We start from the raw sequence: 288358 nt of genomic DNA on the forward strand, positions 1-288358 counted from the left end.
GTTTTTATCCGGATCCCTGTACTACCAGCTGTGAATCTGATTCATGTTCTCAAAGTGTCAGAGTCTCACTCTTCTGGCAGGAGTCCCCATTTAAAACAGTAGCAGCCAAAAAGCTCCCTGCAAGTCCAAAAAAGTGTGTGTGAAATTATGCAGAGGGATATACCCTTTTCTTCTAAAATGTTGGAAGAAAATATTGGCAAAACTTGAGTTGGGAAATTGATAATTAAAACACAGATATGAGAAAACTGGGGAGAATACAAACTATAGAATGGTTTATATTGGGTTTTTTTTCACATATTTTCCTTTTATAACAAGCTTGGGTGAAACTACACGGAGTTAAAAAAAAATCGTCTAAACATAATTAAATGTGCCTGATGGAGCTCCATATACTTGTATGTTTTACAAGTACATATATATGACTTGCTTTATAGCTATATTTTTATGTTATCAAGTCATGATCACCTTGACTAGGAGATAAATAACAATATGTATTATTATCAATGAAACACCATTATTAATCCCTTACAAGAGACTCAAGTAAGTTTATAGTAATTTTTTGCCAGGATGCTGGAAGGTTTGACAGGGAATGAAGTCTGATTGTGGATTGCTGAATGTTTTAATGGTTTCCTATAACGGTTTCTTATAAATTGCATTTATAAGAGTACACCGTGTAATAAGCTGACACCATCATATCAGCTCTGAATTCTCCTCAATGGAAAGAAGAATTTATTATCAACTCTTTTTATGTCTTTAGCTATAATAAATCTCTAGTATCATCTCTCTACTCATTTAATTATTTAGAGTAACATAATATGCTTGCATCCTTATAAGTACACAATTATTCACATATCCCATTATCTCAAACTAAATATACTTTCTCATCTACAGAGTAATACATTTTTTTTTTTTTGAATGAAGAAGTGGCTAGAAATCCGTCTTTTGATAATTGGCCCTAGCCTTTTTTTACTTCAAAAATTAAAGTTGCCAGAGTTTCCCTGTGACACAGTGGGTTAAGGATCTGGCATTGTTACTGCAACAGCTTCTGTCACTGCTCTGGTGAGGGTTCGATCCCTGGTCCAGGAACTTCTACACGTGGTGAGCACGGCCAAAAAAAATTAAATTTTATCCAAAAATTAGTCTCCATATTTACTACTGAGTTCCACTTTGCAAGTGTCAAGATTTTATTTAGATACTTTGTTTCTTTTCAACTTCCCAGCACCTATAGGCATAGGACTCTATTGCTTGAATTCTAGTGAACACGATGTTGAGCTCTCAGAGGCTTGCCTTGAGGAACAGACTCCTGGTATTTGCTTACCACAAAAACCTTTATGACCTTGTTGTGACCTTGGCTGATGTACTTGCATGGAAATGTTCGTTCTTGACAAATGAGCGCGGGATGAAGGCTTAACTGTCAGGAGTGTGAGAAAGTAGTAGGCATTTAACAAATATCTGTTGAATAAATGAACGGATCTCCCATTTTCATTTTACTTTTTCACTCAAGATTGCTTCATAGATACTTTTCCAGGATGGGTCTGGCTCATGTATTTCAATGTTTAAATTATTTTATCATAATAACAGATCGTTCTTAGCTTATTTATAGTTGGAAAAAGACGACTTGCCCATTACTGAAGACACACTAAAGACATCTTTGCACATACAACTTTTTTTTCCTTTCGATTACATCGTGAGGATGCTAATTCTGAAGTTGGAATTAGGGGGTCCCAGGCTGTGATCACCAGTCTGACTCTGATTGAAGATTGCGTGGTTGTTTTCCAAGTTCATTGCACTCATTTACAGCGATTCATAGGACTCCTAGCAACTCCTGCCAACATTAGATTTATTATTTTAATTTGTATCTCCTACCTCAGTAAGCGTCAGATGGTACTTTATTTAAATGCCTTTTGCCTTCCTTGTCTGCAAAGCTGAGTATCAGTTCAAAGTGTGTTATTTTAGTGCTTCTTGGCGTGAGCTGCATTTTCCTGTTTTCAAGTTGAGGTTCGGTATTATCTTAAGGAATTTAAGCAGGTATTTCTAAGAGGCTTACCTTCGTAATATGGGGACATTTATTGTGATCATTGCAGCTGTTTTTATTCTCATCTTCTTGTTTTCATGTCATCCAAAGTTATTGCATTTCATTAAAGCCATTAATAAATTATGAGAGTCAAATAAACGCTAGCTGCTTTCCTTCTCATTCTCTCCCCCTTTCCCTCTCTCTCAACCTTTTAAGCTCCCATTGGTTGCTCTTCCGTCCTGTGAACATTTCTGTGGATGTTGTGTGAGGAAACAGAATGGAAAGGGCGGAAGGGCTGTTAAGCCTGTGTGTGGTGTGTGGTCCATGGCCCCCGGCTCTGGGCACTTATCCTGGGATGGCCTTTTTCTAGCTATAAGGCCCACTGTCATTTGATTAATTTCTACCCTTCCTGCTTCTTCCTATTACTATTTCTCAAAGTTGCACAAAATTATTCTCCTTACTAATTGATTTTTGACAGGGAGAGTGACTGATTAGGGTTACATTTCATTTCCATGATGTACATTAAAACCTATCCAATTTTTTTTTTTTTTTTTTGTCTTTTTAAGGCTGCACCCAAGGCATGTAGATATTCCCAGGGGAGGGGTTGAATCAGAGCTGCAGCTGCTGACATATACCACAGTTCACAGCAAGGCCAGATCCTTAACCCACTGAGTGAGGCCAGGGATGGAACCTGTGTCCTCATGGATGCTATTCAGATTCATTTCTGCTGAGCCATGATGGGAACTCCCTATTGAATTTTTTTAAATGTCCTAAACCAATATCTGTAAGTTACTCCCATTTGCTCGCGACATTTGAACAAATTGAGGTCTTGCTCTGTTTCTTGAGCAGGTGAAGGGCTAAAGGGCGGTGAAGGTTCTGAAGAGATTTAAAAAATGATGACTGTAATTACCTGGGACACTAAGGGTTCAAATACCAACTGTTTTTCCAGCATCTGCCTGTAAATGGGTCACATTATCAGGCTTCACAGAGCACCCTGAATGACCAAACTGCCAAATCATTATCTTTGGAAATCACTTAAATGACCACACAGGAAATCCTATTTATCTTATACAACGCCATGCAGAGAAACACAACTTAATACAACTCATGGATATTTCTTAAATATTTGATCCATATGACCCTCGAATCTTTCAGCCTCTCTGTCTAATGTGAGGTGGGCAAATAAATGGCTTTTTTTTTTAAATGACATATGCCAAAGTGCAGAATTTTACTCTAATTGCATTATTGAAATAAGGAACTCGTTTTAGTTATCTATTAGTGTGATTTTGGATGTATCAGTCAAGACCGTCATGGGAGGCAGGACATACACTCCGCTGCAAATTTCAGAGAGTGTAAGGCAGGGAATTTTACAGAAGCCAACAAAGGGCGTTGAGAATCAGATGGGTAAACTGGGGGGCTTTTGCTGCCCTCAGGCTGAAATGCTGAGAGGAGGAAGCTGTTAACAGAGCTCTCAGTGAGCTGAAGTAGAGGAGAGAAATTCTCATCCAACAGGAATGGTCCTTGGAGGGAGTTCCTACTGTGGGTGCTGTGGGTTAAGAATCCGAATGCAGCGGCTCTGGTGCTTCCTACAGGAGGCTCTGGTTTGATCCCTAGCTGGCTAAGGATCTGGCATTAAAGGATCCAGCATTGACACAGCTGTGACATACATCGAAGCTACATCCCTGGCCCAGGAACTTCCACATGCTGCAAGTGTGGCCACTTAAAAAAATAAAAAATAAAAAGAATAGTGCCCCTGGGAGGCATGTGGCACCGCAGCAGAGAGGAAGCTGGGAAAGTACCAGCCTCTCTGTCCTCTGCTTCAGTCTCTTATCCTCCTAAGGTCAAAGCCAACCCAAGTGGGAGGTCAGGGTCAGGCTCCCTGAGCGAGGGAGGTCCAAGGAGTAGACCCTTCCCCCACCCCCCACTCCCAAGTCCCAAGCAGAGCAAAGTGGAAAATGGTCCTGGGTCCCTAACAAGGAATAATCAGCATGACGCAAATGAACCTACCCACAAAAAAGAAGACAACTCAAAGACACAGAGAACAGACTTGTGGTTGCCAAGGTGGGAGGGGAAAGGAGTGGGATGGAATAGGAATTCGGGGTTGGTAGTTAGCAGTAAACTATTGCTTTTAGAGCGGATAAGCAATGAGGTCCTGCTGAATAGCACAGAGAACTATATCCAATCTCTTCGGACAAACCATCATGGAAGATTGTATAAAAAAAAGAATGTATGTATATAAAGAGGTTCACTTTGCTTACAGCAGAAATTTGCACAACATTGTAAGTCAATTATACTTTAATAAAAAATAAATACATTCACATTTTTAAAAATTAGCATGAGTTTTGAGGTTCCCTTTGTGGAAATCCGTGGGTAAACACATTCAAAAGAGTAGTTGGCAATAGAATCATGTATCCTTTAGGAAGACCTGTACTCGCATTACTTGTTTCAGGGATACATATTTCAGCTCGTTCTATATTATTTGCATAGCAGGAACAAGTGAAGGGAAGACTATTGCCAATAAAGATGATCATTTATTGGCAATCGTCTCACCACATCCATCAGGCAGCAACCACTTCAGTGACTGCCAACTGCAGATGCCAAGCAGAAGAAATGCTAGGAACTCAAAAGAGAGCGAAACCAAAATGCAACCACTGCCACTAGCACATTTGCTTATTTTCCTCTTTCTTCTCCATTTTGATGTGTGCCTCTTCTTTCTTGCCAAGTTGCAGGCAATTCCTGAAAGCATAGAAGGATCATTCTATTAATTTGGAGGAAATCAGCTCCTTCTGTACACAAGGCAGCCATTGACGGACAGTCCTGAAGTCCAATTTTCTGAGTCATCATCTCATGCCAGACTTAGCGTTATATTCAGGTTTTTTTTCTCTTTTCCATTCAAGTCGGACTTCTCTTTGAAGTTGTGTGCCTTCGGTTTTAATTTGCAATAGATCTTCACTTTGAAGCAGATGAAATACTTTGATACTGAGGGATGTCTCACCATTGGTGGTTGGGAGTTATTTTCACATATTTATCAATTAGAATGGTGGAATTCTCCCTGTAAGATGGGAAGAAACATAAAATATTATTCAGGGACTTAGATTTATTGAACACCTATTACATGCCATAATCTTTTCATCTTTCTCTTGGTTCGGTTTACTTCATTTTATTTCAGAAAGAAGTTTGGAATAATTTTTGCTGCCAGGTCATGATTTTTACCATAGCTCCATGCTGTAGATGCTGTTCATTTCATTTTACAGCTGAGGAAAGATGATCCAGAGAGCTTAAATAACTTTGTAAAACTATGAAATGCCGCAAAGGCCTAAGGTCAACCTGGCTGTCTCCCCAGGAAAAATGAGATGATCTACTAATGTTAAACCGAGTACCAAGAAAATAACAAAATACACCTCACACCACCAAGTGAAGGCTTTCTGATCACACCCGCTTTAGTTCACATTCTCCCGAAGCAGATTCACTCAAGGAATTTTGGATCTGCTGCTGACAGGCCCTAGCTGGTCCTGTGTACTGAATCTGGGAAATAAAGGCCCCAGCTTTCACCAGTTTATGCCATATGCTCATTTCCAATGTTTTATGGATAAAGAACCTACACACAAGGCATGGCCCAGGTCAGAAGCACATTGAGTAAACATGTCAGAATTATTTTCTAGGACCATGTCACTTAAAATGGTTACTCTGACATTTTCTTATTTATTTTGCTTTTTAGGGTCACACCCGGGGCATGTGGAGATTCCCAGGCTAGGGGTCAAACCGGAGCTACAGCTAGCTTCCAGCCTACACCACAGCAACATCAGATCCAAGCTGCATCTACAATCTACACCACAGCTCACAGCAAGGCCAGATCCTTAACCCACTGAGCAAGGCCTGGGATCGAACCAGCAGCTTCATGGCTCCTAATTGGATTCACTTCCACTGTGCCACAGCAGGAAGTCCCTACTCTGAAATTTTCAAAGACATTTATCCTCTTTAAAAATACCATAGCTCTTCGATTCTCAGGTACTGGATGATGACCCCATCAATTTAATAACAAGCAGAAACGAATCCGACTAGGAACCACGAGGTTGCGGGTTCGATCACTGGCCTCGCTCAGTGGGTTAAGGATCCGGTGTTGCCGTGAGCTGTGGTGTAGGTCGCAGACGGGGCTTGGATCTGGCGTGGCTGTGGCTGTGGCATAGGCTGGCAGCTGTAGCTCCGATTCAACCCCTACCCTGGGAACCTCCACATGCTACAAGTGAGGCCCTAAACAGCAAAAAGAAAAAGAAAAAAGAAAAACTTTAGTAACATCTGGGGGTTGCAGAGAAAATACCATCATATTACATACAGGGGTCACTTTCACATCCTGATTTCAGAGATGTTGAAAATGTTCAGAGAAAAGCACATGTTAGAAATGAGGAAATGAGTTCCTTGTGACATAATTTTCTGGAAGTCAGCTTTTTTTTCCTGTAGTCAGCTGTGTCCATATGACAGTCTGAAAACAAAGAGGAAGAAAAATAAGGCCTGTTGATTTTGAATTGTGTTATTCTGGATGACCCACTTAGAGCGTGATTCTAGTGCGTTAATAACTTATGAGCTGGCCCTGGGCTGGGCCCCTGAGTCGGTAGACCAGGACTGAAATCAAGACTCAGCCACAATGTCTCTGATCGTCCCCAGGCTTCACTAATACAGGAGGCAGATGCAGGCCTATATTGCAAGGTTGGTGGATGTTTAGAAGTGCCCACCCTTGAGGGGGTGAGGGGTACCTCACCCAGGGTCTGGCGTGTGGTCCAGAAACTTGCTGTATGTTTTCTATGATGGTTTTAGGATTTGTTGGTCTTAGCCACCCTGCCCCACAGTCCAACAGTGATTCAAGAGTCAAAAAATATTCTCTGATTCATCTCTTTGCCTGAATCCCAGGAATTAACCTTTCTAGATCTTCCTTTTCTGGTTTTTTTTTTTTTTTTTTTTTAAATATACTTTTTTTAAGGCTGCATTTGCAGCCTATGGAAGTTCCCAGGCTGGGGGTTGAATTGGAGCTGCAGTTGCAGGGCTATGCCACAGCCACAGCAGCAGCAACAGCAACAGCAACACCAGATCCAAGACACATCTGGGACCTATGCCACAGTTTGAGGCACCACCAGATCCTTATTGCACTGAATGGGGCCAGGGGTCAAACCTGCCTCTTCAGCATGGAGACAACATTGGGTCCTTAACCCTCTGAGCCACCACGGGAACTCCCCAGATTCTCCTTTTCTATTCACCATTTTTTTTTCTGGAGTGTATCAGGTGCCTGTCCTCGGCATGGTGTTCTTAGTTGCCCTGTGGCATCTGTCACCAGCCTCTCTGCTGCTCTGGGTCCCTGCTGTGACGTCAGTAGTGGCTCCCAATTCCTGGGAGAGGCTGGCAACCTCTCTGGAGACCCTTTGCCAGCCCTTCGGAAACTCCAGCATCAGTGCTGCCAAATTTCACATCCCTCAGGGATCCTGGGGACTGCTTTTAGTTTGCACTTTTTCAGGACAGCTCCTGTCATTTCAAGGGACATTTATGTTTCTATGAGAGGTTAAAACACTCAGAGTGAAAGTCACTTAGGTCCACCTTCCAGCTCAGTCCCAAACTATTTGTGTAGAATCAACAAGCCAGTCACCTAACACTCTGGGTCTCAGTTCTTCCTAAGATGTGGGCTGGAAAAGTTTCTTTCTTCGTGCCTTTCCAGCACAATATTCGCGCAGTCAAACCATTTTGGCTGTCATTAAAACAAGCAAACAGACAAAACAACGAAGTCCCATTTGTCGTTATTTAGAAAACATTAGTTTTAGCATCTCCTTAAACATATACTGTTTAGCATTTTGAAAGTAAGCATCTGTTTGATGTTGGGAAAAATTAAATCGTAGGCTCCAGATGTGATCCTGTTCTCTGTGGAAACATCTCCTGAAAGCCTTGATCTCTAACCAGCCCAGAGGCAGTGGCCAAGATCTCTGCTCCCCTGATCCCATGTTCCTCTGTTTTCTAGTCTTTGTGGGGTGGCGCTTTTTGTGAAGTTGTTGCAGCTTCATTGGCTTCTTTGAAGTTTTTGTGTTTGTTTGTGGTTTTGTTTTTTTTTTTTTTTGTCCTTTTTTTTTTTTTTTTTTTAGGGCCACACCCATGATATATGGAGATTCCCAGGCTAGGGGTCTAATCAGAGCTGTTGCTGCCAGCCTACACCACAACCACAGCAATGCCAGATCTGAGCCACGTCTGCAACCCACACCACAGCTCACGGCAACGCCGGATCCTTAACCTACTGAGTGAGGCCAGGGATCGAACTCACAACCTCATGGTTCCTGGTCGGATTCGTTTCCGCTGCGCCATCATGGGAACTCCTTTCTTTTGAGCTTTGTTGACATATAGTTGATTTACAAGGCTGTGTCATTTCTGCTATCCAATGGTGATTCAGTCAGACATGTGCCCACATCCATTCTCTTTGAGATTCTTTTCCCACTTAGATGATCATAGAACACCAGGTAGCGTTCCCTGAGCTGTATGGCAGGTCCCCATCAGCCCATCATTCCATATACCTCAGGGTGCAGATGCGAATCCCAGACCCCCAGTCTGTTGGCTTCTTTTCTTCTGGGTTTAGTACTTTTTCTAGCCTGGGATGACATTACACCTCTCACGTGCTTCCTCTCTGATGTGGTAGTGACTGCGGAGCCCCAGGGCCTCCGGAATTCAATTTGAGAGCAAACCCTGATGGTCTTTGGATTTGAATCCGATGGGGGACTTTCCACTGAGACACCGTAAAGCAACATTCTCTAGGCGGATATAAAAGCCAGGCTTCCAGATCTTTATTCTCTTCTGCTTTTCCTTTTCTGCTTTTTATGTGAAAAGCATAGGTTGTTTAAAAAAAAATTCAGCAGAGGCATTTTGAAGATCTAATTGGCTTTATTCAATGATTCATGAATCTGGAGGCATCCTGTCTGACAAACAGAAAAAAGCTCTGAGGAGCTGAACAAAATGGGAGAATTTTCTAAGCAGAAAGGGGCAGGAACAAGGAAAGAGCTGGTTCCTTCCCTTCCTTTGGGGATGGAAGGTGGGACAGGTTGCAGTACCTGCTACTGCCAAGCAGGAAATCCCAGACTGGTTTAAGATTATACTCCTGGGAGAAGCTAAAACTGTAGTGAGGCTGGGAATTAAGTCCTGGTTTGCTGCAGTGAGGCTTAGCACATGAGGTCTGTCTTTTTTTTTTTTTTTTTTTTTTTTTTTTAGCAAGGTAAAACTACAATATCTGAGTCTTTTTAAAAAGTTGATCTTGAAGTTCCCATCGTGGCTCGATGGTTAATGAATCTGACTACGAACCATGAGGTTCAATCCCTGGCCTTGCTCAGTGGGTTAAGGATCTGGCGTTGCCGTGAGCTGTGGTGTAGGTCGCAGATGTGGCTCAGATCTGGTGTGGCTGTGGCTGTGGCTGTGGCGTAGGCCAGTGGCTACAGCTCCGATTAGACCCCTAGCCCAGGAACCTCCATATGCTGTGGGTGTGGCACTAAAAAAAGCAAAAAATATTTTTAAAAAGTAAAAAATTGATTTTTTATTAGAGTATAGTAGGTTTAGTGTTATGTTGATTTCTGCTGCACAGCAGCGTGACCGCCTTATACTATATATATATTTTTTTATTTTTCTCATATCTTCCATCATGGTCTGTCCCAGTAGGACGTCATTGCTTATCCGTTCTAAATGTAATGGTTTGCATCTACTAACCCCAAACTCCCAGTCCTTCCTACCCTCTCCCTCCTCCGCCTTGGCAACCACAAGTCTGTTCTCTATATCTGTGAGTCTGTTTCTGTTTTATAGATAGGTTCCTTTGTGTAAAGGCTTAAATGTTTGTGTTTGGAAGGTCTGAGTGACATTTGATGGGATGTCCCAGAGCTAGATCCTGGAATGTGTGTGGGCGTAAGTGGGGCGGAAGGGTGCACTTTCCCCCATGGGTAAATATATCTGGTGCTCACATATCTCAGATATTCGGAGTTTGTCGAGTTTTTGTTTTTTGTTTTTTTGTTTCCTACTTTCAACTCTCCTATGCATCTTGCTTATTTACATCAATGGAAGGTACTGGAAATTTACTGGAAAGGGTAAACCTATTTACTCTTTTATTATTCTCTGGAGCCCCTGGCTCTTATCATCCAATTTGAGATAATGTTCTTGCAATTGAACTGAAGTTCACTGGAGAACTTCATATTTAGACACCGTAAGGGTAAACACCCCCAAGCAAAACCTCCAAGAATAAGATCTCAAAAGCCAAATTTAGGAAGATTAGATTCTTTCTAAGTGATGATGATAGTGAGTCTCGTTTTTCATAATAATAATCGCTACCATTCATTAAGCACTGGTTCCCTTTCAGACTCCAAGTCCTATCTATCAATAACAATAAAACGAAATTTTGGTTAGCTTGTGTCACACCAAAAACACTTGGTGGATTGTCCCTGGTATAAAGCGATCTGATTATAAATATGGACTGAGTCACTTCTGCTCTGTGAGGCCACCAGCAGAGATGGTCCTGACCCTGCAAAGGAGCGGAAAGTGAGATACAACCGGAGGCTCCGGGCCTGCTGGTGTGAAGGGACAGCCACGCCAGGGAGCAGACGTGAAACACAAAAGAGGATTCTGACCCCGACTCCAGGGAGGGCGTGGTGTGGGCACTCCAGGTAAACCACATTGACATTAGGTCAAGTTGCTTCTCATAAGGACAACCCCATGCGACATGCACGGGAAGGGAAAGAGCAGGCAAGTTTTTTGGTTTGTTTGTTTCTTGTCCTTTTGTCTTTCTAGGGCCACACTCACGGCATATGGAGGTTCCCAGGCTGGGGGTCCAATCAGAGCTGTAGGCACCAGTCTACACCACAGCCACAGCAACACAGGATCTGAGCCATGTCTGCAACCAAGACCACAGCTCACAGCAACGCTGGTTCCTTAACCCACTGAACGAGGCCAGGGATCGAACCTGCATCCTCATGGATGCTAGTTGGGTTTGTTAACCACTGAGCCACGACGGAAACTCCAGGGAGTTTTTGGTAATAGTTCATCAGTCTCTAGCAATGCTGGGAAAGCAAGGCAACATTTTGTGTGTTTGTGTCTGTACATATGAGTGCATGAGTGTGTATCCGTGTGTGCGTCTATACATATGTGTTTACGAGCATGCACCTGCTGTTATGAGTGTGTATACAAGTGTGTATGAATATGTATGTCTGAAGACAGATTGTGCGTGGGTGTGTATTTATGCATATGTGTATGTGAATGTGTGAATACACATGTATAAGCGTGTATCTCTATATCTAGTGTGTAACTATACATGAGTATAAATGTGTGTGTGCATCTATGCATATGTATCTATTTATGTATGGATGTTTGTATCTGTGCCAGGTATATACCTGTCCATACGTGGACGTGTGTATATCTTCGCTGTGAAGAGCTTGGGCAATGGAATAGGACAGAATTGGGTTCAGGACTCCTCCATCATAACTGTACAGCCTTGGGGATATTTCCTGACCTCTTTCAATCCCTTCTTCTTTAAATTGGAAAGAATAAGTCATGCCTCATAAATTGTAGTAAGGAGCCTAGCAAAAAATGTTGGTACATGTACGACTAGGTCACTTTGCTGTATAGAAATTGACCCAACATTGTAAGTCAACTATAATAATTTTTTTTTAAATGTTGGTCATGCTCTGACTTATAAGCAAGGAAAAGCTTTAGCCACCGTTATTATCACCTTCATCATCACCTCCTGTCCTTGCATCCTGACGAAGCTGAGGCTGCAGAAGTGAGATGTCCCCCTCCACCCGCATGCCAGTGACGTAGGTAGTACAGTGTGTAGTAGGTCCAGGAGCCTAGGGTGGCCTGTGTATTTATTGCCCAGAAGTATCTGTTAGACTGGTGATAGCTTTCCTGCCTTTTACACTGTCTTGAAAAATTAGGTTGATTGGTTCTGAGAGAAGGTCACTCCATCATCATGGGTGAATGGGAGTCTCTAGCTGAGAACAGAGCCGTGGCCCCTGCCCCAGTGGCAATATGGCCTTTGCAGTTCCCCGGACCTGAATTTGAGTCCTTAATGCAGCACCGAATGACCCGGGTCTGATTTTTGTTTGTTGGGTTTTTTTCTTGCTTCTTTGGGTATTTTAAGGAACTCAGATATACAAACTAGACTGCTAGTAATCCTTGGTTAACCATATACTTTCCTCAGTGTTTCTCCTTTATTTGGAATGCAGTAAGACCAATGAGACCACCTCCCTAAGCCGAAGCCAGCATCTGACAGTAACCTTCATCTAACCATTGGGCTGTTCCCCCATTTCATCCCAGCTCTGCCTGCGTTGACCTCATCCTGAGTCTTGTGTTTTTTCCTCCTTTACTTTCCTTTACAGATGATCTTACTGTAGTTATAAGTATTTGGAAAAGGAAATTTTCATTGTAATTGTTTTTCACTTTTTCAAAAGGACATCATGGTGCACATAATCCTTTGAGATGATCTTTTTGCTGGAGAGATCCCTCTACCTGGTGATTTGCTGTGCTAAACTGGTTTTATTCTATTGTTTAGTGTTTGAATGTGTAAAAGACTCCGTCGTTTACTCGTTGATGGGGCTCTTGTGTGTTTTCAGGATTTTACTGTTGTAGAGAGAGCTGTTCTGACGTTGTTGAACGGGACGCTTCATGCACATGTTCAAGAATTTCTCTTGGGCAGCAGTGGAATTGCTGGACCATGGGGTGTATGAATGTTGAACTTTGGGAGTTGGGACCAAAATGTTTTTCAAAGCTGGCTGCCCGATTTTCACTCTCATTGGAATGACAGTGCTTCAACACTTGGAATTGTTAGCCTTTTTCATTTTTGCTAATTGAATGGATATAAAATTAGTTTTCTCATTTGGGTTTTAATTTACTTTCTCTGTTAATGATGCTGCGTACTCCTTATGCTTATTGGCATTAGGTGTTTGTTCTGCCATGAAATATCTCTTTTTAATTTATTTTTTATTAAAGTATAGTTGATCTACAATGTTGTGCCAGTTTCTGATGTACAGCCAAGTGACACAGTCACACACACACACACACACACACACACACACAAACATATGTGTACATACATATACATTCCCTTTCTTATATTATCTTCCATCATAGTCTAGCCCAAGAGATAGGATATAGATCCCTGTGCTGTACAGTAGGACCTCATTGCTTATTCATTCTACATATGGTAGTTTGCATCTACAGAAATGTTTCTTCATATCTTTTGATTGCTTTTCTCTTGGGTTGTGATTTTCTTATCAGTTTATAGGGATATTGGGCAAGTGACTCGATCATTTTGAGGTCATTTCTGTATTCGTAAAAATGCGGATGATCATACAGTGCTCACAGTGTTGACTTTAGGATCATGTTTACATGTGGTGATCATCCTAAAGCACAAGAGACAATCCAAAAATGTGTTCATTTTTGCTCCCTACTTGGTCCTCTCCCTCCCTGCTCCCCCAGCCCCGGGGCCTCCTTTTGGAATTTTCCCCATTGACTTAGTGGAAAATCTCTGCTTATAGCCAGTAAGCCCTATTAATACTTTTTTGCTTTAGGGTGTAAAGCAATTAAATGAACTCAGACGCCCTTGGAAGAAATATGGGGAAAGTGGAAGGGAAGAGCACCAGGGGGGTCCTTGGCAAAATGAAGGGGAAAAAAAATCAGGATAATTATCCCATTTCGATCTCAGTAGTCCCGTCTGTAGATGTTTGACATGTGTATTGTTATGGCAGTGGGGGAACCTGAGGATTTTTAAAATGCTCATCTACATAATTAAACCGACAATGTGATACCAAGCAAAAGGGTCTGTGATGATGCTTAGGATCTGGTGGTTGTAGGAAGCCCTGTGTGACTTGATGTTCGCTGCTTCTGGAAGCTCCTTCCACAGCACTTTCCAGAGCGTTGCATAGTCACGCGGAGAGGCTCCAGTGCGAACCAGGAAGGCAGGTCTGAAGGATGCTGTAAAATGCAGTGCAGTGCGGTGACTGCTTCCTGCTCCTGGCTGGTTTCTGGAGCGGTGAATTCAAGGAGGGTAGCTGGCTGTGATAGTAAAACAACTGCTTTTACCTCCCCGGATCTGTTTGCGCTTTGTTGAGACTATTCCCAGAGGAAGAGAAGCCGGGATGGCAGTGCGCCTATCGCTGTGAGAGCGCGGCACTGCAGCATGCCTTCTCTCATCTGCCTCTATCTGTGTTCAAAGTCCCTCTTAGGACTCGGAGGTAACGTTTTTTGTTTTCCTAACAGGAATGTCTGCTTGTGAGAAATAGCTGTTTTTAGGGATTGTAACTCCGACTTGGATAAATATTCAAGCAAGTCTGCATGTAAATTCAACCTGACAAATGCGAAAATTCTTCTTTAGGGCGTGAAGCCTTTTTAGATGTTGGTTCATTCATGACCTTGCTGTGTTGATTGTTCTCTAGTTTTTCTCTGGTTTGAAAGCTTTGCTTTTCAGCTTCTAGCAGGAAAATGAGAACAGATGGGCTTTAGCTACAATGTCATCTCACCTTTCCCTTTGTCCTTCTTGGTAACCACCAGCCCGACTTGTCAGAAATTCCTTGCTCTAAGGACACACGCTTAAAAGAGTCTGGAAACAGCTTTCTGGTGTGATGGCAACTCCAACTGAGGAAATGGTTAAGAGAAAACTTCGAATGCCTTCCAAAGACAAAAATGCAGTGTGCTTATGCTCAGGCTTTGCAATTCACAAGTTGTAATTCCCTGTCCTTTATGCCAAGAATTGCACAGATGAGTAGTGATATGTAACTGAAATTTACTTCCTAAGGAATTGTCAAAACAACTTGCTTAAAATGGGGCTGATGCCTCCACCTCCAAGGGGCGGAGTTGCCCATCAGTCAAGCCAGGAGCCTGTTTCTAGCTCCCTAGGTGGTTTTTGTTGGTCTTTTGTCAATCTTTGGAAAAATAAATTTCCACAATAATTGGTTTAAGAAGTGACTAATTAGCCAGGTAAGTATCCAGAAGCAGTAATAAACTCAGAGGGGTTTCTTAGTGGGCTCTTCTCTTGTTGAAACCTTTGATCTTAATATCTGTCTGTTTAATCAAGGGGATTCTTAATGGTTCCTAAGGGTCTGTTTCCAGTCTGTGTCACCCCCTCATCCTGAGTGACACAGGCTCTGGCGGAACGGGAACCCCAACCTCTTTCCTGACATCATCTGGGTTGCTAATTTCTCTTAATTCTTTGCTGATAGTAACTTTCAAAAACAATGTTATTACCTGGGAGATTTTGGTGTGATATTTTGAGAAGTATCCCTATTTTGTAGCATATTTTCCTTTGAATGCCTGCTTCTGAAATCATCCTCCCACTTTTTTGTTTTTTTCAGTGAACCCAGAAACTATTGCAGAACCATACAAAAATTAACTTCCTCTCATGGAAGTTTCAGGGGAAACAGGCCTCCCTTAACAGAGCTCTTGTGCTTTACAATGAACTTTGATAGAATGTATTTACTTGCAAATTGGTAAGAAATTACTTGTACAGAAAATGCACATCTTGCACCTGAATATTACTGGTACCTGTAGTTTTATTCATGTTTTATATAAGGATAATAAGACCCAGAGAGGTTTGAATTAGAAGGAAACAGGAAATAGCAGAAGAAAGAGAAGGACCTAGGAACAGAAACTGTTGATAAAACTCAGCCTCTGCCCACAGGTGCTGAATAGAAATGCAGAGACAGAGTTTTGGGTGAAGGAGAAAAATATAGATTTTATTGCTTTACCAGGCAAAGGAGGTTACGGCAGGCTAATGCCCTAAAGACTGTGCCCCCCCCAAGAATTTCAAGGAGTTTTATAGTAAAAAGGAGAAAAACGGGTTTTCAGATAGGAATCAGGATTGGGACAAACATGCATTCTTTTTTCTTTGGGTGAATGTTAGACATCAAAGCTGGAGTCAGGAGATCTCAGCCTGATCACGATGGTGGCCTTCTGGGTTATTGTGGAGAATAACAGGACTTGAGAAAAGGGCATATTGATCAGAGATTAGAACAAACTAGGAAAGTTCCTAAAAAACATCATGGTTTTAATCATCTTTAACCCACAGGCAATTATGTTCAGGGTGCCTAATCTTTAGTTTACGGGTGATTATGTTTAGGGTGCAATTAAGCCAGGGAGAAGGACAAGGAAGTTTTAAAGTATTCGTTTCTTTTCTAAAAGAAACATAAGGAATAAAACTTTTCTCTTAGGTGTAGGAGATGCCTCTATTCCTATGTCTATTCCTTGAGAGGGAACCAGGATCCTGCCCCCAAGTCTGTACTGTTGTTGCTTGACTGTTCCTCCCTGGTCTCTGCATCCCCTCCCTTGCCTGATCAGCAGCTGTCTGAACCTGCCCCTTGGAACTCAGGGCTGGCCGTGGAGGCTGAAGGAGGCTCATTTCCTCAAAACAAGAAATGGGGGTCACAGAAGAGCTTTTGTGCCCAGGAGCCCCACAGGGCCCTGCTCGGTTACAAAACCAGGCTCTTCCTTCCAGGATGAGAACTTTCTCTCTGCCGGTTGCCATCCCTGTGGCACTAGTGGTGGTCTAACTGAAGTAGTGGGCATGCTTGGGAATCTGGTGGGCATGCTTAGAGAAGTAATGATGAGGGCAGGTTAGGAAAGGCTTTCCAAGTTGGACAGGAGAGGCTAGAAATGATCAAAGTTATGTCCAGAGCTCCATTCAGTGACTTGCTAGCGGGACCCACAAGTGTCAGCATAGCTGCGCTTACAGGTAAGATTAATTACAGCAAAATGATACAGAGCAGAAGCAGCACAGGGCAAACGGGATGGGTGATGTCCTGGGGAGACCAGCCACGAGCTTGCAAGGGTCCCTGCCCATGTATTCAGGCAAGATGTGTCTAATCCCTCCAGCCACACACGGAAAGCACGTGGGAAATGCTGCCTGCCTGGGAGCTTGCTAGGGACTCCGTGCCCAGGAGTTTTGCTGGGGGCTGGTCCCATAGACATCCTTCGCCTCGTTAGTACCCGTCAAAATTCCAGGCTCCCAGAAGGAAAGCAGGTGTTGGGCACAAGCCATATCATTTGTACCAACAGTTTGAGCACAGTGAGCCCCCTTCTCAGCTGTGAGCAAAAGGAACTCTCCCCCAAGCCAAGTTTCCAGATGCCAGCCAAGGGCCAGCCTTGCAAGCAGGCCTTTCTAAGCCTGGCATCTCAGGCCTGCTGTGCTCTTTTCTGCACAGGAGCTGTGGGAGGTTATTGAACAGCTACAGTGACCTTGAAAACCATGGTAGAAAAGATTTCATCAGAATAGAGTGGGGAACAGAGTGGAGTAGTTGATTAGGGACTGGGCCAAGAGATTGGAAATAATCCAGCTGAAATCTCAGTAATCAGTGTGAGAATAAAAAGAGCAGTGATAGATACAAGAAGTAGTTGTCAGGAGGAATAAATGGGTTGGAGGTGAGGATTGATGGAATGGGAAGGTGGTTTCAAGTCTGGGGCGATGAAATACATGGTAGGCTTTTTTTTTCGGGCTGAAGAGGATTACTTAGGCAGAGTGGCTGGATGTCACGGAAAACATCCTAAATTCTGGATATAGAGACTCTGAGAGGACATGAAGAGTCAAATTTTATATAAATAAATATATATAGTATATATGTTACAAAATATGGGTATCTTACCACCAATGAAATATACTTAAGATATTGGTAAATTAGGAGTTCCTGTGGTGGCGCAGTGGAAACGAATCCAACTAGGAACCATGAGGTTGCGGGTTCGATCGCTGGCCTCGCTCAGTGGGTGAAGGATCCGGTGTTGCCGTGAGCTGTGGTGTAGGTCACAGATGCGGCTCGGATCTGGCATTGCAGGGGCCCTGGCATAGGCCGGTGGCTACAGCTCCGTTTCGACCCCTAGCCTGGGAACCTCCAGATGCCGTGGGTGCGGCCCTAAAAAAAGGACGAAAGACAAAAAAAAAAAAAAAAAGAAGAAAGAAAGGAAAAAGAAAAATTGGTAAATTACATTAAAAAAAAATAACAAGAAGTTCATAGCCATGGTACATTCTTGGGTCATGATTAGACAATCAGAGTAAATCACATAATAAAATAATTAGTGTTGAAAGGGATATCTGTATTAGCTGTGAAGGACACACTCTTAACTGACGTAATTTTAACATTTTAACATGAGATTTTGGGGCGGGGGGGGCTTTTGGGGGGCCACACCCCCAGCATATGGAAGTTCCCAGACTAGGGGTCGAATCAGAGCTGCATCTGTGACCTATACCACAGCTCATGGCAACGCCAGATCCTTAACCCACTGAACGAGGCCAGGGATCAAACCTGCAGGTTTGATCAAACTAGCCAGGTTCTTAACCCGCTGAGCCACAGCAGGAACTCCTAACATGAGATACTGTTAATGTCATTAAAAAGTCGTAGGTATGAGGCAACTTTTCCCCACTTTTTATTCTACTTCCCGCTCATTGACAGCTGGAAATTTTTACCTGAGTTGTCAAATCTAGTCTTGATTTTTTTTAAAAACAGAAATATTTAATGTTTTATTATTTGTTTTTAAGTAACAAAGAAGTGTTATGCGAACAATGTTCTAAAGGGTTGCTTTCTACATAAGTGTAGATTTCTTTTTTTTTTTTCCCTTCTGTTTCTTTAATGTTTTTGTTTTGATAGAGTGAAATACCCACCCAAAGCCTCAGGTGTTCCAGTAGAGAGGAGATAAACACACTCTCAAAACAAAGCTTCAGCCACATTGTTTTTGGTTTGTTTGTTTGTTTTTGCTTTTTAGGGCCACACGCAGAGCATATGGAAGTTCCCAGGCTAGAGGTTGAATGGGAGCTACATGGGATCCAAGCCACATCTGTGACTGACACCAGAGCTCATGGCAATGCCAGATCCCCGACCCACTGAGCAAGGCCAGGGATTGAACCGGCATCTTCATGGATACTAACCTGATTCATTTATTTCCACTGAGCCACAACAGGAACTCCCAGCCACATGTCCTAGTCCTCAGCAGGGCACCAATCTCCTTCCCTCCATGCTTTGTCCTACATGAAACATCTGCCTTCCTGGCCTTCCTGAAGTCTGGGTCTCAGGCAGTTCCTGGGGATTTTTATCAGCACCCGTCTCCCCACTCTTCAGCCCAGTATTTGTACCATCCCCTGGACCTGCTCCTCTTTATATTTTACCCTTTGTCTGATCATTACCAGGGAGCCATGGTCGATGAAATTGCGTGGACCCCCTCCCTCTAAACTCAAAGCCGCCTTACTCTCTGCAGGGACCCCTGATCTTAAAGGTAGCGGTACCATTTAGGAGGGGGCAAGCAGATGTGGCTCTCCCACTTTTGAGATGAATGGCTTCACACACACGCTCCTTATCTATAAACGGGTGATGAAATGGTACTACCTCCTAGCATTGCTCTGAAGGTTGTTGTTATTATTATTGCTTAACCCAGCACTTGGCATTGAGGAAATGCTCAAGAAATATGAGCTATTTTGTTGGTGATGGTTATTGCTTCTCCTTCTTTGTTATTTTAAGTGCCTCCTTAACACCTGCAGAAATAGACTGATGCAGTGCCAAGGTTTGGGAGAACTCAAGTTCATTCCTTGGCCTTAGAGGTCGCAGAGTGGTGGTTCCGAGCCGGGCACTGGACCAAGGCTACCTTCATTCAAGTCCTGGTTTTGCCATTTACTAATTGTGTGTTGTGGGCAAGTTAATCAACTCTGTGCCTTATTTTCTTTTTGTGTGATTTTTTTTTTTTTTAATTTTGATGATTTTTATTTTTTCCATTATAGTTGGTTTACAGTGTTCATAAGTGTAGATTTCTGACTGGCGTCGATTTAGAAAAGCAACGTGGGAAACGTCTGCTAGGGGAATGTGAAATATTGAGGTTCTGCTAGTCATTGAAACAAATTGATCAAACAATGTATGGGTACAGGCTTCTAACCATTCTGACAAAAATTCTTTTCCCCCACTGAATATATACACAATATGGGCAGATTCCATCTGCCTGGGCATATTTGTGCTGTATTTACAGCCCCAGTGGCTTTTGAGAATTCAGTTATATTACCTCCCCATAGTCACTACATTAAATATCCACCCCTATTTACTGGAGATCATATAACCACTTTTGATTGGAAAAATAACCATTCTACTTAGCCAAAGCAACATTTCTACCTTCCCTGTGGGGTTTTGGTGTGTGGTTTGGGGGGGGGGGGGTTGTTTTGTTTCCTTTAAATGCAGTTTCTCTCTCACTTGTGGAAGCAGAAAATATAGTAACAGGTTTGGGATAATTATTAGAATTGCATGTGTAGGGAACACCTGGGAATACAGGAGGTGGGCAGAACTCCTTCATAAATATGTATTGCGGAGTTGACATTCTTATGTTATACAAATTGGATGTGTCAGGATTTTAAATGTCAGCTTTGGATTGAATGTAAGAAATTCCTGACTGGCATTTTCTTGACGTTCTTTCAAAGTGACCCTGTAGCCAGAGACTTGCTGTGGGAAAAAGTTGCCTAATACCTACTAACTTTTTAATGACAGTAATCATATCTCATGTTAGGAGTTCCCACTGTGGCTCATCTTTCAATTCCTTGCTGCTTAAGAGTGAGATTTCTCTCTTGGCTTCTTGGGAGCCCTCCCAAGGCCCGCCTACCCCAGCTACTCAGAACTCTCTTGGCACCTTCTACTTCAGATGTTAGGACTCTGGGCAGCAGTAAGTGGGAGGATGGGTGGGGTATCCTTCATCCTCCTTGGATTCCAAAGTGGGGGTCTAAGAACAGGAAGAAGAGGACTTTCTTCTTTATCTCCCATGTGACTCTTGTTTGTGGTTAATTTTTTAAAATTTTTCATTGAAGAATTGTTGATTAACAATGTTGTAATAATTTTTTCTGTATAACAAAGCAATTCAGTTCTACATGTACACACATGCATTTTTTTCCTAAATAGATTTTCACAGAATATTGGGGAGAGTTCCCTGTGCTATACAGCAGTTCCAATCATTCCATATACTACAGTGTGCATATGTTAAATCCAAACCCCAGTCCATCCCTCCCCTGACCTGTCTCCTTTGTTTGTTAATTTTTTTTTTTTCTTTTTTGGGCCACACTAGCGGCATATGAAAGTTCCCAGGCTAGGGGTTGAATCAGAGCTGCAGCTGCCAGCCTATACCTCAGCCCCCGCAACACAGGATCCCAGCCACTTCTGCAACCTACACTGCAGCTCATGGCAACACCAGATCGCTGACCCATTGAGCGAGGCCAGGGAGGCTGGGGATTGAACCTGCATTCTTATGGATGCTAGTTGGATTTGCTTCCACTGCACCGCAATGGGAACTCCCTATTGTTAATTTTTAAAACTCATATCCCATGTTGCTCTAAAGCACTTGAGTCAGGTACCCAATTATTCAGACGGGATAATTGGTTGGGAAAGTCAGGGTTAAAATAAGATACTGGAAGGAAAAAACACAGCCAGGACCAGGTGAATCTGGGAGGTATAGACCTTCACACCCCGTGCAGTAGAGAGAGGTAGGTTGTAGAATTGGGTCTGAGGTTCCTAGCAGTGAAAGTGAAGAGGAAAACATGATCAATGAAAGATTAGAAATATCTGTGAGATAAAAAATCCATGTTTTTCTAACCCTAAAACCTACGAGGAGAGTCCATAGGTGCTCTTTAAGGGTAGCGGAAAGAACAATGAATCACCAGCACCCTGTAACAGAGAAAATGACGGTCATATGGCTGTTGGTAGGATCTCATCTGTAGCTGCTTATTTATATGCTGCATGCACCTGCTTGAGCAGAAGCAGTTCTAAAGGGACCTCTGATTCCAAGTATACAGTTCTGTCCTAAAGCAAAATCTGGGAAATGGAGAGGAATTGGCAGCCCCACATCTTTCAGGCGATTATATTCATGGGTGAATTTCTCCCTACAGGGCTTTTGGTAATAATTATTCCACATGGAATCTTGGTTTGTAATCTCTGACTAAAACTGGGAGTGCAGTGTTACCAAAGTATTTGGGAGTCGATGGAGGAAGTGCCACGGAACCAGACTTGGGTCCGCTCGCCTGAGCAGAAAGCCAGTTTACTGGGTTGTAGGGAAGGAAATCGCGGTGTTTGTTATAGATGCCAAGCAAGGTGTCCAGGCAGCTGGTGCTCAAAAGACCTGAACTTCCCAAAGGCTTTCAGGGCAATTTAAGGACAGGGCGAGGGACGGAGGTTGTGGGGTGTGTGATTAGCTCAGGGACATTCTTCTGATTGGTTGGTGGTGATATAATTGGAAGTCAGCGTCATCAACCTTCGTTCCACCTGGCCTGGTGTTTATGTGCTGGTGGGCAGCCTACAGTTAACTTCTTCTACTTGGTGGGAGTTTCTGTATCTGCAACACAGCTCCAAAGACGTGGCTCAGAATATTATCTATAGTATCTTCTTGAGGAAGAACCGAAGGTCCTTGACTTTGTTGAATGGCTAAACTATTTTATTTTGTCTTGCTTGACTGTTTCCCTTTCTTTCTGCATTTTCTCACTTCTCTGGTTAAATTCACTCTCTGGAACTTGGGGAAGACCTACGAGGCTGAAGTTTTTCTACAGACCAGAGGCAGGTGCAAGACATGGAGCCATGGGGGATGGGGTGGGGTGGTAGCGGTAGGGGGGCTGTTCCAAGGAAGGCCCTGAAGGTCCTGCTCAGTTACTGAAGGGCAGAGTTAACTTTCTGTAGTGAAGTTTAAGGACACATCCTTGAAGGGATGGTCACTGTGGCTTCCCTTGGGAATGACACAAGAGACGACCACATGAGATAAAAATCCTCTTCCAGAAATAGTTCTGGATCCACGTCAGACCAACGTGGGATGTTATTCTAACTTGAATTGCCTTACCTTTAGAGCAGTCCTGTGGAAAAGTTAAAAATTTGGCCGAGAAATCCTGGAACAATCACATTGCCCAGGCATGAAATGTCATTAAAGCCACATTATATTATGCCCACTGGAAAAGAAGTCTTAAAATGCATCATGCTGAAGTGCAACTGACTATCCATGAGCCACGGATCCTCAGGGACCTACCTAGTTTGGTACAGAATGGGCTGCTGAGAGGTTAGGGGGAACAACTCCAAGAGATGATGCTTAAATTTTGATCACATTGCTGCTCATTTCAAAATAGCGGCAAGCCAACCTACAGAACATGTGCATGCCTTTCTCTAAAGAATACTTTTTTCCTCTGGTACCTCTTGGAATGCTTTCAAAAGTGTTCACTTTTCTCATAGTACATGACTGCAGAAGGCCGGAAGGTTTCCACTTTCCCCTTCAAAGTGTAACAGAGACGTCCGTGTCAAAGCAATGCACGTAATTTACATTCTCCATGCGTACTGGACTTAGATTCAGGATGAGAGGAAAGCCTCTAAGAACTTGGCATTTGATAAGAAAAAAACACAGACCACTCAATACAATGAAACCTATTTTATTTCAAGGATTACCAAGTTAGATGGAAAATGCTGATAAGCTTGCTTTCCATAATGACTTCAGTCTGCTCTCTCACCTCTTGACCTCTCTTGGCATCTCTGTTGCCAGGCAACAGCTGAGAAATAAAACCTGTGTGAGTAAGGAAATTTCCCCACATAAGAATGCGTTGTATTCTTGAAGCTGGGGAACCACGTATTTAGAATTTTAAATACATTTTTTTTTTATGTTCAAAATATGACCAGTGGTGGTCATGTATGCAAACCAGCTGCCCATAGGCCTGTTTAACTCCTAATGCTCTTGAAGGATTGAAAAGCGGTACCTTTCAGGGAGTTGCTGTTGTGGCTCAGCGGTAACAAATCTGACTAGGATCCATGAGGATGCGGGTTCAATCCCTGCCCTTGCTCAGTGGGTTAAGGCTCCGGTGTTACCCTGAGCCCTGGTATAGGCCACAGATGCGGCTCGGAGCCAGTGTTGCTGTGGCTGTGATGTAGGCCCCCAACCTCTGGACATCCTCCTCATAAGGATGGAGGAGCTGTCCCATAACCAACAATAATACTCTTTTTAGAGACTCATTAGTAAGTCAGAGAAAGATAAATATCATATGACATCACATATGATGATGTGTGGAATCCAAAACAATGATACAAATGAACTTCTTTACGAAAGAGAAAAAGACTAACCTTCGTAGAAAACAAACTTATGGTTACCAAAGTGGAAAGGACAGGAAGGGACTGAGGTATACACACTACGGTATATAAAATAGATAAACAACAAGGAACTATACTCAATACCTTGTAATAATCTATAATGGAAACAAATCTGAAATGTAGATATAGCTGAATTATGTTGTTATGCACTTGAAACTGACTCAACATTGTAAATGAATATACTTCAGTGAAAGAGTGAATTATCCAAAAATCGATCATAGTTTGTTTGTTTGTTTTGCTTTTTAGGGTCGATCACACGGCACATGGAAGTTCCCAAGCTAGGAGTTGAATCAGAGCTGTATCTGCTGGCCACAGCCACAGCCACCTCACATCTGAGTCGTGTCTGCCACCTACACCACAGCTCACACCGATGCTGGATCCTTAACTCACTAAGCAAGGCCAGGAATCTAACCTGCATCCTCATGGATCCTAGTTGGTTTCTTTAATGGTTGAGCCATGAAGGGAACTCCTAGTTTTATTTATTCATTTATTTTGTCTTTTTAGGGCTGCACCCTTGGCATATGGAAGTTACCAGGCTGGGTTGGAATCGGAGCTGTAGCCGCCAGCCTACACTGCAGCCGCAGGAACTCAGGATCCAAGCTGTGTCTGAGACCTACACCACAGCTCACAGCAATGCTGGGTCCTTAACCCACTGAATGAGGCCAGGGATTGAACCCACATCCTCGTGGATCCTCCTTGGGTTCGTCACCGCTGAGCCACAACAGGAACTCCTGATCATAGTTTTAAAAGTCTAATGTTTTTGAGCATGACAAACGACTCAGTATTGTGCATTTTAGAGAGCCTGAGTCATAAATAGCGAACATGTCAAAGAAAACAGCACTGACTACAAGTTTTAAATGAGTGTGTCTTTGGCTCTATGTAAAGTTCATCTAGCTGGGTGCTCTGTGGAGCTGAACTTTGCTGTAAAAATACCACGATTTAATTATACCTATGATGTCTACAATGTTGCCCTGGGGAAATATATTGTGAATTCCAGCTAGGGACACCAGATAAACATCCCCCACTCAGGGGCACTGAGAGTTAGCTGTCAAAAACTGTCTGCTCTTGGGAAAAACACGGAGGAAAAGAAGCAAGGTTTTCACCCTCTGGGTAAGAGAAATACACACCTTGGGGTTAGTCACCTAACCTAGTGTCAGGCACTGTGTAGTAAAACACAGCCACCCCTAAGGGACCAAGCACATGCTGGCCTTTCATCCCTCTCCTTCCTCAGCTGGGGGTCTTCCCCTTGGCGGTCTGTCTCTCATTTGAGGACTGCTTTGTATTTTACACCTCAGCAACGTTGTAATCGAATTGTTCCCCAGCCCTGCTGACTTTTAATTGCTGTTGTGGTCATGCACACAGCAGTGACAATGATTCCAAAGAAAAAGGTGAGCGATTGGTTGTCAACATTTGCTTAACTTTATACAGTAAGCGCCAATTGGCTCAAACTGTTTGGAGACAGCTGACCATCCTCTGGAAGATGCAGCCGTCAAACTGAAAATGGTCCCTTATCAGAGCTGCAGTTACTGTTGTGTTTCATTATTTCTTCCTTTAGATTGCCGCTAGATCTAAAGGGCTAATTTTGAGTATTGCCTAGTCCCGATGACTGAAAATTGTCCTAAAACACTCTGCAGTCCCATTGAAAGGAAACATTGTCCCCACAATCTGCAGATAATAATCAAGATACAGTTTGTAAAAGTGTATTTATGAAAAAGTTCCTTAAGGGATGGTATGACAGACACGAAACTCAATCTTTTGAATGGTTTAGGTTTTTATAACCAGAAGTCTTGATTTTTCCTTTTTAAATTTTTCAGCTTGAGTTCAGAGCATGGTGAGGGGCCATGCCAGGGCTCTCTGGAGAAGTGGTTAACACACAACAATGTATTTAATAACAACGTTCTTAGAGTTCCCCTTGTGGCTAAGCAGGTTAAGAACCTGACATCGTCTCCATGAGGATGTGAGTTCGATCCCTGGCCTCACTCAGTGGGTTCAGGATCTGGCATTACCTCTAGCTGTAGTGTAGTTTGCAGATTTGGCTTAGATCCTGTGTTGCTGTGTCTGTGGTGTAGGCCAGCAGCTGCAGCTCAGATTCGATCCCTAGCCCAGGAACTTCCATAGGCCACAGGCGCAGCTCTAAAAAGAAAAACAACTCTTTAATCTGGAAATTCAGAGACCTGAGAGTATGGACTTCAAGAGCAAAATGTTTCGCGTTCTTCCTCCATCAGAGAGCCTGAGGAGTATTTGTGTATAGGGCGCTAGGAAGATGCCTTGGGGAAAGTTACTGGAGCTTCGTTAGTCTCTCTTCTTGTTGACAAATAATCAGTGTCACCCACAGATGTTTTGCACTCATCAGGGCCTGCATATACCCAGGGGAGCCCCTAGCAAATGTGGCTTCTACCTCTGGGAAATCTAGATCCATATTTCCACATCTAGTGTTGCAAAAACAGACCCTGATGTTTCAACAAAGCCTTTGCTTTCTCTCATACCTGACTTTTTTTTTTTTCTTTTTTTTAACCATTCAGAGGAATTGGTACAAACCATAGTCGGAGAAGGGAAGCTTCGGGGTGTCGGTGGGACTCTACTCCATTGAGGACCGGTTACAGGGTCACTATCCTGGGACATTGCATTGTCTAGCTTGGGCATGGGGGCTGGTTTGCCTTTGCATTGTCTCACAGGAAGAAGGGGGCTGCAAATTAGAAGGGGAGACTGGAAACCCTCAGAATGCAGGTGCTTTCTCAGGCAGACCAGTTTTAGGATCTGGAGGTTAAGAATCTGGAAATTGAGTCCCTTAAAACTAGATAAGTGCCAGCATATTCCTTTAAAAATAATGTGGCATGCTCTCAGAAGCATCCATCTTCCAGTTGGAAGAGCATGATGGTAGATAATATTTTGCTACATGGTGGCTTGTTTTCAGGCAAAGTTCTGATGGTGTTGAGTTGCTTTTTCTGTGTTACCATTATTTGAACAAAAAGCCCTTTTAGGTAGAATTCTCCTGTTTCCATCCCACCCCACATTGTCTGAGGTTTCCCCGCTTGATAGAGGGGGTAGAGACCCCAGGGAATTGGGTCTCAATGGCGGGAGGGAATTCAATAGAAGTCCAGGAGTTGGGAAAGGAAGTGAGAGTTTTTATTTCCTTGGGACCTTCGATGAAAAACTGAGGTGACAGGAGTTCCTACTATGGCACAGTAGAGGGCTGTGTTCAATCCACAGCTGTGGCATAGGTTGCAGCTGCAGCTTGGATTTGATCCTTTGCCTGGAAACTTCTGTATGCCATGAGCATGGCCAAAAAAAACGAGGTGATAAAGTTGCATTTCCTCGACTTCCTTACCCACTACTTGCAAACTTATATATAACTAAGCCCATCTTCCTCTCCTTTCTGAGGATGAGGATGAGGGGTCCTCCTCAGTTCAGGGATGCTGCCTCCACCTGTGTCATCCATCCCTCTCCTCCAGGACTTTGCCCAGGAGACCATCCATTGGCTCCCTTATTCTACCCTCTCTCTGCTGTGGTCCCTTCCCCTCGAGGTATGACTGTGCTTAAGTTTATTTCATCCTCATCACCCCCTTTCCTCAATCCATTTCTTGCTGGTATCTGTCTCTCACCTTATCTTATCGACTTCCTTATCTCGAAAATGGCAGTAATGGGGTAGCCACAGTCTAGAGTTACCAAGAGAAGGAAATGGATTGTATCTTCCCCTATAAGATATCAATACGTTAGCAATTCTTGTTCGCAAAGTTTACTGAAATTTAAATGTCTGCATTTATTCCTCTCTCTTCAATCCACAGAATTATTTATCCCCCAAAGTCAACTGAAGTTGCTCTGGCAAGGCCGCTTGTGACATTTGTCACTTAAAGCTGGTGGACTCGCCTCAGTCCCTGTTTTTCTGGATGATGTAACTAGCCCTGTGCAGTCTTTCTCTCTGATGCTTTCCTCCTGGTCCCCTTCATGGCCACCCTCTCTCTTACCGCCCCCCCCCCCCAACCTGTGCGTGGTCCCAAGGGTTCCATCTTTGGCCCAAGATGTACATCCTGTTGCCTCTGTATGATCTTATCCAAATTCAAGGTTTTTTGTTTTTGTTTTCTTGGTCTTTTTGCCTTTTCTAGAGCCGCTCCTGCAGCATATGGAGGTTCCCAGGCTAGGGGTCTAATTGGAGCTACAGCTGCCGGCCTACACCACAGCCACAGCAACATGGGATCCGAACCGGGTCAGCAACCTACACCACAGCTCACAGCAACGCCGGATCTTTAACCCACTGAGCAAGGCCAGGGATTGAACCCGAAACCTCGCGGTTCCTAGTCGGATTTGTTAACCACTGCACCACGATGGAACTCCCAAATTCAAGATCTTAACTCCTCCCTGATCCTAACCTCCTCTGATCCTCAAGCAGACATCTTCCTGATGGTTGGAAATATGAACTCAATGCTTCACATACAACTCAGGTTCAACACGTACACAATGGAATTTATCATTCCTCTAACACGATTTCTTGTCTCCTCCAACAACCATTTCTTCACCCCATATCACCTTTATCTATAAATGGCACCATCACTAAGTTAGGCACCTAGACTCATCCCAGACCCCTCCTTTCATAGTCAGGTGATTCAGCCAGAGCTTGTGCATTGAGTGAAAACTGTGTGTCTCCTGTATATTTTTCAATCACCTTGTTTTTTCCATCCTTACACTGACTGCCCAAGCAATAACTTAATAAAATAACAATTCAATTATTAATATTAATTAAGTTATTATTTCTTATTGAAAAGAAAGCAGGGCTCTTCTATTTGGTGCCCCTGACACTAACTGGTCTTACATCTCAACAATCCTTTCTCCAAATGCCTTCAGAATCATAGCCCTAAACTATGACTCTAATCGTGTTGCTCCCCTGGTGACACCCATCACCCAAAGGGTAAAATTCAAGGACTTACCTTGATGGACAGAATCATCCATCACCCCGGCCTTACCTGCCTGTGTTCAATTTTTTCCCATTCTCTCTTCTCACAGGCTTCCCCATACTGCTGGCTATTTCAAGGACCCTGAGCCTTTTCTTTTCTCTTTTTTTTGTTTTTTTCTTTTTATTACAGTTGATTGATGGTATTGTTCCACTACAGCAAAGTGACCCCATCGTACCTGTATACACAGTCCCTTATATTATCTTCCATCATGGTCTATCCCAAGAGACTGGATATAGTTCCCTGCGCTGTACAGCAGGACCTCTCCTGAGCCTTTTCTAATTCAATTGTTCCTTCTGCCTTTCCCCATCCTCATCCCATCTTTCTTGGCTGTCTAAACTCTTGTTCACATAGTAAGACTCAGGGGAGTTCCCGTTGTGGCTCAGCAGAAATGAATCCGACTAGTATCCATGAGGACGTGGGTTAGATCTCTGGCCTCGCTCAGTGGGCTAAGAATCTGGTGTTGCTGTGAGCTGTGGTGTAGGTTGCAGGAGCGGCTCAGATCCTGTGTTGCTGTGGCCGGCAGATACAGCTCCAATTTAACCCCTAGACTGGGAACTTCTATATGCCTCAGGTGCGGCCCTAAAAAGCAGAAACAAACAAACATCTGGTAAGACTTAGTTGAGGCTGGACTGGGAGCTCTCATAACACCTTGGCTTACCCCCATCTGAGTATCCCCAGGTTAAGTGAAATGATCTGTTCACATGTCTGTTCTCCCACCAGACAAGTAACACGTCTGTTTCTCTCCCCAAAGCAAAGACCAACTCTCTTTTGCCTTCGTCCTTGCTGCCCCAGTGTAATACTGAGTCCCATAGTAAGTGCTCAATAAAAAACATCTGGACAGGAAATTCTCTTGTGGTGCAGCAGGTTAAAGATCCAGCGTTGCCGCAGTTGTGGAGCAGGCTGCAGCTGCGGCTTGGATTTGATCCCTGGCCTGGGAACTTCCACATGCTGTGGGCATGGCCAAAACAAAGAAATACACAAAACACATCTGAACAAAACTGCATAGAGACAGGGCTGGAAAGGCATCAAGGGCAGGCCCTGGAGTAGTGGTGTACAGATGGGGGCTTTGGGGACTTCTGTGGCTGAGGTGCAGGATGGGCTAGGTCAGGGCCTTCATGGGGAGAGAAGAGCTGAACTGGTGGCCAGAGACAGTACTGTCGCTGTCACCACCATCACCATGGTAAACACTGATTGGGTTCCTGCAATGCACCAGGCATGTCTTGTCTCAGTCATCTTTCTGGCTCCATGAAGTAGGTACCCTGACTCATCTCCCCTCTGTCGATGAAGAAACTGAGGCTTAGAGAGATTGAGTGACTTGCCCAAGGTCGCACAGCTTGTAACTGGTTGAGCGAGGAATAGAAATGGGTTGTAGGACTAATTCTTTGATCTACGTTAGTTGTGATTCCCTATTTTCATTGTTTAACTCCTGGTCACCCTTCAAGATACAACCCAATTGGTAAGCAGAACAATAAAGCAAAATTTTTAAATCTTTTACATTTTAACTTTTATTGTGAAATAATTTTAGACTGAATAGAAGCATTGTAAAAATCGTACAGAGCACTCGTACATCTCACATCCAGCTACCCCCAAGAGTAACAACTGACATAAACCTAGTACACTGATCAACAATAAGATATGAGAACAACACTGTTAGCTAAACTACAGGCTGTTCCGATTTCACAGTTTTCCACTGATGTCCTTCTGCTCCAGGATCCCACCTGGCACATTAGTCGACGTATTGGGACCTCCTTAATCTCTCTCTTTTTCTTTTTTTCTTTTTTTTTTGTCTTTTTGCCTTTTCTAGGGCCGTGCCTATGGCATATGGAGGTTCCCAGGCTAGGGGTCTCATTGGAACTGGAGCCACCGGCATACACCAGAGCCACAGCACCATGGGATCTGAGCCGCTTCTGTGACCCACACCACAGCTCACGGCAACACCGGTTCCTTAACCCACCGAGCAAGGCCAGGGATGGAACCCGCAACCTCATGGTTCCCAGTCGGAGTCGTTAACCACTGAGCCACGACGGGAACTCCTAAGTTGTATAGTTTCATAGTATCTCCCTACAAATGTTTCTTAACTACTGTTACCCTCACAATCAGAAGCACTTCAACCAAGTGATGAAAGTTAACATCGTCAGGAATAATAAGTTAACATAGATGTCATAGGCTCCTTAATGTGATGCACTGAAACGTCATATCACCTATGTAGATTCTCTACCCCCCCCCCCCCCGCCAATGTATCACCTTGGTCTACTTGTGCGAAAATATGAGACAAACCCAAATCAAGGGACATCCTGCAAAATACCATGAGTTAATTTTTCAATGGGCCAAGGTCATGACAGACAAGACTAAAAGAGATTAAGGGCGTTCTCGTCGTGGCTCAGTGGTTAACGACTCCGACTGGGAACCATGAGGTTGCGGGTTCCATCCCTGGCCTTGCTCGGTGGGTTAAGGATCCGGTGTTGCCGTGACCTGTGGTGTGGGTCACAGAAGCGGCTCAGATCCCATGTCGCTGTGGCTCTGGTGTAGGCCGGTGGCTCCAGTTCCAATGAGACCCCTAGCCTGGGAACCTCCATATGCCGAGGGAGCAGCCCTAGAAAAGGCAAAAAAAAAAAAAAAAAAAAAAAAAAAGACAAAAGAAAAAAGAAAAAAAGAAAAAGAAACTATGCAACTTAAACTTTCACCCCTTAATTTCAGCATTCATCAATGGATCCTGCCTGGAGCAATTATTCCTATGGTTTACTTTCTTTTTCAAAAAATGTTATTGACATATAGTTGAATTACAATGTTGTGTTAATTTCTGCTGTACAGAAAAGTGATTCAGTTATACATATATATATATATACTCTTTTTTTTTTTCCTGCCTTTTTAGGGCTGCACCCTTGGCATATGGGAGTTCCCAAGTTAGAGGTCCAAGCAGAGCTGTAGTTGCAGGCATATACCACAGCCATGGCAACATGGGGTCTGAGCCACATCTGCAACCTACACCACAGCTTAGGGCAGCACTGGATCCTCAACCCACTGAGTGGGGCCAGGGATCGAACCTGCATCCTCATAGACACCTGTCAGATTCATCACCACTGAGCCACAATAGGAACTCCTATATATTCTTTTTCATATTATTTTTCATTATGGTTTGTCACAGGATCTTGAATACAGTTCCCTGTGCTATACAGTAGGACCTTGTTGTTTATCTATCCTATATATACTACTTTTCATCTGCTAATCCCCAACTCCCAATCCTTCCCTCCACACCCCCACTCCCCCTTGGCAACCACAAGTCTCTTCTTTATACCTGTAAATCTGTCTCTGTTTCATAGGTACGTTGATTTGAATTGTGTTTTAGATTCTACATGTAAGTGATATCATATGGTATTTGTCTTTCTCTTTCTGACTTAGCTTCACTTAGTATGATAATCTCTAGGTCCATGCAAATGGCATTACTTCATTCTTTTTTATAACTGAGTGATATTCCAGTGTGTGTGTGGGTGTGTGTATGTGTCTGCCACATCTTCCTTATCCATTCATCTGTTGATGAACACGTAGATTGCTTTCATGTCTTGGCTGTTGTGAATAGTGCTGCTATGAACACAAGGGTGCATGTATCCTTTCATATTATGGTTTGACTTGGGTATATGCCAAGGTCTGCGGTTTTCTAATTTTTCCGTTTCCTTCATTTATCCTACAATTATTATTGGAATTCTTCTGTAAGAATTGTTCTTTCTCCTGCTTTCATCTATTTATCCATCATTGATTTACAGCAGGATGAACTCATGGATAGTTAGTTGATTCTTTGGGTTATAATCCAATACTGTCCTTATTTAGTTTTCTGCTCAAGTTGTCCCAGTCTTGGCCATTAGGAGCTCCTTCAGATGGGCTCCTGTGTCCTTTCCATATGCCCCCAGGTTTTTTTCCAGCACTTCCTTACTTAATGGCACCACAGGATGCTCCAGTTTCAGCAAATGAAGCAAATTTTTTGAATTAATTACAATTATATATCATACTTGCAAACTGAATTTCTCACTGGACATCTCATTCAGTCCATCACTAGCCTTTTAGAAGGGTGACATATCTTATGAAGGATTTGCCTTCAAGGCCATAAGAAAACCATAGAAGATAATATGTTCTTTGTCCTTTTCCCCCAATGTAAAGTCTTAGACATGACTATGTAAAGTATGGAATGTAGCATTCCAGTCACATAACAATGGCTGCCATTCAATTCCCTTTCAATAAATGTGCAAATGTTCCCCTTCTTGAGCAACGTACCCGAACAAATGTAGATATTTGGAATGGTGCAGCAGGGCATCCTGCAGTGTTCTCTAGAACTTTCAGGATCCGTGTGTTTAATTCCCCTATTTAGATGAACTTGTACTTTACCTGAGGCTTTGACTTAGTTCAATAACTGGTTGTCACTTCCTATGGAGTGAATTAAGTTTGAAAAAGTTGGAATTAAAAAGTTACTCTTACCAGGCAGATTGTGCTGCCAAAATGCTTTAGTCTTTCTAAACGTTTCCCTGAGGTAGGTTTTTCTTAAAAGTTCATTTTAAGGTGGGCATGAGAGTTCTTCATTCTTAAAGGTACCGAATCTAGATCAGTGTGGACTGTGAAATTCCCCCACCCATCACTCATCAGACAGTTCCAATGCCATTAATCAAGGGAACCCATCTAATTGTAGGTTTCCCTTTAATTAGCTCTTGTGCTATCTCCCATTTTTATATCTCCCTTTTATACAAACACTTTAGATTATTTTCAGCATTTCTATAACTCAGAGTTACAGAAAAAACCTAATCCAGCACAGATATTCGGGGAGGATTTGTAAGGAAAGGACCATCATTGGAGGTGCATATATTTTCACGTCTAGATGGTATCATAGTATTTGAGCCAAAGAGCAAACTAAGATGAAAAAATAAAATAGCCTTTCTATAGAAGTAGACTAAACAACATGTTTGTGCTTTAGCATGCATAAAAGCAAAATTTTAAATGCAATAGACAATGGCATAGGTGCAGTATAATGGATTTTCTCTAGTCATACTAGAAAAACTTCTGACTATGGGGTAGGTGAGAAATTATTTATTTAGATCACATTCAAAGAATCTGAGATAGTAATTAAACCATCAGTAATTTTGTTTAGTCTGCATTGGTTTTTCTAGAAAAGCAACCCAGTAAATGTTGCATGATTGATATGAACTGCAAGAAGGTTTCAGATTAAACCAGATAACTGGGAATTTATAAACGCTTACATCCTTAAGTTCATTACCACATTGTTCAACCAGATCCACACCAGGGCACTAGCCTGGGCCGAATCCCCCTGTCTGGATCAGAGAGTTTCTTTTCTGATTAGATTTGCATAGCCAGTAAGGGGAACAATGCCGAGACTAGAACAGCACAAGTTTTATTCAACAGCCAAGGAATGGAGAAGCAGGAACCTGGTTTGCAAATCAACTTCTCCACCCAATTCAGGTGGAGACACTGAATATATAGAAGGATCTAGGTAAAAGGGATGAAATTGGACAGAGTGTGAGGAATATTCATGAATTATCCAAGAACGGGTGTGGTTTGGACCCAGAACTCAGACATCTCTTCTACTCAGTGCTCTTTTGGGCTTTTCTCGTTGTTGCCAAGGTCATTGTCAACTGTCATGGTGCTAGCAGATGTGTCATTTAGCTAATACATTACAATGAGCATATAATGAGGCTCTAGATCTGCTGGAAGTCAAATCCTCCACCTTCCTGGGCCTAGATGGTTCTAACCTAACTGGTTCTTGTTTTTTTCCCCCTCTGCAGCTTCTTCCTGAAACTTAGATAAGAGTCATTGGTTTCTATTTGAGGGAGGGTCAGAGGTATGATTCTAGGCGGCAGGCTTGGTGGTAATTTGTAGATTATTTGGAACCCAGAAGACATTTTCCCATAGGAGACTGGTTTACTGGTTAGCTTCCCAGGTAATTGGACAGAAGCCTGTTTCAGCCATGATGCCTTTGAAGAGTGGATAAACTGTAGTTGTTCACTTCCACCAAATTGCCATTTATTGCATGGATGCTATAAAGCTTTGCCTTCGGGGTCCTATCTCTGGTGGTGGTTGAGTTGGCTAGGAGTTCACAGATTGCCCCAGTATAACATTTTTCTGTTGTCTTAAGATGGGGAGAGAAGCAGGGCTCTGATGGCAGCAAGACTTCCTGTAGTCAAGGTAGACATTCAGCTGCCCATAACTGTCTCTCTATATGCATAACATCAGTATTCTAAATTAGAAAACCAGGGAAAATTTCCTTCTCCATTAATTTGAAACTAGAGCTGTTGAAAGTCTAGACTTGGAGTTCCCACTGTGGCACAGCGGGTTAAGAATCCAGCTGCAGTGGCTTGGGTTGCTGTGCAGAGGTTCGGGTTCAAACCCTGGCCTGGCACAGTGCTGCAGAAGCTGAGGCTAGGATTCAACCCCTGGCCCTGGAATTTCCAGATGCTGCAGGTGTGGCCATTAAAAAAAAAAAAAAAAAAAAAGTCCAGACACAATGATAAGAACATTCCATGGTAGAAAAAAATCATCATCTATTCTGCAGATATGCAGCTTTAGAGAAACAGTGGCTGCCTCAACTTCATAAAAATAAAACTGTAGCCAAGTAGTTTGAAGATCACAAAGTCCTCAACAGAAAAAAAAAAAAAAAGTGTGTATTCATCTTTATAAGGAGTGTATGCCAGTTTTTTGAGCTACTCTACAGAAAAGGTCCTGGAAACTTTTCACTTTAGCAGCTATCATTTAATTAATCTCAGACACTGTGTAATATTGGCAAAGAAAATACTCCTGAAGTTCAAAAAACTCAGACTTGATGGAGTCTGATTGAATTAAAGCAGCACTGTCAAAGTCTAAATACACTTGTAGAATATGAATGTCCTCTGGTGCCCTCTCCCAGCTAACAGCCCTTGGGGAAAATTACTGTATTCTTACATAAATAATCACAACTAACACTAGTGTGCTGACGACGTGCTAGGCACAATTGGAAGAGCCTAACAGATTTGATTCTTTTTTATTTTGGCCACACCCCACTGCATATGGAAGTTCCCAGGCTGGTGATCTGGCCTGTGCCTCCTGCAGTGACCTAAAGCCACTGCATTTGGATACTTAACCGACTGCAGCACAGCAGGAAGTTCTTTTTTTTTTTTTAACATTTTTTTTTTTTTTCTTTATATGCCCTGTGGCCTATGGAAGTTCCAGGATGGGGGTTGAATCAGAGCTGCAGCTGCAAGCCTAGGCCACAGCCACAGCAACACAGGATCTAAGCTGCATCTGTGACCCACGCCGCAACTTGTGTTAATGCCGGCTCTTTAACCCACTGAGCGAGGCCAGGAATCGAACCCACATCCTCATGGAAACTACATCAGGTTCTTAATCCACTGAGCCACAATGGGAACTCCATGTATTTAATTCTCAAGCAACTCCATGAAAAAATGTGATATGCAACTAAGACACTGAGGCCTTGAAGGATAATTACTACACAGCCTGGAGATTCCAGAGCCAGGTTTAAACTCAGCTCTAAACACCTAGACTGTGCAGCTTCTGTGTAATTAAATCTAATATGTAATTATGCTCCATGCTACCAGCTTAACTCTCCACATAAGCATAATAGTATATGTTTATGCATATGTATATACCTATATGTATATGCTTACGCGTATGGTTGTCTGGTATCCATTTCCAGGTTTTTCTTAGGCTCCTTTCTGCTTCCCATTTGGAGGGGGTCTCACAGTGCTTTTCCCAGACACTGGGGATTTCTGTACACTTGCAAAGCCCTGTTCCAAGTGGTTTAACCCCCACATGGCATTCATCCTGCATATTTGTTGCAGGGTTCTGTTTTTACATTGATTAAAAGAAGCCTGACCATTATATAATTTAAAAGAATTTTTTTTAAATTTTTATATAATGATTCTTATTTTTTCCATTATAGCTGATTTGCAGTGTTCTGTCAATTTTCTACTGTATAGCATGGTGACCCAGTTACACATACATGTATACAATCTTTTTTCTCACATTATCAGGCTCCTTCATAAGTGACTAGACATCGTTCCCAGTGCTACACAGCAGGATCTCATTGCTCATCCATTCCAAAGGCAATAGTCTGCATCTATTAACCCCAAGCTCCAACAACTACTTTGGAGTGCATTCATTCAAAGGAATGCTGTCTTCTTGAAGAGGAGCAAGATATTTGAGTAAAAGCCTCTATGCAGATAAGTGCAGCTCTAACATTTACCTGATTGTGACCTTGGGCAGCTACTGAACCTCCTTTCTGTAAGACAGTGTAATATAGATGCAGGGGTTTTCTGAACCCTAAGTGATAGAGGGTATATAAAGCACCAGATAGTAAGCTCTCAATAAATGAGAGTTATTTTTGTGAGTGGAGAAGGTTCAGTTACTCAAGAGTCTTTTTGGAACTGCATTTTGAACTTTCTTCCAAACTAGCACACTGAACTTCTAAGAACTCAGTTGAATGTGTTTAAAGAAAGTTTTGTGTCTTTCTTTCTTTTCCTTTTTTCTTTTTTTTTGCTGGCCAGTGGTTCTTACCCCGGTTGAGTCCCTTATTCATTAGTCTGATGCTAAATCATTTTGTCTCCTTCAAAAGCAAAAAAACCCAAACAAACAAAAATCCATCTTCAACAACGTATTTGCGGTTTTTGATGGGCCTCCCAAATACTGAGATCTGTGCTCTTGAGAATTTTTCAAATAAGTGCTTTGAAAATGCTTTCAGCAATGATGGCAAGACTGGAAAAAATCTTTTTAGGGCCAGCACACGTGTTAATATGTAAGCTCTTATCTCCAAGCAGATGTGATTTCCTGCACTTACCCGTTTCCATCAGGCAACATAACCAAGTCAGATTAGCTATTAAGGGCTCCTGGCTGCTTCTTCCCAGCTCCTCTGTGGAGTGGATTTTATGAGTTCAGCAAACCTCCCGAAGATCAAGGGCCATCTTCACCTTGTCAAGCAGGCAGGTCTCCTAGGGCACCTGTTCAGCTGCTGCATCCTGGAGCCCACCGAGGAGAGAAGAGAGGGAGGGGACCTCAGGGGCCTCTGGGCTGCCCTGGCTGAGGCAGGGTGAGTGCAGGTATTGTTGTGAGCCACCCACAGAACTACCTATAATGCTCACCTTTATATAAACTTAGAGCTCCCTAGCTAAGTTGCTTTTGACATCATTATTTCATTTAATCCTCTCAATGGGCCTTGAAGCAGATTAGTCATGCAGCTTGGAAGTGAGAAAGTAGATAAAAAGAGATGAAGCAAAGTGGCCCATGCCAAGGTTAGGCTCTGGGGCCTGGAGGAGCCAGTGGGCTGACTCCGGGCCAATGATCTGTCCAGCATGTAGGGTCAGGGCCGACAGAGACTCATTGTCTACCAGGCTTCCCTGCAGCCCATCCCCGATGTCTGTGCCAATGGCTCCTACTTGCCTGCCCTTTAATTCCTCTAACAGGATTGCTCTCTGACCTGCAGAGCACGAACATGAGTCAGTGGTGATGCCCAGACCCTGATGCCCTGGGCCCAGGAAGAATTGCATCATCCTCGCCACTGTATGGGCAGCACTTCAGGCACCAAATGTTCCTACTCCTGCCACATGGCCAGGGTAAATGGCAAGGTTTTAGTTCCCTCCCAGTCCCTGTTTGCAAATGATATGGACAACTATTTGAGTGTCCATGGGGAGCCTTGCCTAAGTGTCCAAGATCCAAAAGGCCTCGTTGAGTCTGGGTCTATGCATTTGCCTTTCCTTTGTATCCAGAAGTTGTAAGCCCCTCGCCACCACTTAAGCAGGCAGGCACCAACCCTCGTGGACTGTACTGTCTCAGTCCCCCAACACTCATTTATCATAAGTATCCACTGAGTGCCTCCCACATGCCAGGCAGTGTGCATGATGGGGATGCAGCAGTGAGCAGAAGCAGCCCTGGTCCTCACCTGGGACCTGCATCTAGTGAAGAGAGGTGGCAGTTCACCAAACAATCACACACACAGTGCTTCACTGCAGCGGTGACAATGCTGGAGCCCTTAATGAGAATATATCGCCCAGTTAGGGAATTTGGGGAAAAGGGATGGGAGAGAGCCAGTCTGACCAGAGCAGAGGAAGGGGGCATGGTTCAGGAGTCCAGCAACAGGAGGTGGGCTGCAATAGGAGGGGGGGCTGCAATAGGAAGTGCTGTCCCTGCCTTAAGAACAGTGGGACAAGGAAGTTCGAAGCATCCCCCTAGGTCTCTAAGAGCTCACTAGTGTCTGGGAAACTGAAGACCCAAGAAGAGATTATTAGAGGATGGAGGGTATGGAGGGGAGATGAACAGAGATCCAGATTAAGGTAAAATGCAAAAGTTTTGGTAATAGAGCTTGTAAAGGGGCTGAGAGGGAGGAAGGGGCCAGGAAGCCAGCACGGGTTTCTAACCCATGGAGATGCTGGAGTCATCCACTCAGCCCTGCAGTACCTGGTGCTACGAGTTATTTCAGGGTGTTTTTTTAGGGTTAACGTGCCACCCTACTCATACTGGGAAGTAAAAGAGGTACCACCTTCCCCCCACCAGAGGTTGCACTCTAATGATGTGGGGTGGAGGGAACATTTGAGAGACTCTATCTCCTACAGTTTGTTTAAAGTATGGCTGTTGCATAAACTTGGCAATGGTACTACACAGACACTTCTTCTGGAGGGGATGGGAGGCCTTAGAATTTGGGTGCCCTGGTAGAGGAAGAGACTGAGGATTAGGAAATGTTTTTTGGCAGAGGGAGGAATTATCCGGCGACCTTTAAAAAGGTGCCGTGAATCAATGAATAAAACCATAATGCAGACCAAATGGAAAAACACAGTACCAGCTTTAAGCTGGAAATGACAGAATCGAAAGACTCTTTCGTGGGCCTGCCAAGTGAAATCAAAAGAAGTGAGCCATTTATTGGGAGCAAGTGGGATGAGAGTGATTTGTGAAGACAGAAGGTGGATTGCACCTTCTTTTCCTCCAGCGACCTCTTAAAAGTATTCACTGCCTAATCATGGCTACATCTGTATAAATATCACCATAGTAACCATTGATATGAAAAAGTAATCCAAGCCTGGACACTATGCTCCAGCGAGTGGGACAATTCCCACTGCAATGGTCATTGACTTGGTTTGTGCAGATGAGTGAAGAGGCTTCTCCTTGGCTCCTGTTGTATTTTCTTTGGTCCTGAGGAGACAAAGGCTCCTGAAATCCTCCGATGTTAAGTGGCATTTGGGGAGGGTGGCTTCAGGATTCTTTACTTTCTTCACGGATATGGCGGGAGATTTGCCCTGCTGGTGTCATCCATCTTGGTTCAGGGGTGAGGATGGGAAGCCTTTTAGGGTAGTTGGAGATTCTGCCCAAATCAGTTCCACCAGTGGGTTGGGGGAGCAGGGGGGATGTGTGTTGCATATACCTCTGCACATGTTTTTACCGCATATCCATCCCTTCTTCTATTTAGTCTCTTCCTTTCGAATCTCTCCCTTCTGGTGTCTAATCCCAATCCTGGGCAGCCTCACTCTGTAATTCTGTACTTTCTATCCCTCTAATCACTCTTCTCCCCATAGTCTCATTTTATAATCCCTGCTGCTTTCTTCATTCTTTCATTCAACAATCACATTTTGAAAGCCCTCCCTTTGCCAGGCACTGTTCTTTGTGGCTGGGACACCCAGGGAAGAGGACCCCAGAACTCCAGGCTTTGCGGGACACACATTGAGAATGTCAGAGAAGAGACAGCAAGCATAGCAAGGAAATGATGGGTATGCTCGGTGGTTATTTTTTTAAAGTAGAGTAGTATGCTGCAGTAGAAATGCTGGCCTAGCCAGGTCAGTTTTCAATCAGGTCAGCAGGGGCTTTTTGAGGAGGTGGCATATGAGCAGTCTTGAAGGAGATGTGATGTCAGCATATCAGAGAGAGGACCCCAAGGTGGGCTGTGCCTGTCTTGTCTGAGGCTCTGTCAGGAGGCTAGGGTGAACAAGACAGGGATTGTGCTTGGGAGAAGTGGCCAGAACAGTGAGGGCAGAGGATGCAGGTCCAGAGGCCTTTGGGGGCGTTGAACATGAGTGATGTGATCTCACTTGTTTTACTAGGATCACAATATCTTCTGTTTAGAGAATGACAACAAATGTCCCAGGGAGGCAGAAGAGAGATGTGGTAACATTCTTGTAAGAAACTGGAGAGGGATAATGATGGTTTGCCCCAGAAGACTAGCAGTGGGTGTGGTGGGAAATGATGGGATTATGGATATATTTTGAAGGTAGAACCATTAGGATTTACCAATGGATAATATTATTCCTCTTGGCTGTTTTTCTCAAATTCGAATTGAGTGGAGTTCTCTTCTTAATGAAATAGGTCCATCTCTACATGGATTCCATGTGTGGTACAGCTTTTTGAATTTGATATTTCCTTTTCAAAGGAAAAAATTCCAGCTGAACATACGGAATTCTGTAGGAACAACTGAGTATTGTGGTTAAGAGCACAGGCTCCAAAATAAAATTGTGTGGTCCCTGACTTCCCAAAGTCCCAAAGTGTGACCAGGACAAGTTACTTAGCTGCTCAGTGGCCTCTGTTTTTATCATCTCTAGAATATGAATCATAAGAGTTCCTGCCTCATAGAACTATGAGGAATAGAGATAATAGGGATATAAAGCACTTAAAACAGTGTGGGAACACAATAGTTATTAAAGAAAAGTAAATAATATTTTATTAGCATTTGCCTTAAGTTCCTTTAGTATCTTCATAGACTAAAAACAACTGGAGTATTCTTTCTATATTCGTGTTCCTTAGAGACTTTTCAATGGACATTTCCTGTTTTCTAATATGTCTGTAGTAGCAGAAATAGTCATTACTTAACTCTACGCTTCTCTGCCTTCATAGCTAAAGCAGTGTTTTCTCTTTGCAGTATATCGAAAGCCAAAAAAAAAAAAAAACAATTGAATATTCGTGATTTCATGAGATTCAATCAAGTATGTCTCAGTGTGGGTGTATGTACATTTGGCCTTTTGGGTCTAGCTTGGGAGTCAAACTACCCAAGGTTGTATTCTGGCTCTACTTGTCATGGCTGACTTGTCATGGCTGTGTAACCTTTGACACATTGTTGAACCTGCTTATGCTTCATTTCCCCCTTCTGTCAAATAGAGGCGAGCATAGGACCTATCTCACAAGGTTCTGGTGATGGTGAAATGAGATATTGTCATGGATTAGCTTGTAAAACAGTTCCTTGCACAAGGTAAATACTCAGTAAATTTTGGATTTTTGTGAAAATAATGATCCATGGGCTGGGCACCATGATGCAGAATCCCAGGGCCTAAACAATCCTGGGGGAAAGTGCTTCCTCTAATTCATAAAATGTTAAGATTATATTTATTTAGACATGATTCCTTATGAGACCACTCTGATTACATGATGGAATCTTTCATCATCCACCACCTAAGGCACTCATGAGTGCTCAAGTATATTATCTGTACTTCACATGGGAACTTGGAATAAAACCATGAATGATATTTTTCCTTTGGGGTGTTTGAAGAGTTGTTGAAATTCCAGTCATGATATTTAGTGTTATGAGTTCTTTATGTGTTTTGTTAAATATGCCAGCATTTTATTGACACATTACTATGAAATGGGCAGCCAGTTGCAGAAATGAGTTTCCCCCAAAAGAGTGTGACTATCAACAAATCTGAAGGCAGGCACTGCCAAGGATACTGAACATGTGTTCAAAAAACAACTAGCTTCATAGTGGATAATGGGTACATGCATGTTTAATCTAGTAGCTTCTGTTTGAAGATATAAATAGGTGGCTGCTATCAATTTTTTTTTTTTTGGCGTCTTTCTTTTGGGGAATTCTTCATATTCAGTTTAATGTTGCATTTTGGTCTTCTCCTACTCCTGCTTCCCAACTCTGCCTACCTTTAAAAACCACTTGGGGAATGCCAGAAAATACTGATGCCTGGCCTTCACTCCCAGAGATTCTGGGCTGATTGGTTTGGGGGTAGATCTCAAGCATTAGTTATTTTTTAATTTGTTTAACTTTTTATTGTGAAATATTTCAAATATATACAAAGCAGGGAGAATTATAATGAGAAGTCCACATGTATCTATCACCCTGCCATGATAGTAAACTTCAGTTGTTATTTTTTTAAGTCTCCCCTAAGGGATTCTTCCAGTACACCACACGGTTGAGAACCATGGCTCTAGTCCAATAAGAAAGAAAACGGATGGAATATTTCAATGGATATTGATATCAAGAGAAAATGAAATTAGCTCACGGCTACCCAACAATTTTAAGACGTCATTTAGTACTCCATTCCTCAAGCCATAATGACATTCATGATCATGTATGTAATGTGGCACGTGTGTGCCTGCTTGATTTTGTTAAACAGTGGAATAATTTAAGAATTGGTGCTGGAACACCTGGAAATTTTTCAGAAAGAAGTGTTTAGAAGTATAATTGTTTCTCACGTAGCATTTTTATACCTTGACTCAAACAACAGCATGCTCATCCACTTCCCACAACCCCATAAAACCTAACTCAGAGAGAATGGTCTGAGAGCAAGGGTGGGACAAGTGCATTAGAGCTGATGGGTTGGAGAGGACCCACAGGAAGGGGAAAGATGGTAGAAATTGTCCTCGGGTTCAAGGAGAAAGGGGACTGAACCAATGGCATGTTAATTTCAACCTACAATGGAAAAGTTTTGTAGGCTATTCTGCAACATGTAAATATCCCTCTCCCTCTCTCTCTCTCAGTATCTTATTGAAGTCAACATTTGAGTTGCTTCCTTAACAGTGAAGAATTTGGCAAGCCCTGGCTCCTGAGTAGCAAACACTTGGAAAAGAGTTTGATATCAGAGGTGGACAGGTCTTTAAATATGACCTTGCCCAAGTGCCCACCTGATAGAGAAATCTCTTCTGGGGGCGTTACTGACAGATGTCATCTGGTGGGCCCATGACCGTTCTAGCTGGCAAGCTCAATGGGCATAAGAGAGCTCGTCCGTATTAGAATTTTTTATCTTTTATTGAGCTGAAATCTCATTCTTTAACATCCCTTTAATGAAAGGAAATATTTCTGAAGCCCCTCCATGTTTGCTATTTTTGTTACTTAAATATATATGTATACTAAACTAGATATAAATTCCTCATGCTGTTAAGTCTCATCAAGTATAAAACCAAACTAATCCTACAAATTTATATGAAAAATACAAGACCTATGCAATTAACAACATAGTCATGGGATTAATGATCTTTTTTTTTTTCTGAAATAAAATCTCTCATGTTGTGTTTAAGGGTAGAAAGATGTAGCCTCTGGTCAATTTGTTTACTTAATTTGATTCACTAGCTTTTACTGATCAGCACAGAGGATCCCTGTCTGCACATAGGCATGTCATAGCAGAGGGCATGAATAACAAAATTCTCTTTGCTAGGTTTGGGAGTCAAATCTCCGACCTGAGAACCGAAACTGCCAACAATTAGCTCTCCATTTCCCATTTTAATGAGACACCCCTTGGCAATTTTTGTAAAGATGTTTTGTGCACTTGGAAATTAAGGTCAGAGTTGTAATGTTACTGCGATCTTTGCTAAATGGGCATCAAATCCAATTATTGCTGGAAGTGGGGACGGAACAATCTCTCATTGTTATTTATTACTATACTTACTGCTAATGAACTGTCACAAGTTGACACATAGAAAAACAGGATCCAAGCAGTAACTCTTCGGGCAAAATGTGGGCTGACTGATGTGGTGTCACTTCCCTACAGTTCTGCTCACCTGTGTCGCTGAATGATGTTGTCCTCTCACTTTGCTCTGTCCAAACTTCTATGAAACACCTGTGTGAAGAGCACACCAACTTTGTCACTTGTGTCATTATCGTACAATGGCCACCCAGATTGGTGGTTCTTACAACCTGAGTGTGATTTCAGATCACCTGGGGAGCTTGTTCAAAGTGCCTGCTCGGAGTTCCCATCGTGGCTCAAATGGAAATGAACCTGACTGGTATCCATGAGGACTTGGGTTTGATCCCTAGCCTGGGTCAGTGGGTTAAGGATTGCTGTGGCTTTGGTGTAGGCCAGCGGCTATAACTCTGATTCGATCCCTAGCCTGGGAACCTCCACATGCTGTGGGTGCGGCCCTAAAAAGATGAAAAAGTGCCTGCTCTCTGGGCCCCACCCCGCAGGTCCTAGTTGGTGTTTTCTGGGGCTGGACCCAGGAATCTACATTCTTAACAAGCACTCCGAGGGAATCTCAGTGGTGCGAGTACTTCTATTGCTTTCCAAGACCATTGTCGACACGGAAATAGAAAACGTAAACTCTTCACAAACAACCCAGATTGAGAAACTCTGGCGTCCTTCTAAGATTTGTATCACCCACAGAGAAGCCCTCCTTGGATGTTCTGACAAGTGCCTGATAAACATCTTGAACAGGAGAGAGTCAATAGCAAGCAGAGGCTTTCTTTAAGATGGCTTTGACCTATTAAGCACTAGATTTATTTCAAGGCACACAGATATTCTAATGACGTTTTCATTGATTCCTAGAACATCCTGGAAGCTGTAGACTAGAGTGGAATCATATTTTCAGGTTGTACCCACACCGTTAAATGTGCAGGTACAGGGAGGCAACTGGAAATGGAAAATAAAAATCCTGGAAAACAAGAATCAAATCGAGCAGCAAAGCTGACATTTTTCTTGGGGTAGTTATAGCTGCATATTTCTTAAAGTTAACTATGGCACCTTTGTCTAAAAAGGAGTATATAAACCTGGAGACAAGAGTCAACAAGTTAAAAAACCAGACATCTGACTGTGTTTTATTACCATTTTTTTCTTCCTTGAGTAATTTTTGTTGAGTGCTATTAGAATGAAATATAATAGCTGGTTAGGATTATTTTTAACTTTACAGGTGACTGAAAGGCTTGCTGGCATTTATTTTAGGTCTTTTGGGGGAGGTGATTAAAACGTTAAGTGTCTTGGCATCACCCTTGTCCAGGAACTGAGATCCCACAGTGATCATCTGCTTGGGGTATCAATATGGTCTCAGATGGTGAACACCCTGGGAGTTTAATTTTCTAATATGACTGATTACCAACTTCCGTTATTTATATTTTGCTAATATATACAAAATGCCCAAATATAAAATATTCTTAATGGATTTTCATTTTTACTTAAGGATAAGAGAATTGCTGAGCATTTACATTTTATTAAGAACTGAGGATCAGGGAAGTTCCCATTGTGGCGCAGTGGAAACGAATCCGACTAGTATCCATGAGGATGCAGGTTCGATCCCTGGCCTTGCTCAGGGGGTTAAGGGTCCAGCATTTGCTGTGAGCTGTGGTGTAGGTCACAGACGAGGCTCGGATCCCCAGTGGCTGTGGCTGTGGCAAAGGCCAGCAGCTGTAGCTCTGATTCAACCCCTAGCCTGGGAACCTCCATATGCCACGGGTATGGCCCTAAAAAGACAACCAAACAACCCCCCCAAAACCAAAAAACAACCAACTGAGGATAAGGATAACCCTAGAAATTTTGTTAGAAGTTATTCTATTTAGGAAGTTCCGTAGTGGTCTATCTAGTGGTTAGGACTTGAGCACTTTTACAGCTGAGGCTCTGGTTCAAATCCTCATCTAGGAACTGAGATCCCACATGAAGCTGCTGCACAGCATGGTGGAAGGAATGAAGGATAGAAGGGAGGGAGAGAGGAAAGGAAGGGAGGGAGGGAAGAAGGAAGGGAGGGAGGAAGGAAGGTAGTTATTCTATTTAAAAGTGTTGAGATTTCTTTCTAAAATACTACAAATGGAGAAATCAGAAAATAACATGGGTATACTTAAATACAATGAAACTTACATAGTATTGGTCCTTTTTTTTTTTTTTTTTTGCTTTTTATGGCCACACCTGCGGCATATGGAAGTTCCCAGGCTAGGGGTTGAATCAGAGCTGCAGCTGCCAGCCTACACCACAGCCATGGCAACACCAGATCCGAGCCTCGTCTGCAACCTACACCACAGTTCACAGCAATGCCAGATCCTTAACCCACTGATCAAGGCCAGGGATCGAACCAGCATCCTCATGGATACTAGTCAGGTTTGTTACCACTGAGCCGCAAGAGGAACTCCCAGAGCTCTGCCTTTTTGACTAATATTTTTACAAGTGTACAAAGACAGGAGACAAATATGGACTTCCAATGAACAGGAATGTCTTTTAAAATGATGTGCTAGCAGGTCTAAATTTGTTTCCTCTCATATGTACGTATTTTTGTATATTTTGTGTTGCATTTGTACTTACTGGCGTTTTAAAATTTCACTTTGCATCTGTGCTCTGCATGTATACAGACCCCTGAAATGATGTATACAAACTCAGAATGAAGGAAGCATCTGGAAGCCTTGATGAGCTGTTCAGTTGACACTATTCTTAGAACCTAGAAACTCTCAAATGAATTTTTATTTCAGAAGAATAAGCTTGTTGCTTTTGAATTATGCATTCATCCCTGTATTTCCCTTATTTATGGTCCCTGGTAACGCCGTGGCTGAAGACTTTGTGTCCTCATTTCAAGGACTTGATATGCAATTCAGGTGCCTGACATTATCCTGAGCATAAAATAAGCCTTGACTAGTTACTGCAAGTGTTGTTAACATTTTACTAAGGCAACTTACATTGAGAAACAGTCTATTTAAAGAACTGAAGAATACAGAGATTTTTTTAAAAATATCCCAGCGCTTTAATGAAGGGTGGTCTGAGGTTGTAGACAGAGTGAATGAGTGTCACATGCTTATTAAAGAGGCCACATTTGTAGGATTTGCTCAAGTCTCAATACCCTCCCAATCCTTGTGCTGGAGGGCAATGTACCAGTGGGTTCACTCGACAAACTCTCCATCACCTCTTTCTGGAGTCTTGCGGATGAGCTACAGCACAACCTGCAAATTCTGCCCTTGCCATGGCTCTCGGGCCAGAACTGGCGAGGCTTGTCAGGTAGCAGAGCACCAGTGGGTACCAAGGAGTCGGTACGCTGTTGACATGTGTGGTTGGAAGGAGGTTCATGGGGAATCCTGCTGCTATAGCTTGGGATGAAAATTAGATACCTGTCTTATCTGCGGTTAGCTGTGTCCCTGTGCTCTATACCATGGCTAGAATTCTGGACGGCTAGTTGGCCTTCAGTGATGTACCTTGTTTACAAGAGAGCAATTTCAGGAAGCCCCTTGTAGGGTAAGCCTTAGTTGTGGTGGTAGAGACCCTGGCGGTCAACCCGAGACCTGGGCTGGGTCGTGGACTCTTTCCCCACATTTCATGGATTATTTCAGTATTTCCTGTGTCAACACAGAAAATCCGGAATCTGAGTTCGCAAATCAACTCTGCACTAACTCTGGGACTGTGTGAAAGGCACTCCTTTGGCCCAAAAACTACTTTTCTGAAACCCGCTGAGAAAGCACCATGAGGGGTCTTACCCTGAGAATTAAAAAAAAAAAAATTCTCCGGGGGTCCAGTGGCTTTATTTATTTATTGGCTGCACCTGCGGCCTAAGGAAGTTCCCAGGCCAGGCACTGAATCTGGGCCACAGCTGCAGTAACGCCGGATCTTTCAATCCACGGTTTGGGCCAGGGACCAAACCCCCACCTCTGCAGGGACCTGAGTCACTGTAATTGGATTCTTAACCCACTGTGCCATGGTGGGAACTCCAACAGTGGCTTTATTTTTGACAGAGGAATGCAGGGTGACATTAGTCTCTTATGGGAGAAAGCAAATCCAACTATAATGGTACCGTGGCTTTGCCGTCTACTTTGTTACTCGTTTTTTCCATGTGGAAGAACTCTATTTTACTTCCTGATAAGAGTTAAGTAGTAAGTTTTTCATTATTGCTATATGTATGTGTGTGTATATATATATATATGGCTATGTATGTGATAACGTCTATTTTATGGCACACAATCGTTTTTGAAACATAAGGAATTTCAGAAAGAGTCCTGTTTTACATGTGAGGAAATGGAACCCTCAGAGTCAAGTGACAACTTAGTTCATTATTTGACGTCCACTCATTCATTTAGCAAAAATGTTCAGTGCTTGCTTGCAATGTACCCAGTGAGGCACTGAGGGGAGACAGATGACTAGCAGTGGCTTTGGCATGATATTAACAAGGTAGAAGGAAGAGCATCCACTACAGAAATGCAGGCAAGTTACTGGTGAGCTAGCTGTGGGGTGCACATGAATTTTCCTTTGGCCTTTCTTTTTCCTATGTGTGCTAGGAAAAGCAAAACAGAAGAGCAGAGAGCCTTGGTGAAATCCAAAAGGTTTCATAATAATTGATTCCCAGATTTACTATTAGACTATGAAGCAGTATGGTTTTTAGTCCTTATTTTAAGTCCATGCAATATGAGGATAAATAGCAAGGGACTTTAAAAAATATTTAGTACTCAAACATTTTCTTCCAAGAAAATAGACATTCATACACTATTGCTGATTTTCCTTCTCACCAGAAAGATTAAGATTCATGAATCAGGGAGAAAACAGTTTGCTTCCAATTAAAAAAAATATGGCAATCAAATGAATGAAAATATGAAACCATCTGTGTCTCAAATGATAATGCCAATGTAGTGTATGTTGTAAACAATAGTTTGGTCAAGGCCACTTTTAAAGGCAAGTGCTTCAGTGTGTGCACAGAAAGGGAAAATAAATCCTTTCTTTATTCACAGATCTTCTGTGCAACACACAGCCACATCTGTACAGAGGTATGTGTCTCTAACACTCTTGTGGTCCTGATAGGAAATTAACGCAGGTAGTTGCCAGACACATCCAGTATTTGGACTGTCACCATGATCTGTCACTTGCAAGACAGTTCAGGTCTTTGTCATCTCGGGTATTTGGGACAATGCCATCATCAATTCCTATTAGCCCTGGTATTTGCCCATGATTTCTAGTCTTTACAGTGTCATCAGAATATTTTTTCCTATAACATGACTTAAGTCACATTTTCTTCCTCAAAATTTCCCAAAGCTATACATCTTCTATAGAATATGGGTCTGGGTTCATAAACACCACAGAAACAGAGCAACCACAATTTTCCTTCTCTCTTATACAACCTGAAAAATGCCCCCCCCCCCTCCTTTTTCTTCCTTTCCATGGTGGTTTCTTACAGGATATTGCATATGGTTCCCTTGTCCTTTTCTGCTGCCATCTATCTTCCCTGTCTTGGGACCTCAAGCCAAGTCCTCCCACTTCCAGGGGCCTCATTGACAGACTAGGTCCAGAAGATCCCCCCAAACCATTTACTCTGCACCATATCTTTGGCACCAGATAGTAAATGCAATGCTCTAAATCCGTTTCTCTCTCCCTGTGAGTCGATGAGCTCCTGGAGGGATGACTAGGAGTATTTGGAGAGGCCCCTAAACATGTTAATAAATGTGCCTTGATTACATGGTTAGAGCTTTGATATTGTGAACCGATCAGGAATAATTTCTTTTGCCTGTAAATCCTTGTTCTCCGCCCCCCCCCGCCCCTATTTCAGTGGGAAGCGTTATCAATAATGACTTCCCTTTTAAGCTGAGAAACTAGGAGACCACCAGTAACTGCAAGTTTGAGGTGAGGAGGAGGGGAAGAGGGGGGTGGGAGAGAAGAGGCTGTCCAAAGGCAGGAAATCTCCTCCTTCAGGCTTTAATTCAGGTTTTCTCCATTAACTTGGTATTTCTGGGGCACCCACCCTGTGCAAAACGCCGCCAATGCGATTTTTTTTCTTTTTCGAAAAGAGAGGGGGATGTGTTTTTAAAAAAACCACCCTGCGGTTCCTAAGCCAATAAATAACTCACCTGAAGGTAAGGAACACCCTCCCCCACTTCCCTGGGGTGTCTGGGAGGGGGTGGGGGACGGATTGAGAGCCGGGCAAAAATCGCAGTGGAAATCCAAAAGCTAACGCGATTGGCAGCGGTCAGGAGGCGTCGTGCCCAAGCTTGACCCCGCGCCAGGGTGGAGAAGGCAGTCACAGCTACTGTCCTAAAGTCCCGCGGCGCCCCCTCCCCCGCGGCGGGCCGGGCGCGCAGTCCCTGGGCGTGTGCCCCGCCGCAGCCCGCGGAGCCTCCGCGTCTCCTGCAAAGGGGGGCGGGGAGCACGGCAAGCGGCCCGCGTCTGCGGCTCCCTCCCCACGCCCGAGCCTCCGCGCACCGCCAAGAGGACGCGCGCCAGAGCCCAGTGCCCACGCCGCGGCGCGCCCGGCCCCCGGCCCAGCCAGGTAACTTTTCTGCCTGAGGAGCGGGGCGGAGGTCGGGGGAATTCCAGGGGTCTGGGGCTCGCGAGGTGCGCGGGGCGGCCCGGAGGCCGGGGGCGAGGCGCGGGGCTGCGCGGCGTACGCGTGGCTCTGGCGCCGCTCTGCCGCCCGCCCCCGCCCGGTGGGACCCCAGCGGGGACCCCTGCTGGACCGAGCCCGGGCGCCGCGCCTCGCTCCCGGGGACGTACCCGCTCTGCCTGCCACGCTGCAGCATCGGCGGGGCCGGGCGCGCGGAGCCCGATCGGGCCTCCGGCCTGGGGGCCTCTTGCCTTGGAGCCCTGGCCGAGAGGGGTGACTAGCTCCCCGGGACCCCGCTGGGTCCGTTTTCTCCAGCCGGGTCCCGGGCGCCATGTTTTAAGTGACCCCTCCGGGGGGGTGGGGGTGGGGCGCGGGGGCGACATTGCGGCGCCGCCCGGGGCGGGGGGGGGGTGCTTGGCGCGCGGCGGCGGCGGCGGCGGCGGGCTGGTCCCGGTGCTCTGAGCGGTCTGACGCGGCGCGGGGCGGGTAAGGTGCGCTCGCACAAAGCATCCCCGCTTGGGAGCTGCCGGCCGCTTTTATGTAACTTGTCCGCTTCCCTGAAGTGGGGCGGCGGCCCCCGGACGGCGGCGGGGGCTGCAGCCGGGAGGCGGGGGAGAAGGGGGAGGCGGCGGTCTAAAGCGGTGGCGCGGGGCCGGGGCACCTGCGGGGCCGAGGGGCGACGGGCAGCGCTGCTCACCTGGCGCCTGCGGGGCTGAGCTGCCTGGGGAGGCGTGTGTGCGGGCGGCTCTGCGGTGGCTGGGGGCGGGGAGACCGGGGCTGGGGACCGCGGGAGTCGGGGTCTCAGTCAGTTCCTGGCGGGTGTTTCCCTGCTCCTGCCGCGAAGGCCGGCTTTCTTGGATCTTTCAGATCTCCCCTCTTATCTCGCCCTCTTTCCCTTCCCCCTCCCCCCCCCACACCCCCGCCAAGTTCACGGCTTCTGCAATGCGGTGGGTGTGGTTACCTAGTAAATTGTCTCTGTGCTCCTTTGCCGCGAGAGCGTTCTCGCCTTTTCGGTTTTCAGATTTCCAGATCCAAAGTTGTCTAGGGGGTCTCTCTCCTCCAGTTCCAGGCTGGGGTTAAAGTTGGGAAGTGATTGTTGCAGAACAAATCGAGTGATAAAGAAAACATGTGGTTTTCATTACGCGTGGAGGCCCGCCTGAGAAATCCTGAGAGGGCCAGGCAGTCCTGCTAACGCGGCGCTTGCGTTACGTGTTGAAGCCGGTGTCTCAGCTTTTTTTACATTAGTCTTGCGGAATTGCTTTTGCAGAAATTCTGCCGGTCCCCTTTTTTGGCCCATTTTAGGCTTTACGGGGCGGCCAGGTGTGTGTTGGAGTATCTCCTGATAGCATTAATTTTCCTAGAAGAAGAATCATCAAACCGAGTGCTGAAGACATTCTTTTTGAATTTTACACTGATTTTTAAAGTCTCAAGGAAACAGAAACAATAAAACTCCATTTATGATCTGGGGTCTCTGAACGCAGCACCAATTAAGGTGAAAAGCCTTATTAAGAAAAGAGCACATTAGGCTTGAGTGAACTCTTGGGAAGGGGAGGTGATTGATATCTGGGTTCAGACAGGGTTTTTTTTTAATGCATGTTAATTTTGGCATCAAACTTTTAAAACTTTAGTTGGAGTAACAAAGTTATTGTGAGAGGAAATAAATCCTACATTGAGAAGCCTGATTTTAATTTGTTAATTTCAGGAGGCAGTTAATGAAAATAAAATAGCTGAATACTAAATAGTCTCATTTGCATTATGATTTTCTGGTGATTTAGAAAAGCAAAATGCCAGATGCACTGGTTACTGCAATACAGTTTATGTAGCTAATACACTTTAGGCAAATGATTTTGGCAAAACAGAACGTGTTTTGGGAGTGATTTATCAGTAAGGGGAAGAGTTGCTCTTCCTTTGGAGGTAAAGGATTGAGAAGACAGGTCAAAGGTTAGTGTCTCAGTGAAATACTTACATTTAATTTTTAAGGTGTTTCTTCTGCATGAATGTGATTGAGGTTAAAAGCAGTTTCTGTCAATTCCTGTACAGTGCTTGGACTTGGGCCAGCTTTGAATCATGTTGAAATAGGAGATCTGGGATTTTTTTTCTTAATCTGGTTTTATTTTATGTATACATTGATTTTGAAACATTGGTGGGTCCAAGGCATTAAGGGGCCACTCCAGTAGAAGAGAGGTAACCCTTTATGTACCATGAGATGTGAAATTGTCAGTATTTTGTGAATCCTTTATGGGTTTACTGTGTATTGAATTAAGTATGACAGGGACAGGCTGTCCACTGTATTTTCTTGTGTGTTGTAAAATGAAGAGTTATCTTTTAAGTTAGTGATTTTTTACAAAAGCCTTAAAATACACAAAATTAGAATTCACATACTCTTCAGTGAACTAGAGCTCTAAGAGTGGACTGAAAAATAAAGACGTTTCTTTTCCGTGAGAATTTGACTCTAATGGAGAGAGAGAATTTTTAAGCACTCGACTGCCTGGGCATCTTTCATCTCTAGCCTTTTCCAAGTATCCAACCCCACTTTTCCTCTGCAGCTTTATTAGGGGTTACAGACTTCCTATGGAAAACCATGAGTCAAATTTATCTTTGGCACCACTTGATTTAGTGGTGCCAGTGCAGTATCTGTTTCTTTCCAAAGGCTCCCTAGCTGCTAATTTGTTGGGAATTCATCAGACACTCCTGGGGGGCTCACTGTCATTCGATTAGCCTTGGCTGCAAAGAACTGTGCGCTCAGAAGCGGAGGCTGGAGCAGTGAAGTCACTGCCCTGCCTGGTGTTGTGACATCACTATGGCTCAGAGGAAACAAGGGTGGGGCAGGCAAAATCAGACGTCTGAAGCATCTTGCTGGCTGTAACTTGGCCTGATAAATGCATGAGACTCTCCTTTCTCAAGTTGGACTGCACCATAAGGTATTGTTTGGAGCATTGGATGTGGGTGCAAGACTGCATGGGAGAGTGTGTTTTATAGATCAAGAAAGAAAAGAGGGTTTTTGTGCAGTAGAAGTCATTGAATCATTGACTGTTGTTTCTATTGAAGAAAATACTGTGATGTTTTTAAAAGGGGCATCTAAAAATTATACTTAAATTATGAGTTTATGTTAATGCATGGAGTCGGTGTATGTCTTGCTCTCTTTTTTGTACCAAAATAGCATTCTTTTTAAATTCTTGACTTAGGTTATTAGTGTTGTCTTTTAAAGGTGTGTGGTGTCTATCAAGATATGGTCTCCTGGGGAGGCAGTATTCTTTCCAATTTATTTTTGAGGGATGCATTTGTGGTTGGTGATTGGAAAAAATGGAAAAAGCGAGGGGTTTCAGAAGTGTAGATGATATCTGCAGTGATTTGGGGGTAATTGATTTCTGTTTAAGTTTTTGCTTTATTTGCAAATGATTTTATAGTTTAGCGTTTTCATCCGAACTGAGAATTCTAGTGCAGAGATGATCACAGGCAGGGTTCACCCAAGTTAGTGTTGAATCGGTTACAACAGGAAGTCTGAAATCTGAAGCTGTAATGTACATTTCGTGTGGTGATTTCTGAATCCAGTGTGATGTGAGCATAAGGAAGAGAAAACCCACAGGACAGCCTTAGATGCCCCGGCTTTTTCTCCACCTCCTTGGTAAGATGACTGTCCTTTTTTCATGTGAGTGTGTTATGCATATGGGAGCTCTGGGCAGTTCTCATCAAATTGTGTTGCTGTTCCAGAACACATTTCCAAAGCAAAGGGAAGGCAAGGAGATGGCAAGAATGGCACAAATGGAGAAGTTGAAATTAGGTACCACAGTCTGCAGCTCACTTTGTTGAAATGTCTTCTGTACTGCATTCTTAGACTTTACAGTGATGGGTTAAATTGCACACTTTAGAACTGTAAGCTTCTATTAGCACCAAAGCACTAATTCTTTGGTAATTTGAGGTACGGAGAAAAAGCTGACAACTTAATTTTTAGATTGCTGACATTTTGGTACATTGTTCTTGTAGCCCTTCCTTACAAATGTTAAAAAAAGAAAAGGGAAAAGCAGAAAGGTTTGTATTTAGTCTAGAAAACAGATGTGATATTTGCCTGCCTCGTGTGCTGCTTTTTCTCTCCACTTACACTGAGTTGAAAGAGCTTGGTTTGAGGAGGAACTTATTTCTCTAGGAGTTTAATCCCCAAACCAGTGCAGGTCCAAACACTCAGTGTTGAGTAGTTAGTTATGGAATTGAATAAAAAATGAAGCCTTGGAGTTCCCGTCGTGGCTCAGTGGTTAACGAATCCGACTAGGAACCATGAGGTTGCGGGTTCGATCCCTGGCCTTGCTCAGTGGGTTAAGGATCCGGCGTTGCCGTGAGCTGTGGTGTAGGTTGCAGACGCGGCTCGGATCCCGAGTTGCTGTGGCTGTGGTGTAGGCTGGCAGCTACAGCTCCAATTTGACCCCTAGCCTGGGAACCTCCATATGCCGCAGGAGCGGCTCAAGAAATGGCAAAAAGACAAAAAAAAAAAAAAAAAGAAGAAGCCTTTTGTGACTTAGGCTTCACTACCAAAAAATATTTGAAAAGGCTTAAAAAACATGGCCACTTATTTAAAAAAGGGGATTTTTCAGACTCATGTATGCCGTCATTATTTTTAATGACTCGGTCCTCTTCATAACAAGTTTGTGGCTCTGTCTGTAGCTCAAATTAGACAGGTTCTCGAGGTTTTGCCTGCTCAGGGAAGAGAACACCGCAGGTACCATGAGAAAAAAGAAGGGCTTCTTTAAGATGTGCAGGCAGCCTGCTTCCCTTCCTGGAGACTCTTATTGGTGCCACAGAGGCCATCAGTGGAGAGGAAACACTCAGAAGAGGAGGAGAGGGGTCCGATTGCAGTGTGACAGAAGCTGAAATAGGGCTGGGCCACGACATTGATCCTGACGTTGAACTAAAAAGAGAAAAACTGGCTTCTCTTACAGATCTCTTCTTTGGTCATTATTTTAATGTACACAATGTTTTCATTCTCCCCAAGTGACTTTGTGTGTTTTATTCAAGCCCCAGATTTCATCCTTGCTAAAACAAACCTGTTTTTTTTTCACATTGTCACACCTCTGCGTTCGGGCTACGTCTTACAGTTGCTCTCAGCCATATGGCAGAGAGAAAGCTGGCAACTTAATTCATTGGCTGGATGCGTGCATCACAAATTGAGAGTGGCTTGTCACTTGATTGGAGGAAAATCTTGGAGACAATAACCCAGCGCTGTAACAAATGGTGCGTCCTCCACGAGGAAACATAGACAGTATCATGTAAAAGCCTAGACCCCCTAACAGAGTGGCACGCAATTCAAAAGAGTCGGAATCTGACCATGTAAAGCACTTTCGGAATACTTTGGCCAATGTATTTTGTTTCTCTTTCCCCATGCACAGAATACCTAAATAAATGTAAAAGTGTTCTCTAGATAACTAGAAAATAAAAATTCCAGCGTTGGAGTCCTTGCTTAATTGGTGGAGTGCCACACATCGTTTTATCTCTTACAATTAATGGTAAGAGTCTTTGGAAATATGGTTTGTCACTTGGCTATGCAAATTTTTAAAACTGCTTTATGATGTTTGGTGCTTTTTCACATGGCCCATTCTTTGTATTGGTCCTTGGGTTTCTTATGTGCATCCCTTTGTAGGAAAAATCTATTGAGTGGACTTGATTTTCCATTTTGGCTTTTCCGTCTTGGTCCTTGGAAGATGGTTGGACTTTGGTAGAGATTAGTCATTGAGAAGATATTCCAGATGGAACACTCCAAAAGTCAAGAGACCTACATGTAACTGGAATGTAGCCTTTACACCAGGGAGCAGTGGGAGATCAGCCTAAGGAGAGGGTGAGGTCTGATCATGGATATGAGTCTCAGGGATGTTCTGGGCTCTGCTAGGTATTGGGGAGCCATTGAAAGTAGTGGAGTAGGAAAGACAATGTTTGGTGATAAAAGTAGGATGTATCAGAAGAACAAGGGTCTGGAGGCAGATGGTCTTTTGTTAATGGACTAATCCAGAAAAATTTCGGAAGTTGAATGATTTTTCCTCTCAATGGTTAATATTTTGGCAACTTCTCATATATTTTTGTGTTCATATTTAGTTGAAGATTAAATATTACTTTTGGACTGTTTAGGGTGAAAATTGATATGATAGGCGGAAGAGAGAATGCTTTTCATTCCTATTTATCCTTCCAATGAAAATATCTTTGTTATTTCATATATTAAAGTTAACGTGTGCCGGCTTCAGAATGTTTTCTAATAATATTGGAAAACAAAAGAAATCTCTGAAGAGAGCTACTGCTAATATTTTGGCAACATCCTCCTCAAGCTACCTCTCTCCATGCATAGTAGATGCTGGTGGGTCTTGGAATCAGACCTAGGTTGTGCTCCCAGCCTTGCTATGTAATCGCTCTGTGACGAGGGTCAAGTCTCTTGACTTCTTGCGTTTATTTGATCATTTAAAAAATGGCCACAAGGCTTAGATTTCAAGGGCCTGAGGATTAAAGGATACAGCACATGCCTTAGCCCTGAACGTAGTACCTGCTCCTTTGCAGATGCCTCGTTAACAGCAGTGGTTTTGTTTTGCACAAGTGCCAGATTCATAATGTTTGACATGAATAGACTTCTGACTTAAATACTAATATGGAGCCCTTTTCTTTTTTATTGCCCGGTATGTACTAGGAAGCTTTTCAGCTATTCACGTCATTATCTGCATCATGATTTTTGTGGGAAAGAAATATTTTTCTTGGGTCCTGTGCAATACCTGCATCATGACCTTGGCGCCGGTGATTGGGAGCTTTGTCACCCAGGCCCTCCTCCTCCCGATGCTCACTGCCTACACTCTTCATCCCTGTCTTGCTGCACACACGTCAGAGAGCAGTGATGAAACAGGACATTAAGCAAAACTAAAGTCTCTAATGATGATTGCGTACATGGCAATATTGGGCGTGAGTATTTAGTTTTAACTAAAACAACCACCCGTTAGCCATGTAGTTGCTGATTTCCTTTTTTTTTCTTTTTTTTTTTTTTTTTTTTTTTTGTCTTTTTGCTATTTCTTTGGGCCGCTCCCGCGGCATATGGAGGTTCCCAGGCTAGGGGTCGAATCGGAGCTGTAGCCACTGGCCTACGCCAGAGCCACAGCAATGCGGGATCCGAGCCGTGTCTGCAACCTACGCCACAGCTCACGGCAACGCCGGATCCTTAACCCACTGAGCAAGGCCAGGGATCGAACCCGCAACCTCATGGTTCCTAGTCAGATTCGTTAACCACTGCGCCACGACGGGAACTCCTAGTTGCTGATTTCTTAATGGGGACTGAGATAGAGCGTCTTGTCTTGAGAGGACTGGTGCCCACTGTCATCCATCCCATGTGCCTCCTGCGCGTCCCCCAGGGGCAGCGGATGCCAGAGCCTTTACCCGAAGCAGCCTGAACTCAGGGTCCAGATGCTTTGGAGTCCGGGGTAGTCTGGGAGGTGGGAGAGAGAGAAACACGTTTCCCTTTGTCCTCGGCAGCAGGAGGTTAGCAAAGGTCAGACTCTGCTCACCAGCTCCTGGCAGATTCTCTGGCTGTGGGCCCCTCTTATGTGTTTGAAAAGCACATGGTTTACTTGCCATCCAGGCCTGTTTTCCCTGCATCCACATAGTTACGGAAAACAGCCTTCTGAGGCCAGGCCCTGCTGTGTCTGGAGTGGCACCTGTACTTCTGTTGGGTCCTGCCTTACACACTCTGGAAGCTTCAGGATGGGCCTGTAAGCTGCCTGCTTTTATGTAGTTTTCGTCTTAGTTATGTCACAGAGAGGGCGTTTTTGGTAGTTGCCTTACAGACGATTCTTGATCCCCACGCCACCTCCAATGGAACCCATTATTTTGTGCTCTTAGATGTTGACTTTTATTAACGTACGCATAAGAGGAATTACTCTTTAAGAGGAATACTCTAAATATACAGTTAGAAAAATAAACTTGACTAACTTGTCTGCCCCAGACATTTGGAAAGTTTTTTTCCCCAAAATCTTTTTTTTTTTTTTTTTTTTGACCACATCCTTGACACATGGAGGCTCCCAGGCTGGTGATCAAACACACTTCACAGCAGTGACCCCAGCCACTGCCAGATCCTTAATCCACTAGGCTGCCAGGGCACTCCCTCCCTTAATTCTTAAACGCTCGGTAGCAGTAATTCCTGGGGAGAACAGAATAAAGGAAATGCATTGAGTTCGAGAAAATATCGATTGAAAGGTTGGCTAACCTTCAGCTGTGTCACTCAGACAGGTCTGTCCGTTTCTCTGGCAGGGTCCCCCAGCTGTGAATTGGTGGTGCCGGCCTCTGGGTTGAAATGAGACTTGTATGTTGGAAGACATCTAGAGCCATGTGGAGTGCAAGCAGGCACAGAGTAATGATCTCTCATTTCAGCTGGTCATGTTTACCTGCTTTGCTGGTTCCCAGGGACCCATGTTAGGGATGGTGAGACTCCAGAGAGGAAACCCTCAAGGGGAGTGAGGCGTTTTGTAACCTTCCTCCACTGACTCCACAATGCAGAAGGTGACCCTCCATGAGAAGACGGAATTTTGTCAAATTGGAAACTCCAAATAGCAGTAGAAGTTTGCAGAGAATTAGCCTGCAGTGGTTTTCAAATTGTCATGTGTGGCAGAATCACCTGGGGAGTTTGTTAAAAAGCAATCTCTGGGGACCCACCTGCAGTTCTCACTGAACCGACCTGGTGTTGGGGCCAGGCATTGCTGTGTCCAACAGGTGCTTCAGTGGATTTTGATGCAGTGGTCCCTGGACCACCTTTGGAGATAGTTATCTGAAGGAATCTTTTCTCTGTGACTTTCCAGCTTAACTGGATACTGTCTGGTAAACATCTGGAAAGGTAATACTGTCAGTAGACAGGACTAATGGTTCAGAGAATGCTTGGCATAGAGGAAGGAGCCTTGTCTGGGTTTCTTTATGGCCAGTCCATCATTTACCACTTTTCTGGCCCTAGGAAATTATGTAAAATTTGAAAGGTTAAGAACGTAGGATTAAGGGTTAGTTTTCTTATCTGTTAAATAGGCGTGATAGTAATCACGTAGCGTAACGGTCAAGAGTATGAAATGAATGTCTCGTGAAAATATCTTTAATAGATCTTCAGTTGGAGTTAGTATTCTTTCCTTATGATTGAGAATAGAAAAATGCAGTGACATCAGTGAAGAAGAGATGCTTCTATAAGCAAATGTGACTCTACCAATCAAAATCATACTGAGTTTTTTGGGTCTTAAAGATACATTTTTAAGATACTATGAGGTTCTTAACTTTGATATAGGGGCAACAAAACAAAACATTTAAGTTGCGTCAGTTTCTTAGGCTCCAAAGCTAAATTGGAGAGGGTGCCCGTAGTCTTGGGAGCCACAGCTGCAGCACAGCCTGAGTCTTAAGAAGCTTTCCTGACAGCATGGCCCTGTCCTGGTAGAGAGCCAGCGAGCCCAAAGACTAATCTCACCCCCAGCAGACATTGCTTTTTCTCTCTCTCCGTGTACCTTCAGACGTGCATCCTGGAGTCACCTCTAAGAGCGTTAAGACAGTATATTGCAAAGGTCAAGGATGGGATATATGAATATTAGTACACTAAATTTCATAACTTCGTTTTCTCCTCAGTTTCTAGCAAAAATGGTCCTCTGAAGCAGTCACTGGTTTTATAGGTTTACCATCATACCTGTTATTTCTGTCTTTTTTGTTTGTTTGTTTTTTCGGCCTGCACCCGAGGCATATGGAGGTTCCCAGGCTAGGAGTCTAGTCAGAGCTGAAGCTGCCGACCTACACCACAGCCACAGCAACACCAGATCCCAGACACGTCTGCGACCTACACTGCTGCTCACGGCAACGCTGGCTCCTTAACCCAGTGAGCGGGGCTAGGGATCGAACCCGAGTCCTCATGGATCTTAGTTGGGTTTGTAACCTACTGAGCCCCTATGGAAACTCCCATACCTGTTAGTTCTACATATTCTTGTATAAGGGTTGGATTTCAACTTGGTGATCTCCCTGCCTGAGGCTTCTCCTGGCTAGAATCGTAACCTCTCTTACCCTGGTCCTGTTAGTGCTGAAGAGCTTGTGTTGCTGGTCAGATGATGGACGTCCCCCCCGCCTTCCCCCCGCAACTGATTTCCACCTCCCTGTCTCAGTGACTGTCTTACTGGCCCCCCAGGATGGATCCACGTCTTCTCCACTCCGACCAGCTTCCATTCAAGTTCTCTTTTCCAAACGAGTCCAGTTCACATGTCACCCAGCTTAAAAAAATGAGTGAAACAAAGCAAACCACCCCTGTCTTCTGACTCAGCTGCCTCCCCAAGCTCACTGCCAGTGTTTCTTCTTAACTGCTTGGCCACCAGCCAGACGTCTTTGAAATTATGTTTGTTTTCCGGACAGGATACTCATTTGGCAAGAATGATAGTGAATATTTAAAGACTCAGCAGCATGTACCAAACAACACATCTAAACTGAAAAGGCTGATGATGTGACACCTTGAGCCTTTGTAAAGTTTTCTTTCTTGGTCAATATCTATCAGTTTGTTTATTCCACAGATACTTAAAGGAGTGCTTCTTTCATACCTGGTACTTTGCTTGGCACTACGGTTATAGTGATGAATAGGACAAGCAAGGCCTCTGCTCTCCTGCACCCTGTATTTGAAGCTGGGGGACCAGCAGTAAACACATAAATAACAGTTTCAAGTAGATGAATGCTGGAGGCAGGCCCAGGTCACAGTGTCAGTGGGTATAAAGGGCTACTTCGGGTACTGTCATTTGGGGATGTTTAACGTTTTATTAAGTCCTTCCTTGTTTGCACCCCTCCTCTGTAAGTGTGGTATCAACGCTGGGTTATTAGTGGCACCAAGCCCATACGGCACCTTCAATTAACTGTGTGTCCTTGGGCCTCGTACAGAACCTTGCCAGGGTCCTATGTGAACTGGGGAACAAATAGCTTTGACACCCATCAGCCCTCTTTCCTGAACCTTAACCTTGCTTGTGATACAAATTTTTCTTAGAATGTACACTCTCGTCTTTCTCCTTGACGTTTGTACCATTCCACTCAGATGTGGACTTAGCTGTAACCAGTAAGTTAATGAAACTTGTACTTAATTTTAAATTCATAATTTTATCATCTTTTTCTTAAAGAAGTTTCCCCAAATTTGTAAAAGCATCATTTTACGAAATCTGCACCTGCCTCTGATCTCAACCTACATTAAATTTTCAGTTTTCTCAATTCGGACAGCAGCTCTCATTAACCAGAACCCAGAACTTGGCTACGCCCCAACTCATCTTCTCATGGGCGCACGAGAGTCACGTCCAAAGGCTTGGATTTGTTTATGATTTGACTAAAAAGTCACTAGACCACTCAGGGACATAAATTCATACGTTAAAGTGTAGAACAACGTTCTCTGTGAGTTACTGTGTTGATCCAGTGGTGTGGTTGCTGTGAAATACCTTTTCAAATTGTAAGATGCTTGTGATAATCATCACAGTGTTTTTAGAGAGTTAGGATGGCACATATTTAGGGGAAGGAACTTCTTTGATTTCTTGCATCTCTGCTCCCATCGTTCTGTACCTTCATCCCTTCTCCTGACAGTGCAGTACGCCCTGAGGACTAAGTGCCAGCACCGTGCGGCTATCAGCAATAGAGCGGGAAGCCAAATGAACAGTGGGCACTGGCCTGAGCTCCCTCTTGTCCAGGGTACAGAGATGTCACTGCCTGCTTGGCAGTCACAGTCCACACTGAGAGGTGCTGTGATGGGGCACGGGGGCTCCAAGAAGCACAGGAAGCTCACCTCACCAGGCTGGGGTGTGGTCCTGGGAGGAGAGGGAGTGAGATCTAACCTGGGACCTGAACCGTGGCTGAGAGTGGGCACATGGTGCAGAAGAAGGTCCAGTGTGGGTTAGGGAGGGGTGTGCCGGGACTGACCTGAAGATACATGGGCCAAGGGGCAGGGGCTTCATCGGTTCAAATAGTTGAAAGAAATGGCACGTGGCTGAGGAGTAAGATTGGATTGGGGGGAGGGGGGATCTTGGGGCAGGGATGGTGGCGCAGAGGTCTGCAGGGTCTGTGGGACATCCAGGAAGAGGTGCCCGGGAGCCTTCCCACAGGATGCCATGAGCCAGAGGGGTCCAGCTTCAAAAATCAAGGCTCATACTCATTGCAGTAGGAGGCTGTGAAGGCCGTGGGAGGCGAGGTCCGAGAGGGGGCACACGACGGGAGTCTGCAGGATGGGAGAGTGGAAAGAGGGAAGGGGGGCACACTGGGAACCGCATTCTGGAAGGAGCAGCACCCAGAGTTCCTGGGCACCTGGGCCCTTCTGTGCCGGAAACCGCTTGGATTCAGCTGCCTGATGTTGGTGACCTTGCGGCAAGGGGCTTAAGGCGGACCAGCCTCCCTCATGGGCATCTCATTCTTCTGCTGCCTCACTTTCCTTTGGTCCTGAGGATGGAGTGAACCTGGGTGGGTGGGGGGCATGAGAGGAGAGTTGGTCATGGGGAAGGCGACACCCTCGGCAGGGACTTATAGATACCCAGGGAAAAGCGGGGCGCGCCACTGCTCTCCCACATGTAAGTGAGGTATGAAATATGTACGTATTTATAATATATGAGATCCTTTTATCCACGTTTTTTTAAAGAAGTATGTAGAGAAGCAAAGGTGACTTTGCTAAAAATACCTCCCTCCTGTGTAAATGCAGGGCTGTATTTAAAACGGTGACAGGCAGCTTAGTTTAAAGCACTGAAGAGAGGTTTGCCTTATTTTCTTAGATGCAGCCCTTTTCTGTAGATCCTAAAAGGCGCTAATGTGTAGTTTCGGAATGCCAGGCAAGCGACGACAGCTTTTTCATTCCCTTAATTTGTCCCCTTTCTCCTCATAACGGAAACGATTCCGGCAGTGGTAAAACAGTCTCGTGTTCTCTGATACTCTCGTGTTCTCGTGTGAACGGAAGTCCTGGTGCTGCCTTGTCTGTTACACAGACGCATGTCAGGCTGAGCCTCAGGTGGTCATGAGACCAGAGGATGCTCAGATGATGGGGTTGAAGATTCTTTCTAAAAAGTGGTGTGAACGCCTTGGGAAAGACAAAAGAAAAAAAAAATAGTGTGAAGAATTTCTGATACATGGAAAGATTGGATCACAATAGAATGACCCCCAGAGCCAACATTCACTTTAATGAAACGTGACCCCACATTGTGTAATCTCCCCAAGTTTTCCTTCACACTTGTGCCTCCCTCCCTCTTAGAAGCAGCCGTGCTTTGGAATTTGTGGAATTTGTGTTTATCGAAACCATAGCATCTTTTTATTCTCTCCCCCAGTAATATTAAATTATGCGAGGTGTGGTTCTCACCGTGTAAGTAGCTGTAAACATCGTGCCGTGTGTCCTTCTGCAGCTTGCTTTGTTTACCCAGCCATGCTCAAGGCGCCTGTGTAGCCCACGGTGTAGTCCTTAAGCTTGAAAACCGGGTACAGAACTATGGTTCACAGCTTCCTCCCCCCGGCTTTAGACAGGCTCATGCATCCCACTTCAGGTCATGGTACAGCTGCCCCTGTATCCTCTGGTTCTGTATCCCTGGATTCAACCAAGAATGTATTGAAAAATATTAAAAAATTAAAAAACCCAGAAAGTTCCAAAAAGCAGAACTTGAATTTGCCCCCGGCAACTATTTACAGAGCGTTTCCATTGCATTTAGGTATTGTAAGTAAGCCAAGGATGATTTCAAGTTTATGGGAGAATTGCAGTGGGTTGTATGGAAACACTAGCCTTTTTATTGGCGGAACTTGAGCCTTTGCGTGGATTTTGGTATCTGAAGAGGGTCCTGGAACCATGGGAAGCATGACCCTGAGCCTGGGACCTTCTCCCCTAAGAGATTCACACAGCGTGCTCCTTGCACCTAACCCCCCTCTCTCCCTGCCACCCCTCAGCCCACCCAACACCGTTCCCCTGCCCAACTGACATTTCTTTGTATCACTACATATTTTACTTATTTATGTTCATTGCGTGCCTCCCCCCACCCCCAACCAGAATATCAGATTCATGGGGACAGGACTCTGTTTTGTTCACTGTGGACCCCCACCTCTTAGAACAGTGCTAGACACATAATAGCTGCTCACTAAACAGTTAAATTCAGGAAGCATTGAAAATAAAACGTAAACTTACAAAGGAGAGTTCTCCATCCATCTTTAGCACTTCATTTAGTGGATGTGGTTTTGTTCAAAATGATTTAACGTTGCATTATAGCTAGTTATAACCTTAAGACATGGGCTCCCTGATGAGAAATGCTTGTCTGTGTGGCCTGAGGGTCTTGCTGGGATGCGCAGGAGGTGGTGTGTGTGCCAGGTCAAAACCTGCCTTCGCTGAGCGCTGAGTTCAGCCGTGCTTCCCAGGGTGACAGGTTCCAATCATTTTCAATTAATTAGGACCTGGGATTCTTCATGCTCATTAGAGTGTAGTTGACCTTTCCCCCGCCCCCAGAATTAACACTTCACAGTGTCAGCACCTTCCCAGACATGGGATGTGGCCAGCCCTCTTCTTGCCTTTCCATTTTTAGCACCGTCTAAGGTAAACAGGTGTGTTTTTTTTTTTTTTTCTTTCCTTACCAATGAATATTCCATTTTCTTGTAATTTGGAAAATAATGTGTGCGCTTCTAATTTTCACTCTCTGTATTCAGTGCTGAGAAAATCAAAGTATGGTTGGTTTTCAATCCTGAGCTCTTTCAGTAAACATCAAGGAGATAAGTGAGGTTTTGATTAGGTGTGCATTCTAATCAAAGACAAATGAATGATAATTTTTCACTCGGGCTTCTCTAGAAAATTATCCTGATGTATAAGGGTAGACAGTGGGTTATCCTCCTGGCCAAATCATTTATAACTTGGTTTTGAAGAATTTCTTATCCATAAGAAAATTTTCATGGCTGCTCTTTTCTGTTTCTTGTTTGTTTTTTGTCTTGTTTTAAAGTACGGTTGATTTATAATTCTGTGCCAATTTCAGCTGTACAGCACAGTGACCCGGAGACACGTGCGTGCACACACACACACACTCTGTACTGTAGGACCACATTATCCATTCTTAATGTCTGTTTCTTTATAGAAAATTAAACTTTTCTCTGAATCTGAGTATCATGTCTCAACTTCAGGAGGGTGGAGATCTGGAATTTCTCCTTAGCTCCAGGTAGGCAGGAAGCACTGGTGAAAATGAATAGTCTCTCTTCATTGATGAAGTTGTTTTTAGTTATGCTTTCTTCTCGGTGTCAATGGTGACTTGTTCTTGGATGAGCCTTTGGGATCAGTGTTAAGAGTTGAATGTGTCTGGTTGGCAAAGGGTGTTGATTGAGCGGTAAAGAAGGTATCCACTTAGATTTTCTCTAATAACTGAAGATCCCGGAGGCCTGAGGTGCCATCGTCTTTCCTTGTAAATTGCTCCAGTGCGTGACCTGCACCAATAGTTCTGACCAAGATGTGCAGGCGCCCCACCTTTTGGGATCCATCTATCTGTAGCTTCTCTGGTTTTAGGAGGTCTGATAACAACCATTATTCAATTTGAAGCCATTATTGCTCAGCCTGGCCAGTCAGGATTCTATCTCAGGCCCAGATCAGCAGATTTGATGTTCTAAAGCTCCTTTTGAAGAGTCTGTAATGACGGAAATAATTGTTTTTATGGCTTTCTAGTGAAATGGAATTGCCCGATGCAGTCTTGTTTCTTGGTGTTCTTTTATCTGCTTCTGAAAAGAGGATGAGGTGGAAAAATATTTCAGTGAAATATCAGCATCATTACCATGCTCATAAACGTTAAATGTTCATTAGGGAGTTCCTGTTGTGGTTCAGTGGGTTATAAACCCACCCAGTAGCCATGAGGACATAGGTTTGATCCCTGGCCTTGCTCAGTGGATTAGGATGTGGCATTGCCATGAGCTGTAGTGTACGTTGCAGATGTGGCTCTGATCTGGTGTTGCTGTGGCTGTGGTGTAGGCCAGCAGCTGCAGCTCTGATCTGACCCCTAGCCTGGAAACTTACATATACCTCGGGTGTGACCCTATGTGCACTGACTGTTTCTCCTATAGAAGGTATCCTCTTCAAAGATGTATGAAGGACCACGTACTGACTTTAATGCATCGGCCTGATAAAGGAAAGATGACTGAGTGGAATTGAGGCTGTCTATCAGGTGAGGGATTCTGTGATAACAGAGGAGCTAGGAGGCCTGTGCCTTCTGAGATCATTCTCCTGGGAGTTCCCACTGTGGCTCAGTATGAACCTGACTACTTTCCATGAGGACGCAGGTTTGATCCCTGGCCTTGCTCAGTGGGTTAAGGATCCGGCGTTGCCACGAACTGTGGTGTAGGTCGAAGATATGGCTCAGATCTAGTGTTGCTGTGGCTGTGGTAGCTCTAGCAGCAGCTGTAGCTCGGATTAGATCCCTAGCCTGGGAGCCTCCATATGCTGTGGGTACTGACCTTAAAAAAAAAAAAAAAAAAAAAAAAAAAAAAAAGAAAAATTGTGATCTGCAGTAAATTATCTTCATATGTTTCGTGAAAACCCCAGTTTAGTCATAAGTCACAGACGTCATAGTGCCGTCATCAGTGAGTTCCATGATGTCTCTTAATTGCAATTTCTTCACCTGTAGAGTATGGATGGTTCTGCCAGCCTCACTGGGTTTATGTGAAGTTTCTGTGCTGCCAAGTGCATCTCCATGGAGGGAATTATAGTGCAGTTGACCTCAGGATTCTATTGTAAGGATTATTATTAATATTCCTAATACTGGATAGAGCAGGTTTCAAAATAAGATGGTGCTGGGGCACATGAAAGTTTCCTAGGCCGTGGTCCTGCTCTTGGATAAATTCCCCGTTGCACTGGTGGTCTGGGCCCTCCCCTGACCCCTCAGAGCAGCGGCCCCAGGGCTGCCAGGCCTTGGGCCCAGCAAGGAGCAAATGTAAGAAAGGGCCTGGAGGAGTTCCTGTGGTGGCGCAGTGGTTAACAAATCTGACTAGGAACCATGAGGTTGCGGGTTCGATCCATGGCCTTGCTCAGTGTGTTAAGGATCTGGCATTGCCATGAGCTATGGTGTAGATTGCAGATGTGGCTCGGATCCCGCGTTCCTGTGGCTCTGGCATAGGCCAGCGGCTACAGCTCTGATTCGACCCCTAGTCTGGGAACCTCCATATGCTGCGGGTGCGGCCCTAGAAAAGGCAAAAAAATTAAAAAAAAAAAAAAGAAAAGAAAGGGCCACGGAACGGGGGGAACTTGTGCAGCTTGGCTGCTCTCAGGTTTGTATTTAAGTGGAAATGAAATATGGCAGATCTGTGTTAGAACTGGGTTTCCTTCGGAAATGATTAAAAGTGAAGAACTGAGAGAAGCCGGGCAATTGATTTCACACCCTTGAGGTTCATTGAGGGCTTCTTTCAGTCTGACGGGCGCCTCCTCCCTGTGGCTTTGGAGAACTGCTCCATACTCCTTTCTTGTGATCCTTTGGGGCTGTCAGCAGGGCCGCCTGCTCCCTGGCTAAATGATAGGCAGGTGACCAGGCCTTGGCTTCATGCCCCTCCCAATTCCCAGGTATGTGACGTCCCCTGGGCTCTTGTGTTTGGACAGAGGAAGGGAGCTTTGACTTCTGAGTGGTTGAGATTAGAGAACGTGATCTTATTGCTTGGCCCAGAAAGCATGATGTCAAGAGGAGGGTTAGCACAGGGGAACCCCTGAGGTCTCTGCAGGGGCTGTGTTTGCTGCAAATGACTGATGGAAATAGCCAGAAAATTTTGTGAATTTTTGCTAATTAAGGGTCGTAGGAGAGCAGCTGTTAGCATCATAACATAGTCGTTAAGAGCCCAACCAATACTATCTATGTGGTCAGAGGAAAGTTAACCTCTCTCTGTGTGCTTTGCTTTCCTTAATTGGGAAAGCCTGGGGACCTCCAGATGCTGTGGGTGTGGCCCTAAAAAGACCAAAAAAAAAAAAAGACGTTTTGGTCCCAGTTAGGATGACTTATGAGAGCACTTTTAGTTATTCATGTTTTCAACTTGTTGAAATCAGACATGGGTCAGAAACTAAGGGGATAGCTGTGTGCTCAAAAGGCTTTGAACTTAACACCCTGTGATAAGAGAGTTATGACTGCACATGTGCATCTTTGAAGCTACAAAAGGATGAAATGTATAGTCTCTGAAAGAGGATCTGTTGTGTATACTTTGGGTGATGAATACCACTGGTAGGTACAGCTATGCATTGATTGTATTATATGTACTATAACTATCAACATCTATCTGGCATTGAAAGGAGTTAGTGTTTCTGTTCTACAAAGATAACTCTGACTTGTAAAAAACCTCCCGAGGTCCCCTGTTAGATGACATTTCATTGCATTCTTGCTCCAAATTAATTTTTTAATGGTTAATATTATAGACTATGATTAAATGTTTTTTATGGCTAATGTTGAGAATAGTTGCCAGTATTTCATAATATTTGGTGACCAAGATAGTCACAGTGATATTTTGTGTGCCAGTTGAGTCGCATGCATTCACTTACTCATTCAAGCATTTCTTGAGCACCTATTATTTGCCACTTTTCTACTTAGCAGTGAACTAAAAACCAGAAACTCTTTACCCTCATGGAGCTTATATTCTAGTCTAATCTTCTGTTCTCTCTAAGCCTGCAATTCCATTCTTGGGTACGTATTATCCCCTGTCTGTAAGTCCTGAGTGGAAGTTGCAGCTTCATACTTTTTATTTTGGGGATGGTGGAGGGGTGCATGGCTGATGTTACATGGAAGAAAATCAAACCAAAATTATTTCATGTAGCATTTTCTAATTTTGTTTCCCTCAATAATATATGTCAGAACATTATTCTGTGTAGCATAGTTGGGGAGAAACTAGTTTAAAGTATTATGACCTTTTTTGTGCATGTGTCTTTTTATGGCCATCTGGCAGCATATGGAAGTTCCTGGGCTAGGGGTCGAATTGGAGCTGCAGCTGCAAGCCTACACCACAGCCCCAGCCACACCAGTTCCGAGCCAAATCTGTACCTACACCATAGCATTGAAAGGAGTGGCAACACTGGATCCTTAAGCCACTGAGTGAGGCCAGGGATTGAACCCATATCCTCATGGATACTAGTCAGGTTCTCAACCCACTGTGCCACAGAGGGAACTCCGTGACCTATTTTATTATTAATCCGATTTCACATTACCAGTGTTTAGATATTTCTTTTTTATTTAATTAATTTAGTTAGTTATTGTCTTTTTAGGGCTGTACCTGCAGCATATGGAGGTTCCCAGGCTAGGTGTCGAATTGGAGCTACAGCTGCTGGCCTCCGCTACAGCCACAGCAATGCCGGATCCCAGCCACACCTGTGACCTACACCCCAGCTCTCGGCAACACCAGATCCTTAACCCACTGAGCAAGGCCAGGGATCGAACCTGCAGCCTCATGGATCCTAGTTGGGTTCGTTAACCACTGATCCGTGAAGGGAACTCCCAAGATAGTTCTTTTTAAATAGCATTTTGATCATGGAAACATTGTTTAAATTCTTGGAAACCATTATTTATCTTTTCTTACTGAATAACAAAATGATATTCAGATGGAAGATGCATAATTATACTTGGGCTTTTCTAACCAGAACAGTTTAACTCCCGGGGAGGTGCTTAAGTGCCCTGAGCAGCTCCTGTGCTCTGTTAGGAGGCAGGCGGCTTGATTGCCTCTTCTCAATTAATACTCTGTGACTCGGAAATATGTCCAATTTATTCAACTCAGAAATAAATCTGCTGGCCTAGTTTGTCTGCCCTTGATCCCTTTCTCCTTGATTTGAAGCATGTTCTTTTGGGGGCCTCTCTGGTTTGACACCTTTGGAACATTGTCAGCTTACTATGTATTGTTATTAATGTGTCCTGATGCCCAGCCGTGAAGCGGGACTACAGACAGTATCCTTGACTTGCCTCAAAAGATAGAGCAGTCCTATTACTGAACCACGTTTACAGCTCTGATCCCCGAGGACACTTTAGGTTGGGTTGTGCTCATTTGTAACGCTTGCGGAGCCCACAGATGCTGATACTCGCCCTTCCAGTGTTTCCCTGAAAACAGAAGAGGGGGCTGGGGGCTAAGTCACCACAGGAGGGAGGGAGGGATCAGAGACTGTCCATCGGAGTCCACTGCAGTGCAGAGAAAGGCGGGTAAATCCTTTCCAAAGAAGAGCAAGGACTATCCTGCGTCACTGGACCTTGCAGTTGAAAGTAAAACGGTCCCAGGGTCACGTCCAGCAGAGGTCCTGCAGTTGCTCTGCAAGAAGACTCAGCAAGGCGACCTCTGACGTGGGAAGTCCCCGTGCTGCTCTGCAGAGCCTCATTAGGGACCCCGAGGTGGTGGGACAGCTGGTGGCTTCAGCATCATCGCTTGGCAAAGGGGGGAACAGTTCAGAGGCACCAGTTCCTGCTCTTAAAAGTACTTGGCACCGGATTTGTTCAATCGAGGTTCTCGGCTGCAAGTGATAAGTGACTATTTTCAATGACAATTTTTGAAAAGGAAAAAAACGGGAAATGACAGGACCTGTCAGGAATTGGATGGAGCATGGGTGGGAGAACAGGGCCGAAGAGGAAAGAGTTTTGTTATTGTCAGTCTCCCCACTTTACTGGGAGTTCTGAGCCATGTCACAAGCGGCACAAGGTCATCCCTGTGCGCATGCGCGTCTGCCCCTGGGACCTGCCCGATGCCACTGCCACATGGACTGGCTTCGCTAGGAACGTGCTGTGCACTTTCACTAAAAACAACTGTTGAGAATTTGTTGTTATTTCAGTCCTGTTTTCCTTCCTCAAAGCCTAGCGTGAGTCGTCGTCCCTGCAATTTTTCTCTCTGATAAACCCTACAATTTTATTGTAATAATTCACTGCGGGTTGTCACTTGACACACATCAGAGCTGCAGTCTTTGCCAAGCAAACACATTGCCTGCTAATTTACCCAACAAATGGGTTCAGACACTGTAGTGAGCCTCTGCTTACTAGTGTTAATGTTTCAGATATTGGTACCAAATGAAAAAGCTCAACTCTTTTCGTTTTAATCCTCCTTTTAATCTGTAATTGTGCAGCTGTGTATCCACATAGGGTGTAGGTTTGTATTATTTATTTATTTATTTATTTAATTTATTTAAGGGCCACACCTGTGGCATGTGGCAGTTCCCAGGCTAGGGGCTGAATGGGAGCTGCATCTGCTGGCCTACACCATAGCTCATGGCAATGCTGTATATTTAACGCACGAAGCAAGGTCAGGAATCAAACCCAAATCCGCATGGATACTAGTCAGGTTCATTACCACTAAGCCACAATGGGAACTCCTGTTTGTATTATTTCTAGTTAGCAAAAGAATGGAGAGACCCTATATGTCCATGCAGAGGGGACTGATTGCATTGATTCTTACATCCTTAGTGTGGGGAACCAGTCAGTGTTAGATACAAGGAGATCATTTTCTCCACTTGATAAAGAAATTTCTAAGATACATTGTTCAGAACATGTTGCTCATTCATTAGTTCAACAAATACTTGCTGAGTTCTTGTCGAATGTCAGGCATTATTTTGGGAACTGAAGATAGCAATAGGAATAAGCAAATAAAAATCCTCACAGAAGGAGACGGAGTATATGATGATTTAGAAGGTGTACAGCCAAAAAAAGAAAAAACCTGGCTGTCCTGCACATTGTACTCTAGAGATGAGAAGCAGAAAATAATAAATTACTATAGGACAGTCACGGTCTGTTAAGTGTCAGGGACGAAATATAGCAGAGGAGAGGAGGCACAGGAGGGCGGATTGGAATTTGAGAGAGCGCGTTGGCGGAGGCTTTAGGGAAGAGATGTGCTTGAGCAAATCTGGGGGGTGGGGGCGCAGGGGGCCCATGGGCGTCTGGGGGAGAGATCCCAGGACACAGTGGGAGGTGAGGATGGCCTGGGAGCACAGAGCAGGGGAGGAATAGAGGAGAGGCCAGAGAGGAAGTGGGGCCACGTGTGTCAGGGCTTTGGCTTCCCTGAGTGATGAAGAGTGGCCAGCAGCTTCTGAGCAGAGGAATTCCTGACCTGACCTGATATTTGAAGAGATGGACTCTAGAAGATGCATAAGGAATGAAGTGGGGGGTTGGGGTGGGGGGAGACCAGGGAGGCGCTCATTATAAGGGACCGTGGTGACAATATCTAGCACCGTGAGCTTGGTTCAGTCCACTGAGTGCAGTTCGGGGAGAGCTGAGCTCTGAGGACTAAGCCCTGAGGCCTTCCAGTGTCTGCAGACCCCAGAGCAGTCAGAGAGGAAGGGAAAAACCAGGAGCTGGGGTCAGGAGAGGTGTTTGGGGAGTACAGAGTGATGACTGTGCCCCGTGCAGGTGATGGAAAGAGCACATTGTAGTCCTGTGTCCAAGGTGGTTCCGTTTTGTTTAAAGAGGAGGGACTTGAATACATATTGGTGCTTGATGATGCCTGGAACACTTCTGAATAAATACCCCCCAAAACTTGACCTTGTGTCCTCGGTGGAGTCATCCTGGGGCTCCAGTAAGGAGAAAAGGAAACTTTTTCAGGCAGATCTTAAAATGACTTTACATTCCCCAAATTCACACCATCCATACCCAGGACAGGGGTCTGGCCACAGGCCATGGAAGGGCGGTTGTGGAAGTTCAGTGTTGAGCATTTTGGGTTTAGGGAGTCACAGAAGTGTAAGGACCCCGAGAGTTATTTCTATCAAAGATGGTTTTAAAGCCCCTTTTTGGTACTGGAAGGGTAACAACTCAGTTTATTGAGACAGTCACGTGGGAAACAGTTGCTGACATCAGGAACCAGCATGGACCTTCTCCTTGACCACGTGACTTGTGGCCTGAGAAATCCCCTCCCTGGTCAATAGAGTTCTGGAGGCCTCCTTCCCTGGGCAGAGGCCGTCAGCGGGTCCCCGGTTGGGTGGGAGAGCTGGTCCTCACATCCAGTTCTTCGGATTTCCCTCAAGTATCCTCTGCATTTTGCCTTTGGCATTTTACAAGTCCGCAACCTGGATGAGCCCTCGATCTTCGATCTTCGTTGTTATCTTGTTCTTTCAAGTTGGAGAACCTGGTGGGCAGGTCAGTTCCCGGTCGTGGCCAGGAGTCCGTCACCCAGGAGGAGAGAGGCCATAGATCGTGTGACCAGGACCTGGGGCTCCGAGTGTGGTCCACAGACCAGAGGAGCGTTTGTTAGTGAAAAGCGTCTTACTGCCCTGAGAACCCTGCCTGTATCAGTTGTTAGCCCTGGGGGTATTTGACTTCTTATGGGTGTTGGGGTTTCGGTTCATTATAATCATCATTTTTCTAGTTGGGAGGCAGTGATTTCGGGAGTTGGAGGATGACCCTGTGCATAGCTCCCTCTGTAAGGGCAGCAGGTCCTTTTCTGTTGGGAAAATCTGCTTCTGTGCCTTTGTTTCTATGACTGTTGGACTGGATGGGAGGAATGGTAGATGATGCTCTCTGTGTTTTTGAAAATGTTTCCATTTCCTGAAAAAATAAAAGTCTTTTTGTTTGAAAGACTTACTCCAATTAAAGCTTGCTTCCTCTTTTACTGTTTGTATATTCTCATTTCTCACTCTGTTGGCCTGGAAGATTTTGAAACAGGGTGGGCGTTTTGCCTGCTTCTCTTGGTTCCTTCTTGCTTGCTGCGCTGTTTGGGTTCATCCTGGTGGTGGTGCCTGGAAAGGAGAATTACATAAAAGGCCGAGAGGGCTGTTGTTACGGGTTCAATACAGATGCTGTCTGCAGCTTTGAATCAAGAAGTTTCCCGGATGGTTCTCTACTTCCCCATTGTCCAGGCGGAGTCTCAATTCCCTACCCACGTGGCTGACTCAGTGGATTTTCAAGCCAACCCCACTTGCAGGACAGATCTGCTCATGGCAAGTGGTGGAAGTATTCCTGTTTGCTCCCCAGGCCAAATTCCAAGGCGTGTTCTTCCAGCAGCACCATCTTGAAGAGGGCTTTTTAGGGGATGCTCTAAAGCCAAACCCTCTGTCTCTACCCCGCAGCCTCAACTGTGGCAGCTGGAACGTCTAATTATAGGCTGGGAAGCCCCTGAGGAATTATAGAAAGCATTAGCAGAAGGCCTGCATGTAGATGACAGCTGTTTGCCTTGGGCACCAGGGAGCCACAGTGCAGAGAGAATCAAAATAAAGTGTCCTGTCCAGCATATGTTGGCCTTAGACACTTGTGAAAATTACGCTCCTTAGTGTTCGTGGTAATAGGTGGGCGGTCAGTCCCTGTAATGGTTTTGGCTCAGAACCTAACCCCGTGAGCAAGAGAACACACACCTCCCTTGGATTGTTCAGCATTGTGTGTTGGAGACACTTGACTCTCCTGGATCTGTTGACAGCATCGGAAATTATCGATCTTGACCTATAATTTGGAGTAGCAGAACATTCTGGGTGCAGCTGTGCCCTGCCTGCACGCGGGGATTCTAGGACCAAGGAAATGCCACTTTCTTGTCAGAAACATATGGTGTGAGAAATGTTCCCTCTGTTAAAAAAAACAACCCACCAGCACCAGAGTCAGACCAGAAAAGTACTAATGAATCCTTGAAATGAATACATTTCTCAGGTTCAGCATTTTTCATAAGAGGTTCATTTGAAAAGATATTGTTTCTTTGTACCTTTCATTAATATTTGAACATTCCTTGCTCAAAATCAAGTGGATCCATACATTAATAATATGTGGTGCAGATAAGGCCGGGTTCGTCTTTTTTTTTTTTTTTTTTTTGCTTTTTTTAGGGCTGTACCCACAGCATGGAGGTTCCCAGGCTGGGGGTCTAATCGGAGCTATAGCCACTGGCCTACGCCATAGCCACAGCCATGCCAGATCCGCACCACGTCTATGACCTACCCCACAGCTCACGGCAACACCGGATCCATCCTTAACCCACTAAGTGAGGCCAGGGATCAAACCCGCAACCTCATGGTTTCTAGTTGGATTCATTTCCACTACGCCACGATGGGGAACTCCAGGTTTGTCTTTTAAAGAGGAGAAAGCTACTTTGGGAATAAAAGAAATAATTATTTGCATGTGGACGGTAATGCTTGTGCATAAATAGAGGAAGAAAATCTATTTCAAGAGTGATCTTTTCCTCTCTGTACTTTGTTTTTGTTTTTTTTTTTTTGTTTTTTTTTTTTTTTTTTTTGTCTTTTTGCCTTTTATAGGGCTGCTCTCGCGGCATTATGAAGATTCCCAGGCTAGGGGTCCAATCGGAGCTGTAGCCACCAGCCTAGGCCACAGCCACAGCAACGCGGGATCCGAGCCACGTCTGCAACCTACACCACAGCTCACGGCAGTGCCGGATCCTTAACCCACTGAGCAAGGCGAGGGATCAAATCTGCCACCTCATGGTTCCTAGTCGGATTCGTTAACCACTGCGCCACGACGGGAACTCCCCTCTCTATACTTTTATCATTTATGTAAAACGATGTCTTATTTTGGCGATGTTGTCAAAGTCCTCTTAAAAAAGTGCAAAAACCATTTGTGCCATTTGTGATTGGCCTCAGATAGCAAAAAAGAAACATCAGCTTACGCTCTCTGGTTGCTTTATCCTGTAAAGGGAACATGAACCTCACAGTGTAGTCAGTGGAGACCACACTGTACCAGCTGCTGCTCTGTTTCAGTTTGACTGGGGCAGGAAGGAAGCAGTGCCTCATCCTGAAATAATCATTGCATACGGTTGATGTCAGCCGTGTCGCTGTGAAGAGTTGTAATTTAATACACAAGATGTACTAAGGGAAATGTTCATTTTCTTCCTCTTTTGTAACCTGATCATTATGCTTTTGCCTCTGAATTACCAAAGTCTTTATTACTTTTTTATTGAAGGAAGTTTCGCATTTAAAATTATAACTCTCGCTTCGATATTTCTTTTTTTATCATCAGATTCCTCTTGGATCATACATTAAAATAATCTTGATTTTCTGCTTGGGATCAGCCATTATAACTCCAAAGACTCTATGCCATACATCGTGGGTTTAGGAATCTGAAATATAAATGGTAAATAATGGGCTGATGTTTGAGTATCTGGAGTGTACTTACATGTGCCGGGCTGTATAAATTATATGAATTATCTCTTTTAATTCTTGTAAAGCTGGTGAGATAAGCAGATATGATTCATAGCCCAGTTTACCAAACTAAAACTCAGAGAGGTTCTGTCATTTCCCCCAAAGTTACCCAGCTGATGAATCATGGAGCCAGCTGAACCCAAGGGGTCTGAAAGGTAGGGTTTATACCCTCTCTGTTGGGGAGTGGCTTCATGACAGATGGAGACCAATGAATGGTGTGAGTAGTTCCTTGACTTCATCACAGAGGAAATGCTCCATAAATATTTGAATGAGGGAAAAGACTTCCATTTTCTGGGCCGCCACCTTCAGTTTCATCTGGTCATCCCACCCTTTGCTTTTTCCTTGAAAGCCGGCACCACTGTACCCTGCATTCTCCTCTCTCATCACCCTGGATGTGCGGCGGTCACGCTCACGCGTTGGGGTAGGCGCTGCCGTGCTGCTCAAACAACCCCAGATCTCTGCGCTGTCAAGGAGCAGAGATTCACCTGCTCAAGCTATGTGTGCACGGTGGTCTGGCAAGAGGTCTTTTCATAGTAACTGAGGGACCCAGACTGACAAGGGTGTGCAGTCCTACTGTGTGCCTAGAAGAAGGGGAACAGGAGGTAGCAGGGAGGGGGCTCGACTCCCTGCATGCATTGCTGGTGCAGATATCCAGAGCTGTGCCTGATGCTGTATAATTTCTCTCATCCCGCCGTGGCCCGTGGACCCCTCCTCTGTAGAGAATGCTCTGTCCCCTTGTTGGCGGCTCCAGCATGTCTGTGTAGGTGTGGTGTAACCAGCTGTGCTGTTTGGACGCGGGGAACTAGAAGGTTCTCTTATACCCGTGTTTGCTTAGCCGGTCCTTTTTTTTTTTTTTTTTTTTTTCGGTCTTTTTGCCTTTTCTAGGGCCACTCTTGTGGCATATGAAGGTTCCCAGGCTAGGGGTCTAATCGGAGCTACAGCTGCCATCTTTTGCCACAGCCGCAGCAATGCCAGATCCGAGCCACGTCTGCAACCTATACTACAGCTCATGGCAACGCCGGATCCTTAACCCACTGAGCTAGGTCAGGGATCGAACCTGCAACCTCATGGTTCCTAGTCAGATTCATTAACCACTGAGCCACGACGGGAACTCCAGGCCCTTTTAAACTTAGGTTCCAGGGGTGGGCCGTGGAGGGAAGAGGCTTGAGGTGGGAGTTGTAAGTGATGGAGGTGAGAAGGAGCGCCACCTCTCCCTGTCTGCCACTTTTTCCGTTTCCGCGGTGCTCCAGTACTCAGGCCCGCCTCTTTCGCCTGGGTCACCAGCTCGCGTTCCTGACTGGTCTTCTAACCCCAGGTCTCCTCCCGACTCCCCTCTCCACCTCTAGCCTGTGTGCTGTATCCAACACACCCATCTGGCCTTACTCCTCCAAGGCTTAAACCTTAGAATTGTCCTCCTCTGCTCCCACTGCAGGTGGAGTTGGTTTCCCAGCCACCTGACCCTGACCGCCCTTTTCCTCCTCTGTCTTATCCTCAGCCCCTACCTTCACCCAGACACTTTCCTGGCCTTGCAGTCTTCTTGGGTGTCTGGTTGCACTTTCTCTGGAAAGGAATTCCTGGTCTTCCCTTGGAGGCAGACGGCCCCTTCCCCATGTGGCCTCCAGGACATGCCACCCTGTGGCATTTCTCAGCTCTGTTTAGAGCTGTGGGCTTGTCTGTGTTCTCTCTGGCCTCTGAGGTCTTTGAGGGTGGGAAATGATAGTGATGTGTTTCTTGTGTATCGTTTTGTCCCCAGAAACAGCACAGTGTACAGAGTTAGCTGTAGCAACACCCACCAAGCAATAGGATCCAGTCTTAGCCTCAAGTTCTTCTAACAGGAGTTCCCATTGTGGTGCAGTGGAAAGGAATCGGACTAAGAACCATGAGGTTCCGTGTTTGATCCCTGGCCTCGCTCAGTGGGTTAAGGATCCGGTGTTGCTGTGAGCTGTGGTGTAGTTTGCAGATTTGGCTCGGATCCTGCATTGCTGTGGCTTTGGTGTAGGCTGGCAGTTATAGCTCCAATTCAGCCCCTAGCCTGGGAGCCTCCTCATGCCACGGGTGCCGCCCTCAAAAGACAAAAGAGACAAAAAAAAAAAAAAAAAGCCTTCTTCCAAAGTCATACCTCCTTTCTTGTCTTGCACAATTTGACCAAAGGAACGTTCTCACTGCACCTGTTCTCCTTGTCTTATTGAAAGCTATTCTCAGATATTACTTTATTCAGGAAACTCTTGGAAATGATTTGGGTAGCGGTGAATTTCCATACAGTCTTCACCTCTAGCCAGGTGGCCCTGTGTAATTTTTCAGCCCTATTCCTGCATACATTTCTACCCAGGAGGTGTTCTGTGTGTGTCTGGAAGGTAGGGATGTTGAGGGCCCTTGAAAAGTCAGCAATGGGAGTCACCACTTTGAAAAGTAGTCAATGTTTTTAATATGGTAAATAGAGAAAAGAAACCCAGGAAAAGCTTCTGTGGAGTATTGTGAAATATAGATTATATATTTGACTAAAAAGTATCTTGATTTTATCAGAATCATTGTGGGGTGGGGGGGACTTGTAAATCTGGGCCAAAGCCACGTCTCCCCTCTTCAAAGATGGGAGAAGCTAAAATTGGAGCCTCTGATTACCTTTGTAAATAAATGAATATTGGAAACACACACCAACCCCCCCCCCATATCTGTTAAAAGGCATGGCACAGTGGAAATGAATCCGACTAGTATCCATGAGGATGCAGGTTGGATCCCTGGCTTTGCTCAGTGGGTCAGTGATCCAGCATTGCCGTGAGCTATGGTGCAGGTCGCAGATGCAGCTCGGATCCCACATTCCTGTGGCTGTGGTGCAGACCAGCAGCTGTAGCTTCGATTCAATCCCTAACCTGGGAACTTCCATGTGCCACGGGTGTGGTCTTAAAAATAAATAAATAAATAAATGAATAAAGGTGGGACTCAGTTCCTTTACCAATCTCGTAGTCTATTTAGCTCAGCTTTTCTGAGAAGATATTAGAGAAAAGTTGAATTAATTCACCTGAATTTCACAGCTTTCTGTTCTTGCCTCCTTCCATTATGATGGAAGTCCTAATTCACACCAAACTCAGCCACAGGTCCACAGCAGGCAGGCACTGGGGGCCATGTGGATGTCAGTCCACTGTCTGCCCCTGGGTTTATTAGGAGTGAAGGTCTTTGGTCAAAATGGATTTCTCGGTTCTTCGTACTTTCACTGTGTAGCAGGTATCTCAGAACCTCTGAAATGCTGACTGGTTGTGGACCCAAATTGTTGCCCATGTGATTAAAGGGACAACACACAAGGATTGTAATCACTCTCCTTTTTAGGAGATTGAGGCGTACAGTGAGTTTTTTATTCCTATCCTAAGGGAATAGATGAATGGAGTTGGCATTTAAGTAAAAAATATTGATATAAATTGAATGTTTTATCAGAAAAAGTTTGAGGGTGATGAAGTCTGCTTTAAAATAAAACATCCAGTAGATTAATTTTCATTATACATTTACCAAACAAATGTGTGATTTGTGCCCTAAGCCCTGGAATAAAAAGCTAAAAACTGCTTACTTCCTGCTGAAGAAGAGCTCATGGTCAGGCTGGACACCAGCCGAGGGCAGAGCAGTTGCAGGAATCTGGGCAGTGCCTCTGAGCACAGGCGAGGCGCTGGGCTTGGTTTTGGTAAGGGCTGATGCTTCACCTGGGTCCCTCAGGCAGGAGGTAGGGATCTCTGGGTCCTCGCTTCACCATTCCTGAGCACAGGGTGTCAGACCATAGCCCTCCTTAGACTATGTGACGCGGGGCCTGTTGGTAGACCAGATAGCCCACGGATGCGAGTGTCCCCTGGGTCCTCGGTACTAGTTGTATAACAAAATCATAAGGTATATATGGAATCATATTACATGAATGGCTTTCCTGAGATGAAAAAGAGTTCTCTTTTAGAAATACAAACCCTCAAGTATTATTTTTAAACTGATATGGCAATACCAGCTCTTCCTGATTTCCGTATTAAAATACTGCATCTGTATTATGGGGTAAGTGTGTGTGTTCTGGGAGTGCGGGTACCCAGAACACACACTGTGTTGATGGTCAGCTGTAAGTACTCGCTTGATGTAATTAGCTGTTTTAATGATGACTCTCTATCTATCTATCTATCTATCTATCTATCTATCTATCTATCTTATCTATCATCTTTTTAGGGCAGCACCCACAGCAGGTAGAAGTTCCCAGGCTAGGAGTCTAATCAGAGCTGCAGCAACACAGGATCCTAGCCTCGTCTGTGACCTACACCATAGCTCATGGCAATGCCGGATCCTTAATCCACTGAGTGGGGTCAGGGATTGGACCCGTGTCCTCATGGATACTAGTTGGGTTCATTACCACTGAGCCACAACGGGAACTCTGACAGTGTACATGTGTTATTTAGTGTTAAAAATCAGAAGAAGAAGGGAGTTCCCGTCGTGGCTCAGTGGTTAACGAATCTGACTAGGAACCATGAGGTTGCGGGGTCGATCCCTGGCCTTACTCAGTGGGTTAAGGATCTGGCGTTGCCGTGAGCTGTGGTGTAGGTTGCAGATGCCGCTCGGATCCCGCGTTGCTGTGGCTCTGGTGTAGGTCGGCAGCTATAGCTCTGATTCAACCCCTAGTCTGGGAACCTCCATATGCTGCGGGAGCGGCCCAAGAAATGGCAAAAAGACAAAAAATAAAAAATAAAAATCAGAAGACAGACAAATCAACATGAAACAGTGTTAAACATCACTATTAGAGAAATGCAAATCAGAAGTACAATGAGGTACCATGTCACTCCAGTCAGAATAGCCATTGTCAAAAAGTTAGAAATAAATGCTGGAGAAGATGTGGAGAAAAGAGAATCCTTCTATACTGTTGATAGGGATGTAAATTGGTACAACCACTATGGAAAACAGTATAGAGGTTCCTCAGAAGACTAAATGTAAAACTACCATACGATCCAACAAACCCACCCCTGAGCATATATTTGGACAGACCTGTAATTCAAAAAGATACGTGCATGCCTATGTTAATAGCAGCACTATTTGCAATAGCCAAGACATGAAAACAACCTCATTGTCCATTGATGAATGAATAAAGAAGATGTGGTGTAGGAGTTCCCGTCCTGGCTCAGTGGTCAACGAATCTGACCAGGAGCCGTGAGGTTATGGGTTCGATCCCTGGCCTTGCTTAGTGAGTTAAGGATCTGGCGTTGCCGTGAGCTGTGGTGTAGGTTGCAGACCTGACTCGGATCCCACGTTGCTGTGGCTGGCAGACCCTTACCCTGGGAACCTCCATATGCCATGGGTGGTGCCCTAAAAAAAACAAAAAAAAAAAAAAAAAAGAAGATGTGGTGTGTATACGTATTGGACTGTTTCTCAGCCATAAGGAAGAATGGAAATAATGCCATTTAGAGCAGTATGGATGGGCCTAGAGATTATTACATAAGTCATATAGAAAAAAAGACAAAAATCATATGATATAGCTTATATATGAATTTTTAAAAAAAGGATAAAAATGAACTTAAAAAACAGAGTTGTTTCCATTGTGGCTCAGCAGACCTATCATAGTGTCTGTGAGGATGTGGGTTTGATCCCAGTGGGTTAAAGTTCTGGCGTTGCCACAAGCTGTGGCCTCAGCTACAGCTTTGATTCAACTCCTACCCAGGGAACTTCCACATTCTGCACGTACAGCTCTAAAAAGAAAAAGAATAGAAAGAGACTCACAGACGTAGAAAACAAATTTATGGTTACCGAAGGGGGAAAGTGGGGAGAACATAAATTAACAGGTTGGGATTAACATATGCACACTACTATATATGTAAAACAGATAAACAGCAAGGACTTACAGCACTGGGAACTATACTCAATATCTTATAATAAGGGGAAAGCGTCTGAAAATATATACATAATTGAATCACTGTGCTATATACCTGAAACTAACACAATATTGTAAATCAACTATACTATAGTAAAAAAAAAAAACAAAAGTAGACCAAATCAAAAATGAAATATGAAGTCTCTCGTATTTTCAGGACTCAGTATATAGTATGTACATGTTAATGATAGATTGAATGACTGAATAGTTCTGAATGAAGGATGACTTATAAAGAGAATGATTTGAATAATTGTCTTATAAAACTCTGAAACAAAGCGGAGCAACAGCAAAAGCACACAAATTCCATTAGTAGCATTTTGCCCGAAGTACCCTGGAGAAGAAGCGATTCCATGGTTAAATTTTACTAAAAATACTGTCTTCGTTTTTATATTTACTGCCATGCCTGTAATGTGTTTGCAGTTGTTTAAGTCCGTTTTGAGCCTTTTTGCCTTATTAAGTTATATTCCAATACTAATGTTAAGCGGACTGCCTCCAGTATGCCTGAGGCGGATTCCACGGTTGCTCTGTGGGAGCCCGTGCCTCCCGCATGAGCGGGTTGGGTTGGGGGCCTCCCCTCTGCACTTGCCGATGGCCTTCGATTCCTTTCAGTTCAGTGGGATTCCACAGCAGCAAACCATCAACTAGCAAGACCGAGGTCTCCACTCCCTCATGCGTCCCCTTCTTCCTGCCACACTTCACTCTCTTCTGCCGTCCTGCAGCAGCCCGGACTCTGCTGGACCCAGTGACCAAGTGTCCCCAGGGGTGGACACGCTGCTCTGGTCCTCCGGGACCCAGTCCTCCCTCCGAGGCAGTGAATGCTTAGGTGGAAGGTCAGGAGTGGGGGTTGGGCCAGGTGAGGACCCAAGCCCCCTCTGCCTCTGGAACAGCCTCCTCAGGGGTCCCCTGGGTGTTTTGCTCCCCTCGGGGTTCAGTCATCCTCTCAAGCAGGTGCAAAACAGCTTGCCTATTTGTGAAGAGTTTCCCAGCACCACTGGTCTCTGATTAGGAACACGGCCCCTTTTTTTTCCCGTTCAGTTGTGTGTGCCTGAGTGGACTCTGAAATCTGGCTGCTTCTAGGTTGGTCTTCGTGACCCTTCCATAGGCGACTGCTCAGCCCTCCAGGACCGATGGCATTGGTTAGGATAAATATCATCTTTGTTCTCATGATTGAGCGCAGTGTGGTTTTTATGTGTGATCTCCGCTTCACTGGTCTGTGTGTTGCCATCCCACTTAGGAAATGGACACATCAAACAGCAGTGATTGTTATTAACTGTGATTACCCAGAAGCAGTAGATACACAGTGATGGGGGATGAGGGAGTAGACGGAGCAAAGAGAAAGACAGAGACAGAAAACAGTGCGAAAATTTCAGAATAAACAGAAGGCATTCTAGCGGAGGTGTGTCTTCTTCCGTTGTGGACAATGTGAATAAAAAACATCCTGTAGTTAATGGTTCTCTTTCTCCCCATCACCAGGGGAGAACATAGCTTGGAAAGTGGAGTGTGGTTTTTGTTTTTGTTTGTTTGTTCATGCCTTTTGGAAGCTAAATGAAGAAGACAAAATATTTTTAGAACCAGAGAGGGATGAGGCTGTAGTAATTATGATTTCATAGTTATGGCTCCTTGATCCCCAGAACGTTTATTTTCCTCGTCTTCCTGGTGAACTAAGGGCATCGCTATCCCTTGCAACCTTTGCTTGAACTCTTTTTCCTTATCTTCCTCCTGAGAGTCCTGGGTAGATAATTATCTCCCCCGGCTCAGGCTTTCAGTGTGGTTCCTGTGAGCTCGTTACTGGAAGTGACAGGTGCACAGGGATGATAGATGCGCCTGTGATTTTTCTGACAGAGTCGCAAGCAGAGAGTTGAACCTGTCCCTTAATTTAGTTTATTAATTATGAATATATTAGACCTGGCCATCCTGTAAAGCTCTAAAGGAGGAGGTAATATTTCCTAAGTTTTAAGGAACTCTGCCCAGACCATCTGTGGGTTTTTAAAAAAATTATTCAGATCTTTCCCTCACTTGGTATTGAAATAAATTCTAGCCAGGAGATAGCAATAGCAGGAACTGTGCCACTGGCCCATTTATTGGATGCTTCCTATGTGTGTTGAACTATGTTAGTGCTGCTCTGTATGCATTAGTTTACTTAATACCCAGCAATCATAAGAGGTATTTTATCTACATTTCACAATGGAGAGAGATGGATGCTTAGAGAGTTTGAGTAACTTGTTCCAGTTCACAGAGCTGGACAAAGCTAAAGCTAAAATACAATATCTAAGCAACAAAGCTAAAATTTGACATAATCTGTTAGGTTTGAACACTTTGTTGGAGATCAGTGACTCATCCCAACAGGCAGAAGTGATTAATTGTACTTATTAATGTCTCTCAAAGTATCTTCAATAATAATGTCCTTTTTGCCTTTTATTGTCAATTCCCCTTGAAAGAGAGGAAGCTCATAGCAAACTGCTGATGCCAAGAATGCGCGCTGGCGGGTCGTAGAGCTGCGCCTCTTGCATCTCACGCGGATGTTCTGCATGTCCTTTGGTGGCTCCGTGGTCTCCTGAGTTTGGACCAGGAGTGACTCCATGTGGCAGGGAAGATCAGGATGTAGGGTGGATGGCCATTCTTCACAGCCCCTTTCCAGGTGTCACATACACTCTCACCTCTCTGATTTGATGCAGAACGGGGTGTGTCTTTAGGTGGCTGCAGGGCAGCTGCATTCTCTGTGAACCTGGGTCAGGATTCATCTAAAGTACTGCTCACCCTTGAACAACAGGGGTTGGAAATGCGAGGGTCCCCTTACATGCAGGTCTCGCTCAACAATACCGACTGCTCTTTCCATTGAGGTTGGCTGAATCCGTGGATGCAAGACCACGGATGCACACAAGGCACCGGGTGTGTGGAGGGCTGACTGTGCTTATACTCAGATTTTCAACGGTGTGGAGGTTGAAGGGTGGTGCCTCCCCATCCCTGAGTTGTTCAAAGCTAACTGTACTTTTAATCCCATCCACACTCAAGTTGTGCAGTGGCCTGGCCTCCTTCAGTCCTGGTGTCCAGACTGCCCTGCAGGCTCCATGATTCAAGGCCACCCTCAGAGGTGGCCTTGAGAGGAGGCTGAGTCTTGCAGTACCGTCTCTCAGCCCTGGTCCAGAGGGGCCTTGAAGGAATCCATACCAGCTGAGGAAACAGCCTTGATTATGCCACCTTTCTGAAGTGTCAGCACAGGAGGTGACAGTGACCATGCTTTTTCTGGTCCAGGCCCTGGATGTGTCTTTCTCCCGTAGTAAATCAGAGCTTCTTTTACATCTGGACTTTTGTCCCACCTCCTGTTCTACTAAAGAATTGTCCACACTGTGTAATTTCTTAAGAACATTCTGAGAGCTTAATAAGAAAAACAACAACAGTACAAATAACTCTACTGTATTGAGCCTCTGCTGCACACGGGGTGTGTCGTATACATCATCTCTCATCCTCATGGTAACCTTTTAGGGTAGACAGGAGCTCATTTAAAGATGAAGAACCCCAGCACACAGAATTAGCAGGTGAGAGCTAGAATCCCAGCCCCTGTCTGGTTTTCTTGACATTCAGGATTGGGTAAATAAGAGGTTTTTGGTCACAAGAGCCTTTTTAGAAAGATAAGATTTGAATGGATCTGTTCCCTTTTCTGTTAGGCGACCAAAACCCTGACTCAACGGTTCCCTGCTCAGTGATTTTTGTGGAATTGAATTGAAAGCACAGGCCAAGGGCTGGTAGGTGTCCAGATTTCATAAAGGCAAAAACTGCAGGCAGCCTTTAACTGTCATTTGCAGGGTTTTCCCTCCTCCCTCTCCTGTCTGCTCCACTTGTCCTCTGCTTATTGGGAGCCCCTTGCAGTTGAAGGGAGGTGCTTCTTTGGGAAAGAAGAGGAAGTAAGATTTACTCAGTGTTAAGGAAGTAAGACATTCTCCACCTCATTTCAGGAATAATCACCATTAGTACAGGGGATAAGACTCTCTGCACCTGTTCTTGCTTGATGTTCTGTTGGGAAGACGACTGAGCATGACTGAGACAGAGGAACGTGACTCTTGTGAAATGGAGTTGGAATGAGTGTTGTGTGTTATCAAAGTGAAAACCTTAACACTCAGAAACATGTGATCTGTATATACTTTTTGCATAAACCAGCAAAACCGCAATAGCATATCCATACATGAAACGCAAAACACAGTGTTTGCTCACTGATTCTGTGGCAGTCAGCAAAGCAAGCAGAAATGGATGACCTTGACCAGAGCCAGTGACCCGTTGCGATCTGCTTGTCATTTCTGTCTCCAGATGCAGTCACTCAGTAACTTGAGGGGCTGCAAATTTCCTGATGGGCCATTGATCAGCAAACTACAGTGTAAGAGTCACCTGGGTGCTTTTTAAAAGCTCAGAAATGCTATTTCACGATCCTCAATTCAGTCTGCATTTTAGAATCCCAAGGGTAGCTTTTAAAAATTAACCAGGTTTAAGACCTGCCACGGGGGATTCTGGTTGAGTTGGTTGGGGGGGGGGGGTAGAGCCCAGGAATCTTTGAGAGGCAGGTGCTCTGCACCTGCGCTTAATTCTGAGGACTCTGGAAATGTACCAGAGGCCCAGGTGATTCTGATCCAGGTGGTCTGTGTACCATCCTACACCAACCTGAAGAAACCTTCACTGGTTGCTCTATTCACTGAATGGCGGCACAGTCATATTGGAAGATAGATAGGCATATTTTCAGAAGTGTTAAACAAATTATGCCAGAACGAACACCCCCCCTTAACAAAAAACTAACTTGTATTAGGATAGTCATCTAGCTAAAATAATTTTTTTTCTTTTTAGGGCCACACCTATGGCGTATGGAAGTTCCCAGGCTAGGGGTTGAATTGGAGCTGCAGCTGCTGGCCACAGCCACAGCCATAGCTGAAGAAACTTGGGATCTGAGCCACATCTGTGACCTACACCACAGCTCACAACAAAACCAGACCCTTAACCCAGTGAGCACCGCCAGGGATCGAACCTGCATCCTCAGGGAGACAGTGTTGGGTCCTTAACGTGCTGAGCCATCACAGAAACTCCTAAAGGAACATTTTAAAGACATGATAAACAGATCTTTAAGAAGCAGGCAATTTTGGTGCTTTGTTATGTTCTGGTTATAAAAATAACACTTTTGCACAAAATCTGAAAAAGGCGGAGAGTCAACCATCTAGAAATGATCTCCTTTAACATTTGGGTTTGTCATTTCAGTGTCTTCTCTTGGTGTGTCTGGATGCTGAAAACCGCCTCTCCAGGGCTGGTAATTGGCTCCACCCCCCCCCCCCCAGATGTCTGGGTTCTTTTGAGAGCCTCCCCTTTACATCAGAAAGCCTTACCTCCCCGCCCTCAGAGAACAGTTTCATCTGTCTTCCTCCATCCCTTCATTTTTCCCACTCTAGGTCAGGAATCTCAGTGGGAGGCCGGAAAGCTCCCTTTCTATCACACCTGCCTGACTCTTTCCAGTGAAGTTTCCTGGTAACTGTTTTAGAACCAACGTCATTTTCTCTTTTTGGGGGGGCCACTTTGCTCTTGTATCCATTTTGAGACTTTTTTCACCTTCACAACCTTGACCCTGGCCAAGTCTACTCTGAGGGAGAAAACACCTCCTTCCTTGCCTATTTGAGTTTTAAAGTTAGGAATTAGTGTGGCTTCTTTAACTCCCCATAAAGCCACCGACTAGAGAGACCTATGTTGCTTTCATTTCAAACAGACAAGTCGAAGGATTCAAAAGCAATTTCATTGTGAAAAGGGCGGTAATTAAAAAAGTATCAGTGTCTGAAGTGAGGCAGGTTTTGCTGTGATTAAACCTTCTCTAAAAACCTAGACCATAAAGAACCAAGGAAAAAGTTTTAAAGATGAACCAAATTTCTGCCTTTCTGTCTTTCCTCACATTTATTTTTGTCTGTACGGGTTCTAAGGTAATCCCCACTGAACTGGAAATGTGTGGATTTACAAACTGAAAGAGCTTGGTTATGGGCTTAGTTCCCAGTTAGAAGAAGAGAATATAAATGGACCATCACACCTGTAGGCATTCAGGCATGTTTAGTACATTGTGTGAGAAATTCAGCTCCCCCCACCCCCGCAGCCCGGCTTCGTTTTTATCTGCTGAGTCACCTGGCGGCCTGGAGGGAAGAAGATGTGGCTGAGCCAGTGTCCCAAGCCTTAATTACAAAGGATTTGAGGTGTGAATGGGGAACCCTGTCTGTGCTGCCGGCACCCAGGGAACAGCCCTGGAGTAAAGAATCCTCTTATCAACCCCTTCAGAGAACTGGAGGAGGGCCTGGTCTCCAGCGGCTTGTCTGTGTGCCTGGAAAATCTTTGAAGAACAGTCTTTGTTGTCTCCACCCATAACTACCAGCATGGAGATAAAAGCTGACGTGTACGCTAAAAACAGAATCATTAAATAGTTGGCCTCACATTTGTATGGAAGGATGAAAAAACTCAACAGCATGTTAAAACCCCCGAAGTGCAGAAGGACCCCCCCCCAAAGTCATAGGAGCTCCCGTTTCCTCTCCTGTAACCGTTGTGAGCGCTTAATTAATTGCAGGGTGGCAGAGACTCATGATGGGGAACTGGGGGGGGAAACTGACTTCTAGGAGTCTGGCCTTGGAATGTGTAAATGTTCCAGAAAACGTCAGAATTAAAAAGGGAAACTGAGGCAGTTTAGCATTTTCTGTGTGGGGAAGAGGTGAGAGCTCTTAACTTGTATTCGTTTCTGTTCATTGCAGTGACTAACCACAGAGCATCAGAGGTTTAGGAGTGGCTTCAGTTGGAGCTCAGTTCCCAGGATGTTATTTGTAGACTGCGTTATGTTTAATGAGGCTGATTTGTTTCATTCATTCTTACCCAGGCTCGTCGGAGATATTGCTGGTTCGGTACTAGCCCTCCCCAGTAAAGAGCACCACGCGAGTTTTTTGGTTTCCCAGTGCCTGTAAAAGTTATGTTTCTACTATACTGTAGCCTATTAAGTGTGCCATAGCACTATGCCTTTAAAAAGCAATGTGCACAACTCGGGGTTCCCGTCGTAGCTCAGTGGTTAACGAATCCGACTAGGAACCATGAGGCTATGGGTTCCATCCCTGGCCTTGCTCAGTGGGTTATGGATCTGGCGTTGCTGTGAGCTGTGGTGTAGCTCATAGACGCCGCTCGGATCCCACGTTGCTGTGGCTCTGGCGTAGGCTGGCGGATACAGTTCCAATTAGACCCCTAGCCTGGGGACCTCCATATGCTGTGGGAGTGGCCCTAGAAAAGGCAAAAAAAGCAATGTGCACAACTTAATTAAAAAACATTTTGCTATTAAAAAATGCTAACCATCATCTGAGCCTTCAGCAAGTCATAAGAGTGACACTAAAGATCATTGATCACACATTGCCCTAACAAATAGAAGAACGATGGAAAAACCTGAAGTGTTGCTAGAATCACCAAAATGTGACATGGACTCCAAGTGAGCAAATGCTGTTGGAAAAAATGGGTCTGACAGATTTGCTCAATACAGGGTCACTGCAAGCCTTCAATGTGTAAAAAACACAATTTCCACAAAGTGAAACCTGTTACATGAGACTCAGTGACTATGAGGCCTCCAGTAATGGCTACTTCGCATGATTTTCTAAGTATTAAATGGAAACAGTAAAAGAATGTCCAGAATTTCCTCTTATATTTGATTTCCTTTTCTTATCAGTAGAAGTGCTTTTTTTATCCATATGTCTTAATTGACTTAATCAAACGGTATTCCTGCCTGCCATGTGACTCTCAAAGCACAACCGCCTGTACGCCTTTAAAAGGCAACATAGAGAGAGCCACCATTGTGGCTCAGTGGGTTAAGAACCCGACGGTAGTGTCTGTAAGGATGTCGGTTTGATCCCTGGCCTCACTCAGTGGGTTAAGGATCTGGCATTCTGTGGCTGTGCTTTAGGCCTGCAGCTGCAACTCTGATTTGACCCCTAGCCCAGGAACTTGCATATGCTGCAGATGCAGCCCTAAAAAGAATAATAATAATAATAATAAAAGGCAAGATGGAAATATAGGCAGCTCACCATCCCAGGTCCTGGTTAGGCCTACTTTCCCGTTTTCCTTCTCTTCCACACACGTGTCCTTCTGGGGACTCATTTGTGTTGCCTACATGAAGCCTGTGCTTAGAAATAAGCCCAAAGATAAAAGCCTTGAGAAAGGTGTCATTAGATGAAGTGGATCCGCCTGGTCCCTGTTCTGCAGCTCCTCTGAGAGGCGTGTGCAGGGCACTCGGATGGAGTGAGACCAGCCGTACACTTCTTGTGTTCACAAGGCTCCAACACACACACTGCTCACTCGTTTTTTCAGCATCTGTTCGTGAGCATTTTCCAAGGTCTCAGGGCACAGGCTCTGCTCTCGTTTGGGACAGTCATTGCTGCCCCAGCTGTCCTCATCCCTGAGGTAGTGGAAAAACCTGAAGTGTTGCTAGAAGCCTGAGGGAAGGCTGAACCTGTCTTCTCTGCCAGGTACCCCCAGGTAACAGAGGGAATGTTGCCCCTCGCCGAGGTGCAAGGGTCGGAAGTTTTAGCCACAGCGTTTCCCCTGGTGTGACATGAACAGGTCTGACCTGCTGTACAGCACAGGGAACTATACTCAGTATCTTATAATAATCTATAAGGGCAATGAGTCTAAAAAAGAATATCTATATTGGACTCATTTTGCTGCACGCCTGAAACAAACAGGACAGTGTAAACCCACTAGACTTCAAATTTTAAAAAATTAAAAAAATTTTTAAAGGTGACTAATTAAATGTTTGCATATTCAAAACCTTTCAAGAAATGACTGGTTCCATGGGGAGAGAGACCCGTTTCAGAAAGAACCAAGGCAGCGCACGGTCGTGGCGGCTAGTGGAACAGAGTCTGACTCTGTTTTAACGTCCTCACTCTGTGGGCCACACCTCATCCTCACAGATGCACAGTCAGATGCTGGGCAGCAGAGAAATATGCCCCTTCAGTCAGCTGCCCAAAATAGCTTTTTACTAATAAGTTCTGCCCAGAGATAGAACTGGCCAGTGATAACAGAGGACTTGTGCTGTCTCCTTTTCTTTCCTCTTTTGATGTTAGCCATTGAATCCTTTGAAAATTTCAGAGAGGGGAGTTGGACAGTCATAAGTTGAAACGTCTGTTGCTGGTGCCTTGCCAGTCTGAGGCTGTCCGGTAACAACACTTTCAAATTGGGAGCTGATTAAAATTTAGGCTCCACTTAAGGCTTGCAGCCACCCACCATCCGTGGAAAGTTATAAATTGTTGGGACTCTGGAAGCAGAGTCAGTACCATTCATATTTTCTCTGGAAGCAACAGGGACCATTTGGTTTGCTTTCCAGAAATAAGGGGCCACCTGGCATAGAATTCTAAGGGCTTGCACTAGATGAGAAACTGGTCATTGTGATGTTTTATGTGTGTCTATAAAAAGATAAAGTAGGTGTAAAGATAAGTACATAAAGATACGTAGTAGGGTCTGTGAAACAAAATATAGAAGTTTAAATTTACTAATGTTTGACTTAACGTTGAGGAAGAGTAAGGTAGCCTGTCAGCATTGGGAAGTTAGAGACGATTAGGTAAGACAGTGACTTGGAGAAGCGGTCCAGTTCTGAAATAGGACCAGGAGGTTCAGGGTAGGTTTTATTTCTGTATCGAGGTGCAGAATGTGTGTGGAAGAAAGCGCTCAGTTAGTGGAGGTGGAACCTCAGATTTAATGGTTGGCCCTGTGCTTACTGTTTTATGACCTCAGGCAAGTATGCACCGACCTCCCTGTCCCCATGTGTCTTGTGGGGTGACACCCACCACATGGGGGTCAGGGAAGAGTGGGAGGGAGGGCTTAGCACCATGCAGCTTGGGTCCCTGTGAACAGCTTCCTTTACTTTCTCAACCACTACATCCTCTTCATTAAAAACCACTGTGAAGGAAAGCACGCAGGGTTGATGAGAAATTATTCCAACTGTCACACTCATGAGGCTCCAGTGAATTTTACAAATTAAACTTTCCTTTGAAGAAGCCATAAGGCAGCGTTTTGTAATATCTGCACAGAGGTTAGTTCAGAAGCAAATATGCTGTGTTTGAATTGCCATCTATACACGGAGAACCTAGGGACAGTTTCTTCCTTAGAGGGATTTATGCTTCAGAGCAAATGGGGAGACCCGTTGCTGTGGTTAGCTAATTCTCCTCGACTTTTCCACGATTCAGTTTGACATAAGGGCTGGACATTTTGCTCATTCTGTGTATTTCTTTGGTGCTCTAAAATTTCCCTTTTACGTTTTTGCCTAAAACCTCGAGGGTACTGTGGGGGCGCCTTGGCCTGAGGACCCTGAGGTCAGAGTCAGTTCTGAACACTGTTTCAATGATAAGCAGCACTAGGAGACAACTGTAAACAGAGCTATCGGAAAATGGAATTCAAGTATTTACATCTGCTACTCCTGAAGAGAAATAGATGTGTGTGGCACTTTCCTATCCCAGGAACAGCTCTCAGACGTACTTCTGCTGTGCTCTGAATAATGCATTCAAACAAATTGCCCAAGTGCAAACATGTAAATACGTTGCCAGAGACACTGCCCTATGCTTTGTGAGATGGTTCTATGTTCAGCCTGGTTAAGATACGATTCATGGGTGGACAGCTTTGTCATCTAAGCGAAAGCCTTTAATAGCACCAGGTGAGTTCCTGGGTAGACTCCCGGCACCTATTTGAGTTCCTGATCGTGACAGTGTCTGGGTGACAATCATGTTACAGTCTTGTGGAGATGCAAATGCTTTGCCAGGTGACGTGTGAATAGAGTGTGGAGTTGCAGACGCCCTTAAGCCATCAGCCCGGTACTATGATGAAGTCTAGAAACACAAGCTACACCCCAGAGGCCACCTCTTTTCATGTTCTTCTGTCTGCTTTTCTGGAAAGGCTGGAGCTGTCAGACCAGAAGAAGCCATTCATGATAAACACAGCCAGGCGCTGCTTCTCACCTGACTATTTAGACAGGATTGCTGGTGACATATGGTTCCCTGAAGATGCCCCTCATCAGAGATGAGCAGCACCGCCCACAAGAAGAAGGATTGAAGCTTGACCTTGGAGGGCAGGGGGGGTGCTCCCTGCCTAGTGGAGAATCATGATTTGTCATCTTTTCACCCCCGGATCCCTGTGTTTATGAGATTGTGCCTCCCAGCTAGTGTACCTCCCTGTCTGCGCAGGGCTTGGATCAGAGCTTCCGATGCATGGAAATCACCCCTGCCCCTCTTTCCTCTCCTCCTGCCCTGCTCCCACCCTGGTTCAAAACTCCCAAACTAGAGTGGTCTCTTCAGAGCATCAATAAGACCCTCTCATTCTTCCCCTTAAAATGCTCTGTTGTATTTAAAGTACAGCCCAGCTGCATACACTGGCTTACCAAGACCCAGTTCTGCTTCGTAGTGGACATTCTCCCCTGCACCTCCTGGGTCCCACCCCTTTACCTTCGTGGCATTCCCGGACCACACCAAGCTCATCTCATCCTTTGGGCCTGGGCACTGATCTTCCTGGGAGGTGGTTTCCCAGCCCTCGGACCTGCTATGGGAACGTCCCCTCCCTGGAGAAGCCCTCCCTTACCCCCCAGTGTCAGCAGCCACCCACCCACTTTAGGTTCCATCCTCTAATGACCTCCACCTGTAGCTGCCATCATTTCTTCTTTCCTTCTTCTGTGAGGAGGTAGGTTCCACTAGAGCAGAGGCCTGTTGTTCTTTATCTGCTGCATCCAGGCCTCAGGACAGCTATTCAATGCATGTCTGTTGAAGGAATGTCTTTATTTTTTTTTCAGATTTTTAAAAAAATTTTTTGAAGTGTAGCTGATGTACAATATTATGTAAGTTACAGGTGTGTAATACAGTGATTCATCATTTTTAAAGGTGATATTCCATTTATAGTTATAAAATACTGGTTATATGCCCCATGTTATCCAATATAGCCTTGTAGCTTATTTTGTACCGAATAGTTTGTACCTCTTAATCCTCTGCCCGTTTGTGCCCGTACCTGCTTCCCACTGGTAACCATGAGTCTGTTTCCTATATCTGTGAGTCTGCTTTTTGTTTTATTCACTGGTTGTATTTTTTAATTGTAGTTGATTTAGGAATGTCATAACAAATGAAGACATGGGGCAACCAGCCTTTCTAACTTAACTAATACATTTCCAGCCAGAAGCAGAGACGTGGTTAGTGTGCAGCCATGCCATGGCTGGAGGTCCATTTTCCTCTGAAACAACAAAACAAAGTCTTGGACCCTTCCCCCGTGTCTGGATTTCAGGAATCCGAGTTTGGGAACTCCTTTCTGTGCTTTTAGCAAAATGGTCATGATGCGCACATACGAGAACAGAACGTGCTTGGGTTCTTCTGCCACTCTCTCCCTGGACTGAACTTACGAGGGGCTTTGTTCCCTCAGGAACCCTGCCTTACCTCTTAGCGTGGGCACTGAACTCTGCCGAAGACCTTTATTGACACAAGTGCCCTTCCTCCACAAGGGGAGCAGCTGCTTCCTTGGTTTTATTGAAACCTATTTAGGGGGCTCATGGAAGCAACCAAATCCTCTGGCATTTCAAAGGTATATGGAATTTTGTATTCTGGTGCTTGGCATCCATTGGATTTGGAAATATGGATACATGTTGATAGGTGGGCCCTTTATATAATCACCACATCTATCTTATTTCCTAAACTCTTTGTTAATTTTTCTGCTCACACGTAGAACTCAAAAAGCTTACTGAAAATTTAGGTTTCTCAGGTGTGTTAAGGAAACTAAGAGTGTTTCCCTCAGCTTTGCAGATTATCTGGGTAAAGTGTGGCTTCAGTAAATTAAACTTTAGGAGTTCCCATGTAGCTTAGTGGGTTAAGGACGGGACGATGTTGTCTCTGTAAGGATGCAGGTTCAATCCTGGCCTCATTCAGTGGGTCGGGGATCCAGCGTGGTGTAGCTTCCAGATGCGGCTCAGATCTGGTGTTGCTGTGGCTGTGGTGTAGGCCAGTGACTGCAGCTCTGATTCGACCCCTAACCTGGAAACTTCCATATGTCACAGTTGTGGCCCTAAAAGAAAGAAAACTAATAGACTTAAACAGTTGAAGAAGCCCCCAGCTGGCAGTGCAGTGGTGGGGGCTGCTTTGTCACGGATGCTGGTGAGGGCTCTTCTCGGAGCTGTAATCCCCTGGGGTGCTCAGGAAGCTGAATTAGTGTCTGCCTCCCCTGTCTTAAAAGACATGGTGTTCTTAGATTTCGTGCCATGAATACAACAGTGTCTCCAGGTCTCTGGAATCCTAGGATTTCAAATACTTCGAACAGAAAGGGATGCCAGATTCTATTGTGGTCACAGAGCGCACAGCGGCGGCAGCGTTGAGGCTGGTTCCTGCACCTCTGCCCCCTCAGGCTCCTGCCCCATCCTGTGCCTCTCCTGGGCTTTTATTTACCTTCAGTTTCCCTTTTGTCTTCCTGAAGTAGCCTCTGATTTTTCATCAACCTCTAAAGCTGAAGGTTGGTAATTATTGTCTAACACAGGATGATTTGCCGGGAGCCCTGGCTCCGCAGGCTTGTTGAAGGCCTCTCCTCTGGGCTTTTTTCTTGCTCCCTGGCTGCTGTGTAGGTTTGCTCCTCAAGGTAACCTGTCAGCTTTGCATGTTCCTTGAAGCCGGGGGCCGTGGCCTTATTTTTGGGAGAGGGGAGGGATCTTGTTTTGTTTTAAAAATTCTAAACACTGAATTATAGCTGCCAGAGGGCTGTTATGGAATCTCTGTTTCCAGACTGATGGATCTTGGTTACCCCTTGCAGGTTTACCTGGTCACCTTGAAAATAATTTTGAATCATTGCGTTGTCATCAAAATTCCAGCTTTCTGCTTCTATGAACTTAGGCAGCTTCATAGGAGTTGGGATATTGGCTTATAAGATTTGAACTTAGTATGGCCCAAAAGCTTATTTAAAAAAAAAAAAAAAAAAAAAAAAGGTCAGATTTGTTTCTGCCACTGGTCGCAAACATTTAGAGTTTCAACTCCTTATTCTCATGCTTTCTAAGATACTTTATAATAATCAGTCCTGAACTTGACTCTTTTATGCTTTGAGGCAGGGGCTTGTCCACCGCTCTTCCACCAGGGCCTCCCTGGTCTGTTGCTTTGGTCTAAATCTGAACTGATATCAGTCACCCTGGTGACGGCCAGAATGGTCTCTGTGTAAGGAGTTGCAGTCTCTTTAGGGAAGAGCAGCTAGCCTTGCAGGGCCTGGCTTCTGCCTGGCAGGTCTCATCACCTCTCGTCACTCCCCGCACACCCCTGGTGTTCCAGCCACTGCTGACCATGTGCCCTCACCAGGAATGTGCCCTGAGTCTCCACGCTCTTCTCCTTTTGTAATTGGTCACCTCTGTCTAGAACTTTCTCCAGTCTCCTTTGAATACAGCTGGAGGTGACATCGACAGGTGTACAGTGGATTAAGTTAGGAGTGAGGAGAGAGGAAGGTCCTGATCCCTAGCCTGAGCAGCTGGCAGATGGAGCCCACCTCCTAGAAGGGGAAAGATGGGAATGGAGCAGTTTCTGGGACTCAGAGGCCGGGGGTGGGGTCGCTGGTTTGGATGGAGAAGCCAGGTGGGAAGTGGAGTTGCATGTGCGGCTCTGAAGCTCAGAGGTGACAATGAGGAACCTGAGCTGTGGCTGTGTCATTGTGTTGGAAACCAAGTGGAGGAGCTCTGATGCGGAAGAACTGCAGTTTAGAAACAGTGCGTGAGAAAACGGGTGCCAAGGGACAAATGGGAACGAGGCCAGAGGTAGGGGGAAAATCGGGAGTGTCTCAGAAACATGGAAGGCAAAGATGAGAAGGGATGTCACATGGATTTATGGGCTCCCTGGGAGGTCCGTGGGTAACCTCAGTAAGATTTGCTAGAGTAACGGGTGCGCTCAAGGGTGAGTGAGAGGGAGGACATGGTGACACGGAGAGGATGGGATGTAAGGGATGGTAGAGGTGGGGCCGCCCTGGGGGTAGCAAGGGTGATGGGGTGGTTAGAAGGGTAGGATGCAGGGCCAGCTGAGAGCAGGGGTGTGTGTGTGTGTGTGTGTGTGTGTGTGTAATGGACGGTACTGGGGCTTTTTCTCTTTTTTTTAATGCAAATAGGAAGAATTCAGTAGAAGGGTCAGGGGATATTACTGTCTTTTTTATTTGCTCAAAGTTGATGGTTTTAGTGGACCAGTGGCTAGTATTCAGTAGTCACAAATACTTACGCTAAGTGTATATATAGGTCTACTAGACCCTATTCTGTAAATTTATATTTGAATATAAAAGGAAAAATGGTGCTTTTTTTTTAATTGCCTGTTAGTCCTACAACTCTGTAGGCAGGTAAATGGTGTGAAGGGTTTTTCTTTATGAAGGGCTTTGTTATTCCATAGGAATCCTGTTTTACACATAAAGAACAGAGATTTATTATGTTAAGCCTTCTCCTGCCCTAAACTCTTCAGTTTGTGTCTTTTAATCAAGTATCACTGAGCTTTCTTCTCTGCAGAAGAGTTTGGTAGGTAGGTAGGTAGGTGAGTTTGAATGCAGAAGCTACCTGAGCTGATCGGTCACAAGATTTTAGAGATGCTGCTTCTTAAAGTGGAAAAGAGAAGGATAAACTGACTGTTTCCCTTCTATGGAGTTCAAAATTAGAGCTGAAAAGGAACAAAGCCTGAAATGCATGACAGTGGCCATTTTTATAGGTGAAATGAATTGGGAATTGAGACCGATTTCTCTGCACCTGTGTGCTGCCTCCTTTGAAGCTGATTGCCATTTCTTTAGCAGTCACCTAATAAATACATCCCTGAGGGAGGCATAATGAAATACAATTGCAGTTACTTGAAAAGGTAAAGACGACTCTTGCCATCATCCCAGCACATGTAATGAGTGTCCTTTACCCCAGCATTTTTAAGATTTGGAGTCTCTGGGATTCCAAATCTTTTTAAGCTTATTAAGCAAAACACAGCAAGGTAAATTTAGTATAAGGAAAGGGCACAGTTTAAGTCAAAGCTAAGCCTAAGCATCTGTTTGGAATTGCAAAGTATTTGGCAATTACAGTTAGTCCACAGTGCATCTATCAGAAGAGAAGGGCGCATTGGGAAACAGTAATGTTTAGTGAGTTGGAATGGAAAACGTGCCGTTTGAAGGGGCAAAGTTCATCCAAGAAGGCAGGGATCGAGAATAAGAAAAAGAAGAGCCAAAGCAATGTAAATATCCTGAAAATCTAATTTTCAAAAATGTTTTGGTATTTGGGTAGAAGATTGGAAGTGTATACTGTAGTATTACGAAAAGAGAGTTAACGTAAGAAGGACCATGTTTAGATTCTTATGATTTTATGTTTACCATTTAAAAATCAGTTTATTGCTTGCTTATGTTGGCACGTGAGCAGGAAGAAGACTGGTAAAGTTTTCAAATCAAATTTACTGATTGAGGCCCTTGGTACTCTTTACTCATAGGTATAATGTAAACTTAGGCCCTTTCAGATATTTGTAATTAAATATTGATTCCAGTGAGATTCCAGAATTAAAAAGCTTTACCTTTTTAAGGTTTATTACTTTACTATCTCTGAACAGCAATGGAGATTTTATTTTATTAAAATTAATTCAAAAAACAGTGATTTTTATTCATTGTATGATGCATAAAGTGCCAGGAAAAATGATAAACCTAGAAAATATTTGACAAGGGCATAGAATTTTCTTTGAGGTTTGAGGTTCTGTGATTTATGTGTTATATGAAAGGTAAGGCATTATATGGTGCATTCATAAGGTAGAAAATAATGGTAGGTTATTTCACCATTTGAACAATTAATAGGTGGTTACCAGACTCTGTCCATTTTGCATTTTTATTCAGCTTTTGTAGAGCTGGTTCTCTGCCTTAGGGACAAATCTTGGTATTAAAGACAGAAGCCAGGTACTGAATGGTTTCATGACTAGAATAACAACGGAACTCTAAATTGGGATATGCATTTACTAATTTTGCCCATCTCTTTCATGGATAGTGAATCTGGGGGCTAATGTCACGTTTAGAAAGAATCCTGTACTAATACTGCTTGATAGGAGATGTATATACCACAACTACATTTAGGTTAAAAGTCCTTAGGTTTAAAAAGTGGTAAGGAAGTTGGGAGAAGATGGTGAAAGAAGTGGCAGGCTTGTGGGCTTAAACTGAAAGAAGATACCACTTCCTGCTTTTCACTGTCCCGTCCCCATGGCCCTCTCACTTAGTCTGTCACCAGTTTCTTGTCTGAACCCTTTGTTTTTTGGAAGAGGAAGTAGGAAACTAAAAAAAATTAAGGTAGCCATCCACAATTAGATATGGTAAGTTATCTGCTACTGGTTATTTTCGTGTATTATATCTACAAAGATTATACATGATTTGAAAGTGAAACATTTATATTTTGAGATATGTTTCTGGTTTTTGGCTTCCGTAACAGTTTTGACATTGAATTACTAAGTTATAGCTATTATTTGCTGAAACACACATAATAACAGAGAATCCTAAATATGATACTCATAGAAGATATTGAAGGTATCCCAATTTTTTTTCAGTAATATGGTTTATGTACAAGAACTTCCCTGTCTAGGAAAAATTAAGCGTCTTTTTAAAATATGCTTTTTCTAGTATTCATTTGTGTTTTACTTTGTAAATTCATGATCTAATGGCTTTTTGGTTAGTCTCGTATAGAGATTCTTTAAACCACCTAAATAAACACTTTTTTTTTTTTTTTTTTTGTCTTTTCCCCATTTCTTGGGCCGCTCCTGCGGCATATGGAGGTTCCCAGGCTAGGGGTCTAATCAGAGCTGTAGCTACCAGCCTACGCCAGAGCCACAGCAATGCAAGATCCGAGCAGCGTCTGCAACCTACACCACAGCTCACGGCAACGCCGGACCGTCAACCCACTGAGCAAGGTCAGGGATCAAACCTGCAACCTCATGGTTCCTAGTCGGATTCGTTAAACACTGCGCCATGATGGGAACTCCAATAAACACTTTTTTTGTGTGTTTTTGGAAAACCTGTACAGCTACTGATAAAAGCATTAAACTGAACAGAACAATAGCGTCTTACCTTGAGAGGAGATTTTGGTTTTATAGTTGTAACTGAGTTCCATTTTTATAAAACATGGAAATATCTACTCTTTATCCACCCACTTAAGAGAGATCTTTCAGTGGTTAAAGAGTGTAAGAAAGAGTCACTACACTTTGAAATGCATGGTTATATAATAAATGAAGTTAATTTTATTTAGCCATCGATCACATTATTATTGAAATACCAACGATGTTTTAGGTTCTGTGTTGGTACTGAGTATATTTGGGTATAAACAAACATGATCACCACCCTTGAGTGTGTGGGAAGGAGGTTGGCGGATAATTGAATAATAACAAAATTTGATGAATTGTAGGGAATAAACAATAAGGCACAATTAGAATAACTATGCGAAAAGGGAGAGCCTCTCTCAGCCAACACTTGATGAATGGGGAATCAGCCACGTGACGAGCAGAGGAAAAAATGTTCTCTGTAAACAGAGCAGTGTGTCTAAAAAAAACTTTGAGGCAGGGAAAAAAAACCCTTGATGTGGTTTAGACACCGGAAGGAGACCAGGTGGCTGGATCACAGTGGGATGGACGGCTAGGTCATGCCCCCAAGTGGTGCCCATAGGGTGCTGAGGCCTCATCTTGTCCTTAAAGGCCATGGGAATTGAGAGTTCAGATTTTACTTCAAGCACATTGGGAAGCTATTAAGGAGTTTCCCACAGTGAGTGAGGTGACTGGATGTATGTTTTATGAAGCTCAGACGGAATAGATGTGGCTGAAAATAGAAGCAGTAAAAAGGAAGTGGTTGAAGGAGTTCAGGAAAGAAATGACAGCATGCATAGTGGCTGGGGACCAATTCGACATACATTTTGGAAAGATATTTTTAGCATAAGTATTTTATATATATTTGCAAAATTATTTTGAAAAACTTTCTGTAGTATTTTAATAAGGAAAGCAAGGGAAAGGAAAATGTCGGGGATGACCTCTGAAATTCTGGCTGGAAGGAATGGTATTGCCCCCTATTGAGGCAGGAAAGATGCGGGAGGGGAGAGAAAAATCCACAGGTACCTGTTCACTATCAGTGAGCAGTAGCAGGTGGGCAGCTGGATACTAGTTTTAAAGCTGAGAACAGAGGTTTGGACTGGAGATTTGAACATATGCGCTGTTGACTCATAAGAAGTGTTTAGAGTGCTGGAAAAAAAAAAAATAGAAGAGGGCCTAGAACTGAGTTTTCTGGGACATTCCTACATTTAGGGGCTTAGATAAGGAGTAATGTGTAAAAGTGAATGAGAAAGGAATAGCCAGAGAGAGAGGACAAAAGCAGGAGGGTGTGGTGCTCTGAATCCCAAGAGAGGGAAGGAAGCCTGTGACAAGGGAAGTCTCATCACCTGAGCTGGGGCTGCTGAGGGGTCAGATGGGGCCAGAACAGACCAGAGTGCATAGTCCACTGCCCTGGCCACATGAGCCATCCCCGTGGAGTCAGGCTGGAGAGGTTGCAGAGGAAGAGGAAGTGAGGAAAGTGTTGACAATAAGAGTCAACAAAAGTTTTGAGAAGTCTTAAGTAGAAAGCAGAGAAATACGGTAGTTGACAGAGGATGTGAGATCAAGGGAAGGCTCCTTTGTTTTAGTGAGATGGGAACCACGTGAGCATGACTGTTGGGGTGGAATTTTAATCTATAGGATGTGCATTAGGTTAGGTGTTAGGTGTAGGCTGATACACTGAGACTCCAAACCAGACAGGTCAGCTCGGGGCTTCCGTGACTGGGTCTGTGGTGACTACATCAGTGAATATTTTCCAGCCAATGGGAATGAGAAATCTAGGGCAAGTGGCTTTCACCTCTTGAAGAAGATCTAAACATTGAATGCATGTTCTCCATTGTCTCATTGGTCCAGACTTAATCACGAGGCCACAATTCATAGTGGTCGCAAGCTGGGTGGAGGAGTACTGGCTGAAACTGAAAGTTTAATTACTAAAAGGAAGATGGAAAAAATGAATTCTGGAAAGAGTCTATTTCAGCCACAGACTACAAGCGCCTTAAAAGTGGGGTGGGAGTTACGACATATTCATCTCTGCTTCTCATCCACAAGCAGTGCTTGACTTATATTTAGTACCCAGTGAGGGTTGGGAGCATTGAATTGCTTATTAAAATTAATTCCCCCCCAAGGTAGAATTCAGCTATAGGCTCTGAATTACACAATGCCACCACCTCTCCCTCCCCATCCACTTTTTTTTCTGTAGACTTGACTCTTTCCAGTACAAGTGTAAAAAAGAGAATATCATATTTACCTTCAAGATTGGCATGAAAATCTAAAATGTAAGAGAGAAACGAAAATGTACTAGTTTTATGTGGGTCCCAATCTGGCTTTGTGTTTGGACGTGGTGTTTACACATGCATTCGGTAACTGAGGACATGCCAGATTGATGGGTCTTTTATTCAACAGAATGTGTAAGCTGGTGATTGTACAAAGTAAACCTTATAGGAAGCTCGGATACCGCACTTGGTTTATAAGATAGATTAGGACTTGTAATGTTTCCCTCTTCAAATTATTCAACATTTCGTGTCTCTTGAAGATGGAAACAAAATGGTAGTTTTACTATGAATTTTTATTTTGAATAATTATTTCATACAGGTTCACAGCATTTGTTCAAAGTATTACACTAGTACTTGTGATATTTTTAAAATTTGAATTAGGAATGGAAATGATGTGACTGTCTGACATATTTGGTTTTGAGATACTTAGCACCTATCTAAGCCAAGAAATTACTGTAAATGACGTGGCAACCACGGGTATAGCTGCTGTCTTGCTACTTAGAGCAAGAAACAGCTTCAAATATAGTGGCATGTCTATTAGCAGTGGGAAAAAGTAACGGGAGGAAATAAGTTCTTTAGATGTGACCATGTTCAGTTGTCTCATTTGACAGATGTGGAAACTGAGGCACTAAATACTTAAGTGTCTTGACAAGTAAACTAAGGATGGCAGGGATATTTTCGAACGTCTGTAAGAGATATTTTGCATCAAGAGCCCTTGTTTGCGTTTCCGATAAGATATGAGACAGACAGACTTGTCTTTCCACACTTAGGGAGATAGGAGGGAGCCAGGAAGAAGCCTTTGAGAGTAAGCTGGTGGGGGCAGAGGATCTACCTGGCCTCCCTCTGGCTGTGGCCAGGGTTGGTCCATTGTGGACAGGTCCCGCATCACTGAAGAGGCTTCTCTGTTGTGCCGTGGTTGCTCATTCAGAAGGAGACAGCAGCTTGTGGGAAGTCACAGGAAAGGCATTTGTTTCTGGAAGAATGGCTGGATTCAGGGGTTTGGGAGGGCAGGGGAGGGCCCCTGGATAGAGAGAGTAGGAAGGAGAATGAGAAAGTTTCTGCTTCTATTTATTGTTAGGTCGTCCTTCCCAGAAATTAGAAAATATCTTTAGCAGCAAATTCACTTTTCTGAAATTGAATGTATCTAAGTAATTATTATGACAGCAGTGTCATTTCCCCATCACCTGTGGCAGAAATCTAACAGGGGTAGAACCCATGATGATTCCAGATCAACTTTTACTTCCCGTTAAATGTTGGTTTTTGAACCGTCCCTGGGCACCATCCTCATGGCGAGTTTGACAAGGCCGTTAGGCACCTGCAGTGGGGTTGCATTTTGTTCCCAGCGTTTCTCCATCTTCCCTGTGCTGGTTCTCCTCACCTTTTCACTGTCTTCTCCTACTTTCCTTCCCTGGGAGAGGTAACGATGGGACCTCTGCTCTCTCTGTTTGCAGAACAATCGACCATGACGACCGAATCAGGATCAGACTCGGAATCCAAGCCGGAGCAGGAGGCTGAGCCCCAGGAGGCGGCGGGGCCGCAGGGGCACGCGGGGGGTCAGCCGGGCCCCGAGCCGGGCGCCGAGGAGCAGCCCCAAGCGCCGGAGCAGTTCGAGGAGGCGGCAGCACACAGCACGCCGGTGAGGAAGGAGGTGAGACCGGACCCCCCTGCCCAACCTGCCAACATCCCCAGAAAACCCTTTGCAGCATGTTTGCTGAGCCTTTCCAGGCTCTGCTCTGACTGTGGTGTCTTAGCACTAGAGCGAACCACCACAGGCCATCTTTTGGCCCCTTCCGGCCCTAGCAGATGGAAACTTTGGCTATTTTAAGGCAATCAGTGAATGGCATTCCACCGCCTTGCTTGGTAACGCCTTCCTTTGATCAAAGCACTTAAACTCACGCTGGAATCTGGATTGCACTTCGGTGGTTTTATCTGGGTTTACAGGGAGGCTAGACACCACACTGGTGGCTCTCATCATGATTGTTTTTTCAAGTCTAGAGGTTCCAGCTCTTGAGATTTTTCTCAGGGGCCCCTCTGACCCTAACTGTTGCCAGCTACTTGTAGTGGGTGCTCAAAACCTGTCTCTGCCACTCCCACGTACCGGTACATTTTCAGTGCTATTACCTAAATGTGTTTAAGTTGTCTCGTACATTGTGGTTATTCCTTTTAAAAGTTTTCATACAAAATATAAAGCATGATTTATACCCAGGCCTTGAATGAATCCATGTTTAAATTTCTTTGGCTGGAAACCTGAGGCCTGGAGTCGACAAGTTTTAGAGGACTGACTCATATGGGTTAAGGAAATCTGGGAGTCCCTGCAAATGATTGACCTTTTCTAGGTTGGAAGTATTTGTATCACAGTAGATTTTTCTAGATGTTAAAAGACGAGATAGGAAGTCAGCTTATCTTTGGAAAACACAACACATTGTTGTAACATTAAAGTGTATGTATACAGCCTCATGATCTTCTTTTCCCAGAGTATAAGTTCTGCTTTTAAACTGTATAAAGGGTGGCATTCATTTTCATGCTCTATAAATAGATGCTCTGTCTAATCTCAGATCTTTGGTGATGGAGGAGCTGGGGGTTATCCTTCAGCTTGTCAAACAGAATCTAAGGAGCTGTTGTTGTCATCATGGTTTTCCTTTATCTTTCTTTTCTGTGGCTATATGATGGTAATGGTTTATTTTTAAATCTTTCAAAATCTAGAAATTTGAAATCACGAGACTGGATTTTTCTCTATTCTTTCTTCTTAACCCTGAAATGACATAAACATAAACCTGGGGGATAATTGTAGAGAAGGAAGAGTTTCTGTACCCGGATGTGATTAAACAGATGTATTAGACCCAGCCTATAAAATGGACATGAGGTTCTGTAGTCCCGGCTGTTCGGAAGTGAAGAGGAGCGACACTAAGCCACTGGAGGGAAAGGTGACTAGATGCAGAGTCACGAGACTTGAGTTTTGCCTCTTTCCTGATTATTTATTTCTGGAGTCTCAGAACTCTATCATGTCCTCTGGGCCTCAGCTTTTTCATTAAAAAAAAAAAAAAACAAAGAGATGAGAAAAGATAATTTTCTGAAGATTCTCCCACCCTCCAATTCTTGGAATCACCCTCAGAGTCCCGTGATGTTGGTGATTCAGTGAGGTTCCCTTCGGCATTAGTGACAGTTAAAGCGTGGGCCTTGGCTGGGTTTGGATTCCAGTTTATTGGTTTGGTGACCTTGAGAAAATTTCTTAAGATTGTGCCTTTCTCCTCATGTGCAAATAAGGGCTCTTTTCCCCAGAGCTTTTATGAGGATTAAATGAAATAGAAGATTTGCTAAAATGGCTGATAGCCATATTTTTAAATTGTCGTGCATGGTGTGACTGCAATTGACATTATGCTGGAGGTATTTGGTTTGCTCTTCTTGAATTGTTAAAGTTGTTTTAAAAGTTATATAAACGTCTCAGTGATGGATTCCTGTTTCAAGGGTTCTAGAAAAGAGGCCTCCCTTTGAACAGTGGTGGTTTAAGATGCTTCTGGTGTTGACATACAAGCAACCAGTAAGCTTAGTCTCATGCAGACTTTTATTTTAGTAGGGGAGAAACAAAATTTCATATTCCCTAAATGCATAAAGTTGATTCCAGGTAAAAATGTAGCTTCTGTTGACTTTGCCTCTGATGGGATGAAAATGCAAGTTAAAAGGGCAAAAGTTGTATATAAATTATAAAACTCTTACAAATATATGTTATAGTTATCCAGCTTAACCAAACTTCTTAAACTACCTTATGAAGTTTAAGGCCAAAATTAATGAGTTTATCTCTGTATTAATTCTTTGATATGGAAAGACTAAGAGTCAAAAAAGTTGCCCCCAAGTTGCCAGAGTAGGGGTTCTTTCATTTACTCATTTTAGCTGAGGTTTGCCTTATTAACTGTTTTGGCCTTTGAAGTTGGTTATTCAGTTTGTTCTTGGTTTCTTCTCTCAGCAAATTGGTGTCTTTTATTTATTTAATTTAAAAAAAAAATTTTTATTGTTATTTCCCAATACAGTTTTTTTTCCTACTGTATAGTATGGTGACCCAGTTATACATCCATGTATACATTCTTTTTTCTCACGTTATCATGCTCCATCATAAATGACAAGACATAGTTCCCAGTGCTACACAGCAGGATCTCATTGCATATCCATTCCAAGGGCGATAGTTTGCATCTGTTAACTCCAAGCTCCCAATCCATCCTACTCCCTCCCCCTCCCCCTTAGCAACCACAAGTCTGTTCTCCAAGTCCATGATTTTCTTTTCTGTGGAAAGGTTCATTTGTGTCGTATGTTAGATTCCAGATACAAGTGATATCATGCAGTATTTGTCTTTCTTCTTTCTGACTTACTTCAGTCAGTATGAGAGTCTCTAGTTCCATCCATGTTGCTGCAGTTTGTTCTTTTTTATGGCCAAGTAGTATTCCATTGTGAATATATACCACATCTTCTTAATCCAGTCATCTACAGATGGACATTTGGGTTGTTTCCATGTCTTGTCTATTGTGAATAGTGCTACAGTGAACATGCGGGTGCATGTGTCTTTTTCAAGGACGGTTCTGTCTGGATATATGCCCAAGAGTGGGATTGCTGGGTTATATGGAAGTTCTACGTATAGATTTCTAAGATATCTCCATGCTGGTCTCTGTAGTGGTTGTACCAGCTTACATTCCCACCAGCAGAGCAGGAGGGTTCCCTTTTCTCCACACCGCCTCCAGCATTTGTTATTTGTGGACTTATTAATGATGGCCATTCTGACTGGTGTGAGGTGGTATCTCATGGTAGTTTTGATATGCATTTCTCTAATAATCAGGAATGTTGAGCATTTTTTCATGTGCTTGTTGGCCATCTGTATATTTTCCTTGGAGAACAGTCTATTCAGGTCTTTTGCCATTTTTCCACTGAGTTTTGCCTTTTTTGCTGTTGAGTGGTATATTTTAGAGATTAACCCCTTGTCAGTTGCATCAATTGAAAGTATTTTCTCCCATTCTGTAAGTTGTCTTTTTGTTTTCTTTTGGGTTTCCTTTGCTGTGCAAAAGCTTGTCAGTTTGATTAGGTCCTGTTGGTTTATTTTTGCTCTTATTTCTGTTCCCTTGGGAGACTGACCTGAGAAAACATTTGAAAGGTTGATGTCAGAGAATGTTTTGCCTGTGTTCTCTTCCAGGGGTTTGATGGTGTCTTGTCTTATATTTAAGTCTTTAAGCCATTTTGAGTTTATTTTCGTGTGTGGTGTGAGGGTATGTTCTAGTTTCATTGAAAGTTGGTGTCTTTTTATTCTGAAGACTTCTCAAGACATCACCTTGAGAAGGGCAAGGTAGTGGAGGAAAGGACTTTATTAGTCATCTTGTGGATGGAGAACAAGACAGAAAATGCCATTGTAAAAAGCAGAAGTCTTTTCCTAAAATCCAAAATAAATACAGCTGACCCTGGAACAACACAGGTTTGAACTGCAAGGGTCCACTTAGCAGCAGGTTTTTTTCAATAGTAAATATTACAGTACTGCATGCTCTGGGGTCGATTGAATCCTCAGATGTGGAGCCACAGGTATGGAGGGCTGACTATAAGTCAGACTCAGATTTCCACTGCTTGGAGGGCCAGTGCCCCAACCACCGCCCCCCTCCCCCATTGTTTAAGTCAATAGCACAGCAAAAATAGCTTTGCAGTTAGTGTTGTAAAATTAAAGAGGCTGTTGGAGTTCCCATTGTAGTGCAGTGGAAACGAATCCGACTAGGAACCATGAGGTTGCGGGTTCAATCCCTGGCCTCACTCAGTGGGTTAAGGATCCGGCGTTGCCATGAGCTGTGGTGTAGGTCACAGACGCAGCTCGGACCTGGCATTGCTGTGGCTCTGGTGTAGGCTGTCGGCTACAGCTCCGATTAGACCCCTAGCCTGGGAACCTCCATATGCTGCAGCTGTGGCCTTATAAAGACAAAAGATAAAAAAAAATTAAAGAGACTATTAAAAAAGAAAATTTGAAGCTGTCAATATGGTCTTATGCTCCAGCTCACGTACCTTAGCCACCAGGTTGGTAGTATATTCACGAGAGAGGATATTTCATACTTATTCAAGAGGCCCAAACTGCATCTTGGATCATATCTTCCTTTGGACTTCCAGAGTGTATTTGCAGACCAGTGGAAGTGGGTCGAATGTGCATTGGTGGTCCTTGAGTAGAAAGAAGAGGAACAGAAAAAGAGTCATTGAAGAGCAGTGCCGAGGGAGATTTCCAAGGACTCAAGAGAGAGTTTTATTGTCCCCTAGGCCATCCTCTGCAGTTCTGAATCTAGCTTGGACTGCACTGTTGTGATTTGAAAGCAGATTAAAGCTTTTGGACAGATTTGATCTCTTCTTAGACTGGCTCATTACAGTGAAGGGGGGGAAGCAGACTTAAGGGATTACTTTGTAATGAATTTCAGTGCTGCTGGCTTCATTGAATTGATTGAGAGCTAAATCAAATATTTTAACAATTGTAAAATTACTAAGAAGGTTAATACTTGAAGCTCTCTAGACCTTACAGTTTATAAGATACCTGGTATGTTTGTAGGGCAGTTCTGGGTCATGGAATATGGGAGGATTCAGTGAATGAGAAAAGCAGAATACATTAGATTAAATCTTAAATGTTTTTTTTAATTTTTAATTTTTTTTGGCCACGCTTGTGGCATAGAGAAATTCCTGGGCCAGGGATCGAACCTGAGCCACAGCACTGACAATGCCGGATCCTTAACTCTCTGCACCACGAGAGAATTCTGATTTATTTATTTTCAAGACTTATACTTCCCAGTGCCTTTTTTCCCTCCAGTTGAAGTATAGTTAATTTATAATGTGTTAGGTATACACATATATATACATATTCTTTTTTCAGATTCTTTTCCATTATAGTTATTATAAGATCTCGAATATAATTCCCTATGCTATCCAGTAGGTCTTTGTTGTTTATTTTACATGTAGAAGTTTGTATCTGTTAATCTCCAATTTTTAATCTACCCTTCCCTCCGTTCCCCCCTCTGCTAACCACCAGTCTGCTCTCTGACTTTGAGAGCCAGTGCCTTTTTGAAAAGTTGGAAACCTATTGTATCCTCTTGCTCATGGAATCTTGATGGCCTTTGCTAATAATTCAGTGCTTCTAATGTAAGTCCTTGAGTCTCAATGAAGTTAGGTCCTATGGGAACCTTTAAGCAGGAGAAGTTGGAGTTCCTGTTGTGGCTCAGTGGTTAACAAATCTGACTAGGAACCACGAGGTTTCGGGTTCGATCCCTGGCCTTGCTCAGTGGGTTAAGGATCCAGCGTTGCCATGAGCTGTGGTATAGGTCACAGATGTGGCTTGGATCCCCACATTGCTGTGGCTGTGGTGTAGGCTGACGGCTACAGCTCTGATTAGACCCCTAGTCTGGGTCCATATGCCGCGTCCATGTGCTGTGGGTGCGGCCCTAGGGGAAAAAAAAAAAAAAGACGTTACTTAGGTGTAACTGTTAGCATTCTAGGTATTTGTCTGTGTGTATCCATTCCTAAAAGCCTAATTCAGGCGTCTCTCATCCTTTACGAAATGGGGAAGCCTGTTTCTAGTGCGATCTCTTAGGGCCTGACCTGAGTGATGCAATATGTCCTTCCTGTCTTGCCGTGAAGACTGTGCATTGTTTGCTTTTCACAGGTCACTGACAAGGAACGGGAGTTTGCTGCCGCCGCTGCCAAACAGCTTGAGTATCAGCAATTCGAAGACGATAAACTTTCTCAGAAATCATCTAGCAGTAAACTATCTCGCTCTCCATTAAAGATTGTCAAAAAGCCTAAAAGCATGCAGTGCAAAGTGATACTTCTGGATGGATCGGAATACACCTGTGACGTAGAGGCAAGTGTATATTCGAAAACTTTTCTGTCTCAGATACCGAGAGCTAGGGCATACTGGTATAAAGCCTGCAAGATGCTGCTTTGCTTTTCCAGAACTCTGGAAAATTACTCAGACCCAGTTTCTAAGTACAAAATTATTTCCAAAGTCTCTAATGGGATCAAATTACTGCATATACTTATAAAGTCCCCAAAATGTTACAATCAAGAGGGAAATGTGATTGTCTCGAGAAAAAGAAATTTCTAATACTTTCCCTGGTAGGAAAAACATTTTTTTGGAGGCCTTAAAAATCCAGTTTTCTTTAATATTCTGGCTGTGAGCTATCATTGAAATGAATTTTACCTTTTCTCTTTGCATGACTTATGGCCAAGTGGTTAATTGGAACAGAGCTGTAGATTTCTGTACACAGAAATGGTAGGGTAATTGGAACCGTGAATGTCCTTTTCGTGCTTAGAGGATGAGTAATTTGGAACATGCACATGGTGGTGGGTCTTGCAGCTTCCGTGAGTTTGCTCCTCTGAAAACAAAAATGCCTCTGAGAGAAGGGGCAGTCGGGTGACCTTCTTCAGAGATGTTTGGCAAGACCAAGTTCACAAATGAGAGCAACGCAGGCTGTCAAGAGCAGTGGAGATGGGTGCTTGGTGAGTGTCTGAGAACACTGGCAGGGCGTGGACGCAGGCTGCAGGAACGGGTCTGCTATGCAGGTTTAACACGGTCGTTCAAAGAGCTGTTCTTCCACCTCAAGCCCCTGCCGTTGGTCCTAGGGGACACCGAACATCCCTCTGTGCCAGCCCCACCCACCGCATGCCTCTGCCAGCCCCCTCTTCTGCTGGTCGTGCGTCTGTGTGTGGTCATGCATTTGGGGTCCTCTTTTCTCAGGACACAGCCAGCAGCAAGGCCACGTGATTCGCCACGTTACAAGTTCCCTCATCTCTGCTTTCTCTGCCTACAACCTCCGTTATCATTTCTTACGTTTTGTGTGATTCACTCATGCACCAGTGCTTTTCTTGGAACAGAAGATTCAGATCCGTTTCACGTTGATGTCATTTAGGATGTGAGTGGGGTTGGGTTACTAAATTATTACAGATTGCAGGAACATAGAAAAGATATTTTTTGAAAATAGGCTCTTAGATCAAAAGTGATTTAGTCTATCATGTATTAATTTAGAGGATTTCATCATTCTATAACCTGACAAATATTGGTGGGTTGATTTAGGGAGTAAAGTGTGTGTTTCAAGGACCCCACCTAAGGCTTGTCATGCACAGACCCATGTCTTGCATTTTGCTGGCCTTGATTTGGGCTAATTTCTTAGCCCAGAGTGTTCAGTTATTGATGGAGATGTTTCTTCTGAAAATGGAGAGATACAGTAATGTATCCCTACCCAGGTTTTACTGTGCTGCTTAAAGCTCTTCTGTAACCTTGGGTACGATTGAATTTTTCCACTGTGGATTCATCTTCTGGAAAAATTGATCTAGGTCAGCAAAAGCTTTTATCCTTAACTTTGAGGCGAGGCTTTCTACTGATTGTATGTATATAGTGAAAGAAATAGGGTTTCCTGACAGTCCTCTAGTCACAGCTCTCAGAAAACTCCAGAAGAAAACTGATAGTGTTTCGTGTTGGGAGAATAAATACCTCAGGGCTGACTGAGGATGCGTCATGCTGCTCATTTTGCTAAACTTAATTTCTGCCCCGTGCTCCGAATCCATTCCAGCTAATCTATTTTTCAGTATAGCATTTTTATTTTCTAATTAACTTTGGGTACCATTTGGTGTTACTTTTAATGTCACCGCGAACATTTTGAGTGGCGCAGCGATGTTCGTCAGCCATTCTCCTTTGCAATGAAATATTTTTACGAATTTGATATTTTCTTAAGAGCACCAGTTTCCTGGGACACACGAATCCTCACCAGCAGAATATAAATCGGTGACATGGTTCTTAAGGTGGCTGTGTGGTGCTTCTTGAAAAAGCAAATTCAAAGTGCCTCTTGTTTTTAAGATTAAAACTATGGGAAGTAAAGCTTTGCTGGCAAGGGTCACAGGATCTACTAGGTAAACAGATTGAAAACCTTGGTTCTAGGGAAGTTGTCCTTTAGCTGTCACTCTGGTCTAAACTGAGTTGTGGAGCTCCCACTGGAGCGCTGAGATGAAGGTTAGCTCCCCAGCTAGGCACAGTGGGTTAGGATCTGGCATTGCTGCCGATGCCGTGTAGGTCACAAGTATGGCTCGAACATGATCCCTGCTCCCTGGCCTGGTGACTCCATATGCCGCAGGGCGGCCAAAAAAGAAAATAAATACATAAAATAAGCTGCGTTGTTATCCACGTTTTGGGGTGAAGGCACATAGGCACACACCTGAACAAGTTTTCCAAGTGCTAAGAGCTTTCAAAGGGAATAACAGCCCCTGTGTCAGAATCCAGGTTTCTTCCGAAGCGGCCGTGGTGAACACGGAAGCTAAGTAGCAAGATAGCATTTAACAGGAAAGGAGATAAAGCTTTATTTTTAAAGGTCAAGTGAAAAATAGAAATGGGTTTGGAGCTGGGGCAGCGGATTTATAACAGTTGGGGTCAAACTCATCTTTGGCTTTAAGTTGATGACAAACCCAGCGGGAAGCAGCAGTGCGGTGTGGCTGTCAGGCAGGTTCTTGCTCACAGGGGGCGCCCATCAGGTGCAGTGTCTGGTTTGTGGAAGGTGGGAAGGCTCCAGTTTGTATAATTCACACGTCCAAGGCTCACTCCCCAACCACCAGACTGGGGTGTGGGGACGCAGGGGTGAAAAACGACTTGTCTGTGTGTAGCCCGTGTGATTTCGAGGAATTTCTTAAACTTTCTGAGCCTCATTTTCCTAACAGAAAAAGGGAGAGTGAAATAAGGCATTATTGAGAAGATTAAAGCACATAATTTATTTGACACTCTCTGGGATATAGCAGATTCTTGATAAACGGTAGCTGTTTAAGATAATAAGAATAATGAACTTGGACTTGAGTCTGATCAGCAGAGAGTTAGAGGATGCTGAGTGGTTTGAAACCTTCCCAAGAGGACTGATTCAAGAAATAGGATGTGTGGAATATGGAAAAAATAAGATGTGGAGGAGACAGGGCGGCTCCTTCCAGTTATCTGGAAAGATTGTAAATGAATGTTAGAACATTTTGGGTCAATGTAGAGAAGGTAAAACTAAGGTAGAAGTTACAGGAAGTGAGATGTTAAATGAGCAGAAAAAGAAAGTGTTAAATGGGAGTTCCCATCGTGGCGCAGTGGTTAATGAATCCGACTAGGAACCATGAGGTTGCGGGTTCGATCCCTGCCGTTGCTGAGTGGGTTAACGATCTGGCGTTGCCCTGAACTGTGGTGTAGGTTTCAGACGCGGCTCAGATCCTGCGTTGCTGTGGCTCTGGCATAGGCTGGTAGCTATAGCTCCGATTCGACCCCTAGCCTGGGAACCACCATATGCCACAGGAGCGGCCCAAGAAATGGCAAAAAGACAAAAAAAAGAAAGTGTTAAATGATTGCTGTCAAGTGGAGTTCCCGGGGTGACTCTGTGGGTGACGAACCCAACTAGTATCTGTGAGGACATGGGTTCGACCCCTGACCTCACTCAGTGGATCAGGCATCCGGCGTTGCCGTAAGCTGTGGTGTAGGTCGCAAACTCGGCTTGGATCCCACATTGCTGTGGCTGTGCTGTAGGCCGGCAGCTGCAGCTCCAATTCAGCCCCTAGCCTGGGAACTTCCATATTCCACATGTGCAGCACTAAAAAAAAAAAAAAAAAAAAAAAAAAAAAAAAAAAAACCAATAAAATAATACAAATGATTGCCATCAACCTCTCAGTGATGTGCACTCTGCCATGAGGATTCCAGCAGAAAGCATAGATGCATCTCAGACCTGAACGCTCCCTATGCCCCTCCTGCTCTGAGACTCAACAGAGAGAAGAGGCAGCTCTGAACTGATGAAGCCAGACTCACCTCCCCAGCTCCTCTTACCATCACGTGCACTTGTAGGTGCATGAAGAACAGAATGCAGGAAACAGTCATGGGAATAATTTTGTTTTGCATTGAATAAAGCATCAGAAAGACATTTAATTTTAATTAAATCTCTATGCCTAGATGTTTTCCCTTTGGCTTATTTAATGCCTTCGTTATTTTGCCATCAAAATCAGCAAGTCTCAGCTCTGCCGTTACTTTAGCATGAGAAATTATAGTTGCCTACAAAGGACCCCCGCCAACACACACATACACACCCCTTGGAAGAGAACAGCCTAGTTCTCTTTCCTTTTGAAAATACGAGGTAGCCTCTCCCCTGGCCCAGAAGTGCTACAGGGACCCAGGAGAGTAAGAGGGAGAGGCCTCTGCTCCCTGGGGGCAATGACTGAACACCTATTAAGTCCTCAATTCCCACCCCCAGGTTTTGTGCTGAATTTTTCGAATTTCCCTCCAGCAATAGGCTTGGTGTATTGTAGCAATCAGTGATTTTACACTTGAGAGACCTTTTCCTCAATCGTTTTTCAAACTCGTAGTCTTGATTATTAGTATTAATGTAAAAACATCTTATAATGAGTAAAGTATAAGAAAAAAACCTTAAGTAGTTTGAGCCTCCCCCCTCCCCCACCCCATCGAAATTGCTAATACTACTGTTTCCTTCTTGTTCCTTTCACTGAACCATTAAGGAACACAAGAAACTTGTGGCCAGTTTGTCATCATTGTTGCTATTTCTTTTCATTTTATCTTTTTGCCATTTCTAGGGCCGCTCCCTCGGCATATGGAGGTTCCCAGGCTAGAGGTCCAATCGGAGCTTTAGCTTCTGGCCTACACCACAGCCACAGCAACGCGGGATCCGAGCCGAGTCTGCAACCTATACCACAGCTCTCGGCAATGCCGGATCCTTAACCCACTGAGTGAGGGCAGGGATCGAACCCGCAACCTCATGGTTCCTAGTCGGATTCGTTAATCACTGAGGCACAACAGAAACTCTGATTGTTGCTATCTCTTGAACATGCGTTTTAAAAGAGAAAATAGACAGAAAATATCCCTTTCACAGGCAATAGATGAATTTATTTGAGTCCCGTGCCTTCTGGGTTCTTGGACTCATCTGAGTGCGATTAGCCTACAGTGAATTACCTGATGACCATCCATTTAGAAATGTTTCCTCTTATTCTCATCCAGTCTGATTTTGTTTTAGGATAACAGTTCAGATCTGATTTGAAATTGGAGTCCCTATTTCATAATATAGATGTGCTGTTGCACATAGTTACCTTTTAAGCCATTTTCAGGGGTAGTTTGATTAGTTCTCCACTAGAAGCCTGACAGGTAGAGGATTCTGGAGCATTATTGCCAAAGCGGGGGAGGTGGACCTTTCCAGAGTTTCTCTGAGGCGGGGACCTGGGCTTATACCCCGGAGCCCCACATGTTGCAGATTCACCAGCAAGTGAAACTGAGTGCTTCGGAGCCCCACGTGCATCCACTCGGGGCCAGAACTCCAAGGGAAGATGCCCCTGGCTTAGCCACGCTGGAGAGGCATTTGAATTCAGACTGGGGCAGATCCAAAAGCTGCTTCACTGCAGCAGTGAAATCTTAAAAGCCTGCCCACCACACCCCCAGGCTCGGCCTTTGCAGAGACCTGCTGGCTGATGGGCTCCAAGGCTGAGTCCTATTCAGGGTCCCCAGGCCGGAATCCAGTCACCACCGTAAACCCTGGAGTTTACTCCAACAGGCACTTCTTGCTGCCATTCAGAGAGGCTTCCAAGGAACCAGAGAGGATAAGAGAATTTATCACAGTCAAATCTAAATGTGCTTGGTCAGGAAAGGACTGTTTAAAAGATTTCCAAATGCCCTGTTTTGCCCTTGAGTCAGTTAATTTTCCAAACCATGCTTCTGTTTCATGTATTCCCTCCAGTGGGATTTGGCTGGAAAAAAAAAACGAATTCAGTGTCTGAATTTCCCAGCTCTGGAGGATACATGATTAAAATGCCTTGTAATCTCTTTAGAAGTTCTTGACTGGACAGCACATAGAATTGCCGTAATTCAGGAAGTTGAATAGAGCACCTCTCGCCTTTCATGGATTACAAGAACTCGTAGTTGTACAAAAGTAAAAATAGGAATTTTTTTCAAACCAGTAAAAGTCTTGTTGATTCAGAAACTGAAAAGGCAGAGCTTTTGATTCTGCGTAATCATGAAAATTCCAATTTAACCTCTCAGTGGGTCTCTGCTCAACTGTGTGTCTTGCCGCATGAAGCCACCTGCCGCAGGCTGCAGCCAGTGACCTGTTCTAGCAGTGGTAGCTTTCCTGCCTGGAGATCAGTGCCCCCGGGGGACTCGAGACCGTGGACGGGCTTTAATTAAGTCAGGTTCCTTGCGCGATGACTCTCTGGTACAACCATGGAAACAGGGACACATGAGGACCGTGACCGCGCACCTTCTTACTTCCCTCACCTGGTCAGCGCTCAGTCTTCCCAGGGCGTTCAGATTTGGCTTCGTTAAGATTTAAGAAAAACAGACTCTTTTGCTAAAATTGTTCAATCTTTTCTCTTTGGTTTTCATGTTCAAAAAGTAGCAAACCAGTAGACCCTCATGAGTGTAGGCATGGTCTAGTGAACACTGTTAACAATATGGAGGTTAAAAACAAGAAATAAAACCAGTAAAACCTTTTGGCATATCACCAGGCAAAACCCCTATACTGTGGGTTGTGTTTTGAAAGCTGAGTAAATTTGAACTTGAGTACCTCCGCGCATCGGGGTGATTGTATGTCAGAGATAACAATCCTTTTCAGATTCTTTTCCCTTAGCATTATTACAAACGAATAATATGTGCTGTGTGCGTGTGTAACTGAATCACTCTCCTATTGACCTGAAACAAGAAAACATTGTATATCAATTATACTTCAGTTTAAAAAAAAAAGAAGAAGGTCTTCTTTTCTCCCTGGGGATTTTTTTTGCATTCACTCCCGACTGACACCTGATGTCAAGGCCTGATGGGAGATTTGTTTCCCACATGTTTACATTCTAACAGCTGGTGCCGAAACCCTAGGTTTGCTTTTTCACTTTGCTGTTCCCCTACCTCTTCACTCTCTCATCGTGTGTTTGCACCACTTTGGGCGCTGATTTGATCAAATGAACATCCACGCCCCGAGTTCAGGTACAGGAGCTCTGTAAGCCAAGCGTGTGTGTATGTGTGTGTGGCCGTCCCTGCCCCGGCCAGCAGTGTCTTACTTACCCTTGTGCTTCGTATAGCACAGTGGCTGACGTTTACGTTTACATAGTAGGTGTGCAGTTTCTATTCTGTGAAGAAAGTGATCTTCCAGGCTTAAGAAGAGTCCAGGTTTCCTCACCCTTATCATCCTGTGATTAAAGTGTCAGGTTATACTTGATATTTTTATGTCTAATTGACTCGCTTGCAATTTGCCTTCTTCGGAATCTTCCCAACGTGACCTCTGAGAGTTTTCACACGTGCTCTATAAACAAATCTTTTCAATTCCTCTACTCTGTCTGTGGCCTTAGGAAATGATGGGTCAGCCACTGATACCTGCCCATGGGCTCATGGGGAGGGTCCTTCCCTTTCTCTCTCTCTCTTTTTCTCTCTCATGGCTGCCTCTCCAGAAATAGGTCCCCTAAGCACCTGGGTTTAGGCTTAAGTTGAGGTTTGGGGAAAGCGCATGTAAAACAAAGAATATGGGTTAGTGTATAGAAATGCAACAGGTTTCTGTATGTTAATTTTGTATGTTGCAACTTGACTGAATTCATTGATGAGCTCTCATAGTTTCTGGTGGTGTCATTAAGATTTTCTGTGTGTTGCATCCTATCACCCACAAACTGACAGTTTTATTTTTTTAATTTGGACTCTTTTTATATCTTTTCTTCTCTGATTGCTGTGGTTAGGACTTAGAAAACTATGTTGAATGAAAGTGATGAGAGTGGGCGTCCTTGTCTTGTTCCTGATCTTGGGGTTTGGGGAGAGGAAGAATACCTATTACTCCAAGTCCTCTTCTTAGAGGTGACAGAGTGAAACCTTGCTCCTGAGTCCTCATCAGCATCATCCTGTTGGCACATGCTTGGTGCCAGCTCACGCCCACTCCTGGTCAGCCCTAGCACCAGAAGCAAAGGTAATTCTTCCATACTTTAGTCCAAAGCGCTCCTCATTTCCCAGCTTGGTGGATGGCAGACAATCCCTTATATAGCAGCCACAGCCCCCCCTTCACATAGGGTTAAGCTGGCCCAGGTCCCAGAACAGGACAGTCTGTACCAGTGTGCTTTTTCAGCCTCCTTCCTAGACATAGACCTTTATTACAGCTTCCAAAAATCTCTTACGGTATTGTCTCCACCAGGCATCTCATTAAAATCTTTGTGTTTTCCAGAAGACATTGATCAATTTGTCTTGAAGGGCCTGCAACAGTTTTTAACAAGGGAGTGCATCATTGAGTTTTAATTGTGATTTTTTCTTCATGCATCTTCTTTTTTTTCTGGTTTACGACAATTCTAGTCCCTAGAACTAACACCATCCAGTGTGCAAAAGATGCTGAGAGGTTTTCCTAATTTTGCTGAGGCTTTGATATAGTATTTCTTGAGGACCTGCTATGTTCCAGGCACTGAAAACCAAATGAGACAAAGACTTTAAGCTTCGATGGGGCATTGTCCTCCTGATAGAGTCACAGTTTTAGACCTGGAAGGGACATCAGAGGGAAATTTGTCTCCTGCTTCATTTCATGAGGAAGAAAAAGGCCCAGAGCAGTTGAGGGCGCACAGCCTGGAAAGTGCTGGCAAGGGCTAGAGCCCAGATCTGCCCTCTGCTCCAGAGCACTCTTGATGGAGGCATGAAAATGTCCAAAGTCTGTAGCAGAAGAAGGAAGAAACTGAAATACAATATTTACCACCAGCATGGACTTGTGAAATCATAGGAAGAAAAGAGGAAAAGAAGGAGGAAGCTCTGCTTTTCAAAGGATTGAATAATCATTCAATTCTTAAATCATCTATTTTGAATTCTGTAAGCTTTGACATCACATTGATCAGTTTTTCTAAATTTAGTGATTAAGCTTTCACATTATACTTTATATTCTTATATTAGTTGTGCATGTAGTTTTGGGGTTAGAAGAAGGAAACAAGGCCACCCCAGCCCCTTGCTCTGTTCACCTTATCTTCTTTCCTTCTTTTTCCTTCCTCCCCATCTCCTTCCCACCCCTCTGCTGGTGGCTTGACTCTGGCCTGAAGGGGATTAATTAGGAGATTAATTAGACCTCTCTGGAAACAAAAGGTTGTGATTTTGAGCAGATCTTATCCAAGAGATAGGTTCCATGGAAAGGATGTCTCTTCTCAAGACTTCTTAAACCTGATTTCTCAAAGTGATCACCAAGGCCTTGCTTTTGCCTGCACCATCATGAAATAAGATACTTTGTGAGACACACACAACTCAGTGTTCACAGCAGCAGTATTCACAGTAGCCAAGGCATGGAAACAACCTAAGTGTCCATCAACAGAAGAATGGATTAAGAAGATATGGTGCACACATACAATGGAATATTATGCAGCCATAAAAAATGAAATGCCATTTGCAATAATATGATGGACCTAGAGATTATCATGCAAAGTAAAGTCAGAGAAAGGCAGATACCACATGATATCACTTAGATGTGGAATCTAGTAGAAATTATATAAACAAACTTAATTACAAAATAGAAATAGACTCACAGACATAGAAAATAGATTTATGGTTACCAGAGGGGAAAGGCGGGGGAAGGGATAAATTAAGAGTTTGAGATTAACAGATACACAGTTCTGTATATAAAATAGATCAACAAGGTCCCACTGTATAGCACAGGGAACTATATTCAATATCCTTTCAAAATGGAAAAGAATCTGAAAAAGAATGGATGTAGGATGTATGTATAACCAATTCACTTTGCTGTACACCTGAAACTGACACAGCATTGTAAATCCACTACTATACTTCAATTAAAAAAAAAAAAAAAAAAGATACTCTGTGAAGAGTGGAACTTGGAAACAACTTTTTTTTTATCTTGACCAAGAAGGGGAAACAGCTGGAGAGGTGTCATGCAGAAGCACTTCAGAGTGGAGTAGGGAACGGAGTTCCAGCCTCGACTCAGCTCTTGGCCTTGAGGTAGAATGACTTGAAGCACCTGGTACAGGTACCACACTGTCCTGCTCAGAGTGGAGAGGTGACTCTCAACCAGGACCCTGGCCATCCCTCTGGAGAGAAATAGTTTTCACCACACAGTGATTTTCCCTCTCCCCCCAATTTTCCAGACCAATTGCCAGTTCATTTCATAATTACAGCATTTCCCCCATGAAAGACAGGTTATAATTTTCAAGATTATAGCTCATCTCCCCTTAGTTAGCATTTAAATTGATGCTTTTCTTTTCACGGACGACATCTTGGCCCTGGAGAAAGTTTAGGAAGAAGGCTATTTGGTCTCAGCCACAAAATTAGAACATCTTTTCATAGTTTCTTTAACGATGGATTGATCACCTCTGGAATTTGATAGCACCTTTTTGTTGCTCAATTTCAGAGGCAGGTTCTTTGACCTTGTCTCCAAATTTCGAGGCCAATAAATAGCACCTGTGACCTCTTTGAATACAGAGCCAAAGTCTGGTAGACTCACAGGTCCTAGGGTTGGAGGAGAGCATAAACTCTAGTTCATCCCACAAAACGTGTACACACACATTCCAACAAAATACCCAGGGAGGTTCAGGAAGCCTGGAGGACAGTATGATGTTGAAGGCCTGTTAGATGGACAAATAGCTACAAAGAACCAGCTTGCATGGGGCTTACAGCATCCACACACCGGTTGACCTGGTCTTAAAGGGAAGTGTACACAGTCGGGCAGCAGTTAGTTTCAGGATTTGGCTGCCATGTACGCTTTATGCTCCAGTGTCTGATTGACATGAGAAAAGAGGTGAAAACAGAGCTCTTCGTTTGAAAAATGTAGTAACTTAAAAGGACATATTAAATGCATTCATGAATGCCTTTTGTGGTTATACTCTTCCTATGATTGTGTTTTTATAGCAAAGGAAAAAGGGGAAACTGTCACAGCAGTACTGCAGTCCAGTATGGTTTGCTGGTTGGCGGGTAATAATAATAATTCGGTAGTAGATGGGGAAGTTGATGGTGAAATACAGAGACGAGCTCTGCTAAAATGTTGCCTAGTGAAATTGAATAGCTTCCTTTCCTGCTTTTTTTGTTAGTATCACATATGTCATGGCTAATATTTACTGGCAGTAAATAAATTACTCTAGCTAGTTTAGGCACTAATTTCAAGACGAATAGGGTGTTTAGCTTTAAATGCAAGCTCCTTTGGGGCTATCCGTACGTGACAAAGGTTTTAATCATTCTTGCCAAGACTTTATATTTTGATGTTTTCTCATTCTCTCCAATATTCTGTATCTGAAGACATGCTCAGAGTATCAGTAATTGCTCCAGTAAACAGAGGACCACGTAAAACTTCTAAATTAATTTAAAAATTGGATTCAGCTTTGTCAAATTTTAACTTTCTTAGACAGCTGGGGGCTTGTGTTAAGGCACTTGCCCTGTCATTTTTGCTGCACGACTCAAACTATTAGGGTCCATTCAAGACTGAATGGTGGAAGTGTTGAACTCGCATTTTACTTTGAATCCCTTCAAAGTCTTTACATGAAAAGGCCCACTCATACCTGGGCTTTTAAAAATGTGTTTATGAAACTCATAAAGTGTAGGTGTCCTAACCATTGAATATCTATCAAAGTATCACTCGGCAGATCTGACTAGAGAGCTGTTGTGCAGTGGAATGATTTGTCTCAATTGACTTGCTAAAGAATTGAGTTTTGAGCCTAAGAATTTCAACTGTGGGAGGCAGCGTGTGATAGTGCCATCAGCCTGGGTGGCATCTTGGTTTGCCATTTGTAAGTTATTCATCCCCTGAAGTGTTTCCTCATCCTTGGGTGGTTGTGAGAGGAGGAGAGTGGATGGTCAGCATTTACAGGTGCCAGGAGTCCCGTTGGACCTGCAGTAGCTCGTTGATTGGAAAAGGTCCCTAATCTTAAAGCATTAGGCGTATCCTTCTGGGCCGTGTCTGTAAGAATAGGAACAAAACACTCTGTCTAGAGAGTAGTGGGCTTTTAACATAAAAATGGAATCATTAGCTTCATGCTGTTTAGAGATTTGCTTTGATCCTTCAGTGGGTAAACAGGCGAGTGAACTGGGTTAGAATCCGGAAGTAGAATAGTATTTAGCACTGTAAAGAAATGAGCTATCAAGCTCCACAAAGACATGGTGGAACCTTAAATGCATGTTAATAAGTGGAAGAAGCTAATCTGAAAAGGCTGCATGCTGTGTGATTCCAACTACTGTGTGATATTCTGGGAGAAGCAAAATTATGCAGACAGTAAAAAGATGAGTGGTGACCAGGAGTTGGGTGGGAAGAGGGAGGAAGAGATGGGAGAGCGCAGAGGGTGTTTCAGGCAGGGAAAACACTCTGTCTGGTGCTCTGGTGATGTTGTTATACGTTTGTCCAAATCCACAGCATGTGCAACAGCAAGAGGGAACCGTAATGCAATTAGGAACTTAGGGTGTGTTATGCTGGGTCAGTGGTCAGTTCAGTGATGGTAATAAATGTGCCGTCTGGTGGGGGTGTTGATGATGGGAAGGCTGAGCACGTGTGTTTCTGTGAGGAGGGGCATATGAGGGAACTCTGTACCCTCCCTTTGGTTTTGCTGTGAACCTAAAGCTGCTCTAAAAATGTTAAGTCTTAACAAACCCGCAGGATCATAGCCTCCACAGTATTTAGAGATTTGCTCTTGTATCACCTAACAATATATTAGAAAGTGGAAAGTACTTTCTTTTTTTTTTTTTTTTTTTTTTAACAGCTGCACCTGTGACATATGGCAGTTCCCAGGCCAGGGGTTGAATTGGAGCCACAGCAACACCAGATCCTTAACCCACTGAGTGAGGCCTGGGATCAAACCCACATCCTCATGGATACTAGTCAGGTTCTTAACCCACTGAGCCACAACAGGAAGTCCTGGAGAGTATTTCTTAAGTCTGAGAAAGTGAATTTCATCTTGACTTTGCACTTCTAGATTGGTTCCATTCAGCCTGGAGAGAATATTACCAGTGTTTCTGTATCAGCTAATCATTAATCTGGCAGTTTGGGAAATGCTGAATGATCTTATGAAATAGGAACAGGAAGTAACTATGCTTGGGTTTAAGGATTGCTTGGTAGGATCGAAGAAGCTGACCTTGAAAACAGGAAATTTGCACTTCTCATGCTGCCTGGCTTGAACTTGCTGAGATTGGTCAGAAGATACAGCTGAAGGTCTGTTGTGGTTGTGTCAGAAATCAGAGGTGTTTAACAAGCCTGAATATGTTCTGGAGACAATTATACACACTGCATTTCTGGCTTTCCGTGCTCACTCTTCTGAGCCGACTCCCATTTTATGGTGAGTGAGGAGGCAGTGGTCCTTGGCTTCGGTAATTTAATGAACTCCTCGGGGTGTGTAGGAGAGTCTGCTAGACAAGGGGTTGACAAACTTGCCTCCCTTTTCCTTTTTGCTTAATCCCTTCAGAAGTCCCTTCACGTTCTTTCTCCTTCCACTAAGCCTTGACTTAACTGTATGTTCCAGTTTCTTCCATAGAAACTCTGAGTAGTATATTTGAAGAGGCTTCTATACTATTTGGTTTTATGTTAGATGTCTTGCAAAATAATGCAGGTCATCCTCTATTTTTCCTTCTGTTGCAAAAAGATGGGGATTTGTTTGCCTCTTAGCATCTGAGGAGTTCTGTGATGCACTGGGTTTCACTAAAACAACTAGGGATACAATAGGAACGAGTTAGAAATCTACTCAACTCACTTCCATTTCATGCTGAGATGGATCCTCTGCTCTGGGAGAGAATTTTCTTGACTGAAGAAATTGGGAGTGGCTATTTGAGGCACATTTCCCGGATTCTTCTTCCTCCTTTAGGATCTAGGTTTATGTTTTGGGGTTTTTTTGGTGGATTTTTTTGGTGTTTTTTTAGGGCCACACCCCCAGCAGTTGGAAGCTCCCGGGCTAGGGTCCAGCAGGAGCTGTAGCTACCAGCCCACACCACAACAACACAGGATCTGAGCCTCATCTGCAACCTACACCACAGCTCACAACAATGCCAGATCCTTAACCCACTGAGCAAGGCCAGGGATCGAACCCGAGTCTTCAAGGATACTAGTTGGGTTTGTTAACCACTGAGCCACAATGGGAACTCCTAGGATCTAGGTTTTGAAATAGGGCTGATGTATAAAAGCCTGACCCCAGGTCTTTAGCTGGCTATTAATCCTTCCTTCTGAGCAAAGACTCCTCACCAGTGGTTCATGCTATTCGGAAGGGTGAGTACATGTCTAGCTGCTCTTTGGCAGATAGGTATTAATTATTAGAACATGCTGACTGACTTTTCCTGCAGTGATATTTAAGTCAAGTGGCAGTCACTTATTTTATTTATCTTTTAATATATGTATTCCACTACATTTGTGTGGATTGATTTTATGTAACATACAGATACAACTATCATTAGCTAATATCTCTTAGAAAAATACACTTAAGGCAAGATTGTTTATTAATAGTACTGAACGTCAGTTCAGATTTCAGAAAGCCTTCTTGGTGATAATTTCTTTTTCTGGAGAAGGACAGTGTCTTGTCAGACCTAATAAGATCATCATTAATTTTTTTTCTTTGTAATGTTGTCAACAAAGAGCTTATACTAGGAGGATGAGAAGTGTCATCTCTGGAGTTCCCCCTGTGGCGAAAGGTATCTCTGCAGTGCCAGGACGCAGGTTCAATCCCCGGCCCAGCACAGTGGGTTGAAGGATCTGGTATTGCAGCAGCTGTGACTTAGGTTGCAACTGCAGCTCGGATATGATCCCTGCCCTGGGAACCTCCATATGCTGTGGGATGGCCAAAAAAGAAAAAGAAGTTTCATCTTTGCCATTTCCTTATTGTTTACATGTGCTTACATGATTCATATTTTTTCCCCAAAATCACTTAATTTTTTATTTTATGGATGTATAGTTGATTAATTATTAAGAATTTTCATATTCTTTTCTGATATGGTTTATCACAAGATTTTTTAAAAATTTTATTGGAGTATAGTTGACTTATAGTGTTGTATTAGTTTCGGGTGCACAGCAAAGTGAATCCGTTATACACACACACATACGTGTCCATTCTTTTTTCCCATCTATGTTATTACAGAATATTGAGTATATCTCCCCATACTGTACAGTAGGTCCTTGTTAATTATCTCTTTTCTACTTAGTAGTGGGTATGTGTTAATCCCACCCCCCTAATTTATCCCTCCCCCCATGGTTTCCACTTTAGTAACTGTAAGTTTGATTTCAAAATCTCTGAGTTGGTTTCAGTTTTATAAATAAATTCCTTTGTATAGCTTGTATTAGATGCCACATATAAATGATATCATATGATATTTGTCTTTTAAATTTTGAGAATACTTCTCATTACAGTCAGGATATTTACATAATTCTCTTTAGAATTTGAGTAGATAAGGAGATGTGTAAAGCAAGCACGGAGAAGAAGATGAGGGAGCAGATGAGGCTGGAAAGGAAGGGCAATGTCCCATTAGGACGGATGGGTTTGGCTTGCTACCAAGGTTGGGTATTGTTTGCATGTATCTGTTTTCTGTTGCTGTGTAACAAATTACCATAGACTTAGAGACATTTAAAACAACACATATTTATCATCTCACATTTCTCGGCCAGTCCTCCCCTCTGAGTCTTACAGAGCAGAAATCATACTATTCACTGATCACATCTTTATCTGGAGACTGGATGAGGGAAAGATCCATCATCATGCCTCTCAGTGCTATTGGTAGAATAGCTTCTTCCTGGTTGTAGGACTGAGGTCCCCACTGTCCTGCTGTCTGTTAGCCAGGATCATTCAAGGCCACCAGCTTCACTCTCTGGTCTGTGAGCCCCCCCCCCACCTTCTGTCTCAGCATCAAAGAACCTCTCTTGCCTTAGATCCCTCCACCTTAGAGTCTCTCTGCCCATCCCCTTCTGTTGCCAGGTGGAGAAAAGGGGCTCACGTTTAATGGCTCAGGTGATGAGGTTGGCCCTGCCCAGGTTACCTCCCATCTTGAGGTCAGCTGTACCAGCAAACATAACCTAACTAACCATTAGAGTGGAATCCACTGTATCCAGTACTCTATCCATACAAGGCGTTTGCCCCAGGAGATGGGAAATCACAGCAGGTAATAGGGCCCTCCAGAGGGGCTTTACTCAGGAGAGCCATTTGGCCAGTTGTGATTTTAAAGTGTATTTCTGCGAAGTCGTAACTGAAGAACAGGAATCTTGAAACAAGGATGCTGTTTGGCTGCATGGCATCGAGCCAAACGGGAGACGCTTGGGGACCAGAAACCAAGGCGGTGGAAGTGGGACAGAGGGAAGAGAGTGGACCTTAAAGAATGAGCCTAAAAGTGAGCAGACTTGATTAATCAGATGTGTGGGGACGGATACAGGTGGTGGTAAAAGACAGTCCCTGATGGTGATGTCCAGACTTCTGGATTGAGGGACTGTAAGACAGTTAGTGAATCTAATTTAAACCTGTTGCATTTGCAGTGTCTGAAATATGAAAGTATCATCTGCTATCGCGTGGAGTATCATTTGGCACTTGGAAGAGCGGTCAGGCTGGTGGGCTTTGTGGGAGCCCTTATATTTACACTAATTCACATGTAGGAGTGAATGAGATTCCGTAGATGATCCATGAATGAGGGGGAGGGCGGGGCAGTAACAACAGAGCTCTGGGGACACTGGGGAGCATTGACCCTTTAAGTTGGGGCTGGGGAGGACTTCGTCCAGTCCCCCCCAACCCTTCCCTCAGATGCTTCCATACACCCAGCCCCTGCCCCTCTTGGGCATCCTCCAGCTTGTGAACTGGATGGGCCTGACCGCACAGGGACATCACAGTGGAGAAAATGGTCGAGAGGGTCACCTTCAAACAGGTCAAATTCTGCATAGAGAAGCATTCCCTGTGTCACTTCTAAATGCCATTGAGGCTCAGCACTACTCAGACGGGGCCAGAGCTGTCCTGGGGACCAGCCACTGAGAAGTAATCACGTATTGTCACTCATTGTGACCGATTCTCCCTCCATTCCATTGCCAACTCTCATTTTATTTTATTTGTTTTTGTTGCCATACCCTTGGCATATGGAAGTTCCTGGGCCAGAGATCAAATTAGAGCTGCGGCGGCAGGTCTATGCCACAGCAACACTGGATCCGAGCTGCATCTGCGACCTACGCTGCAGTTCGTGGCAATGCCACTGAGCAAAGCCAGGGATTAAACCCACATCCTCACGGAGACAACATCAGGTCCTTAGCCCACTGAGCCACAACGGGAACTTCCCTATTTCTCCTTTTATTTCTTTAATTTGGCTTTTCGCTCTTTTGTACCTTAGAATTTCAGTTACACAAAGTGATAAGAACCACAGCATTACATTTTCTATACGGAATGACTGATCCTCTTGCTCAGAACAAATTCAGACTATTAGGACTAGGTTCGCATTAGCATATTGAGCAATTGTGATCTTTAAGGTACCATGACTATGAAGGGAGGGGGGTGTTATCTAGAAAGTTCTCTTATATTTTTAAAATTTCGAATGAGAATAATACAACCCCATGCCTATCCAGTTCGGGGCTGTGGTCCTGCCCTGCCGTTCCCTCAGGAAGTACCACCCGCCTTCCCCATCCGGTCTGTCCCCCCCACCACCTCCTGGTCCAAGGCAGAAGGGCATCTAGGGTTTGGGTCTCTTTTCCTCTTCAGCTTTGTAGACGGTGTTGACCAACCAGTGCACTGGAAGCTTTTTATTTGTCTCTTCTAGAAGAGGTCATGGATTCCAGGTTGCAGGCTCTTTTTGTTGGAACACATCACATTTCCATCAAGAACATTTGTTTTCTATAACTTGGTGTGATTTCCCTAGTCAGACGGCTATTGTGGATATTTTATTTCTGGAGTAATAGAATCTATGTCTTCCTCTTGCTTCCCCTGCCAAGACTGATGTATTTTGTTAGTGTTGCCTAGTGACTGTTTCCTGCAGCCTGAGTCCAGGATGTCTCTACAAATGGCAGATTAAAATGGCCAGATTAGAGATTAATTCATGAAATGCTTTAATCAGGACGGACGGGGGGAAGGCTTCTTCTTGTCAACACACATGACATCTCTCTTTGCCATGTCACACATGGGTTCAGTGTGACAGACGGCTGTGTGGAACTGTTATGTCCGTGTAGCGTCATATTCTAATAAGGGTGAAAGAAAATCCGATCTGAAGTCCTCTTTATGCTCAGGAGTAAACCCCATCCTCCCCACTGCTCCTTTGGAGGGGTGAGTGATGATTTGCAGATGTACAGCCCGCACAAGGAACTGGTTCCTAGGATGGAGTTTGGGAAACTGGAAGGAATAAAGAGACTTGTTATTTCTGATGGATGCCATGGTGACGGCAAGGGAAGTCACGGCAGAACCTCCACGTGCTTTAGGGAAATGGCACTAGACTGAACTTGGAAAAGCACGTGGGATGGTTTTGCACGATTGCCCCAAGCTAAGTTCTTCAGTTCATGCCTCCAGTTAATCCTTTAAAAAAAAATTAAAAAATAAGTACTATCTGGAGCGTCATGACTTTCAGAGCTTCCTTAATAGTACGAGGCAAGAATTTGTCATCACAGGGAAAAAAAGCCACCAAAATCGTAAAGGTACTTTGTTTCCAAAGTACATCTTATTTTAACTCGAGGCTTCTCTTATTTAAACCCCCACCGTGTTCTAACAAGGATTTAAGGTGTTTTACGGAAAACACCTAACTGGAGAAGAAAATAGTTAGTGGACAAAAAGCAAGAGGAAATGAGAGGAAGAAGTGAGGAAGAGATGAAGCCATAAAACCCGTGTTCTGAGCGCTCTCAGAGACATGGAGGAGGAAACCTTGCCTGGCCATGTCCACACCATAAAAACACCCCAGTTGTTCCCGAGAAGTATGTTTTGATTATTTCAAAGTGTCCCCTGCATCTCAGGGCCGGCGTCTTCCGGGAGGGTTCCTGTGTAGCTGTCAGAAAAATCTCAATGGTTGTCGCTTCTATCAGGCAAACTTTTCATAAGCACCAAGTCAGGGTTTGCCCATTTGACATAAATGCGCCCCCTTAGGTATCCGAGGTGTGCAGCTTGTTATGTCGCCGCTTTGGTGGAGAACTGACTGTATTTTTTAACAGCAGGACTAGGGATGCTCTTGACATCTTCTCAGAAGAGGTGAGGGCTTGACAGGCTCGTTCACAGAGAGCGCATCATCTGCCTTCTTAGGGACATGGCCCAGAAGTGCCCTCAGGCGAGGTTAAAGCAGCACCTGTGACCTTTGCGTCCAGGCCAGTATAGAGACGAAGGATACCCAGGACCCCTCGCCCTACTTGATAAAGTACTTTAATTTTCCCCATGTTCTTGAAGTTAATCTCAAAGCTAAATGCATGCCTATGTGTGTGAATGAGTTCATTTTCTTTTATAGGATTATTAACTGTATTAATGTTAAATGTCGTGACTGCTGCAGAAATCCCGGCTTCAGTTTTGGAAAGGTTTTCAGGTGCCAGATCAGTTGCACACTTAACAGTTAACCCTCCAGTCTGCCCCTGACGTGTTGCTCTCTCTGTCTTCCTGTAGTTAGACGGAGGAGAGAGAGCAACCTTCCTGCCTACCCAAGCATTTTTAAAAGAGAATCCAGGACACATCCCTGTCCTGTGTGTGGAGCTGCTCTGCACACTCATCAGAGACAGGCCTCCTAAGCAGGGTGAAGCCTCAGGGCCTCTGCTGCCCACGAGTTTAGGCTGATCCTATGAAGTTTACTCCTGAACGGTTCTTAAAAACCATGGCCCCACTGTAGGTTTGCTGTTTCGCCGGGAGAGTAGAGTGTGTATGAGACGAAAATGATGGTCTGAAGCCTCACCTCAAGACCACTTGCCCTTTGGGAGAAGTTGACAAATTTATCAGGAGTTGACCCGCACCATTTGAGGTGGAATTTTAAAAACGAGCTCCCTGGTGGCCTAGCAGTTAAGGATCCAGCATTGTCACTGCTGTGGCTCGGGTCACTGTTGTGCTGTGGGTTCAGTCCTGGCTCAGGAACTTCCACGTGCTGCAAGCTCGGCTGAAAAAACCAAATCAAAACAAACAAAAACGAATAGGTCTTCCATGTGTGGAAATGAAGTATTGTCGTCTTCCAAAAATTAGGGAAAACAACATCAGTGCTCTAGATCTGGCCAGGGCAGTTTATACCCACCTGGTAGAAAAATATAAATAAGTTGGTCCCCAACAAATTTCAAGACTGACAGGAGTTTTTGAAGAGGTTTGAAATAGTAAATCAACCCCAGATGCATTTATTTAGCTTCATTTTATTTCCTATTGCAAGAAACAATATTTTTGCTCTCTGCTGGGCACAGTGGTACGTGCTGGGAATCCAGCCATGAGTGCAAACTGCATACCTGGGAGGCCAGCGTTAATGTTACTCAGATCACAGCACAAACTCCCCGCCCTGCCATGTGCAGTTGCAAGAGCTGTGAAAATATGTTCTCTGGGACCTGGTCCTGGGGGCCAGGGTGGGATCCTGTGCAGGGACGATTGAGATGAAGGGTAGGTGGGTGGGACATTCCAGGATGTGACGATGGCTCGTGCAGACTTTGTCTGGCAGGAGGAAGGCTGTGTGACGGCACTAGGCGCCTGGAGACACTGTGCTGAGGGCTGGAGAGGCAGCGCCCCTCCTACCGTCAGGGACTCTGTGCACCTGCCCACTCCTAAATCAGATGGCCAGATTCTGGTCTTCCCACATGCATTTAGTCTCCCAAAGATTTTTTAATGTAAAAATAGAGGTTAAAATAAATTTGAGAGAGTTCCTGTTGTGGCCCAGCAGTAATGAACTCAACCAGCGTCCATGAGGACAAGGGTTCCATCCCTGGCCTCGCTCAGTGAGTTAAGAATCCAGCATTGCCATGAGCTGTGGTGTAGGTTGCAGATGCAGCTTAGATCTGGTATTGCTGTGGTTGTGATATATAGGCTGGCAGCTGCAGCTCCGATTAGACCCCTTGCCTGGAAACTTCTTTGTGTCACACGTACAGCCTGAAAAAGACAATAATAATAAATTTGATAGAATCTCTGGGGTGACCTTTCAGCATCCTAGATGCAGGGAACTTGCTGTTGCCCAGGCACGACTGGCCTGTAGAGAAGGGAGGCGGCAGCACCTGGGTCCCAAGAATGTCTGAAAACTCCTCAGCCCCAGACTCCCAAGTTCAGTCCTGAGGACCCATATGATCCAGGGAAGACCACAGCATTCTTGTGAGCATGAGAACAAGCAGAATAATCTCAACAAATGTGTCCTGTTTTACCTTTTGCCCAAATAGAATGGATTTAACTTTTCTGTCAATAAAAGCACATGATCATTTGTTAGGGCAAAAGGCTATCCCTACTTTTAAAAACAGTGTGTCAAAATTCCCATCAGTGGCTCAACTAGTATCCATGAGGATGTCGGTTCGATCCCTGGCCTTGCTCAGGCGGTTAAGGATCTGGCGTTACTATGAGCTGTGGTATAAGTCACAGATGCAGCTCAGATTCTGCGTAGCAGCTGCAGCTCCAATTTGACCCCTAGCCTGGGAACCTCCACATGCCGCAGGTGTGGCCCTGAAAAGCAAAAACAAACAAACAAAAAAAAGTATTGTCTTTCTTGATTCAGTTTGCCTGTCATTTCAGTTTTTCTGTAATTGTTATTTACTGCCAGATGCTAATGCAATTCATGCTTTAAAAAAAAAAAAAATGTTAGCCACAAAACTCAAAGAAATCACCATCTTAGATTCAGCCATCAACGGAGACTAACAGTCTCGTGAGAGCATGAGCTCCCAGAATAGCTGCACTGAGGGGACCTCATGCTGCTCCAGCTTCTGACATGAGGAGATGGCCTGTCTGTTCTAGAATGAGGCCCCGCTTCTTTGAAGGGCTGATCATCCTCCACCCACCCCTGCTCCCAGGCCCGGGAACTGATGGGCAAAGAGGATTAGTGCTGCCTTTTCAGGATTTCGAGCTCAGGGGCATTAAACTAGGGTGCCCTGTTAGAGGGGGATGGGGAGGCTCCAAAACCAATCCAGACGTGTTGACCCCGACGTACCCCAAGTGGTCCACATGGGACCTTGGGTGTGTCAGACAAAGCCAGAGGACGTTTACGTAGAAGCAAAGTGTGTATGGTTGAAAAGACTTCCTCCCCCATCCACTGGGTTTTCAATTCTAATGAAAATATGCTGTCCTTTAAGTATAAGCAAGACCGATCCTAAGTGTCATTGCAAGTGTGATCACCTATCCTGTCTTTTAAGAGACATTTTTTTATATTTCATTATAGGTCTTTCATAGATTATGCAGTTAGTTTAAAACCTCACATTTCCCTGGGAAAATGATATAATTACATTTTTCAATTACATGAGTAGTTTACATAACATCCCTGAAATCCTTCCTCTGCCTGCTTATACACAGCCTTGTCCTATTAATGGACCTATACAGTTGCTGGAAAGGACACTGGTTCACTTAGACCCTATTGATTTAAAGCACTGACTATTATTGTTTTGCTCATCAGTGCCTTATAGAATTGAAACGTGACCGTTCTGTGAATTCATTCTCGTTAACTTGATATTATAGAAAGTTGTGCTTTCACTGTCAACATTTTCATTGCCTACAGCTCTTTATTTGACCAAGTAAATTATAAATCACAATTTGGGTTTTTGTTTGATTTCTTTCTGTCTCCCCCCCCCCCAAGAATTGCCTTGAAAAGAGATGAAGCACTTTCTCTCCCAGGGAAAAAACATCTCAGAGTTCCCCGTCCTTTTGCATTAGACACTGTGGTTATTTTACATGATTCACGTTTAAGCCTGTCTCTTTCAAACCTTCCTCTTCCTAAAGCTGCCTTTTCTGCATTCATTCTGCATACATTGGCTTACTGACCTGAATCCTTAGCAGATTAACACCAGGAAATGTTGTCTGACAGTCGGCAGCCAGCCTCTCAAAAAGCAAGCCCCGTGTTTTTGCTGGCCAAGGAGGAGCATGCTTACCTGGCAGACTGTCATCTAACGCAGTACCCTTCTCTGAGCACAAGAGTCGGATTTCAAATAGAGGCTGAAATAGCTACAACAAATGAAGGTAGAAGCAGATGGTGGCTAAAAGTAAAAAGCCCTCTTTTTAAAAAAGATGGAAGGGGATGTTCCCTAGTGGCTCAGCGGGTTAAGGATTCGGTGCTGTCACTGCTGTGGCACTGGTTCGATCCCTGGCCCAGGAATTTCCACATGCCATGGGCACAGCCCCCAAAAAACCCAAAAACAAAGTGAAATTGAAAAGGTAGAGGAGTTTCACGTACAGGAGGGGATTCTTGTGTAAGTGCTAAAGGTATTTGTGAAGAGAAGCTGTCAAACCAAAGTGGATTCTACTCCATTTGAACCCCCACTTCTTATCTTAGCTGCGCTACACGCCATCGCTATCTTAATATGTAACTATCAGGTTGTGGCCTAGGACATATCAAAACGTGCCAGTATACTCAATACATGTTAAAAACCATTTTCTGTGTGTTTGCAAATGATAATTAAATGTACCTTTAGTTTACTGATAGTAATACTATTTTCAACCATTACCCTCTTTGACCTGTAAAATGAGATTTGTGAGATTTGTTTTTCACAGGAGAAATGGGATGATTTCACGACAGATAAAAGAGGCTTCAATAGTATTTTAGCCTCAGAGTTCCCATTGTGGCTCAGTGGGTTAAGAACCCAACTAGTATCCATGAGGATGCAGGTTCTATCCCTGGCCCCACCTAGTGGGATAAAGATCTGCAGATGCAGGTTGGAAGTCCCAAAATATCCATTTTAATTATAAATATAATACTAGATGAATTCTAACCGCTATAGACCGTTGAGACCTGGAAATAAATGACTGTTTTGTTTAAAAACTTAGCAAGCCCAGGAAGGAGTTCCTTAGTCATATTTTAGTAGACACTCCAGATCTTCATTGCAAACTTCGCTAAGTTTGAGACAGGGGCAGAATTATCACTCATGAACTTTTTCATGTTTAAAAGAACTTTTGTGGTTTTCTGAAAAGCTGATTGTGAATTTAAAGAAGGAACTAGCAAAGTATGTAACTTCTAGCTAGAAAAGATTCTGTGCCTCTCCTGTCAACCTTTTGTGAATACGCACGTGCTCTGCCTCATTTTCTTCATGATCGTGCAGCTTCAGATAAATAACTGCAGCCCGTCTTCTAAGGTGAAAAGATTATACTTGACTTTACAAATTTCTCTAATTTCAGCTTTTAGCCTTTCCTCGGGCTGATGCATAGCTTTGTGAGACCGAGAGAAAAAAACAAATTCTATTAAAGTCTGGTGCTAAGGTTTCAGACAGTTTGTGCTTCCTGCTCACATAGGCGTTGTTTTAATCAAGACATGACTCCTCGTCCAGGTCAGCTGTCAGTCAAGAGCTTCTTTACCCATTTTCCCCTGGGTTCAGGGTCCTGTGTTTGCTCCGCCCAGGTACCTCCCCAACCTGATAGGGAAGATGTGAATGCTTCTGCTGGTTCACAAAAGAGGAAATCAAGACATTTATTAACCTACCTGGGGCATTTTCCAGTAAGGTAGCAGGTGCTTGAGTAAAAGTCTGTGTTTTAGCTTTACCAAGAGAAAATGCCATGCCTTTAAAAAATATTTAACAAGCTCCAAAACCCATTTCTGTTTTGTATATTCTGTTCACAGCTTTAAATGAAAGTTCATTGGTTGGTTTGTTTCATAGTTTGGCGGTTTATCTTTGTCATTTGTATTATTTCATTTTAACAGTTGGCTGATTTATCATTTCCTGAGAACCTAACATTCCTTAAGAAAATTTGTTGAAAAGGATGTCTTAAGATTTTAAGCATGTGTGTGTATGTAATTAAAGCTTATCATAATGCAGCAATGTGTATTGGTACAAGGGGCCTAAAAGAAATTAGTGTGGGCCTAAACTAAATCTGAAAAGGTTACACATTTCCTCAAAAAAAAATCAGCAATTGCTTTAAAGTCCTACTGTTTAAGAATCTTTAAGTTATAAACTTTTTTTTTTTTTTTGTCTTTTTAGGGCCACACCCACGGCATATGGAGGTTTCCAGGCTAGGGGTCAAATAAAAGCTACAGCTGCCAGCCTCCACCACAGCCACAGCAACTTGGGATCCGAGCTGCGTCTGTGGCCTACACCACAGCTAATGGCAACACCAAATCCTTAACCCAGTAAGCAAGGCCAGGGATCAAAACCACAACCTCGTGGTTCTTAGTGGGATTCCTTTCCACTATGCCATCTTATAAACTTAATTTTTAAGTGTACCTTCCAACCATGCTTGCAAAGGGGATCTTAAAAACATGCAAAGGCCTCGGGTCCAATCTTAGAAATTCTGATTTATTTGACATGAGCTGGGTTCCTGGACATAGGCACATTTTACATGCTTCTAGGATCCACACTGAAAGCCACTAGTTTAGGAGTTCCTGTCGTGGCTCAGTGGTTTATGAATCCGACTAGGAACCATGAGGTTGCGGGTTCGATCCCTTGTCTTGCTCAGTGGGTTAAGGATCCAGCGTTGCCATGAGCTGTGGTGTAGGTCACAGTTGCGGCTCAGTTCTGGCATTGCTGTGGCTCTGGCATAGGCTGGCGGCTACAGCTCCGTTTAGACCCCTAGCCTGGGAACCTCCAGATGCCGGGGGTGCAGCCCTAAAAAGACAAAAAGACCAAAAAAAGAAAAAAAGAAAGCTACTGGTTTAAAATATTGCTTCTACAATATTGGTTATGATATACTAGTGTGACAAATTTTATGTAAAGTTTCATCATGTTGCCTTTTTAATCTCTTAGTGACCAAAATGAGGCTTCATAAAAAATAAATATAGGAGACAGTATGCTGCCAAGCATGTCTCTCTAGTTAGGATATAAAATGAGGGCCCGGAGAGACAGCTATGATGTAAGGCAGGATAAGGAAAGGGCTATAAAGTGCCATCATGTCCAGAGGAGAGAGAAACCACATCTGGCTCAAGGACAAGAATTGCTTCAACAAAGTAGCTCTGGAGAAGCATCATGAAGGATGAGAGTTGACAGGCAAAAGGCAAGGCAGGGCCCTTGGGGACATGTAGAGCATCAGTATGGGTAACACTGTAATGGACTGAAACACAGCAAACCTGGTCTCGTCCATGAGTTCACAGTAATAATGTAACACAGAAATTCTAATGGGTGACTTTTGGGTGATGCTAGAGAGCCACGTCGTTATCTTGAAACTGGATAAAGGAAAAGGTATGAGCACTGATCCTGGCTTCCATCATCAAACCGTGTGGCCAGATAAATAATTTTGACAAAAAAGCAGTATCTCTTCACAGACATACTCCAGCTAACGAGTGGGAGAGGCATGATTAGGATTAGAATGTTCCCATCTTTCCACCTCAGATGAGTGAGTGTAGAACAGTGATCATTAGTGACCACTAATACCACAGTAAAGGCAAGCATCACTCCATGATGAAGTTACACAGCATCGTTGACGGAAGGCAGTTGAACAAGGATCTGATCAGGCATCTAGATTTCATTCTCAGTTTATGGGAGGTACAGAAGACGGGAAAACATGTTCACCTACACCATGGAAATGCAAACAGCAAAGTCTAGACTGAGGGAACCCCACAGGCAAATGACCTGGTGTGGTAGACAAAATAATTTCAAGGAAAGAACTGGTGTCGTGGAGAACCTGCAGATACAGGAAGACCTAAGAGCTAGGTCCACCAGTTGTGTATGGATTTGTCAAAGAAATGAAAAAAAAAAATCTTGGAGTTCCCATCGTGGCTCAGTGGTTAACGAATCCGACTAGGAACCATGAGGTTGCGGGTTCGATCCCTGGCCTCACTCAGTGGGTTAAGGATCCAGCGTTGCCGTGAGCTGTGGTGTAGGTCGCAGATGCAGCTTGAATCTGGCGTTGCTGTGGCTCTGGCATAGGACCCCTAGCCCTTGAGCCTCCATATGCCATGGGAGTGGCCCTAGAAAAGGCAAAAGACAAAAAAAAATCTTTGGGAAAATTAAAGTACTGACTAGATCTTTGGTGAGATTAATGACTGATGGCTAATTTTGTTTAGACATGATAAAAGTATTGAGATTACTTTTTTTTAATTTTATTTATTTATTTTTTGAGTTTTTTGTTGTTGTTGTTGTTTTGTCTTTTTGTCTTTTTGCCATTTCTTGGGCCACTCCGTGGCATATGGAGTTTCCCAGGCTAGGGGTTGAATCAGAGCCGTAGCCACTGGCCTACACCAGAGCCACAGCAACACGGGATCCAAGCCGCATCTGCGACCTACACCACAGCTCACGGCAACGCCAGATCCTTAACCCACTGAGCAAGGCCAGGAATCAAACCTGCAACCTCATGGTTCCTAGTCGGATTCATTAACCACTGAGCCACGACGGGAACTCCAAGAGATTACTTTTTTTTTAAGAGCAGAGTTATATACTGTGATATACAGAAATCACATTACTTGCTGAGATACTGCAGCATAACCGGGGGTGGGGGATGAGTTGAGTGGGACTCTGGATTTTGTCTGCAGAGGGCAGCTGGGAGGTGAGCGTTCACGGTTTCATTACACTGTTCTCTCATCTTCGGGTTGTGTTTGAACTCCCCCATACTACACCATTTTAAAATTAATTTTTTAAAGTTTTTCCTCTAAGTGGACAAATACAAGTAAAAATAAAAATTTTCACATAAACCTCCCAGCTAATGCTGGTTGATAAGCCATACATCGAGAACCAGTGTTGTACAAACACTGTAAAAATCTTGAATTATCTTTGACCCATGGGAAGTTTCATTGGTGCTGCAGGAAAGCTTATTTCACTGTGTGAGTGGGGATGATGAACATATCCCAGAGAAAGCCTCTCAAGCTCAGCTTGAGAGTTTGAATTACTGGGTTGTGCAGTGTAGCTCATAAGTAATCCCTTTGTCCTCTCCCCCAGCTTGTGTGTATCATCAGGTCATCTTGGCTTAGCTCCCAGGCACTTGAGACTAGAGGTTCCTGGGCATGTGGGCGTGGGACCAAGGAGCATGGCAGAGTTTCTTTTATCATTGGTATATGTTGTGACTAAAGTTTCTGATTTTTCTGGAATGTTTACTCTTTTTTTTTTTTTTTAATTTTTAGGGCTGCGCTCAAGGTATATAGAGGTTCCCAGGGTATGGGTCTAATTGGAGCTACAGCTGCTGGCCATAGCCACGGCCACGGCCACAGCAACGCCAGATCCGAGCTGCATCTGTAACCTACACCACAGCTCACGGCAACACCAGATCCTTAACCCACTGAGCGAGGCCAGGGACAGAACCCTCAACCTCCTGGTTCCCAGTCGGATTTATTTCCGCTGCGCCACGGCAGGAACTCCTGGAAGTGTTTACTCTTAATAAAACTTTTAAGTTTTTATCTACTCATGATAAATATAGAATCATTTGGAGTTTCACCTTTTTAAGTATTAAACTGTTTTATTAACAACTTAAAATAGGATATTAGGTATTTTTGTCAGTGTTTCTCTCTTTTTAATTAACTTTTTTAGAAGCAGTTTTCAGTGTACAGAAAAATTGAGCAGAAAGTTCAGAGAGTTCTCAGATATATAACCCGTCATACTCACTCGCCTCTCCTTCCCTCTTTCCCTATTTTTAACGTCTTACAAAAAAAAGGAAAAAACAAACAAATGGAATTCCCGCTGTGGCACAACAGGATTGGCGGCATCTTGGGAGCGATGGGACACAGGTTCGATTCCCCAGCCTGGCACAGTGGGTTAAGGAACCTGCATTGCTGAAGCTGCGGCTAAGGTTGAGACTGCAATTCAGATCTGATCCCTGGTCTGGGAACTCCGTATGCCGCAGGGTGGCCCAAAAAAAAGGAAAAAAATCCTAACATTTAACATTAGTGTGGTACATTTGTTACAATTGATGGACCAATATTGGCACATTATTAACTGAAGTCCACTTTTGCATTAGGATTCAGTCTTTGTGTGATACATTCTATAGGTTTTGATAACCATGTAATATATATCCATCCACCATTATCATGTCATGCAGAGTAGTTTCACTGCCCCAAAAATCCTGTGTGCTCCCCGGGTTCATCCTCGCTAACCCCTGGCCACCACAGGTAACACGGTTTATCCATTCACCTACTGAAGGTCACCTTAGTTACTTCTCAGTTTTGGCAGGTGTGAATAAAGTTGCTGTAAACATCTATGTGCAGGTTTTTGTGTGGACATAGGTTTCGGCTCCTTTGAGCGTTACCCAGAGAGTGAGCTGGTTGGATCGTATAGTAGGAATGTGTTTCGTTTTGTAAGAAACTGCTAGATTCTCTTCTCAAGGGGCTGTACCATTTTTCATTCCCACCAGCAAGGAGCCAGAGGTTTCGTTGCTCCACATCCTTGTCAGCACTTAGTGCTATCTGTGTTTTGATTTTAGCCATTCTAATAGTGATATCTCATCATTTTAATTTGCAATTCTCTAATGACATATGATGATGAACTCCTTTTCACATGCTTATTTGACATCTGTATCTCTTCTTTGGTAAGGTATCTGTTCAGATCTTTTGCCCATTTATTAATTTGTTTTCTTATTATTGAATTTTAAGACTTTTTAAAATGTATTTTGGATACACATCCTTCATCAGATATGTGTTTGCACCTATTTTATCCTAATCTGTATCTTGTCTATTCCCTCTCTTAAAGGTTTTCTCTTGACATACATTACTCTTAACACCCGAGAATTTCATGAGTCAATTTGGAAAATTTCTTAATTAAATTAGAGAACAAGTTCGGGTGGTTAAGAATGAAAGTTGTTTAAGTTGCTTGGAGATTTTGCAGTCTTCGGATATTTAGAGTCTTTCAGACTGTTGGTCATAATATCCTAATTTTCTTTTTTTTTCTTTTTTTCCATTACAGTTGGTTTACAAAGTTTTGTCAGTTTTCTACTGTACAGCAAAGTGACCCAGTCACACATACATATATACATTCTTTTTCTCTCCTTATCCTCCATCATGCTCAATCACAAGTGACTAGCTATAGTTCCCAGTGCTATACAGCAAGATCTCATTGCTTATTCATTCCAAAGGTAATAGTTTGTATCTATTAACCCCAGATTCCCAGTCCATCCCACTCCATCCCCCTCCCCCTTGCCAACCACAAGTCTGTTCTCCAAGACCACGAGTTTTTTTCTGTGGAAAGGTTCATTTATGCCCTCTATTAGATTCCAAATATAAGTGATATTATATGGTATTTGTCTTTCTTTTTCTGACTTACTTCACTTAGTATGAAAGTCTCTAGTTCCATCCATGTTGCTGCAAATGGCATTATTTTGTTCTTTTTTATGGGTCAGTAGTATTCCATTGTGTATATATGCACATCTTCTTAACTCATTCATCTGTTGATGGACATTTAGGTTGTTTCTGTATCTTGGCTATGGTGAATAGTGCTGCAATGAACATGTGGTTGCATGTGTCTTTTTCAGGGAAAGTTTTGTCTGGATATATGCCCAAGAGTGGGATTGCTGAGTTGTATGGTAGTTCTATATTTAGTCTTCTGAGGTACCTTCATAGTGTTTTCTGTAGTGGTTGTACCAATTTCTAATTTTCTTTATTAGAAACAGAAATCCAGTCTTTAAGTGGAAAAAGAGGGCAGATTTGTTACTCCAGGAAAATAAAGTCAACTTTTCTGTTAATAGTGAATGGTTATATCAACTGCAGATGCATTTGAGCCAGAGACATGACTTAACTCACAAGAAACAAAACTGTTCATCCTTTCTGGTTAAGTCAGTGATCTATTGGTTTAGAATATCTCTGTCAAAAAAAAACATATTTTAATCTACTGAATTCTTGACTCATGGCTACACACACACACACGAACACACCTAATGACAATTAAGTTACCTAGATTTGATCACTTAATGAAAATCTTATCTTTGGGAACCAAATATTTAACATAGTTTTCCAAAAGCTCCAGTGACTGCAAGTTCCCTTCATGGCTCAGTGGTTAACAGACCCAACTAGGAGTCACGAGGTTGCAGGTTCAATCCCAGCCTTGCTCAGTGGGTTAAGGATCTGGTGTTGCTGTGAGCTGTGATATAGGTCACAGATGCGGCTTGGATCCCCCCGTTGCTGTGGCAGTGGCATAGGCTGGCAGCTGTGGCTCCAATTCAACCCCTAGCCTGGAAACTTCCACATGCCATGGGTGCAGCCCTAAAAAAATAAAATAAAAGTTCCTATGTCTGCTGTGCTTCAGGCAGATTTTAGATGTTATTACCTAAAGATGAACGCAATGTCAACGTAATTGACCTGAAAAGTTGAATAATATGCTAGAAGAAAAAATCATCTAAGAAGAATCAGGAGTTTCCATTGTGGCTCAGTGGTTAACGAATCCGACTAGGAACCATGAGGTTGCGGGTTCGATCCCTGGCCTTGCTTAGTGGGTTAAGGATCCGGCGTTGCCGTGAGCTATGGTGTAGGTCTTGGATGAGGCTTGGATCCTGCGTTGCTGTGGCTCTAGCATAGACCGGCTGCAGCTCCAATTTCAACTCCTAGGCTGGGAACCTCCAAATGCCATGGGAGTGGCCCAAGAAAAATGGCAAAAAGACAAAAAAAAAAGTAGAAGAATCAAGAATTTGGAGGAGGAGTTCCCCAGTGGCCATTGTATAAAGACTTGGCATTGTCACTGCTGTGGCATGGGTTTGATCCCTGGCCTGGGAACTTGAGCATGCTGAGGCCAAAAAATAAAAATAAATAATTAAGTAAACATAACAAGAAGAGAACTTGGGGGAGTTGTGAGTGGTCGCAGAGGGGATCCTGTCTGAGCCTGAAAGATAGTCCCATTGTGTGTCCCATCCCGACTCCATCCACTGCCAGTGTCTTTCCATCACGTGTACGGAAGGGCATTGAAGCTGCACCTGGGCTCCAACAAGCTGTGACCATTGGTGGTGCTGGCCAAGAGCAAAGGGGCCCAGGTACAGCCTCAAACCCGTGACACCTTGCTCCACGCAGTCTTCCATCCTCACTCGAGGAGCACCAAGCAGAGGCCCAGGTAACATGAGCGGCCTGTCCAGGGTCATCCCGCTGGCCACTGGCTGTGGTGATGTTTAGCAGAAAGGAACATTCCTGTTTACATGTACCCGTCTATCGTAGATTCTAGACAGTACTCATCTTGGTTCTTAAGGCCAAAAGAAATAAAAAGTCCCTTCGGTATAAAGAATGGACCATTATGTTATTGTCCAAAGAACTGTTTATAGTCTTCAAATATGTTTAAATAATCAGTGAGAAAACAGTCTGGTCCATTCAAGAGAGAATTGTGAGTCACTAATAGAAATCAGATTGTGAGAAGCCAGAAAATTAAGAACCAGTCATACGGTGGTCTGAGCTTCTACCTCTTAGACAAAAAGAAGAACACAGCAGCCACAACTCAGCTCATTAAATAATGCCCAAGGCGGCCTGCGACTCGGCCAGAATAGTTCCTGCTCTGTGGTCTGCAGGTCAGAGGATGCAGAAGGCTTTGAAGAGGAAAGTTTATTTGTGTTTGTTTTGTTTTGCTTTTACTCATTGAGAAAGTTCTTGGTCAGACACTGGTGTGTTTGTGTGTGTTGGTCTAGTTAAAGCAGTTAGGTGGTAAGCAGATAATTGATATCTGAAGAAAGAGCAGGGGGAGTTCCCACTGTGAAGCAGTGGGTTAAGAACCTGACTGCTGGAGTTCCCATCGTGGTGCAGTGGTTAACAAATCCGACTAGGAACCATGAGGTTGCGGGTTCGATCCCTGGCCTTGCTCAGTGGGTTAAGGATCTGGCGTTGCCGTGAGCTGTGGTGTAGGTCGCAGACTCGGCTCGGATCCCTTGTTGCTATGGCTGTGGCGTAGGCCGGTGGCTACAGTTCCGATTCGACCCCTAGCCTGGGAACCTCCATATGCCAAGGCAGCAGCCCAAGAAATAGCAAAAAAAAAAACCAAACCTGACTGCAGTGGGTTAAAAGGATCTGGTGTTGCTGCAGCTGTGACATAGGTCTCAGCTATGGCTCATCTTCAGTCCCTGGCCTGGGAACTTCCATATGCTGTGGGTGCAACCATAAACAAACAACCTAAAAAAAAAGAGTGAGGCATGCTAATAGTAATGATATGTGTTGGCACCACCTACAACAAAATGCATAATGAGTTCTGACACCTTTCATTCACTTGGACTACAATAGCTGGTGTTTGTGGGATGCTTGATATGGGTCATCACTGGACCAAGTTTGAATACTTCGTTTCATTTTAAAGTCAGCCATTCCTTGAGTGGATAAAACGGCAAAAACCTTCAATATGCTGCCTACAAGAAACTCACCTTAGGACAAAAGATACATATAGATTGAAAGTGAAAGGCTGGGGAAAAGTATTTCATGCCAATAGACATGACAAAAAAGCAGGAGTTGCAACGCTCATATCAGACAAAATAGACTTTAAAACAAAAGACATAAAGAAAGACAAAGAAGGACACTATTTAATGATTAAGGGATCCATCCAAGGAGAGGATGTTACTATCATCAACATATATGCCCCAAACATAGGAGCACCCAGATACATACAACAAATATTAACAGACATAAAGGGAGATATTGATGAGAATACAATCATAGTAGGAGACCTAAATACCCCCCTCACATCAATGGACAGATCCTCTAGACAGAAAACCAATAAAGCAACAGAGATCCTAAAGGAAACAATAGAAAAGTTAGACTTAATTGATATCTTCAGGACACTACATCCAAAAAAATCAGAATACACATTCTTCTCAAATGCTCATGGAACATTCTCAAGAATCGACCACATATTGGGACATAAAGCGAATCTCAATAAATTTAGGAGCATAGAAATTATCTCAAGTATCTTCTCTGACCACAATGCCATGAAATTAGAAATCAACCATGGGAAAAGGAAAGAGAAAAAACCTACTCCATGGAGACTAAACAACATGCTACTAAAAAACCAATGGGTCAATGAGGAAATCAAGAAGGAAATTAAAAACTATCTTGAAACAAATGATAATGAAGACACAACCTCTCAAAATCTATGGGATGCTGCGAAAGCAGTGCTCAGAGGGAAATTTATAGCAATCCAGGCCTTTCTCAAAAAAGAAGAAAGATCCCAAATTGACAACTTAACCCTCCACCTAAATGAATTAGAAAAAGAAGAACAAAGAAGTCCTAAAGTCAGCAGAAGGAAGGAAATTGTAAAGATCAAAGAAGAAATCAATAAAATAGAGACTCAAAAAACAATAGAGAAAATTAATAAAACCAAGAGCTGGTTCTTTGAAAAGGTGAACAAAATTGATAAACCCCTGGCCAGACTCACTAAAAAGAGGAGAGAAAGAACCCAAATCACCAAAATTATAAATGAAAAAGGAGAAATCACAACGGATACAGCAGAAATACAAAAAACCATAAGAGAATACTATGAACAACTATATGGCAATAAGTTTGACAATCTGGAAGAAATGGACAATTTTCTAGAATCTTACAGCCTGCCAAAACTGAATCAAGCAGAAACAGACCAACTGAACAGACCAATCACTAGAAATGAAATTGAAGAGGTCATAAAATCACTCCCTACAAATAAAAGCCCAGGACCAGATGGCTTCACAGGTGAATTCTATCAAACATATAAAGAGGAATTGGTGCCCATCCTCCTTAAACTCTTTCAAAAGGTTGAAGAAGAAGGAATACTCCCAAAGACATTCTATGAGGCCACCATCACCCTCATTCCAAAACCAGGCAGAGATACCACCAAAAAAGAAAACCATCGCCCAATATCATTGATGAATATAGATGCAAAACTTCTCAACAAAATCTTAGCCAACCGAATCCAACAACATATCAAAAAAATTATACACCATGACCAGGTTGGGTTCATCCCAGGTTCACAAGGATGGTTCAACATACGCAAATCAATCAACATCATACACCACATTAACAAGAAAAAAGTCAAAAATCATATGATCATCTCAATAGATGCAGAAAAAGCATTTGACAAAGTTCAACATCCATTCATGATCAAGACCCTCGCCAAAGTGGGTATAGAGGGAACATTCCTGAATATAATCAAAGCCATTTATGATAAACCCACAGCAAATATAATCCTCAATGGGGAAAAACTGAAAGCTTTCTCACTCAAATCTGGAACAAGACAGGGATGCCCACTCTCACCACTGCTCTTCAACATAGTTTTGGAAGTCTTAGCCACAGCAATTAGACAAACAAAAGAAATAAAAGGCATCCATATAGGAAGAGAAGAGATCAAACTGTCACTGTATGCAGATGACATGATTCTATACCTAGAAAACCCTAAGGACGCAACCCCAAAACTCCTTGAACTGATTAATAAATTCAGCAAAGTGGCAGGATATAAGATTAACATTCAGAAGTCAGTTGCATTTCTGTATACCAGCAATGAAGCATTAGAAAAGGAATACAAAAATACGATACCTTTTAAAATTGTACCTCACAAAATCAAATACCTCGGAATACACCTAACCAGAGAGGTAAAGGACCTATATGCCGAGAACTATAAAACCTTAATCAAAGAAATCAAAGAAGATGTAAAAAAATGGAAAGATATTCCATGTTCCTGGATTAGAAAAATCAATATTGTGAAAATGGCCATCCTACCCAAAGCAATCTACAGATTCAATGCAATCCCTATCAAATTACCCATGACATTTTTCACAGAACTAGAACAAACAATCCAAACATTTATATGGAACAACAAAAGACCCAGAATCGCCAAAGCAATCCTGAGAAACAAAAACCAAGCAGGAGGCATAACTCTGCCAGACTTCAAGAAATACTACAAAGCCACAGTCATCAAAACAGTGTGGTACTGGTATCAAAACAGACAGACAGACCAATGGAACAGAATAGAGAATCTGGAAATTAACCCTGACACCTATGGTCAATTAATCTTTGACAAGGGAGGCAAGAACATCAAATGGGAAAAGGAAAGTCTATTCAGCAAGCATTGCTGGGAAACCTGGACAGCTGTATGCAAAGCAATGAAACTAGAACACACCCTCACACCATGCACAAAAATAAACTCCAAATGGCTGAAAGACTTAAATATACGACAGGACACCATCAAACTCCTAGAAGAAAACATAGGCAAAACACTCTCTGACATCAACATCATGAATATTTTCTCAGGTCAGTCTCCCAAAGCAATAGAAACTAGAGCAAAAATAAACCCATGGGACCTCATCAAACTGAAAAGCTTTTGCACAGCAAAGGAAACCCAAAAGAAAACAAAAAGACAACTTACAGAATGGGAGAAAATAGTTTCAAATGATGCAACTGACAAGGGCTTAATCTCTAGAATATACAAGCAACTTATACAACTCAACAGCAAAAAAACCAATCAATCAATGGAAAAATGGGCAAAAGACCTGAATAGACATTTCTCCAAGGAAGATATACAGATGGCCAACAAACACATGAAAAAATGCTCAACATCGCTGATTATAAGAGAAATGCAAATCAAAACTACCATGAGATACCACCTCACACCAGTCAGAATGGCCATCATTAATAAATCCACAAATAACAAGTGCTGGAGGGGCTGTGGAGAAAAGGGAACCCTCCTGCACAGCTGGTGGGAATGTAAACTGGTACAGCCACTATGGGGAACAGTTTGGAGATACCTTAGAAATCTATACATAGAACTTCCATATGACCCTGCAATCCCACTCTTGGGCATCTATCCGGACAAAGCTCTACTTAAAAGAGACACATGCACCCGCATGTTCATTGCAGCACTATTCACAATAGCCAGGACATGGAAACAATCCAAATGTCCATCGACAGAGGATTGGATTCGGAAGATGTGGTATATATACACGATGGAATACTACTCAGCCATAAGAAAGGATGACATCATGCCATTTGCAGCAACATGGATGGAACTAGAGAATCTCATACTGAGTGAAATGAGCCAGAAAGACAAAGACAAATACCATATGACATCACTTATAACTGGAATCTAATATCCAGCACAAATGAACATCTCCTCAGAAAAGAAAATCAATCATGGACTTGGAGAAGAGACTTGTGGTTGCCTGATGGGAGGGGGAGGGAGTGGGAGGGATCGGGAGCTTGGGCTTATCAGTCACAACGTAGAATAGATTTACAAGGAGATCCCGCTGAATAGCATTGAGAACTATGTCTAGATACTCATGTTGCAACAGAAGAAATGGTGGGGGAAAAACTGTAATTGTAATGTATACATGTAAGGATAACCTGACCCCCTTGCTGTACAGTGGGAAAATAAAATTAAAAAAAAAAAAAATAAAAAATAAAGTCAGCCATTCCTGGAGTTCCCATCATGGTTCAGCGGAAATGAATCTCACTAGGAACCTTGAGGTTGTGGGTTCGATCCTTGGCCTTGCTTAGTGGGTTAAGGATCTGGCGTTGCCATGAGCTGTGGTGTAGGTCGCAGACGCGGCTCGGGTCCCAAGTTGCTGTGGCTGTGCTGTAGGCCCACAGCTGTAGCTCCGATTCGACCCCTAGCCTGGGAACCTCCATATGCCGTGGGAGCGGCCCTATAAAAAAGCTAAAAAAAAGTCAGCCATTCCAAAGAAGCAGATGGTACCATATGCATTTTACAGATGGAAAACGGGAAGGGCTGCACAACTCCAAGGGCCGTAATGAAGAGTCAAACCCCGGTTATCCACTAAAGCTACCGTCAGAGTTAGCGCTTCAGACTGCCTCTCTCTCACCTACCTCCTCTAAATCTCTGCCTTCTCCCCCCCTCCACACACAGACATCTATCTTACTAAAAAGGTTACAAACAGGTGGACTGCAAGGTCGTCTTACAAAATGACAAGAATGAAATCTATTGGAAAAATTTTACTTTTACAAATCTTTATAGATCATTATTCAGTGTTTGTACTTGTTACTTGAGATTTTTACATTTCATTGCCAAAGTTACAGTGTATTAGACCTATGGTAATAGGTTACATGATTTTATTTGCAGAACCTTACTGCAGTGATTTGAACAACTTGTGAATAGATGTCATGGTAAAGACCAGACATGTATTGCATTTAGTATTAATTTATTAATATATAAGCCACTTGACATGCAGTCTGTTGAGGCAGCTAAAATGACTTTGGGCCCCTTTTCTTAAAAGGTGCTGGAGAAACCACCTTTAAATCACTTTCCCTTGATTCCTGTCATCCTAAGTGGATTCAAGTTAAATTTGCTTCTGAGGTCAGTGAGAGAAAGGGGGCAGGGGGTGAAGAGAGAAAGAAAGAGAGCAAAGCAAGAGTGAAATAATGACAGCTCTCCCACCTCTGTGTTCTCATCACTAAACTGGAGGTAATACCAGGGGAAGCCTCGGAAGAGCCAATTTTTTGTGTGTGAAAACTTTGTAATTTGTGAAGCATTATTCCAAAGTAATATGCTGTTATTTACATATAAAAGATTTAAACCAGCAAGCAGCATTTCATTGTCATTTATTTATTCATCTCCACTGAGCAATGCTATTATGTAGCTTTGCTAACATGTAATTTATTTTCATACATGATTTAACTTTTTTCAAATACATCATTGATTATTTAGCTAGCTACAATTCAGGCTTTTCTTTTCTATCCTATATTTATCTTTTTTCCTAAATAGTCATGCTTGAGGGGGCTGGGTAATGAATTTCCAATACATCTGTGGTTCCACAGTAATCCATACTACTTATGGGTCTTCTGAATACTTACTCTTTTGGCATACCCATCGTTTATCAGTTTTCATATTTCTCTGTTCTTACATTAAATCTTAAAGACAAATATGCTGAATGTAAAAGATGTGAAATGTTGGTACTGCACAAACAAAAAGTAATTTGGCTTAATGGTTGCCAGTCAATCCATCTCAAGCTCCAAAGCCAAGTTGAAAGACCTTTGAAGTCTTAGATGAAAATACGATGCTATATATCACCATAAATCAGGCTGATGGATTTTTTTTCCCCCAGATGACTGCCTTTTTTCTTTCTCCCACTGACTGCTTTATGGCCAAAAATATAGCCTTTATATCTACACGTTATATTTATAAATGATAACAAATCTTTCAACTCAACATTTTTATGTTTAATAGGAAGAATTTTTTCTTTAAAAATGAAGAGAAAGTCAAACACTGATACAGAATTGAAATTTGTGGCAGAAAAAATAAGCTAATTAAGTTTAATGGGCTTTGGACAGTGATCCACAGCTAGGATTTCTAACTACAGACTGGGATGGCAAGTTTCAAGAGGAGGTCTGCCGAAGAGAAGGAATGGGGTGCATTCTGAGGCTCAGAATCTAATCATCTAGGGGAGGGAGTTTGGATATTCTGAAACACAGCCGTGGTTGGCCCTTTAATACTTTCCCAGTCAGGATTTGTCTATTTCATAGGATATTTGAGGCTTCCCAGCACCACGTATGGCATTTCCCCAGCTATTGCCGTTTAAAAATCATCCACAGGTCACCTATATGTACTCACTGACAGGAGTGGGTGTGTGTGTGTGTGTTGGCACCGGCTTTTGTAGGTTTAGGTCCACTTTTTTTTCTTCTTCTTCTTCTTTTTTTTTTTTTTTTAATTTTGTGGCCACACTTGGGGCGCATGGAAGTTCTCAGGCCAGGAATTGAATCTGAGCCACAGCTGTGGCCTACACCATGACTGCTGCCAACAGCAGATCCTTTAACCCACTGCACCGGGCTGGGGATCAAACCTGCGCCTCTGCAGCAACCCAAGCCCCTGCAGTGGAGTCTTCCACTGCGCCACCAGGGAAACTCCTAGGTCCATGTAACTGAGCCTTTTTTCTAGTTGAAAAGGAGATGGTGAAGTGATCACACCTACTTGTCACTTACTGAACAGTTAGAGCAGACAGTGCTTTAGATTTCCCCATTTTTTTACTCATGGCAATTGAGGGAACTTTTTTGTGTGTACTGACTTGTTTTCCATTTTGTTCTCCATAGAAACGCTCTAGAGGTCAAGTGCTGTTTGATAAAGTATGCGAACATCTGAATTTGCTAGAAAAAGACTACTTTGGGCTTACATATCGAGATGCTGAAAACCAGAAGGTAAGTGGTTAAAAAAGCATTACAAAATATTATGGCTTGAACTGCTCTTTCCTGCAAGAAAGTGAACTGAAATTGAATTGGCAATTAATTCATTTTCCTCTGCCTCCCCTCGCAACCCCACATTTCCTACTCTGAGGCTTTAAAAACTGTTCAGCACCTTATTTCTTCAAAGGAAATTGACAACTTCCTTTAATCTTGACTATTTTGGAAACAGTAAGTCAGTGTTTCTGTTTTTCATGCTTGACTTATTTATGGTTCCAGAAAAGCATTTTATATGGTTCTTTGGGGGAATATTTCAGTGGATTTGAGCCAATGAAAATCAAATACATCGATACTTAGACAGAGAACATGTTCACGGGCTGCCGTTTTATTGTTAATTCATCTTGTTGTGCTCTCATGTTCTTGCTGGATCAAAATAAGAGATGGATCGCTTATAGACCTGGTGCTTGTCTAATGTATTCAGTCGACATTTAACATTTAATGTAATATATCTGTAGACTCTTCCGACCGAGTAATGCAGTCTCCTCAGGCTGGTACCTCACTAATCCCCCCAACTGCCTGAAACATAAGGAAGAAGAAACTATTTCCATTGACTCACGGCTGGAAATTGAGTCACAGAAATTGTGCTCATAAATGCTACTCGTTTTGTTGTTGTGCAGTGAATCCTACTTAATCATTACTGAATTCACTGGATGATGTCTGCCTAGATTATTACACACCTGAGTGTTCTGATGAGGACAATCGTTAAGTCTCAAACAAGTGTTCTTTTGTTAGGAAGGCTTTCTGAGTAGGTGCCTTGAAGCCTGTGATCACAGAAGTCACTTTATGGAACTGCATGGCTACCACATCAGTGGTCAGGCTACACGTAGAGTCAACTCTCTCTATTCTTGGATTCTGCATCTGCAGGTTCAACCATCAACAGATCAAAAATTACAGAAAGTTCCAAAAGCCAAACTTGAATTTGCCAGTGCACCAGCAACTATGTACATAGCATTTGCATTGTATTAGGTGTTATAAATCATCTAGAGATGATTTCAGATATGTAAGGGGATTGCCTAGGTTATATACAGATACTGTACCATTTGTGTACGGGACTTATACCACGTGCCATTGTATAAGGGACCTGAGCATCCTCAGATTTTGGTGTCCTCTGGAGTCTTGGAACCAATCCCCTGCAGTTACCAAAAGATGGTGGTATCTTTATTCTTATAACTTGTTTGAGCATAGAATCCACCATTTTTCCTCCCGGTTTCTGTGCCAGCTTGAATCCTTGAAGGTAGTAGTTGCAAAGGAAGAGAATTTTTGTCAGGCCTGAATTGAGCACACATCGTCTCATTAGACCTGGGCCTGGGCCCTCCTAGGACTATTGAAGAGGCACCAGTGCAGGAAAGACCCAGCAGCAGGGTCGGGGGGTGGGAGGGTCCGGCAGCCCCTCCCTCTCAAATGTGTGCAGTGCTTGTCTCTACCTGGTTGACAGTAAGTCATCTTTATTCTTCTCTGATTCAGACTCTCCCTTCTTTTGCAGAATTGGTTGGACCCTGCTAAGGAAATTAAAAAACAGATTCGAAGTAAGTTCTTTTGGATGACCATGTCTAGAAATGGAAAGATTTTCAAAGAGTAGGGTTTTCTGAATTGGTAACCCACACCCACGCAGCTGGTGTGAATACAGTATTTTGAAAGGTTAAAGGCTCAGATTTTATCTTTGGCAGCTTGGTCTAGTTCAGAAACCATTATTAATTATCACAACTCGGGATGAAATGACATAACATTTGAACTTGCTCCTTGCCTGTACACAGATGTGAGAGAAGATTTAATTAAGCAATGCTCCAGTTGACAATCATTTAAAAATTCCTAACTCGTTATGTTATATTAAACCTAACTGCCACAAAAGTATAAAAGGCAAGCAGTCAAGCTAAAAGTAAGAGTCATTTAATAGTTGAGAAATGGAAGGATAAGTCAGACTGAAGTTTACTGTCTGATGACATCTTCTTTTCTTGGCCTTCAAAGACAAGAAATGCGTATTTCCTAATAGATGAAACAATTGCATGAGTAACTCACAAAATTTTAAATAAAAGCTAGTACGTATTATATAAAATGCTAATAAGTCTTACTAATAATTGAATGCAAATTAAAATGATACCTTTTTCACCTATTCAGATTAGCAGAGATTTTAAGTTTAGTAATCCCTACCACTGGCGGTTTTGTACACAGTTGGTAGAAGTATAACCCTTTTAGAAGGCTCTTTGTGTCAGTATTTATTAATTTTCAAAATATGATTATGCTCTGACCCTAATTTTACTTGTAGAAATGTGTCCATATGTGTGTAAGAAAGTAATGTGTACATGTGGGAAAGGGCATTATAAATAATACTATTGACAATAACAGAAAACTCGAAGCAACTTAATATCCATTTATAAAGAAATGATTAATTTTATCATGAAATAGCCATACCTTAAAATCCTAGGTAGCTATTAAATAGAACGAGGTAGGAGTTCCCGTTGTGGTGCAGTGGTTAACGAATCCGACTAGGAACCATGAGGTTTCGGTTCGATCCCTGCCCGTGCTCAGTGGGTTAAGGATCTGGCATTACCATGAGCTGTGGTGCAGGTTGCAGACGAGGCTCAGATCTCGTGTTGCTCTGGCTGTGGCGTAGGCTGGAGGCTACAGCTCCAATTCGACCCCTAGCCTGGGAACCTCCATATGCCTCGAGAGCAGCCCAAGAAATGCCAAAAAAAAAGACCAAAAAATTAAATAAATAAATAGAACAAGGTAGAATAAATATGTTTTGGCTCTCATTTGTGTGACATTAGTGAGAGAAAGAAATCATATTTGTTGAACAGGAGTTATGCATATGTAAATAGGTAGAAATTTGGGGAGAACATGAAAGGTATTAATGGCAAATATCTCCAGAAGTGGCACTGCAGTGTAGGACGTTGAGAAAGAAGAATTTTTTTTTTTCATTTTAATGTTTAATCCTTTTCTCTAGCTCTTGCTTTTTACTATGGATAAATGCCAAAACGTGGATAATCTTCATAACTTCAAATAACTGGTTAATTTTTCGCAGGCAGTTTAATTTTATCAATAAAATCTAAATGACTTTTCCTGAACAACTAATTCGATTTGAAGATTAAATTTAAGGTCAGTTTATTAATAAGAACATCATTCCCATTGAAATTTCTAGCTGCTGACTCTTAAAAGAAAGTACATCCTTCTTAGTGCCTTGGAAGGTGCTGAAATCTTGAAATACCCTAAGTGCTAAGAAAAAGTAATTAGTAGTGAGCAGTTTGAAATGGTTTAACAGTAGGTAATATCTCAGAAGAAGAAAAAAATTCACAATACCTCTAGCTATTAGAGAGTCTGATGGTTATTTATACAACTTAAACATCTTTGCCATATTTTTGGGAGGAAGTTGGTGTAGTCACTAAGCAGAAACCTGATAGTGAAGTAGTTTGATATAAATTGGGACTGAAACCAGGGACAGCTACAATTGGGCTAAGGAGGTGAAAACCCTTCTCATTTCATCCAGAATTCTAGTAAAAACTTGAAGATGATGACTGTGTTGTAAAAATATTTTTTCTGGAGTTTTTAAAAGCACATGTACTGAATATTTGTATCTTCCCATTTTGTGTGCTTTAAGTCCTTTGTATGCACTTAATTAATCCAATGCTGTTTGGTACTTGGGTACATTACAAAGCGCTTTGAAAATATATTAAAGGATCACAGCTAAGTCATCATACTGTTTCAAGAAAGGCTGTATCAACAGTTAATTTTCTTTTCTACTGTTAATGGAATTCTTTTTTTTTTCCCCTTCACTTCCCCATTTATCCTGTCTCCTACCTTCCTTTCTAAGATACGAAGCTAAAGGGACGATCAAAAAGCGCAGCTTAAAGGATATTTTCCTCGGGTAGATGAGGCAGTGTTTGTGATTACAATATAAAAAAAAAAAAAACTAAATGACAATCATGCAGATAGGAGAGCAGACAAGGAAAATTGGAATTTTTTTGGAAATGGAATTTGGTGTATTTATCTATATGTTCCTTATTGTTTCCCATGCACCGAAAAACCTTCTTTCCACAAAAGTCATGTTGTACCAAGGCAGAAAATATTATCAGATCTAATGTAACTATTGTACAATCTCCTCCTCTTCCCAAACATACACTATAAAAGGATATTTCCATTATTTTTTATGCTACGACCACCGTATGCTCTAAAATGAGATCATCAAGAGAATGACCCCCAGGCTAGGCTGATAAAGATTACGAATTCATAAGAAATAGAGAATTCTGAGCCTACAGAGTTTGTTCTTATGAATTTGTAATCTTTACCAGCCTGGTGGTCATTCTCTTGTTCTGGTCATCTTTTATGCCTAGCCGATCATAAAATTTCTAAATATACTATATTGTGACATAGAGTATGTTTATGATATGGCAGTTTCGTGATACAAAGTTTATAGTAATTATGCTGTAAATGTAGTATATTTAGAAATGTTAGGATCTGGCAGGCAGAGGAGACTAAAATTAGAATTTTTTTCAAAAAAATCATTCTCTTCAGTATCACAAGCTTCTAATTATCATAAATTTGTAATTTAAAATCCTTTACCACCCTTATACAATGTCTTTTTAATGCAGCTGAGCTGTTTGACTTCCTGTCTCTAATCCAGGCCCACCTCTGAGCAGGTGCGGGCTTTTGAGCCTCTTTATGGCATGGCCGGCCCCTCCCAGGGATTTGTTCCCATGAAATTCTGTACTGGGAGATGTGTTTCTACCTCTCTCATGAATTTTAAGTTTTATGCCTCATTTAACTGGCTTTCTTTCCTTGATTGTGGTGTCAATTGTATTTTCCTTTCATTTTCCCACTGTTTCAAAATAATGTCCTGGAAGACGTCGTAGTTGTTCGGGTTCTAACCTTAGGAAAGTGGATTCTGTTAGGATTAGTGATTTTCAAAGCGTGATTCCCCAAGCCCCGCTGAATGAGAACCACAAGCCCGTTTGTTAAAACTACAAGTTCCTGGGCCGTATTGCAAACCTCTGGAATCAAAACCTCTGGGTGGAGCCTACGGATTGGCCTTTTTAACAGACACCTCAGATGCTGCTGAGCCCCCACACCCTCTCATTGTGTGAAACCTCCTTTCCTGTAATGAGGATTTTTGCATTGAAATAACTTCCTTATATTTTTATTACTTCATTTTTTCCTTTTTTTAAAATGATTGTTGATTTACAGTGTTCTATCAATTTCTGCTGTACAGCAAAGTGACCCAGTCATACATATGTATACATTCTTTTTCTCCCATTATCCTCCATCATGTTCCATCACAAGTGACTAGATACAGTTCCCTGTACCACACAGCATTGTCTCATTGCTTATCCATTCCAAATGCTAGTTTGCATCTACTAACCACAAACTCCCTTCTTAGTTTCCAACTTAGAGTGTTTTCCCTGAATTTCTTATGAGTTTAATTACATTGCTAAACGACTCATTGGATCCACTTTGAAGTGGATAAAAATTATAAAAGAGCAGTAAATCCATTTCCCATAACTAATCCATTAATTTTAATTCCACTTGCTTGGGGGAAAGCCAGCTCTCATTATGAACCTCACCATTGGCAAGCATTCCGTCTTAGCAGGAAGTGAACAGGAATCAGTAGGAGGGTAAAACCAAACCAGACTATTTTTAGAAGAACAAAAGGATTTCTTTGAGAACAGTAGGAAACATAATCACTACAAAATATATTTGATTGACAGATATTTTATGCCTTGTAGTTCCCAGAGCCTATGTTTTAGGAGTATTTTCTGAGTGGTTTCGAAATGACACTAAGCGCCTAGGAATACCTGATCCTATGCTAAGTCCTTTATCTAAAGGGCACCCCAGGTGGTTTCCCTTCCAGCTGCACCTCTAAGTGTAATGTGTACAGTAGTGTCAAGAGTAAACTAGAATTACAGGAATTCCTGTCGTGGCTCAGCAGTAACGAACCTGACTAGTATCCATGAGAATGCAGGTTCGATCCCTGGCATCACTCAGTGGGTTAAGGATCCGGCGTGGCCATGAGCTGTGGTGTAGGTCGCAGACACGGCTCGGATCTGGCGTTGCTGTGGCTCTGGCGTAGGCCAGCAGCAGCAGCTCTGATTATACCCTTAGCCTGGGAACCTCCATGTGCCACGGGCGCGGCCCTCAAAAGACAAAAACAAAGAAAAGAAATTTCCCCGCGAGAGAAGAAAACTTTCCAAAGCCCATAGAGCAGCTCGTTTCCTAATAGGATAACATACCTTTCCATAAAATAAAAATACCGTGAACAGTCCCTTGGCATGTATTATTATGGGATTTGACCTGTAATAACGAAGCAGAAAGGACAAAGGAAATGGGATTATGCCTGTAATGTTGGTATGTGGGCTGTCCAGAACTTCAGAGCAATAGATCCAGTCAACTCCAGACTTGTCTGATGAAGGAGCATCCATAGCCTTTACTTTACTCCCTCTTCCCAAGGCTTAACCTTCGTCTCTGAGAAAGGGAGGAAGCTTAGTCAATTTCCTTGCTAGTTAGAAACATCGGTAAAAGGATTTGATTAGGGAGAAGACTAGAAACTAGATAAAGTTTCAGACTTAAACCTGTGGATTTCATTGAACAGGGACTTCCCTATTTTCCATTGATGATTAAAAAGTTGCCTAGGTGCTAAGGCTTGGTGTTAGGACAGTTCTAGCTGTCAATTCGTGTAACAAGTCTAAAGGGATTGTCTACGATCTTACTCTGATTTTTCTCTCCTCTCTGCAGGCGGTGCTTGGCATTTTTCATTTAATGTGAAGTTTTACCCACCAGACCCTGCCCAGCTCTCTGAAGACATCACCAGGTATTTGAAAGTGGGCTGTGTAAAAGGCAGGCCGTTTGGGAGTTGTACATCTCTTAAATTCCCCGGAGAAGAGCATGCTCGCATTTGGGGACCTTAGAGTCATCCACGCCGAAATGGCAAACAAAAGGCAGTGGAATGAGAGCAGGTGTCTGATGAGAAGATTTGCCAAATCCTGTCTGTTCACAGTTGAATCTTTGGTGCTAAGCTGATACTTCCCTCTCTCTGACCCTGGCGGGAAGGCATGCTGAGTGGAGGTGCTGTCACCCACCCACCGCAGCTAAATTGGATGGGACTCGCCCTTAAGTGATACAGCAATTCTTAGTGCGCCTGCTTTAAGACTTGGAGTAAAAATGTCTTCAGTGTTTATGACTTTTATGTAAGCAATCTGATACGTGATGGCTGTTTTTAAAAGTCACACACACACACACATACACATGAACACAGACACATTTAAGAGTTTACCTTCGGTGCCGTGCGTGTGCAAGAAAAGTGATTAATTCATTTTGGGGAAAGAAGACATTAAGAAAGGAATCTGGAGGATATCCCTGGTGACTCAGAGGGTTGAGGATCCGGCATTGTCACTGCTATGGCTCCAAGTCCCTGCTGTGGCGTGAGTTCGATCCCTGGCCTGGGAACTTCCACATTTCACAGGCACGGCCATTAAAAAACCCAAAAGCAAAGAAAAAGAGTCTAACATGCTGGCCTGGTGACTGAGCTTTTTGAGTGGGAAACCCTCTCCGTGAAGCTCCTGGCTTTGCTAAGTGTCCCAGGCTTCTTCTAGTGCTTTCAGCTTTGGATTCCCTGGATTTCTCACTGTGCGTGGTAGTGAGTTTATAGCCTGTCAGAGTGATGTGGTGCCATGTGGCCTTACATCCGTGGTAAGCTTTTCAAGAAAGATTACTCAAAAAGCATCAGTCACTTGATAAAATTCAGAATAATTTCAGCAGACCTGTTAGGAAAAGGGTAAAAACTGCTTCCAGAGGATTTCTTTTGTATTTGCATTGTTTTAAAAAAAACAATTTATAATGTTTTATTTAAAGATACATTTTCAGGAGTTCCCGTCATGGTGCAGTGGTTAACAAATCCGACTAGGAACCATGAGGTTGCGGGTTCGATCCCTGGCCTTGCTCAGTGGGTTGAGGATCTGGTGTTGCCATGAGCTGTGGTGTAGGTCGCAGACGCGGCTCGGATCCCGAGTTGCTGTGGCTGTGGTGTAGGCCGGCATCTACAGCTCCAATTTGACCCCTAGCCTGGGAACTTCCATATGCCACAGGGAGCACCCAAGAAATGGCAAAAAGACAAAATAATAATAAAGATACGTTTTAGTAAAGTTGAGGAAGTGCTTTTATTTTTTTAGGGCCGCACCCACAGCATGTGGAGGTTTCCAGGCTAGGAGTAGAATCGGAGCTGAAGCTGCCAGCCTATGCCACAGCCACAGCAAGGTGAAATCCGAGCCTTGTCTGCCACCTACACCACAGCTGACTGCTACGCCGGATCCTTAACCTCCTGAGTGAGGCCAGGGATCAAACCTGCATACTAGTCAGATTTGTTTCCTCTGAGCCACAATGGGAACTCCGAGGAAATCTTTAGTTGTGGCTAATTTATGGTTAGAGAACCTGTATGCACCTGGACTTGGAATTTAGTTCATGATTCTTTTCCATTCGTATCATGTTTGTAGAGCCTGTGAAATGTGTAGAAATTTTTCTATCTGGATTATGTAGAGTTTACTCATATCATCAACTTAAAACCATTTTAGGGGGACCTTAGGATTTTAGCACAGTCCTCAGCTTCAACAGATTAATAGTTCATTTCTTATATGAAAGGCACAAAGTGTATTTTAATATTATACTCACATGCTGGGCCGGGAAGAGTATTGTGAAAACTCCTTAGTGTTCACACTTACCTTGGCATCTTCTGCAGTTATTATTATACATGTAACTCTGAAAAGTGAAAAAAAGATTCAGCTATGCGTGGAGATATTTGTATGATACCGGTAAAATTATACAGAAAACATTTTATATTCCCCCAATTTAAAACTGTTTACTTATGGAGTTCCCACTGTGGTGCGGTGGGTTAAGGACCTGGTATTGCTGCAGCTATGGCATAGGTCTCATTCCATCTCTAGCCCGAGAACTTCCACATGCTGAGCTGGAAAAGAAAAAAAAAAATTACTTTTAGCAACAAGATTCTCAGATTTTAAGATAGTGTCAAGTATTCATATCTGCTGAATTCTGAAAGTTCTCTAAATAAAAAAATGAGAACTTGAGACCAGAGAAAGTATGCTTACTACACTGAGACTCTGCCAGCAGGAGAGCAGGAAGTGGTGCGGCCTTATCATGGCACAATGTTGAGTTCCCTGAAATTTGTCGTGGTCCTGTGGCTGGACCTTTTATCTAGATGAAATGAGACTTCCCTTAGGCTCATAACTGCATTTAAGAACACTATTTTTATGTTAATAGTGGCCACCCCCACAGCAGAGATTTTATTTGACTTTAAATGTTACCTTAATGTTAAAGGAATGCATGTGGAGGTTTCCTTGACTCCAGTGCTTCATCAGTGAGACCCTGTTCTGTGATGAACATCGACTTGCCCCCAGAAGTCCTGAAGTATTGTATTTTGTAGCCAAGTTTTTCCCCCTTGTATCTAGATCCAAATTCAGATGCTAGAAAATGTGTCCCAGGGGATGGTCCCCCAGGGAGCACTTGCTGGCCGCCTGCTTCCTTTCCCCGTCCTAACACTGGCTCTCTGCCCTTCCTTTGGCTCCTGGAAGGTACTACCTCTGCCTCCAGCTGCGAGATGACATCGTGTCCGGCAGGCTGCCCTGCTCCTTCGTCACCCTTGCCCTGCTGGGCTCCTACACTGTCCAGTCAGAACTGGGAGACTACGACCCTGACGAGTGCGGCAGCGACTATGTCAGCGAGTTCCGCTTTGCACCAAACCACACGAAAGAGCTGGAGGACAAAGTCATCGAGCTGCACAAGAGCCACAGGTTGGCGCCCCCCCACCCCACCCCGAGCATCCCGTCTAAACTGTGCCCAGCGGGTGGGCGTCCCTCCTCACCTGCATCTCCGGGGACTCATGTCAGTGCTGTGAGGATGGACTTGAGCGGAGTCGGGTTCTATGCCAGTACAGCTCTGGGTCGGATGCTCCCACCTGGGATGTTCACGTCCGCTTGTGCCATTTCCTTATTCCCTTGAGTCTCCCCCTGTCCCCCACCTCCCCCGGGGCACAGCTGGTGTCGCCTCTCTGGGAACTTGCTGGTTACTTAGCAAGGGAGCTAAGTGGGCAATGTTACTGTCCCACCAGGTAAAAGAAAAGCAGCATTGTAATCCTTTGCATTTTTTTTTTTTTCTTATCAGAGGAATGACGCCAGCAGAAGCAGAGATGCATTTCTTGGAAAATGCCAAAAAGCTTTCCATGTATGGGGTAGATTTACATCATGCCAAGGTATTTGCTTTTTAACCTCCAGGCTTTCTATCTGTTTTTATTCAAGAGGGTCCAGGACCCAGTTGTCAAAAATGTTATGTGCCACTTTCTGTGGGTGTGTGACTCTTATTGTGGACACCCACCTGGCACTTAGTGAATTCACATGAAGTTTAAACAGCTTTCTCAGGTTTAGGTACTATGACAAGTAGTCAGTGGTGCTTCTTGAAATAAGATGGTTATTTTGAATTTGTTAAGATTTACCAGCAGGGGAGTTCCCATTGTGGCTCAGTAGGTTCAGAATCCCCACCAGTATCCTTGAGGGACTCTGGTTTGATCCCTGGCCTCTATCAGTGGGTTAAGGATCCGGCGCTGCCTTGAGCTGTGGTGTAGGTCACAGATGCGGCTCAGATCCTGCGTGGCTGTGGCTCTGGCATAGGCCGGAGGCTGTAGCTCCAATTCCATTCCTGGCTTGGGAACCTCCATATGCCGCGGGTGCGGCCCTGGGGGAAAAAAAAAATTAGCCAGCTGGGCTGAGCTTGCCTAGTGGGTTGGTGAGTGTTTTAGGCTGTGTCTTGGTTCCAGAGTCTCGGGAAGAGAGAAGTTGGGATTGGACTGTGGGAGGGTTAAGGTTGTAAGATACCGCAGCAGCTTTTACTCCATGTCACACTTTCTCCAGAATGTCTGTACTTTGCAACATTGAGAGAGAACACGTGGACTGTTAGTCTGTTATCAGAACAGCTGTGAGTAAAAGTGCTGTGGAGGCACAGGCAGGCTTTCCTGAAAACCTGTATCATCAAAACCTATGAAACGTGTTGGGATCTTAGGGATGATTCTGATACTTGAGCGGCACTGAAAGGGCCAGTGTGTGAAGTTCAAGGGCAGCTTCTGACTTGTGCTGACAAGACGCCATTGCTCCTGGGTTGGATTGGCCCTTACTTGGCTTACGAAGCATGGTCACCATTTCACAGACCAGGCCTCATGAGAACGTGTGGTTCACAGGCTTCCAGGCAAGCAAGTGTCTTCTGTAGTCAAGTTGGGGCCAAGAGGGAAGAGAGTTTCAGCCGGCTCTGTTCAGGCAGACATCTCAACAACCTGGGGACCCCTGGGAGGGAAACTTGTGATCTGTGTGTTCTGTGGATGCAGCGTTTGGGGAGCCAGTGGATCTGCAGCGAGTTTGGATAAAACACTCTTGATGTCCAGTGAACGCAGCTTTGATCGAGTGGGTCTGTGTCACTGTGTGCATCACACAGTGCGAGCACTTCTAAGGCCTGAAGGCAGAAGAAAATCTGAGTCTCTGCTGGGGCTTAGGCCGAGGATGCTGGGGTGGGGGCAGCTCATTGACATTGGCCTGTAATTACAGCAGCAGGTGGCGCTCTGTTTACTTGCCAGTTAATTATTATATGTTCTCACTTACTTTGCCCTCGGATAATAGAGCATTTTCTGGTTGATGCCAGGTATGAGGTCGGATGAGGATTTTAAAAGAAAATCAGAACACACACTAAGATTGTTTTTCTCTTAAGAGTTTTCCCTACGTGGCTGAAAGATGAGGTACCAAGAAGGAAATGAAGGTAGCCTGGACATGTGAGTGAATCGCAAGCTATTTTTCAGTTGCATCACATACGACGCTTCACTTACCGCCCAGGAAAAATACATAAATAAAAGATGAGGGCCTCTGTTTAGGGGAAAGGGCAACTCAGGGTGTATCAGTGTTCGTATTGGTGAAAACGAAATCACTTAACATTGCTATAGCTCCTGCATTAAAATAGATGGCTGCTTTTTCATTCGGTAATGTGATTTGAAATTATGCCAATTAAAAAAGAAAGAGAATTAAGGAAGTGCCGATGCAGCCGGTTATAGGATTTCATCTGAATACTAAGTATTACAAATGATTTGGTTACGAACTTCATTTTCTCATGCAGCCGCCCTCCATCATTTCTAGACGGAAATTTACTGAATTAAATGAGAGCTAATTTCCGGTGATAAGTGAGATGCTTCTCTTCTATTGATAGTATAAGAGGCCCCGAGCGTTGGGACCAATTGAGAAATTCTGGATTGTGATCTTGGACAGCACCGCTCTGTATGCGGAACAAATAGTTGTATTAGATGAAGGGCCTTTGTTTTAGAAACCCTATTCTAAACGCTTTGTCTTTTCCTTAGGAAGACTGTCTCTGCTTGTTTGTCATTTAAGGTCTCTCCGAATAGAATGTCAGACTCATTTATTTCGTATAGGATTCTGAGATGTAGATATAAATGCATATCGGAAATCCCATGGACCAGAAGGGAATGAAGGATGGCAAAGTTACAACAGTGATTTTAAATGAAGGAAATAGTCTACTCGTTTGTTTTAATAACGATAGGCTGGAACAGGCCAGGTCTTCCTTCAGTGCTGCCTGCCGAAGGGAGCATTCATGTGTTTTTATCGAGAGGTGAACACATGTTCCCAAGAAAGACTGCAGTTAGAGCTTTCGATACAAAAGATTTATCAGGCTCTTGCTTCAGTGCTCTGGGCTTGGACAGAAAACGCGGTATCAGAAGTGTCCTGTGGATGTGGTTGTGGTGGTTGCTGTGCCATTAAATAGAAACAGTCATCCAGTTTTAAACCCCACTTATTCCTGACATTGTCTTTCTTCCTTTTCCTTTTCTTCCAACAAACTCCTAGGGGTTTAACACAGGCTAGGCAGGTGCTGAGCCACATGGGAGGTTCCTAAGACAAACGGCCTGCTCTCCACCCACCCAGGTCCGGGGAAGAAGGAAGAGGAGTGGGCGTTAGGGCAGCACAGTTGCTTGGGCTGTGCTGGTAATGATGACAGAGAAGAGGCAGGTAGAGGAGAGATCAAAGGAACCTTCCTGATCCTCCCCATAAAGGGGTTCTGTCTTCTTATGGTTCAAAGACGCTAAGGGGTGACTTAAAAATAAATAATAAGGCAAAAAAAAAAAAATGAGGTCCCTGATGGCTCACCAGATGAAAGGTCCAGCATGGTTACTGCTGTAGCGCAGGTTTGACCCTGACACTTACATGCCACGGGTGCAGCCAAAAAAAAAAAAAAAAAAAGATAATAATGGAAAAGGGTGTATATGTCCAAAGGCATATTTCCTTCACTTATGTTCTTTTTCACAAAGAAAGTAAAACAGGGAGCATCCATCCCCACAGACCTTTCTGCTCAGGCCTGAGGGGTCCCTCGGCGTCCTGGGAGCAGGTTGGCTGGATCCCAGGGGCTATCCTGCCCCGACTTCCAGCCTCAGGTTAGCGCTCTTCATCCGCTCTTACCGATGAAAGCACTTGATGAACAGTGAGCAGATCCTGGTGTTCGAATTTCCTCAAATTTGATTATATTATAATATTCCTTCCACTTCTATAGAGTAATTTCGTGTCTAATAGAGCGATACGCTTCCAGGGGAAAATATTTCATTTTAAATTAATTAGATTGTATTTGCAACTTCACGTTTCCTAGAGATGGACCAACATATTTATTTTTGGTTCTGGAAACGTTCATCTTGTGCTCCGCGCCCGCAGGATATAGGAGGTCAACCCTCTTCTCCTTATGGGTGAGGCAGAAGACCCAGTTTGGACTCTTTCATGCCCCGCTGCCGCCACCCCTTGCTGGGGCTGCAGTGACTCAGAGCGGCTCAGCCCCACCACGACTGTCAGCTCAGCTCGCCTCCAGGCACCCTCTCCTTCCAGCGCAGTGAACACGGGGGTGGAGCCTGCACCCCACACTCAGCACTGCCTCCTGTCCTTTGTCCTTACCCACTCAGACCCCACAGATGTTCGCTTTACCCTGATTTCACCCAAACACAACCCAGAGGAGGCATAGACTGCTCGTTTCCTGAGCTTTATGTGACGTCTCTGCTGACCTCTGGGACCCCTCATCCCGCCTCCTAGGCAGTGACCTGAAGACGGGATGTGCACATAGCAGAAGCAAGCTGCAACTATAACACAGTCCCATTTGTGTTTAAAAAAACATACGCATGATGCAGACTGTTGCATTTGGAGTGGATAAGTGATGAGGTCCTGCCACATAGCACAGGGAACAATATCTAGTCACTTGTAATGGAATATGATGGAGGATGATGTGAGAAAAATAATGTATATGTATGTATGACTGGGTCTCTTTGCTGTACAGTAGAAATTGACGGAACACTATAAATCAAGTATAATGGAAAAAATAAAAATCTTATTTTAAAAAAAAACTATACACATGGAGTTTTCCTGTGGCACAGCAGGTTAAGGATCACTGTCACTGCAGCAGCTCAGGTCACTGCTGTGGAACGGGTTTGAGCCCTGGTTCAGAAAGTTCTGCGTGCCATGGGTGCGGCCAAAAAAAAACAAAAAACAAAAAAAAAACACTGTACACATATATTAAATGCATCAGCATTTATGAATGTGAACCAAATCGTTAAGTGTGGCTACCCCTGGGTAGTGAGTGTGTTGGAGGCCTTTTGGGAAGTATGCTCATACTTTTAATGAAACTATTTTTTATTCAAATTTTATAATGGTATATAAAACAGTCGAGGCTCTTTTTAAAAGGAACAAATCCCAAAATATTCATAGGAAAGGACAGGGCCTCCCCATTAGTGTACATATTAGTTAAAAGTCCTACCTCTGGAACCAGGCTGCCCTTATTCAACTGGGATGAACACCTAACCTTTCTGTGCCTCAGTTTCTTTGTCTGTAAAGTGGGAGGAATCATAGCGGCTACTGCAGTTCCCATTATGGTGCAGTGGGTTAAAGGATCCATCGTGGCTGCAGCTGCAGCTCAGATTCAGTCCCTGGCCCGGAACTTCCGTAGACCGTAGGTGGGGCCATAAAATATAATAATAATAATAGCAGCTACCTCAAAATAATCCTAGTGAAGGTTAATAATAGATGTAAAGTAGCTGGAGCCGTACCTGGCACACAGCAGTAAGAACCGAGGCTCTGATCAATACTATGATTAATACACCCTCACCTGAGTTCTCCATGTCCAGTGTCATGAGCATAAGTCCAGATGAGGAGAGTTTATGCCAACAAATAAATCTCCATGGGGATACCTTCATCAAAGGCTCCTATTTAGTGGTACTATGTTTTAAATGGCTGTGGTGCTTTTCATCTTTAGATGAGAGCTACAGAAAGCCAGTTATAGACTCTGTACACCGTGGCTTGAATAGTGGGCCTGGCCGTGAATGGAAATAGGTGAGATGCTCATGCAGCGGTCCTGCTGCTGTTTTCCAGGATTCAGAAGGAGTCGACATCATGCTGGGCGTGTGTGCGAGTGGTTTGTTGATATATCGTGACCGGCTACGGATCAACAGATTTGCCTGGCCAAAGGTTCTAAAAATCTCATACAAACGGAACAACTTTTACATTAAGATCCGGCCGGGAGAGGTAAGTGGACCCCATACGTTGGGAAAAAAGGTACCGAAGAGCAAACAAAAATTTCAGGGACCCATTCACAGGTTCTGAACATGGCAGGACGTAGTGAGTTAGATCCAGATGCTTAAGAATTTATTATAGGTATGTCCAATAAAGACTAATGAATGAAATTTTCTCTTCTTTTGTATTGTTTTGTTCTAATTTTTCCCCCACTGCATATGTTCATTGAAAGGTTTTTCTCTACATATTTTAATGGAAAAATCAAGATTCATGAATAATGTTTTATTTTTTTTAGGCTTTGGTATAAAAGAAACCTTTAGTTGCTCAACATCCTTGTGAATAAAGAATAGCTTTCTTGGAGTTCCCTTCATGGCGCAGTGGTTAACAAATCCGACTAGGAACCATGAGGTTGCGGGTTTGATCCCTGGCCTTACTCAGTGGGTTAAGGATCCTGCATTGCCGTGAGCTGTGGTATAGGTTGCAGATGTGGCTCAGATCCCATATTGCTGTGGCTCTGGTGTAGGCCAGCGGCTATAGCCTGGGAACCCTCCATATGCCACAGGCACGGCCCAAGAAATGGCAAAAAAAAAAGAGTAGCTTTCTTTTCCTTTCTGTCCTGTTGTTCTTTCTCCATGTCCTCTCTTTGTCCTCCACATCTGATAATGCCCTCAAGGGAATAGCTTAGAGATAATGTGCATAAAGGTATAAGAAAGATTTGGACAAGCAACACCAGGTGTAAATTATGCAAGTTCCACAGCCAAATACATTTCTCCCCTTTTTCCGATCAGAGAAACTAGTGAAAGAATCAAAATTGTTACCTAATCCTTGCTCCTGGGCAAAAGCATCCATGATCAGTTTATCTCCTCTTTAGTGGTTTGACATAATATGTAGTAGATACATACTGTTGTCTGTGTAATAGATAATTAATATGTCCAATTGCCATTTAGTGGTTAATATCATGGAGGCAGAGCTCTGAGATTGCAGCTCATTTATGGTTCTGAACATTTTCTGGTATGGTGTGGAATTATCTCCTGTCTTCAAAGTCAACCTCTCCACTGACAGAAAATGCAATGTAAAAAAAAAAAAAAAAAAAAAAAAAATCGCTATATGGGATACAATGTACAGCATGGTGACAAGTAAAAAATACTGTATTGTATATTTGAAGTTGCTAAGAGTAGATCTTAAAAATTTTTATTGTGGAGTTCCCTCCATGGCGCAGTAGATTAAGAATCCAACTTCAGGAGTTCCCGTCGTGGCACAGTGGTTAAAGAATCTGACTAGGAACTATGAGGTTGCGGGTTCGGTCCCTGCCCTTGCTCAGTGGGTTAACGATCCGGCATTGCTGTGAGCTGTGGTGTAGGTCACAGACGCGGCTCAGATCCTGCGTTGCTGTGGCTCTGGCGTAGGCTGGGGGCTACAGCTCTGATTCAGCCCCTAGCCTGGGAACCTCCATATGCCGCGGGAGTGGCCCAAAGAAATAGCAAAAAGACAAAAAAAAAAAAAAAAAAGAATCCAACTTCAGTAGCTCGAGTCACTGTGGAGGTTCAGGCTCAATCCTCAGCCTTACGCAGTAGGTTAAAGGATCGGGCATCGCTGCACCTGTGGCTCAGATTCAGTCCCTGGCCCACGAACTTCTATGTGCCCTGGGTACAGCCATCAAAACAAAACGTAATTATCTCAAGAAAAAAAAAATTTGTAACTCTATGTGGTCATGGGTATTAACTAGCTTTACCGTGATGGTCATGTCACAAAATACACATCGAATCATGTCGTGCCTCTGAAGTATGTAAGTTATATATGCTAGCTATATCTCAATATAAAAAAGTTTAAAAAATCAGACTATAAAGCAAGCAATTGTGTTTCACATGGATAAAAAAATAAACCTGTCTGTGAACACTGAAATCATCTGGAAGCTTTTCCTGTAAATACCTGAAATTAGTCATTTTTTACCTTTCCTGAAGATTACTTGTTAAACTTAAAACCACAATATATTCAGTTTATTACACATTTACAAAGTGAGCATCTCTTTATTGCCGGGCACTGTGTTGGGCATTGAAAAGAGAAGGATAACCATGACCTTGTTGCCGTCCTCTAGGGACTTTCTGTTTAGCAGAGAAACAGACTGGCACACTTGGAATTACAGCATCATGATGCAAGTGCGGGAACCTTCCATGGACGTGGATGAGCTTAGTGTGGGAGAAGCCAGGGGGAGAGTTGGAGCAGTACCTGGGGAGGCCGTAGCGAGCCTTGGGGACTTTTAAACTGGGGTGTGACACGCTAGATGGATATGGTGGAATGAAATTCGGCACCTTGGTAATGTGATGTGAGAAGACCTGAACTGGGGCAGAGGCTGTGGGAATAGAATGGAAGGAGCACCTCTGAAGCAAGGTGTCAGGACCAAAGCAGTAAGTCCTGGAGATGGGATGCAGGGGGAGGGGGAGGAGTCAAAAGAGGAAAGAAGAGAGTCCAGGCTAATCGGCGGGCTCCGGTCTGCGTGAGGGGTGGCCATGCTGTTGTTAGGAAAGGGAGAGAAATTCAGAAAAAAAAAGTTGAAATTCCTCTCGGACAGATGTCTGGAGGTGGATTCTTTCAGAGGAAGAAATTACAGGACTTGAACAGGGCCATTAGCTTTATACTTCTATGCAAGGCCTTAGGCGCGGAAGAAGTTTTCAAAAAAACAGAAAGTTAGAGGGGAAGAGGGACCTAAGACAAAAACTTTGGGTAACACCACTTTTTGAGGGAGGGGTAGAAGGAGAAGGAACAGAGGAAGATCAAGAGAAACAGTGAGAGAAGAAAAGAAGGTCCAGAAACAGCATGGATGATAGATAAGGAAGAGGAGATTGAGAACGCGTGACAGCCAGCAGCCCCAGATGTGCCAGAGAAGACACTCGGATGAGAACCACGAAAAGTGCCCTGAACTTGACACTCAGGTCCCTTGTGACACTTCAGAGGTCAGGAAGGAGTCAGGGTCCCCGGCAGGTTGCAGTGAAGCAGGGGGTGGAGTAGCAGAGGTTTCTCCTGCTGGTGGTTAGCAAAGTGACAAAAGAAATGGGATTCTGACTCTGGCAGAAGGAAGCTCAAAGAAAGTTGGGTTCCCCCCCACCCCCGCCTTCTAACAACTATATTTGTAGATTGAGAAGAGTCAGAAGAAATTACTAGTGGCACAAAGGCTCTGAGGAGTCTGGAAGAAATTTCCTGGTGGCCTAGTGGTTAAGGTTCGGTGCTTTCTGGAGTTCCCGTCGTGGCTCAGCAGTTAGCGAACCCGACTGGCGTCCATGGGGACATGGGTTCCATCCCTGGCCTCGCTCAGCGGGTTAAGGATCCGACGTTGCCGTGAGCTATAGTGTAGGTCGCAGATGCAGCTCGGATCTGGCCTGGCTATGGCTGTGGCAAAGGCCAGCAGGTACAGCTCCGATTCAACCCCTAGCCTGGAAACCTCCATATGCCTAGAGTGCAGCCCTAAAGAAGAAAAAAAAAAAGTGCTGGGTCCCCTCTTGTCCTTGTGCTAAGAACAGCTTCCTGGCTTCTTGCAGCAGAGCGCCAGCCGACTCTGCTGTAGAACCCCGGCCTCAGCACAGTGTGTGGTGAGTGCCAGATGCAGGATGAATACATGGAGGATGGTTTAGTCAAGATCTGTAGGTCTCTGGCTGTCGGTTGACTGGGCCTGTTGGACGGTGGTGAGTTTTATGACCACCCCCGCACCGTGTGAGAGACACTGGGGTGGACAACTGCATTTAGAGCCACCCGTGGTGTATTTCCCATCTCCCCCTGCCCAGTTCCCCTCAACAGACAAGAAATGGAGGCCAAGAATAGTGAAAGCTCACAAGCCTCGCTCCATAGGCCCCTCCCCTTGGCTCCTAGCCTTGTAAATGACTTTAGTTATTGAAAGTCATTTATATACTGGTCTGTTGTCAGGAAGCCTTTACTATTTAAGATGATTGCCCTCTTGTGGCCTAATGTATTCTGGCTGAAGAAAAATTTAAAAATTTGGGGTATCTGCCCTAATAATATTAAAATATATTTCTCAGGGGAGTTCCTCTGTTGGCTTAGCGGGTTAAAAATCCAGTGTTGTTACTTCTGCAGCTCAGGTTGCTGCTGTAGTGGGGGTTTGATCCCTGGCCTGGGAATTTCCACAGGTGTGGCCAAAAAAAATTACATATGTAGTATATATACTTAAGATGTCAGATATTTCACCTTGAGAAGTCAATGGCTAATCAAGTATCATTCGACCCCTGTGTGCTGAAAAGTAGGAAAATATGTTCTCCCAGTGTCTGATCTTATGTAATGTGCCTGCCTCATCCTGAGGTTCTGCTTCTGCAGATTCAACCAACTGTGTATTGAAAATATTTGGGAAAGGAAAGTCCAGAAAGTTCCAAAAAGCAAAACTTGAATTTGCTGCATGCGGGCTTCCATTTCCATAGCATTTACATTGTATTAGGTATTATGAGTAATCTGGAGGTGATTTAAAGTATATTGGAGAATTGAGTAGCTTACAGGCATTCACTGTGCCATATTGTAAATGGGACTTGAGCATCCACAGGGATCCTGGAACCAATCCCCTTCCGTTATTGAAGGACAACTGTTTATAATATCGAGAGATGTTAGCCTTTAACATGAAAATCCATATTAGAACACACAGATAAAATCATCAATATCTGACACCAGGTCATCAAAAACCTAGGACATATACATATTTCCAGACCTGATACAAGGAGAAAAGGTCATTCTGAGAATGCTGTAGACTATAAACATGCTATTCATTTCTTTGTGTTCTGGTTGAAGTCATGACGTCATAGAGAAACCATGAAAATAAGCCCTAAAAATCAGACCCAGGAGTTTCCATTGTGCCTTAGCAGATTTAAGACCCAGCATTGTCTCTGTGAGGATACAGGTTTCAATTCGTGGTCCTGCTCCATGGGTTAAGGATCCAGCGTGGCCGCAAGCTGTGGCATAGGTCCCAGATGTGGCTTGGATCTAGCGTTGCTGTGGCTGTGGTGTAGGCCTACAGCTGCAGCTCCAATTCTACCCCCAGCCTGGGAACTTCCATTTGCCATGTGTGTGGCTAAAAAAAAAAAGAAGTCAGATCAGAACAAATTGATCTCCAGAAGAAATACAAATAACCTTTTTTTTTTGCATTTACTTTTCATAAGATTCGTCCTTATACATGAAATATTTACTGCATGTATAATGTGGTTACATTACCTGCAGCATTTTAAGAAAATAGATATCAAGAGGTTTTCTTTAATGAATGAATTAAATGAATTAAATGAATTTTTTTTTTTTTTTTTTTTTGTCTTTTTGGTATTTCTTTGGGCCGCTCCCACGGCATATGGAGGTTCCCAGGCTAGGGGTCGAATCGGAGCTGTAGCCACTGGCCTACACCAGAGCCACAGCAACACGGGATCCAAGCCGCGTCTGCAACCTACACCACAGCTCAGAGCAACGCCGGATCGTTAACCCACTGAGCAAGGGCAGGGACCGAACCCGCAACCTCATGGTTCCTAGTCGGATTCGTTAACCACTGCGCCATGACGGGAACTCCAATTAAATGAATTTTTAAATGAATGTAGGTATCTAGCATGAAATCTGCATATAGCACTTGATTTAGGGGGTAAAGAAAAAATTGTGAGTGGTATTTTGATTTTTTTGTATTTGCTTTTATTTGCAATTCTAAAGGTCGCTCTATTCTTCAATATTTTTTTCTTTAATTTAGTTTGAACAATTCGAAAGCACCATTGGGTTTAAGCTGCCAAACCATCGCGCTGCCAAGCGTTTATGGAAAGTGTGTGTAGAACACCATACATTTTTCAGGTAGGTAGAGATCATTTGGGTTTTTCCCTGAGGAGGAATTAGAAAAATCGGAATCTCTCAAGAAAAAAAAGACTTAGAAAGAAAACTAGAAACGAGATCCTTTCTATTCCTTCAAGTCCGTTGCCACCAGATTTCCGGATAAATCCTAAAAGAACTGCTGGCTAAATGTGGAGGATTTGCCTTAATTTGTCTTACATGTATTTCCCTCCCCTCCCCTTTCTTATCTTTAGCGGCTTTCCATTATTTTTGTAGGATGTCCGCTCCAGATGTCCAGTCCATTGCCTCCTATTCGACTAATTTCTCAATACCCTCAACTCCTTTACTCACAGGCAATACTGAGGCCATCAGATTTGTGTCTCCAAAAAACGACAAGAAATTACCACTGTTCTTCACACCAGCACCATTGCTCATTGCTCTGAGCTTATGGAGCTGTATATGCTCCAGTTACATAGGAGAAAGTTCACCTAGTCCAGTTTAACTCCTGTTTTTGCTTTTGCTTGTAGCCTGTCTACAGCATCCCAGGTTGATATGCACTGTGTGAATTGATTTTTTTTCTTCTAAAATCAGATCCATTGACTGGCATCTTGGGTGTTAAACCTGTAGGACACTGAGCACTCTGCCTTTCAGAACAAAAAGTTACAACCCTTAGTATTTGGCTTAGTAGTCTTTTCTGATGTTTTTCCTCTGCTCTCTCTAGACTGTTGTTACCTGAAGCACCTCCAAAGAAATTCCTCACCTTGGGTTCCAAGTTTCGTTATAGTGGCAGAACGCAAGCCCAGACCAGAAGAGCCAGTGCCTTGATAGATCGTCCAGCCCCTTACTTTGAGCGCTCATCCAGCAAACGCTACACTATGTCTCGCAGCTTGGATGGAGGTAGGTACCACGCATGAAGACCTCTAGCAGGTGCCCCATAGTGTGAGCCCCTCACGAGCCTCTGGTGGACATGGGCCATCTCGGATGATAGGAAGTGAGAAGCCCTTGTGGGTCTATGGCTGAATGACAGGTTTTACCCCCCTCCCTCAAAGAAAAGGTGCCTGTGAGAATCTAATGTCTGTTACTGGTAGCTTTATATAAAATCGTGTAAAAGAATGGTCCTTGGAGAATGGGCTTAGCTTTCATAAGCTTGCACCCTGCATTTGGCAAGAGACACCTTCATTCTGAATAGAGGCATCGCATACTTAGGAGTTATGTGGTTCTCTTGCCAGCATATCTTACGTGATCCTCAGGTTTGTTTTAGACAATTGGTTTCCGAAAGAAAATGGAGTTAAAATTACGTGTTCCTAAAATATTTTATGAATAAAATGCTACTTTTATTGGCCAGTGAATGATAGCTGATAGGAAGGATGCCATTCCAATGACAGAGCAAAGAACTCTTAAGTGAATGCCTCCTGGTTGGTGTTAATTACTGCAGCAGATGGACATTTGCTGTGTAAATGTTCTCCACCGTGAAGTCAGCGGTCTTGAGTACGACAGGGAGAGAATCACTGAATCGCTTACATAACCTTTTTGAGACATAAGAATGAGTTTTTAGCAGGTTTCTGTTCCGTCTGGCAGTTTTCTCTTGCTGTCCACAGTTACATGCAGATGTGCTTTCTGCTGCAAAACAGGCAGTTGTAGGAAATTGGAACCTCTGTATCCATGGATGTGGAACCCATGATACGGAGAGCTGACTCTATTCACTGTACTTCCTACACCGTTTTGCATTGGACGTGAGCATCTGCAGATTTGGGTTATCTGCTGGGTCCGGGAACCATTCCCCGCAGGTACCAAGAGACAACTGTGATCTTAACTAACTAACTTAGGACCCTGTCTTCTGATCCAGAGCAGTGATGAGATGTTTTGTAGGAGACCTGTCCTGTGCACACAGAAACAGAAGTTTCTAGCATGTGTTTATGATTCAATAATAAAAACATAAATAAAAATAAATAAGTGCCTGGGGCCCACCTTCCTCCTGACCTCCTCCTCCACCTGCTCCTTCCCTTTCTCTAAACTCTATGCGGTTGGTGGGGCAGCTATTCCCTGAATCCCCTGATTTAAAAGACGGTATTGTCCTGGTGGATACTTTATCAACCATTTATAGAGGCTGTCAAAAGTTGTGTGATTAGTGCTATATTATTATTATCAATTAATGAAGTGGAAAGAAAACTCACCTGGTGTAGATAAATTCACACCAACATCCCAGACCCTCTGTCTGTACCTCGGTGGGTAAATGATTTACAGTCTCTGGGTCTCGACTTCAGTCATCACCTGTCAAACAGGATCAGGACCACCTCTCACAAGGTTGTTGCAAAGAGCATATAAGACTCTGGTGAAAACGCTCTTGTTACAGATGAAAGGTGAAATGTTGCAGATGGAGGTGAAAGCACCCTTGTTACAGACATAATTATAATGATCTCCATATATTGATGATTATCCTTTAGGCTTCTGTGAGCTGGCCTGGAAAGTCAAGTACCATTCTCTATCTTCTCTAAGTTTCTCATATTTAGAATATCGAACTGAGAGCCAAACTTTGGGGAAAACTGTTGATTAGGACTGTATTGAGTCTTCTGAATTAATGTTGACACTGTGCTCCGGCATTGTCTCATCTGCTCTTCTTTGTCCTTCAAAGAGTTTCTGTAAACTAGGCGTGTCTCCTGTAAGTCAGTGTTAGAGGAACTTGTGCAGAATCACACCTTTTTTCCCTGAATGTCATCCACTTTGTTCAGTGATGTGAACCCAAGGGGGCACATTGCTTGTGAATGTTGTTTTCCTCGTGACCTTCTGTGTGCTAATGATTGCTGAGAAGACAGAAGACAGTCGTGAACTCAGTGTACTAATACCGTGCTGTCTCTCCCTGCCCGAAAGTGATGTTCGTACGTGCCATCTCTCCCGTTGGGGTCCTGCCCGTTTTCATATGTTTTCTGTGCTGCCGCGCTGGGGCCATGGCTGCATGTGGAAATAGGAACTGCTTTGGGCAAGGTGGAATCGTCTATAAAGCAGCCTAACTGGCCTTTTAGGAAACTGTGTCTCATATGAGCTTTGCCATCAGTGGGAAGAGATGTAAAATATCTTAGTGAAGGCATGTTAGTAAAATGGTTTCCTAGTAAAAGGATTTCAGAATTGTTTTCTTACATTTATGTTGAAAACTTCTGAAGATCTACAAGCAGATTGTATTTTTCCTGCGACTAGCTGCTCCGTATATGAAAAGCAGCCTTTCTAAATTTCACTAAATTTCATGGTACCTAAAAGGATGAGTACCAAACTTCAAAAATTTAGCTGAAGTAAGCATCTGTTTCACTAAGACATTTTATCTGGGACAAAAGGCTGGGCAATCTACCTCGTGTTTGCCTGCTTTGTATTTGCATGAATTTCATTACTATGTCTGTCTTGTTTTCCCAAAATACTAGAGATGAATGAATGTATGCATGTTGTGGCAGTCTTTTTAAGGTGCAGTAGGTATTAAAACACTTCTGCACTTGGCACTGAACACACTTGCCACCTGAATTCTATGCTCTCTGCCAAGATGGTTACTCTTTATAATTACTTATATAATTACTTTTATATGGTAGGACTGGTGGACTTTTCAACCACTAGTAATAGTAATAGCAGTAGTAGCAGTGACAGTAATAATAAAATCATCTCAGTGGTCCTTAATGAGGGGCACTTCCAAAGACTTGTTTAAAGTCAAGTGCACATTGGGAGTTCCCGTCGTGGCGCAGTGGTTAACGAATCCAACTAGGAACCATGAGGTTTCGGGTTCGGTCCCTGGCCTTGCTCAGTGGGTTTAGGATCTGGCATTGCTGTGAGCTGTGGTGTAGGTTGCAGACACGGCTCGGATCCCGCGTTGCTGTGGCTCTGGCATAGGCCGGTGGCTACAGCTCCAATTCGACCCCTAGCCTGGGAACCTCCATATGCCGCGGGAGCGGCCCAAAGAAATAGCAAAAAAAAAAAAAAAGAAAAAAGTCAAGTGCACTGGTGCACTGGAGCAGTTGTCTGTCCACTGAAAGTGCTGTTAGTTGTGGGACTTGCCCCTAAATGTCTGATGCTGGTGCCCTGCTGCTGGTCATGCTGTGAGCTAACAGACTCAGGGCAGCCCAATGCCCCACACCGCCACCCCGTGGTCCCGCGCACATCCACCCTCACACATCCTCACCAGAAAGCCTGAGAGTGGCTGGAAATTAGTGCAGTGGCTTCAAGAAATGAGCATTGAAATCATGTTTAAACGCCATTATCAGTAGCGTGGACAAGCCCAAGGTATTGCTCAGATGAACGTATCTGCAGTGCTGACCTGTCTTTTGACCTGGTATTTTGTGGGGGTATTTGTTTCTATGATGGGACCGTTGGTGGTGGTTATCTGTCTTCTGACTTAACTATGTTTGGACTTTATTTCTTCAATTGTATTTGCCTTTAGCATCAGTGAATGAAAACCATGAAATGTACATGAAGGATTCTGTGTCCGCTGCAGAGGTTGGTACGGGCCAGTACGCCACAACAAAGGGCATCTCTCAGACCAACTTGATCACCACTGTGACTCCAGAGAAAAAGGCCGAGGAGGAGCGGGACGAGGAGGAGGAGAGACGGAAAAAGGCCGAGGAAGCCACACCTGTCGCCACCGTACGGCACGAGGGAAAGGTACATCTCCCCGTGGCTCCTAGAGCTCGTATAGACCTTAAACAACTTCTGAGTTACACTGAGGCTGGGACCTGGGAACATGCACCTAAAACAGGCGAATTCATAGCTCAGCGCTGGTCACATTCATATTGTCAGTTTTTAAATTATTCTTTCCTGTGTCAGTGTTTATCCTCTAAAAGATCCCTCTTTAACTCTTTGAAAATTTTTTATTGAACAACTTATGTGCTGTGTAAGACTTTCAACAGCTGTCCTGTCTTATTAATAGCTTAAAAATACGTTGGATGGTATATTACACTTTTCGGTTTGGGCGCACATTCCAGAACCATCACTGAAGTTGTTTTCTTTGTTTCTGGCCCCAGGCTCCTACCCAAGGACTATGTATTTGTCCAGATAGGCAGTAATTGCTTTGCCATTCTTCTGACCACAAGTAACTAGGTGACCGCAGCCTGTGTTTTTATACACTGTTTTCTTAGCCTTATGATTAGAGCAGCAAGTGGATATGCTTTGGAAAAGGGATATTAAAGCTGAAGGTTGCAAGGGAAGATGGAGAGTGACCTTAGCAGCAATTTTCCAGGGTGTTTGATTCCTTGAACTTGATCATTTCATTTCATCCAAAACTCAATTTATTTTTAAATATTATATTTATTTCTGGAGAGCCACCTCTCTAAAGCAGCTTTCCAGGAAAATAAAAGTTAAGACCTATGTAGACTAACCTACCTCTGACTGGGGCTTTTGTACCTAGCAGAGCAGGTCCCTGAAAGTCAGACACATGGGGAGGTTTATATATAATAACAATGGAAAATCAAAAGTGGGTCTGGCCATGTACAGGGCACAGTGAAAGGAAATAGCAGAATAAAAACGCTGTGCAACCTACAGGTTGTGCTAGAACAGGTAGACTTGATTCAAAGGGGCACTTTGTGTGTGTGTGTCTTTTTTCCATTTCCTGGGCCGCTCCTGGGGCATATGGAGGTTCCCAGGCTAGGGGTCTAATTGGAGCTGTAGCCACCGGCCTATGCCAGAGCCACAGCAACGTGGGATCCGAGCTGCGTCTGCAACCTACACCACAGTGCACCGCAACACCGGATCCTTAACCCACTGAGCAAGGCCAGGGATCGAACCCACAACGTCATGGTTCCTAGTTGGATTCGTTAACCACTGAGCCATGACGGGAACTCCGAAAGGCACTTTCGCACATGCACTCTTCAAAGACAGACTCGGAGGTAAAGCATCAGCTGGAGGTCTACAGAAAAAGGCTCCTTTTGACAAGAATTTAACAGTGACCTCTAAATGGGGAGATTGGCGAACATGTCATCATTCTGTTAATGTTAGACTCTCCCCATGACCCAGTCCACCGTCCTTTTTCAGGCTAAGATTATTTATTTGCCAAACACAACAGTGAAAACAGGATAAGGGATGATGGCAAGGCTGTTTGGATCCCTTTTGCCTTAAAAGGTGCTCTCTTCTGAACTTTGTCTTTAAGCTCCCCCTTTTCAGTGAAGTCAAGGTGGATTTTTTTTTTTTTTGTCTTTTTAGGGCCACCCCCATGGCATATGGAGGTTCCCGAGCTAGGGGTCTAATCAGAGCTGTAGCCACAGGCCTACGCCAGAGCCACAGCAATTCCGAATCCGAGCCACATCTGCAACCTACACCACAGCTCACGGCAGCACCAGATCCTTAACCCACTGAGTGAAGGCAGGGATCGAACCCGCAACCTCATGGATGCCAGTTGGGTTCGCTAACTGCTGAGCCATGATGGAAGCTCCAAGGTGACTTTTAATTGGGACCTGAGAAGAAGATGGTAGACTTGAAAAGTGTGGCCCATGGTTTCTGGAAGTCGCCCTGCCAGCTCTCCCTTCTCAGGGATCTGAAACTATGATTAAGTGACCCATAAAAGTTAACAGCTTGTCATTCACTCTAAAAACAGTCCAGTCCCACTTTATTTTATTTTTAAAGATCAGCAATGTGTGTACATGAGCTATAGCCCTCCCCAGCGTCCCCGTGTGCCGCCTATGCCAGGGGGAGCATAGCAAGGACCGTGGTTCTCAGAAGCCAGCCAGCACCATGACCCAGATGCCGTCTGAGAGTCAGTGGTGGAAGCTTCAGGCTGAAGGAGGTGGATGCCTGCCCTCATCTCCCCCAGTACAGAGCTGTCTTTTAAAAGTCACTTTAGGAGTTCCTGTCATGGCCCAGAGGGTTAAGAACCCAATATAGTGTTTGTGAGGTTGCAGGATGGATCCCTGGCCTCGCTCCGTGGGTTAAGATCTGGTGTTGCCACAAGCTGTGGTGTAGGTCACAGATGTGGCTTGGACCCGGCATTGCTGTGGCTGTAGCGTAGGCTGGCAGCCATAGCTCCGATTTAACCACTAGCCTGGAAACTTCCATATGCTGCAGGTGCAGCCCTAAAAAGAAAAACAGAAAAAAGAAATAAAAATCACTTTAATCAGCAGCATAGAAAAGTTAAGCCATAATTACATTCCTCTCCATCATCAAAAAGTAACCAAGAGGGCACTCATTTTGTAGCCAAAGTAAAGATGTCTTATTACTGAAAATAGTTCTTAAGCGTCTGGTCCCTAGATTCCCCTGAGAGGGGGTGTGTTTGTTTTCCTGCCAGTGGTCACCCCAAGTGACGGGCAGCCTCCTGCGGACAGAAGGTGGCTTGTACCTTGTACTTACCCGCAGTTCAAGGAGACTTGTGCAGAGTCCTATTTAAGACACAACCTTTAACGTCAAATGTATTAGGAAAAGACACACTCAACTAATACCAAAAAAGAGTCACTTCTAAATTGTCATAGATCCATGATATAACTTTATTTGTGCATTTTCTTACCCTCTGTCTCTTGATTTACCAAGTCAGGATTGGATAACAACCACAAAGCAGGCCGGGTAATGTCTTTGCTGTCCAGTCACCAGGCAGAAACATGCACTTGCACGCATGCACGCGCACACACACACACACATACACACACACACAGCAGAAGTCCCGTCTTCTTGGGCTCCGAGAGCCCTCGTCTTGAGCTCTGGGCTGTGGCAACCTCTGCTGGGCCCAGCTTCTGTCTGGTGTTTGCTTGCTGCTTCTTCGCCCCTGACCCTCAGCCCCTCAGCAGCCCTCCACCACCTGCAGAGAAAACTGCTCCCCGGGAGCCGGCGGGGCCAGGGAGGGTGTGAAGAGCCTCATTTGCTTTGCAGAGTCCAGCGCTCTGATCCCCAGAGGCACTTCTGTGGGGACGCCTGCCTAGATTGTTCTCTTAAAGACTCAAACCAGGCGTGATAAGCATATAGCTTGTCTGCTGAGAAAACCCAGAAGGCTGGGAAATTGTCTTTTTCTGTTGTTTATGGACCACAAATAATACAAAGTAAATGGCTATAAACTGTATCGTAGGAAAGCATGTTCTTTTTTGCTAGCTCAGTTGAAGCTACTTAGTTACTAAGCTCCGTGTACATCACGGGTCAAGGTGGCTCAGTTCTTCTTGGAGAGTTAAGGATCCTCCTGGTGTTGATTGTGGGATTCCTTCATCTCGCTGCTTATCAGGTAGGAATGGGGCCAGAAACTCCCATGATTTGGAAATGCAGCTCTTTTGGCTATAACTGACAAGCCAAGGAGAGGGTGCTGCAGATTTTGCTTTAACTAATCAAAATTTGGGTTCATTGTCATTTTAATCCAACGGAACTCTAATAACCGATCTGTTAACTGGATCAGATCAAGAGAAGTTATTGAAAGTCTTGGTTTTACATTTTCAGGGAGTTATGTTTGCTCTCAGCACCCTAAAAATTTCTAGTGTTGTTTGTCTAAAAATGTTTGGATCCTGTGAAACATGTAGACTTTGGGATTTCCCACAAATAGCTTCTTTTTTTAAAGGCTATGTTTGGCATTCTAGTGGGAAAACGATGGCCCTTAGAGCGGCAGGGCATTGCAGCTTGAGTACTTTAAAATTCATGAACGGTCCTAGTGCTGAAATTCTTGTTTTACGATTTTGTGTTGGTACCCGTAAGAAAATTAACTAATTGCAGTTTTCTTTTTGTCCTTTTGCACCTCTGTTTGCTGTTTCCTGTCTCTCTCTGTCTCTCTCGCATCAGTCACCCGGGCTTGGCACTGACTCATGTTCCCTGTCCCCCCCATCAGCCCACCGTGCCCCTGCATCTCCCACAGAGCTGCGCAGGAGGTGTAAGGAGAAGGAGCGCCCCCCGCCGGGTGCCGAGCCGTCCAGAGATCCCGGGCACCTGTGTGGGGAGCCCACCTCGGACTCTGACGGCCAAGGGAAGCCGCGCCTCAGGGACCAAGATGTAGCTTTTAGCTACAAGCAGCAGGCGGGCAGGGGGGCCACGCTGTTTTCCTTCTCCTTGCAGCTCCCTGCGTCCTTCCCTTCTCTTCTGGATGATGATGGCTACCTGTCCTTCCCCAGCCTGTCCGAGACCAGCCTGCTCCCCCAGAGCCTTCAGCACTACCTGCCCATCCGTTCGCCCTCCCTCGTGCCCTGCTTCCTCTTCATCTTCTTCTTCCTGCTCTCTGCCTCCTTCTCAGTGCCCTATGCCCTCACTCTCTCCTTCCCTCTGGCTCTGTGCCTCTGCTACCTGGAGCCCAAGGCGGCCTCCTTGAGTGCCTCACTAGACAATGACCCGAGTGACAGTTCAGAGGAAGAGGTGTGTACCTCGGCATAGAACACACGTCCCTGTCGTGTTCGGGGCTTCGGTCCGAAACAGTGTCAGAGGCTGCTGCGATAGTGGTCCTACTTTCAGAGCCTCATTTATTGTCTGTGCCAATCTGTGGAGAGGTTTTGTGTGTGGGGAGTGCAACCCGGCCCCGGGGTAGGCACAACACCATGTGGACGGGGCAGGCTGAGCCCGCCCGCAGCCGCGCTGCCACCCACAAGTCAATCGCAAATAAACCCTTTAGCGATGCACAAACTCAGGGTTGAGTTAAAGGCTCTGTCCGGTCACCGTAAGGAAATTACATAGATGACACATACAGAAATTTCAGCTAGATTAATGGTGAGTTACCAAAATGTATTCTGATGTCATGATACACAGGTGCCAGGTAAAGGATGCTACAGGTGCGGGGGGCGGGGGGGTTGGGTGCATTAGCATCCCCCGAGGGGCTTTTCCAGCTTGTAAATACCTCCTTCCTCTCCCTGGAGAGTCTGAAATGCCTCCACTGCTCTTTGATCATCATTGCCAGACTGTCATGGTCACTCCCAGAGGAGAGTCTGATCCCATGGTCAGAAAGGAGGTTTGAGCCGTTTAAAATGCCCAGTGACATCAATCATTGGCAGGGCCAGATAGAGGACCAGAAAGAATGGTAGTCGAAAACAGCAGTTTCCGAGGATAATTGGGGACTTGTTTTAGGTTTATACACTGTATAAATCTAAAGGGGCTGAAATTTTAGCAGTACAAGCAATGCTGAGGCATATATTGGGTTGCGGCGATTTTTTCCAATGCTAGCCTGAGCCCCCAAATCCATACTGATTTGGGACAGACTGGTGACGCTGGGGAAGTTGGGCGGGCATCTGGCTCTTGGCCAGGCTAGTGCTCAGGGAGGGGAGGACTTGAGCCTTCAGCCTCCATCCACAAAGGCTCGCCACCCGCCATTCCCTCCCGCACCCAAGCATCAGGCGAGGTGACATTGTAGCTGGTAGTTTTTCTCTTAATTGCTCCCCTTTCCCACCACTCCATTGCCGTGTGAATAGCCCTGCAGTTCCCCTTTGTACAGCCTTCAATAGACTGCAGGGAAAAGCACAGGAGCTGCCAGCAGGCCCCCGGCTCCTCCAGCAATTCTGTTCCCACAAAGCAAGGGTGTTTGTGGCAGGAGACAAACCCCACACACCTAGCGTTAAAAAAGAAAACCACACAGTCAAAGCAACACTAAAAAAAGGAAGGAAGGTCTATTCATTTCTCCTCTCAGCTAGAAATGCTCATTCGAGCTGTGCCTCTGAGTATGGAGCATTGTGAGGGGTGCGTCTATATTTAGCGGTATTGTGACCATTTCTTTGCAGCGGAAGGAAAAAAAATGGGAATGGTCTCAGATGTTTTAAAGAAAAGGTGAGGCTTTTCAATTTGCTATTGCCCAAGAGCCGTTTTCATGGTTCTTAAATCCTATATAACTTAGCTCCAAATCTATCTATCTATCTATAAAGCTATTTTCATACATGGAGAACATTTTAAGAGAAAACCACTCTAAATCCTAGGCTTGAATAGCATGATTTCTCCATAGTGGCAGCATTATCAAATCATGTCCAACTAGAACCGACAACCGTTAAGAACACAGTCTTAGCTCCAAAGACTGTTGATATAATATTAGCTGATTTCCAACCTGGGCATCTGTTTTCCCTTTAGTCATCAAGCTAAAGAAGGGGAAACAATTGCCATTCTCTGTTTTTCTGAATTTTGAATAACCAAACTTTTATGTAGCAAACCACACAGATCTTGTGCCTAATCCAGGGTGTACATCTTGTTGTAATCAGTGCATGAAAATTAATGTTCAACTTGGGCATGTCTGCATTACATCAGCAAAACAAATCACAGCAGTTTCTCCCCGGAAGCTAGTGGCCTCGTGACTGAAGCTTCCCACTTGTAACCTTCCTTGTCGCTGCGAACCACTGAGACTGTGAACCAGCCTTGGCCGCCACAGCCTTCCTCGCTCTCCTGGCCAGCCTCAGTCACCCCGACAGCGCTCCTGACACATGACTTTGCATTTGGCCATCTGTTCAATGTCGTCTCTTAACCCCAAGTGTTAAGAGCGGTGCACTCGGGTTCAAGCTGAGCTGGAGAACGCCTATGTAGGCCATTCAGTTTAAAAAAAAAAAATTCGTTCTTTGTTGGCCTGGCCTATTTTATTCCCTAGACCTCAAACACTTTGGCAGCTCAACTGGGTGACTTCCTAACACACAGTTCAGCTCTGTCACTTTCATTTTGCAAAACCACCAATGACTCTGAGTCTTTTTAAATATTTTATTATCACTGCTTACATTCGTCACGTGTGCTAGTAGCTTAATTAATCCCAGCCCCTGTCAAGAGGGAAACTGGGTGTAGAGAGGTGTAATCATTTCAAACTACAGAGCTGTTGGCCATTTTTTTCTTTCGTACTTCAGAATGTTGGTCAAATACATAGGAAGGGGCAGAATACCAAATCACCAACATCTTATCAAGAGACATGAGATGAACTTACCTCACCAAAGGTGTATGTCAGTTTGTGAAGAATTTGTTGATAATCCCCCCAAAAGGGAGACGGATTAAATCTGGAGGAAAAGATGGATCACCTGATTGAACGTTTTAAATTGTGTAAACACATTTTACTGTAGTCCACAATTTTGCAGTTTTGCCTAGTCATGGTGTATTACCCAAATAGCAGTAACTGTAAAAGCTACTCCGTTCTGCCTTTATTATGTCACTTATTAACTGTTTCTTGGTTGGACCCTATGTTCATTGAATGACTGACTGACTAGGTGTTCCATAGGAATTTGAGGGAATTTAGATGTGACCTAAGCTGCTATTCGTGTGTAGCTAGGAAAAGTAACAGGAAATACACTGCTCTCAATATTGACGATTATCATAGGCATTTTTAGCTCCGTATCTGTCATGTCCTATATAAACACTTACTGTCCATTACCTGATGCAGTGAGGGCTGTTATTTCCCCCCATGTTACAAGAAGGCATTAGTACTAAAATATGAAACCTGCCCCGTGTGCCACTGAGTTCAAAAGCAAGGATTTGAGCTGACGTCAGTCTGACATAAGACCCTCGGTCTTAACCATCACAGTAATTCTAGTGCCCAGAAGCCCGGAAAGCTCCTGAAACAAATTCTAAAGCCACAGGGGAAATCATCTTGGTAGGAAGGGAAATACTTTCGAGAACATTTGAAAGCTTTGACACAGCTAGTTAGCCCCCCTGAGCACAAGTCATTCCTCGTTGTCCTTGAAGCCTAAGATCTGCTCGAGTTCTTCCACACCCTTGAACAAGAGCCCGCCTCTCTCTAGCTAATTCAGACCGGCCTTTCCCCATACTGTCGGTTGGTGGAGCCATGCAATTGCCCCAGCAGTGATCAGCTCACAAGAAAATGAATAGCCATCCTCAGGTGTTGCCAAGGTGGCTGGGTCATGACAGCGAGCGACGTGCCAAGAAATCAGCCTCGCCAGAGTCATGCCGACATAACAAACACTGTCCCAACCACCACCCCCGCCCCTTTAATCATCCTTATTCTCTGGAGTGAGGAATCATTTTAGGAGACAGATTCACAACAACCGAGAGCCCCCGGTTTTGATTTTTATCTTCAATTATTAATGACACAGCTTTGCTGGAGAGAATTTTAGTAATGAGTAGTCGATGGTTATAGAGAGAGAGTCAATTAATATCATCTAGGGCATTTAGATATCCCAATTTCAATGGCTACAGCTCTGCTTTCCTCCAGAAGAAAAAAAAAAAAGTTTTGTTTTAAATCAGAAAGCCGTATAAAGCAGATTAAAAATCAGTCCTGAAATCACTATTGTAATTCTCCCTTGAAAACCTAGGCTCTGTCAAATGCTGTGCTTTGTTTTATTTGTTTCCAAGTAGATGTCTCTCGCCCTCTCTCTCTCTCTCTCTCCTTGTTTATTATTATTATTATTTGCTTCATTTGAATGTTTACTTTGGAATGAAATATTTACTTATATACTTTTATAAACCTCTTTATATTGAAGGGGGCAAGATAACATGTAGTCTTAAAAATGTCCAGTTAGCAGTGCTACTTGAAAATAGAGTTGGTTTTCATATATAAAACGTATGCCTGTGAGCCACTGGCATGTGCTTTTTATAATAAAAGGTAATGCAGACAGCCTGATGCTTTAGATGGATGTAAATTACCAAAATGGTATAAATGAGGGGCTGAAAGTCCAGTGACTGTTATAGTAGCTTTTTACTTAAATTGACATTTTAATTTTCCTTTCAAACGTGACCTATTACTAGAAGTTTTAAAATATGTTTAAGTATCTGTTTTATTTCCATCAAAGATTTCTAGAAGCTCTTGCTCAGGGTTTTAGCTGGAAGGGGGGAAAGACTGACATGGCAGCAGATGGGTCAGCGTGGCTAGCGCGATCCCTGCCCTTGGCGCCAGCCCTGTGCCTCTGGTCTTCCTCTGAGTGGCTCTGCTGATGGAACCCAGCTCTGGCCTTCCTTTGGCTTTTGTTTGAACCTGCATTCTTGTGGGAAGGTAGTGTGACACAGATCACAGGAAAAGGGCATGAACCGTTGGACCCGGCCATGCCTGCTCTGACCTGATGGTTTGTTTTCTATTCCTGCCTTCCCCCTGGAACCTGATCACCTCCGTGATGGATAGACGGACAGCGAGCGCACAGACACGGCCGCCGATGGTGAGACCACCGCCACGGAGGTTGGTACCCTACCTGAGGGCTAGTGGCCTAAGGAAATGCTCCATGGGGATGCTCTGCATTTAGGAACTTTGCATCCTAGCTCTCAGAGTGGAGCAAGATTCTAACTTTAACACTAAGAATGAAATATATTCTACTGCCTGGACCACTGGTTCTCAAACCCTGGCCTGATAGTCATCTGGAGGGTCCTATCCTCCCATCTCTCATTCAGAGGAAGGGCTGGGGTAGGACTTGAGAATTTGCATTTCTAACAAGTCCCAGGTGACACTGACTCTGTCAGTTTGAGGGTCACATTTTAAGAACCCTTGGTTAAATGCATAATATTCATATATTTAAAATATGTATTTCCTGGAGTTCTCATCGAACCTGAGTAGAATCCATGAGGATGCAGGTTCGATCCCTGGCCTTGCTCAATGGGTTAAGGATCTGGTGTTGCCATGAGGTGTGGTATAGGTCACAGACCCGGCAAGGATCCTGCGTTGCTGTGGCTGTGGTGTAGGCCAGCAGCTGCATCTCCGATTTGACTGCTGGCCTGGGAACCTGCATATGCCCTGGGTGCAGCCCTAGAAAGACAAAAATAAATAAATAAATAAATAGATAAATAAGGTATTCCTTTATCCCAAATGAGAGGCTGTTTATGTATAATAGCCATGGGGGGGGTCACAATTAATTAGCATATTGATTGGATACAGATACATTTTAAAATGGCAAATGGTCAAAATATTGTTACCATTATAATCGCAAATGGTCAAAATATTGTTACCATTATAACATGTCTCTCACCTCACTTTTTGTAGGCTGGATGTAGTCTAGGTCACGCAAAAGAAATGAATTCTCCAAGGAAGATAAAACTAGCAAATTACTGTCATTAGTACTTTATTGAAGAAAAGAAAATCATCATGTTGAATAGTGACAGGAGAGGCATTATTATTATTTGTCCTTAACTCTATAGGGTACATTAAATATGTGTGTGGCTTATGTTGTTTTTCAAATCTTCTCTACCAGTAACTAATTAAAATTGCTCTAAACTCACTGTTTATCTGTGGTAAGAGTAGTCAGGGTATTCATTTCCTAAAGTGCTAACAGAATGTATTTTTTATGTTGTGGTAGTATTTACATTAGGTTGTTTTTTTACATTATCCAATCATAATAATATTTTCCAGTTGGGTATTTAGGAAGAACTAAGAATGTTATAAGTACTATCTGTATATCACTTAATTGAAAATACTGCAAAACACAGTTTGTTTCATCGTTTGGAAAGGCCAGAGTTCAATTCAAAGCTTGAAAAACATTTTTTTAACTTAAAGATAATACTGTAAAACTATTATCCAAGTTCTTTTAAGCAATGGCATGTAAATTAATTACAAAGTAATCATTTTCTCCGCCAAATATAATAATCCCATCTTAACATTGTAAGAATTTGTTACATGTAGCCACTGGTGCACTTAGTAAACTTTATAGCACACTTCCCAATGTGTGCTATAAATGAAAAATACTTTAATAATAACACTAGTTTAAATTTCTCTGGCAGTTTTAAAATTTGTTATATAATGTTTGAAGCATGCAAATGAAGACGTGTAACATGGGTAGATTATGAAGCTTAAAAATAAGATGAAGGGCTATGAACCCACCACCACTAGAGAATCAGCATGCAGCCAGCTTGGTTAGAATCAGCTGTGTGCCCTCCAATGCTTTGTATAAACACTTCCCTTCTCTTCTTTTGGAAGCCAGTGTAACGGTGGGGAAGGTGGGGTGTGCGGGTTAGACAGTCTGATCCACATGGAGACCCAGAAAGACTAACTTATTTGCTGGAGGCCACCTGCTTCTCACCCTTAATTTCTCTCTGGACTTCCTCTTGTGTTGGTGATAGTTTAATTTTTTTAAATTTCCTAACATAACCCCATAGCAGCCCTCTCCTCTCCCAAATTTGTTTTTAAGTATGTGGATTCAGGAAGTTCAAGGTTCCAGAAAGTTGTTTAATGTGGGAGCCTCTGTGTCAAGTTCTTGGGGCCTCGCTTCTCTGGTGTACGAATTGAGAATTAACTGAGAATTAATTAATAATAACTACTTTCAAAGGATTATGGCGAGGATCATGCACGCCAAGGGAGCTCTCATCACTGGGTATTCATAGCCATTCTTGTGAATTTTAATTTTGATGGGGCTCCCCACACTTCCTGAACCATTGGCTAGTGTCCATTAAGGACAGCCCTTCAGACCCTAGCAGTCACCTCCCAAGCATGTGTATACACTCATCCTGCTTAAAGAGCCAAAGACCCACTGAGCAAGGCATCTATTTTTACTCTGTCTTCCTATTAAGCTTCATAATTTGTGTGTGAGAATGTTGTGGTTTGCATCTAAGAAAGAAATGGCTTCTAACAGAAGAGCAAAATAGTGCCCCCGTTTAGATGGCTTGTATCAACCCATTCTTCCATCTTAGAGTCAATTGCATGGTTAAGACTTTATTTCCCACTCTTTCCTGATGCTGGCAGTCGGACCAGGAGGAAGATGCAGAGCTCAAGGCCCAGGTAGAAAATGACAGATCAAACAAAAGCAAAAACCAGCGTGTGATAAGTCACTGTCCGTCTACGGTGTTCGAATTTTCCAGCATGCTCCGTGGCGGTGACCGTGTGTTGGTGCAGTGTGGAGGATGGCACTTGTTCCTGTGACTATCAATGCCCCTTACCTTGCCTTTCTTCTCCACTTTTTTCAGAATAGTCTGATTAAGCGCATAAAGGGTGAAAATGTGTATGTCAAACATAGTAATCTTATGTTAGAGGTTGGTATTGGTACATACAGTGCATGCTTGTGTGTGGGTTTTCTCTGAGTGACCTCCCCGTGCGCCCGTAGCTCCATGATGCATGAACTGTGTGTTCTCACCTGTCAATTAGTGCCGTTGACGTCTCAGTTTCCTCTGATTCCTTCCTCTCTCCTAGATAAAGATCCCCTTTCCTGTGTGTGTATTTATTTTAATTCTCTGGTTGGTTACATGTGAATTACACTCTTCACGGTTTACCTTTGAAACTTTTGATTTTTATGCTTGCGTGAACCAGATTTTGTTTTCCCTCCTCTTTCCTTGGAAATATCACATTTTCACCAAAGTGTTTGTGATAGTGCCATGAGCCCTGATCAGACTTCTTTTATTTTGACTACTAATGGAGTATGACCTTGCTTTTAAAAAGAGAGAAGGCGCAAAGAGGAAAACACATGTGAAACTCTGACTGTCGGATTCTTTATGTTCTGAACATAGGAGCTAGATAAAACGCAAGATGACCTGATGAAACATCAGACCAATATTAGTGAGCTGAAAAGAACCTTTTTAGAAACCTCCACAGACACTGCCGTCACGAACGAATGGGAAAAGAGGCTTTCCACCTCCCCCGTGCGACTCGCCGCCAGGCCAGAGGAGGCGCCCATGATCGAGCCACTTGTACCGGAAGAGGTCGGTATCCAGCCCGAGGGTTGTTTGCACTTGTCTTCTGTTCCCCTGGCTTGCTCCTCTCCAGAGAAGGCAGCTGGGGAAAGAATTTGGCAGGCTTCCTAGTAGAGAATCCCCCACCCCCACCCCCACCCCCACCCCGGGTCTGTGTATAACCAGTAAAATGATTGGGTGGCTGGGGAATGAGTTGTCACTCCCACGGGTCCCTTGGGGAACAAGGGAACTTGTGCAGATGTGCTTGTTCTAACCGGAAACCTCGACCTCACAGCTGGGAGACAGTGACGTCCTATATTAATTAACTAAACTTTTTCTGAATATCCTTCTGCTGAAGAAATGCCCAGAAAACTCATGAATGTTTCTCATCAGTTGCAAGATGAGACCTGTGGAGGTTGTCTAAATGTTTGACTAGATGGTGTTCTGAAGTTGATAACGGTTCTGGACATGTTTTACTCTGGGAAGAGTACACCAGGCTTTTACTGGTATAATCAGTCTTTGATCAGATTTATATTTATCATTGATATATATACGTTTATTTTAACTGATTTATATATATATATATATATATATATATATATATAAACATGCTATATTTTGATTCATAATCAGTTTTCATTTGACTTTTAATAGGGAAAGTGAAGGCCAGAAGGTCTTTTTGACTCAGAGTCGTCCATGTAGGAACGCTCTCTTTAAATGTGCAGCCAGAGACTAGGGTTCAGCTGAGGTTACTTCAGGGATCCCATCGTGTGGGCCCTGCAATGCCAGGTGCTAATCTGGTGACTATTACACATCATCTTGCTTTATCTTTCAAGAGAGCTATTTTTTTTAACGGCATCTCTCTAGCATCGTATTGATTAACTTCTTTCTTACCAAGATTCCTTTTTGTGAGATACTTGTCCGGCAAGCGGAGACAGAACATTAGAAAATTAAAACTTGGGCCTTTATGGGAGAAAAATCCTCTAAGCACTAGTCTGTATTCGATGCTGAAGTCCTGGCTGTGAAAGGAATACACTTACACTCATTTTGATCATTTTCTAAACTTGCCTTGAGTGCTGTTTATCTAAAGTGACCACAATCACCATGTGCTTGACTGTTTCAATTGCCGCTTTTAAAAAAGTATATCTCCATGTGAATTACTTTGACAGGGGACTTTTTTTATGCAGAATAAATGAAAAGTCCTGTGACCAAAGTATACCAGTTTCATTCAGATGGTTTGAGTTTCAAGACACAAAAATGTCAGATTTTCCAGATTGGTTTAGATAGTATAGTTCCTGCATTAAGAAGACTGCCGCTTATTAGTTATGGTCAGATAAGTTTTATTATAACTGATCAAGTTTGATTTACCCTTTTTCTACTAGGGTGGGAAATAAGAAAGAACACAGTGGCTCTGAAGGTGGCAGTTTAAGTTTCAAAAACAAAATGAATGGCCACTAAAAAAGCCAAGCCTCCCCCCTCCCCTCACTGTCACTGGGGGCAAGCGATGTAGAGGCCACTTTGAATGGAAGTTTAGGTAGTTGCTTGGAGAAGTTAAACAGTGGTGATAATAAACAAGGGTTGTTAAAGCACAGGCCATTCGACTAGTAGAAAAAAAAGTTTTTTTCACTTATTAAATCCTCTAATTCTTCGAGAATAACATTGATGAGCCCAAAAAAACATTGATAACTTGAAGAAGCGATGATTTGAATATAGTGAACTTGCCCTGGATATGAATGCCCTTTAACTTTGGTGCAGAGAAACTGCAATAGACTCAAGAAAGGAGGTTTGTTTGGGGCGGGGGGGGTTGTTTGGTTTTGTTTTTAAAGGATCAAGGGATAGAGGAAAAACGTCTTCTGGCAGAAGAGCAGAGCAGTTTGGTTATTTAGACTGGGGACCAGCGGCTGGCTTAGTGCTGCTTTCAAGTGTCTGCTAAGCGGTTATTCAGAGGCTGGACCTCAGGGCTCTACTGCCACCGGGAAAGAAAACTGGAGGAAGGCTTGCTGACGGAAAGAACTTCTTAAAAACAAAGCTGTTTAATCCTGGATCTCAGAGGAGCTTGGAAAAAAGCAGCTCTAAGGAGGTTCAATTCCCCAAAGCAAGAGAGGCCCCTTTGGGCAGCCAAGGCTGTGCACACTTCCCTGGCTTTGTGGCTCCCATCCAGCCCTCTCCAGGGCCCTGGGGACAACCCCCAGAGCAACCCAGCAAGTTCCTAGGCTCAAAATTCTTGTTCCTTACTCTGTTAAAACCATGGCTTTTGTCATTGGTTGTATGAAAAGCACAAAAGGTAATTTTCTCCTCCTAGCCAGCTAGGCAGGCACAAGGCATGTTTTTTTTAAAAACAAAATATTTTCATTTTAGAGGGGAGGTATTTTTTCTAAGTAAATTATTAATTTGATCTTATCCTTTAATATGTTCCACTTAAAATTAATTAAACAGTTCTAAACAGTCAGTAATTGGCCAGGTTAGAAAGAGGTCCAGTTATTTCTAAAAGAAGATGTATAGTTTAATTTTTGAAGTGACATCTCAATGAAAATAATATTATTTGTGTCAGAAAGGTGAAAAAAACTTTAATTCACTGATCCCCTAAGCTTAGTTGGATTTTTTTTTTTTTTTGGCAATCTCAGTGATACAATGTTGTTTTGGAAAAAAAAAAAGATGTTAACAAACTGATTTTTAATGTGACCATCTTTTTTCTTGATTTTTATCTATGACGGTCAAATCCTAAGTAAATCTCTTTCTATAAAATGCTACCAATTTATGAATAATTAGAGGGAAATTAGGAGTTAAAACTATAAAGAGCTAGTAATGGTGATTATATGCTAAGGATATTATACATTTTTACTATAAATTGGGAATTTTATTGCCAGTGCTTTCAAGTTTCAGATATTTGAGTTGGTAGCAGACAAGTAGTATTGATGCTTCAAAGAAGCAGATGATAGCAAATCCTCGTTAACTTTGGAAAATACACAAAGCCATGTACAGGGCCCACCAGACATAGGATGGATGGATGGGATATGAAGGGTTTCAGTTGCATCTGTCCACAGCTGCTTCCCATGGCAGCCTTTTGCGACATTGGCCTCATCCCTATTTGGGGTATAGTCCTTCATGGTTACTTGAATCCTGTAGGTTTTCAGGTCCGCAGTGTAGTATTTGTTAGCACTTAACGCAGTGACAGGATTGTCCCCTTTTTTAGGGTGACTGGGCATTTTACTGGTATGTAAGCTTAGCACAGTCAGTCCTCCCTGGTCATGGATTCTATATTGCACAAACTCGCCTACTCAACCAAAATTTCCTCTGACCCTAAAAATCAGTGTTAACAGCGCATTCATAATAATTCGCATTGAGGTGCAGAGTGGTTAAAAAAAAAAAAAAAAACAGAAACGAGTTGTTCAAGGCACACGTTCCCGGATAAGGTTGAACAGGCAACACGTTTCAGGTCTCCTGCTGTAAACAGGTGTCCTTTTCACAGCCTGTTTAGTGCCACGTTTTTGCTTTTCCGTGTTCTTGCCAATGATTTTACTGTTTAAAATGACCCCCAGGCATAGTGCTGACATACTGTTTAGTGTTCCCATGTACAAGAAGGCTCTGATGTGCCTCATAGGGATCGTTGTGTGCTGGATAAGCTTTGTTCAAGAATAAGTCACAGGGTGGTACTTCTGACTGTGAGTTTGATGTTAACGAATCAATGATCTATATTAAATAAGGAATCTTTAAACAGAAACACATACAAAACAAAGTTGTGCAGTGATCAGTTGATGAAAATTTCATGACCAGAGACTCCCTGGAACCCGACCCCGTCTTTCCTCTAGGTGTCCTGGTTCAGTACTCACTAACTCAGTATTCACTTATTTAGTATTCGCTCATTCAGTGTTCCCAGTGACATTTACGTAACTGTCATGAATAAGTAGAATCACCTCTCTTTATGCATTTGTCTGCTTTCTTGCCCAGCTTTACTTCTGCCGTGCAGGTCTTGGATAGGCCTTAAATTGGGCAAAAATCCATTTACCATGGATCATCTATTCATGGATGGTGCGAATTATGACCAATCTCTGAATCTGACTTCTGTGACTTTCCATTAAGACCTTGGGGCACAACTCAAGGTGCATATTAAAATCCCCTGTAAGAAATGTTTAAAGTACGGATGCCTGGGTCCTACATTAGAGTCTGATTTAATTAGCTGGGGGTGTCCTCCATGCATTACTGTTATGTAAAAGCTCTCTACATAATTCTAATGCTCAGCTCAGTTGGAGAACCCCTGGCCCAGGCAGCAGAAATGAAAGCCACAGCTCTGTAGAAACCCTTAATCATCTGAACAAGTAACACCTCTGATAATTTGGCCTGCCACTGTAGAGCCTTGTGTCCCAGTTGTGACACAGACTTGCATGTCTAAGTAGCTGCATTAGGGGTCAGGGTGTACCTGACTCTGTTCTGGTACATGTGCATGTTTCGATTATCAGCTTTTCTTTGTCGGTACCTCTTCACTTCACTTTAGCCAAACTCACGGGTTAGGGGTTGAACATATATAGGATTTAATGTTAACGTCTATTCCCTATGTTCCCCTCTTCTGTTATTGGACATACACAGTTCTGGATGCAGACAGTGTTGACATTTTTAATTACAGACACAGATGTTTTTAAAGTTCATTAATGTCAGATAACAGGACAAGCTGAAAAACCACTGTTTTCCTGCTGGGTTTTTTTTTTCTTTTTTTTTTTCAAGTCTTCATCTTAGGAAAACTATTTAGCTCAATGATTATAATTAGAAGCCTAGCAGTGGTATTCTGAGAAGTACCTATAATTTTGACCTTTCCTTCCTGTTTCTTATTTCTGTTTGAAAAAGAGGCTATAATTGAAAGTTTAAAAAAATAAATCCACATCTAATGATTCTTCATGATACATTCTGTCGCTTCCAATATCTTTCTCCAGAATGGGGCAGGACAGGGATTTTTTTTTTTTCCTTTGAAATCTCTTATTTGTTCCTATTTAAAAAGGACCATATGAGAATGATGTCTTCAAAATCTGTCAGCTCGTCCTTCAAGAGATTATTCCAGATGCTCCCCTATAGCCTCTTGGAGACAAAGGATTAAATACAGTTACTCTTAGCTTTGTAGACATACATAGGAATTTAAGCAACTCATAAAATTATATTGCTTAGCAAAAGGACTTATTTTTCAAGTCCCATCCATGTAGAAATTTTGAACTTTGTAAATTTTTTTAGATTACTCTTTTCAAGATGTCCTTTCTCTCACTATTCTGTGGAGTTATATGCTGTGCACAGAGATAGACTCAGTAGCTAATGCATTGCTACTTGAATTCTGCCAATTTAATACTGAAGAAAGGAGTTAAAAACAAGATAAAAGGGGAAAAAAGCTCTAAATGACATGTTTAAGGTTTTTCTTAATTTTATATGTCAAAAACAAGTATGACTTGAAATAATTAATTCTTCACCAAGATAGTTTGAAGTTGACTTTTCAGAATTATTCACCATGTTATAAAAGCTGAAATAAAGCTATATAACCTTGCGTATGTTTTATGTTTATTTGTGGAATAAAGGAATCAATTGAGGCATGGGAGTTCCCATGTGGTGCAGTGGGTTAAAGATTCAGCATTGTCGCTGCAGCAGTTCAAATCACTGCTGTGGTGCAGGTTCCACCCCTGGCCCGGGAACTTCCATGTGCTGTGGGCGTGGCCAAAGAAAAAATCAATCTAGGCATAAAGTGATTTTTCAAATTAGTAGCTAATGCAGTGACCCGTGTGTCTGTCCTTTCACTGTATCCTCACTCCGCTGGGGACTCTGTGACTCTGATCAAGAATTTTTCAGAAATGGAAGTGAGGATTTGTTCCTAATTTTTTTTAAGTTTTACTTTTTTTTTTTTGCTTTTTAGGGCCTTACCCACAGCATGTGGAAGTTCCCAGGCTAGGGATTGAATCAGATCGGAACTACAGCTGCTGGCTTACACCACAGCCACAGCACCGCAGGATCTGAGCCACATCTGTGACTTACACCACAGCTCACAGGAACACCGGATCCTTAACCCACTGAGCAATGCCAGGGATTGAACCCACATCCTCATGGATATTAGTTGGGTTTGTTACCACTGAGCCACAGTGGGAACTCTCTAACATTTCCATTGTCATAGTCACTTTGACAGTGTTGCAGGCAACGGACATATAGACACTGTTCAAGTGCCAAGAAGCATTTATACCACGCTTGCATGTTCTGTGTTTGTAGAAATGAAAAATGTTTGAAACCTAAAAATACCAGCAGTTCAGTAAATAACCTGTTACTCTTTGGAAATAATTGTTAATCACTGAGATGGTTTCAGACCATTTTCCAGATGAATAAACACAATTTACTTCTTCAGAAAAAAAAAAAAAAATGACTATTATATGTAGAGCACAGTAAAAGAACGCTCTTCCTAACTTACCTTTCTGGAAACTGTCTGCTTCCTCTTCTCCAACCCAACCCCTTTATTCAAACAGACCAAAGAAGAAAGAGAGATTTCTGAAAAAGTTATCTATTTGCAGCAAGGAAGCTCACCAGTTTTTGAGTCTCAGGTAAAAAACAAAAATAAAGGAATTTTCCAGAAGGGAATTGCTCTTCAGATTTCAGTGTCACTAAAAAGTCTGTAGTGTTTCCTTTCCTTTTAAAATTTACCTTGTTTGCCACTAAGGTAAGTATTATCATTTTTGCATAGATTCTGGGGAGGGAAATTTCTTACTATTGTAGTTATCCGTTAGCCATCATTTCTTTGCGGCTTTTGCGCCCAGGTGATTTATGTCTGCGTGTGGTCATTGAAGCATTATGATTATATGTTTTTTAATGATATTATTGGGCTTTTTTACTATCTCTTTCACCCATAGAGTGATACTGATTTTGGTGATTTCTAGTAACTTTTGCAAGTTCTGAACTTTTATTGGTTTTCCCACTAGCCCAGTGTGATAAAGAACATTCAGGAAGGAGACTCTGCAGGCTCTGTGTTTACCTCTCATCAAATCATTTTCCAGAAAACTGTCCCATCGACCCTAGAGGTTATTTTTCAATTTATTTCCTTTCACCCAGCACCAGCTTGTAGATAAATCTGTAATCCTTTTTCTTATGGCACACCTGTTTCTAGATTTGTGTTTTCAGGCCATTAGCATGGAAGTAGAAAACAGCCGAGTTACAAATGTAAACCGATGTGCTCCTCTGCCCCTGGTTTGGTTTCTCTCTGTAACCCATTAGACTAGTCACCTGCTAACATGCTGGTAGGTTTCCCAAATACGGAAGTTCCTTCACTTCCATTTCTTCTACCTCATTGGAACTAACACTAAGGAAGGTGGCAAAGAGATTCCTGCGATGATGCAACTTCGCTTGTAAATATGATCGGAAGAGTGTACAGACCACTGTGGCCTATTTCTGAGAGGCTCCAACAGTGTCCGAACAGTGGGAGATATTTCATTACAATGCCTGGAACACAGGTGCCCTCAGTCATTCTGGGGTAATAAGTGCTCTAGTGCATTCCATCTACCACATAAGAAGTATTATCTGCAAACATGGAAAATGGTTTTCACAGAAATTTGTGGAAATGCTGGCAAGTTCTTGGTGAGGACAGCCGTTATGAAGTACAGTGTTGGAAAGCCGTCTTTCTGTGTCCACACAAGTAAAGCTAAATAACCTGTGCAACAGCTTGAGGAATGTTATTTAATCTTGAAATATAAAAATGATCAGGTGTTTAACCTAAGTTCAAATATATACATCTTGCAAAATTTACCGCCAGAGTATGTGCCTATTTCAAGAAATCTGAAATTGCCCGTCTCCATGCAGACCGTATTCCAAGTGAAAGGTTAGAGTCAGTAAATTTCAAGTGAGAAGTGATTGCCCCCGTAATTAATAGCAACACCAGCCCTGTGCTGTCACATCCCTGACCTGAGTGTAGCTCACCCTGATTGTCTTAAAGCATTTTTTATTTTAGGAATGAGATACCATCAGGTTTTCTAATTTAGCTTTTGTATCTCAAATATAGGGCACAGAGGATTGGGTTATTGTAGACAAAATACCCACTGAGGTAGTTGATGGTGATTCCAAAAAGATTGTGACGTACAAAGTGGTGACCCTGAGCAGTAGAACGGGTGACATCCCGGCCGACCTGTTAGGGTCCAGTGCCGTCGAAGTGCAGAGCTTCGAAGACCTGGCCCGAGAAATGCACTTGAAGGAAGACAGCAGGCAGAAGATATACACCCTGGGAAGGTCCTACGACACTGTGTCGGGAAAAATTGTCACTATGACCGGAAAAGCCAAGGAGGGGGAGAAGGTGGTGCCACCCTCCCCCCTGGAGCTGGGACTGGCTGAATCTATGAAGACCCCCCTTGTCCTGGCAGAGCTCGGGGTCCTGGGAGCCAGCGCTGAGGACAGGGCCAGGAGGGGGCCCGAGGTCCACACGCCGAAACGGAGGCTGTCAGAGTCCCTGACTCCCATCAAGGAAGCCGAGTCGCGGCGGCCAAGCCCCGAGGATGCTGAGCCCTGGAGGGAGGCGGGCCCAGAGAGCGCGCGGCTCAGAGCAGAGCCCGAGGCCGAGGCCTTGAAGGTGGGGCCCTTCGGTCCCCGCAGGAAGAGCCTGTCCGAGTGGAGGTACTCCCAGGAACCGGCCGTCACCGTCGCCACCGCCCGTTATGTTACCGAGGCGGCCGCATCCCAAGTCGTGGTAACCGGTGCCGCCTTTGGGCCGCCGTTTGCGATTCCAGCATGACGTTTGCCGAGGCAGCCCTTCCACCCTGAGCCTTTCCGTTTCTCTTGCTGTTTGCCTTTTGTTGAGAGCCGCCAACCCGAGCTTTTTCGTTTTCACGTTCGAGTCACCACCGCGGTCCAGCGTGGGCATTGGGACACCTGCCGTTTTATTTCCAGCGCTCATCCCCGAGGTGGGGGGTGCTGCCGGGGGCTTGCGGTGCAGGGGAGAAGGATCTGCTTAACCCAGCACCGCCCTGACCCCAGTAACTCTCTGCGCTTTACCAAACCGGAGCTCGTGGTCACTCCGATTTGCTCTTTCATTTCCGTTCTTTTCCGTTTCCGAGTCTTACGTGGATTCTGCCTTCCCTCACCCTGGGTCATGCGCCCCCGTTATGTCTAACCAGCTGTGAATGTTTATGTACCTCTTGTGTCCCCATGTCTGTGCTTGACTCTCCATTTCTTTGTTCACTCAGACTAAACAGTCTTCTGGTGAAAAGCTCATGGATGGCTCTGAAATCTTCAGTTTATTAGAGTCTGCGAGGAAACCGACAGAATTCATAGGAGGGGTTACTTCCACTTCTCAAAGCTGGGTGCAGGTGGCCATTCCTTTCCATCCTTGGTGTCTCTGCCTCTGCCTCTCTGCCTTTTTTTTAAATGCCTTTTTGGTGTGTTTGTGTGTGTGTTTTGTATCCAAGTGGCTTTGCCTTAAACACCCAAGGGTCTTCACTTACCCGGCTTTGTGCTGGCCCACAGATCCATTATGTCTTTAGTTCTCTTGTAAGAAATAGTGAGAAATTTCAATAGCTTTCAATGTTTTAAAGCATTTTGTGTTACCTATTAGGTCTAAGGAAGCAGCCCAAACCAATGTGCATGTGCTACAATGCTTTCACTTTGTTTTGGTTTTTAATTGCATCTTATACCACATTCTGTTTCTTTGGCGACATCCCAAAGAAGCAGCTCGGGTTCAAGCGGTGAAGGGGGGGCAGCGGGCAGGCACCAAAGATTATGGTGCGGGGAGTGAAAGCTAATTTCTGTTTTCTATAAGTGTTGCTGGTTATAAGCTTGAGGCAATTTGGTGAGTGACTTCTTTTGTGGGTGTTTTGTTTTATCTTTGGGCTTTGCTTTGTGGACAATCACGTTGATACCACCCTTTTTTACTATACAGAAAACAGAAACCAAGACGGAGTCCAGTGAAACAGAGACAGAAACGACCCAGCGCCCCCAGCCACTCAGCACTGAGACGGTGGTGCAGGAAACGGTGTTGGTGGAGGAAAGACATGTGATGAGCGTGCATGCAAGTGGAGATGCTTCTTCCACTGCGGGAGATGGTGTGGATGCTGCAGCACAGGCTGCCTCTGCCGAAGCTTCTGGCGTGAAAGGGAAGGAAGGCTCTGCTCTGACCGAGGGGGCGAAAGAGGACAAGGGGGAGGTGGCCGACAGAGCTGTCCTGGAGCAGGAAGTGATGGCCACTGCTTCCCAGGAGCCAGAGGAGGAGCGGCTGAGTGCTGCCATCCACGTGTCTGAAACTCTGGAACAAAAACCTCATTTTGAGGTAACTAGCAGTTAATGTTACTTTTCATGTGGAAGGAAGTCCCTGGAGGGTAGTTAAGGACGAAGGTGGGGCTCAGTTTAATTTTCCACCTTTTCCAAGAGCAGCATGGGCCTCGTCTTGGCTTCTTGCATGGCAGTTATGGGCATCTGTGCTGGTTTCCATCGCTGGGGCCCCTTGCAAACACATAGAATGATGATTCTTAATAACCTGTAGTTCCAGGAAATGGTCTCTACTCTCATTGTAATTAGTCATTGGCAGTAAATCTGGGAAATGTATGCTCGGCCAAGACATTAGGAAATTTAATAAATTTATTTCTGATCAGTTTACTTATCCAGAAGGACCAACACCTGGCTTGCCCCAGCACCAAATGCTAGGATTTATCTTTGGTCTCTGTTATTGAGATTCCTGAAGTCTCTGAGTGGGGCAGTGGTTCAGTGTCATATTACTTGTTCCTTCTCTCTAAGAAGTTATGAAATAAAAGCCTCATTTAGGACTTTCCATCCATTAAAATTAGTTCATGAGCTAGAGGAGAGGGAAGGTGAAAATGTGGGTTTTGGTCAGTTTCCTTCAAAACCATTTCCTTTACCTGGAACCTTCCACGTGAAGAATGTTGTGGAGACTGACACGTATCTGTCGTGTGCTTCATTCCCCAACTTACCCCCCCATGTTATGTGTGAACATTTATTTCATACTAACCTGTGCTGACATAATATCCACCAAGAGGGGAGAGAAGAAACAAAACAAAAAGCATGTGTTGGTGCAAACTGTAACAGCCACTCTGCCTGCTTCCCGTTGGTATAGTCATCAACTGTGAAGACAGAAACCATCAGCTTTGGCAGTGTTTCACCAGGAGGAATAAAGCTAGAAATTTCTACCAAGGAGGTGCCTGTAGTTCACACAGAAACAAAAACCATAACATATGAATCATCACAGGTAAGACTGTGAAATCTACGAAGGCCAGGGCCCTGGCCCTTGTTTCCCCGCTTGAATGCACTTCAGTGTAACTGTATGACATTGAATTTGTGAGCCTCAGAGGACTCAGCAACCAGACTGTCTCTCTCAAGAGCAAGGCCATAATTGTAATTCTTTTACCAATCCAGGAAGAGCAGGTGACTTAGGCAGGTCATCTTGTATCTCAAAATGGAGCAAGAAGCTCAGAAACCTATTACCTGAGCTGTAGATAAGGCAAAACACTAGCTCAGGCGGCCTCTGCGCACATTTCTGAAGCCCCAATTTTTTAATGATGGTTAACAGTGGCCGTCTTTGGTTCGTTCCCACTCAGAGGGGCAGCTCCCAGGCTGGTGGAGCCACACAGAGAGGGCAGATGATTAAATCACCATTCTCATGCCCTGAACCCCGTGCATCGGATGTCCGAAGAGGTAACATAAACATTCAAGTGTGGCATCTCCTCCCTCCCGCTTAGGTTGATCTTGGCGCTGATTTGGAGCCGGGGGTGCTAATGAGTGCCCAGACGATCACATCTGAAACCACCAGCACCACCACCACCACCCACATCACCAAAGTAAGTGAGTGGGAACCTATAAAGGCCGGTAGCCATTCAGAACTTCCGGGTTGGGCTGCACAAGCAGATCCTCATGTGACTCTGGGATGCCGGGCAGCTGCCCTGGAGCTTTCACGGCTGCTATCTTTGTGGGGCATTTGTGCTCCCGTTACCGTGCTGGTGAGGACTGTGCATCCAGATAACCCTCTGCTTTATACGTACTCCAGGGCTTACATAGGACATAGGGCGGCTGTTCCAGAGGCCCTGGCCAGCCAAACCCAGAGGACCCTATTCTGTCCTTCCTTCTGAAATTAGCAATTGTGACTAACTGCTGTAGGGTTCCGTTTGGATTCCGAAAGAAGGAGTGAGGTTACTTGAAGCTGTGCTAGCGTTTTCTGCCATTTCCCCCCAGTCAACAGTGAGGGTAATGTCATAACGCTTGATTATTCCTTTCAGACTGTGAAAGGAGGCATTTCAGAGACGAGAATCGAGAAGCGAATCGTTATCACAGGAGATGCAGACATTGACCACGACCAGGTAGTGTGTTAAAGACGGTAGATGCCCCGGCAGAGAGACAGAAACATTGGTGGGTCCTGCTTTTCCCCGAGCGGTCCCTCTAGTCCAGCCTGTAGCCTCAACAGTTTTCTGAGTTAAGTTTCTGATACGCAACGTGTAATTCCTTTTGCAATCATTGTGCCCCATTTGTAGACTGTGTTTATAGATCTAGCGCCTAAGTCTCTGCCTTGCTCTGATCATGCATGTTCCACCTCCTTTTTGTCTCTGCCCTTCTGTGATTTCCCGGGGCTAGGCGCTGGCTCAGGCAATTAAAGAGGCCAAAGAGCAGCACCCTGACATGTCAGTGACCAAAGTAGTGGTCCATAAAGAGACAGAGATCACCCCGGAAGATGGAGAGGATTGAGCCCAGGTAAGAGGTGACGCTGGTTCTCTTAGGCTTGGCCTCGGCTGGCATGTGGCCTGGGGCTTCCCTCTCACCCTCCGCCTGCCTCCTCCCTCTCCTTTTTTCTCTCACTGGCATTTGCAGGGCTGGGTATCAAGAGGGTGGAGCATTGGTTTGTGGGTGCAGGTTTGTTTCCGATTTGGAGGCTCCATCCTGTGGACTTTTTATATCTCCTGCCAGTTAGAGGATAAAGAGAAAGCCGCGTCCGTTTGCGTGGTCCCCGCTTGCATCCCCTTTAATCCGCGCCCTGTGCTCTTCTCATTATCCAGACTTGAAAGGCTAGACTTGATTTCACTTGCCCTGTAGCTTAATCAGAACTCAGATGGTTTTGTTCTGAGAGGTGCAATTTGTGCGTTCCAAATACGAGGGAACTAAAATAGACCCCCTTCTTGTGATGGCAGCGGTCTCCTGCCGTAAGCCTCCTCTTCAGTTGTGTTTGGTTCTAGCCTGTTGATGCCTTTGCTTTTGCTTTGTTTTACAATTGGAAGCCCGAGCACTCGCTTTCATTGTGGTTGTCATCTATTTCCTGTCTTCTTTGGGACGATTTTTCACCTGAGTGTAGCATTGTGTCTCGGGAGGAGGCAGAAATGCAGTCTTGTGGTCTCGCTTTCCTCCAGGAATCGCATGTCTTTCCGGCTGCTCTCTGGCCAGCATCACAAGCAGACAGCACCTTCTGTGTGTGTGCAGACTTGTCCGGCATACTAACCCACGCATAACCCTAGAGGGCTTTGAATGCTGAATGCGGCTACTTGCACCCTTGGTTATGTGATAAAAGTCTCCTAAACACTATATGGATAAATAAGTTCTCCAGAATTGGTTTAAGGAACCAAGGGGCCTCTCTCCAAGAAAAATCAAAATGAAAATCACTCATATTCAAATTCATAATGCCATTTGGAAGATAGAAAGTCGTCGTCGTACCCCTCCCCCCCACAAAAAGATTCTCTTCAGTGAGTTCAGCCACTTGGGTGATGTTATTTCAGAGAGAGCCTCTCAGGGACATACGCTGCTATTTTGCAGTATCTGGTCAAAAAGAGCTTTTCATCACCTTGCAAGATTGTTTTCCCATGGCCTCGAGCTGAGGGAAACTCTCGGGTGTTTCCAGCTGAGTAACCGACCAAATCTCTTCCCTACAGGAGTAACCTAGCCTGCACATGAAGCCAGGCAATGCAGACCGTTAGGAAAAACCAGAACCTCTATGGAGTTCCCTCTTCTAACTCACTGACTTGTATCTGCCCGTGGACAATTTCAATCCAGAAGAACTGACCTTGACCATTACTAAAGACACTGGCAGAGAGCTCTTCCCATCATAAAGCAATCCGAATCAGCATCACTAAACTGATATTGCATGAAGCAACAATAAAATTACAAAAACAGCAGCATTTTTAATTTTCACACAGCGTCTAAGTTTCCAGCTACACCTGCACGTGCATAAACCAGCCACATAAACCGTGATCTCATGTAACACATAATACAATCCATGCCTTTCGTAGCTTATTATGACGAAAGTCTAAACAAAAATGAGACTTCTTAGGTGACAGGTCTTTTGTTTACAGATCAGTGAAGGTGACCCTAAACTTCTAGAAGCTGTGTAGGTCCGGTACGTCAGGTTTATCCAAGATTAGATGTGCCAATAACAGAGTTTATGCAGTAAACAACTTGATTCTTGTACTTGTTTCATCTGGTTTATCACTCACCCTGAAACAGTAATGACTCTCTGATCCTCTGGAAATATTTAATGCTTACAGTCCCGCTTTGTGTAATCTAATTTAATTCATTAGAAGGTAGTACTGATTTCAGCATATTAATGTGATTTCCTCCCTGTCATCCGCTTTTGGTCTGTGTTCAATCTGGAAAGCTTCCCAGAGTCCCCTAACAAGTCCTAAATATGTAAATTATCATTATTTTGGAAAGAAAACCTGTATTTTTGTTAGTCGGCCATATTATGAAATTTCACTCCAGGAAAACCCGTTGGACTTCTGTTGCATTGTTTTCTTTCGTTTCTTCTTCCTTGTATTTTTTAATTGATTTTTCTCTTTTACTTGAAAAAAAAAAGTGTTTTATTTCCGAATCTGGTCCATATTTACAATCTAGTTCAGAGCCAAGCCTTAAACTGTACAGAATTTCCACTGTAATTAAACTATTTAGTGTTTAGTTATAAATAGCCTTCAGAAAGATATATGCTCCATTATACTGTCAACTGCATCCCACAGCCCATGGTGAATGTATGTTTCTGCATAGCAAAATAAAAATGGTAAACGCATTCAAATATCTAATCCTCTGTGTGAAGTACTTTGGGTGCTGTGTGTGTGAAGCCCAGAGGTAGCATTTGCATGACATCAAAAGCCTCATTCATCTGCAGGGTAGAGAGAGCCTGTCTTTTATATAGGAGAAAAAGTGCATACAGACAGGGAACAAAGTACACAAAGATAAATCGTCAGTTGCCTATGAAGGCCTTAAAAAGTACAGCTAGTATCACAGAATCTCATTTTCAGAGTTTTTCTTTTTCTTTTTTTTTCTTAGGGCTGCACCTGCGGCACATGGAAGTTCACCGGCTAGGGGTCGAATCAGAGGTACAGCTGCTGGCCTACACCACAGCCACAGCCATAGCCACAGCCACACCAGATCCAAGCCATGTCTGTGACCTACACCACAGCTCACAGCAATGCCGGATCCTTAACCCACTGAGCGAGGCCAGGGATTGAACCCATGTCCTCATGAATACTAGTCAGGTTCGTTTCCACTGAATTCTCAGAAACTCCTCAGAGTTCTAGTTTTTCTATTGGAAGAAGGGCTGTGATAGCAGCCCAGTGTTTCCGTGGGCTTTTAATGTTCCAGAGAGACCCTCCATCTCACTTCAGCTCCAGAGCTTAGCACAGGAGCTAGTGCTCGTGCAGGGTCACGATCATCCACAGCAGGCTCCTTGCAGGCCAGAGCCTAAGAATTAGACTTTCTGTTACCAGTGGCCAACCTAACGCTGAAATGCGCCCACCGGCATTTCCTACCTCATTTCCAGACTTTTCAAAAAAAACCCTTTTTTTTAATGAAATTGTTAGATTTGATATCTTAGCCTTATTGATGGAGTCAGATTGTAATCATTTCTCTCGAAGTTGTTACCAGTTTGTCCTTATGGTCAATACTAAATACTCCCTTTAAGAACTGAAGCATCATTTTAATTGTGTTTGAAGCCAATCCAAAAAAAAAAAAAAAAAAAAAATGTGGGAGTTGCCGCTGTGGCACAGTGAGTTAAGAATCCAACTGCAATGGTTCAGGTCGCTGTCGAGATGCAGTTTGACCCGTGGCCCAAGAACTTCCATATGCAGGGGTGTGGCCATTAAAAAAAAAAATAGTTCCCATTATGGTTCGGCGGGTTAAGGACCCAACGTTGTCTCAGAGGGTACAGGTTAGATCCCTGGCCCTGCTCAGTGGGTTAAGGATCTGGCATTGCCATGAGCTGTGCTAAGTCGCAGATACAGCTCAGATACGGTATTGCTGTGGCTATGGTGTAGGCCAGCAGCTGCAGCTCTGATTCCACCCTTAGTCTGGGAATATCCATATGCCGCAGGTGTTGGCCATAAAAAGAAAAAATGTTGGAGAGTTCTCTTATGGCACATTGGGTTAAGGATAGGGTTGTCTCTACAGTGGCTCATATAGCTGCTGAAATGGAGGTTCTGTCCCTGGCCCAATGCAATGAGCTAAGGATCCAGCATTGCCCCAGCTGTGGCATAGGTTGCAGCTCAGATTCGATCCCTGGCCCAGGAACTCCCATATGCTGCAGGTGCAGCCAAAAAAAATAAAATAAAATAACCAAAACTATACATTGTCAAGGAATTTACACATTTTCAGCTTTCTCTTCTTTTATGTGTCTCAAAATTTTTCCAGCCTCCTCCCAGTGTTCTGAGAAGTTCCAAACCACTCCCACATACTTGGGTATCGGTGACAGCAGTGCCCCACTTCTAGAACCAACATCTGTATCTGTTTTTCATTGCCACGTAACACACCACCACAAATGAACAGCTTAAAACAGTATGCATCAGTTTTCTCACAGCCACTGAGAGTCAGGAGTCCAGGCAGTTTCCCTGGGTCTGCTCTATAAGGTGTCTATCGAGGTGTCGGCTGGGCTGAGGTCTCATTTGGAGGCTGGACAGGGGAAGAAGCCACTTCTAAGCTGTGATTGTTTGCAGAATCTGTCATCTTGTGGTTGTAGGACCCTTGGCAACTTCTTCAAAGCCAGAAATGGAGAGTCTATAGTGAGTCTGCTGGCAAAATAGAGTCTCAGATAACATGGCATAATCAAGGGAGGGACTTTAACCTTTGCCATATTCCACTGATCACAAGCAAGTCACAGGCTCTGCTCATAGCATTGACAAATTTAAAATTCACATTTGGAGGTTAATCCATCACTGTCTCACTTTACCTCATCCAACAGGTTCAAAGCTCCATTCCACTAATGTATGAAACTGGCTTATGCTGATTACAAAACTCTTAGATAATCTCAGAACATTGTTTTCAGCCATGACGGCTAATACAGAAAACTGTTGGATTGTGCAAGGTGTGTAAAAGACCTCCCTCTGCCTTTATACTTTCAGAAACTGAAGAATCCCACTACTGTTAGCTGCTGCCTCACAGAAAAGAAATGCTTGCCTTCTCAATATGTTCTAAGGTCCAGGTCCAGGTTTGCAAGAAAACAGGAATTTATGGGTGTCTCAAATGAGCAGGAGAACAAGTTTCAAACCTAAAGGCATTATGGACCAGCCTATTGGTAACCTGCAGTTCCAGGTTTATCACACAGGGATCTGCAGAAACACCCGTTTTGAGTTGCCAAGCCAAAAAAAAAAAATCTTCATGAGGTTTTCTTTGGAGTCATAGAGCAAATTGCTATTTCAGGAAATAGTCTTCCTTCAGGGTAGTGCTCCCTGCTTTCTGTCCTGTGGGGCTGGCATGGAGCTCAGCCTGGGACTGAAGCCCCAGCCTGTGCTGGGATTAACGGATGGAACTACACTGATGCTGAGATGTCGCTGCCCCAGCCAGAGAAATGAGGACAACATGAATCATGTGGGCATTTCACAAAGTTTCATCTCCCAGAAGAATTTTCCCACCCTCTGTTCCCTTTTTTGCTCACATTTCCCAGAACCACCGTGTTCCTTCCACTTGGCAGTGAGTTAGGCCATGCACCTTGTGGGATTGTCCAGTCAGGTTTTTGGGGGTGGTTTTTTTTAATGATTTGTATTTTTTCCATTATAGTTGGTTTACAGTGTTCTGTCAATTTTCTACTGTACAGCAAAGTGACCCAGTCACACATATATACATACACATTCTTTTTCTCACATTACCCTCCATCATGCTCCATTACAAGTGACTAGATATAGTTCCCAGTGCTATACAGCAGGATCTCATTGCTTATCCATTCCAAAGGCAATAGTTTGCATCTATTAACCCCAGATTCCCAGTCCATCCCGCTCCTTCACCCTCTCCCTTGGCAACCACAGGTCTGTTCTGCAAGTCCATGAGTTTCTATTCTGTAGAAAGGTTCATTTGTGCCATGTATTAGAACTACTCTATGATCCAGCAATCCCACTCTTGGGCATGTATCCAGACAAAACTTTCCTTGAAAAAGACATGCACCCCTCTGTTCATTGCAGCACTATCTACAATAGCCAAGCCATGGAAACAACCTAAATGTCCATTAACAGATGAATGGATTAAGAAGTGTATATATATATATATATATATGGTGGAATACTACTGACCCATAAAAAAGAACAGAATAATGTCATTTGCAGCAACATGGATGGAACTAGAGACTCATATTAAGTGAAGTCAGAGAAAATTACCATATGATATAACTTAATCTGGAATTTGATATATGGCACAAATGAACCTTTCCATTTTATTGATTGATTGATTGATTTTCGCTTTTGAGGGCCATACTTGCAGCATACGGAGGTTCCCAGGCTAGGGGTCGAGCCACAGCTGCTGGCCTATGCGACAGCAACATAAGATCCGAGTCTCGTCTGTGACCTACACCACAGCTCATGGCAACACTAGATCCCCAACCCACTGATCGAGGCCAGGGATCAAACCCTCATCCCCATGGACACCAGTCAGAATCGTTTCCAATGTGTCACGACGGGAACTCCCTTTCCATTTTTTTTTTTTAAACAATTGCTAGAATCTATTTCCTTTATCCTTTCTAGCACATCTAGTATGTTCTAAGTCAGAGTCAATCCTAGCTGTTTTTTAAAAATTAACATGGAGTCTAGAACAGCAATCTAAAATTGCTTCTAGGAGTTCCCACTGTGCTGTAGCAGGTTAAGAATCGACTGCAGCAGCTCGGGTCACTGCAGAGGCGCGGGTACCAGCCTGGAACAGTGGGTTAAAGGATCCAGCTTTACTACAGCTTAGTTGCAGCTCGGATTCAGTTCCTGACCCAAGAACTTGCATATACCACAGGTGCAGCCACAGAAAATAAATAAATAATAAAACTGTTTCTAACTTACTAACAAGGGTTGTCTGTACCTCCATTTAATGCTTTTTTTTTTTTTTCTGTCTTTCTCTTTATGGTCAACTAACCAGTGTCAGAAGGGTCTGCCTTGAATTGCCATTCCGGTGGCCTAGTGTTTTAATGGGCATTTATTCATGAAGTAAAAGTGGATTGTTGCATTTTTTTTTATAAATATATTTTTGTGGCAGGTCATTGGTGCATGTAAAATTGTTTTCTCAGGATATTTCATTTTGACAAATTGTTTCTTATCAGAGCTGATTAACTCTGAAGAGTGAGGAGATACTCAACACCTCCCCCCGCCCCCCCCCCCCACCCCAGTGTGGTTACATGCATGCACACCCACGCTCAAGAGCCTCTGATGTTTCTTTGCGATAAATGTAATCTTTTAAGAGATTGGACAGCTTCTTGTGTTGCAAGCTTAAGAAAGAGCTTATCAGCCAAGATAATATGTGGATTTTCACAGCACCCCATTCAAGGAGGAGCCAGAGTATTTTTGGCTAAATTTCAGGCTTGCTCATTATCTTGGAATAATTCTGAAAGCTAAATGATCCCCAAAGACAATGACAAAGAAATGCACATTTTTTGAAATGCCCACTTTCAATGCAGTATACTTTTCCAATAATCAATTGGTCAAAGCATGATTTTCATTCTAAGCTTTGGGAGGATGCAAAGCAAAAGCCATTTCCAGCAGAAGTATAAGTTGATGATTTGGGATAGAATCGATTAAGATGTATATTCTTTTTTTTTCCCCCTTTTATGGCCACACCTGCAGCAAATGGAAGTTCCTGGGCTAGGGGTTGAATAAGAGCTGCAGCTGCTGGCCTCCACCGTAGCCACAGCAAGGACAGATCTGAGCTGCATCTGTGATCTACGCTGCACCTTGTGCTGAGTGAGGCCAGGGATTGAACCCACATCCTCAAGGAGACTATGTCAGTTCCTTAACCCACTGAGCCACAAGGGAAACTCCAAGATGTATATATATATATATATTTTTTTTTTTGTCTTTTTGCTATTTCTTTGGGCCGCTCCCGCGGCATATGGAGGTTCCCAGGCTAGGGGTCGAATCGGAGCTGTAGCCACTGGCCTATGCCAGAGCCACAGCAACGCGGGATCTGAGCCACGTCTGCAACCTACACCACAGCTCACAGCAATGCCGGATCGTTAACCCACTAAACAAGGGCAGGGACCGAACCCACAACCTCATGTTTCCTAGTCGGATTCGTTAACCACTGCGCCACGACGGGAACTCCCAAGATGTATATTCTTAAATTTTGCCTAAAGATTTGACCCAGCAAATCTGTTTCTGGGAATTTTTCTTCAATATGACAGGTTTGCAGAAATTAATATACAAGGCTATTTAGCACGGTTGCTCATAAAAATCAGTAACTATTCAGTGAAGTGGAAAATTTATAAATAATGCAATTTAGTAAGTAGAATACTGTGCAACCACCAAAAACTGTAGAATATCTACCTGATGGAGGAAATAATTCTAATAAGTGTGAAAGTGGGTAACAAAAGAGTTTATACACTATGGTGCTAAGTAGGCAGAAATGCTTATCTGTGCAGAAAATGCTCAGGCACATCAAAATAGTAGTGATTTTCTCTGAGAGGAGAGCATATAAGTTTTTTTTTCCTTCTTTGTGCTGTTCTATTTTTCCAGTTTCTGCAAATGTCTATTACCATTATTATATATATTTAAAAACAGTTTCTTTGAGAACTGAGAAGAATGGCGAGTGAGAGATATAAATGAGGAGACATTTGGAAAACTGACTTTTCCCTGGAACTTCAAAGCCATCATTATAGGCACCAAATGTCCAAAACGCCTTTGTTCACTACTGATTTCTTTAGTCACATTCTAATTAGAATGGTGATAGATGAGTTTCTATTACAGATAATGAAGTTATTTTTAGTAATGCTCTCTGAGAGATCCTTCCAAGTAAAGAAAAAGCATGCAGCCATGGTTTAGGCAGTGCATTTGCTTTGTAAGGGCAGTCATTTAGGATACTGGGAAAGTAATTTTAAGTGTTAACCACTGTATAATTGAAAGAGGGTGCTTCTGTGGTTGGCTCAATTTTTGCTTTCCTCTGTGTAAAACTGTCTCTCACTAGTGCTGTCTTTCTTTAAGCAAGCATGTCCTAAAAAAACAAAAGCTAAACCTGTAGACCCTGGACTCAGTAATCCCATCTCCTACCACTTAACTAGTTTTGTCACTCTAAGGGAGTCACTTAAGCATTTGAGCCTCAGTTTCTTCAATGTTAAAAAGGGCCAACTACTAAGGTTGCTATGGTGAAAAGCCTTTGATTCTGTGAGGCTATTATCAAATAAGAACACATGCAAGAGTTCTTTGTAAAATTGAAAACGGCAGTTTGATGCAATGATTGAGTTCCCCCCTCACCTCTCCCCTCAATGCCATGCATCACTAACTCTGTATATGAGAACTCACACTGCTTTATCTCAGGAACAGCTGCTTGCTTCTGCTTGAAAAAAGTTCGGAGACTGCAAAAGTCTTTCTCTTGTTATGATTCAAGCGATGTGAGTGACCCCAGCTAGGATCCTTCCCTGTATCCGGGTCAATGTTCACTTTGTTCAGAGGGACAAAAAGAAAATGCTTATGTGTGATGACCCTCATGCCATCATGAATTTCAAGGATAGTGTCAAAGATACTGGGCCTGTGAAGCAGCTGGCACAATGCTTAGCAATGTTCAGCATGAATCCAGATGAATCCAGAACCTACACATGCAGGTTCCTATGATTCTCGTGTTACTTGTTGGTATGTAGGTGTGTATGAGGCACGCACTTATTTGTGGATTAGTTCCATTTTCTGTGTGGGGATTTTAGATTTGCATGCACCTTTTTTTTTTAATGAATAGAGTCAATAAGTGATAGCATTCCAGAACTGCATAGAACATTTGTATTCTTGAGCTGGTTATTATCTGATGCCTTTTCTGGGGCTGGTTCCTAAGGACTAAGACAGGAGGAATCTGCAGGCAGCACCAGCTCTGCATCTTCCAGAGCAGCAGGTCTTAAGCCTAAATGTATGTTAGCATCACTTGGGGATTTTTTTTTTCCTTTTTTCTTTTTCTTTTTTTTTTTCTTTTTTTTGGCTTTTCTAGGGCCACGCCCATGGCATATGGAGGTTCCCAGGCTAAGGGTCTAATCGGAGTTGTAGCCACCAGCCTACGCCACAGCCACAGCAAAGTGGGATCCAAGCCACATCTGCGACCTACACCACAGCTCACAGTAACGCCGGATCCTTAACCCACTGAGCGAGGCCAGGGATCGAACCCACAACCTCATGGTTCCTAGTCAAATTCGTTAACCACTGAGCCTCGACGGGAACTCCACTTGGGGATTTTTTTTTTTTTTTTAAGATGCTGAAGTCTGAGCTTCCTGAGCTAATTGGTCAAAAAAATCATACCATTAATTGTCTACCAGGGAACACTGATAAGAATCACCAAAGTGACAGGAAAGTAGAAAGTTCCCAAGGAGGGAAGCACCAGAAATCATCTTTAAAAGATTGAAATGATGCACCCAAAAGGGCTTCAGCATTTGTTTGTTATAATCACCCAAGGCAGGCCTTACACACAGGCTCACAGAGCCTGGAAATAAGCTACCCTAGAGAAGAACCAATCGTGGCCACTTGTAAGGATATTCCTAAAGAGGTGAGCAAGCAGGCAAAAAATCAATATGCAATAGGAGGTGATGACAGATGTGACAGTGGTGGGTAAAAATTAGGAGCCCAGAGGAGAAAGAACCTCTCCCAAGTGAGGTAGAAGTGACATTGGACTTGATCCTTAAAGGATGTGGAACTTCACCAGATAAAGGAGCTGGAACCGGGTGAGGAGCAGGACTCTGGAAATAGAAGCTTCTCACCCAGGAATGTTCCCAGGTCTGTCACTTTATGCTTCCAGATACCATCTGCTGCCGGTTCTGTCCTCTGCTCTGTAACTGCGGGAGTGTTAACTAAATGATGGTTTAACAGAGACCAGCAGAAGTCTAAGGGAAATGTCCCAAGAGTGACAATGCCAGTACAAGTGACCGAGGGTCACCAAAGGGCTTCTGATGGCAACACCCACCCCCAGAAGGAGCTGCAGCTGAAGTCCAAAGTTTGGGCTCTAAAGAGAAGGGTGGGGATGACAGGAGGATTTTTATAACTTGGAGGTCGTAGCGCATCTCCTCTCTAGAGGTGGTAACAGAAAAACCCAGAGGTGCAACGACTGGCCGCACCCCGGCATATGGACGTTCCCGGGCTAGGGGTCAAATTGGAGCTGCAGGTGCCACAGCAACCCCAGATCCAGTCCACATCTGTGGACTATGCCACAGCTTGTGGCAATGCCGGGTCCTTCATCCACTGAGTGAGACCAGGGATCAAACCTGCATCCTCACAGAGACCACATTAGGTCCTCAACCCACTGAGCCACAACAGGAACTCCTGGATTGAGTTTCTTATCCAGTAGTTCTTCCAATTTTTTTTTGACTTTTTAAAAATCTTTTTTAAATTAAAAAAAATGTTTATTATAGTTGATTGACAGTGTCCTGTCAATTTCTGCTGTACAGCAAAGTGACACCCAAGTTATATATATGTATGTGTGTGTGTGTATGTGTATACATTCTTTTTCTCATATCTTCCATTATTTTCCATCACAAGGGATTGGATGTAGTTCTCTAAGCTATACAGCAGGATCTCATTGCTTATTCACTCCAAATGCAACAGTTTGCATCTACTAACCCCAAACTCCCAGTCCATCCCACTCCCTCCCCCTCCTGCTTGGCAACCACAAGTCTGTTCTCTGCCCATGAGTTTGTTTCTGTTTTGTAGATAGGTTCATTTGTGCCACATTTTAGATTCCACATATAAGTGATATCATATGGTATTTGTCTTTCTCTTTCTGACTTACTTCACTTAGTATGAGAATCTCTAGTTCTATCCATGTTGCTGCAAATGGTATTTTCTTTTTTATGGCTGAGTAGTATTCCTTTGTGTATATATACCACATCTTCTTAATCCATTCATCTGTCAATGGACATTTAGGCTGTTTCCATGTCTTGGCTATTGTGAATAGTGCTGGAATGAATATAGTGGTGCATGTATCTTTTAGAATGAAAGTTTTTTTATCCAGATATATGCCCAGGAGTGGGATTACTGAAACTTCTGGTAGTTCTATATTTAGTTCTCTGAGGAACCTCCATACTGTTTTCCATAATGGTTGTACCAGTCTACATTCCCACCAACAGAGAAGTAGGGTTCCCTTTTCTCCACACCCTCTCTAGCACTTGTTATTTGTAGACTTATTAATGATAGCTGTTCTGACCAGTGTGAGATGGTACCTCATTGTAGTTTTGATCTACATTTCTCTAATAATTAGTGATGTTGAGCATTTTTTTCATGTGTTTGTTGGCTATCTGTATATCTTCTTTGGAGAAATATCTAGGTTTTCTGCCCATTTTTCATTTGGGTTGTTTTTGTTGTTGTTGTTCAGGTTTTTTTGCTTTTTGTTTTTGTTTTTGCTGTTGAGTTGTATGAGTTGTTTGTATATTTTGGGGATTAAGCCCTTGTTCGTTGTATCATTTGCAACTATGTTCTCCCATTCCATAGGGTGTCTTTTTGGGGTTTTATTTCCTTTGCTGTGCAAAAGCTTTTACGTTTGATTAGGTCCCATTATTTTTGCTTTTACTTCTCTTGCCTTGGGAGACTGACCTAAGGAAACATTTACACAGTTGATGTCAGAGAATATTTTGCCTATGTTCTCTTCTAGTTTTATGATGTCTTATGTTTAAGTCTTTAGGCCATTTTTATAATGATTTTTATCTTTTCTATTATAGCTGATTTACAGTGTTATTTATTTTTGTGCATGGTGTGAGGGTGTGTTCTAGTTTCACTGATTTACATGTTGCTGTCCAGTTTTCCCAGCACCACTTGCTGAAAAGACTGTCTTTTTCTCATTTTATATTCTTTGCCTCCTTTGTCAAAGATTAATTGACCACAGGTGTCAGAATTATTAAATGAATTTTTTGTATAAAACTTCTCAACTAGCAGAAATAGGTAGAACAGAGTAGTCTGATTTCTTTATACCGTATATGTCACACATGACTTAGCAATGTTCAAAGGCTGACAGTACTGTGTAATATACTTCATGCCAATACTATGAATGATTTCTTCTTTAATAATTCAAAACACTTTTTCAGGATCTTTCCATGTATCAGAATCCTCATATATTATTTCTTGAGTTGTAATTACAGAGTTGTAAGTACAGGAGGCAAAGGGAATGTATGTTACTGACCTCAGGACAGAATCTGAAAGTTGCTTTTTGGAATGAATTTGTAACAGCCCGTTATGTGACTCTCTCCAAAAAAGAATGTAATCTAAAATTCACTTTATGTGCAAACATTAAGTGCTTTGAACTTTTAAACACTTGAATTTAAGGTGAAGGAGTTTTTCCTGAAAAAAAGATACAGGGATGGTCCATTTGAAGCATGAAGCATGACATTACCTCTTATGTTAGGAGAGAATTAGATTATCAGGAGCATCTGGGGAAGTCAAGCCAGCTGTGGGCGCCATGGGCATTGGTTGGGATGTTCTTAGATTTTAAAATGGGTGCAGAGTTCCGTGGTGATACAGTGGGCTAAAGATCTGGCATTGGCACTGCTGTGGTGCAGTTTCAACCCTGACCTAGGAACTTCCACAGGCCATCGGTACAGCCAAAAAATAAAATACAATAAAATAGGTGAGTTATCCTTAGGATTGAACACATCCTCAAATGGGGTGGGCAGCCTGGCTTCCTTGTGCAAGAGTCATTTCTCAGGTTTCTTCTAGTCACTTCTGAGAAAGTATTTTCCATCCATCAGGGTTAGCGGATGGGAGCCAGTGGAGGAAGGGGGCAGCTGGAACAGAGGGAACAGAGGTTGGCAAGAGACAGTGTAAAGATGAAAAGTTGAGAGGGAAGTCGGGCTTGACTGACAGTATCCGGACACTTACCAAGAACTGGCTGCTCTGGCTACAGGTGGCTTCTTCAAACTTGGACATCATGTTTGCATGTCATTCTCCTTCCTCCTCAGTGTGACCCGGCAGGGGGCAGGGGATAAAGAGGAGGCAGAAGTCTCACTGCGTGTTCTGGGCAGAAGGATCCCCATTAATTAAGGGCTGATGATAAATGGATGGTATTTAAGAACTCGTGACTAATATCTAGCTGTCAATCCCTTGCAGTGGTCCATGCTGTGCTCGGAATGGCTCCTGCAAAAATTTTTGACAGGCATTGTATATTATAAAGAATAAACACCTGACCTCAGTCCTTTTGTACTGGCACCATCTATAAGACCAGCACACTGAGAGGTGACTTCTAAGTCACCCGTCCTAAACACAGACACACACACACACTTCACCCCCCTGCTTCCAGCTCCAGCCACCTCCCAGTGCCCACTGGACTGCTTTAAGATGGCTTTTCCAGAAACTTCCTCTATCCTTGTTGATTTCATTTAACCCCATCTGTAAGCAGTCTTTCATTAATGTCTCAGTCATCCCCTTCTGAAGGTGCCTTTTGTTCCTGCAAGAACACTTGATCTGTACAGCCACCCATTAGCTTTGGGACGTTGGGTCATTATTAAAAAATCTTTTGTTCACATCTTAAGGTGGAAAATCTGTAAACTATGTCGAAGTGACAATATTTTACCAGCTCTGACCTACAGAAATGACAGCGTCATAGGCTGTGAGAAAGACTTAAACATAAAATGATTCAAATAGTACCTGACACGCTGTAAGCATTTCCTTTCTAGTGATGTCGCTCGGACGCCATCATTTATGTCTTTGCCCAACAAGAGCAAGTCTACGCTGCCTTCTCCCCCGTTCCAGGTTGACACGGCTCAGGTACTGCAGGGCTTTCTCCCCAAGCCCAGAGGCAAACTCAAACCCTAGGAAGGGAAGAGGCACCACTTCCCAAACCCCATGACCCTCTTCTTCTGGTCTTTCCCAAAAGGGATTTGCATGCCCACCACCACCTGGTCTAGTGCAAGACCTGAGGAAGAGGACCATGGGGTTGGGAAGCTAGGGTTTGAGTTTACCTCCTCAACAGAGGCATCCTCCAGGCATCTCTCAACAGAAAGTTTTCACAATAATGTTCTGCCTTACAGTAACGTTACATCACTGGTATTGAAACCCTGGGTAATCACTAAATCCACTTACCTAGAAAAACACAAAAATAAAATAAAAATTAAAAAAATAAACTGTTCTCTAGAAAAAGACAAAAAAAATTAAAAATAAAAAAAAATCATTAAATCCATTTCACCTGTAACCTGCCTTCTCTAATCAAGGTCGTTTTAACTTGCTGCAAAAGATTTGCCGGTCCTCCGAAGTGCATGAAGCCATAACAAGGAGAGTTTTGCCCCAGCTGAGCTGGTGAAGACTGGATAACGCGTGCTTCCAACTGGCTCTATGCGAGTGTCCACTCCGTGACCTTTTGAAAACTCCACTCTCAGATCTTGCCGAGGCCTCTGCTTTTGAAAATGCAGAGGCGGCCCCTGAGCTGTGCCTGCGCAGAAGGATGGTGTCCAACCTGTTTCCTATCACCTTCCGCGTGGTCCCCGCGCTCTGCAGGTGCGCCGCCCAGCTCATCCCGTAAATACCCCGAGCCCCTGCCTTCGGGAGGGAAATCTCTGACTTTCTCCTCCTGTTTCTGCACTTGTCTCATGCAGAGACCCTCTCGCTGCTGGAAATTTGAGGGGCATCTCGGCCTCTGGCTCGCTGGGCGTTGGGCAAAACTAAACCCGATTCAGTAACATTAGTACTTGGCTCCGCTTCAGTTACCGCTCTAAGTGGGGTTCTGTGGCCTGGCCTAGCCTAGAAGATCAAAAACCTTCACGTAACCTGGGGGATAGGGGAACACATGTTCCGGATTTCAAGCTTTTTACAAATATACCCTGCAGTGTTTGGGCGGGGGTGGGGGGGTCGTTGAGCTCCCTGATTGGTTGAATATGAACCAAACAAAGCTAAGGTGGAGCTTAAATTGTCCAGGGGAGTGTGTTGGGAGGCAGTTTTCTGTGGGTAGCAATACTCCAAGAGAGTAAAATGTACGTGCCTGTTTGACACTCTCCCTGCCCCCCGCCCCGCACTCTAATTATTTGCAGCTCAGTTATTCCAACTCTGCGTCCTATGTAAGCTGTCACTTCTAAATCACTCCAAACCTCTCAGAGGTGATTCTTTACCATCTAGGCTTGCCATAAACTCTCTGAATCCCACCTCTTAATACTAGGTCACAGCCAGGTCCTAGGTTCCTTCACACTGAATTAAATTTAGAGTATGTTTATGAGACTAAGATGCTAAAGAACTGAAGACGACTTGTAACTTTAAATAATAAAGAAAACATCTCCATCCCCTTGTGTACTTCCGAAATAATATGCTGAAGGACATAGGACGCAAAGGTGCCTTTTTTTTTTTTTTAAGACCTTTAAAAAACATGATGCTAATGAGGCCCGTCTTCCCTTATTTTTTGTTAGGTCTCTTGTCAAAGAAATAGTTTCCAGCCCTGCACAATCTGCTGGCTGGACATCCTTCAAAGTTCCCGCTAATGGAACGATGAATGGTTCCCTATCACATCAGTAAAAGACATTAGGAATGAACGCCTAACATTTTTAGCAACATGGATGGACCTAGAAATTATCATGCTAAGTGAAGTCAGTCAGTCAATGAGACACCAACATCAAATGCTATCACTGACATGTGGAATCTGAAAAAAGGACACAATGAACTTCTTTGCAGAACAGATACTAACAGACTTTGGAAAACATGGTTTCCAAAGGGGACAGGTTGGGGAGTGGGGGGATGCGCTGGGGGTTTGGGGTGGAAATGCTATAAAATTGAGGTGTGATGATCATTGTACAACTATAAATGTAATAAATTCATTGAGTAATGAAAAAAAAAGGAACAAACGCCTAACAAGAGAAGCACTGGATTGATGTGGCATATTAATTACAGCGGAAACACTGTTGCTAAGAGATTTAAAACCCACCCACCCCACCTGTACTCTGGGTGCATGCAAGGGCCAAGGCAAACATAATTCACAAGGTTTATCCAGCTGATTGTGTGAATGAGAGGAGGCTGACAAATCATCTCTCACGCTACCTTTTTTCCCCCTCTTTTGCCCATGAAAATTAGTCCCCCCTTATCAGCGTCTTCATTTTGCATTCAGTTAGGTTATTGTATATTTATAATTGATTACTTTTTACACAGAGAAAGTTTGCATTTCCAAACTATATCCTAAATGCAAACTTGGCATACTATTATATATTTAAAGGATACATTACTTTGTATGTGGAAGGTGATTCAAATAGTGGTGTAATTCCTTTTCCCAATTCAGAGAAGAGAAAATACTGGTACTGGATTTTAGAGCCTCCCCAGGCATCTTCTGCCTGATGGAGGTTTAGCCCACGCAAATATCACATGCATTCTAAATTTAAAAGTTGTCAGATTTGTATAACATTTCACTTTCCAGTGTATTCACAGCAACGGTGCAAGACATTGCTGTATTTCAGGGATCACTTTGCTCTGCTTTCAACAGTTTTGTCAGGAGGCTTGAATTTGGGGGACTGCCACCTAGTTTGATTTCAGAAAAGTTGCCATCTTGTATTGAGAAGACAGATGACACAGGGCATTTGGGGGCCAGAAGGACACTGAGCAAGCTGCCCCCACCTCGATGCAAAGGAGCCATCTTCCAGCCTGAGTCTGGCTTTTCATAAAGCTCACATTTTGAGTACTTCATGTTGACCTGAAGGTGTTTTTTCATTAACTTCTGCTATTGGGCTATATTTCTAAAATTACCTCTGGACTACTACTCAAGAGTGTGTCTCAGCTCTGAGCACATCTTAAAGAGCAGAAATGGAAAGAAACCATTTATCAGCAAATTTCAAGATTCTAATCACTAGGATGCACCTTTAGTCCCTAGGCCCAGACTAGGCCCAGTCCCCCCACCACCCAGTCCTAGAGAAGCCTTGGATCCACATCTCAGCAAGCTGACCCAAATGAAGGTGGCTGAGATCCTGCTTAAAATACCTCTCTTCAAAATGAGGATGGAGGAAATCCTATCCTGGGACTCACCTCCCTGCTCCAGTGTCCCTGGCACTGGATAGTTCCTCAGTCAGCAGTCTAAAATCCTGTGAGGCAGTCCATTTTCAGGATACAAACTACCGTACATTTTGCATTCACAGCAGCTAACACAATACCTGACATATATATGTTTATTAAACCATCAAAGTACCTGCTGAAGTTGATTCCCAGACAGGAATGAGGCCCGCCTGAGTTGAATCAAGGGCATTGAAGCATTTTGGAGTAAATCTAACCAGATTTACACCCAGGGGACCCATGGAGCCATCACCCTTTTCTCAATTCTTTCAACATGATCCAGCCCCTGGATCTTGAGGCTCAGTCTCAAGGTCATTGCTACTTGTCTAGACTGAGGTTTTGACTTGGATTTCAGAGATGCTCTAAGACCACCTTGCATGATTCAGAGTTACTGCTGACCAGTGCTGAATCAGTCCGCTGGATCCCATGATGGTCCAGCTCCTCCATCAGGTTTCATGGTCCGTCATCAGGATGCTCAGCCCGGACATCACCATCTCCTCCTTTTCCCAGAAATGTGGAGTCTTCTGGAGGGGATAACAGTCCTAGTCATCCTCAGTAGTACCTGGAATCTACTCCTTTCCTCTAATTCCTGACAGGGTGATGCTCGCAGACTCCTTGCAGGCGGGAGCAATAACTCGGCACAGCCGCAGTGGAGGGAATATAGTGGATAGTTGAATATAGAGTATGTATTAGTCAAGGTTCTCCAGAGAAACAGAACCAATGCATATATAGAGGTATGTTGAAGAGGAAATGCATGACTATAGGCTCAGCTCTGTCACTGGCAAGCCAGAGACCCGGGAAAGCTGGGGGTGTAACTCCAAGTCCCACAGCCTAACAACCAAAAGGTTTTGATTTTCCTGGGCCCCAGGGATGCTGAATGAAAGCACCCAAGTTTGAACACTCAAGCCAGGATTCTTGACATTACTGAAATTAGGTGGAACTTCCTTGTGTCCCAGCCTTGGCTCGCTCTGCTTATTGTCACGTGCAGGGGACCATATTAGGCTCCAGTTCCTGGGTTCAAAGGGGAATCAGGGGCTTTGATGTCCAAGGGCAAAAGAGGATGGTTGCTTCAGCTCAAGAAAGAGAAGATTCTCCCTCCCTTCTCCTTGATTATTTGGGCCCCCCACTGGATTAGGTGGTGCCCATTGCATTGGTCAGGGTGCATTGCTTTACCCAACCTACTGAATCCAGTACTAATCTCTTTCAGAAACATCCTCACAGACACACCCAGAAATAATGTTTTCCCAGCTACCTGGGCATCCCTTAGGCCAGTCAAATGGATGCATACAATGAACCATCACAGATTGCAAAGGAGCACCAATTGCAGCAGAAAGAACAGGTGGGAGTCCTTTGCAGTCCTCCAGGCCAAAGACAAAGAGAACCAGCATTTCATAGCACAACCTTTGGCCCACCTGTAGTCCACCTGCCCTGGTGCACAGTGGGGAGGTTCTGCTCTGCAGCATCCAAAGCAGGCACAGGGGACCTTAACGGTTTCAGTTTCAGGTTTTGATTTTCCTGGGCCCCAGGGATGCTGAATGAAAGCACCCAAGTTTGAACACTCAAGCCAGGATTCTTGACATTACTGAAATTAGGTGGGACTTTCTTGTGTCCCTGCCTTGTCTCACTCTGCTTATTGTCACATACACGGGACCACATTAGGCTCCAGCACAGACTGTCCTCCTTCCCAGGGAAGTTTGGCCCCTCTCTGCACCCCCCGTCTTTGCACTTGTCCCACCTGGGAAAACTGCCCCTGGGTCCTCTGTGTGGTCCCCCCATTCGCACCAGCAAGGCTTTTCATCTCAGGCTTTCTCAACCGAAAACCTGAGATAAATAGAATATGGTGTGAGTTCATGATGGGACTGGGTCAAGGAGAAGTTAGGACACCAAGTCCCCTGTCACCCTGTAGAGTCTCAGTCCCCCAGCCCCGACCAAGATTCATCCCCAGCTGGACCCAAGCTCCTCACTGACCTGCTGCCCTTTCCCTGAAGAGCAAGATGTGGACAGACACAAGCCTTTGCCTGCGCTTATTCTGTAGTAAGTAACTGACAGTTCTTTATATACTCAGGGCCACCTCCCCCCTCTGTGACTTCCTTCATGCTGCTCCCTCTGCCTGGAGCCCTGTCCTGTTTTCCCTAATGGGTTAACTTTTTTTTAACTCATTCTTTAGAGCTCAGCCCAGCCTTCACAGCCAACACCCCAGAGTGCCCCTCTGTCCTGCTGTGCTGTTCGACATAGAACAGTATATTCAAGGCATTGCTTTGTATATTTCTTTCCTACCAGACTCTAAGTTTTCAGCGATGATATCCTATCTACTTCTAAATCTTCACGTCCTGACTCTAAATCCTCATGTTCATTCTTGCAGAACTCAGATTTCCCTGACTGCAAAGCTTATTCAACAGTTCCAGATAATCCAGATTGATTTCCTCTTTGTGTTCTAAACAGGTTCAAACAGAACCTAGAAGGTAAGTCTTCTCTATTCTCTGTTTTTCTTCGACTGCTCATTTAGAGGTAAGTTTCATGCAGGTTGGGATCAGGTATTCAATACCTGTGCTAACACCTAGCTATACTAGCATGGCAGTGCCACACCCCATCACGCCAATACTTATCGATTGTTTCATGAACTCTAGTTTTCTTTTAAGTGAGAATTGATGAGCTCCTCTGCTTTCAGGGAGTGATTGTGACCATTGATTAGTGAATGATTTAATTTAGTAAATTAATGATTAAACTGTCTTGTTTGGTAAACAATTGTTTTGTAAAAGATTAGATTTGATTCTTTGGATGAAATATTGTTTGAAAAAATACAAGATCCCATTATGAAAACCTTTTATTCAGTATTATATGCATGTCGTTCCATGACTAAAGAGAAACTCTCAAAGAGAGCAAACCTAAAATAAATGACATCAGTATATTTTGTTCCTCTTTTCCAAAGGCTGTATGTCTTTGAAACTTCAATGTTTGTCATAAAAGCCAATGTTTAGATATTTACAGAACCCATGTTAATATCTTTCTGTTCACTCATAAGTAAATGTAATTTGATGGCTATTACAATCCCCAGAAGTCAACAAAGAGACAAACATTTGGAAAGGTCATATATAATTGCTTCATATTATCCACATTTTATTTTTTAATCTCACTCATTTTGGGCGCAAAAGATCAGCTTAGTAATTCAAAGAAGAGAAAGAGATGCAATATTTTGGAGGTAAGTTGTCTAACAACATTTGGAAATTTCCAATATACATTTTATCTAATGACATGGGGGAAATGCTTAAAATATTATGTAGTAGAGTTATTGAAATGAATATTGTTGCCTTTTTAAGTTTTATTGAAGTATAGATGACTTACAACATTGCGATAATTTCTGCTGTACAACAAAGTGATTCAGTTATACAGGTAGACATAACCATTCTCTTTCAGATTCTTTTCCTACGTAGATTATCACACAACATTGGGTAGGGTTCTCTGTGCTATACTGAAGTTCTCTGTTGGCCAGTCATTCCATATACCTCAGTGTGCATATGCCAATCCCAAAGTCCAGTCCGTCCCTTTTTAAAAAACTGGAATGATCACAAGTCATTTTTAATCTAGAGATAACTGTGAACTCTTAGTAGCCTGAAGAGTTTGGAAGGCAGCTCACTGGTATAGTTATTTTTAGATGGTTTTATTATTGAGCCTGATTTTACATTTAACAACTGTCTTGTCAAATCACTGTGCATATTGTTTCATTGCACATTCTAACACAGTGACAGGGTCTTTAAATTAAAAAAAAATAAGCACCTAATACAACTAGTAGAATAGAAGAGTTTTTATATAATAGGTAAACTTACCCTGGAAATACTTGCACAGCAGCTAAAGAGCAATTAGCGCATCTGCTCATATAATTCTAGTAGATTTTTTAATAAAACTGTTCTTCCAGATGACTATGCCTTTTAAACAAGATTTGCTAATGTTTTATTCATATTTATGAACAATATAGCATGCTATCACATATTTTGTGTCATTCTGGCAGTTTTAGATCATTTAGTGAGATATTTTAAATTTTAAAAAATGTAGTGTACTTTTAAGGAACAGATCGTAGCAATAAATATTCCCTAAATTCAGTTCTGAAATATTTTTCTAAAACTCTCTGAAAGTTTTTGTCCAGGCCTGCAATGATTTAAGAGTGATAGCTTGAACACATGGAATTCAATTATTCTATATTCTGTGCTAGAGGTTACGTGTTCCTGGCGCTGCTGAAGCCTCCCTAGGAGCTGTCCATGGTGTGCTTTTTATAAGGTGCAGAGTAACTCTCAAGCCAGTGATTCTCCAATGTTTTGGTTTCAGGACCTTTTCACACTCTTAAAAACAATTGAGGGCCCAAAGGAAGTGGTTTATGTCAGTTATATCTGCAATAACTGACTTAAAACACTTCATATTTATGTTATTTTAAATTTAATGGAAGAAATGTTAAAATATACATTCACTTTAAAATAATAAATCCATTTTTATTAAAAATAGGCCTAATTTTCCAAAACCAAAAGGTGAGAATAGTGGAATTGTTTCACATGTTTAAAAATATCTTTGAATTAATAGAAAATAGCTGAATTTTCAAATCAGCTTGTGCATTCAATCTGTTTCAGTATGTTATTTTGGTTGCAGTGTAGGCAGAAAATCAAGTCTCATACAGATATGCAGTTGGAAAAGGAAAGAGTATTTCAGTGGGCTTTTTACAAAATTTTGGACATTCTTCTGTAATATGACACCAGAACTCTACACGTGATATGGGGCGAATCTGAAGCTTTATCAACATATGTCTCATGGTGTCTCATTATTGTACACAGGCTTGTAGCTTCCACTTAAGTTCTGATTGTAACATGCATTGGTCATTTAGAAAATGTTTGTTCACTGGGTTCATGATACAACAAATTTTATTCATTAGTATAACCACTAATGTCACAATATTTAAAATCTTTAAGGATTCAAAAGCCTAAAAGCTTAACGGCAGCAAAGATAGGTTTTCCGTTATTCTAATTTTCACTTGAAAGCTCGACTTTCATTATTGGCAAACAATTTCGGTCTAAGTATTTTTCCTTGAAGTGAAAAGGTCGTATTTTTGAGAACATATCTGCCAAATCCCTAAGCCTGAATAGCTACGGTTTGTCTCTGGGTCAGTCAGATCCCATAAAATAAACCATTAGTTGGGTGCACCTCACATGGCCGCCAGGCAACCATCATGCACCAGTCGCCGAAGTGCTTGTCACATCCTTCCAGTTTCACCATCAAAACACTAAAAGACACGGTGAGGGTTAAGATCAAATAAAATTAGTAGTTTTTAGTGCTACATCAAGGGCATTCTTAGTGAAACTAGCATTTTTATTTTATTTTTTACTGTAAATATATTGTGTTAAGAGCACAATGGCTGCTGGAACAGATTTACCCCACTTGCTGGATTTGTTCTAAAGTGTCAGCAGCAGTTTTACTCACTAATACTTTTGCACCTTCAATGCAGTGGCACTTCTGGAAACAGTAAATACCATCTCAATGTTATTGGGAAAATAGTTTGAGCTGATAGTTCTTGGGAATGTCCTGAAGCCTGTGGACTCCACTTTGAGCCACTGTCATAGGCAATCAACAGAATCAAAAGTTACCAGATATGCAAGGTGCCCCCCAGTAAAATCACAGCTTTAGAAGAGGCATTGAGCAATCATTCAGCAAAACTTTACACCATGTTGTCCCACATTTTCAAAGGGTACAGTATTCTCTGTACTATAAAAACATAATGTAGCTGCTGTTTTACAATGCAATAGATGCGGATTTGCAATCAGCTACTTTTCACTCAGTGCATCCTACCTTAGACATAATTAAAATAATTTTTTTTTGCTTTTTAGGGAGGCATCCATGGCATATGGAGGTTCCCAGACCAGGGGTCAAATCCGAGCTACAGCTGCTGGCCTGTGCCACAGCCACAGCAATGTGGGATCCAAGCCACATCTGCTACCTACACTGCAGCTTATGGCAACACCAGGTCCTTTAACCCCCTGAGTGAGACCAGGGATTGAGCCAGCATCCTCATAGATGCTAGTCAGATTCATTAACAGCTGAGCCACAATGGGAACTCCTAAAATAAATTTAATCCCATCACCTTTTATTCTGTGTTCAGTAGAGATACAGTTTAGTTAGTCCACTTATTCTGCAGAAGACATTTGTTAAAGCATGTAACATCAGTTCTCCCTGCATTGTCAACTTATTTAATCATCACATATCCCTTACAGATTTGCTTTGACAACCATTTTTATCCCTTTTTGACCCACGATTCTTGCACATGACCTCCTGTACGTCTATCTATCCTTCTTTAGTCTATCCCTGTATCATTAGCCTTGCTAACCTGAAAACCTATCAGACCTTCCCCCAACCCAGTACCTGCATTCTCTGCCTTATGAATGTCTAGCTTGCAGATGCTCTTCACGTGGAAAACTTCTGAGCAATGGCCAGCACATTGTCAGAGCATTTCTATTAACACAGAAGCCACGTGTGGGTAGTTAACAGAATGATGGCACACAAAGGAAGGAGACCAACTGGGGGCTAGCCCAGCCTTGTCCCATAGAATGTTCTGTGGTGATGGAAATCTTTCACATCTGAGTGGTCCTGTGGAGTAGCCACAGGCCACATTTGGCTGTTTTGTACTTGAAATGTAACTCCTGTGACCAAGGAACTGCATTTTAAATAGTATTCAGTTTTAATTTAAACATAAATAGCCACAGATGTGCAGTGATTACCACATTAGATAGGTAAGTAATACCACGCTTTTAGTATTATTTAATTAGCAAATTGAATGTGCTCATTCTTAACTGTGTCCATGTGTAGATGTTAATACTGCTCACCAGGGAGTTCCCTTTGTGGCTCAGTGGTCAACTGATCCGACTAGGAACCATGAGGTTGCGGGTTCGATCCTCTGGCCTTGTTCAGTGGGTTAAGGATCCGGCGTTGCTGTGAGCTGTGGTGTAGGTTGGACACGCGGTTCGGATCCCCACGTTGCTGTGGCTCTGGCATAGGCTGGCGGCTACAGCTCCGATTAGACCCCTAGCCTGGGAACCTCCATATGCCACAAGAGTGGCCCTAGAAAAGGCAAAAAGACCAAAAAAAAAAAAAATGCTGCTCACCAGACAGCTTCTTCTTTCCTTCCTGGGCACATAGGGAGGGCACTTCTTGCAGGGAGGTGGGGTCATGTAACTACTTCTGGCCAAAATGCTAGGAGCAGGTGACACAGGTCATTTCCAGGACAAACATGTAATTGCTTGTGCATGGCCCTCCACCTGTGTCCTGTGGTGGTGATGGGAATGTTCTAGACGGCAGAGCCTCTGTGATTCTGAGCCCTGAATAACTGTGGAGCAGCCAGCCCCCCCCCACCACTTTCCACTGAAACCCACATGGGACATGTAACACGTGTAGGAAATAAATGTTTATGTGTTGAGCCATGGGCTGCTCAGGATTCCTTGTTACTGCAGTGTAACTTAGACCTTCCTGCCTGATGAGAGTTAGTATCAGAATTACCTCAGCAGACATTTAAGTACACATACCTGGGCCCCATCCCACCTTGGGATCTGGGCATTTATGTTTTCATTTCAAAAGACCCCTCCAGGTGAGTTGGCTGTGTGCTTGCCATCGCCTAATGAAGAACAAGAGCTGAAAGCTGACACCGTTGTCGCTACAGTTGCTACAGAAATGAGGCTTAGAAACAGGTACATTTCGCAAGGTCACTTGGCCACTGAGTGAGGGAGATGGAACTTGAACCTATGCTTTGCTTCGTTTTCGCTTATTAATTTACAAGGGGGGATGAGGGGGATGGTGTGAGATGGCAGAGTGATATCCCCTGGCTTCCAAACTGAATCAGTTAATGCTTTTATGCTTTTTTTTTTTTTAAGCTTTTTTTTTAGGGACACACGTGCAGCATGTGGAAGTTCCCAGGCTAGGGTTGAATCAGAGCTACAGCTGCCAACCTACACCACAGCCACAGCAACACCAGATCCGAGCCACATCTCTGACCTGCACCACAGCTCACAGCAATGCTGGACCCTTAACCCACTGAGCACTGCCAGGGGCCGAACCTGCATCCTCATGGATACTAGTTGGATTCATTTCTGCTGCGCCACAGTGGGAACTCCTGCTTTTATGCTTATGATAATACTTTTCTAAAGAGCAATTACTTCCACAGAAGCCTGTTTAATCCAAAATTTAGCTTTAAGAGTTGTATGTATACACTGAGGATAAAGCTAAGAATTTAACTTTTGCTTACAAATTTTGTTTCAGTAGGTAAATGTACTCCAAGTTTTGACAATCTATCTAAAATGAAAAGTTTAAAATTTTAAAATAATCCATTTTTATTGGATAATTAGTTGTGGAAAATAGAAGCCCTATTGCATACTGCTCAATCACCAAAGAATGTTACTAGTAGCAGCAATCTACTCACCATATGTTGTCTGCCTGAAGTGTCTTTATTCACCTTTTGAAGTGATAATAAGCCTTGGATGTTGATTATTTCACTTACTCAGCAAATATCTATTGCGCATCTGTTATGTACGGGCTCGGGCTATGCATTAGGTACAGAGAGGTGAACAAAAAAACACAAGATACTTTTCCTCGTGGAATTTACAGTTTAGTGGGAGATGTGAACATAAAGCCAATACACAGTTAAATATTTATTTAAAAATTGTGTCAGAGTTCCTGTCATCACTCAGCAGAAATGAATCCGACTAGTATCCATGAGGATGCAGGTCCGATCCCTGGCCTTGCTCAGTGGGTTAAGGATCCGTCATTGCCGTGAGCTGTGGTGTAGGTCACAGATGCGGCTCAGATCTGACATTGCTGTGGCTGTGGTATAGGCCGATGGCTACAGCTCAGATTGGGCACCTAGCCTGGGAACCTCCATATGCCACAGGTGTGGCCCTAAAAAGACAAAAAAAGAAAATAAAAATAAAAATTGTGTCCATTTCCCCAAAATTCATAATCCCTACTATTTTTTTTTTTGATGGAGATAATTTTGAAATATACTGATCATGTGTATATGGAAGCATAAAAGACCAAGACTAGCCAAGAGAAGGGGGTGGGGTGAGGCTAGGGCCAGGTGTGAGTGCTTGGGAAGCAAATGCTGAGACAGCTAGGAGGGCAAGCCATTAATTTGGGGGGTGGGGGAAGGAAGCTGGTTGGGCTGGGAAAGCCTTCAGGATCTGCTGAGACCTGACCCCCTCGGAGGAATGAGGAAGAAAGAGCTTGTACCTCCAAGCAGACATGACAAAGTCACGCCCAACCCGGGGGAGAACTCCGGACAGGGCGCAGCCTCTGTCGGTGGAGTCCCTCACTGGGCAGAAGTAGCTGAGCCCCTGTGCTTCTGCCATGCTGCCCAGTCCCTGGCCGGGGGCTGCCCCGCTCCAAGGCTGCACCCAGGCAGTGGGCCAGCTTTCCCTCGAGGAGCTGCTGAGCTCTCCCTGCAGGAGGTCTGAGCGTGTCCTTCCAGGCACCCTGAGGCTGCGGGGTAGCAGCCAGGACCAAGCCATGGTGTCAGAACTGGATGGTGCCGGTGTGAGAAAGGAGCCGAGGTCAGTGGATGGAACAAGGAGCAAAACCCAACATCGGTAAGTGAGAATGACTAGATGAAAAAGTGTAATACAGGGGAGAAATGGCTTGTCTCAGAAACGGTGCTGATGTAAAGAGCCGTTTTCCTAGAAGCAAAGTCAGCCTTCACCTTAAGCAGAGACAAAAATTCATGCCAGACACATAACAGATGTAACTGGCATCTGTAATCCAACAGCAAGGAATACCTTAGTAGTCAAGGCTGGGAACCCAGAAGCTATTTAAAAAACAAACAAACAAAAAAAACCATGGCGTATTTAGGATCTTGGCTTAAAAAATGCCACATAGTCACTAGACCAATGAAAGATCAGGAAAATCATTTTTATCTTTAGCCAGGGAACTGGCTCCTGATAGGGTACAGCTGTGAAGTAAGGTGGTTAACTGAAAATCAGTTGTGCATTTTGTAGCCAAATCGTAGCCCTACACTTCCCATGACAGTTTGGTGAGGAATTCCATCAGGACCAATTCCATGACCCGAAACTCTCAGATGATGCTTACAGAGATCCATGCTGACTTTCTCCAGTTTTCTGATTCCATTGAACAAACCCAAGGTGTGAGAAAATCTGACCCTCCTTGCAGTGAAACCACGCCACCCACCAGAGACGTGGCCCGCTGTTCAGCTCTTCTGCATTAAGGTGGCGGGGCAGGGGTTTGCACTGTATTTCTGTAGAGTGTAATCAATGCCCACAGGCACCCCTTAGAAAAACCCCACAGCCCTGTTTGCCTGGAAGGGGTGGTCATTTTTTAGATGAGAGATGAGGTTACATGAAAAAGGTGAACCTTCAGGAAATGAAATCTAGAAAAGGATCCTTGAAGGAGATCAAAAAAAGAACTCATTTTCTTCTTTTGAGGTTTTCATGCCTTGGCTACAGATTCTAGTAATACATGTCCTTGAAGCGCCCAGTGTCAAGATGGTAAGATGGCTTCGGTTAATAGACGCCAGGAGTTCTTGACTGCTGAGCCACCACCTAAAGATGCATGAGGAAGATTTCTGAGATTCACTGTGACGGACACGTCAGGGTCCGAGTTCTCTGTGGCTCTTCCCATGTATTTTCCCAAGCCTTTAGTTAACATGGCAGCCGTGCCCTGCTCTGCAGAGCTACAGATTAGAGCATGGGAAGTCCCAGTACTCAGTGGCATCATTATAATTTCATTTTCTCCTGTTTTTCCCTCCTAGGACAGTGCATCCTCAAAGTAACTAGTACTCCATAAAGTAGAATTACTTTTACTAGTCCTCAGTTTGTTTCTTCAAGCTTCAAGGGATCCCTCCCCTACCCTAGTATGGCAATATCTGTTGAGTAATTCAGAGTTATTCTCTACGTATATAAATGGTACATATATACAAACTCTAAGATCATCAATATGCATTCGAAAGGTTTGGAAATACAGGTCTAAATCATCTTAGTATCAGAACCACTCTGGATATCAATATATAACAATAGTTTTCATTAGATTTTTCTCCCTCTGAAATTTGAACAAGAAATAAATCTTACCCATATCTGTGACAATTGCAATGACAATAGGAATGGTAATTTAATTTCAATATTTATATGCATACATGAATATTATTGTATCATTTGTGTGATTTATGAATAGTACATTCTGGTGAGGCTAAAAGAATGTGAGGCCTAAAGGCACAATTACTTTTCTTAATTCTCATTTCTTTCTAGGAGTTTTCATTGACTTTGCAAGGAGCTGTCTGGTTTTAACGTGATATTTTATTTTTCTGTCTTTTTGTCTTTTCTAGGGCTACACCCGCAGCATATGGAGGTTCCCAGGCTAGGGGGTCTAATCCGAGCTATAGCTGCTGGCCTACACCACAGCCACAGCAACACCAGAACCAAGCTGCATCTGTGACCTACACCATAGCTCACCGCAACACCGGATCCTTAACCCGCTGAGCAAGGCCAGAGATCGAACCTGCAACGTCATGGTTCCTAGTCGGATTCGTTAACCACTGAGTCATGATGGGAACTCCTAACATGATATTTTATAAGTGGCTGTAAGGCAGGGTGGGAGAGAAAGAAAACTAGGTCTGGAACTTCTAACACCTGGGGAACGTTGCCATCTGGGGCCTTCAGGCTGCAAGGCCAGCTCTGATCTGGGCTCCACCATTTAATAGACAATTCACTTTACTTGGACAAATCAATCACATTGCCTCCCTGCACCTTAAGATTCCCTCTTTGAAAAGGAGGACTGAGGTGAGGGCTAAGGACGATGGTGCAGAGATTGCTCTTGCCTTATCATAGCCCACAGCACCTTCTCTTCGTTAGAACTTTTCTTGCTGGCTTCACCCCTGGCTGTGTGCTGCTAGGCTAGCCACAGCCTATAAGGGCCTCTGTCCCTACAGTTATAGGTTCAAAAGTTGAACAAACTCTAGACTCTCTTTCAACACTGCATCTTGTATGCCTATACCTGAAATGCAATTTATTTTTCACAACAGCCATCTTTTAAAAAAAATTTTTATTAAAGTACAGTTAATTGATTTACAGTATTGTGCCAACTTCTGCTAGATGGCAAAGTAACCTAGTCATGCATATATATACATTCTTTTTCTCATACTATCTTCCATCATGTTCTCTCCCAAGTGGTGGGATGTAGTTCCCTGTGCTGTACAGCAGGACCTCACTGCTCATCCATTCTAAATGTAATAGTTTGCATCCACTAACCCTAAACTCCCAGCCCATCCCCCACCTCCCCCTTGGCAACCACAAGTCAATTCTCTGTGAGTCTGTTTCTGTTTTGTAGAAAGGTTTGTTGTGCCATATTTTAGATTCCACATATAAGTGATATCTTATGGTATTTGTCTTTCTCTTTCTGACTTCACTCAGTATGAGAATCTCTAGTTGCATCCACACCATAGCCATCTTAAAGCCACGCTGTATGTTTCTTTTCATTCCATCTTCCATGACCAATGCCCATCCCCTTCTCCATGCACCAAGAAGAGTCAGTCCCTCTTCCCTGCTTCCGGTCCCCAGACCTCTTGTCCCCTGAGATTAAAAGCTTTTGGGTCCAGAGGTGGGTTCTTTCTCCTCTCTGCCTCCTTGGAACTACTGTAAACAGTGCCTGGTATGCAATGGAGTGCTAAATGTCATTTGAATGAATGAATGGGTAGATGGATGGGTAGATGCTGGGAAGGATAAATGGCTGGATAGGTGGGTGGTTCATCAGTTTCCTAGGTCTGCCTTAACAAAGACCATAAACTGGGTTGCTTAAAAACAACAGAAATGCATCCTCAGATTTATGGAGTAGGGAAGTCTGAAACTAAGGCAATGGCAGGACCATGCTCACCCTGAAATGTGTAGCAGAAAATTTGTTGTTGTTTCTTCCAGCTCCTGCTGGCAATCCTTGGCATTCGTTAGCTGTATCACTCCCTCCTCACATGGTGTTCCCCCCACCCCACCCCCGTATTTTGATGTGTCCATGTCCCTTTTCTTCTTGGCAAGAGACTAATCCACTCTACTCTAGGGTGGCTTCATCTTAATTTAGCTAGTTACAATGATCTTGCTTTGAAATAAGGTTGCCTGTTCAGGTCCTGGGGTCAGGACTTCTTTACCTCTTGTGGGGGAGACACAATTCAATCCATAACAGATGTTTATAGAATAAAGAGCTTCATCTCCTTCAAAATAAAACATCTTCCATGGCCCAAGTAGAATTTAGAATTCAAATATATTGACAGTCTTTAAGTAAAGATTAAAAGTTAAGTGAGGCGTTCCCATTGTGGTGTGGTGGAAACAAGTCCGACTAGGAACCATGAGGTTGAGGGTTCGATCCCTGGCCTCACTCAGTGGGTTAAGGATCCGGCATTGCCATGAGCTGTGGTGTAGGTTGCAGACACGGCTCGGATCCCGTGTTGCTGTGGCTGTGGTGTAGGCCAACAGCTGTAGCTTTGATCAGACCCCTAGCCTGGGAACCTCCATATGCTGCAGGTGTGGCCCTAAAGAGAAAAGAAAACAAAAGTTAGGTGAGAGAAAAGAAAGTGGAATGAGGTAGAAGCCAGAATCCTAAATCTTAAAGCTAGAGGGTAATTCCAGAGAAAGAAAGTTAAATAAAAAATCCACCTGTTGACTATCCCAAGAAGATGAGTCTCTAGTAAATTCTTCAATGGGGTGAGGCTCAAGCTAGAGCTGGAGGATTCAGTGTGAACTTTCCCTCTGTCCAGTAACACATCTTGGTTCTATTGTGCCTTTAAAAGCCCACCCTGTTCCATCACATGTCACTTCAGTGAGAGGCAATGGAAATAAAGTGGGAGGAGTGGCCTCTAGCATGTCCCTTCCTATGTCAATGCTATATCTACACACAGAATTATTATAAAATACAAATTTGCCCTTGTTTTTAACTTGCTATAAGCAGGTTAACTCAATAGGTACTATGCTTGCCAATCTTTTCCTTCTTAAAAGTCTTACCCTGGGAGTTCCCATCATGGTGCAGTGGTTAACGAATCCGACTAGGAATCATGAAGTTGCAGGTTCGATCCCTGGCCTTGCTCAGTGGGTTAAGGATCTGACGTTGCCATGAGCTGTGGTGTAGGTTGCAGATGCGGCTCTGATCCCGAGTTGCTGTGGCTCTGGCGTAGGCCTGTGGCTACGGCTCCGATTCAACCCCTAGCCTGGGAACCTCCACATGCTGCGGGAGTGGCCCAAAAAATGGCAAAAAGACAAAAAAAAAAAAAAAAAGAAAAAAGTCTTACCCTTAAATTTCACACATGCACAAATGTAATTTTATTTACTTTTGTTAGTTTACACTTGATCTTTATTCATAATCTAGCTCAAAATACAACAGGAGAGCGTGGGAGGCAAGAGAAAGGAAGGCAAACTTATACAGCTGCTGATGGAGGTCCCTACCCAAGTTCCCTCCACCTTTTATAGTAATTGTGCAAAGAACCTCTAGACTTGTAGTTTTATATTATTTCTTCTACATTAGCACTTTAGAGAATATCTGGTGGGTTGATAATTCATGGTGAACACAGAGTATTTGTCACACAGATCCATACAAAAGGTACTTCAACTTGACCCTGATTGCAGCAGTGCAGTGAGCACAAATGATAGATCTGAGAGTAGAGATGTGTCCCCCCCCTAACATCTCAATACCCCTTGAGGTCTGGTCCTTGGAGTGCCCTGGTGGTGCAGCAGATTAAGGATCTGGCATTGTCATCCATGGCCCCGGAACTTCTGCATGCTGTGGGCACAGCCAAAGAAAAAAAGCAAGGGCACAGCTGTATCATTCTCTGCCAGTCTAACACTGGGAACTCTTTCTGTCATTAAGAAGTTTAGTATTTAAAATAAACTAAGCATAAAATATCCTCAGAAATATGGAAACCTTGTCATTTCTGCTAACTTAAGTAAACCTAAAGTCAAATATAGGTTTAAAAAAATAATGGAACATGCCTTTTTGCAATGGGTTTGCCTCCAGGACACAGGTGTCATGAAAACCATCGCTAAAACCTAAGCAAAAATGGGAAAGGAGAAGACTCCCATCAACATCGTCATCATTGGACGCATTGATTCGGGTAAGTCCATCACTACTGGCCATCTGATCTACCAAAGCTGTGGGATCGACAAAAGAACCATCGAAAAGTTCAAAAAAGAGGGGCAGACGCAAGGGCTTGAGTGGAGACAGGTGTTCTCAAACCTGGCATGGTGGTCACCTTTGCTCCAGTCAATGTTACGACTGAAGTCAAGTCTGTTGAGATGCACCATGAAGCTTTGAGTGAAGCCCATCCTGGGGACAACGTGGGCTTCAATGTCGAGAACATGTGTCAAGGATGTCTGTCGTGGCATTGTGGCTAGTGACAGCAAAAATGACCCACTGATGGAAGCAGCTGGCATTACAGCTCAGGTGATTATCTTGAACCATCCTGGCCAAATCAGTGCTGGTTACACACCTGTGCTGGATTGCCACACAGCTCACATTGCCTGAAGGAGAAGATTGATCATTGTTCTGGGAAAAAGTTGGAGGACGGCCCCAAGCTCTTGAAATCTGGTGATGCTGCCATCATCAATATGGTTCCTGGCAAGCCAATGTGTGTTGAGAGCTTCTCTGACTATCCTTTTCGGGGCCGTTTTGCTGTTCATGACATGAGACAGATGCTTGCTGTGGGTGTCATCAAAGTAGTGGACAAGAAGGCAACTGGAGCTGGCAAGGTCACCAAGTCTGCTCAGAAAGCTCAGAAGGCTAAATGAATATTATCCCCAATACCTGCCACCCCAGTTTTAATCAGTGGTGGAAGAACAGTCTCAGAACTGTTTTTCAATTGGCCATTTAAGTTTAATAGTAAAAGAGTGGTTAATGATAACAATGCATCATAAAACCTTTAGAAGGAAAGAATGTTTTGTGGACCATTGGTTTTGTGTGTGGCAGTATTAAGTTATTAGTTTTTAAAATCAACACTTTTTAATGGAAACAACTTGATCAAATATCTGTCACAGAATTTTGAGACCCATTTAAAGAAGTTTAATGAGAAAAAAAATAATGGAGTGTAAGAAAATGTGGGATATATACACAATGTAATACTACTCAACCATAAGAAAAGAACAAAATCATGCCATTTGCAGCAACGTGGATAGAACTAGAGACTCTCATACTAAGTGAAATAAGTCAGAAAGAGAAAGACAAATACCATATGATTTCACTTACATTTAGAATCTAAAACATGGCACAAATGAACCTTTCCACAGAAAAGAAAATCATGGACTTGCAGAACAGACTCATGGTTGCCAAGGGAGAGGGTGAGGGAGTGGGATGGACTGGGAATCTGGGCTTATTAGATGCAAACTATTGCCTTTGGAATGGATAAGGAATGAGATCCTGCTGTATAGCACTGGGAACTATATCTAGTCACTTGTGATGGAGCATGATGGAGGAAAATGTGAGAAAAAGAATGTATATATGTATGTATCACTGGGTCACTTTGCTGCACAGTAGAAAATTGACAGAACACTGTAAACCAGCTACAATGGAAAAAATAAAAATCATTTTAAAAAATAATGGAATGGAAGTTCCATTGCGGGTCAGTTGAAATGAATCCAAGTAGTATCCATGAGGATGTGGGTTTGATCCCTGACCTCACTCAGTGGGTTGGGGGTCTGACGTTGCCATGATCTGTGGTGTAGGTCACAGACACGGCTTGGATCTGGTATTGCTGTGGCTGTGGTGTAGGCTGGCAGCTGCAGCTCTGATTCGACCCCTAGACTGGGAACCTCCATGTGCTGCAGGTGCAGCTCTAAAAAGCAGGGAAAAAAAAATATATAATGTATCCTGGTGTGTGCTACTGTTTATATTTAGAATCAGAGGCATTTGTCACTACAGGTCCTTGCCAAACAATTTAAAAACATGTTTGGTGTGTGAGGGGAAAGCAAAAACAATGTGCTGCATCACCAGATCCTGCCCATGTTGCCTCTACAGTGTCTCCTGAATCTGAGCTCATTCCATCCCGACCTCCGCCACTCTGGTGCACGCTTCCAGCATCGCTAACTGGGGAACTCCTAGCTGGTCACCCTGCATCTTCTTTGGGTCCTCACCTGTCATTGCCTACAGTTGGATCAGGACTCCCGCCATACTTTCTTCATACTTTCCTCTTGCTGCTGCTCCCTTCTCATAAGAATGTGTGCTTAGCATCTGATAAATAGTAAGGGATTGAAGAAGGAAAAATGTTCGGGTCTGTCTTTTTCCTTATCTCAAGTGCTTCTTAAACATACCTGATATTATGTGGATCTGATTTTCATCCCCATCATTCTAGGAACAAATGTTTACCTTAGCACTGTATGGAAATTTAGACTGTTGCCTTTTTTGTTTTGTTTTGTTTGCTTTTTGGGGCCCCACTAGTAGCATATCGCAGTTCCCAGGCTAGGGGTTGAATCAGAGCTGTAGCTGCTAGCCTGCACCACAGCCACAGCAGCTCAGGATCTGAGCCGTGTCTGCAACCTACACCACAGCTCATGGCAATGCCTTATCTTTGACCCACTGAGCAAGGCCAGGGATTGAACCCATGCCCTCATGGATACTGGTTGGGTTCATTTCCAGTGCACCACAATGAGAACTCCTTATGCAATTTTTAGGGTTCTTTTCAGTCCGAGATGCAGAGAGAAACATGTTAAAATAGGTCTCAGGGGAAAAGTCTATGTTATATACCGCATCTCTTAAGTCCTAGAATGCACATTCTTCGAATTCTTAAAATCTCTGCCAGATGGGAGAGATTTTACAGTTACAATTGATGGTTGATCATGGCTTAATCAGCAAACCTTTCTCTTCCTCAAACTTCATAAAATAATTATTCATAGTTCAATAGAATCTTAAAATACAATACTTATTTCTTGAGGTTCTAGTAAAAGCCTTTGTATGCCCTCATAAACTTGTAACTCAACTGATATCAACCTTTTTTTTCATATATAATCAGATCAACAACTGTTTATCCTCTTCCACGCATAAGGTATTGTGTTAGGCACTGTTGGAAAGAAAAAGCCACGTATTCATCCACACAGCGAGTATATAATAAGTGTTCTCTACATGCTAGATGTTGTCGTGGGCAGTAGTGGCTGGTGATTTGATGGATAAGATCTTCATCTGCATGGAGCTTGTGTTCTGATAACAGGAGAGACTAAAGAAATAAACAACATATAAAAATTGTAATGATGCATTGTAAATATCACTATGAAAAAAACTTTTTACTATGTTAAAAAATTAAAAGTTTTTTTAATTAAAATTTTATCAATCAGTTATTTTTCCGTCTTTGCAGCCCCTGAACACATCTCTTCAATGGCCTATAAGTATTTCTGAATATATATATGAGGGCATCATTCTCAGAAATATTTCCGTACAATCGGAAGCCCGAAGCCAATCTACTTCTTGCTGTTGTGTATTTTCTCTTTCTTTCTTTCTTTCTTTCTTCCTTCCTTCCTTCCTTTTCTTTCTTTCTTCCTCTCTTTGCTTTTTTAGGGCCTCACCTACAGCACATGGAAGTTCCCAGGCTAGGGGAAAATTGGAGCTGCAGCTGCCAGCCTACAGCACAGCCACAGCAACACCAGGTCTTTAACCCATTGAGCAAGGCCAGGGATCAGACCTGCATCTTCATGGATACTAGTTGGATTTGTAATCTGCTGAGCCACCTTGGGAACTCCAAGCTATTGTGTATTTTCTTTTACCTATTGATTATTCTGGAAATATGCTTCCATCTCAATATTTTGCATTCCTGCTTCTAATGCTTTCATAGGATAAGTATGGGAATAATTTTAACTTCCTGTTTTTTCCCTTTGATTACAGTTTAGATATAAATAAATATTTTTTTATTTTTAATTTTTTGTCTTTTTGCCTTTTCTAGGGCCGCTCCCGCAGCATATGGAGGTTCCCAGGATAGGGGTACAATTGGAGCTGCAGCCACCAGCCTACGCCAGAGCCACAACAATGCTGGATCCAAGCCACGTCTACGACCTACACCACAGCTCACGGCAGCGCCGGATTGTTAACCCACTGAGCAAGGCCAGGGATCAAACCCCGAAACCTCATGGTTCCTAGTCGGATTCATTAACCACTGTGCCACAATGGGAACTGCAACATATTTAGATAATATGTCCAAAGTAAATATGATTCATGTCTTACTTACAGAGGACTTTTTGTGTTACTGTGTCAGAGAAGATGCACAATAACTTATGGTTTTTAAATGATTATATCTACACCCTCCTTGTAGGGTTGCCTGCTTTTTTTTTTTTTTTTTATTGTGGTAAAATATACATAACATGAAATTTACCATTTTAACCATTTTTAATGTGCATTTCAATAGCATTAAATACATTCACATAATGTGCAACCATTATCACCATTCATCTCCAGAACTGGTTTTTGTTGTGGTTGTTGTTGCTTTTTAGGGCCAGACGGGAGGCATATGGAGGTTCCCCGGCTAGGGGTTGAACTGGAGCTACAGCTGCTGGCCTACACCACAGCCACAGCAACATGGGATCTGAGCCACATCTGCGACCTACACCACAGCTCAAAGCAACACTGAATCCTTAACCCAAAGAGGGAGGCCAGGGATGGAACCCGAAACCTCACAGTTCCCTGTCTCATTCATTTCCACTGCGCCATGACAGGAACTCCTCCAGAACTTTTTTATCATCCCCAACAGAAATTCTGGGGAATTCCTGTTTTGGCTCAGCAGGTTAAGAACATTGTGTCTATGAGGATTCGGGTTTGATCCCTAGCCTCACTCAGCAGGTTAAGGATCCGGCGTTGCCGTGGCTGTGGTGTAGGTTGCAAATGCAGTTTGGATCCCGTGTTGCCATGGCTGGAGTGTAGGCCTGCATCTGCAGCTCCAATTCAACCCCTAGCCCAGGAACTTCCATATGCCGCAGGTGCGGCCCTAAAAAGAAAGAAAAAAAAGGAAAAAGAAGCTCTATCTAGTCACTTATGATGGAGCAGATGGGGGATAATGTGAGAAAAAGAATGTATATATGTATGTGTGACTGGGTCACTTGGCTGTACAGTAGAAAATTGACAGAACACTGTAAAACAACTATAATGGAAAAAAATAAAAATCATTTTTATAAAAAGGGAGAAGAAAAAAATAAAGTTAGCTGTTGTTTAAAACAAACAAACTCCATACTCAGGAAATAATAACTCCCCAGCCCCTACCCCAGGTCCTGGCAACCACCGTTCTACTTTCTGTCTCTAGGAATTTGACTGTTCTAGGTACCTCATGTAACTGGAATCATACAGTGTTTGTCCTTTGGTGGTGATTGGTTTGTGTCACTCAGCATCATGACCTTAAAGTTTATCCATGTTGTAGCATGTGTTAAAATTTGCTTCCCCTTTGAGACTGGATAATATTGCATTTATCACTTTTTGCTTATCCATTCATGTGTTGTATATTTGGGTGTTGCCACCTTTGGCTATTGTGGATAATGCTGTTATGGACATGGTTATACACATATCTCTTGGAGAGCCCGCTTTCAGTTCTTTTGGGTGTATATCCAGAAGTGCTGGCTCAGATGACAATTTTATTTTTTGAGGAACCACCATACTGTTTTGCCTAGTGGCTATACCATTTTGCATTCCCACCAACAGTGCCCAAGGTTTCCAGTTTCCCCATGTCCTACTCACACTTGTTATTTTCTGGCATGGGTAGGAGGGGCATTGTTGTCAGTTAATAATAGTCATCCTTATAGGTATGAAGTGGTATCTCATTGTAGCTTTCATTTGCACTTCCCTAAAGACCTGTGCTGTTGAATGTCTTCTCATGTGTTACTTGCCATTTGTATGCCTTTGGAGAGATGTCAGTTCAAGTCCTTACCCCTTTTCAAAATCAGGTTGTTTGGATTTTATGTGGTTGTTGTTGAGTTGTTGGAGTTCTTTATATACTCTGGAGGTTAACCCCTTATCAGCAGTGTGATTTGTGGAGTTCCCGTCATGGTGCAGTGGTTAATGAATCTGACTAGGAACCAGGAGGTTGCGGGTTCGATCCCTGGCCTTGCTTAGTGGGTTAAGGATCCGGCATTGCCGTGAGCTGTGGAGTAGGTTGCAGACGCGGCTTGGATCCCGCGTTGCTGTGGCTCTGGCGTAGGCCAGCGACTACAGCTCCGATTTGACCCCTAGCCTGGGAACCTCCATATGCCATGGGAGCAGCCCAAGAAATGGCAAAAAGACCAAAAAAAAAAAAAAAAAGAAATATGATTTGCAAATATTTCCTTCCATTCTGTGGGTTGCCTTTTCCTTCTGTTATGAGTATCCTTTGATGTGCAAAAGTTTTTATTTTTTTATTTTTTTTTATTTTATTTTTTTTTGTCCTTTTAGGTCCACACCCGAGACATGTGGAGGTTCCCAGGCTAGGGGTCTAATTGGAGCTGCAGCCGCCAGCCTACACCACAGCCAGAGCAATGCAGGATCCGAGCCGCATCTGCAACCTACACCACAGCTCACGGCAATGCTGGATCCTTAACCCACTGAGCAAGGCCAGGGATCAAACTCGCATCCTCATGGATGCTAGCCGTGTTTGCAAACCGCTGAGCCATGACGGAAACTCCAAAAGTTTTTAATTTTGATGAAGTCCCATTTACCTATCTTGCCTTTTGTGGCCTGTGCTTTTGATGTCATATCCAAAAATTCATTGCCAAATCCAATGTCATGTGGCTTTTCCTTACGTTTTTTTCTAAGGGTTTTGTAGTGTTAGCTCTTACTTTGGTCTTTAATCCATTTTGAGTTAATTTTTGCATATGGTGTAAGGCAAGAGTCCAACTTTGTTCCTTTAACATATGGACATTCAATTTTCCCGGCATGTGTTGAAAAACTGACTTTTTCCCCACTAAGTGTTCTTGACACCTGTGTTGAAAATCACTTGACCGTATATGTGGGGATTGATTTCCGGGCTCTCTAATCTATTTCATTGGTCTATATGTCTGGCCTAATGTTCTGATTACTGGAGTTTTGTACTAAATTTTGAAATGAGGAGGTATGAGAGCTCCACATTTGTTCTTTTTCAAGATTGGTTGGCCAATTCTGAGTCCCTCGAGAATTCCCATAAATTTAGGGATGAATTTTTCTGTTTCTGCAAAAACCATCATTGGGAGATTTTGATAGGAATTGCATTGACTCCCTGTGCCTGATTCTTTATCCCACAGTAGAGTATAAAGTTCTTATTCCTCTGATGGGAGGCAGGGGCCAAACTTTTGAGCGTAGTTTCCACTTGACAGGCTTTCCAGGACATGACATTTTTCACTGACACCTGGCATTGGAAGCTGTAAATTGTTCTTCCAACCCCAAACCAGGCAGGCCTTTGAATGGAGGGGTTGTGCCATCATCAAGCAGAAGGATATCACCTGAGAATATAACCTGAACCCAGGAGGTAGTTTGCTATTTCCAAGGGTCCAGAAAGACTTTAAAAGATTTTTGGTTTTGCTTTAATATGTTTTCCTTTTGAGCCTGACATATGTACCACAGATAAAAAAGCTCACATAATTTGATATTTTCCTTTGGGCTGTAATCATTTAATAAATGATTCCACACAGGGATATTGCGCAACGCGTCTTGTGACATTTTGCACACGGCTTGTCATTTTTCTGAGATGCTTTCTTATTGAACAAATTAGATTTCCCAAGAACATGGCTGCTGCTTTTGCTGAAGGAATAAAGACATTTGCTAAACTTGCTTTAGGTATTTCTGCGAATCGCTGCCATGTTATCTTTTGTTTTCTGCAAATCTTACAAGTCGTTAGGCCTGAGTTTGAAAGAGAATCCTCCAAAGTAAACTGAAAGCTCCAAGGCCCTAGAGCAATAGTTCTCCAAGAGACAATTTGGCTCCATCTGCAGATGGCCAAGGTCTTTGCTGTGTGTCACAGTCCCAAAGGCCTCCTGTGTCCTGTGGCCCTGGTGCCAGGGTCTTTAGGGGGCTCCTGAGCAATACTGGCTTTCAGAAGTCACATCTTTTATGGCAAGATTCATCGCCACCACTCAGGAAGGAGTATTTCCAGCAAAAGTCACTGGGGAGTTACAGAGTAATTCAATAAATGACAGCTTTGCCCTTGAAGCATAAGTTGGCCAGAGCCAGACTGGGATATAGGAAAGAAGAGAATAGCAAGGCAGACGCCTAGAGGGTAAACAGCAATTTACTTTGAGCCCTGCACCAGGCAGGGGTGAAATTGGCCAGGTAAGCAAGCAGATTGCCACTCTCATCACATTATCAGAGTTTGGCCCTACCCTGGTCTATCATCGCCACACAGCAGGAGAAACCCAGGTACTGAACTTAGTGGGGCTGTGGGTGTACCCCATTTTGGCTCTTAGGGGAGAAAGAAGCTGGCCTTACGTGATGGCCCCAGCCCTCATTAGTGGTTGCTTGTCATTTTCCTACCTGCTTTAGAGTCTTTTCTGCCCATGGATGAGGAACACAAAAATAAGGAGTTTGTAACCCAGGTACATAGAGATATTCCTGATTCATGCAAAAAGTGCAATTCAAGAAACCCACACAGAGGTGATGACACCTTCGGTCACGTTACAAGGCATTTTTATTGCATTTGAAATAACTGATCTATAGAAATGGCCAAATTAGACCCTGTCGGATAAGTCCTTAGAACACATTAAAAAATGAAGTACTCTATAAATGAAGCGGAAATCACTTCATAGCAAGAACAATTACTACAAGCTGGCCTATTAAGAACCATCTTCCAAGACTCATATTGGTATCAATCTAGTGGATGGAAATTAAGTCATGCCTAACTGATCCCAAGGAGGATGCGTGAGTGGAGGCATTTTCGTTTAACGCTATCAAAACTCAAGAGTAAAGTGGTAATAGCCAGAAATGGGGGAACTTTTAAAGCAAACCAGACCAATGGAAAATGTGATTTATTTGAAGACGTGACCCAGAAAAATATTTACATTTGCACCCATTGTAAACTGGGTTAAAAGCAGATATACACAGGATAAAAGCAGAAACAAATATAATCAAATGGCACAAAGAGTAAAAGGTGGGTGAATTTGGAATAATTCTTGAATTTGACTTTTACCTAGACTAGCCTCATTGGTGCTACAGCTGCCTATGTTATTTCCAGCTTTTGATATTTTTCCGGAAGCAAATATCTCCTTTCACCCTGAGCCAGGCATCTCTTTTACCCCCAGTCCATGAGGCCCCTTCTGGGGCTCTGGGGCTCCAATTGGACTGAAAAGCTGAGAATAGTCCTGCCAATGGGAAGAAAGATCATCAATCTCCCAGGTGGTCTTGAACCAGAGGCCCAGGTCTACCAAGGAGGGCATGCTGGGAAAACCTGGGGACTTCATGTGATTAGAGAGAATTGTGTCCTTCACCGCTCCTCAGATGTACCTCTGATATGAGTAAAGCAGTAAGGCTGATAGCAGAAATATCAATGCTGCTCCCCTCATTGATGGAGCAATTTAATAAGAGTCACTCACCCCGCCGAGCACTGTCACAAATCCTAGAAATACAGCAATGAATACTATAGTTCTTGTGCTCCAGGTAGTCACAGTCTGCTGGGGCAGGGAAATGTGTAACCTGCCCCACACAGGAAAGGACAACATATTGAGTGAAGGGTATCGAAGGATGGTGGGAATTAAATAAGAATGAAGGACAGGAGTGATCCTGAGATGACAGGGAGGGGATTACCAGGGAAGATGTTCTTGAAGCTGATCTTGAAAGATGAGTAGAAACACTTTCAAACAGCTGGGAAAAGAAAAGACACAAGAGAGCAGGGCTGGCTTGAAAAAGTCTGAGGAGTTCTACGGGCTAGAGCATGAGCTCCCCTGGCTAAGAAGAGAGGGGCAGGAACCTGAACTTGGAAAGCCTAGCAGGTTGGGCTGAGCAATTTGCACGTATCTTACATGCACTGAAGGGTCTTTCATTTAAGCAGAGGGAAAAGATGATTACATTTGCATTTTAAAAGTTGATCGGGTAGGAGGCAGTGTGTGAATTGGAAACAAACAAGATTAATCTTAGGGAGGCCAGCTGGGAGGCTGCGGATAAGGACCCATTTGAGCCTGTGGTTGTGGGGGTGGTACTGAAGGGATAAACAATGAAAGATATCTAGGAAGTCTAGCCCTGAACTTCAGGATGTAAGGGCTCCTGTCACCAAGGGCGCTCCTAGTGGAATGTACGGTGTGGGCGTGAGCCGGGGTGGGGAGCTGCTGGACAGAGGAAGAACCACAAAGTCAGCTCAGGAAACTGGACTTGGCTTTCACACATCCCCCTCTGACCACAGTTGCCCCACCACTTCCCCTCTTCTCAGATTTCAGCCCACTGCTCTCCTGGTGGTCTGTACCCTCCCCATTCCTCCCGACTGCTTTTGCCAAGGTCATCAAAGACCTCCCCAATCTTTCCTCATCTTCTGCACGTTTGATGCCGCTGCAGTCTCTCTCCTTGGAGTATTTTGTTCCTGAGCTGCCTCTTATTTCTCCTGGCTGAGCTTTCCTTTTTTTTTTTTTTGATTTGGACATTATGAAAGTTTAATTTTTTTAATTCTTTAAATTGAAGTATAGCTGATTTACAATGTTGTGTTAATTTCTGCTGCACAATATTTCTTTCTTTTAAATATATTTTTAAAAATATTTCCTTTTTTTAAATATTCTTTTCCAGGGAGTACCTGTTGACATGTTGTGGCTCAGTAGTTAAGAACCTGACCTAGGAAGTTCTCATTGTGGCTCAGCAGTAAGGGGCCTGACTAGTATCCACAAGGATACAGATCCCTGGCCTCCCTCAGTGGGTTACCGATCCCATGTTGCCGCAAGCTGAGGCGTAGTTTGCAGGTGTGGCTTGGATCCAGTGTTGCTGTAAAGTATAATTTAAGTCCAGCATTTCCTTGCTGATTTTCCGAGTGATCCATCCATTGTTGAAAGTAGGGTATTGAAGTCCTCTACTATTGTATTGTTTTCCATTTCTCCCTTCCAGATGTCACAGGTGTGGCCATAAAAAGAAAAAAATAAAAATAAAGAACATTTTTTTCCATTACGGTCTGTCATAAATTATTGAATATAGTTCCCTGTATTATAATATGGCTCCTTTTTCTAATTCTTTATAACCTTCCTTTTCTCTGCTTCAATCCCTTGGGTTTATCCTAGGCCTCTTCGGTTTTTTTTTTTTTTTTCTTTTTAATTTATCTTTTTCCAGCTTTATTGAGATATAGGTGACATATGCACATTTAAAGTATACAGTGTGAGGGTTTGATACACACATGTACATATTGTGAAATGATTACCACAACAAGGTTAGTCCACACCTCCATCCCCTCACATCATTACCATTTATGTGTGTGCTGAGAACATTTAAGATCCACTATCTTAGCAGGTGTCTAGTATATAAATGCAGTATTGTTAACTATAGTCATCATGGGAGTTCCCGACATGGCACAATGGGAACGAATCCCATTGGGAACCATGAGGTTGCGGGTTCAATCCCTGGCCTTGCTAAGTGGGTTAATGATCTGGCGTTGCCGTGAGCTGTGGTGTAGGTTGCAGACGTGGCTCAGATCCCACATTTCAGATCCTGAGTTGCTGTGGCTGTGGTGTAGGCCGGCAGCTACAGCTCCAATTAGACCCTTAGCCTGGGAACCTCCCTAAGCTGTGGGAGCGGCCCTAGAAAAGGCAAAACGATAAACAAGCAAACAAACAAACAAAGTGGAAGTTTGTGTACTTTTACCAGTATCTTCCTATTTCACCCACCCCTAGTCCCTGATAACCTTCTTTTGTGTCTGAGTAACATTCCGTAGTTTATATGCCACATTTTCTTTATCCATTCATCTGCTGATGGATACTTAGGTTGCTTCCATGTCTTGACTGCTTTAAATAATGCTGTAATGACCATGAGAGAACAATTATCTCTTTGATATCCTTTTTCTCCCCTTTAGATATATATATCCAGAAGTGAGATTGCTGTATTTTACAATAGTTCTCTTTTTAATTTTTTTTGACAAAACTCTGTACTGTTTTCCACAGTGGCTGCACCAATTTACATCCTCATCAAGACTTTTTATATCTTTTCTATAATATCCAATGCTGTTTAATTGTATGAGTTCTTTTTTGGATACTAACCCCTGATAGATGGTTTGTGAACATTTCCTCCATGCCATAGGTTGCCTTTTCATTTTCTTGACTGTGTCTTTTGCTGTGCTGAAACTTTTTAGTTTTATCTAGTCCCCCTTATTAATTGTTGCCTTTGTCACTTTGTTTTTGGTGTTATATCCAAAAAATCACTACCAAGGCCCATGTCAAGGAGATTTTCCCTATGTTTTCTTCCAGGTGTTTTACAGCTTCACATCTAATGTTTAATTCGTTTATCCATTTTAAGTTAATTTATGTGAGTGGTGTAAAAATAGAGATCCATTTTCTTTGTGTGTGTGTGTGTGTGTGTGTGTGTGTGTGTGTGATTATCCAATTTTCCCAGCACCATTTATTTAAGAGAACGTGCTTTCTCATTGATTATTCTTGGCTCTCTTGTCGATTAACTATATATGCAAGGGTTTGTTTCTGTGTTCTTGAGTCTGTTCCATTGGTCTGTGTATCTGTTTTAATGTTTATACCATGCTATTTTGATTAATATAGCTTTGTAATAGAGTTTGAAATCAGACTCTGCAATGTTTCCACCATTGTTCTTTTTGCTCACAATTGCTTTGGCTATTTGAGGTCTTTTTTGGTTCCATACAAATTTTAGGATTGTTTTTTCCTATTTCAATGAAAAATGTCATTGAAATTTTAAAAGGAATTGCCTTGAATCCGTAGATGGCTTTGAGTAGTATGAACATTTAAACAACATTAATTCTTCTGATACATAAACATGTGATATCTTTCCATTTATTTGTGTCTTCTATTTCTTTTGTCAGTCTTACAGTTTTTAGCATACAGACTTTTCACCTCCTTTATTAAATTTATGCCTGAGTGTTTTTATTGTTTTTGATGATATTATAAATGAGGTTGTTTTTTTTGTTATTTCTTTTTCAGCAATTTGTTGTTAGTATGTAGAAACACAACTGATTTTTGTATGTTAATTTTGTGTCCTGCATATGTACTGAATTGGTTTATTAGTTCTAGTTTTTTGGTGGAGTTTTTAGGATTTTCTATATATAAGATTAGATTGTCTGCAAACAGAGATGATTTTACTACTTCCTTTCCAATTTGGATGACTTTCATATCCTTTTCTTACCCAGTTGTTTGGGCTAGGACTTCCCATAATAGTACTATGTTGAATAGGATTGGTAAGAGTGAGTGTACTTTTATTGTTCCTGATCTTAGAAGAAAAATTTTAACCATTCACCACTGAATAAAATGTTCACCGTGGGCTCACCACATGTGGCCTGTATTATGCTGAGGTATGTTCCTTCTATACCCAGTTAGTTAAGAACTTTGACATGAAAGAGTGTTGCACTTTGTCAAATGATTTTTCTGTATCTGTTGAAATGCTTGTATGTTTTTATCTTTCATTCTAGTAATGTGATATGTCACATTGACTGATATGTGTATGTGAAATCATTCTTGTATCCCAGAGATGAATCTCACTTGGTAATGGTGTATGATCCATTTAATGTTCTATTGGATTCTGTTTGTTAATATTTTGTTGAATTTTTGCATCTATACTCATTGGGGATATTGGCTTGTGCTTTTATTTTCTTGCAGTGTCTTTGGTTTTGGTATCAGGGTAATGCTGGCCTTGTAAAATGAGTTTGGGAGTACTCCCCACTCTTATTTTTTGGAAGAATTTTAGAAAGGTTTGTATTAATTCTTTAAATGTTTGACGGAAGTCACCAGTGAAAGAATCTGGTCCTGGATTTTCTTTTTTTGGCAAGTTTTTGATTATGGAATCAGTCTCCTCACTCATTATTAGTCTCTAGATTTTCTGTTTATTTATGACTCAGTCTAGGTAAGTTGTATGTTTCTAAGAATTTATCCTTTTCCTCGAGACTCTCCAATTTGTTGGTATATAATTGTTCATAATAGTCTCTTACAATCCTTTGTATTTCTATGATATCTATGTAATGTCTTCTCTCATTTCTGATATCATTTACTTACATCTTCTTTCTTTCTTAGTCTAGATTAAAGATTTGTCGATTTTGTTTACCTCTTTAAACAACCAGCTCTTAGTTCCACTAATCTTTTCTATTGTTTTTTGGTCTCTATATCATTTATTTCTGTTGTTATCTTTATTTGTTTCCTTATGCTAACTTTAACTAACAAACTTAGTTAATTCTTCTTTTTCTACTTTCTTGAGATGTAAAATTGCGTTGTTCACTTGAATTTTTTTTCCTTAATGTAGGCATTTACCACTACAGGCTTCCTCTTAGAACTGCTTTTACTGCATCCCATAAGTTTTGGTGTGTCATGTTTCCTCTTTCATTTGTTTCAAGATTTTTTTTATTTCTCTTTTGATTGCTTCTTTGATCCATTGATTGATCAGAAGTGTGTTTTTTCATTTCCACATCTTTTCGAATTTTCCAGTTTTCATGTTGCTATTGGTTTCTAGTTTTATACCATTTTGGTAAGGAAAAAAATACTTCATATAATCGTAATCTTTTTAAATTTGCTAAGACTTACTTTGTGACCTAACCTATGATCTGTCCTCGAGAATGTCCTATGTGCATTTGAGAAGAATGTGTTTTGCTGCTGTTGGTGGAATGTTCTGTGTATGTCTATTAGGTTCATTTGCTATAAAGTATAATTCAAATCCAACATTTCCTTGTTGATTTTTCTGTCTGAGTGATCCATCCATTTCTGAAAATAGGGTGTTAGAGTCCTCTACCTTTGCATTGTTTTCTATTTCTCCCTTCAGGTCCATTAGTATTAGCTTTACATATTTATATGCTCCAATGTTATATACATATATATTTGCAATTATTATGTCCTCTTGATGAATTGACCCCTTTATCATTATATAATGATCTTCCTTGTCTTTTGTCACAACTTTTCAGTTAAAGTCTATTTGCCTGATACAGAGCTATAGCTACCACTAATCTGTTTGGTTTTCATCTGCATGGAATATTTTTTCCCAAGCCCTCATTTTTAGCATATATGTATCCTTAAAGCTGACATAAGTCTATTGTAGGCAGCATATAGTTGAGCCTTTTTTAAAAATTCATTTAGCCACTTAATGCCTTCTTATTGGAGAGTTTAATATGTTTATATTTAAAGTATTAATAGGTACAGACTTACTGATTCCATCTTAGTAATTGTTTTCTGGGTGTTTTGTAGTTGACTTGTTAATTTCTTGCAATTTTCCTTTGTGAATTGATGATTTTCCATAGTGGTATACTTCAATTCTCTTTATATTTTGTGTATCTACTGTAGATTGTTTTCTTTGTCATTACCATGAGCCTAACATGAAGCATATCATAGCTTAGATGTCCTATAGATTAGAGTCTACTTTATGCTGATTACAACTTAGATCACATATAAAAACTCTACCATTTTATTCCACCACCCCATATTTTATGTTTTTGATATGATAATCTACCTCTTTTTATATTTTACATTTATTAAATTATTGTAGATGTAGTTGTTTTTAACACTTTTATCTTTAACCTTTCTTCTACAGTTAAGTGGATACCACATTATACTATTAAAGTGTCCTGAATTTGACTGTATTTTATCTTTACCAGTGTGTGGTATGTTTTAATACATTTTCACGTTACTAATTACCATCCATTCATTTTCTCCTTGTAGAATTTATTTCACCATTTCTTGTAAGGTAGATCTAGTGATGATGAACTCCTCGTGCTTTTATTTGTCTGAGAATGTCTTTTCATTCTTTCATTTGTGAGAGACACATTTGCTGAATAAAGTATTCTTTTGTGTGTGTGTGTGTGTGTGTGTGTGTGTGTTTGCCTTTTCTGGGGCTGCTCCTGTGGCATATGGAGGTTCCCAAGCTAGGGGTTGAATTGGAGCTATAGCCACCAGCCTATGCCACAGCCACAGCAATGCAGGATCCGAGCTGTGTCTGTGACCTGCACCACAGCTCACAGCAACACTGGATCCTTAACCCACTGAGCGAGGCCAGGGATCAAACCCACAACCTCATGGTTCTTAGTGGGATTCATTAACCACTGTGCCACGACAGGAACTCCAGAATAAAGTATTCTTGATTGATAGTTAATTTTTTTCTTTCAGCACTTTGAGCATAACATCCCACTATCTTCTGGCCTATAACGTTTCTGCTGAGAAATATACTCATAGCCTAATGGCAGGTTTCCTTGTAACTAAAAAGCCTCTTTGCTGATTTTTAGATTCTCTGTTTGTTTTGATTTTTGATAAACTTATTGTAATGTGTCTCTGAGATGATCTTTTTGAACTGAATAATTTGGAGACCTATGTGTTCATGAACTGGAATGGCCAGGTCTCTCCCTAAATTTTGGAAATTCTCAGCCAATATTTTTTTTTTTTTTTTTTTTTTTTTTTATTATAACACGACTTTTTTTTTTTTTTTTTTTTTTTTTTGTCTTTTTTGTCTTTTTGTCTGTTGTTGTTGCTGTTGTTGCTATTTCTTGGGCCGCTCCCGCGGCATATGGAGGTTCCCAGGCTAGGGGTCGAATCGGAGCTGTAGCCACCGGCCTATGCCAGAGCCACAGCAACGCGGGATCCGAGCCGCGTCTGCAACCTACACCACAGCTCACGGCAACGCCGGATCGTTAACCCACCGAGCAAGGGCAGGGACCGAACCCGCAACCTCATGGTTCCTAGTCGGATCCGTTAACCACTGCGCCACGACGGGAACTCCTCAGCCAATATTTTTTTAAAGAATGTTTCTGTCTCCTTTTCCCTCTCCTCTCCTTCTGGGACTCCAATAATTTACAGATTGCATGTCTTGATGGTATCCCATAGTTCATGTAGGCTTTTTTCACTCTATTTCTTTTTCTTTATTTTCTTCTGACTGTATAATTTCAAAGGTCCTATCTTCAACTTCATAGACTCTTCTGCTTGATCTATTTTGATATTGATGCTCTCCTGTATTTTTTATTTTATTCATTGTATTCTTCAGCTCCAGAATTTCTATTTGGTTGTTTTTAATTTCTATTTCTCTGTTAAAATTTTTATTTCCTTTGTGTGTTATCACCTTAATTTTATTGAATCATCTTTCTATGCTTTCCCATAACTCATTGAATTTCCTAAAACAGCAATTTAAATTATTTATTGGATAAATCACAGATCTCCATGTCTTCAGGGTTGGTTAGTAGAAAATTATTGTGATCCTTTGGTGATGTCAAATTACCTAGATTTCTTGTGTTCCTTGAAGTCTTATACTGCTGTGCTTGTATTTGAAGTAGGAGTTACTCTCTTTAGTCTTTACTGATTGACCTCACTGCCCACAATATTTCTGCTGCAAATAGGAAATGTCTTTTTTCTCATCAAAGTATTCCACAGAACATTGCTTCTCATCAGGAAAAGCAATTCACAGCAAGAGAAGAGCAATAATGGAATTCATTAGTCTTACCCTGTACCCTATCACTGAGAAGCATCTAGCCTGAGAGAGCTTTTGTACAGCTTCCTGAAGATTCACTATGGTGCAGTGAAAAGACAACATTTCGTAAGATGGACATTATCATATAGAATATGCTTTAAGGCAACACCCTATATGCAGTGCCATTTTTCTAACTGCTGGAATATATTGATCTGGCAATGAAGAGCTGGATTTGAGAGTGATTCCTCTCACTAGTAAACCTATTAACCCTCTCCCAGATTTTTTGCTTCTAATTCCTACACATTTGGCTTCTAATGGTTTAAAGGTCTTACTTCCCAAAGGAGGAATGCTTCCACCAAGAAACACAATGAAAGGATATTTTAAAATGGAAACAGAGACTGTCATTTGGCTATTTCAGGTCCTTGTGTTGCTAAACTAACAGAATCTAATTGGGGGAATTGATTCTGATTACCAAGTCAGTGAAAAATTGATTTCTATTATGAAATGGCATCAGAGAATAATATCTGGACATGAGATGATTTGGGGAGGGATATCTTTTAACTACTTCCCTTCCTGGTAGTTAACAGAAAACTTCTGCAATTCAGCAAAGACAGAACCATTAAGAACTCAAGCCCTTCAGAAATGAAACTTCAGGTTACTTTACCAAGTAAAACTTCCCAGCTTAGGTGCTGGCTGAGGGCCCAGGAGCTATGGAATTGGAAGTAGGAAAATGAAGTTATTTGTATCAAGTACCGCCTTGCAGTCAGTAATAGAAATGATGACTGTAGCAGCTAGGCAGTTTTTTTTTCTTGCTTGAAAAATGTTTATGAATTTTCCTGTTTTATATATTTTGACATCTTCCTTCTTTTCTGTCTTACTTGGTATAAAGAAATTTCATGGTTGTTAACTTTGCAATTTAGCCTTTGCATTATAGCGTATTCAGGTGGGGATGTAAATGAGCCAGGAAAGCAATTAACAGCATCCAAAGGAGGATGCAACAGGTGGGAATTTTACAGCTCTCTTTTTTGGATGTAGGAAATGTCTTAGTCTGCTCAAGTTGCCATAACAAAATATCACAGCCTAGATGGCTTAAACAACAAATATTTATTTTCTCACAGCTCTGAAGGCTAGAAGCCTGTTATCAAAGTGCCATAAAATTCTGTTTCTGGTTAAGATTTCTCCTCCTGGTTTGTAAATGGCTGCTTCCCTCTGTGTCCTCACATAGCTCTTCCTCAGTTCATGTGTCAAGGCTGCCAACCCTATTGGATTAGAGCCCTACTCTTATGACTTTATTTAACCTCAATTACCTTCTAAGGATCATTGGGCCAAATACAGTCACACTGGTGGTTAGTGTTTTAACATGACTTTTGAGGAAGACACGATTCAGTTCACAGCCAATGAGAACATTGTCATTTGTGCACAGAATGTCTTTTTGGAAAGAAGTTACTGTTATTAAGAGGAAGTTTAAATAAAATCAAACAAGGTGTACAGACAATACCTTGTATAAACATAGATGTAAAATTTCTCAACAACAAAAAATAAATCAAGTCCAAGTTATATAAAAATGATAATTCACCACTAACAAGTTGGATTTATTCCATGAATACAGGTTGTTTTAACCTTAGAGATGTAATGGATGCAATTAATTTCATTATTATAATAAAGAAAAAAATGAGGCATGCCCGTTGTGGCTTAGCAATTTAAGAACCCAACGTTGTCTACATGAGATATGGGTTCAATCCCTGGCCTTCCTCTGTGGGTTAAGGACCCAGCATTGCTGTAAGCTGCAGTGTATTTTGCAGATGTGGTTCAGATCTCGTGTTGCTGTGGCTGTGGGGTAGGCCTTGAGCTGTAGCTCCAATTTGACTCCTGGCCTGGGAACTTACATATTCCACAGATGCAGCCATAAAAAAAGAAAAAAGAAAAAAATCATATATGGTCAAAAAAGATAATAATGCATTTGATAAAACGCAACATCCAGTGTCAATACTTTTTGCAAATTATTAACAGACAGGAACTTTATTTATTTATTTATTTATTTATTTTGTTAGACAGGAACTTCTTTAATCTAAGACTACCAAAATCCCTATAGTAAGCATTGTACTTCATGGTAAAACAAAGCTTTTCCTTTGCTTTGGGAAACTGACAATGTTCCCAATCTTATCCCTCTTACCACTTAAACTTAACATTGTAATGTATCCTAGCTGGCACAGGAAGGCAACAAACAAGCAACGAACAAATAAATGAAAAAGAAAAGTTATAATGGTTAGAATAAAAAATAAGTGTTATTTGCATATGACATAATTATACATGTCAAATCAAAAATAATGCACAAACTATTAGAATTTAGCAAATTCGTCAGGGACCCAGATGTATTCCTTCACACCTGGAATAAATAATTAGAAAGTATAGGAGTTCCTGTTATGGTTCAATGGTAATGAACCCGACTGGTACCCATGAGGATGTGGGTTCAATCCCTGGTGTTGCGGTGAGCTGTGGTGCAGATCGCACATGTGGCTCAGATCTGGTGTTGCTCTGGCTGTGGCCTAGGCTGGCAGCTACAGCTCTGATTCAACCCCTAGCCTGGAAACTTCCATGTGCCTCAGATGTGGCCCTAAAAAAGAAAAAAAAAATAGAAAATATAATTTGAAATGATTTAATTCAAAATAGCATCAAATATATGAAACTTTTAAGAATACGTCAAATGAAAAATGAGTAAAACCGTTTCACCAAAAGCTAAAGGAAAGTTATTGAGACCTAATGGAAGGAACTAAACATCTTAATGGATTAAAGACTTGTATTAATTGACTTAAGACTTGGAATTCACAGTAATGGATGAAAGTTAAGGAAGTTGACTTATAGATTTAATAACATGCCCATTTAAAAAATACTAACAGGTTTCTTTTGTATAGAAATTTACAAGATAGTTCTAAATTTTACTTGAAAATGAAAAGGGTCAAGAATATTGGGGGAAAAAATGGAGTTCCCATTTGTGGTGCAGTGGAAACGAATCCAACTAGTAACCATGAGGTGGTGGGTTCCACCCCTGGTCTCGCTCAGTGGGTTAATGATCTGGCGTTGCCTTGAGCTGTGGTATTGGCTTGGATCCTACATTGCTGTGGCTGTGGCATAGGCCGGCAGCTGTAGCTCAGATTCGACCCCTAGCCTGGGAACTTCCATATGCCATGGCTGAGGCCCTAAAAAGCAAAAAAATTAAAATTAAAATTAAAAAAATTTGAAAAAAAAAGATGAAGAAAAAAATAGGAGGACTTTCTCTAATTGATAAAAAGATTTATTATAAAGCTACAATAATTAAGATAGTGTTGTTTTTCTGTAAGGAGAGCAAAATACACCAGAGAAATAGAACAGAGAATCTACGATCACTGCCACACTTTTATGGATGATTGATTTGTGAAAAAGGTCACCCAGGTGAGCCGGGTGGGAGGCATGACCTGTTCAATGAAAGGTGTTGAGACAATTGGACATCCAAACATAGAAAATGAATCTTGACCTCTATACCACATTATGCACATACATGAATCAATTCTAGGTAAATGTTAGATATCAATATGAAAGGAAAGTATGATACAGATTTATCATACGACATACAGAAAGGCTTCTTTAGTAGGGGACAATAAAACAAAGGAAAAGTTGATAAGTGGAATTGCATTTAAATTAAGAAATTTTATTCATCACAATACACTGTGAGTTTAAAAACAAGGCAGAAAGTAGAAATACATATATAACAATGGGCTTGAACTTGGAATATATACTTTTTTTTTTTTTTTTTTTTGTCTTTTTGCCATTTCTTGGGCTGCTCCCGCAGCATATGGAGGTTCCCAGGCTAGGGGTCTAATCGGAGCTGTAGCTGCCGGCCTGCGCCAGAGCCACAGCAATGCAGGATCCGAGCCATGTCTGCAACCTACACCACAGCTCACAGCAACGCTGGATCCTTAACCCATTGATCAAGGCCAGGGATTGAAACCGCTACCTCATGGTTCCTAGTCGGATTCATTAACCACTGAGCCACGATGGGAACTCCTAGAATATATACTTTTTAAACTTCCACAAAAAAAGAAAAGACAAAAGAAAAATGGAGAAGGGCACTTAACAGGTACTCCATAGGAAAGGCTACCCAAATGGCCAATAGACACATGAAAATGTTGGACACCATTAGTAAACAAAAAAATGTAAATTAAAATGACAATAGACTATCCACCACATGCATAAATATCAGAAGGGCTAATTTTTTGGCTGTGCCCGTGGCATATGAAAGTTTCCAAGTCAGAGATCCATACCTGTGCCATGACAGTGACTTAAGCTGCTGCATTGAAAACCCTAGATCCTAACCTGCTCTGCCACAAAGGAACTCCATAATCTTTTTAATTAGGAAAAAAACAGGAGAAAGTGTTAGTAAAAAATGTGGAGTAATTGGAACTGTCAAGTACTAGAAGTAGTATTAAATGGTAGAACTTTGGGAATCTGTGTAGCAGTTCCCCCACCCCCCTGGGGAAGTACCATTTTGTGTGTGTTTTATTTAAAGTATAGTTGATTTACAATGTTGTCCCAATTTCTGCTGTATGGCAAAATGACCCAGTTTTCAATTGGGTTGTTGGGTTTTTTGCTGTTGAGTTGTAGAAGTTGTTTGTATATTTTAGAGATTAAGCCCTTGTCAGTTGCATCATTCAAAACTATTTTCTCCCATTCTGTAAGCTGTCTTTTTGGTTTTTTTATGGTTTCCTTTGCTGTGCAAAAGCTGATCAGTTTGATTAGGTCCCATTGGTTTATTTTTGCTTTTATTTCTTTTGCCTTGGGAGACTGACCTGAGAAAATATTTGTAAAGTTAATATCAGAGAATGTATGGCCTATGTTCTCTTCTAGTTTAATGGTATCTTGTTTTACATTTAAGTCTTTAAGCCATTTTGAGTTTATTTTTGTGTGTGGTGTGAGGGTGTGTTCCAGTTTCATTGATTTACATGCAGCTGTCCAGTTTTCCCAGCTCCACTTGTTGAAAAGACTTTTTCCCATTTTATATTCTTGCCTCCTTTGTCGAAAATTAATCGACTATACGTGTCTGAGTTTATTTCTGGGTTCTCTATTCTGTTACATTGGTCTGTTTGTCTGTTTTGGTACCAGTATCACATTGTCTTTATTAACGTTGCTTTGTAATATTGCATGAAGTCTGGGAGAGTTATGCCTCCCGTTTGGTTTTTGTTCCACAGAATTGCTTTGCATTTGTGCCATATTTTAGATTCCACATATACGTGATATCACATTGTCTTTGTCTTTTTCTTTCTGACTTACTTCACTCAGTATGATAATCTCTAGTTGCATCCATGTTGCCTCAAATGGCATTATTTTGTTCTTTATTATGGCTGAGTAGTATTCCATTGTGTATGTGTACCACATCTTCTTAATTCACTCATCTGTCGGTGGACAGATTGTTTACATGTCTTGGATATTGTGAATAGTTGTAAAGCAGTTTTATTTATTTATTTATTTATTTATTTATTTATTTATTTATTTATTGGCTGCCCTACAGCATATAGAGTTCCCAGCCCAGAGATCAGATCTGAGCCTCACTCATGACCTAAGCTGTGGCAAGGCTGGATTCTTAACCCATTGTGCTGGGCGAGGGATCAAACCTGCGTCCCAGCACTTCCAAGACACCACCAATCCCATGACACCACAGCAGGAATTCCTATAGCAGTTTGTTTAAATTTGGAAATTCACATTCATTTTGTACACTAGTTTACTACTAGGTATATACTGCAAAGATTCCTGGACTTGTGAATCCTGACTAGAATAGAAAGAGCATCCTATAAGAATGCTTACTCAGAACATACTCAGCCTCCTGGAGAACCTTGCCCCAACTCTGCAAGGCATTACCACCAATCTGACATGAAACCTGAATCTGCAAAAGGCCATTCCAGAGCTCATGCCATGGCACAGTGGGTTAAGAATCCAACTGCAGTGGCTTGGGTCACTGCAGAGGCATAGGTTCAATCCCCGCCTGCCCCTATGCAGTGGGTTAAAGGATCTTGGATTGCCACAGCTGTGACTCAGATTCAGTCCTGGCCTGGGAACTTTCATATGCCACAGATGCAGCTGTAAAATTAAAAAAGAAAGACAGAAAGAAAGAAAGAAAGAAACAATAACAACAACAACAAAGACAAAGACAAAAGACAAAAAAAAAAAAAAAAAAAAAAAAAAAAGAAGGAGTTCCCGTCGTGGCGCAGTGGTTAACGAATCCGACTAGGAACCATGAGGTTGCGGGTTCGATCCCTGCCCTTGCTCAGTGGGTTAACGATCCGGCGTTGCCGTGAGCTGTGGTGTAGGTTGCAGACGCGGCTCGGATCCCGCGTTGCTGTGCCTCTGGCGTAGGCCGGCGGCTACAGCTCCGATTCAACCCCTAGCCTGGGAACCTCCATATGCCGCGGGAGCGGCCCAAGAAATAGCAACAATAACAACAACAACAAAGACAAAGACAAAAGACAAAAAAAAAAAAAAAAAAAAAAAAAAAAAAAAGAAAGAAAGAAAGAAAGAAAGAGGCCCTTCCATCATTCTGTTGAGACAACTGCTTTAGGATGGTGAAAAACATAATAAGACCAGTGAATTCCCTGAGTCTGGGCACAGGGATATGGTACACTTCATCTGCTGTGAAGTGAGTTCCTTGATCAGAGGCAATGACAGTGGGTAAGGCATTCTGGAAGCCCATAGATGGTAGTTTTGGCAGAAGCCTTGTGTGCAGGGAAAGCAATCTGTATACCGAGTAAGTGTCTCTTCCAATAAGAACCAAAGGCTGCAATGTCTGTGATGGAGGCAAACCAATGTAATCAACTTGCCTCCAGGCTGATGCCCCTGGAATAGTGCCATATTTGGGGCACCACTGGTGTCTGCTCCTGGCCGACTGGGCACTCAGCTGTGGCTGCAGCTAAACTGGTCTTGCTGAGTGGAAGTCCATTTTGCTGGCTGCTTGTATAATCTCCATCCCTGCCACCAGGGCCACTTTGTTCATGAGCCAGTTGGTGGCTGACAGGAGTGGCAGGGGAAAGAAATTGACTGGTATCCACAGAAGGGGTCATCTTGTCCACTTGATTATTAAAATCCTCCTCTTCGGAGGTCACCCTTTGATAAACATCCACATGGGATGTAAATATCTTCAAGTGTTTCACCCATTCAGAGAGGTTTATTCATATTCCTTTAAGCCTTCAAGCCACCAGTTTTCCAATCACGTCCCTTCTAAGTCCCTGGCCATCCAAACAATTGGCCACAACCCATGAGTACATCCTGTTCAGTGGAGAAGATACAGCTGAGCATCTGGCCATTCCTCCTTCCAAGAAAAATGAACAACCAGGTGCACTGCTCAGAGTTCTGCCCACTGGGCAGAGTTCCCTTCACACTTGTCCTCTAGAGAAGTGCTAGAAACAGGTCACAGAGTTGCAACTGTCCGTTTTGGGGTGTTTCCTGGATAATGTGCAGAACCATCTATAAACCAGGCCCCAGTTTTCTTTCTCTGTCAACTAAATGTAGGGAACTCTCCACTCTTCCTAGGCATAGACGATTGTTTGTTTCATACCTGAGAAAAAGTTAAGGCAACCTCCGCAAATTAGGAAAAGACCTAAAGGTGAATTTGACATTGTCATGTCAATATTAATTAGCAATTATTAGATAAAGTAGTAATGATGCCCAAATAGTTAATGAAAAAGCTTTGTGGGAAAACCCTGATCCCCAGATCTGTGAACCAAATTGCTGAAAAACTGATTTTGTTCAGAATGGTGGTGACTTTTCTTCTCCCAGGAGACAAATCCCTCTGGCGGGTGGGTGTTTCCAGACAAAACTGAGTTTTTCCCACTTTCCCCTTTGCCACAGATTTTAAGACATAGAAAGAAATTGAATCCTGCTGAGAATTCTGCTCTATACTAATTGTTTTTCAAACTACTCACAAACTTGTTCTAAGAAACAAAAGCGCTTTTTTTTTTTTTTTTTTTGGTCTTTTTCCAGGGCCGCACCCACAGCATATGGAGGTCCGCAAGCTAGGGGTCTGCCTGGAGCTGCAGCTGTCGGCCTATACCACAGCCACAGCAATGCCAGATCCGAGCCACGTCTGCAACCTACACCACAGCTCACGGTAATGCCAGATCCTTAACCCACTGAGCGAGGCCAGGGATTGAACCCGCAACCTCATGGTTCCTAGTTGGATTTGCTAACCACCGAGCCAAGATAGTATCTCCCAAAAGCATTTAGAAAGCTCAATACCATCTGGTTCTGGTGCTCACTTAAGGATGCCATCAGCTAAAGCAGTGCTTCTTTTAATGACATGCCAAGAGCAAAAGAGAAAGTGTTAGAGTTCTTTGGTGACCTAGCAGTTAAGGATCTGGCATTTTCACTGCTGTGGCATGGGTCACTGCTGTGATGTGGGTTCAGGCCCTGGCTCAGGAACTTCTACAGGGATGGGCATAGCCGAAAAAAGATAGACCTAATGTTGCCACCCAGCCTTCATGTCTACTTTCTCCTCACTCTGCTTTATGAGGTGTTGGGACAAGGAATAGCAACTTTATTAGGGAAGCCAGCAGACCAAGAAGGCAGTGGACTATTGTCCCAAAGAACCCTCTTACCTGAGTTAGAATTCAGGCTTCTTTTATGCCAAAAGGGGAGGGGGGGTGTCTTACTGTTGCACGCTTCTTAGTGTAGGAATTCTTTCTTTGTTCTTGCAGCTGTCCATGTAGGTCTGGTCGCAATGTTCTTGTAAACCTCCAACAAGACAGTTATTATATTCTGTTCTGCAACTTTTTATCTATGAATGGAAAAGTTTTATCCCTTTAAAGGTCAGAACCTTGAGACTGGGCTCCCCTGTATATTTCAGGCTACAGGCAACATTGTTTTACCAAAGGTACAGAGCCAGCATGGCTAAGTATAGGCAACAGAGCACAGGGTTAGAAGTAGAGAAATAAATCCAGTATGGGGTCAGGTTTGTTCTTTTCTGTGACAATAATACCTTAGTTTCTAACTGACCAGATTATTGACCTTTTAAATTTTAACCTTCCAAGTAAATTCTTCTTCCAAAAATACAAACGTATACGTGTTGTTTTGTACAACAGTGCAAAACCAAGAAACCCTTCTAAGCTCTGCACACCCACCCACCTGCCCTCAGGGACCCAGAATTGATAGCCTGGTGTGTCTTTTTCCACACCCTTCTCCATATGTGGGAAGGGTCTTTAGTAGAATGAAAATATTGCTTAGCATCTTTCTTTCTTTTTTTTTTTTTTTTGGTTTTTTTGTTTTGTTTTGTTTTGCCATTTCTTGGGCCGCTCCCGCGGCATATGGAGGTTCCCAGGCTAGGGGTCAAATCAGAGCTGTAGCCGCTGGCCTACGCCAGAGCCACAGCAATGCGGGATCCAAGCCGCATCTGCGACCTACACCACAACTCATGGCAACGCCAGCCAGATCGTTAACCCACTGAGCGAGGCCAGGGATTGAACCTGCAAACTCATGGTTCCTAGTCGGATTCGTTAACCACTGCACCACAACGGGAACTCCTAGCGTCTTTCTTTTTTAAGACATTTTTATTGGGGGAGTTTTTAAAGTTTTTAAAGCTTTTTTAAAGTTTTGTTTTTATTTATTTTTATTAAAGTATATTTGATTTAGGAGTTCCTGTCATGGCTCAGTGGTTAGCAAATCTGCCTAGGAACCATGAGGTTGCGGGTTCAATCCCTGGCCTTGCTCAGTGGGTTAAGGATCCAGTGTTGCCATGAGCTGTGGTGTAGGTTGCAGACACAGCTCAGATACCGCGTTGCTGTGGCTCTGGCGTAGGCCAGTGGCTACAGCTCTGATTTGACCCCTAGCCTGGGAACCTCCATATGCCGTGGGAGCAGCCCAAGAAATGGCAAAAAGACAAAAAAAAATAATAAAAAATTTTTATTGGATATAGTTGACTTACAATGTTGTGTAAGTTTCAGGTGTGCAGGAAAGTGATTCATTTATACATATACACATATCCATTCTTTTTCAGATTCTTTTCTCATACAGGTTTTTACAAAATTTGGAGTCATTTTTCCTGTGCTTACAGTAGGTCACTGTTATTAGAGTTGACTTTGAGTAAAGTTGAAGGTGTTTCCCGGTAAAAAGGGATGGGGGAACTCTAATAAAACCTCTTTCTAGAAACACACCTGTGACGGAGAATATGTAGTTAGTATCTGTTACCCTGGAATCCCTCCTTTCTTTCTTTCTAATGCAGCACATTGCTGTCCATCCCCACATTTCACGTCCTTGTATTCTGGGCAGCTTGGTGGGGCCGTGTGACTAAGTTCTCACCAATGGAATCTGAGTGAACTGACGTGTGCGAATTGCATGTCATCTCCTTAAAGATTTGTCCTCTGTAATTTTCTTTCCTGCTTTTTTCTAGCTGTGTCTGTGGTACTGCGAGTCAGCTTTTACTATGCAGATGAAGATAATACCTATGTTTTAGGACCGCACTGTCCAAGAGAAATATAATGTGAGTCAGATTTTCTTAAGATTTTAAGATTTTCTAAAAAAAAGAAAAAAAAAAGATTAAATTTAACAACATACTTAGCCCAATGCATCCAAAATATTATTTCAACATGCCATCAGTATAAAGGTATTCATGCAATATTTGAATTATTTTTTTCATACAAAGTCCTTGAAAGTTGGCATGTGTTTGTACATGTAGTGCAGCATTTCTAATTTTGACCAGCCATGTCCCAAGAGTTCAGTAGGAACTCGTGGGTGGACAGAGCAGTTCCAGAGCATGGCAGAGCAACAGGGCAGAAGGATGTTGAGTCACTGGCATAGACCAGACCAGCCTGCCTGGACTACCTGGCTACAGCTCTTATGCGAGAAATAAATTTCTACTTTGCTGAAACTAGTGTTGTCCTGAGTTTCTTTATCACAGAGGCTTAGCCTATATCTTTACTTATACTCACACTCACATTTTAAAGCACACTTATAGTACCTACACCATCTTTGAAAACTCCTTTGTTCAAGGGAGCTAGAAGCTTTATACAATACTTAAAATTGAAAGAATCAACTGAAGAGGCTCTGGTAATATCACACTGGGGAAATAGCTGGAAGAGCAGATATTCCATAATAAGCTGAGCCCCAAACCCATCGAGTCTATTAACCCCACGCCTCCATATGCTTCTCTTTAACATTTTTATTTGGAAAACATTTTGTAAGAACTGTTGAAGACAGAGTTAAAAGTGATGCACTGAAAACGGAACAAAGACCCAAGGAACAGAAAGCGAAGAACAAATAAAGCTGAGGTACAGAAAAAGTCATGAAATTAGGGTAAATTGTTTAAAAGAGAGAATCACTGAGGCAGATCATTGAACTTCCAAAACTGTTTATAATTTTTGCTATATTCCAGATACTGGACTAGACCAACCTAGACTGGGACAGCAAGAAAGACTTTTGGTGGAGAAGACACTGGAAGTGAGTCTGAAGCTTGTGTAGACATGAGACAGCTGATATGAGGAGCAGAGGAGGAGTGAGAAAACTCAGCAGAAGGATGAGCATGTGCAAAGGCCCTGGGTGAGAACCAGAACGAGAAATTTCAGAGACCATTGGCACTTGTTTGGAGAAAAATACAGGATGCAACATAGAAAAGTGTCTGGGGGTGAGATCAGTGATGGCTTTCAGAAGGCTTTGCAGTCCATGGAAGAGCTGTGTTGTACGTTGTTGGGGCTCTGGGACCTCTAAGAAATTTCAGTGTGGTGTCACAGAGGTAGTCGGTGGTAATGATGAGATCAGATCTGATCATGTGTGTGGCATTACAGAAGTGGAATTGATATGATTCAGCAACCAAATATAACTAAGGTGAGAGAAATGGTCAATTTAAGGATGGGGCTAAGGTTTCTGCTATTGGTGATAAAGTGACTGCTGGTCCCTCAAGTTGAGAAGGAAGTGGAGGGTTTGGAGAGCAGGATGACTAGTTCAGTTTTGGAAAAATGAAAGTTAGAAAGTTGGTAAATCAATCCAACCAGAGAAGAAGAGCCTGAGGCACTATTCTGGGACATCAACATGTAAGGGAGAGAGAGGGAGGGAGGGAGAGAGATCATAAAACCAAGGGAAAGGACATTTCAGTGCAAATGCTATTAGACCTGAGGGCCAGAAAGTGTCCTCTGGATTCAGCAGTAAGGCAAGTGATGGAGTGGCCGGAGCAAAAGCCAAGTAGAAAGAGGGAATTGAAATAAGAAAGTGGACATGGTCTTTACAGACCACTCTTTTGAAGACCTTAACTCAAGAAAGGAAACAGTCAGTACAGACAAGGGATGGTTTTTGTTAAATAGATCATGCAACTATTTCATGCTGAAGAAATCCTTAAGTCAAATGGAAGAAAGTCATCCTATAGAAATGATCATCAGTGGAGCATCATCTAGAGAACGATCCTTCTTCTACTTTGGCATGAAGATGAGGACAGTTGGGCTGGCAGTGAGTCTACAGAGCAGGCAAGGCGGCAACCTGATGTTTAGAGTGACCCCTCCGTCCAGACTGAGGGAGGACCTCTGCTGAGCAAGGGTGGAGGCTGCAGTCTCCAGATCTGGGGTGATACCAACCTTCTCTGTTGTGACACTCTCCACCGTGCTGTTTCACTGCCTGGAGGTTGTGATGCAGAGATGAGAATAGTTGGGTAAATGGAGAGGTCAGGCTTTGCCAGGTAGACATGAGGGAAAGAGGGCAAAGGAAGTGAGTGAGTGGGTAAAAGGTAATTGAGGTTTTTTGGAACTTCTTGGACACGGAGCTTACAAGCTTAGTGTTGGTCAATGTCTTCATTCTACAAAGGGAGACACCGAAGAACTTATCCAAAATTAGAGCTTATTGTAGGCAGAGTGGTGTCCAAAATTTAGAACTGCTGACCCTATATCTGGACCGACTGAGGGGTTTCTGTCCCAGCTCTTCTCTGCCCCATACTTGCCTGCAGGCACTAACTTATAGGGTGGATTATCAGAACACAGTCATTAAGTATCTGGGAGAAGGCAAGTTTGCTTTGCCTCTGACCTTGATTTTGAGCATTATTGAGTCACTAGTTGCTCCATACAGACATGCTTAGATTTACCTATTAGCATGAAAACCTTTTCTCTTTCTGCTGGTTTCCAGGAAGCATGGGGTGAGTACAATAGAGAAGGAAATTTTATCAGAGATAAAGCCAGCGATAATAGAGTGCCCCCATCACGGAGAACTTTAAAAATCTTTTCCTATTTTTCTCCAGTCACCATGCCATCTTTCTAACACCAATCTCTTTCGTGATTGAGATTGTAATATTCTCTTACTTTGAATATTTCCTCTGTGATTTTACTGTCTTCTTTGCTACAAGAAGAAATAGTCATTACTGGGATTGTGGCTTTTGTGAAACAGCAAGGGACTGACTCCTCGCTGATACTGCCACAGATATTTCAATCATCATCCTCTTGATCAGTGACACACTGAAAATGTATCATTGAACCTCTGATCCAATCATTTTCCAAACTGAATGTAGTTTTTCTCTCTCTCTCTCTTCAGTGGTTATTAGGCTAATTCTGAAAAAGAAAAGAGAATTATTCTACCAATACTGATAAGAAGTATTCTTAAATATTGTGGGTATATATTTCAAGTACTTTACTTAAGTGTAATTACAATTATATAAATGATCTCAGATGGCTCTTTTTTTTTTGTTTTTGTCTGCCCCACGGCATATGAGTTCCTGGGCCAGGGATCAGATCCAAGCTGCAGTCATGACCTAAGCCACAGCCATGGCAATGCTGGATCCTTAACCCACTGTGCCAGGCTGGGGATTGAACCTGCGTCCCAGTGCTCCCAAGACACTGCAGATCCCATTGTGCCACAGCGGGAACTCCTTAGATCATTTTCATTCCAGCAAATGAAAGGAATGCTTAATAAAAATTTAAAAATTGGGGTTAATAAATGCCTTTAGAATGGATAAGCAATGAGATCCTGCTGTATGGCTCTGGGAACTATATCTAGTCACTTGTGGTGGAGCATGATAATGTGAGAAAAAGGAACGTATATGTGTACGTGTGACTGGGTCACCTTGATGTACAGTAGAAAATTGACAGAACACTGTAAACCAGCTATAATGGAAAAACATAAAAATAAAAAAAAGAAAGGAATACTTGAGGCTACAGATTCCCAAATAATATGAATTAGGAATACTATACAGACCTTTAAAAATAAGAAAATGACTATAGGAACTGGACTGACCACAGGGCATAAAGATTTACTTTGGATTAACATTTTATTTTGTTGGACATCATTACTCAGGATTTGCGTTATCACATTCAGCAAGTAAGAATACAAGGTGCTCAGTTAAATTTGAAGTTAAGATAAAGAAAGAATAATTTTTAGTATAAGATGCACATCTACATACACATGTATGCATTGCTGTCTCAAATTCGAATTTCCCAGGACTATCTTGTATTTCATTGGGCAGCCCTCCTCAGGATCTGCTTAACTCAAGTTTGGCATAAAAACTACTTCCATTGGCAGCCTGGGTCCTCCATGGACCCTTCTCAGGCATCTGTCCTTCCCTGTCCCTGTGTCCTTGAGCTTCTGTAAAGTGATAATTGTGCCAGTGTCTGCTACACAGGCTGAAGGAAGCAAGAAGTCCAGCAGTTTCCAGAGGTTAAGTACATGTGGCTGGAAGCTGGAGAGTAGGAGACAAAGACTCAGTTCGGCTAACTCATCCTTTACCAACCCTGGAGTATTGCTTCATCTATGTGTGTCCTTTCAATATGCCCCAGATGGAACTCCCTCTTTTCAAGCCAGCAGACAGGACTTTCATGTAAATGCATCCTTGACTAATATCACCATGTGTGTATTAAGGAAAGTTCCCGGCCTCCTCCCATCCCCCTCATACAGTTATTTTACTCTCTGGAGCAGAAGCAACAATGTTGAGGGCGAGGGTTTTCTTCTTGCTAATGATGGCTGGGGAGGAGGGGTTGGTCAGGATGCTGGAATACAGGTTATCCAGGGGCAGAAGAGAAGAGTGAGGTTGTCGTCAAGCTTGAATGTTTGTGGGTGGTAGCATGGAACCGGGAGTGGAGGGCAAGGTGGCGGCTGCCTGCTTGAGCCTGGCTTTATCCCCTGCCCCATCTAGAATAACACCCAGGGGTCATTTGATTATTCCCAGCCCGTCTGCCCCTGAGGGCCATGGAGAGGTTGGTTTAGGACTGCAGACCCTATATGTCTAGGGAAAAAGTTTTAAGAATCTCCCAAAAAATGGCAAAAAGACAAAAAAAAAAAAAAAAAAAAAAAAAAAGAATCTCCCACCCCTCGTTCAGGCCTCCACCGCTAGAGTGATTACACTGTGTGTTATAAGGTTAGAGTAACAAGCACCAAGTCCCTACCAAGGAGACGATGACTTTTAAAATATTCTTATAAGTATGTGGGAGTTTCCATTGTGGCTTAGATGTTAAGAACCTGACTAGGATTCATGAGGACACGGGTTTGATCCCTGGCCTTGCTCAGTGGGTTAAAGATCCGGCATTGCTGTGAGATGCAGCATAGGTTGCAGACATGGCTCAGATCTAGCGTTGCTATGGCTATGGTGTAGGTCTGCAGCTCTGATTCTACCCCTTGCCTGGGAGCTTCCATATGCTACAGGTACAGCCCTAAAAAGACAAAACAAAAAACAAAACAGAAAAATATAATGTATATTCATTGCAGGAAAGTTGGCAAATGCCAAAAAGTATGAAAAGGGAAACAAGTGTCCCATAGTCTAGAGTTAACAATTATTAATATTTTGGAATACTTTCTTTATTTTTTCCATGAACAATTGTTTTGTTCTGTTTTTACATGTTTAAGATCCCATTCTTATTTAATATTGCAATATAATCACTTCCCATCATCAGACCTTGCTTTATAAGGGGCTCGGTATATCCTGTGACTCTGTGCAAGATATTTAGAAATAAGGCTGGAGTTTCCATGGTGGCTCAGTGGAAACAAATCTGACTAGGAACCATGAGGTTGCCGGTTCGATCCCTGGCCTCGCTCAGTGGGTTAAGGATCCGGTGTTGCCATGAGCTGTGGTGTAGTTCACAGACATGGCTTGGATATGGCATTGCTGTGGCTCTGGCATAGGCCAGAGGCTACAACTCTGATTAGACCCTTAGCCTGGAACCTCTATATGCTATAGGAGTGGTGCTAGAAAAGACAAAAGACAAAAAAAAAAAAAAAGAAAGAAAGAAGAAAAAATAAATAAGGCATTGAAAATTTTCAATCCTCAAGCCATCTTTTTGAAAGAGAGTGCACCCTTGGCAGTAATGGTCCAGGGGTCTGGGGCCAGCTGCCCAGAAGGCAGCCTCTTACTGTACATAACCACTGAATCTGGTAGAAATAACTTTTAGGACGCTGAATGGGAGGGGCATCTTCCCTTCCTGACACCTGCCATCATGGGACAGCTTGATGGTTGTAGGGATTCCTTAGTATCAGGCCTATTTTGGGTTTTTTAAAATTTTTTAATTGAAGTATAGTTGATTTATAGTGTTGTGTTAATTTCTGCTGTGCAGCAAAGTGACTATATACTCTTTTTAAAAAATATTCTTTCCTGGAGTTCCCGTTGTGGTGCAGTGGAAATGAATCAGACTAGGAGCCATGAGGTTGCACGTTCAATCCCTGGCCTCACTCAGTGGGTTAAGGATCCAGCATTGCCATGAGCTGTGGTATAGGTCGGTTACAGACACAGCTCAGATCTGGTGTTGCTATGGCTGTGGTGTAGGCCAGCAGCTGCAGCTCCCACTGGACCCCTAGCCTGGGCACCCCAATATGCCGAGGGTGCGGCCCTAAAAAAAGCAAAAAAAAAAAATTCTTTCCCATTTTGGTTTATCATAGGATACTGAATATAGTTCTCTGTTCTACATGGTAGGACCTTGTTGTTTGTCAGGTCTGTTTTGAAATTACATGGATTCCAAGTTTACTTGAAGCCTGTCTATCTCCACATCAATGGGAGACACAGTAGAAATCAAGAATGCCCATGGGAATTCCCCTTGTGGCTCAGCAGGTTAAGAATCCAATTAGTATCCATGAGGACGGTGGTTTGATCTTTGGCCTCACTCAGTGGATTAAGCATCCAGCATTGCCGCAAGCCGCAGTGTAGGTTGCAGACATGGCTCCGATCCAGTGTTGCTGTGGCTGTGGCGTAGGCCAGCAGCTGCAGCTCCTATTCACCCCCTAGCCTGGGAACTTTCATATGCCACGGGTGCAGCTATGAAAAGAAAAAAAAAAACAAAAACAAAAAAAAACAAAGAAAAGATGCCCATTGTAACTTTTGGTTGCTTCTCTAGCTGGAAACTAACAGGCTCCAGGAAGCCAGACAGACACATAATAGGAATTCAGTACATGTCTATGTAATAAATGAGGGAAGGTAGACTATCCAGGTGCACTTAGGTTCACACCTCCTTACATGTGCGTCTGTGGAATAGACTCACATGAAAGAATCTCTGTATTCTTCAGCATTCCCTAAATGGAAGGTTTAAATAATTTGCATGTATAAATTACTAAGAGATTTTTATTCTGGTAGGAGATTCTGGGTACTTTAATCTAAATTCATCATGCTGATACTGATGTTAGACCAGAGGATATGTATTGAATTCATCTTAGCTTCATGTTTCCCCTTTTTCTCTTGTCATCGTTGCAGTGTGCTGTAACCGTGAAACAATGTGCACAGAGGGCAGAAAGGAAAGGCATTGACGATTGGCATTACCTTCAGTGTGCTAGGCACTGTGTGTACACTGAATTATCCTTAAAAACCTCACAGCAGTTAGATGAGGAGGTGACTTTTCACTTACCGACTGTTTTGCTTGGGAGAGATTTTTTTCATGCCTTTAGGTCACAAAGATGGTTACCGAATTGAACTTCAAACCTAGGTTGATTCAATTTCCAAGCCCATCCTCTTCACTGCCAGAACGTAAAAGCACTGTTAGACAAAAGGCATCTTTATCAAATGGAATTGGTTAAAGGAGCGGAAGAAACCCCAGGGACCACAGACATCAAATAAAAGATAGAGGATCATGGTTTTTTAACAGAACAAAGCAAAAGGTCACCTTTGCTTGTCCATCCCAGCGATGAGATCCTTTTGTAAAATGTCAAACACATCACCTCTACTTTCTAACTCCATTTGTTTTATTGGGTTTGTGGATGGGACTACAGAGAGGCGAGCATCATCAGGGAGGCAGAGGATTCCAGTATCCTCAGGGCCACTTGGTACCTGTATCATCCTAAACAAGTCATTTAGAGTCTGGGTTTTGCTGTTTCTTAAAATATGGACTCTTCCAACCAGACAGCCTTTTGTGCATGTAGAGGACCCCTGTGAAATATACATGTAAATGTTAATTTCATAGCATGTGCAAAAATCATAATGACCACCTCAGTGGAAGGCTATTGAGATGGATATTTGCTTTTCTAAGACTAGCAAGTATGAGAGAAGAAATGATTTGGGATGCATGATGGATTCTAGAGATAATTTGGATTCTAGTTCAGTCTGGCTGCTGTGGTGGCTATAATGATTTTGGATATGCTTGATTATTGTCCTTTCTACTTGGCGGGAGAATAAATCATTTTATGAGCCTAGATTGCATTTAACACCTTGACAATAAAAATGAGAAATTTTACATGAAGTCTTGATTTACCTGTGACTAGAGCTATAGCAATTCCGAGCAAGTTACTGAATTTGATGGCAAAAGAAATATAAGGCTCCAACAGTGGGTTGTTCCAAGTGAAAACAACTGTGCCGCTTCCAGAAACATTTGGCAAGCAATTTGTGTGGGGACAAAATAATAGCAAAGGCAAAAATGAACAAGTGACAGCCCAGCCATCAATGGATGCCCTGTGGAGTCGAGAAAGCTGAAAGAGATTTCTGGCTGTGATTTCAGGGTCATAATTCCTTCCTGTGACTGCATGCAAATTAAGGAAGAGTTGGCTTGATGTGACCATGTCAAGGAATTTATGAGTCAGCATGAATAAATAAAAATGCTGACTAAGAGACTAAATAATTGCTTTTATTTCCTGTCTAACTGCCTCTTCTTAAAGTTATATCTGAATCATAAATAATGAAATCTGAACAGTATGAATGCGTGCCCCTTAGCTGGATTTGAAGTTCAAACTAAAGCCAGCATTCCACATGAAGATGTTTAAAGATAGGTCATGAGGTATATCTCATTCCATGGACTTTATGCTAATAAAGGAGATATCATTAGAAATAAAGTGAAACATATCTGATATTAGTCATTATTACTGTACTTATTACTGTCAGTCATAGTGTCTGTATCTTTTCTAAAATATTGCCAGGGCCCTACCTCGTATTTAATTGTCTACTTACTAATCTATTGGGGGTTACTTTATAAATTAGGAGTTTGGGATTAACATATGCACACACTTATACAGTTAATTAATAAGGGCCTACTGTATATCACAGGGAATTCTACTCAATATTCTGTGATAACCTATATGGGAAAAGAATCTGAAAGAGAATGGGTATGTGTCTATGTGTAACTGATTCACTTTGCTATATACCTGAAACTAACACAACACTGTAAATCAACTCACCCCACTATAAAATAAAAATTAAATTAAATTTTTTCTTAAATTACCAGGACCCTACCTAGTATTTAATTGTATGCTTATTACTCTATTGGGGGTGACTTTATTTGCACCTACTGTTTGCTACTTGCTACATCTTTTTTTTTTTTTCCAGTGAGTGACTGACCCTTTTGCTCTGGTTATCATGAGAACATTTTACCTCCAGCATCCCAAATTCCACACACGCCCTCCCTACCAAGACTAAATTGTAATCTCCTTGGGAGCAGGATTCTGTCTGTCTTGCTCATGGCCATGTCTTCAATCCCTCATCCCTAAAAGGTGCTCAATATGCATGTGTGAAGTGCAAGACCAAGTTGAAACGGGAGTCTCTTTTCTTTTTCCTTTTTTTTTAATTGAAATCTAGTTGAATTACAGTGTTGTGTTAGTTTCTGGTGTATGGCGAAGTGATCTGCTGATAGATATATTTTTTTTCATTTTTCTTTTCACTATAGGTTATTATAAGATATTGAATATAGTTCCCTGTGCTACGTCAAGACCTTATTGTTTATCTATTTTATATATTGGTAATAGTTTCTATCTGCTAGTCCTCAACTTCTAATTTACCCTTTCCCCTTTCTGCTTTGGTAACTATAAGTTTGTTTCTATGTCTATGAGTCTAAGTTTTATAAATATGTTCATTTGCATCATATTTTAGATTACACATACAAGTGAGAGAATATAATATTTGTCTTTGACTTACTTCATTTAGTATGATAATCTCTAGGTCCAACCATGTTACTGCGAATGGCTTTATTTTGTTGTTTTTTATGGCTAATAGTCTACTATATATAAAATGCGTCACATTTTCTTTATCCATTGATCTGTCAATGGACATTTAGATTTTTTTCCACGTCTTGGCTGCTCTGAACACTGAGGTGCATGTATCTTTCAAATTACATTTTTCTCCAGGTAGATGCCCGGGAGTGGGATTGCTAGATCATATGGTAACTCTAGAAACAGGAGTTTTTTTTTTAATGCACTGTGAAGGCAGAAGTGGAAGTATCAGTGTGAGGAGAAATACAGCAACTATGCCAGCTGTCTCAGGAGAGCAGTATTATTTCAGCTCAGTTTGGGAGAATCTCCTCCAGGTTGATTACACCCAGCCACGTGACACTCCCAAGAATGCTGGAGACAGTAACAGCAATTTAAATTTTTGTATTCAAGAGAGAGAAAATGCAACTCGGAGGCAGGGACATCAGCATTTGAGTTAGGGCAGTTGGTATGGTGGTTAAGAGATGCAGGAGTGAGGTGATCTGGGTTCTGATCCTTGCTTGGCCACTTGCTTGGTGTATGACATTGAGCAAATTAAGTTCAATGTGCTCCTACTTCAACACTTGTAAATGGAGATACCTACTTCCTAGTAGTGAGGAAAAATGAGTTAATACACGTGAAGTGTTCAGAAGACTCCCCGACTCTTGTCAAGTACTGTAGAGGTATTCCCTGTTTGCATTGTTATTTACCATCAAGAAGCCAGCAGGCAGGTCTGCAGGACTAGACGACCAGAGATTGTTTCAGGCTCCACCACTAACTAACTAGGCGTGCTGGTACAAACATCTCTAGTTTTCCATCTTCTCATCTGTATAGTGAGGGTGTGGGCCACTTGGAAGCACTTCTGGATTTCAGATCCTATAACAGTTTCTTTCCTTCAAAAATAGAAATGCTTAGGGCCATGACAACGATCCAATTGAACAATGAACATGTAAGTATCACACACATGCAAAGCAAACGTATCAAGACAGGGAGTGTTCAGTACCCTATTCATTATGAAAACATTTTAAAAAATTTTTAATTATAGTTGATTTACAATCTTGTGCCAATTTCTGCTGTACAGCAAGGTGACCCAGTCAAATATATATACATACATACATATCTATATATACATATATATATATATATAAATATAAGTGCAGTACAGTAGGACTGCATTATTATGAAAACATTTTAATATTAATTTCTCAATCTGGTATGTCCCAGTTGCTCTAGTTTAAACATGGGTGGTCATAAAAGGAAATAAGGCAACTACAAAATCTCTTTGATAAAATGGTTTGCCTGCTGACCTGAAATTTCTACTTCTTTCTCCTCTCCTCTCTCGGTCCATTTCTTTCCTCACAAACTTTTCTTCCTGTTTTCATGTAAGGAACACAGATTTCTAGAACTGGAAGCATCTGTCTCATTCTTGACGTGCCCATAATTGTATACATCCCAATCCTTTTTTTGGGGGGGGGGGGCTGCACCTGAGACATACGGCAGTTCCCAGGCTAGGGGTCGAATTGGAGCTACAGCTGCTGGCCTACACCACAGCCACAGCAACTCAGGATCTGAGCCATGGCTGTGACCTACACCACAGCACACAACACCACCAGATCATTAACCCACTGAGCAAGGTCAGGGGTTGAACCCATAACTTCATGGTTACTAGTCAGATTCATTTCCATTGCACCACAATGGGAACTCCCATCCCAGTCCTTTTTTAAACATTAGATTTTTAATTTATTTCCTTTAATTCTAAAATAAAATGTGATATGTATGCCTCCAATGAGTAAGTATAGCTAAGGATGGAGGTATTTAGCACATGGGTAAAATCTGTCCTAAATTTGTAAATGCTAGCCATTCACACTGAGCACATGGCTTGTGGGAAAAGTATAAAATGAATCTGATGTGGTCCATTATTATGTGGGCTTTTCTGCCTATTCATCACTTAAGTAGAATTATAGATCAAAATTTACCAAACTAGAATATGTATATAAGTATATATTTTATATACATATATTTCCTATCTATTATATATATATATATATATTTGCTTTAGAAAATAGTGGGATCTAGGGCTTCTCTTGAGGTGCAGTGAGTTAAGGATCTGGCATCACTGCAGTGGCAGTGCTGCTGTGGCTCGGGTTTGATTCATGGCCTATGAACTTCCACAAGCCATGGGAGTAGCCAAAAATAAATAAGTACCAAATAAAAGGCAGAGTGACTGAGGGAATCATTTTAAAAAAAGAAAGAGAACAGGAGTTCCCATTGTGACTCAGCAGTAAGGAACCCAGCTAGCATCCATGAGGATGCTGGTTTGATCCCTGGGCCTCACTCAGCAGGTTGAGGATCTGGTGTTGCGGTGGCTGTGGCTGTGGCTGGCAGCTGCAGCTCCAATTGGCCCCCTCACCTGGGAACTTCCATATGCCACAGGTGCGGCCCTAAAAAGCCAAAAAATGAAAAGAAAAGAAAATAGTAGGCTCTATAAAATATATTATAATGGCACTTTAGAACTAGAAAGGGTCATAGAGCTCATCTAACCAAATTTAGTGATTTTTAAATAGTTAGATGAATCCCCAACAAAATACTAGAAAACCGCATCCAACAAAACATTAAAAGGATTATACATCATGATCAAGTGGGATTTATCCCAGGGATGCAAGGGTTCTTCAATATCCGCAAATCCATCAGTGTGATACGCCACATTAACAAACTGAAGAATAAAAACCACATGATCCTCTCAATAGACGCAGAAAAAGCCTTTGACAAAATCCAACACCTATTTCTGATAAAAACCCTTCAAAAAGTGGGCATAGCGGGAATGTGCCTCAACATGATAAAGGCTATATATGACAAACCCATAGCTAACATCATTCTCAATGGTGAAAAGCTGAAAGAATTACCTCTGAGATCAGGAACAAGACGAGGATGTCTGCTCTCGCCACTATTCTTCAACACAGTTTTGGAAGTCCTCGCCTCAGCAATCAGAGAAGTAAAAGAAATAAAAGGAATCCAAATTGGAAAGGAAGAAGTAAAACTATCCCTATTTGCAGATGACATGATACTATACCTAGAGAATCCTAAAGACTCTACCAGAAAACTGTTAGAACTCATCCATGAATTTGGTAAAGTCGCAGGATATAAAATTAATACACAGAAATCGATGGCATGTCTATACACTAAAAATGAAAGAGCAGAAAAAGAAATTAGCGAAGCAATCCCATTTGCCATCACATCCAAAAGAATAAACTACCTAGGAGTAAACCTACCTAAAGAGACAAAAGACCTGTACTCTGAAAACTATAAGACACTGATGAAAGAAATAAAAGATGACACAAATAGATGGAAAGATATACCATGCTCGTGGATTGGAAGAGTTAATATTATCAAAATGACTATACTACCTAAGGCAATATACAAATTCAATGCAATCCCTATCAAATTACCAAAGACATTTTTCACAGAACTTGAACAAAATATTTTAAAATTTGTTTGGAAGCCCAAAAGACCCAGAATAGCCAAAGACATCCTGAAAAAGAAAAACGGAGCTGGAAGAATCAGGCGCCTGGACTTCAGACTGTATTACAAAGCAACAATCATCAAAACCGTATGGTACTGGCTCAAAGACAGACATATAGATCAGTGGAACAGGATAGAAAGCCCAGAATTCAACCCATGCACCTATATCCAACTAATCTATGACAAAGGAGGCAAGAATATACAACGGAGAAAGGACAGCTTGTTCAATAAGTGGTGCTGGGAAAACTGGACAGCCACATGGAAAAGAATGAAATTAGAATACTCCCTAACACCATGCACAAAAATAAACTCCAAATGGATTAAAGACCTAGATATAACATCAGACACTATAAAACTCTTAGAGGAAAACATAGACCAAACATTCTCTGACATAAACGACAGCAACATCTTCTCAGATCCACCTCTTAGAGTATTGACAATAAAAACAAAAATAAACACATGGGACCTAATCAAACTTCAAAGTTTCTGCACAGCAAAGGAAACCCTAAACAAAATGAAAGACGACCCACAGAATGGGAGAAAATCTTTGCAAGTGAATCAACTGACAAGGGATTAATCTCCAAAATTTATAAACACCTTCTGCAGCTCCATACCAAAAAAACAAACAACCCCATCAAAAAATGGGCAGAAGATCTAAACAGACAGTTCTCCAAAGAAAACATACAGATGGCCAAAAAACACATGAAAAGATGTTCAACATCACTCATCGTTAGAGAAATGCAAATCAAAACCACTATGAGGTACCACCTTGCACCAGCCAGAATGGCCATCATCAAAAAGTCTACAAACAATAAGTGGTGGAGAGGGTGTGGAGAAAAAGGAACCCTATTACACTGTTGGTGGGATTGTAAATTGGTGCAACCACTGTGGAAAACAGTATGGAGATTCCTCAGAAAACTCAAAATAGAAGTACCATTTGGTCCAGCAATCCCACTCCTGGGCATCTATCCAGAGAAAACCATGACTCACAACGACACATGCACTCCAATGTTCATTGCAGCATTATTTGCAATAGCCAAGACACGGAAACAACCTAAATGTCCATCGACAGAGGAGTGGATCAAGAAGATGTGGTACATATATACAATGGAATATTACTCAGCCATTAAAAAGAACGAAATACCAGCATTTTTAGCAACATGGATGGGCCTAGAAATTATCATGCTAAGCGAAGTCAGCCATACAATGAGACACCAACATCCAATGTTTTCACTGACATGTGGAATCTGAAAAAAGGACAGACTGAACTTCTTTGCAGAACAGATGCTGACTCACAGACATGGAAAAACTTATGGTCTCTGGAGGAGACAGTTTGGGGGGTGGAGGGATGTGTTTGGGCTGAGGGATGGAAATCCTGTGAAATTAGATTGTTGTGATCATTATACAACTACAGATGTGATAAATTTATTTGAGTAATAAAAAAATTAAATTAAATTAAATTAAAAAATAGTTAGATGATGTGATGAGAAGGTCACATAATGCTGTGGTATTCTTTCCAAAATCCCATACCCACAGTGGAATCATGAGAAAAACATCAGACAAACCCAGATAGGGGAAGCATTCTACAGTTATCTAGCACACCCCAAAATTGCCAAAGTCATGGAAAAGAAGGACAGCCTGAGAAGCTGTCACAGGCCAGAAGTAGCCGGGAGACACAACAATTAAATGCAGTGTGTGACCAAACTGAATCCTAGAGGAGCAAAGGAAATTTTTAAGAACAATGATGAAATTTTTTAAAGTGTAGAATTTAGGGAATAGGAGTGCACCAATGTTAGTTTTTCTTTTTTTTTATATGTACACAGAAATGCAAGCCATTCACAATGGGAAGAATGGGTGGAGGGGTGTATAGGAACACAATGTACAGTTTTTATAATTTCTCCATAAATCTAAAATTCTTCCCAAATAAAATATTTTTTAAAAACTTGGGAGTTCCTGTTGTGGCTGAGCAAGTTAAGATTCCAACATAGAGCCTGAGAGGATGTGGGTTCTATCCCTGGCCTTGCTCACTGGGTTAGGATCCAGCATTGCTGTGGCTGTGGTGGAGGCCTGCAGCTGCAGCTCCAATTTGTCCCCTAGTCTGGGGACTTCCATATGTTGCAGGTGTGGTCCTGAAAAAAATAGGAAAAATGGGTTTTTTTGTAGAACACTGCTCTAGTACTGTCATATAGTAAGAGGACTCTTCATGGGTCAAACAAATATACACTATCTAAATCTATAACTACCTTGGGTGGAAAATTTAAAATGTGTATCTCTCTCGGGTGGAAAATAAGAGCTTTCTTATCTACTCTACTCTTTTAAAGAATATTTTTTTACTCATGCATTCCCCCATGAGTATTCAGTTGTTCTAAATACTATTTTGTAAAGAATAGAATGGAACTTTACAAATAACTTATTTCAAATTAAATATAGTGTAGATTTTTTTAAGAAGATCTGTTTAGAGAGAGAAAAACAGTTTTCCTTCAAAACTGAAGACATAGAATGAGAAGCCAGTGACATAATTTGTCTGGTCATTTCTTTTCCCAGTTACATAAATGGTTTAAATATTACCTCTGAAAAAAAAACATATGTTTTTATTAATTTCTTAGGACTCATTTAATTGTTCCTTTTTTACCTGGAGATTGAGACCGTGACTTTTATTAATATCAGATAAGAGAAGGATGGGAAAAATATATTAGCTTATTCCCTAAGCATAAAGATAGCCATGTAATATTTATAGTCATCTGTTGCTTTTATTATTCTGCAATTTGAATATAGTAGCAGCTAATAAATTAACTGGCTGAAATCCATGCTCAGCCTATTCATCCCAAAGGAAAACCAGAATTTAGAATCAAGTGGTAGCTAGTTATGCAGACAAATCTGCTTAAGTCCCCAAGTAAAAGTGAGGAAAAATGAACCTTCTGCTTATTCCATTTGACCTTGTCTGCAGTTCCATTTGTAAAGCATGGAATCTAAGGAATGGTGAATTTCTGGATAGAACTATGGGCTGATCATTAAAGCAGGTTGAGTGCTGTAAAGATACCATCTTGATAGAGTAAAGAATTCCACTGAGATGTCCTTATCCATTTAATGTCAACCCATCCTGCAGAAGAAATGTCCCCTTCTTAGTCATACCAGAATTTAAGCATTGGAGTCTGAAGAAGGAAGCCAACAGCTGACTATGTACCAGGAACTGGTTAACGTCTTAAAATTACCATCTTATGGGAGTTCCTGCTGTAGCACAGTGGATTGAGAATCCAACTGGAGTGGCTAGGGTCGCTGCAAAGTCACGGGTTCGATCCCAGGCCCAGCTCAGTGGGTTAAAGTATCTGGTGTTGCCACAGCTGCAATGAAGGTCACAGGTGCAACTTGTATTTGATCCCTGGCCTGAGAACTTCCATATACCATGGGTGTGGCCATATCTCTTATGTAAATCTCTCAACACTCTGAGTGTTTCTGATTGGCTCCCTTCCCTTTTTGCTGTAAGGAAGTGGTTTTCAAGGGTGGCTGTACCTTACACCTGGGGAGCTATTGTAAGTCCTGATAACCCAGGCCACACCCCTAAACAATTAATTAGAACCTCTGAGGGTGGGACTCCAGGCCCAATAAAGTCTCCCCCACTACCACTGCCAGGTGGCAACCATAGGCAGCCAAGATTGACAAGGACTGCTCTTTGAGGTCTACAGGATGCTAGATCTGGAGCATGACTTGAACTCCTGCCTGGATAGAGCAGGTAACCTCCTTCCCTTTATAAACTTCTTCCTCTCTTCTCTGTAAAAACCCATAAATGTGACTGTCTGGGCATCGAATCATCCAACCACCTGCCCTTTCTTGTTGGCATCAAGATTCTCCCCCCACCCACTCCCCACCACTGTCACTCCCCTTACAAGATTTTAGTCCCAGGGGTCTCTCAAACCATCCTAGAATTGGTCCATAAAAATAGAAAGTCATTGTTCAATTAGAGTGTATTGGGCATTTCGAGCTCAACAAACAGAAACAAAGCATCTCAGTAGAAAACCAAAATTCTGTCACAGGTCACCTGTTCCTCCTAGGCTTACGTAGAATGGGGTGTGGAGACACGTGTCTTCTGGGTGCTCCTCCCTTTGACCTCTGTCTTTGCTGTTTCTGCACCAGGACAGGCTGGCTTCCATCTCAGGACCTTTGTACCTGTTGCTCTCTTCTCCCCAGAAGGCTCTTCGTGGTCTTTGCCCACTTGGCCCCCTCACCTGCTTGGAGGCTTTGCCTAAATGGTACCTTCTCAGGGAGGCTTTCCTGATGGCTTTGTTTCACATGGTTTGCTCACCCATATTTCGAGCCTTCCTTTTCCCTTTGGTTGTATTTTTTCTCCATAGCATTTAGCAGTAGGTGACATAATATACATTTCAATTATTTAAGTGTTTCTTGTCTGCCTCCCAGGCAGGACTATTTGCATGTGTTTTTTTTTTCTCTGCTGCTTCCACAGGGTACAAAATGGATACTCATAACTAGTGAATTAACCCAGTAATATTATGAGGCAGGTACAGTTTTTATTCTGATTGTATAGATCAGGAAACTGAATCTTTCATCACAAAGTGACCTGTGCAGGAACACTGGCTAGTAAGCAGTAGCAGTAGATCCAAATTCAGTACACAGAGACTAGGCAGTTAGGTATTAATTGCTCTACTGCTTTTCCTCTATGTATTAAGCAGAAGATTCGTCTCCTAACCTTGTAAATGAAGACTAAATTTGGAGGTAGATAAGAAACTGAAGAATATTATATTGCTGGACTGGGACTGTTTCCATGGCCATTTGACCAAGTGTTATACTTTTATTTAGACAATAAGAATCTAAAATACATTTTAAAAATTCAGCCTGAGATTTCCCTGGTGCCTCAGTGGATTGAGGATCTGGCATTGTTACTGCTGTGGCTCCAGTCATGGCTGTGGCATTGGTTCTATCCCTGGCCTGGAAACTTCCACATGCCATGGGTGTGGCCAAAAATACAAAAAAAGAAAAAAAAATAATAAGCCTGAATGTTGCAAAAGTGCACGAGGTACTGAGGAGGAGACATGCCTGATATGCTCAAGGAACAGCAAAGACCTAGTCCTGTGAGGAGGTGGGTGTTGGGGGGGGTGATACCTCCTTTGCACAAATCTCTGAGGACAGAGGCCAGTTGGAGAAACTTTTTTTTTAATTGAAGTATAGTTGATTTACAATTCTGTGTTACTTTCTTTTTCATATTCATTTCCATTACGGTTTGTCACAGGAGATTGAGTATAGTTCCCTGTGCTAAAGAGTAGAACCTTGTTTTTTATCCATTCTATATAGAAGAGTTTGCATCTGCTAATCCCAAACTCCCAATCCGATCCTCCCCTGGCCCCTCCCCTTTGGCAACCATAAGTCTGTTCTCCATGTCTGAGTCTGTTTCTGTTTCATAGATATGTTTGTTTGTGTCATATTTTAGATTCCACGTAAAAGTGATATCATGTGGTATTTGTCTTTCTCTTTCTGATTTACTTCACTTAGTATGAGAATCTCTAGGTCCACCCATGTAGCTGCAAATGGCATTATTTTGTTTTTTTGTGGATGAGTAATATTCCATTATACATATATATAGTATATATTATATGTATATACTCTAAAAATATATATGTATATATTACACACACACACACACATATATATACACACCACATCTTCTTTGTCTATTCATCTGTTGATGGACATCTAGGTTTTTTCCATATCTTGGCTGTCGTGAATAGTGCTGCTATAAACACATGGATGCATGTATCTTTTTGAGTTGTAGTTTTGTCCAGATATATGCCCAGGAGTGGGAGTGCTGGATCACGTAGTAGTTCCATATTTAGTTCTCTGAGGAACCTCCATGTTCTCCACAGTGGCTGTACCAATTTACATTCCCACCAAAAGTGTAGGAGGGTCCCCTTTTCTAGTTGGAGAAATTTTTATTTCAGTTTTTCACTGAGTTACTTACTATGTTGAATGTGAAGCCTTTATGATTGAGAAGACAATTTACCAATGTGCTTTCCGTTTGTACCAAAAAGTAAATCATAACTTTAGCTCAAAAGAACTAAGGATAAATACTTCACAGTTTTTTTTTTTTGAAAGAGCTTTAACAATATTTGGCATCATGATGATAATTTTGATAAAACGTTAAATTCTAAATCAAATTGATGACTTGATTCTATATGTGATCCATACACTAGACAGTTTGCTAAATGTCAGAAATAATATAACACATAGTTTATGTATTTTAGGCTCTTAATGTCAATATGATAGAAGGGCAGTTTCAAAAATTAGCAGGAAAATGAATATAAACAGTTTGGGTCACAGAAAAAGGAATTTGATGTAAATAGATTTGGTAGATATTTCTTTCTAGTATGAATAATGGGAGATTTCATTTGAATTGCAGTTGCCAATTAGGAAAGTGTCATTCTTTTGGAGTGCAGTGGTTCAGACAGCCTCAAGTGTCATGTGTCCAGACACTGTCACAGTGAAGAAGCATAACTGACAAGCATCAGTCTGTAAGAGGATGAAGAGCTGTACCACACGTCAAAAGTGTTCACATTTTTAAAAAAGCCCAGAGGAGACCCATTTAAGCTTCAGTAACATGCTAGCTTAAGGAGAAGAAAATATTTTTAATATCAATATAAGAATGTGTATTTCACTCCAGCAGATGAAATGTTCTTTGCCGAAGGACAATCTTAAAGTTTGTCCTCCAAAAATGAAGAAAACTCTCAAATGTAGATCAAGGCTCTACTCTGTTGTAAATCAAGCTGCTAAGCTTTGCAACTGACACAAGGTAGAGAGAAGAAGAGAGAATGGCGATCGACATTTTTGAGTTTCTACAAATGCTGGCCCATAAGAAAATAATAATATTTTCTGATAATGGGGAAGGCTACAGCAAGGAAGAAAAGGAGTTTTGTCCCTCGGTATACTAAAATTTAAAAGATGCAAAACATTTTCATAGAGATGCTTTAGCATAATATAAATCCCAGAATTGGAAAAAGGACCAGTACACGTTGCAGCATATAAAAAAGTTTAGGAAATAAGTGACAAAAGCACAGCTCCATGATAGCTAAGTGCAAAAATGAAATGGGTAACCCTGAATCAGATCCTGAAACAGGATAAAACAAACAAACAAACAAAAAAAAACTATAGTCTATAATGGACTTTATTGGGACAATTGTTGAAATTTCGGATATAGCCTGTGGATTAGATAATAATGTATCAACATGAAAATACTTGATTTTTATCATTGTACTGTGGTTACGGAAGAGACTGTCCTTATTTTTAGAAACACACACTGAGTTATATAGGGGAAAAGAGCATAATATCTGTAATTTACTCTTAAAAAATGGTTAAGAGGGAGTTCCCGTCGTGGCGCAGTGGTTAACGAATCCGACTAGGAACCATGAGGTTGCGGGTTCGGTCCCTGCCCTTGCTCAGTGGGTTAACGATCTGGCATTGCCATGAGCTGTGGTGTAGGTTGCAGACGTGGCTTGGATCCCGCGTTGCTGTGGCTCTGGCGTAGGCTGGCAGCTACAGCTCCGATTAGACCCCTAGCCTGGGAACCTCCAAATGACACAGGAGCAGCCCTAGAAAAGGCAAAAAGACAAAAAAAAAAAAAAAAAAAAAAAAAAGGTTAAGAAAAAAGCATCTGTGTGTGTAGACAGAGACCGAGAGAGAAAGAGAAGAAGGGAAAGCAAGAGAGAGAGGGAGGCAGAGGGCAAATGATTAAACACATAGGGGAAAATGTTAATTATTGGTAAATCTAGATAGAGGTAAAATGAACATAGGCATTCTTTTTACAAGTTACTAAAAAATGATAAATCAGAAAATTCCCATATATTTAGAAAAAAATTAAATTGATCACACTTGGATTATTAAATAACATGGGTCAGTAATGACATCATCCGTATTCAGCCCTTCTTCCCCCAGTGCAGGACAAAGCTTGACCTGGTCCTCTTTGCCCTGGAAGATGTCTAGAACTTTCTTTTGATTCAACCCTCCCACCTGAAAGAGGGCTGCTAACTCAGCTTTTCTCTTCAGAGCGCAGATGTAACAGAGAAGTCTCAGGGGGCTGTTTCTGAGGATACTGTTTGTCCCTTCTTCTGGAAAGTGAGAACAAACCTCTCCAGAAATTCACTCCACCAAGGGACTCCCCTGGCCCAGCACAACCAAAATGGGCAACAGGAAACATCCATAGCAAAGGCCGGATTCAATCTTGTATCAAAAAAAAAAAACAAAAAACCCAGGAGTTCCCGTCGTGGCTCAGTGGTTAACGAATCCGACTAGGAACCATGAGGTTGCAGGTTCGATCCCTGCCCTTGCTCAGTGGGTTAATGATCCGGCGTTGCCGCGAGCTGTAGTGTAGGTTGCAGATGTGGCTGGGATTCTGTGTTGGCTGTGTCTCTGGTATAGGCTGGTGGCTACAGCTCCGATTCGACCCCTAGCCTGGGAACCTCCATATGCCGTGGGAGCAGCCCCAAAAAAATGGCAAAAAGATAAAAATAAAAATAAAATAAAATAAAATCTTAAAAAAAAAAAAAAAAAAAAAAAAACAGAAGAGAGGAGTTCCTGACGTGGTGCAGCAGAAACAAATCTGACTAGGAATCATGAGGTTGCAGGTTTGATCCCTGGCCCTGCTCAGTGGGTTAAGGATCCAGCTTAGCTGTGAGCTGTGGTGTAGTTCGCAGACGCAGCTGGGATCCTGCATTGCTGCGGCTGTGGTGTAGGCCAGCAGCTGGAGTTCTGATTCCACCCCTAGCCTGGGAACCTCCATATGCCACAGGTGCGGCCCTAAAAAGACAAAAAAAAAAAAAAAAAAAGCAGAAAAGAGAAGTGAATTACCTTGTAAGCAAATCCCCCCGCCTTCCAATAAGCTTAACTCTGAAGATACAGAACTCCCCCATTTCTACTAAAGGAACTTCAATTTTTTTGTCTCAGTTTTACTACTACTAATTAAGAGATTATACAATGGCTCAAATGGAGCTTAATATAATTACAGTTCTTAGAGTAATGTTTTGTGTGTGTGTGTTGTCTTTCTTTTTAGGGCCGCACCCTCGGCAAATGGAAGTTCCCAGGATAGGGGTCATCAAATTGGAGCTGTAGCCACTGGCCTACACCACAGCCACAGCAACACAGGATCCAAGCCGTGTCTGGGACCTACACCACACCTCGCGGCAACGCCAGATCCTTAACCCACCAAGCAAGGCCAGGGATCAAACCCCCATCCTCATGGATACTAGTTGGGTTTGTTAACCACTGAGCCACAACGGGAACTCCAGAATAATGTTTTATAACTGATTATTTAAATGTGAATTGTATAAATGAATAGCTTCCATTTTATATTTGTAAGTAGTATAATTATAGTATGTTTGTTCTTAGCAAGACCCCTAAAATAATCTAGGAACATCGCAACAATATTTTTTTTTAATGTTTTTCTTTTTCTTTCCTTTTTTTTTTTTTTGTCTTTTTGCTATTTCTTTGGGCCACTTCTGTGGCATATGGAGGTTCCCAGGCTAGGGGTTGAATCGGAGCTGTAGCCACCGGCCTACGCCAGAGCCACAGCAACGCGGGATCCGAGCCGCGTCTGCAACCTACACCACAGCTCACAGCAACGCCGGATCGTTAACCCACTGAGCAAGGGCAGGGACCGAACCCGCAACCTCATGGTTCCTAGTCGGATTCGTTAACCACTGCGCCACGACGGGAACTCCGCAACAATATTTTTAAATTTACAAGATCACTAAAATTACTCAGAAACATAGTAATAATATTTTAGAACTTTTCTTCTAAAATAAGTTTGAGCCTTTTCTCTTTTGGTTTTATTGTTATTACTTAAGTGATTATACAGTGACTCCAATGAAAACTTCACAGGATCATAATTCTTAGGATAATGTTTTCTAAATATATATTCTATACATGTGAATCCTATCAGTAATTTTCCTTTTTTGACTTCCAGACAGTGTGTAGTATTTTTATTGTTGCTGTTTGACAAGTTCTTCTCAGAGCAATGCTTTGCTTCTTTGCTAATTTAGCAGTTTCCCTCCTTTCATTTCACTGCTGTAGTTAAGTCATCACCAAGTTGCCCAGATGGAACTTTGACCAGAACCATACTTCTTAGGATAGTGTTTGATAAATATATTTCTATTCCAAAGTACACTTCATGAGTAAAGTGTTAACTTTTATTTCTAGATAGTGAAAGGTAGTATTTCAGTTGATGATGGTGTCGGGGAAAATGTTCCCCGTAACCTGAACGCTGGGAAGAGTTTTACATGAGCAGTCTCGCCATTGGAGGTATTTCAGATTCCAAGGGCTGCATTTACGCTACTTCTGAGACATATATTTACATAAGTAAATGTGGGTTTAAAAGAAAAGACCCCTGATGGCTCTCGCTGTGCCTAGCATAAAATCCATAGTCCTCACTATGGTCCACAAAGCCCCACATGTGCTGAGCCCTGCTGTTCCACCGACCTATCTCATACCCACCAGGCTCTGGTCACTCTGTCCTCCCACAGAGCCTCCCACAGCTACCAAGCCCCTTCCACCCTTTCATTCATGCTCTTCCCCCTCTGCCTGAAATGCTACCCGCCCCCCCCACAAAAGATGCCCGTCTTCCCTCATCCTTCTGGTCTCCAGTGTGGTCTTTGGAGAAGCTTTCACTGAGGTCTCAGCCAGAAAGTGTTGCTCTTGTCCCTCTTTTGCATAGCATTCTAGGCTTTGTAACTTTATTGGTAGTAGCATGATCACAACGTGTAATTGCACAATTATTTCTGCCCTTCTGTTTGTGTGTATCCACACCTCCATATCATGAGGGATCAGATCTATTTCTTAATCATTTACGGCATCCAGTGTTTTCAGAACAGCAAAGGGAGGGTGCTTCTGGCATTTGGTGGGACATTGTTCTTATGCAGGTGTTCTAGGTTATGCAATAGCAAAGCATAGAACACAATCTCCCAGGGCTTCGCAAAGCAAACGTTTCTTTTTTTTTTTTTTTTTGTCTTTTGGTCTTTTGTTGTTGTTGTTGCTATTTCTTGGGCTGCTCCCGCGGCATATGGAGGTTCCCAGGCTAGGGGTTGAATCGGAGCTGTAGCCACCGGCCTACGCCAGAGCCACAGCAACGCGGGATCCGAGCCGCGTCTGCAACCTACACCACAGCTCACGGCAACGCCGGATCGTTAACCCACTGAGCAAGGGCAGGGACCGAACCCGCAACCTCATGGTTCCTAGTCGGATTCGTTAACCACTGCGCCACGACGGGAACTCCAGCAAAGCAAACGTTTCTTACTCAAGGGTTTGTGGATGAGCTGTCTCTTGCCTGGGCTTGGGTTTCAGGTCAGCTTCGTTCTCTACAGCCTGCTTGTCATTTGAGGGCCCAGGCAGAAGAGGCAGTGGCAAGCTGGGCCCAGTCTCCTCACAAGTCCCAGCAGGAGAGCAGAACACAGGTTG

General features: G+C 42.9%; 1 protein-coding gene, 3 long non-coding RNA genes and 1 pseudogene across 53 annotated transcripts; all 5 read left to right on the forward strand.

Annotated features, from left to right (window-relative positions):
• The first annotated feature begins 13946 nt into the window (after positions 1-13946).
• EPB41L3 (erythrocyte membrane protein band 4.1 like 3) lies at positions 13947-205242 on the forward strand. 50 transcript variants are annotated; one of them, XM_084964216.1, is made up of 23 exons: positions 13947-14238; positions 104969-105165; positions 111172-111369; positions 151351-151455; positions 152981-153023; positions 158221-158296; positions 161067-161285; positions 161656-161743; positions 166935-167087; positions 172789-172886; positions 173584-173759; positions 177277-177497; positions 181572-182135; positions 186799-186852; positions 189340-189375; positions 190098-190289; positions 199439-199561; positions 200131-200517; positions 201319-201450; positions 201941-202039; positions 202475-202555; positions 202827-202943; positions 204110-205242. In XM_084964216.1, the coding sequence occupies exons 1-22, from the start codon at positions 14184-14186 to the stop codon at positions 202935-202937; spliced, it is 3408 nt and encodes a 1135-aa protein (XP_084820342.1). In that variant the 5' UTR covers positions 13947-14183; the 3' UTR covers positions 202938-202943; positions 204110-205242. The 50 variants fall into 50 exon arrangements, with proteins under 50 accessions (XP_084820342.1, XP_084820343.1, XP_084820345.1 ...); XM_084964217.1 differs by having other exon boundaries at positions 177331-177497; XM_084964218.1 differs by lacking the exon at positions 13947-14238 and adding an exon at positions 50870-51233 and having other exon boundaries at positions 177331-177497.
• On the forward strand, positions 42230-49556 carry LOC146402730 (uncharacterized). The gene is made up of 2 exons (XR_014807675.1): positions 42230-46249; positions 47071-49556. It is a non-coding gene; the product is annotated as an uncharacterized LOC146402730 (long non-coding RNA).
• Positions 205243-217782: 12540 nt separating the features above from the next.
• LOC146402731 (uncharacterized) lies at positions 217783-219388 on the forward strand. Its single transcript, XR_014807677.1, has 2 exons — positions 217783-218065; positions 218965-219388. It is a non-coding gene; the product is annotated as an uncharacterized LOC146402731 (long non-coding RNA).
• A 9968-nt stretch (positions 219389-229356) lies between these two features.
• Positions 229357-266697, forward strand: LOC146402732 (uncharacterized). Its single transcript, XR_014807676.1, has 4 exons — positions 229357-230190; positions 235601-235697; positions 263457-263546; positions 264438-266697. It is a non-coding gene; the product is annotated as an uncharacterized LOC146402732 (long non-coding RNA).
• LOC146402733 (elongation factor 1-alpha 1 pseudogene) lies at positions 235739-236458 on the forward strand (annotated as a pseudogene).
• Positions 266698-288358: the final 21661 nt, after the last annotated feature.

This window comes from Sus scrofa, chromosome 6 (genome assembly GCF_054392235.1).
Source record: "Sus scrofa isolate SSC_HxYL_T2T_F1_AM1 chromosome 6, Sscrofa_HxYL_maternal_Yorkshire_Landrace_v2.0, whole genome shotgun sequence".
NCBI lineage: Eukaryota > Metazoa > Chordata > Mammalia > Artiodactyla > Suidae > Sus > Sus scrofa.

Bases quoted from the DNA above. Each gene is read 5' to 3' on its own strand.
- EPB41L3 (XM_084964216.1), top strand. From the start codon at position 14,184: ATGCCTTCTCTCATCTGCCTCTATCTGTGTTCAAAGTCCCTCTTAGGA. The intron at 105,166-111,171 runs GTGAGACCGGAC...TGCTTTTCACAG, and splicing joins GCACGCCGGTGAGGAAGGAG to GTCACTGACAAGGAACGGGA. The intron at 111,370-151,350 runs GCAAGTGTATAT...TGTTCTCCATAG, and splicing joins AATACACCTGTGACGTAGAG to AAACGCTCTAGAGGTCAAGT.